At 60.1% G+C, this 265772-nt stretch overlaps 19 protein-coding genes, 3 long non-coding RNA genes and 4 other non-coding genes across 87 annotated transcripts; 14 read left to right on the forward strand and 12 right to left on the reverse strand.

The window, feature by feature from the left end:
• The first annotated feature begins 538 nt into the window (after positions 1–538).
• Positions 539–17225, forward strand: CASKIN1 (CASK interacting protein 1). Of its 3 annotated transcripts, none has more exons than XM_070568749.1 (20): positions 539–946; positions 6858–6909; positions 7016–7113; positions 7313–7458; positions 7552–7647; positions 7774–7904; positions 8442–8550; positions 8631–8739; positions 8835–8929; positions 9080–9197; positions 10260–10361; positions 10467–10555; positions 10630–10714; positions 10801–10892; positions 11668–11778; positions 11857–11958; positions 13393–13531; positions 13611–15635; positions 16279–16693; positions 16989–17225. In XM_070568749.1, exons 1-20 carry the CDS (start codon positions 853–855, stop codon positions 17086–17088), a joined length of 4308 nt encoding a protein of 1435 aa, XP_070424850.1. In that variant the 5' UTR covers positions 539–852; the 3' UTR covers positions 17089–17225. The 3 variants fall into 3 exon arrangements, with proteins under 3 accessions (XP_070424850.1, XP_070424848.1, XP_070424849.1); XM_070568748.1 differs by lacking the exon at positions 539–946 and adding an exon at positions 6170–6484; XM_070568747.1 differs by lacking the exons at positions 11668–11778; positions 11857–11958 and having other exon boundaries at positions 702–946.
• Positions 17226–18915: 1690 nt separating this feature from the next.
• Positions 18916–38564, reverse strand: TRAF7 (TNF receptor associated factor 7). Of its 15 annotated transcripts, none has more exons than XM_070568752.1 (21): positions 38208–38564; positions 30272–30387; positions 30003–30060; positions 27876–27967; positions 25014–25130; positions 24469–24561; positions 24235–24268; positions 23412–23595; positions 23178–23312; positions 22220–22437; positions 22073–22146; positions 21794–21842; positions 21586–21713; positions 21303–21385; positions 20571–20610; positions 20321–20437; positions 20118–20240; positions 19853–19972; positions 19634–19765; positions 19408–19527; positions 18916–19237 (listed from the first exon to the last, which is right to left on the reverse strand). In XM_070568752.1, exons 2-21 carry the CDS (start codon positions 30347–30349, stop codon positions 19223–19225), a joined length of 2010 nt encoding a protein of 669 aa, XP_070424853.1. In that variant the 5' UTR covers positions 30350–30387; positions 38208–38564; the 3' UTR covers positions 18916–19222. The 15 variants fall into 15 exon arrangements, with proteins under 15 accessions (XP_070424853.1, XP_070424855.1, XP_070424854.1 ...); XM_070568754.1 differs by having other exon boundaries at positions 23184–23312; positions 38208–38364; XM_070568753.1 differs by lacking the exon at positions 38208–38564 and adding an exon at positions 32518–33031.
• Positions 38565–38711: 147 nt separating this feature from the next.
• Positions 38712–39295, forward strand: LOC103566786 (uncharacterized). The gene is made up of 2 exons (XR_548576.2): positions 38712–38946; positions 39173–39295. It is a non-coding gene; the product is annotated as an uncharacterized lncRNA (long non-coding RNA).
• On the forward strand, positions 38987–39069 carry LOC139074978 (small nucleolar RNA SNORD60). The gene has a single exon (XR_011524995.1). It is a non-coding gene; the product is annotated as a small nucleolar RNA SNORD60 (small nucleolar RNA).
• A 735-nt stretch (positions 39296–40030) lies between the features above and the next one.
• On the reverse strand, positions 40031–46302 carry RAB26 (RAB26, member RAS oncogene family). Of its 2 annotated transcripts, XM_070568765.1 has the most exons (10): positions 46260–46299; positions 45988–46159; positions 44774–44884; positions 42290–42331; positions 42130–42196; positions 41858–41910; positions 41405–41470; positions 41229–41285; positions 41063–41139; positions 40031–40966 (listed from the first exon to the last, which is right to left on the reverse strand). In XM_070568765.1, exons 1-10 carry the CDS (start codon positions 46292–46294, stop codon positions 40864–40866), a joined length of 783 nt encoding a protein of 260 aa, XP_070424866.1. In that variant the 5' UTR covers positions 46295–46299; the 3' UTR covers positions 40031–40863. The 2 variants fall into 2 exon arrangements, with proteins under 2 accessions (XP_070424866.1, XP_070424867.1); XM_070568766.1 differs by having other exon boundaries at positions 41063–41160; positions 45988–46302.
• A 12196-nt stretch (positions 46303–58498) lies between these two features.
• On the forward strand, positions 58499–104942 carry PKD1 (polycystin 1, transient receptor potential channel interacting). Of its 6 annotated transcripts, none has more exons than XM_070568767.1 (46): positions 58499–58851; positions 73473–73544; positions 73644–73715; positions 74051–74220; positions 74571–75242; positions 75371–75554; positions 76693–76913; positions 77334–77449; positions 77883–78009; positions 78342–78589; positions 79170–79925; positions 80846–80977; positions 81169–81344; positions 81588–81721; positions 82070–85686; positions 85895–86044; positions 87221–87364; positions 87525–87804; positions 87923–88136; positions 88218–88389; positions 88798–88950; positions 89623–89767; positions 89855–90475; positions 90757–90913; positions 91238–91490; positions 91593–91788; positions 93055–93225; positions 93306–93449; positions 93529–93739; positions 93839–93965; positions 94929–95045; positions 95138–95187; positions 95442–95626; positions 95730–95823; positions 99334–99452; positions 99530–99732; positions 99808–100002; positions 100337–100587; positions 100986–101098; positions 101338–101485; positions 101590–101715; positions 101961–102135; positions 102424–102714; positions 102796–102930; positions 103004–103309; positions 103405–104942. In XM_070568767.1, exons 1-46 carry the CDS (start codon positions 58637–58639, stop codon positions 103876–103878), a joined length of 13032 nt encoding a protein of 4343 aa, XP_070424868.1. In that variant the 5' UTR covers positions 58499–58636; the 3' UTR covers positions 103879–104942. The 6 variants fall into 6 exon arrangements, 5 of the variants coding, with proteins under 5 accessions (XP_070424868.1, XP_070424869.1, XP_070424870.1 ...); XM_070568768.1 differs by having other exon boundaries at positions 100448–100587; XR_011524943.1 differs by lacking the exon at positions 101961–102135 and having other exon boundaries at positions 100448–100587.
• TSC2 (TSC complex subunit 2) lies at positions 104936–143727 on the reverse strand. 16 transcript variants are annotated; one of them, XM_008543311.2, is made up of 42 exons: positions 143603–143727; positions 142890–143061; positions 141775–141861; positions 139836–139946; positions 138769–138913; positions 137631–137748; positions 136627–136675; positions 136098–136223; positions 135667–135740; positions 134379–134505; positions 133403–133546; positions 132302–132439; positions 131597–131700; positions 131042–131123; positions 129678–129833; positions 129086–129202; positions 125226–125348; positions 124215–124321; positions 123832–123982; positions 122357–122479; positions 121670–121804; positions 120101–120290; positions 119131–119224; positions 118844–118946; positions 118419–118513; positions 117044–117172; positions 115470–115631; positions 115040–115192; positions 114787–114899; positions 114041–114256; positions 112436–112639; positions 111658–111726; positions 110232–110362; positions 109252–109751; positions 108918–108993; positions 108575–108661; positions 107485–107671; positions 106972–107111; positions 105741–105819; positions 105580–105671; positions 105391–105489; positions 104936–105276 (listed from the first exon to the last, which is right to left on the reverse strand). In XM_008543311.2, exons 2-42 carry the CDS (start codon positions 143025–143027, stop codon positions 105106–105108), a joined length of 5445 nt encoding a protein of 1814 aa, XP_008541533.2. In that variant the 5' UTR covers positions 143028–143061; positions 143603–143727; the 3' UTR covers positions 104936–105105. The 16 variants fall into 16 exon arrangements, with proteins under 16 accessions (XP_008541533.2, XP_008541532.2, XP_070424875.1 ...); XM_008543310.2 differs by having other exon boundaries at positions 115470–115634; XM_070568774.1 differs by lacking the exon at positions 141775–141861.
• Positions 143728–143740: 13 nt separating this feature from the next.
• NTHL1 (nth like DNA glycosylase 1) lies at positions 143741–149805 on the forward strand. 5 transcript variants are annotated; one of them, XM_070568783.1, is made up of 7 exons: positions 143803–143954; positions 144376–144479; positions 144952–145190; positions 145940–146110; positions 146992–147151; positions 149396–149501; positions 149579–149805. In XM_070568783.1, the coding sequence occupies exons 3-7, from the start codon at positions 145116–145118 to the stop codon at positions 149700–149702; spliced, it is 636 nt and encodes a 211-aa protein (XP_070424884.1). In that variant the 5' UTR covers positions 143803–143954; positions 144376–144479; positions 144952–145115; the 3' UTR covers positions 149703–149805. The 5 variants fall into 5 exon arrangements, with proteins under 5 accessions (XP_070424882.1, XP_070424883.1, XP_070424884.1 ...); XM_070568785.1 differs by having other exon boundaries at positions 143806–143954; positions 144929–145190; XM_070568781.1 differs by lacking the exon at positions 144376–144479 and having other exon boundaries at positions 143741–143954.
• Positions 149806–150652: 847 nt separating this feature from the next.
• Positions 150653–164571, reverse strand: NHERF2 (NHERF family PDZ scaffold protein 2). 7 transcript variants are annotated; one of them, XM_070568789.1, is made up of 7 exons: positions 163928–164571; positions 159642–159842; positions 154212–154391; positions 152778–152931; positions 152656–152699; positions 152033–152098; positions 150653–151799 (listed from the first exon to the last, which is right to left on the reverse strand). In XM_070568789.1, the coding sequence occupies exons 1-7, from the start codon at positions 163973–163975 to the stop codon at positions 151641–151643; spliced, it is 852 nt and encodes a 283-aa protein (XP_070424890.1). In that variant the 5' UTR covers positions 163976–164571; the 3' UTR covers positions 150653–151640. The 7 variants fall into 7 exon arrangements, with proteins under 7 accessions (XP_070424890.1, XP_070424891.1, XP_070424892.1 ...); XM_070568790.1 differs by having other exon boundaries at positions 152036–152098; positions 163928–164066; XM_070568791.1 differs by lacking the exon at positions 163928–164571 and adding an exon at positions 162357–162730.
• LOC103566789 (uncharacterized) lies at positions 156320–173311 on the forward strand. The gene is made up of 4 exons (XR_011524947.1): positions 156320–156482; positions 164565–164725; positions 165600–165727; positions 173175–173311. It is a non-coding gene; the product is annotated as an uncharacterized lncRNA (long non-coding RNA).
• Positions 168114–169310, reverse strand: NPW (neuropeptide W). Its single transcript, XM_070568926.1, has 3 exons — positions 169293–169310; positions 168567–169170; positions 168114–168318 (listed from the first exon to the last, which is right to left on the reverse strand). The coding sequence occupies exons 1-3, from the start codon at positions 169308–169310 to the stop codon at positions 168200–168202; spliced, it is 741 nt and encodes a 246-aa protein (XP_070425027.1). The 3' UTR covers positions 168114–168199.
• Positions 173312–176084: 2773 nt separating the features above from the next.
• Positions 176085–187980, forward strand: ZNF598 (zinc finger protein 598, E3 ubiquitin ligase). 2 transcript variants are annotated; one of them, XM_070568792.1, is made up of 12 exons: positions 176085–176389; positions 181707–181819; positions 182536–182665; positions 182978–183189; positions 183301–183518; positions 183965–184082; positions 184630–184826; positions 185031–185115; positions 185213–185988; positions 186517–186667; positions 186776–186920; positions 187011–187980. In XM_070568792.1, exons 1-12 carry the CDS (start codon positions 176171–176173, stop codon positions 187362–187364), a joined length of 2718 nt encoding a protein of 905 aa, XP_070424893.1. In that variant the 5' UTR covers positions 176085–176170; the 3' UTR covers positions 187365–187980. The 2 variants fall into 2 exon arrangements, with proteins under 2 accessions (XP_070424893.1, XP_070424894.1); XM_070568793.1 differs by having other exon boundaries at positions 183965–184073.
• On the reverse strand, positions 176753–181708 carry LOC139074933 (uncharacterized). The gene is made up of 3 exons (XR_011524949.1): positions 179744–181708; positions 178506–178611; positions 176753–177319 (listed from the first exon to the last, which is right to left on the reverse strand). It is a non-coding gene; the product is annotated as an uncharacterized lncRNA (long non-coding RNA).
• Positions 187981–189986: 2006 nt separating the features above from the next.
• SYNGR3 (synaptogyrin 3) lies at positions 189987–194661 on the reverse strand. Its single transcript, XM_070568794.1, has 4 exons — positions 194399–194661; positions 191994–192231; positions 191508–191650; positions 189987–191426 (listed from the first exon to the last, which is right to left on the reverse strand). Exons 1-4 carry the CDS (start codon positions 194495–194497, stop codon positions 191217–191219), a joined length of 690 nt encoding a protein of 229 aa, XP_070424895.1. The 5' UTR covers positions 194498–194661; the 3' UTR covers positions 189987–191216.
• Positions 194662–197493: 2832 nt separating this feature from the next.
• Positions 197494–201089, reverse strand: GFER (growth factor, augmenter of liver regeneration). 2 transcript variants are annotated; one of them, XR_011524950.1, is made up of 3 exons: positions 199847–200957; positions 199485–199681; positions 197494–198571 (listed from the first exon to the last, which is right to left on the reverse strand). XR_011524950.1 is itself a non-coding variant. In XM_070568797.1 (3 exons), exons 1-3 carry the CDS (start codon positions 200814–200816, stop codon positions 198409–198411), a joined length of 1140 nt encoding a protein of 379 aa, XP_070424898.1. In that variant the 5' UTR covers positions 200817–201089; the 3' UTR covers positions 197494–198408. The 2 variants fall into 2 exon arrangements, 1 of the variants encoding a protein (XP_070424898.1); XM_070568797.1 differs by having other exon boundaries at positions 200037–201089.
• Positions 200727–205474, forward strand: NOXO1 (NADPH oxidase organizer 1). Of its 6 annotated transcripts, XM_070568804.1 has the most exons (13): positions 200727–200852; positions 201631–201709; positions 202408–202503; positions 202601–202699; positions 202851–203038; positions 203144–203249; positions 203339–203419; positions 203576–203651; positions 203753–203930; positions 204105–204286; positions 204381–204494; positions 204805–204922; positions 205007–205474. In XM_070568804.1, the coding sequence occupies exons 6-13, from the start codon at positions 203184–203186 to the stop codon at positions 205272–205274; spliced, it is 1083 nt and encodes a 360-aa protein (XP_070424905.1). In that variant the 5' UTR covers positions 200727–200852; positions 201631–201709; positions 202408–202503; positions 202601–202699; positions 202851–203038; positions 203144–203183; the 3' UTR covers positions 205275–205474. The 6 variants fall into 6 exon arrangements, with proteins under 6 accessions (XP_070424905.1, XP_070424904.1, XP_070424899.1 ...); XM_070568803.1 differs by having other exon boundaries at positions 202408–202699; XM_070568798.1 differs by lacking the exon at positions 202408–202503.
• A 145-nt stretch (positions 205475–205619) lies between these two features.
• Positions 205620–212099, reverse strand: TBL3 (transducin beta like 3). Of its 3 annotated transcripts, XM_008506714.2 has the most exons (22): positions 211920–212099; positions 210287–210338; positions 210112–210207; positions 209978–210025; positions 209725–209866; positions 209567–209651; positions 209311–209481; positions 209153–209228; positions 208980–209073; positions 208722–208903; positions 208486–208627; positions 208327–208385; positions 208137–208240; positions 207476–207623; positions 207158–207388; positions 207014–207084; positions 206772–206928; positions 206642–206700; positions 206270–206373; positions 206108–206179; positions 205858–206016; positions 205620–205772 (listed from the first exon to the last, which is right to left on the reverse strand). In XM_008506714.2, the coding sequence occupies exons 1-22, from the start codon at positions 211958–211960 to the stop codon at positions 205651–205653; spliced, it is 2415 nt and encodes an 804-aa protein (XP_008504936.1). In that variant the 5' UTR covers positions 211961–212099; the 3' UTR covers positions 205620–205650. The 3 variants fall into 3 exon arrangements, with proteins under 3 accessions (XP_008504936.1, XP_070424897.1, XP_070424896.1); XM_070568796.1 differs by lacking the exon at positions 210287–210338 and having other exon boundaries at positions 211920–212029; XM_070568795.1 differs by lacking the exon at positions 210287–210338 and having other exon boundaries at positions 210112–210163; positions 211920–212024.
• A 41-nt stretch (positions 212100–212140) lies between these two features.
• RPS2 (ribosomal protein S2) lies at positions 212141–219075 on the forward strand. Of its 4 annotated transcripts, none has more exons than XM_070568808.1 (9): positions 212141–212557; positions 216844–216951; positions 217133–217312; positions 217398–217487; positions 217784–217891; positions 218144–218317; positions 218400–218559; positions 218769–218860; positions 218957–219075. In XM_070568808.1, the coding sequence occupies exons 3-9, from the start codon at positions 217136–217138 to the stop codon at positions 219035–219037; spliced, it is 882 nt and encodes a 293-aa protein (XP_070424909.1). In that variant the 5' UTR covers positions 212141–212557; positions 216844–216951; positions 217133–217135; the 3' UTR covers positions 219038–219075. The 4 variants fall into 4 exon arrangements, with proteins under 4 accessions (XP_070424909.1, XP_070424908.1, XP_070424906.1 ...); XM_070568807.1 differs by having other exon boundaries at positions 212154–212199; XM_070568805.1 differs by lacking the exon at positions 212141–212557 and adding an exon at positions 215425–215630.
• On the reverse strand, positions 213174–215472 carry RNF151 (ring finger protein 151). Its single transcript, XM_070568809.1, is given in 5 exon segments — positions 213174–213262; positions 213264–213715; positions 214358–214454; positions 214782–214927; positions 215318–215472. Coding segments are annotated over 5 exon segments (813 nt in total). The 5' UTR covers positions 215399–215472; the 3' UTR covers positions 213174–213225.
• Positions 216523–216649, reverse strand: LOC139074984 (small nucleolar RNA ACA64). Its single transcript, XR_011525000.1, has one exon. It is a non-coding gene; the product is annotated as a small nucleolar RNA ACA64 (small nucleolar RNA).
• Positions 217945–218078, forward strand: LOC139074976 (small nucleolar RNA SNORA64/SNORA10 family). The gene has a single exon (XR_011524993.1). It is a non-coding gene; the product is annotated as a small nucleolar RNA SNORA64/SNORA10 family (small nucleolar RNA).
• Positions 218586–218714, forward strand: LOC139074977 (small nucleolar RNA SNORA64/SNORA10 family). The gene has a single exon (XR_011524994.1). It is a non-coding gene; the product is annotated as a small nucleolar RNA SNORA64/SNORA10 family (small nucleolar RNA).
• A 117-nt stretch (positions 219076–219192) lies between the features above and the next one.
• NDUFB10 (NADH:ubiquinone oxidoreductase subunit B10) lies at positions 219193–222276 on the reverse strand. The gene is made up of 4 exons (XM_008506709.2): positions 221684–222276; positions 220172–220310; positions 219779–219918; positions 219193–219351 (listed from the first exon to the last, which is right to left on the reverse strand). The coding sequence occupies exons 1-4, from the start codon at positions 221829–221831 to the stop codon at positions 219248–219250; spliced, it is 531 nt and encodes a 176-aa protein (XP_008504931.1). The 5' UTR covers positions 221832–222276; the 3' UTR covers positions 219193–219247.
• A 1584-nt stretch (positions 222277–223860) lies between these two features.
• Positions 223861–231284, forward strand: RPL3L (ribosomal protein L3 like). The gene is made up of 10 exons (XM_070568811.1): positions 223861–224062; positions 224561–224753; positions 226086–226254; positions 227457–227592; positions 229124–229310; positions 229405–229565; positions 229770–229871; positions 230416–230511; positions 230728–230847; positions 231142–231284. The coding sequence occupies exons 1-10, from the start codon at positions 224060–224062 to the stop codon at positions 231196–231198; spliced, it is 1224 nt and encodes a 407-aa protein (XP_070424912.1). The 5' UTR covers positions 223861–224059; the 3' UTR covers positions 231199–231284.
• A 233-nt stretch (positions 231285–231517) lies between these two features.
• On the forward strand, positions 231518–235976 carry MSRB1 (methionine sulfoxide reductase B1). 2 transcript variants are annotated; one of them, XM_008506708.2, is made up of 4 exons: positions 231518–231792; positions 233403–233551; positions 233871–233985; positions 235054–235976. In XM_008506708.2, the coding sequence occupies exons 1-4, from the start codon at positions 231738–231740 to the stop codon at positions 235083–235085; spliced, it is 351 nt and encodes a 116-aa protein (XP_008504930.2). In that variant the 5' UTR covers positions 231518–231737; the 3' UTR covers positions 235086–235976. The 2 variants fall into 2 exon arrangements, with proteins under 2 accessions (XP_008504930.2, XP_070424913.1); XM_070568812.1 differs by lacking the exon at positions 233871–233985 and having other exon boundaries at positions 231609–231792.
• Positions 235977–243866: 7890 nt separating this feature from the next.
• On the forward strand, positions 243867–257846 carry HS3ST6 (heparan sulfate-glucosamine 3-sulfotransferase 6). 2 transcript variants are annotated; one of them, XM_070567049.1, is made up of 2 exons: positions 243867–248148; positions 253249–257846. In XM_070567049.1, the coding sequence occupies exons 1-2, from the start codon at positions 247736–247738 to the stop codon at positions 253862–253864; spliced, it is 1029 nt and encodes a 342-aa protein (XP_070423150.1). In that variant the 5' UTR covers positions 243867–247735; the 3' UTR covers positions 253865–257846. The 2 variants fall into 2 exon arrangements, with proteins under 2 accessions (XP_070423150.1, XP_070423151.1); XM_070567050.1 differs by having other exon boundaries at positions 243867–248118.
• The last annotated feature ends 7926 nt before the right edge of the window (positions 257847–265772 follow it).

Raw genomic sequence — 265772 nt, forward strand, 5'->3', positions numbered from 1 at the left:
TGGGGTTCAGATTGAAGCTGAGGGGGCTGTTGTCTGCATTGTTTGTAGAGAGAGAACAGAGGCTGCAGGGGAATAAGGTGCAGTTGCGAGGGGAGGGGGGGTGCGAGTTCCCTGACACCGAATTCATTATTGGGAGATTCCTCTCCACAATCCCTCGACACCTCCCACGGGAACCACGGGCCAGAAACGTCTGACAGCCTCTGGCGGGCCGGCTCGCGTGCCGCCGGCGCCCAGGTCTCTCCGTACCCGGTCCCCGCCCGCCCACTGCCTCTGAGTCCCTCCCCACTTGGATCCCGCAGCCTCTGGAAGCCTCTCAGGCTCAGCCTCGCGCCGCCGCCGAGTCGGGGCTCAGTGTCCGGCCCCCCGGCAGCTGCTGTCCCCAGCCCCTGGCGGTCGCCCGGGGCCGCCGGGTGTCCGCAGAGGCCGGGCCTGACCCGCGCGGCCCGCACGTGGGGAGGGGGCGTCTCGGGAGGCCGGGGCCTGATGTAGGGGCGGAGCCAAGGAGCCGGGCGCGCGGCCGGCGCGGGCGGACGGAGGTCAGCGGCCGCAGGAGCTGGACCCAGGCGTCCGGGAGGCGGCGCCAGGTGGCGCGCCCCCGCCCCGCGCCCGCCGCCGCCGGCCCCCGCCCCCGGGCCGCCCCCCGCCCGTGACGCGCTCCCCGCCCCCTCCGCGCCGGGAGCCGGAGCCGGAGCCGGAGCCCGAGCCCGAGGACGGCGAGGGGCGCGGGCGGCGGAGGAGGCGGCGGGGGAGGGCGGAGGATGCGGCCGGTGCCGCGGGGCCGCCGCCGCCGCCGCCTCTGAACCGCGCCGAGCGCACGGAGCGCAGCCGCGTCGCTGCGGCCCCGGCCGCGCCATGGGGAAGGAGCAGGAGCTGGTGCAGGCGGTGAAGGCGGAGGACGTGGGGACCGCGCAGAGGCTGCTGCAGAGGCCGCGGCCCGGGAAGGCCAGTGAGTGCGGGGGACGCGGGGGGCGCGGGTGGGAGCCGCGGCGCGCCGGGGGGCCCTCTCCAGCGCGGAGCCCCCCACTCCTCCCGGCGTAGGGCGGGGAGGGGGATGCTGTCGGGTCCCCGGGGGCGGGGCGGGGCCAGCAGCGCCCAGACCCTTGGTCCGCGTCCCCTGTTCCCAGCGCTGAAGGAGGGGCGGCGCCGAGCGCCGGGCCGTCACCCCCAGCCCCCCAGCGGGCACCTGGCGGCACCCACCTCCCTGAGCGCAGGCATTCGCATCCCTCCCTCCGTCCCCCTCCCTTCCCGGGCTGCGGGCTGACAGCTGGAGGTCTCTACTGGGCCTTTAAAGGGCGAGGCGGATGCCCCCCCAACCATGGAGAGAGAGAGGGGGCCCTTGCGGTGAGGGGAAACCACAGGGCTGACAGTCCGTCAGACCCCCTCCCTGCCCCGTGTTTAATAACAAGCTTTGCAGAAAAGGGGGGGCTGGACCATGCTGGGGGTGTGGCTGCCCAGGCATGGCCGGTTGGAGGCCATTTACTAATGGGGGAGCAGAGGTCCAAAGTCGCCCAGCCCAGGGCAGGCTGAGCTCTGGGCAAGTGGGGACACTGCAACAGACCCTAGTCCTCTCTGGTTTCCCTGCTGGGAAAGGGGGCTGTGGGAGGGAGGGGGGCTCCCGCTGGCCATCCTGAGCATGTGCTCTGGGGGCTCCAGGGAGGGGTTGGAGCTTGGATCCTTGATCCCAGCACTCATCCCAGCTCAGCCTGGAGCCTCCCCCGGGGCCACGGGAGATGGATGGATGGGCGTGTGGACCAGCTGCGTGTGCGGCTGCGCACGTATGGCTGTGTCAGTGTGTCAGGGCACCTGTGCGGGCGCGGGCAGGGCTCTGCGGGGTGGCACGTGGGGTCTGGGTTCCTCCTCCCCACACCACCCCCAGGGACTGTATGTAAGCCAAGGAGGCTCCCTCCTCTCTCTCCAGGGGGGATGCTGAGAACTGAGACTGCCTCTGGTGCGGGTGAGGGGTAGGTCCTTGAGCCCCGGGAAGACCCTCTGCTGCAGCCCCGCCTGGCCAGCTCCTGTCTGCTCTGTGCAATTAGAGAGCCACACATCCGTGCCTTGTAGACACACATACACAGGCTGGCCCTGCTTTCTACACCCGAGGCCCCGGGATGGTCTCCCACTTGAGGCTGGCTTCAGGGCTTCAGGGCTCAGAAAAGCAGAGGCAGCTTCCGCAGAGCCCGGAAAGCCGGTCGAGGGATTGAGAGGTGTAAGGCAAGGTAAAGGCTTCCACCTAGTGGCCGTGCGACCTTGGGCACAGACAGCGCTGGTTCTCCCGGTCTCAGTCTGCTCACCTGTAGGATGGGGACATCTGTGGTCCCTGCCTCGTAGCAGGGATGTAAGAACTGTGAGAGAGTGCACCTGAAGCCCAGGCACTCAGTAAGTGCTCAGTGAGTGCTATGACCAACCCTTAGATAGTCCAGGGCAGGCAGGCAGGGAAGTGGGGGCATCAGATTTGGGGGTTCCTCCTGCTTTCTATTCTGGCCACCCGGGGAAGGTGTGGGGATTCTTACCTCGACCTGGGTCTCCACCCAGATCTCTGCATTTGCCCCTGCTGAGTCTGGTCTGGGCAGGAGAGACACCTGCCCTGGCCCCCTTAGCCGGGCTCTCTGACTCAGAGGGGCGGGTGTAATAAATCAGACAGAGAAATCCCTCCATGAATTAGCTCGGTTGTCATGACAACACTGGCCTGCTTTGGAGTAAGATATATTTTGATTCAGCAAAGTACAAGTACAGCTGGAGTTTGGGCCATTGCTGGGCAGGGGACATCCAGTAGTGCTCCCTAGGGCCCCTCGACTCCAGAGGTGTTCTCCCAGGACTCTGTTTCCATGGTCTCCTCCCTGTGTGGCACCTTCCTTCCGCCGTAGGCTCTGCCAGCCTCCCCATCCCACCTCAAAGGGACCCTCCCTTTGCATGCACAGACACCGGCACCTAGCAGTCGTCCTTGAGGGGAAGAAGAGACTGCACTGGAGGGAAAATGCTGGGGTGGGGGCTGGCCTTCTGCTAGGGGTGGGGGGACACCCTGCCCTTCCTTCAGGCCCAACCTCCCCTCCCCTGGATTCTCTGGAGCCCACAGGCCAGTGCTCCTGGGCTCTCACTTGGCTACTGATAGTTCCCTTCCAGCCTCTGACCTGGAGCTCCCGCCTGCAGGGAGCTGGGAGGAGGCTGTACTGGTCCTGCCTGCCCTGCGGGAGGCCATAGGGCTCAGCCGCTCTGAGATGGGTCCCAAGGAGGCCAGGACCACATCCCTGTAGAGGACAGATGTGACTCTGTGGGGTGGCCTGTGAGTGGCTTCTGTGATTGGAGGAGCATCTGGCCAGAGGGGTAGAGGGGCCAGTAGGGTAGGGTAGGGTGGGAGAGGGGCCAGGGCTGGTTCCTCCAGGGCCTCTGCAGCCTGGAGTTTGGAGCTGGCCTCCAAGGTAGGGATGGTCCCAGGGGCGCAGTTAGAGGGCTGGCTGACACGAGATGGGAGAGCCCAGGTCTTGGGGTGGGCTGGGGGCGAAGTTTATGCACTCTTGCTGATGTGGAATCTGTAGGACTTAGTGCCCTTGTGGAAAATGGAAAGGGAGCTCCTGGGACTTAGCTTGGTCCCCCTTGCCCCCTTCCCCCCACCCACTTGGCCCTCCAGCTGTGCTGTGCTCCAGCTTCATTCAGAGCACCCGTCTGTGTGAGGCGCAGCCTCCTCAGCCCCAGGCAGGCTTCAGTTCTGGGACCTTCCCGGGTGCCCAGTAGCCCTTACAGGAGTTGGAGCCTCTGACCTGGAGCTCCCGCCTGCAGGGAGCTGGGAGGAGGCTGTACTGGTCCTGCCTGCCCTGCGGGAGGCCATAGGGCTCAGCCGCTCTGAGATGGGTCCCAAGGAGGCCAGGACCACATCCCTGTAGAGGACAGATGTGACTCTGTGGGGTGGCCTGTGAGTGGCTTCTGTGATTGGAGGAGCATCTGGCCAGAGGGGTAGAGGGGCCAGTAGGGTAGGGTAGGGTGGGAGAGGGGCCAGGATGGAGAAGAGCTCCAAGACCTCAAGCTCTTCTCCATCCAGTTCCAGCTGTTTTCCTCTTTGAAGAGACAGGGCAGGGAGAGGGGTGAATGACCTCAGCAAGATGCCCTCCTCATGTGGGAGTGGTCCCCTTCTGGATGGAGACTCCCCCTCCCCCTTGGCTTCTGTGTCACTTCCTGGGCCTTGACCTCCAGCCCCTCTGAAATTTCAGTGCCTGCAATCGTGGCCAGGTGAGCAGGTGAGCCTGGCTCTGGGTTCCACTCTGAGCACCTGGCTCAGCAGCTGCCTGGGAGGCCCTGGCTATGGGAGGGAGGAGAGGGCCCCAGCCTGGGAAGTCTTGGAGGAGAAGCTGGGAACTGGCTACACTGGGACTCAGAAGAGTGGGGGCAGCAAACACTGAGGTTGGGCCAAGTGTTCCAGGGGGAGGACCTCCTAAGTGAGGCCCTGGGCAGGTGTGTGTGTGGGGGGGTCGTTATGGGACAGCGATGTCTGTGCTCCCTTCAGCTTAATGACAAGGGATTCTGGCAGGTCTGGCTGCATAATTCACAGAGCCCAGTGCAAAATGAAAATGTAGGGTGCCTTAGTCCAAAAGTTAAGAATTTCATGATGGCAACAGCAGAGCGTCCAACTAGACGTGGGGTCCTTCTGAGTGACTGCACGGTCACACGCCTGAAGGTGGCCCTGGCAGGCAGGCAGAGGGTGTGAGATGGGGATATCAGTTCAGTTGCCAATTTTCCGAGCACCTCATCTATGCCTGGCACTGTGTTAGCCACTGAGGATATGGCAGTGGGCAAAACAGACAAAAACCCGTGTCCTCTTGGAGCTGTAGGCCAGGGATAGAGATGGACAATAACCAAGATTAGTGGTGGTGATGGGGCTGAAAAGAAAAATACAACATACAGGGCATGGGAAGGGGGTTACTGTTTTGGATGGGGAGGCCAGGGAGGCTTTGCCGAGCAGGTGACACTTGGGTAAAAACTTGAAGGGGAAGGGAGTCATGGGGCTAATGGGGGAAGAAACAGCCTACACCCATATACGTAGCATATGCAAAGGCCCTGTGGAGTGCCATCAAGGAGGCTCGTGTGGCTGAGACAGAGGTGATGAGGGAGTCAAAGCAAAAGCAGGAGGGGCTGCATTACGAGGAGCCATCGTCCAGCTTCGGCCTCCAAGCGCAGTGAGACGGGACTGTGGGAGGGTCTTCAGGAAGCAGCCACAAGATCAGAGTCATGTTCTAAGAGGGTCCCCTGAGCTCGGCGGGTGTGGAGGATAGACTGAAAGGGGTGGGGTAGAAGTGGGGATGCCAGTGGGAGGGGACGGCAGTGAGCCTTCGCGAGATGCTGGCCTGGCCCGTTGTGGTGACAGTGGCGGGGGCAAAGATTCTGAGTGTACTTTGAGTGTCTTGAAAGATTTACTGATGGAGAAGGTACCAGGTTCTCAAGAAAGGGCCCAGGGCTGACTCCAAGGTTTTGGCCTGGACCATGGAGAGGAAGAGTGGCATTGCTGCCAACTTAGGTGGTCATTAGCGCCAGCAAAGTGTCTGAGCAGAGGCGGAGGGCAGGGAGTGGAGCCGCCGCTCTTCCCGGAGGCTTCACCTTTGCAGGAGAAGCCCCTGCCCTGCCGGAGAGGGTGGGGGTGGGATTCCTATGGAGCTAATGTTAGTAATTGCCACTTACGGAGCCGACTCCATGCCAGACCCTTCATGCTTTATGTCTGGAAAAGCCCTTAGGCCTGCAAGGCTGGCCCTGTTAGCTTCCTTTGGGCTCAGGGCCAAGGCCATAGGGCTAGGAAGGGGCCGATTGTGAGGAGCAGAGTGAGGACCCGAATTCAGCCCTGTCTGACTTTAGGGGCTTCATGGGCCACTGGGGCGCACACCCTGCATCCAGCGGCTGTGGGTCACTGAGTGGGCCTGCAGCAGCCCCTCTGTGACTCGACGCCCTCGGGCCCCCCACCCCCACCTCTGTCCTGGGCCTGCACAAAGGGGCTTCTGTCCTGCCAGCCCCTCCCTCAGAGAGCAACTGACCCACAAATGGGTTATGTAACCATGGCCCAGACAGGCAGGGGCTTGGCTGCAGTCCGGCTGGACCTGCGCCTACGGGGAGGGTACCGGTGGGCTCCCCTCCTCTGGCAGGCGACTGGTGGAGGCCAGGACCCAGGAGTCCCTGGGAGGAGACTGAGGCTGAAGGGAGGGCTCAGGCCCCTTAGGCTTCAGGCAGGGTGGTCTTGTGGCCTGAGTGTGCCCCTGTAGATGAGGTGGCCATTCTGGTGTGGTCACTCAGAGGCATCGGCGGCCTCCGCTGCCTGCTCTGCTGGATGGGGCTCGTGTACACTGGCCTGGCCGCGGCTGGGAGTGGGGAGAGGCTAATCCCTGGAAATGCAGATCTTCTCAGAGATACCCCCATTTCCGGGTGTTCCAGCCTTCCCGGGCCACCCCCGGCCCCATCTGGGTCCTTCTGAGAGACAGATTGGGTGGCTCTCTCCCTCCCACATCAGCAGGTGCTCAGCCAGCGTCCCAAGGGAGGGGGGACTTGTGCACATGTGTGTGCTCGTGTGGGTGCACAGCACTGGCTTCTGTCCCCAGGCAGGGCTAGGCCTGGAGCCCTTGGCCCTGTGAACCTCCCCCCGTCTTAGTTTAGTGGAAAACCGAGGTCCAAGAGCTGGTACCTGGGGCTGAGTGCAGGGAACAGAGTTAAATGAATGAGTGAATTTTTCTAGACTAAGGACCTAGATAGCTTTGGCTCTGAGCCTGCCAGGGAGCTAAGCAGAGCCCTCTGGCGGCTCTTAGGCTGCCTAGAGGGGGATGGGACCCCGGCAGGCCTCAGCAGGGGCAGTCAGAGCCTCCCTCATGGTGTCTCCTTCCCACCCCCAGAGCTCCTGGGCTCCACCAAGAAGATCAATGTCAACTTCCAGGACCCAGATGGGTGAGTTTTCAGCCAAGGAGATGCCAGTCTGGAATGGGGGTCAGGGGCTCCTGGGAAGGCTAGGGTGCCAGGGTCCTTGCCCATATATGCCTGTTGCCCACCTCAGCTTCTCTGCCCTGCACCACGCGGCACTGAATGGCAACACGGAATTGATCACCCTGCTGCTGGAGGCCCAGGCTGCTGTGGACATCAAGGACAACAAAGGCAAGCCCTGTCAGTGACCTCAGAGCCAGGGGCAGGGGGCTGATGTCAGGGATGGTGTCCACGGAGACCTGGACAGTTCCTTGATTGAGGCCTCAGTCTGGGTCCTCATGAGGCATGTCCTCGTGGGATCAGTGTCCTGGAGGTCAGGGTTGGGTGCAGGGTCAGGTGCTAGCTCCCAACAGCCCCCACCTGCCCCCAGGCATGCGGCCACTGCACTACGCAGCCTGGCAGGGCCGGAAGGAGCCCATGAAGCTGGTGCTGAAAGCGGGCTCAGCAGTGAACATCCCCTCCGATGAGGGCCACATCCCTCTGCACCTGGCAGCCCAGCATGGTCACTACGATGTGGTAAGGCCCACCTCGGGGGTGGCAGGGCACCTGGGGTGGCTTGAGCCCGGAGGACGCCGTGGGCCTGACTGGGTCCCGTGGCGGTCCCCACAGTCCGAGATGCTGCTCCAGCACCAATCCAACCCATGCATGGTGGACAACTCGGGGAAGACTCCCCTAGACCTGGCCTGTGAGTTCGGTCGCGTCGGGGTAAGTCTCCTCAGGGAGCCGAGCAGGACTCCACCTGTTCCATCCTCCTCTCCTGGGGTGGGAGTGGGTGACTGACCTGCACCCCCGCCCCATTTCCCGACCCCTGACTCTGACCCCTCCCTCAAGGTGGTCCAGCTGCTCCTGAGCAGCAACATGTGTGCGGCCCTGCTGGAACCCCGGCCCGGTGACACCACCGACCCCAATGGCACCAGCCCCCTGCACCTGGCAGCCAAGAATGGCCACATTGACATCATCAGGTATGGCCGTGGGGGCAGAGGAGGGGGACCCAGCCTCAAGGTGCCTGCTCCTGGCTCAGTGATGAGACAGGAACAGCCAGGGAGCTGCAGAGATGAGGTCAGGCCTCTGGATGCGAAAGACACTTCCAGCTGTCCACATAAAGGATGTGCCAAAGGGGGCTGGGGAGGGGGCTTCTACACCCCCACAGACCAGACCCTACGGCAACGTGCCACTTGCATGGTGAACTTGTGGAGACACTTAACTTCTCTGAGCCTGTTTCCCCATCTGTAAAGTGGGCATCACAACTAGGATGAGACAAGCTGTAGAGTGGGCATCACAACTAGGATGAGACGAGACCACAGCTCTGAAGGGTTGGCATGGGGCGGGGCATTTCTACCAGCACTCCATCACTGTCAGATACTGTGTTGTCATGGAGGTGGTGCAGGGCTGGCTCATCCTTGGGCCCCTGGGAATTGGGGCCCAGCTTGGGGGTGCTGGCCTGGAGGGCTCCTATAAGCCCTCCTATAAGCCCTACCTGCTCCCCGGCTTCCTGCCAGACTCCTCCTCCAAGCTGGCATTGACATTAACCGCCAGACCAAGTCCGGCACGGCCCTGCACGAGGCTGCACTCTGTGGGAAGACAGAAGTGGTTCGGCTGCTGCTGGACGTGAGTTAAGGAACCAGGGGGAGCTGGGGCCGGGCAGGGGCGGGGGCCTCCTGACAGGCCTTGCCCTCTGGCACATGCAGAACGGGATCAATGCCCACGTGAGAAACACCTACAGCCAGACGGCCCTGGACATTGTGCACCAGTTCACCACATCCCAGGCCAGCAAAGAGATCAAGCAGCTGCTGCGAGGTGGGCCCCAGGGTTAGGGGAGCACAGGGGGCCTGGGCGGGGCCTGGGCCAGGCTGGCTCTCAGGACTGGGTGGGTCTGCCTCCTCTGTCCCCAGAGGCCTCGGCTGCACTGCAGGTCCGGGCAACCAAGGATTATTGCAACAATTACGACCTGACCAGCCTCAATGTGAAAGCTGGGGACATCATCACAGTAAGGATGGCCTGGGGCAGCTGGAGCAGGGACTGTGGGACCCACAGCAGTTGGGGGGTCAGGGGATCTGGGCAGGAGGCCCAGGCCACCCACCTGCCTGACTTGGTGGGGTGTCCCCCTGAGGGTGCTCCCCCTACCTCATCTGGCCAGGTCCTTGAGCAGCATCCAGATGGCCGGTGGAAGGGCTGTATCCATGACAACCGGACAGGCAACGACCGAGTGGGCTATTTCCCGTCTTCCCTGGGCGAGGCCATTGTCAAACGAGCAGGCAAGTCTCACTTGGGCCAGGGCTCAGGGCCAGAAGGAGGCAGTGTGCGTGTGTGTTGGGCGGCAAGGCAAGAACCAAGCTCTAGCCATCGCTAGATGTGGGGTCCAGAGTGGGTACAGCAGCGTGTCCTGCCGGCTGTCTCCTCATCAGTGTCCCCATGCCCATTCTTTCATTTATTCAATAGACATTGCATGCCAGCCACTAGGAATAGATGGTGACACAGATGGACATTATTCCTGCTCTCGAGGAGCTTGTCCCCCAGGACGGAAGGGCGCAGGGGACAGGGAAGTAAACATGGAAGGAAATGTACCAACCAATGACACAGAGAATGTGTGTGGAGACCTGCTTTAGACAGGGTGCTCAGAGAAGGCCCTGAGAAATGGGAGGGGCCAGCCACAGGCACAGCCTTTCAGGCAGGGGGAACCACATATGCAAAGGCACTGAGGCAGGAAAGAGTGTGACATGTAAGGATCCAAAGGAGGCCAGCGTGGCTGTTGCCGAATGAGGGAGAGGGAAAAGGGAGCAGGACAAGGCCACAGGGCCATGGAACAGTTTCAGATAGGAGACTGGTGAGTAAGTTTACCTCACACAGAGGACATGGAGATTGACAGGTGGGGTGAGAGGGTATAAGCGGGACACTTAAGAGGTGTGGCCAGCCCACTCATAGTCATCTAATTCCCTGAGGTGGGGAGCCTTGCCCCAGGCTCCTGGGGGCCTCTTCCTTGCCCAAGCTCCCCTGACAGAGGTTGCACCCTCCAACAATTCCCCCCACCTGCAGGACCACGGGGCCACTGTCATGACAGCCTGGCTTGGGCCCCTCTCTGCCACGTTCTCCTGCCCTCAAATGTCCAGGGTGGGGAGGGATCTTCTGAGGGTCTCTCAGCTCCTTGGAGACAGCCAGGGCAGGAGGAGGCTGTGGTGCTGACCCCCAAGGTATGTGTGTCCAGCCTCTGCTCTGCCCAGGCTCGGGGACCAGGCCAGGGGATGCCTGCCCGTCTCTTGGTGTCAGGCCCCTGGACCTGGGCTGGCCCAGGACTCAGCAAGGCTGTGCTCGGCCCGCAGGTTCCCGAGCAGGCGCCGAACCAGGCCCACCCCAGGGAGGCGGCTCGTCGGGGTCGTCTGCACCCTCCGAGGAGATCTGGGTGCTAAGGAAGCCTTTTGCAGGTAGGTGGGGGGCCTCAGGAGGACAGGGGCGGTGGCACTTAGGCAAGGCAGCACCTGGGCTAGGCAGGGCCAGGACTGGCTGATGATGCTCCCTCCTGCTGGCAGGTGGGGACCGCAGCGGCAGCTTGAGCAGTGTGGCTGGTGGCCGGAGCAGTGGGGGCCACACCCTGCACGCAGGCTCTGAAGGGGTCAAGGTAGGTGGGTGGTGGCAGGGCTGGGGTGGCCTGCGCCTGGAGCAGCACTGGCCAGCGGCCTGTCTGGGTTGCAGCTCCTGGCAACCGTGCTCTCCCAGAAGTCCGTCTCTGAGTCCAGCCCCGGGGACAGCCCCGTCAAACCTCCGGAAGGCTCCACAGGTAAGAGCGAGGACAGATGTCCACTGGCCCGGCAGGGAGGTGGCCCCTGAGCAGCCCTTGCCTCACCATGCCCTCTTGTCCCCCAGGTGTGGCCCGGTCCCAGCCTCCAGTGGCCCATGCCGGGCAAGTCTATGGGGAGCAGCCGCCCAAGAAGCTGGAGCCAGCGTCGGAGGGCAAGGTACAGGGCCCGGCCCAGCTGCAGGGAGGGGCGCCCGGGCAGCCTGCCTGGCCTGGCCACAGCACAGCCAGGGCTCTTGACAGACCAGGCCCGTCCTTCTGTCTGTCTGTCAGTCTGTGTGTGTAGGTGTTGTCTATTGTGCAGGCTGTGTGTGTGAGCTAACGTGTCTAGGAAGTGTGACGCAGGCATAAGGTGAGTGGGGAGAGTGCGCGTGAGTGGACGGTGTGACTGCAAGCTGGGCACGTGTGTGCGTGTGTGGAAGGGCACGGGTGTGATTCGAGACAAGGTGTGTGGGGGTGAGGCGGGTCCTGTGTGCATGCCCCCATGTGCTGGGGAAGGTGTGAGCTGCTGGCTGAGTCCTGCACACCTCTGGGCAGAGCCCACCTTCTAGGGAGTTGGGGGGGAGCAGCGCTAAGTGGTCCTGCCTGAGGCCCCATTCCCAGAGCCCCTCCCATGGGGCCACACTGCAGGGTATTCCTGATGCAGGAATGGGGTGGGGGGCACGGTCAGGGAGGCCTGTGACACAGACAGCACCTGGACCCTCCTGGTGGAGATCATGGAAGGAGGCCGAAGTGCTGGACAATGCTCGAGACGGTGGCATCCAGAATCTGAGTGAGGAGGAGCGGGGCCTGGCTGCAGACGGACCAGTGGACAGCGGACCAAGTAGCTGCGTGGCCTGCAGCCGAGCAGCGAAGGAGGCACTGCAATGGCTGGGGTGCACGCCTGGAGGGCGGGTGGGCAGGCGAGCCTGCAGCGGGTGCCCTGTGTCTTCCAGAGCGCCGAGGCTGTCAGCCAGTGGCTTGCCACGTTCCAGCTGCAGCTCTACGCCCCTAACTTCATCAGCGCGGGCTATGACCTGCCCACCATCAGCCGCATGACCCCTGAGGTGAGCCACCTGCAGGCTGGACATCAGCTGTGACCCAGAGACATTAGCCTCCTGCTAATGGGCCTCTCCTCCTCCTAGGACCTCACGGCCATCGGGGTCACCAAGCCAGGCCACCGGAAGAAGATCACTGCAGAGATCAGCGGCTTGAACATCCCCGACTGGCTGCCTGAGCACAAACCCGTAAGGCCCCCTGCACCCCAGTGGCCGGGCCCAGGATGGGCAGACAGACAGACAGCCTGCCTCCTTGGCTACAGCCCTCATGTGTCCTCTGGGGCTCCAGGGAGTGGAGAGCAGAGGATAGCCCCCCAGCAGTGACCTGCCTGGATGGCTTCTGTTGGTCTGTCACAGGCACTGGGGCCAGCCTCCCTGGGACAGGGGTGACAGCCTCTGAGCTGAAAGGGAGAGGGGAACCTGAAGCCAGGAGAGTCCCCCTCTCCACTACATGCTCCTGCAAAGACCCCCTCCACACTCAGGCAGTCACAAAGGGACCCCACAGCACTGCCATTGCAAGCCACCCAGAGACGGAAGGGGGGCCTGCGTTGATGGGTGTGCTTGCACACACCCAGGCACATGTGTGGGGAAGATGTATGTGCATGTGTGTGCTTTGTGTATACAGACAGCACGTGTGCACTAAATACATTCAAGGTGCCCATTGAGGAGTGCATGCGCACACCCACATGCTCAACTGCACTTGCCAGCTGTGCTGACAGCTGACACCCACACCAACCTGGGGCCCGTGCTGTTACTAACAGGCACCCACATGGTAGGATAGGTCCTGGGCCAGGGGAAGGTGGGCCTGGGGCCTGTCCCATCCATGCTACCTCTCTGAGCCTCACATTGAGCTTCGGGCTTCCATTCATTGATGGGGGAGAGGCCATGGCCACCAGAAGCCCCCAGAGCCCTGGGCTGGTGACAGACAGTTCCATGCTCATCCGCCCTGCCTTGCCCCACACAGTCAGTGGCTCAGGGGCCTTCCAGTAAGCACAGCTGGGTCCCCTAGACCTCACTTTGCTCTGCACCCAGGGGGTGACCGAGTGTGCTGCGTGTTAGTGTGTGAGTGACGTCCAGCTGCGAGTGTGGACAGGTGGATGCCGTTCATGGAGCGACCAAGTGGTTCTGGGTGAAGACCCTTGTGGATATTTGCACGCATGTGTGATGTGGCCATGTGATAACGGCCTGATGCGGGCAGGGAAATGGTGAGAGGGCGTGTGACATGGAGGGGTGTCAGTGCCTGTGTACGGCTGAGACGCAGGGTGTGTGTGTACATGTATCTGGTTGGTGGCACTGTGTGTCTGTGTCCATGACGTGCAGGATGTGTCCCCATGGGTGCCTGGGCAAGCACAGAAGTGCGTTCTTCCTCCTCCCGTAAATGGTGTCCTGAAGACAGGGTCACTCCGTGTGTATGTGTGTGCGTGTGTTCGCATGTGCGTGTCAGCTGGCCTCAGGCTCCAGTTGAGGCTGCGCTGTCTCCAAAGCTGATACTTCTGGCCTGTCCATTTGTCCTTCTGTCTGTCTGTGCTGGGCCGGCCCGGTGTCCCCTCCCCCAACGCTCTGAGTAGTGGGCAGGATGTGGGCAGCCAGCGTGTGCTGCCCTCTGCATCCCCTGCTCCATAGGCTAACCTGGCCATGTGGCTGTCCATGATCGGCCTGGCCCAGTACTACAAGGTGCTGGTGGACAACGGCTACGAGAACATCGACTTCATCACCGACATCACCTGGGAGGACCTGCAGGAGATCGGCATCACCAAGCTGGGTGAGGCCCCCGCCCTGGGCCCCTCTGCCTCCTATTGTTGACATCCTCCCTAGTCTGACCTGTCCTGTGTCTCACTCAGGACACCAAAAAAAGCTGATGTTGGCTGTGAGGAAACTGGCTGAGCTGCAGAAAGCAGAGTATGCTAAATATGAGGGGGGACCCCTGCGCCGGAAGGCACCCCAGTCTCTTGAAGTGATGGCCATTGAGTCGCCACCCGCGCCTGAGCCTGCCCCGGCTGACTGCCAGTCTCCTAAGATGACCACCTTCCAGGACAGTGAGCTCAGTGGCGAGCTGCAGGCTGCCATGACTGGCCCTGCTGAGGGGGCTGCTGCCACCGCTGCCACTGCTGAGAAGCCCTCCAACCACCTGCCGCCCACCCCAAGGGCCTCCATGCGGCAGGAGCCCAGCCTGGGCGGGCGGGCACGGCACATGAGCAGCTCTCAGGAGCTGCTGGGCGATGGGCCCCCCGGGCCTGGCAGCCCCATGTCACGAAGCCAGGAATACCTGCTGGATGACGGGCCAGCCCCTGGAACCCCACCCAAGGAGGCCCGGCCGAGCCGCCATGGCCATAGCGTCAAGCGGGCCAGTGTGCCCCCAGTGCCTGGAAAGCCACGGCAGGTCCTTCCACCAGGTGCCAGCCACTTCACACCCCCTCAGACGCCCACGAAAGCCCGGCCAGCCTCCCCCCAGGCCCTGGGGGGACCTCATGGTCCAGCCCCAGCCACAGCCAAGGTGAAGCCCACCCCACAGCTGCTGCCACCAACAGAGCGACCCATGTCACCCCGCTCACTGCCTCAGTCACCCACACACCGCGGCTTTGCCTACGTGCTGCCCCAGCCTGTGGAGGGCGAGGCAGGGCCAGCTGCTCCGGGGCCTGTGCCCGTGCCCACGCTGTGCCTGCCCCCCGAGGCCGACGTGGAGCCGGAGCGGCCCAAGAAGCGCGCCCACAGCCTGAACCGCTACGCAGCATCTGACAGCGAGCCAGAGCGGGACGAGCTGCTGGTGCTGGCTGCCGGAGGGCCCTATGCCACAGTCCAGAGACGTGTGGGCCGCAGCCACTCGGTACGAGCACCCGCCGGTGCCGACAAGAACGTCAACCGCAGCCAGTCATTCGCTGTGCGGCCTCGAAAGAAAGGGCCCCCGCCGCCCCCGCCCAAGCGCTCCAGCTCAGCCATGGCCAGTGCCAACCTGGCTGATGAGTCGGTGCCAGATGCTGAGACTGAGGGGGCTGCACCTGAGGACGGCCGGCTGGGGGTCCGGGCACAGCGCCGGCGGGCTAGCGACCTGGCAGGCAGCGTGGACACAGGCAGTGCCGGCAGTGTGAAGAGCATCGCAGCCATGCTTGAGCTGTCATCCATTGGGGGTGGGGGCCGAGTAGCCCGCAGGCCCCCGGAGGGCCACCCCACGCCTCGCCCTGCCAGCCCAGAGCCAGGCCGGGTGGCCACGGTGCTGGCCTCAGTGAAGCACAAGGAGGCCATTGGGCCTGACGGTGAGGTGGTCAACCGGCGCCGCACGCTCAGTGGGCCTGTCACAGGACTTCTGGCCACTGCCCGCCGGGGCCCTGGGGAGCCGGCGGGGCCTGCAGATCATGGCCACCTTGTAGAGGATGGCGCTGCCCGGCAGCGGCCTCGAGGTCCAGCCAAGGGTGAGGCAAGCGGGGAGGGCCCGCCTCTGGCCAGGGTAGAGGCCAGCGCCACCCTCAAGAGGCGCATCCGAGCCAAGCAGAATCAGCAGGAGAGCATCAAGTTCATCCTGACTGAGTCCGACACAGTCAAGCGCCGGCCCAAGGCCAAGGAGCGGGAGGCAGGTCCCGAGCTGCCCCCACCGCTGTCTGTGTACCAGAATGGCACAGGCACTGTGCGCCGCCGACCTGCCTCAGAGCAGGCCGGGCCCCCGGAGCTGCCCCCACCGCCCCCACCTGCTGAGCCACCCCCCTCCGACCTGATGCACCTGCCCCCGCTGCCCCCACCCGACAATGATGCCCGGAAACCGGCCAAGCCGCCTGTCTCTCCCAAGCCTGTCCTGGCTCAGCCTGTGTCCAAGATCCAGGGCTCGCCCACACCTGCCTCCAAGAAGGTGCCGCTGCCAGGCCCCAGCAGCCCAGGTAGGTGCAGGGAACCAGCTGGGGAAGGGCCCCACCCCACCTCCCCATCCATGGTCTGGGGGCTTTCCTCTTCTTGGATTTGATGAAGGCCACATGGAGTGAGGTGGGAAAGTGTCCCCAGACTCTCTCATCCATCAATCCATCAGACAACTCTTCTAGCCCAGAGCTGGGAGGATGGTGGATGGTCCTCAGGTTGCTCAGTGAAAGAGGCACAGAAACCCACAAATAGTAGCACCTGTGGAGGGAGGACTCTGACCCGGCTGGAGAGTGACCCCAGCACAGAAGGGGGGAAGAGACTTCCAGGCAGAAGGATCAGAGGTGCAAAGGCCCTGTGGCATTGAAGCAACAGAAGGGTCAGTGGCTGCAGCACGCCGCACCTGGAAGGAGATGGAAGTCTCCTTCCGGGCAGGGCTTGGAAGCAGTGAAGCCAGCAGGTTTGCACGGGGAAGAGCGCCTCCTAGCGGCTGCGGGGAAGCTGGGTCAGAGGGGTAGCGGAGGGCCGGGGCCGGGACCCGCAGGGCAGAGGGCAGTATCTCCTCTCCCCGGCGCCGAGGCGGGGCGCTGCCGCAGGGCCTCTGCCGGGAAAGGCAGCGCGCGCCCAGAGCAGCCTTCCGCCCCGGTGCGAGCCGCCTCCTCCCCGCAGAGGTGAAGCGCGCCCACGGCACGCCGCCGCCCGTGTCTCCCAAGCCGCCGCCGCCGCCCACGGCGCCCAAGCCGGCCAAGGCCGCGGCAGGGCTGCAGTCGGGCAGCGCCAGCCCGTCACCTGCGCCTTCGCCGGCGCGCCAGCCGCCCGCCGCCCTCGCCAAGCCGGCCAGCACGCCGCCCTCGCTGAGCGCCAGCCCCGCCAAGCCCCCGTCGCCCGGCGCGCCCGTGCTGCACGTGCCCGCCAAGCCGCCCCGCGCCGCCGCTGCCGCCGCCGCCGGACCCCCCGCCGCGGCCGACGGCGCCTCGCCCGGCGACAGCGCCCGACAGAAGCTGGAGGAGACGAGCGCGTGCCTCGCGGCGGCGCTGCAAGCTGTAGAAGAGAAGATCCGGCAGGAGGACGCGCAGGGCCAGCGGTAGGCACCTGGCGGGGTCTGCGCGCCGCCTCGGCCCGTGCACACTCGGAGGCTGCCGTGCGCGGGCTGGGGACAAGTCCTGCTGGGAGGGGCGTGGTCTGGAGCCGTGCTGAGCACGGGGGGGCGTGGCCGACGTCGTGGGGCGGGCGCTGGCCACGCCCTTTTGCTCTGTGGGGCGTCGAGGCGTGGCCTCCGCCAGGGGCGGGGGCGGGCGGGGCCGGGCGGGGCCGGGGGCGGGCGGGGCCAGGCGGGGGGTGCGTGCCGGCTCCGCCCGCTCACGCCGCGCCGCCCCCAGCCCCGCGGCGGCCGAGGAGAAGAGCACCGGCAGCATCCTGGACGACATCGGCAGCATGTTCGACGACCTGGCCGACCAGCTGGACGCCATGCTGGAGTGACGCGGCCGCACATGGCGGGCCCACCCGCGCCGCCCGGGCTCCGGCCCGCACACTGACCTTTACCTCAGGATGGGCACCTCTGGGCAGGGCGCCAGCGGGCAGGGCGGACCGGGGGCGGCCGCGGGCACGAGGCGGGGCGGGCCAAGCTGCCCAGCCCCTGCACAAGCACAACTCCTGCCCCTGGGCCAGGCCGCTGAGGCCAGACGCCCAGCCTGGAGGACTGCCTGGCCGGGAGACCCAAGGGCTCTGGGCAGATGCTGCTGCCCCGCAGGTGCCCGTCCCTGTCTGCTGCTCCCTGTGCAATAACTGCTGGGCCACCCGCCCACCCGCCGCCAGGCTCTGCCTGCTGTGGGTGGAGGAGGGGCGGCCCCCGGCCTCCCTGCCCTGGGTCCAGGCTGGGCCCACCCTGGGAGGTGGCGGGAGGGGGGCACCAATGTAGCCCCCTCCCCAATCTGTGGCAGAGCACAGGCCTATGCCCAGCACAGAACTGCCCAGTGGGGACCTGTCAGCCGCTCCGGCGCAGCACAAGGGGCTGGGGCTGGGGTCAGGCCCCCTGCCCCACTGTACCCCCCAGAATATAAGCTATCGAGAGTATTAATTTATTGGGAATGAGCTAAGGCAGATTCCCCCAGAGAAACAAAAAAGGTATAACTTTAACAAATATATATTTAAAGAAAGAAAAAATATTATTGATTCTATAGAAAACCATTTACCAACTGCAAGGACACTGGAGTCTAGCTCAAGACAAAAGCTGTTAGAGGCCCCGGCTCTCTGTCTGTCTGTCCGTCCTTCCCTCTCTCCATTCAGGAATGGCCAGACCCCTGGCCCAGTAGCACAAACAGGAGGCTGGGGTCCGCGGAGGGGTCCGTGCTCCGCCAGGGCCTCCCCGCTGCTCTCTCCTAACTTTCTGCATCTGAAGAACTCGAAGGATGTGCCTTGCTTGCTGCTGGGCTGTGTCCTCCACGCCCTGGAGATGGTGGGGGGGGCTCCCTCCACTCCTGGGGTGGCTGGGCTTCAGGGGAGCTGTGCACACAGCATGGTGAACGTGGCTGTGTCAGCTGGGTGACAGCAGTGGGTAGGGTGCGTGCATGCCAGGCTGGGTGTGGCGAGTCCGAGGGTGTGCCTGACCCTCCCTCCCCAGGGCCTCAACCTGGCCCTGCCCAGGCAGCCCGCCCACCCCCACTCAAGTTCCCACGGACGCTTCTGCTCGTGGTCCAAGGCCGTGTTGTGTGGTCCTTCTCGCCCTCTCTCTTTTCCTCTCTCTCCCCCCACTTCCAAAAAGTACTGACTGGCCTCCTCTGTTGTGTTTGCTGATCCACTTGTGTTGGGCACAACTTTGACATTTCTTAAAAAAAGAAAGAATTAAAAAAATGCCGAAAACCAGCGATTGTGATACGGGCAGGTGGAGGGGGCCGACCAAGGTGGTATCTGGGCATGTGGGGCCTCTTCTAGCTGTCAAGCCCTGATGCTTCCCCGAGAGTGGACGTGCCTGGCCCTCCGCCTGGCCTCTCCTCAGTGGGCAGCCAAGGCTGGGCTTGAGGAGGCGGGGAGGGGGTTCCGGGCAGGGAGCTACTGTCGGCTGTCAATAAACAGCAGAAAATGAAGCTGCCTGGCTCGCTTTTTGGGGGCGTGTGTGTTGGGAAGAGAAGGAGGCCAGCCTGTTTCTGGCAGGGAAGGGAAGGCACAGGGAAGGCCACGTCCTGGGGTCAAAAAAAGGAGCCCCTTTGTGGCCCCTGCCTAGTCTCCCTCCCACTGGCTGCTGATGCCTGTGCACACCAACAATCTCAGGCGGCCTCTCCCTTACCCTGAGGACTGTCCCCACTCACATTCACAGTCTGTGCAGCTTTTATTTCAATCAGGAAGTAATCAAATCTATATACAGTCTAAAAACAGTAGAAAAGGTGAGTAAAAAGGCCTGCAGTCCGTCTGGAGTGTGAATTGAGGTGGGCCGGGCGAGCTTCGTACCTGGCACCCAGAGAGGGGCTGGGCGCTATCCTGGTAGGGACAGTGATGGGGCCAGAGGGAGGCTGACTAGGCGCAGGGCAGGCAGAGAGCCCGAGGCCACCCGTGTGGCCAGCCTGGCGTGGACAGGCCTAGGGCGGGCCCAGCGGAAGCCAAGACCCGCATGCACGTGTCAGCAAGTCCAAACCTGCAGAGGAAGGGCTCTGTTTCAGGGTCCCCTTTTGGTCATCCCCACCCAACACCACCTGCCGTCCATACCTGCCCTGTCACCTGTCCAGGGGCACTCGCTCCTCAGTCCCCACCCCCTTTAGTTCCATGTTTGCACCCCCTTTAGATGGCCTGAGCCAAGGCACTGACCTTCACAGTGCTGTCCACAGCCCCTGAGAAGAGCCGGCCCCGGGACACAGCCAGCGCAGTCACACTGCCCTGGTGACGCAGAAGGGTCTGCGTGCAGATCATGTTGTCCATACTCCAGACCTAGGGGGCACACAGGATGTGAAGGACTAACCCCACTTGCAGCCACAGTCTGCCCAGGCCCAGCCACCTGCCCTGAGCTTCCCGCCATCGATAAGCCAGCACGCACCCTGAGGGATCGGTCATAGGATGCACTGAAGACTTTGGTCTGGTCTGGTGTCGAGATGACGGCCAGGGCATACACGGTGCCTACGTGGCCTGTCAGGGTCCGCACCTGCTCCTTGGACTCAATGTCCCACACCTGAGAGGGCGGCACAGGCAGGTCAGAGATAGACCGGAAAGGAGAGGGACCCAGAGTCAAGCCCTGCCCCTAGGTGTCCACCCTTACGTGGATGAGGTTCTCGTAGGTGCCACAGACAATGTGGTGATTCGTCACGGCGATAGAGTAGACGCTGCCACCAGACGTCTGCAGGACGTGGATACAGTCGAGGGTCCGGATGTCCCAAATCTATGGGCAAGAGTGGGCCACTTTGTCTCAGGCCAGATGCCTCACCCCCAGGGCTTCTCGGTTTTGGACGCTGTGGGCAGCCCACCCACCACCCAGGGTGTGAGGGTCTCCCTGCCCCAGCAGGGTGGGGCATAGGAAGGCCTGCCTTGATTGTCTGGTAGGAGCCGCTGTACAGGTAGCTCTGGGCGGCCACCAGGGCCCGCACCCAGTGGTTGAGGCCCGTGAGCTCCTTCTTCAGCTTCAGCTCAGTGCCCACGATGTCCCAGACCTGTGGGGAGGGTGAGTGTGGGCATGCAGGCATCTGGCACCCAGATGGCCCACACATGCAAGCACATCGCCTTGCCTGACCTTGATGGCCTTCAGGGAGCCACTGAAGAGCATGTTGTGTGAGGAGACCAGCGTGCACACCGGGTTGTCGTGGGCCCGGATCGTGTTCACCTTCTGCAGGTTCTGGATGTCCCACACCTGGCAGGAAGGAGGATGGGAGGCTACAAGCTCCAGCTCTGTCACCCTGAGCCCAAGCCCCAGTGACAGAGGACACCCAGGGCTCCCAGATACTGGTGAGGCCAGGCCCTGCCTGCCCGCGAGCCCCACTCACAATGATGGTGCAGTCTGCTGAGCCGCTGTACAACTTGCACCTAGGGGAGCAAAGCCGACACGTCAGAGCGGGAAAAGCCACCATCCTTGCTGACACTGCCCTGGCCAAGCGAGGCAGCACTGGCACCAGGAACCAGCAGCTTGGGCCAGTGCCAGGGCCACTGCTGCTTCCTTGGGCCCAGGCTGTTATCCCATCTCAGCAAGGGGACCTTGGAAGTGGTGGCCCAGCCCCCGGCACCCGCCTGGCAAGTGTCTGGCGGCTGAGCTGGGAAGTCATTATCCCTGTTAGCACTGCTGGCAGTCAAGCTGCTGCTTCTTGTGAGTGAGCATCTCTCTCTCTCTCTCTCGCACACACACGCCCACGACACAAAGCCTCATGACACAAGACAGGAGGGAAAGCCTAGAAGGGGTCACTCCAGGAGCGAGGGGGTGGCCCGGCCAGCTGGTCTGTGGTCCTGTCCTCAAGCTCTGCCCAAGGCTCTGGCTATAGGCCAGCTGAGCTCCTGCCTTGATTCTCTGATGGTCCCACCCACCTCTGTCCTCTGGCCGCCTGAGGCACTCCAGGGCTAGGCCAAGGCCAGCACTGTGCTTTATGAACGTAACCTTCAGAGGCAGAGGGCCCACATGCCACCATCCAGCGACCCGGCCTTGCTCCAGGTCCAGGGTGTCCCAAAGGGGCAGATACAGCCATGAGGGGGCCCTGTGGTCAGTGGACACATGCGCCTGCACTCACCCCTGGATGCAGAGCGCCAGCACAATGCCGTCATGGCCCTCCAGTGTCTTCTGGCACTTGTAGGTGGTACACGTGTCCCACACCTGCAGAGACCAGGGTCAGGGCGGCTCCCTGCAGGGTCAACCCAGTGCCGGGGACAGTATGGCAGGAATGAGGAAGCAAGCCAACAGGGGCAGGGGAGCCCTGTCCCACCCAGCGGCAGGCCTGGAGCTGGCAGAGGCTGGGTGCAGTGCCCACCCCGTCCTACCAGGCTGCAGAGCCCCCTAGGCAGGACCCCACCCACTTTGATGGTCTTGTCAGAGGAGCCGCTGAAGAGGAGGTCCCCCATGGAGTAGACGCAGAGACACCAGACGGGGCCCTGGTGGCCCACGAAAGTTCCTTTGCACTTGAAGATCTGCTGCGGGTCATAGGCTGCAGGGGGCGGGAAGAACTGGTGAGGGACCCGCGGGGCTCGGGGACAGCACTGGGAGCAACAGCGCGCCCATACTCACATCCTAGGATGCCCGTGTTCAGCCGTGCATTGATGTGGGACAGTTCGTCCTGCAAGGCCAAGAGCAGAGTGGAGTGGGCGGGGCTCCACGGCCCTCTGTCCCCAGACCCCGGCTCGGCAGGGGCAGGGCAGGGGCAGCAGCAGCCCTCTCCAGCACAGACACCTCATCCTGAGTGGGAGCAAGCCTCCTGCTGGAGCCCAAGCTGAGGGACGGTCCTGTGTCCCCTCTGCCACCCAACCTCCCTGCCTCTGGCCCCTGCCCCAGGCCCGGCCTGCTCACGTTCAACATGGACGCGTCCCTCCGGAACTCCATGAGGTCCTCACTGAGCTTGCTCTGGTTTTCATCCAGGACGTCTGAGCGGCGGGGGAGAGGGTGTCAGGGACCAGGAGAGGCTGCTCCCCCGTCCCCTCTGGGCCGAGCCCTTACCAAACTTAAGCTCCAGACTCTTCTCCAGCTGGTCAATCTTCTCAGAGAGCTTGCCCAGCATGGAGCGTAAGAAGGCGATCTCCTGGTCCTTCTGGGCCAAGGCCACATGCATCTCGTGGAAGCGGTCGTCCGTCTGCTGCAGAAACTCCTTCAGGCCCTCGAAGCGGCAGGTCTCCAGGTGCGTCTCATACGTGTCCTGGTTGCCAATGAACGTGCACCTGGAGGGACAGGACACAAGCCCTGCCCACCTGCTCACCCACCCACCTGGTGGGACGCTTTACTCCACCTCCCAACCCGAGAGTCTCTCTCAAATCCCACTTCTGTGCCCACTGCACCCAGATAGACCATGGTTCTCTCCACATCTGCCTTCCCACCCATCCACCCTGTTCCCACCCAGCACCCAGCAGGCCACGCTGCAAGGGAAACCCAATCCTTCGCTCCTGCTCAAAGCTCTTCAAGGGCTCCCCACTCCCCTCATCAGCTTCGCCCTGAAGAGCCAGCTCCTGCCTCCTCTCCCACCCCCACCTCTCCCCTCTGCTCTCACCTCCAGCCATTTGCTCAAGTCCACCCGTGCTGGTCCAGCTGCTGGAAGCCCTTGCCCTGGTCTATGCCCAGCTCATGCCCATGCATGCGTTAGCTCTCAGCTCACGGCTGCCCTGACGCCCCCCAGCTCCCCGACAGCTCCGTCCCCTTTGTGTTCCCATGGGGCTCAGGTCTCTCCTTCGCAGAACCTGTACCTCAGTTTGTAATTACATAGTCGACGGTGTGGCTCCCGCTAAGGTCCGTCTCCCTGGGGACCCTGGCTGTCTCCCCAGCGCCCAGCACACAGGTGGATCTCAACAAAGGTTTGCTGAAGGAGGGACTGTGAATGCCAGCCCAGGCCTGCCCGCCCACCCACCCTTCTGCTCGCCCACCTCCACCCTGGGGCAGCCCCACGCGCCCACCCCCGCCCACTCACCCGTACTTGGAGTGGGGACACTTGATGTGCTCGCACTCCTTGAGGTGGGCTTCCAGGTTCATCTTGAGGAGGGGTGGGCAGCTGGGGTTGTTGGGGCACCGCACAGGCCTGTAGTCACAGCTGCCCTCATGCTCCCTGTGGGAGGCAGGACACGGCAGGCAGTTGAGTCCCCAGAGGTACTGGGTCTCAGCACCCGTGGGGGATGGGGAGCCATGGGCTGAGGGTGGCACTTACTTCCGGGCACTGAGCTTGATGGTGAAGGGGCAACCTCGGGGGTCCACCTCGAAGACGGTGGGCTTCCCGCCCCCTGCCACCCGACAGCCGTGCCTGCAGTGGATGAAGAGCTCCCCGATCTGCTCAGCCACCGCGATGTTGTTCACCACCACGGTCAGCTTGGCGTTGTCCACAGGACACTTCTCTGGAGGGGAAGGCATGCTGACCCCACAGCCCGCCTGGCCACCCTCCCAACAGCTCTGCCCAGGGCACTGTGGCCAGGCTGTACCGGGGAAGATTGTTCCCTGGTGAGCGGCAGGTGGGAAACTGAGTCCTGGTGCAGCTGGGAGGGCTAAGCCTCTGTCGGGGGCCTGATTCACCTGTCTACCTGCCCCTCTGAGGTGCCCAGAACAGGAAGGGGTGCATGGCTGGGCCACCAAAAATGACCACTGGGTGAGAAAGTGGTAACAGAAGTCTGGAGCAGGGCCAAGAGGGGACAAGCCGTGGAGAGGAGCTAGCCCCGACACCTCTGCTGGGCCAGCCACTGAGGCCCAAGACTGTGAGGCGGGCAGCCTTGACAGGGAAGGTGGCCTCCGCTAGAGTGCAGGTGTTGAGCCCAGGTGGCCTGAGCTGCGGGTCTTATTGCACCGTCTGTCAAGGTCCTGAGGCTGGCCCAAGAGCCCATTCAGGGGCTGCAGCTGCCCACAGCAGAGACCCCGGGGCAAGACTAAGGAGAAGCCGCCATGCAGCCAGGGGCATAATTGGTGCTGGGCCTGGACCGGGACCTCCCCACAGGGACCCCCCCCAACAAGCTGAGGAACAAGGTGGCCTGGGAGGGCCCTACCTGACTTCAAGGCGCATCTTCGACAGAACGTGTGCTGTGGAGACAACAGGAGGACTTGGGGCACAGCCACAGTCGCCCCTGCCCCATGCCCACTGCGGAGGGCACCTGCTGGGCAGCCAGACCAGGCCTGTGACCAAGGCCAAGGCTCCACGTGAAAGGGGCTGCCAGCCCATTTGGCCTCTCAATGGTGCACAGGTCAGGGAGGGGCAGGCAAGGAGGGGAGGGCGGCCTCACCCCGCACGTGGTGATCACAGGGTCCTTGAACACACTGCAGCAGAGCTGGCAGCAGAGCTTCACCGAGGGCTGCTCGGCAAACACCAGTGGCTCCTAGAAGCAGGCAGGGCAGGGTGAGGGTGGGGCCTAGGGGTGCTCACACGGGTTGGGGGCATGCAGGGCGCCCAGCCCCTCCCCCTGCAGGTCTGCGCGGCCCTCTTGGGGTGGGCGCACCTCGGGAAGCGCATGTCCCGGGAGGAGCCTGCTGAGGCCCAGGGCTAGGCCTGAGCTTGAGGGGACTAGAGCGGGGAAGACCCCTCCAGCCTATCCTCTACCTGTGATGGAAACGAAAAAGGGACCCACCTTCGTTTCCCTGGGGTAGAGAGTGGGAAGAGCATGCCTCTGGGACCCAGCCTGGCCCCTTGAGTCCCTGACATGGACCAGTAAGGACCGGGGGCCCGGACCGGGGGCCCTGCCCGAGGGGAAGATGCCCCCCACTGCCACAGCACAGTAAGGGTCCCTTGGAGTCGCCTGCGCTGAGCCCACCCTGTGGCCACCATACCTACCGGCTCCTCTTCCTCCTCGGGCAGTGAGAATGTGGAGCGCAGGGACATGCTGGACTCGGAGTGCAGGGAGCGGACGGAGATGGCAGAGTCGGAGCGGAGTGGAGTGCTGATGGGGGGCTGCGGCACAGAGACAGGCAGCCCGTCAGCCAGCAGGGCAGGCAGGGCTGAGCCCCTGTGCACACTGAGGGCAGCGGGGTCCCCCGGGGCCACCCTGTCCTAGCGGGCACTCCCTCAGCCTGCAGGGGCTGCCGTGTGTGTGCAGAGCCGGTGCAGCACCCAGGGCCCTGCCTTCCCGGCGGTCCCGGCCCTGTTGTTGGGCCGCCCGCTCACGTCTGCCAACTTTCTTTGTGTAAATGGAGAGACTTCCTGCTATTCAATTCTACGAGGACACGCTCAGCCTGCTTCCGGCTTCCCGTAAGGGAATGTGGGCCACAGAGGGGCACCTCCACCAGCCAATCCTGGGGCGGCTGCAGCCCCCGGGGTGCCGGGAATGGAGGGCTGACCAGGAGAGGCTGCAGGGCTCCAGGTGCCTGCTGGGCTCAGCCGCCTGCCTGGCCTCCCTGGCTGGGGACACTAAACCAGAGCAGTGAGGCTCCCAGGGAAGGTGGGGACACCCCCACTGAACCTTGGCTAAGCTTCTGACAGCAGGACAGAGAGCTAGGTGTGCCTGCCTCTGCTGAGCCACCAAAGACAAGCATTTGGGGGGAGTCCTGTGGTGGGGGGCACTGTCCCTTCCTTCCCTCTGGGCCTAGAACCCACCAGAAGAGATCCTACAAGAGCCACTGCCCCCCCCTTCCCTTCCCACCCAGAAGCCCCATTCAAGAGCCGCAAACCTCCTGCTTCCACATGCAGCCCACTGGCCCCTGCTGGTCCCATCTGCCCTGGGGTCCAGCTGCCTCTGCCTGAGCCTCTGTGGGATGTGGGGGCCGTCAGAACAATCCTTCCCCAGCAGCCCAGGGTTTGGGTCCCACTGGGGACAGAGGGAGGCTGGGGTGGGCAGTGCCAGCTCTGCACAGAGGCCCAGCAGTTCCAGGGCCTGGCTTCCCCGAGCGGGGGTGGCAAAGATCCCTGTGTCCCTGGCATGCCCACAGACAGGCACCTCCCTTACCAGGGCAGTGCCCACCTCCCTTCACAACATCCCAAGTGACGCGTTTGCATGGAAACGCCATGTGCGGAACGAGAGGGGAAAGTCAGAGGAAGTGAGTCAAATCATCCCCACAGGCAGTGATGGAAACCAGAGGGCGAAAGCAGGGCTAGCCAGGGCACCCTGCCCACCTGCCTGCCCACCCCTCGTGGGGCTCCTACCCTCCTCAGCCAGGGGGCTGATGACGCCAGGCAAGGGTGTGGGACGAGGTAGCAACCCTAAGCTGTAGGGGCTGTAGGAAGGGTCAGCTCCCCGGGGGCAGGTGGAGTGGGTGGCCTGGGGGGTCTAACACCCAAGTGAGAAGGTGCCCCGGGGCCACAGCCTTGGGGCCCTCATACCACATTTCCACCTCCTTAAAGCCACCAAGACCTGGGGATTACAGAAACCACAGGCATGGGGGATTCACTTCTGTTCCCAGCCACACTCCCGTGGGCGGGTCAGAGGTAGTGGAGTGAGATAGGCAGAGCCCAAGGGCATGGGGCACAAGACCCACGCCAGTGCTCAGGGGGGCCCAGTGCACAGCTGTTCAAATAATTAAGAAAACTTTTTTCTTCCTATTAAATAGGAAACAAGGCCTGGCTGCCCTGCTTGAGGAGAAGCCTCTGGGGCTGGGAGGCTGGGAGGCAGGAGAAGCGGTGGAGTCTGTCGGGAGCTGTTACCACAGTGAGCAAGCAGAGCCGGGAGCCAAGGTAAGGCAGAAAGCAAGGCACAGGAGAGGTCAGTGGTGGGAGGGCCCAGCTGTGCCTGTGCCCCACCCCTCGGCCAGGGCTGGTCCTCGCTTCCCCTGACAGAGCCCGGCCACGAGCGCCAATGGCCAGATGGGCAGGGAATGGCCACTAGGACCCTGGCCACATGGCCTGGGCACTGACGGCCAGCCCCAAATCCCTTCCTCACTCTGCAGGGCCAACGGCAGGGAATTCTCCAGCTCCCCTACAGTCAGCATAGGCCTCACAGGCCCCCTCTGCTGACCCCCAGAGTGGGTCCGGCCACCTTTGCCCACCTGAGGGGGGCCCATCTCCCTCGTCAGGACCCCCTTGCTCAGGCCTCCTGCCTCTAACCAGCAACCCACCCACTCATCCTCTACTCAGCAGGAGCTTTAAAAATGGGGATCTGGGGGCCGGCCCAGTGGCATAGTAGTTAAGTTCACACGCTCAACTTTGGCGGCCCAGGGTTTGTGGGTTTGGAACCCAGGCGTGGACCTAGTACCACTCTTTAAGCCAGGCTGTGGCGACATCCCACATAAAATAGAGGAAGACTAACACAGATGTTAGCTCAGTGACAATCTTCCTTGAGCAAAAAGGGGGGATTAGCAACAGACGTTAACTCAGGGCCAATCTTCCTCAAAAAAAAAACCCAAGAAAAAAAAACGGGGACCTGATCTTGTTATTCTTCTGACTGAACCTTCTCTGGCTCCCATCCCCCTCAAGGGGGGTCCCGGCCTGCAGGCACCACACCCTCTGGCCCAGCCACCCTCACTGGCCGCCTCTCCCCTACAATCCAGCCATAGGTGCTCAGGCCTCAGGGCGTCCACACATGCTGGCCCCCTGCCTCAGCAGCTCATTGTACCCTGCAGACCTTAGTTCACGGTGCTTCTCAAGGTGGGGCTTCCACCTTCAGCTCCTCCTAGGACCTGGCCCCAGGGAGGGAGGGCATGGCGGGAGGCTGCAGCTCATGCCGGCTCCTCCGGCGTGGGGACGGGTGAGCGTGGCACAACCTACCATGCTGTCCTCCTCGTCCCGCGGGGAGTAGGCAAGGGTGCTGGAGGAGGAGGGAGTCCTGCGGTGTTGTTTATACGTGCTGGTCCCATCGGCTGCCAAGAAAAGAGGGCCAGGATGCCGTGAGCCATGCGGCAAGCCTGACCCACTTGGTGGGTGGCGGGCTCCTTTGGCAGATGGGCCAGGCAGGGGCGGAGGCTGGGCTGGACATCAGACTATTCCACACCGGGAAGTCTCCCTGCCCCCACTCACTCCCCTGCCTCCTTCTGGATTTGAGGGTCATTCAGCCAGTGCAGGGTTCGGCAGGTGGGAACCCCTCTCCCTACCACAGGTGCCCAGGCAGGGCCAGGGCAAGAGCGTGAATCGGCCTCACGCCCCAGTAAGAGCCCCAGCCTGCCCAGTGGGCATCCCCAGCTGCCCGTCTCCAGGGCCAAGCCAGCCGGGAGGGCACAGGGATGGGTTGGGGGCTCAGGCCGCCTCCTCAGGCCTAACCAGTGCTGGGAGATGGGCCTGCCCTCAACCGTCCCAGCACTGGCCCAGAAGCCCCCAGGCCCCAGCCTGCCGCCCCCAGGCAGGCTGAGGGTGGGGTGGAGGGGTTGTCTCAGCTTCTACAAGGTCCTGGCCCCCAGCCTGACCTGGGGCTGCTCTGTGCCCAGCCGAGGTGCGAGGCCAACACTCGAGTGGTTACACGTAAGGTCGCCTGGTAGGAGCTGGGTGACTGCCTTGCTTGACCCTCAAGGCAACCCAGCCAGGTGGGTCCCCTGAAAGCCTCAGTCTACTGAGAGGGAAACTGAGGCATAGAGAGGTCCGAGGCCCCCCGGCTAATACATTGTGGGGCCAGGACAGCTGCTTGGTGGTCTCATCTCCCACCTCTTCCCCTGGTGTGGCCAGACCAGGAACCCACCACAGGCCTTCTCTGCCTCCTCCAGGGAAGGCGTGGGTCAGGGGTCTGCATAGGAGTCAGAAAGCCTCCCTCATGGGCCCTGCAGGCAGCAGCCAGAAGCCCTGGAGTGGCCCTGACCTCAGGCCCCAGCCAGGCCCAGATGTCATAAAAACCAGCTCCAGAGGCCTGGGTTCAGGATCCAGGCTTCGACTGGCTGCCCTGCGATTGGGCCTCAGTTTTTCCATCTGTAATGAAAGGACCAGGTGAGGCAACTGTTCATGCCTGGTCACCAGCTCTGAGCCATCTCTGACACCAAGGGGGTTGATGAATGGGACAAGGGCGACAGGTCCCTGTCCTTCTCTGACCCGGAAGCCTTTGACCGCCATGACATCCTATGCAGCTTCTAAAGGTAGGCAAGGAATTAATAACAATTACTTAGGTGGTGGGATTGGGGGGATGTTTATCTTCTTTTTCCTCAGAAAAGAACATCTAAGAAGAAAACAAGGCTCTTTCAGAGCCCTTGGGGGTTCACCTAGCAGCAAACAGGAGCTGACGTGAGCAGGTGTGCGCGGAGGCCCTGTGGCCCTTCCACCAAGTGTATCCAGAGGAAACCACGGAAAAGCAATTAAAAAACTCATTAGCGGCTGGTATACTCCTACAACGGGCAGAATGCCAAAACGGCAAAAGATCCACCTCCATCCCCGGAACGCACAGCCCTGACGGGGGGCCACACGCCCTGGCAACTTTGGGAAGGAAAGCTGTGCCCTCGTGTGCCAGTTTCTCACGAGCTCCTGGAACACAAAGCGCTGGGGCCGCGGCTGTGGGACCAGACTCAAGAAAGGACCCCGTGAGTATTTCTTATCACCTCCCCCTGCCCAGCTGGTCCCCAATCCAGACCTTTTGGAGGCTGCTAAGAGCCTGGGGCAGGGACGAACTGGGGGTCATTGTGACAAGGGACAGGTGTGCGTGGGGGTGCTGAGGAAGTCAAGGCAGCCCTCCCTGGAGAGGTGACAGACAAGGCACCAGGAGGAAGGGGCAGGGGGATGCCAGGGTGGGGAGAAGGACACGGCAGCAGAAGGGGAGCGGCAGGGAGCGGGACGGTGGCTCCTGCCCAGCCAGGGCCTCAGACCGAGCTGCTCACTGTCCGACCACAGTGCCCCGCCGCACTGGGAGTGCCAGCAGGCCCCGGTGGGAGTGAGGGGGCCCAGATATGGCCCCGCCAGGCTGGCCTGGGCTCACAGGCTCACCTTTCGTGATGGTGGTGACAGCCGAAAAGGCAGGCCCAAAGGTCGTTTCCATTCTGGTCTGAAGAGAGAACAGATGAGACTTGGCCTCGATCCCCGGAGAAGACGTGGGCACACACTGACACTTTCGCACTGACTCGCCCATGTGCATGTGTATACACGGACACAACACCACACATGGCATGGCCTGCCCACGGTCCTCCAGGTGTGGAGGGGCAGACTGTTCTGGGAGTGTGTGCAGGGGACAGAGCCCTACCAGCGGTGTCCCTTACCCCGGTGGCGGCGTCTGGGGCAGGGAGGCTGGGCCCCCCGGAGAAGCGGCTGCCACGGGCACTCTTGCCCGAGCTCATGCTCTAGAGAAGCATCTAGGGTCCTCGGGCGGCGTCCCCTGTTGGTAGAGTGCAAATGATGGGCTTTAGAGATGGTGGCCAGGCCATCCACTGCGCAGGCTCCACCACAGGGTGTGCCTCGGCCTCTCTCCACCGCCAGCACCAACTAAGGCGGGGCCATGCGGGCAAAGTCCCTTCCCTCCCTCCAGCCCCAGGTGACAGAGGCCTGAGGAGGAAAGGAGGCCCTGGTGCAAGCGGGCAGCTGGCACAAAATCTGACCTTCCTTCAAGCCTTGGCCCTTAGCAAGAGCCCACCAGCTCCACCCTAGAGACGGAGGGCCCCCCACCCCTGCTCTGTCTGCTCAGCTGGGTCACAAGGCTGAATGTCCCTAAGGCCAAGGCTGGGCACACACAGGAGGGTCACATGCCTGCTTCCTGCCAGGGCAGATGCGGTCAGGCCCTGGACAGCCCCAGTCTGCAGGAAGGTGGGGATGCTGGCCACACCCAAGAGAACCTATCAGTGATGTACCTGGAGCCCAACCCCTCACAAGTCTCATCACACAGAGGAAGTCCCTTTGGGGCAGGGGAGGGGAGAGACAAACTCCAAAGGTTGATCTTGTGCAGTTCACCCACCACAGGAACAAAGGATGCCCCTTCACCCCCCAACTGTGTGACTCAGGTCTCATGGGCTGGGGTACCAGGGAGAGGGCATGGTGGGGATCATCCCAGGCCTCCAATGACTCCCACCCCTACAGAAGAGAGGGGCTGGGTTGGGCTCTGGGAGTGCTGGGTGCCTGGGTGCAGCCGCAGGCGAGGGAAGAGATTAGGGAAAACGGGAGACACAGTGGCAGCTCACGCTGCAGACGGCCCAGGGAGAGCCACTCCACTGCCGAGACAGTGTCCAAACTCTGGTGGCTCTATCAGCAAGCACCCCCGGCAAGGGGTCTTCCCACCGTCACAACCCACAGTGGTCTGCAGCCAGGAGCCCCGACTCCCATTGCAGCAGAGTCGGCCGCATTTAAATCCATGAGGCCCCAGCTTGAAGCCGGGCTCCCCAGGGGCAGGAAGGCCACACCTCCAAGACCACCACTACCAGGCCCACTTGGCCTCAGGAGACCCCAGCAGCATCCCCTGGACACCACACCATGGGCTCATCACTTGCCGCCCAGCCCAGCCATCTGAGCTGGTGGCGGGAGCTCCTTGGGGTAGCCAGCTCGTCTTGCTCCTGGGGGCAGCACGGCAGACCTCCGGCACGGAGGCCCCGGGGGACTGCGATAGGCTCCAGGTGGAAAGGGCTGCAGAGCCCCCACACTGTAGGAGAAGGCAGCATCTTGCCCCACTGGACATGAGAACAGCACAGAGGGCAACTGCACAGTCCAGCTGGTTCCAGCACCTTCTCTATCAAGCCCTCCTGACCTGGCCCATCTGGTGACAGCCACCCCCTACACACACACACCATGGCCACATGGTGAGACCTAGGGTCCACTGAGTGGTCCCGTAAGCTGGCCTGCAGGTCTGCAGGGAGGGAGCTGGCTCTTGAGCCTTGTGTCCCCGCACTGTGCTGGTGAGCTGTCCACAGCTCCGGCTGTCTCCTCGTCCCTCTCTCCCTGCCCCTTCAAATGTCACCTGCAATGCCACCCTCCCAGCCTTCAAGACTCAGGCCTCCCTGGGGCAGCTCTCAGTGCCTGCAGCTGGCACTGACACGAGGCACCCCCCACCCGTGCTCTGAGTGCCCTGTGGGTCCGGCTGGATAGGGGGTTCCAAGAGCTTAGCCCAAACCTCCCCCTCCTGCCCACTGCTCCCCCTGCGGTGACTCGAGGGGCTTGGCCGCGGGCCCTAGAGCAGGCTCTCCAGTGGTTTGTCCTCTGGGAGAGGGCTGGGATCCTGAGAATGGGCAGCACCAGGCCCTTAGGCAGAAGGGTGAGTGTGGCATGTCTGGAAGCCCCACCTCTAGCTCTAGCAACACGACTGCTCTCTGTGCTAAGCAGGAAGTCTTGGGGGCCACGCTGCTTGGGTAAGGACACCTCGGCCTGGGTGACGCCCAGACAGCAGAATGTAGGAACTCCAGGAGTCGCCTCGCCAGCATGAAAAGCTCCACCCTTTCGGGAAACCCAAGGTTGGCTCCTGCCTCAGCACTGGGGGCGCAGGGAGGAGGGGGGGGTGACTGGGAGGCGGCTGGCGGACACTGACCTGGATTTCACAGTCCATCTGCTTCCTCCACTGCGAGCTCCCAGGGCCCAGAGGCCAGCTGCTGGCTCCAGCGAGCAGCACCCGGGACCCCAGCAGGCACTTCCCCCCAGGACCAAGACCGTGGCCAGCCAGCCAGCCCCAAGAGCCTGGCGCTGCAGTCTGGGAGTGCAGGCGTCCGGCTGTCCCTCGCACTGAGGTGAAGTAAACAGAAAGGCATGCAGACTCGCCGGGCAACATGCAAATCGCCCGGAAAGTCCCGGATGGCCAATCGCAGCCAGGCCCGCAGCGATCCACGGACCACAAGAGCCGTGAGAGCCGTACAAGACTGGCTGAGCGAGAGAAGGAGGGAGGGAACCGTTTCCCAGTTCACACGGGTTTGCTGGCTTGTAGCCCCAGACAGGGATCCGGGGAGGGCTGGACCCGGGCTGCAAGCCAGCGCCCCCCATCTGTATACCCCACCCGGAACACAGCGACCGCACGACCGCATCCTAAGCATCTCGGAATTGAGCAAGATGCCCTCAGCCCGCCCTCAGCCCGGTCCCCCAGGGACTGCATTTTGCAATAACAGTCTTCCCCAGTAGCCTCGGGCCAAAATCCCGGAAACACAACAGCGCAGCTCAGTACCCCCACTGGCTTGGGGACAGAGAGGCTGGGCCCAGCTGTCCTGGGGTGTGCCCTTGCCCCCCAGGGGGTAGGCCTCTTCCCCACCCCCCCAAGTCAGCCTGAGGCTGTCAGGCAGAGGGGAAGTTCCCAACTAGAGCAAGAATCTCTGTCTGGGAAAAGCCCTAGGCTGTGGGCTAGGGAGCCCTGGGCTGGGGGAGGGAGAGAAAGGGCTTTCCCCTCAGATCCTCAGGGCCCCCACCCTGCCTGTTCCCCTGCAGAGCCCAGGGGAGAGACCCAGGACTCTATCCCTTATAGAGAAAAGACAAACACCAGGTCCTAATGAAACTGGGGCTGTGCGCCTTGGTGAGAGAGGGGGACCCAAGGGTGCTCAGGGTCAGTGCAGGAGCAGCCCCCTGCAGCCCTCGTTTGCCTTGCGTGAGCCTGGGGTCAAGACCCAGTGGTCTTTGTCCACCCACATCCACAGGGCTCCCAGGCCCCAGGGTTTGCTGACTGCCTAGTGAGGACCCAGAGCTCCCCTATCAGGCCCCAGCTTGTACTTTCCCACCCCAGCCCCTGGTCAGGAAAGCCCCCAGGCCTGTATGGGAGGGCAGGCCAGCTCCATCAGGAACCTCTCCCCAGCCCGCCCCCTGGAGGGAGCCCAAAGGGATCTGCTGGGGCCTCACCCTCGGGAATGTGAGACACAGCCCCCCTTTCCCTTGGGAAGCACCAGAGCGGGTGTGGGTCAGGCATGGCCAGGGGCCACGCCCACTTGGGCCCTGTGGCTGGCAGCCAGTGGAGTGGGCTGCATGGGCTGGCCATGCTGGAGTTGGGGACAGAGGGGTGGCTAGACACAGGTCCCGCTAGGGCCAAGCGCCCCCTCAAGGCAGCTCCTCCAGCTGCCCCAGGGAGTGGGCATGGTGGGGTCCCCTGAACAGCACATGCTGAGCCAGTGAGGGTGAGGGCACATCCTGGAATCCCCATCAGGCAACACGTTTGGCAGGCACTGCCCCAGGGAGGAGCATGGGTGGCTCCAGACACTCAGCCCGCCTGCCTCAGAGCTGTGAGTGGCTGACTGGCTGGACTGTGGCCAGAGCTCCAAGCAGCCCCCAGCAACACCTGCAGACTGCCCAGCCCCTAGTCAGCCCCTGCCCCAAGGCTCCTGGCCCGAGCCCAGATTGGGCTGCCAAATTCTATAGAAAAAGGCCTGGTTGCCATAGCAAAACCAGACACACTTCCCCCAGCTATGCCCTGGCGTCCCCTTAGCACATCTTTTCCATCCCAAACAAGCAGGGTGTGACGTCGGGGATCCCCTCAGCACCTAAGCAAGCCTTGGTCTGAGGCTGGCCTGCCTTCCTTCCGAGCACCCAGCCGGGGCCTCTGCCCTTACCTCACTGTCCTTCTCTCTGCACCCACAGCCCCGACTCCACGGAGGCCTCATGGCTGTCTGAGTGGGTGCCTGCCGTGCCCTCCCCTCCCCAGGGCTCTGCTCCCTCGCATCCCCCACCCAGCCTCCTGGCCTTTCCTGTCCAGGTCCAGCCTCTCCAGCATCCACAGCCCCCTCTGCTACAGGGAGGGGGTCTCTCTGCTCACTGGCCCAGCTTTAAACCCTTACTTGGCAATGAGAATGCCTTCACTTCCCCACCTGCCCCTTGGGGCCAACCTCATCTCCCCATCCTTATCTGACGGCCTTGTATGGGATGGAGGCCTGGCCCAGCCTGGTGGATGTCCAGAGGGCTTCCTGGAGGAAGGGGCTGGTCAGATCCAGAGCAAGGAGAGTATGTTCTGGGGAGAGAGTATTCTGGGAAAAGGTGGCATTTATCCTCCTATCTCAGTGCCCAGCTGTAGGGGCCACTTTTTCCTGCTCATACCCTCTCCAACTCAGTGCAGAGCCCAGCCCCAGCTGCAGGGGCAGAGCTCAGAAGCACGTCCTTAGCTGTCTTAAATTAGTTTATCTAAACTCATGGAAACAAGATCTGGGCCTTCACCCAAGAGCCTAGTGGCAGCAACGCCGCAGGCTCAGTCAACACCTCCAGGCCCCCTTGGTAGTTTTCACACAGCTCCCTGTGTGGCTTCCATCTCCCTGGCTTCCTTCTTCTTGCTTCCCTGCAGAGTCAGGGAGCGTACGCAAAGTCCCCAGGACAGATGGGTCTGAAGGTGCACCTGGGATCACAGAGGCAGAGATCTGCCTGGCCCACCCCACCACCCACCCCAGGCTCTTCCAGCCCACGCTGCAGCACCAGCACTCCTGGCACAGCCCTTCAGTCTTGGGTTTCTGCCAGGCTGCACCTGGGTGCCCTCCCTAGGTGCTCGTAGGATTGGTTCACCACCCGCACCAAAAGTCTTCCAGATAGCCCGCCCCCTCCACCTCCTGCGCAGGGCGGTCCAGTACCAGGTTCACAGTGACTTCAGCACAGCCCCTGGTGCTCATTTCCTCCTTTGCGTCACCTGAATCCATGCTCCTCCAGGGAGCAACCACATCTTTTCTGCCCTAGGGTCAGGGCATGGGGGATACCAGGGGCATCTGTCAAAAGTCGAGGGGTTAGTGGGCCCCTCTCCAAGGGTCCTCCTGCGTGAGCCAACTGGGGGGCCTGGTGAAGTCCCCCTACCATTGAGACAAGCAGTGGGGACCCAGGTTCAGAGCAAGTCACATCCTACTGACACCTCTCAAGGCTGGCCGTGTGCTGGCACTTCACACACATGTTCACACTGGCCCTTCCAAGTGTCCGTTACAGAGATGGAACGGTCTAGTGGTCAGGGCCACAAGTGCTGGACTCAGACACAGACTCAGTCCTGGGTTCCAAACCCACCTCTGCCACTTAACAGCTGTGTGACTTAGGGCAAGTTGCTTGCCCGCCTGGGCCTCAGATTTCTCACCCATAAAATGAAGCAGATGTACCTACATCTGGAAGGAATTGTGAGAGATGACGCATGAGTCAACAGTGAGGCTCCACCAACAGCAACCCCTCTTTGAGAGCTGAAAAGGAAGGCTGAGAGGCCTTCCCAGGGACATACAGCTAGCGAGAGGTCATGCTGACCAAAGTCCTGTTCCTTCTGCTTCCTCTGTAGCCACCAGCAAACCAAGGAGCCCCATCGCGCACTGAAGCCAGCCCCACCTCAAGCCATGCCAGGGAGTGGCCGAATCACAGCATCTGGGACACCTGAAGCCTCCTGACCACCTCAGGCCCTTCAACTGCATCCTCTTCCATTTCCCAAACTGTTCATTCCTTTGTCCAGCCAGCTGGCCAAGGTTCACACCCTCTGCGTGCCAGGCCCTACACTGGAGAGCGGGGACATGGGGATGGGTAAATGTGAGTCTGACCCTGGAGAAGCTAGGAGCCTGGTGGGCGAGGCAGACAGAGAGTTGGGAGTACCACTAAGCTCCATTCAACCTGCAAAGGCACTTTTCTGTGGGCTCCTGTCCCAACTAAGTCAATACTGAAGACCCTGATCTTTTCCATTCATTTCCAGAAACACTGCACATACAGCCCCAGTGGGAGTTAGTCCACTGGGACCCCTCAAGTTTGGTCCATCCTTGTCCGCCGGTCACCTCCCTCAGCCCATATCAGCAGGCTGCCCACATCTCTGCTCTCTCTCAGAAGAAAGTCCTAGGTTCCTGGAGATAGAGCAGCTATAGGATGTAGGAACCTCGAGACACAGGGCCTGGGGTTTCTATGGAGAAACTTGAATGCCCAGAGAAGTGAAAGTGGGGATTTATAACAGAGAGGCAGTGCCTGCGACACAGGCCTTCAGGGAAGGAGTGTGCCCTTCAGGGAAGGAGAAGTAGGAAGAGAGAGGCCCAAAGAGAAGGAATGAAGCAGGGGGAGGTCACACGCTTGGTGAAGGCCAGAGGGTGGGCTATCCCCATGAGAGGGGGCCTGTATGTACATGGGGAGGGGTCTGAGGGATGGGGAGAGGGGTGGACAGACAAGCTGGGCAGCACCGAGCTCTATGCAAGGGAGGCAGCAAAGGAGGGTGGGACCTCTCCCCCCAGAGCAGGATGGGATCCAGCAGGACCCCAGACTCAGCCCCAGCTGACCACCCTGGCCCAGCTCAAGACAACCAGGTCTGGAGAGCCAGACCCAGTGAGGACTAGGAAATGAGGGCCCCCCCCCCCCAACTCTCCTCTGCACACAGGCCAGCCTCCTCACTCTCTCCTCCTGCTTTCCCACTGAAGCCTGGGGTCCATCCTCCACACACAACCAGACGCTCTTTACTGGAGAGAGATCTGATGCCCGCTCTCCTGTGCTTGAGTCCTCCAACAGCTTCCCTTGCAAGCAGAATACAATCCCTGCCCTGCGCCCCGGTGACTTTGCCTCTCACCACTTTGCCAGTACTCACTGGTGTACGCCAAGCCCTTTCTCACTCCAGGGCTTTGCACATCTTGCTCCCTCTGCCCGGCATACTCTTCCAGCAACTTCCCGGGACAAGTTGCTTGCTGTAAATCGCCACCCCCGACGCGGCCCCCCGCCATTCAGGAACCCCCACTACACTCTTTCTCAGCGCCCTGTTTCTTTCGTCCATAACACCTAGCACAATTCCGCATGATTTTGTCTGTGTATTGTCAATCCCTCCCCCCTCTCTAGATCACCCGCTCTCAAGGAGGGAGGATTTTGTCCCCCACGAGACAGTTGGCAATGTCTGGAGACATTTTTGATTGTCACAATGGGAGTGGGGGAGGTTACTGGAATCTAGTGGGTGGAGACCAGGGATGCTGCTCAACATCCTACAAGGCATAGTGGAAGATGATGGGCGTGAAGTGTCAACAGTGGCGAGGTTAAGAAACCTGCACGAAAGAGCCTACGAGAACTGGGATCATGCTCCCCGCAGTCTCCCGGCGCCTACGATAGTGCCGGGCATCCTGCTCAAAGCGCAGAAAGAAGGAATGAATAAAGAAGGAGAGAATGGAGGAACAGAGCGAGCGACGGACCAGCTGACAGGCAAACAGACAGATGGACGCGGAGATCCTGGCCTGTCTCAGCCCCGCCCCCGGGCCCGATCCCTCCCGCGGCCCCGACCCCCCGCCCCCCGCCCCACAGCCCGGCTCCCTGGCGCGAGCCTAGAGCCCAGCGCGCCGCTCGAAAACTCACCCGCCCGTGGCCGCCCGGGAGCGGCAGCACTACCCTCTCGCTCCATCGTGCCCACTCGGCCGCCGGCCGGGAAAGGGATAGAACGCACGAGCCGGAAGCGCTCAAGCGCTGAGCCCGTCGGGACTTGTAGTTCCCCGACGCTCGGGGTTCCGGGGGCGGGGGGCGCTTCACACTCGGCTATTAGGAAACCACGACTTCCGGCGGCTCCGACGTCTCGGGGTGGGATTGGCGCCTTCAGAATCACTCTATGTTGCAGATCGAAGTCTGATTGGCTTTGTGCATCCGTCGCTCACGGTTAGGCTCAATAGCCTCTGCAAAAGGGAGGAGCTTGGGTGTCGGGCCCAGGATACCGCCCCCAAAAGAAATACCATGGTGCGATTGGTGGAAACAACAGGGGTAGAGAGCGGAGCGTATCAGCGGTGAGGGGGGCAGGTACTTCCGCTAGGATTGTCCAATCACAGGGGTTTGGCAGTTGCTATAAAAGTTCGAACCTCGCAGGTTCTCCTCCTCTCGGATGAAGTACGGCGTTGCGGTGTTTTGTTGTGCGGCTTCTGTGCTCCGCGGGCCGGGGGCGGACTTGGGCGCCGAGTGGAACTAAGGGCGTCGGCCAACCCCACAGGCCGGCCTAGCCTCGAGGTCCAACTTCGGCCTGAGGTTCACCTTGGTCCTCAGCGTTGTACACGTTGCCCCCAGTTCCGCCGAGGAAGTCCTAAACGTCCAGACCTACGTCTCTCTAGAGGTAAGGCTGAGCCGGCCCTGGTTTCCTCGATACAGCTCAAAGCCTGTGATGAATTGCTTTAGTTTCTGACACCTCGTATGAAAACTGCGCGCGCAGTCTGATTATTTTGCAAGACTGAGGCTTCAGGGTGCGCCCTTTCGGCGGGAGGGGCCGGGGGTGAAAGCAGATCTTGCCTGTTCTGTCGGGGGTGGCATCTGTCTACATTATGGCGCTGTCTGACTTTCAGGGCCATCGGTGACCCGGCTGGAGACCTTGAACGTAAGTCAGCATCAGTCCAGGGGCCTCGTGGTAAGGCGGGAGTCCATGTTTGTGTCTGAAGCGCTTAGTAATAAAGCGAAGGTGGTGAGTGGATGGGAGCACGAGTGTCTTTATTTTCTCAAGCCTTTTGCACCCCAGAGGACACCGTGGGAGGACTGGCTCATCCCTGGGCAGTCTTAGGAAGGGGTAGAGACATGAAAATGGAAGTTCCTACCAGTTATTTCCCATATATTTGGACTGCCTTCACCAGTTTTGCCTGTAAGACCAAAAAAGACTTGTGCCTCTGCGCTGAGGTGGGGCATGAACTTTTTTTTTTTTTTTAAGATTGGCACCTGAGCTAACAACTGTTGCCAATCTTTTTTTTCTTAGTTCTTTCTGCTTTTTCTCCCCAAATCCCCCCAGTACATAGTTGTATATTTTAGTTGTGGGTCCTTGTAGTTGTGGCATGTGGGACGCCTTCTCAGCGTGGCCTGACAAGTGGTGCTATGTCCACGCCCAGGATCTGAACCATCGAAACCCTGGGCTGCCGAAGCAGAGTGCACGAACTTAACCACTTGGCCATGGGGCCGGCCCCAAGTCACGAACTCTTAATTCTTCACTAACAGGCCCCTGAGTGCCAATTTCTTTGTTGTTTGGTCTTCAGGAGGGAAGTTGGCGTTAACCATCTAGGTTCCCACATGCTTCCTGGACGGTGCTGGGGTTCCAGGCAGCCCCGCTGTGCTTTCTCTGCCAACCTGGGTATGAGGGAGTGCCACCCTCTTGATGTTCAAGTCAGGCCTTCCCGAGGGTGGTAAAGGGTAATTTCTTTCAATGGATGAGACAGGCACTCCAGAAACACTTTATTCACTAGGACTGAAAACAAGGGCTGTCAATCAAAAGATTGACTTGAAGATTTTAGTGCAAAGGTGAGCACACTACCAGCCCACTGGCTTGACCTCGCCACGCGCTGGCCTCTGCTGAGGGCAGGCCATGGTCCAGTCCACCCAGATGGCTCCCTGACATTTCTCTTATTTTCCACATGCTATTCGCTGTATTACAAGACACAGCCCTGGCATTCTCCAAGGTAACAGGAGAAGAGAATCCTGTTGTTTGAACTACAGCCTCCTCGTGGGTGTGCTGGGAGCAGGTCCTCAGCACAGACACATGCTGTGATGAGTTGTGAAGCCCTCCGCCCCAGGCACAGAGGGAATTCTGCCTTTCCCTGCATGGGCAGCATGCGCAGCTGAAGACATGGCTTTCTAAGGGGTTAGGCACTGTATGTCCTTGAAGCTAGCTGCCCAGGAGGGGGCAGCAGAGTGCTGTGGCGAGCAGCGGACCAGGCACCCAGCACTGCCTGTACATTGCCGGGTGCCCTCCTGTACAGAAGACGGTTGCTTTTCTGTGAAGGCCTTGGGGGCAAGGCCCTCAGGCAGCGGCTGGTGAAGGGGCTGCAGACCTACTTGCTCCCTAAAGCCCATTTGTTGGGCCCTAGGCTCTAGATTGCCACTCAGACAAGGGAAGGGCAAGGCTCAGCCTGGGAGACCTGGAAACCAATACCCTGGGATTGACCGCTGGGTGATGGAAATCAGAGGGGCCTGTGGACCCTCTATCCAGCCTTCCAAGGGCTGAGCTGAGCCTGGGGCTCCCAGAAGGAAGCCCAGTGGCCATGCCCAGGCAGGTTCAGGGTCTGCAGCAGGAGGCCCCACGGCCCTCCCTCTTGACATAGTCATGCAGCCGGAATTGGGGCTCGCCGGGGGCCTTCATGGAGCGTTGCTTCAATTCCCTGTAGGGCAAGAGTAACCATGGAACAGGGCTGCCTGTGCTCCCAACAATGGGATTCAGACCCTGGGTGTGGGATCTTCCTGGTGCTGGGACTTACTTTGCTATGGCCATGAAAGCCAAGTCCACGTTGAGGCCTGTCTTGGCGCTGGTCTCCATGAAGGGCAGCCCGTACTCCTGCAAACAGCCGCTGCCAGCCTGGTGGGGCAGCCCAGACCCTGCAGCCCCAGAGGCACCCCCTGGCCACCCACCCTACCCCGACTCACCTTGGCCAGCTTCTCCCCGTCCTCCCTCTTCACCACACGCTCCTGGGCAGAGTCCACCTGGCACAAGGGTCTTGTGAGACCCAGGGCTCGGCCCGCCCCCCCCCCCCCCCCCCCCCCCCCCGGCCACCCTCACTCCCCTGCAGAGCCAGGGTGGAGAGGACAGGCTGGGTGCCCACCTTGTTCCCCAGCAGCATGAGCACCACGTTGTGCTGGGCATACTCCTGGATCTCAGTCAGCCAGGCCTGTGTGGGGAGAGCAAGACCAGGCTGAATCCTGGCACTCTGCACCCCTGCCCCTCCAGGCCACACCACACAGAGTGCCTGTGGGGCTCTGGTTAACAGGAGGGGATGGAAGTAGTGCTCCCAGGGTGCCATGCCAAGGTGCCCCAGACCAGGTACCTTATCCAAGGTGTTGGGCTGATGGAGCTGGAAGGTCACCCAGGTCCCCTTCAGCTCATCCTCTCAACTTGGGCCACCAGGAGCCCAGAGGGGCTGTCTTTCCCCTCCCTGCTGTCAGGAGGGTGCTCAGAACCCTCTGGGACCCTGATGCCATCTGTGCCTGAGGGAGGTTGGGGATGGGGTCAGGCCCCATCATGGCCTGTCCCCCACACCAGGAAGGGAGCCACTGACCTGAATGTTGTCAAAGGAGGCCTTGTTGGTGACATCATACAGCAGCAGCAGTGCTGGGGGCAGAGGGCCGGTGAGGACACCTCCAGGTCCCTGTCACCCACACCCTCATGTATCACACCCTCCTCGTCACCCATGCCCACACCCTCGTGCCTCACACCCTCCACACTTCCTGCCCTGCTCAAGTCTGGGGCACCCTCTAGCCAACAGAGCAGGGCAGCCATAGAGCACCGCCCTCACTCCCTGGAGCTGGGACCCCATGCCCAGGAGCTCACCATGAGCATCACGGTAGTAAGCATGGGTGACACTGCGGAACCGCTCCTGGCCAGCTGTGTCCCAAATCTGCAGTGACAGGCACAGTCCAGCAGTCAGGGCTACCCAGTCCCTCCCAGGCATCCCCTGCCCTCAGCTCACCCACCTCGAGTCACCTCTTACCTGCAGCTTCACTTTCATGCCATCCACGTCCAAAACTTTGTTCTGAAACACAGCCAACCAGCTCCAGCGAGGGCCCAGCGCCAAATGCACTGTCCCAGGCAGCAGCTAGACAGGTGCCACTCTCCAGTGGGGGTGGGGGACTCCCAAAGGTAGGGTAGGGTAGGGTAAGCAGGCAGTGATCGAGGGACCCCTGGCATGCCCCTGAATTCATTCTTATCCTCTGTGCCCCTCAGCTGGTTAGGCTCTGCCCCCAATGCCCACCTCCTGGTTCTCTGTCTGACACCTCAACCTCCCTCTACCTGCAGATAATGCTTCTTCTTGAACCTAAGTCCTGGGCTCCACCCAGCTCTCCCCTGTGCCTCCTACACCTCCCTGCTGTGAGCCCCTCATGGTGACCTGCACACAGAGGGGACTCGGGCTCCTTTCTGCCTCAGCTGGCTGTCCTGATGGACTTGCAGGTTGCCGTCCTCCATGGCCAGCTGTGTCCAGTTCTGGGCCGGGTAGTTCTTGCTCTGCCCACCCTGGAGGCCTGGCACATGGCCCCACCAGCTCCACTGCCCTCAAGGGCCCCTTGTCGCCACCCACCCCAGTCAGTCACTGAGTCCTGTTGCTCTGGCCCCTGCTCACCCCTTTACCCCAGCCTTGCCCAGCCACCCTCCTCTGGTGCCTGGCTCAGATCCCTAGCCAGCCGGCTGCCCTGTGTCTACTTGGCAATTCAGCCTTGCCCACATGCATCTCTCCTGCACTCTCACGTGCAGACCACTGCCCCCAACCCCACTCGTGGGCCACCAGCACCTGTCACAGCTCTGCACGTGCTGCTCCTTTTGCTTAGAGCCAGTTGCATGACTTACTTGAAGTCACCCATAGTGTTACCCCTCAGGACCATTACTAACACTCTGCCTTAGTTTCCTCATCCACAAATGGGGATAACCAGGGTGCCGATACCATGACTGCTTCAATGACTTTATGAGTTGCTGTGTGCAAAGCACTGAGAACCATGGCTGGCCCAGCGTGGGGTTAAAAGCCTTTGTTCTAATTTAGAAGCCTCTCTCCCCACTGGGACAGCAGCTTCCTGACCACAGAGTCCAGAGCTCGGCCTGGTACATAGTGGGTGCTCATTATGTGTTTGCTGGCTAGTGAGGCTCCCTAGCTGGGCCTCCCAGCTCAGGACTAGAGGCAGGGAGTGGCCCAACCCCAGTTCTCATCTGCTGGGGCGGGGGTGGGCGCTGCAACGTCATCGCTTCCCTCTTCCCCAAGCTCCTGCTGTCAGGGTGCTTCTGGGTCTCCGGGGAACCAAGCGCAGCCATCTGCCAGGCTGGGGGAAGCCAGGAGGACACCCTGCCTTCCCTAGCACCCGGAATAGGGGTGTGAACCACTTGGCCTCACCTCCCTCCCCACCTGCCCCAGAACTGACACCTGGATGAGGAGGAGGGAGGTGGGACCAGGACAGGCAAAGGACCTCCTGCCCCAGGCCTAAACCACCCCCTCTGGCACCTCAACCCTACTTCATCCCAGAGGACTTGAGGGGACCTGGACCCCTACAACAGGGTAGAGAATGGCTCCCCAGGCTGGAGGAAGCCTCTCTTTCCTGTCCTTAGAATGCCCCCCACCCCCAGCCTCCCACCAACAGGATCTAATTAAAGGGTGAGAAAAATGCAAATTCGGGATTTGCTGAGCACACCAGCACCTCGGCACTCGGAATTTAGACTGGTGAGCAGAGGTTGGGGGCTCTGATGCCGGAGCCCCTCAGGCCTAAGGCTGTGCCCCCCATCATTCCCTGCTGACTCCACAGGCTGCCTGGGTGCTGGAGGGGCTCATGGAGCCAAGCGTCCAGGAGCATCTGCCCCAGAAGAACCCCAGGACACAGCCCTCTGGCTGGGGGTGGGGGGTGAGGGGCTCTGGCAGGGGAGAGCAGCCAAGCAGGAGCATTTGCGTGAGCCTCCTCACTCAAGGGCAGGGACTTCTCCACAGCTCCGGGACAGGGTGTGTGCTCCAGTGCCACAGCTGCCTGTCTTGTAGGTCCTGGGTGGGTCACCTGGCACCTCAGGGCCCCCTCTGTACAACAGGGCAGCAATTCTGGCCTCCCAAGTGGACGTGGGCCTTGAGTTCCCTCTGACAGCAACCACCGTAGGGGCGCCAGTGCCCACCTCCCCTGAGGCAGAGGCTACAACCCTGCAGGGTCATGCTGGCCCTGGGCACAGGGGTACCATCTCTGCTTCGGTTGGATGCAGCCACCACCTATCTCCAGGACCCTTGGGGTGTCGGGAGGTGGGCATCTTTGTGGTTAAAGGGTACCACCTCAACCACCCTGATCCTGGGAGCCAGGAAGTCCAGCCAGGAGCCCCACTTCGTGAGCCTGTCAGTGCCACGGGGATAATGAAGAACCAGCTGTGCAGGGGTGCTGTGAGACTCAGTGAGCTGGGGTTGGGGGCCAAGGCAGGGCTGGGACCGGTCAGTGCTCAGGACATCAGCCTCTACTCTCACCCGGAAGTCGATGCCCACGGTGGAGATGAAGGTCCCCGCCAGGAAAGCCCCATCCTTGAAGCGCACGAGCAGGCAGGTCTTCCCCACGCCCGAGTCCCCCACCAGCATGACCTGGAGTGAGCAGGAGGGTCAGAGGGGACCAGTGTGCTGCTGGCCCGCCCAGAGGTGTGTATGGTTTTTCCTGAACTGTCTTGGTCAAAGAGCTGTGGCTGTGGGTGAGGGGCAGGAGTGGAGGGAGGCATCCCAGGCCCACAGGTTCAGTAGGGCCTGGGGGAGACACAGCAACTATGGTCCTGGCTGGCTTGGACCTCCACCTTCCACCTCTGAAAGGTTCTGTGCCCTCTCTCTCGAACAGTGGCCCATCTCAATCAGCAGGGAGTGGGGGCAGCTGCCTCCATCCACTGCCCTGCCTAAGCCCACCCCCAGGCCCTGGACACCATGCTTGATCTGGAAGGAGAGCATTTGGGGCTTGGTGGGGAGCAGAGCCTGGCAGTTGGTGGCTGGGGACCTCCTGAGAGGCCTGTGGGGGCCACCGTGCCAGGGGGCTTCTTCCAATTCCAGCAAGACTCTGGAGGAATTTGCCACATGAGGGTCAGATCTTGGCATCAGGAGCGGTCTGGCCAGGTCTGTGGACAGGGAGGGTCAGGCCTCCCCCTCCTCCTCCCCATCCCCCAGCCTGCTGCCAAAGGCTCTGAAACCCCACGATGGTCCTGCCAACCCCCCCAATTCACAAGATTCTGCCTTGGCCTGGAGGAGGCCGCAGTGCTCCCCACCCTACTGGCAATCCTCTCACTAGTCTCCCCCGTAAAAAAAGAGGAGACCCGCAGACCCTGGGTGTGAGGGAAGGCAGCATATGGAAATACAGAGACGGGCGGGGGCGGTGGCACTAGGGAGCTGGGAGAGGACACCTGCCAGGCTCTGACTTCCCCGGAACCCCTTGTCTGGCCCTGCCAGCTGGGGGCTAGGGGGCAGGCCTTGCCAGCTGTTGAGTATCCTAAACCCGGGTCTGACAGCTGTGTGTGTGTGCGCGCGCGCGCGATGCACCATGCCAGCCGTGCCAGCTGCGGGGTGCCGCTCGGGTCGGCTCCGTGCCCAGAGTCCGCAGGGCCCTGTACCCGCTCCCTGGACCCCCTCCCCGCTGGGTTCCGGCCGGACGCCACCTGCTGCACTCGCTTGGGCGCGGGGGAGGGGGGCAGAGAGGGTGCCCGGCTCACCTTGAAGGCGACGTCGTAGAAGTCGCCGCCGCCGCCAAGCGAGGGCCGGCCGGGCTGCGGGGGCCCGTTGCGCGGCGCCTCGGGGCCGGGGCGCGCCGGCCGGGGCCCGTTGGCAGCGGGCAGCGCGGAGGCAGCGGTCGCGCTGGCCCCCTTGCTCTTGGGGGTCTTCTTCCTGGACATGTCGGGCGGGCGCTCAGTGCGCTCCCGCTGCAGCCGCCGCGCCCCGGGCCGCCCTGCTCCCCGAGCCCGCGGAGCCCGACCCGGACCCGAACCTGTCCCGAGGCGGCAGCGGCGGCGGCGGCGGCATCCCGGGCGCCAGGCTCCCCGCCGCCCCGCCCCCGCCGCCCCACAGCCCGGCAGCCACTCAGGCCCGGCCTCCCGCCGCCGCCGCCAATGGCCGCGCTGGGGCGGGGCCATGCAAATAAGATGGCCGACCCGGGGGCGGGGTCAGGAGGCCGGGGCACTGTCCTGGGTGCTCCAGGTCGGTGCGCCTCTGCCTAGTGGGGGGCGCTCACCCTCACCCCAGGCACAGTGACCCCCGACTCTGGGGCCGCCTCTGGGCTTAGGCGGGGGTGTGGGGCACTGGGCCCGGGAGAAGGAGCACCCGGAATCTTGTTGCTCCCCTACCTGCTGTGCACCACCCCGCCGCGTGCTGCCCCTTGCCCAGTCACCCCCACTGGACCTTTTCCGGGCCTAGAAGAAGGGGAGTGCCTGAAATGGGGGTGCTGGGGGAGTGGGCCTGCATCAGTGGACACCATGGGATTCTGTCCCTTCTCAGCCAGAGATGGCACCTGGCCTGCTGTGGGCTCCCCCTCCCTTCCAGGGCAGGCGGGCCCAGGAAGCTCCAACAGTCGGTCTTGGCAAACAAACCTGGGTGCGCCGAGTGCTGGGGCTCAGCTGGCAGCTGGTTACAGAGGCAGGATATAGCGGGCACAGCAGAGTGGCAGGGCTGAGCCGGCATGGCGCTCTCCCCCACAGCTTCTGCCTGCTGGGCTGAAGCCTCCGGGTCCTCAGGAAAAGGGAAGTCAGTGTCACAGCCAGCAGCAGACCCTCTGAGGGTCCCCTCCCGTGGGGCTGTGCCCTCAGGGGTCTGGGAGGTGAAGGAGGGGGGAGGCCCCTCCCCCAGGCTATGGCTGCCCTTTGGCCTTCCAGTGCCAGGTTCTGGCCCCAAGGGGGCCAAGTGCTGGTTGTCCCCATTGGTCCCTGACAGATCCCTATCCTGGTCCTGAGAGCTCCTCCCCACCCAGGCTGCCTGAGGCTGTGTCCCAGGACCCCCACCCAAGATGCTCTGGGTCTTGAGGATGGGGTCATGGAATCCTAGGAGTGGTGTCCCTCGCCCAGGGCTTGAGAGCAGTGAGTGCAGACAGAAGGGCAGCGCTTCTGGGATCAGTCTCTGCTCCATGCTCCTCTGGGAGCTGGAGAGATGGCCTGGCTGTCTCCAGAGACATAACAGCTGTCACCAGGAGGCCTGAACCTCCTCAACTGGCAGTGCCCAGAACCCAAATGATTATAATGAGCAGAAGCTGCCTCTCAGGCTCAGAGGTCTGAGAAAACACAAGTGGAGCATGCTGCCCAGCAGAGCGATTCCTCCAGAGGGCCTGGCAAGGTCTTGCACGAGAGAGGCTGTGGAAATCTGCCTTTCACTGAGTGTCATCGTGTGCCAGGCACATGTCATCTTCAAAACTATCCCGCAGGTGGGTGCTGCTATGATCCTAATGTTCAGAGGGGGAGACGAAGGCTCAGAGAGGGGAAGGGAGCTGTCCAAGGTCACCAGGCTAAGAAGTGGCAGAGCTAAGATGTGCACCTGTGAACTCTGGCTCCAGAGAGCATAAACTGTCCCATGGCAGGGTTGGCCCAGGGGTTCCCTGGAGATTCGTCCCTCAGGGGCCTGTCGGAGCTAGGGGACAAGCCTGAAGAAGCCCTCTGAGGGCCCCCTGGCCTCCTTTCCTGTCTTGCTCCTCTGGCTGCCATTTCTTTCAGGCCAATGTCCAGATGTATGGGTAGTGGGGCCTGGGGTCGGGGTGTTGAGCTCCAACTGCTGTGGCCCTGGGGACTCCAGGTATCCCACTCTTATGAGGTCAACATCAGAGTGGCTGACCCGGGGTCTCAGCTACCAGTGCCAACTGGCCCCAAGGTCCTAGGCAGTGAGCTCCCTACCTCCTCCTCCCAGCTGCTTCCCAGAGTGTGCCTGGCATGGAAGCCACAGAGGAGTCTTTGTTCCCTAGAGGTGGGGGCTGCAGGTAGGACAGCCTAAGTTGGAGTGGGGGTAGTGCTGATGGGGTGACCGGGAAGAGGGAAGGAGGCAGACGTGCCAGAGAGGGTGAGAAGCCAGGAGGGGAGGGATGCTGAGAGCAGCAGAGGAGAAAGGCTTCACCTTGCAACCTTTAAAATCAGGAGAGTGTATGTGAAAATCCAGGCCTCTGGTTTCTCTTGAGAAGAGGAGCTCTGGGCCCCTGCATCACGGCACCCCTCCTGCCTCTCTGATCTTCCAGCAGGCCTCATCTTTGATCGTTGTGTCCCTTGATTCCTCTGTTTGCCATCTGTCTCACCCTCTGGAATGCAAGCTCTCTGGGCACAGGAAGCAGCTTGTCTCGGTCACTGCCATATCCCTGGCAGTCGGCTCCAGGCCTCAATAAACAGTTATTAAATTGGTGAAAGAAATATGAGTTAGAAACGCAGGCCCCACCTCAGGAGGACGCATCATTGCTAACAAGGATTTAAGGCAGAATGTGCCTCCACGTGTGATGAGAGCAAGACTAATGTGATCAAGTAGGGAGAGCAAGGCTTTGTGGAGGAGGGACATTTGCACTGGGCTTTGGAGGTTGAGCAGGAGTCCAACAGGAGAGGAGACAGAGAAACTTGCTAGATGGAGGGAGTGAATATATGTGTGGGCTCAGAGTGCCAGCAGGAGGGCACTTTGAGCAGAAAAGGCCAACCTGTGGTCCTGTTGCTTAGAGGAAATGGGAGGTCATCCAGCAGGTAACGTAGGAGAGGGCAAGATCATAAGGAGAATTTAAATGTTTTGCTAGGAGCTTGGAAATTGTTCAACAAGAAGTAGGGACCACGCCTGGTTTCTGAGCAGAGCCACAGAGAGAGGATACTGCTCCAGGAATACAGGGAGTGGAGAGGAGGGGATGGGCAGTGCAGCCTGTGGACAGGGAGATGATTTTGAAGGGGGTTGCAGGAGCCCATGGGGAGGTGATGGGACACAGGGGACCTCTAGGAGAGACAGAATCTGCAGGCCTGGAGGTGAGGCAAGGAAGAGTCATAGCCCATGGGGCAGAGATGGGGGTTGGGGGTGAGGTGGGTGAAAGATGGCAAATTCTTTGCTACTCCTCCCAGTGAGGGGGGAGAGTCGCCTGCCCTGGGGTCTGGGCAGGAGCTATGATCGCTCTGATTGGCAAATATGGCAGAAGTGACCATGTGTCCATTTCTGGACCCAGACCTTACAGACTGGCAGCTCCCCACTTTCTGTCTCCTGAAACCCTCAATCTTGGACCCCAGCTGCCACCCTGTGAGAAGCCTAGGTCGCCTTGCGGAGAAGCCTGGGTGGAGAGGAGCCCACCTGCGTGCCAAGTGAGTGAAGAAGGCGTCCTGGCAGACTCTGTGCAGAGCAGAGGGAAGCGTCTCCCTTGAGCCCTGCCAAACTGCAGATTCATGAGCCTTTGGGGATGATTGTTACGCAGCAATAGGTAACCAGAACAGGCTGCCAGCAAGGGGAAGGAAAGGGGGCAGTTTGGTGGGGATGGCTGGACCTGGGGATGCCCAGATTCTTGAGACCTTCAGATCTAGAGAAGAGAAGATGCCCTGCAGGCCAGGGCAGGTCCCTGAGGCAGGGTTTAGAGTTAGGGTGAGCCCTGGGACTGAGCTTGAGGTAGAGAGTGAGGACTGTGTTCCCCTGGGGAGGGGTGCCTACAGCCCTCAACCCCTGGGCCACAGGGCTGGCTTTGCTGGGCAGGGGAGGGTCCGCGTGTGTCTGTGCCCAGCAAAGGGACAGAGCAACCCTAGGTCTGCTCCAGCCTCCTTGAGGCCTCACTCCTGGACCCTTACCCGCAGCACCATCCAACAGCCCGGTTCCTGCCCCCTCATATCAGAGTCTCTAGCTCCTTGGCCTCTGCCCTCTGCCTTGCCCTTCTGGGTGTCTGACCCCCTGTCCTGGAGTGACATGTGCCATAGTCCCCAGACGTGACAACTCCTTGGGATCTCTGGCCTGGGGCAGCCCTCCGGCTTCACCTCCGCATACCACTCACCCACAGGGTGTGGCCCTCAAGCCAGGCAGGCTCAGACAGGAATAAGAGCCCTCCTCCACTTTCCAGGCTCTGCTTGGAGCCCCATCCTCCAGGCAGACTTCCCTGGCTCCTCCCACCCCTACTTCCTGCTCCGTGGACACTCACGTGGACACGTAAATTTGCTCTCCAGTGGTTCCCCAGGGGGCTGTGCTGCCTCTGCACCAGCCTGTGAGCTGCCTGAGAACAGCGCCCATCCTGCCTGCTCCTGCCGCCACCAAGCACTGAATGCCGAGCTCCATGACTGAGCAGAGCAGAGCCAAGCTGGACTTCAGGAGTCCCTTAGCAAGGGGGCGTGTGGCAAAGCCCCCAAAGTTTGTGTCCTCAGAGCACCTCAGAAGAAGTCAATCCTGTGCCATCTCAGGGAAAAGAATCCTGGCTGGGAATAGTGCCAGAAGGCAGAGGCCCTGGCTGGGCCCCTCGCTTGCTGTGTGACCTTGAGCGTGTGGCATCCCCTCTCTGGACCTGCTCTCCTTTCTGTGAAATGAGGGGGCGGGAGGAGCTGATCTCTAAGGTGCCTTCCAGCTCAAACACCTTATGTTCTCTGAAATCCGTGTGAACGTTGCCATGGAGACGTCAGAGAGGAACTGCAGCAGCACTGACGGCGACTTCCACCCCAAAGAGAGAAGAACTGAGTCACCCCAGAAAGCAGCTGATGTCAGAGGTGTAGTCCTCCCTGCCCCCCAATGCCCAGGTGCACCGGGACCGCACTGAGTGTCCTGCCCCTGAGGTGACACTCGCCGTTGTTGCATGTGGCCCTGCTGGGCAGGCAGTAAGGGGCAGGTGTCCCTCCCTGCCCGAGCAGGCGGAGAAAGGACTGTTCGGAGTGACGGCTGGAGTAGGGGGCTGTTTCCTTACAGTGTGAATGCAAGGACCGCCCCATGTCATTGCTTCCCACGCAGCTCAGGTACTCACACCTAAGTGCTCTTGGCCGTCCCAGGATGCAAAATGGGCCAGCTGCAGAGCGGGGGTTCAGGGAGAGGCCTCGCTCTGATCCAGGCCCTGTGCTGAGGCCCCACGTGGGCGAGACCTCTGGGCTTGGGCAGCCCAGAACCCTCCCGGCTGCCTCTGAGCGCCACGCGTGGCCTTGTGGCAGGGGAGGCATGGGTGGACCCGGGGTAACCATGGCAAACACTGAAGTCTGAAGTCTGAGCACCGGCTGCCCCTGCAGTGGGCCAAGCACTTCACTTGCATTGTCTCTTCTTGTTTCTTAATTATAAAAATAACATATGATTTTTGCAGGCATGTCAACAATACAAAAAGTAAAGACAAGAATACAAGTTCTCATTCCCCCCAGATCCTACCCTCCGGGGGTAACCACTGTTCGGTTTGGTAATGAGATCTGTGTGAGATTCCTGTTGCCGCTGTGACAAAGTTCCACAAACACAGCAGCACAAAACGACCCAAATTTATTATCCTGCACTCAGGAGGCCAGAGTGCGAAATGAGTCTTATGAGGCTAAAGTCAAGACGTCAGCAAGGCTGGCTCCTTCTGGGGGCTCCAGGGGGGAATCCTTGCCTCTTCAGCTTCTCAGGGTTTCCAGCTTTCCTTGGCTTGTGGCCACATCACTCCAGTTTCCATTTCCGTAGTCACCTGGCCTTCTATTCTTCTGCTGTCACAGCTCCCTCTTATAAGGACACTTAGGATTCCATTTAGGGCCCACCTGGATAATCCTCCATGTCAAGATTCTTAATTTAATCACGTCTGAAAGGTCCCTTTTGCCATATAAGGTGACATTCACAGGTCTAGGGGATTAGGACCTGGATGTCTTTGGACTCCATTATCCAGCTTACCCAGTGCCATTCGAATTTTCTATTTTGGGATTTTGTTTGAAACAAGGGTTCTGTGGCTGAGACAGACCTAAAAATCGCTGGGCTATGGATTTCTTTTTCTGTGCCACCTTTGTCTAGTTTGTTTTGGTATCCAAATTATGCTGCTAAATACATTGAATATTGATGATAGATATGCGTAAAATACATTGAGATGTGACCCTTGTTTTCTAAGAGTATAAATAAAATCACATTATTATCTGGGCTTTTCACATTTGATAGGATTTGCCCATAAAAAGATCTGGATTAAGTGTCTTTTCCTGGCATGGCTCTGATATGTTTTTAATTACTTCCTTTATTATTGGTCTGTTTGGACTTTTTATTTCTCCTTAAGTCAGTTTTTGTAGTTTGTATTGTTCTAATATGTAATGATCTTATCTAGATTTCAAAAGTTTAGACAAACAATTGTGTATAATTTTCTCTTGTAATTTTTAGCTCTTTGTTTCTGTGAATAAACCTTCACTCTTAATCCTAATATTCTGCATTTTATTTTTCTCTCTCTCTTTCAGCCATACTTGCTGGCAGGTTTTTTTTTTTTTTTTTAATTTTAATACCCTTATATATTAAAAATAGCTCTTGATTTTATTAATCAATTTTAGCCCTTTCTTTTAAAATAACTAATTTATGCTCGTAGCTTTCTAATTTCTTTCCTTCTACTTTGTTTTGGTTTATTTTACAGTTGTTTTTCTAGAATGTTGACATGAATGCTTAGTTCGTATCCTAGTTTGATTTTTCATGCTTAATAATAATAAGGTGATGTTATCAGTTTCTCTCCATGTGTACTTTTGCATCTCGCAGGTTTGGAAAGATGTATGCTCATTGCTATTAATTTCTTTATAATCTGATTTTAATTTTGATTTTTTTGGGCCAAAGAGTTATTTAAAAGAAGGTATTTCAATTTCCACATGGTTAGCTTTTTAAAAATCAGCTTTATTGAGGTGTAATTTCCATACAATAACATCCCCCAATTTTAACTATACAATTGGGTGAGTTTTGACAATTATAGAGTCATTTAACCATCACCATACTCATGATTTAAAACATTTTTGTCACCCCAAGAATTCCCTCATGCCCCTTTGAGATAATTCCCTCCCCTCACTTCTAGCCCCTGGCTACCACTGACCTGCTTTTTGGTTAGATATTTAAGAAGGGCTTTATTGAGATCTCGTTGACATCCAATAACTGCACATACTCCAGTGTACAATTTGTGAAGTTTTGACATATGTGTACACCCATGAGACCACCACCGCCATCAAGATAATGGAGATATCTCTCACTTTCACATTTACCTTCTAATTACCTGGATTGCCAGGATGTCCAGCTACGTCCTAAGATCCTCTGTGGGTGGTTCTTCAGGCCTATACTCAGGTAGGTGTCCATGGATTAGGGCGGACTTGGGGGAGCCTCAGCTGTGGGCTGGAGTCAAGATGAGGTGGGGTGAGCAGGTGAAAGGACCCAGAGCACCCCTAGGGGGCGGTGTTGCCTAAGGTCACTTTCTTGCCTTATCATTTTCCTCGATCTCACCAAAATACTGTTACATAAAACAGAACTTAGTAACTGTGCTGTTCAAATTCTCTGTATCTTTACTGACTGTTAAAAAATTGGTCTACTTGCTTTGTAAAATTCAAAACAAGGTGTACTAAAGTCTGCCACAATGATTTTGTGTATTTCTAACAACTTAGCTTTGTGTGTTGACGTTCTGTTTTAGAGAACACAGCAGTTCATTATATATTCTACACAGATTGTACCTTTAATTTGTGTAAAAAAAAAGGCTCTTTTCCCATTTATTATCTTTTGCTTTAAGGCTCTATTTTTCTGGTATTAATACTGCCACCTCACCTTCTTTATGTCTTCATTTTCCTGTCTCTTTATTCTCAGCTTTCTGGGTTGTCTTAACTGTGTCCCTATAAATAGCATTTACCTGGATTTAGTGTCTCTTCTCATTATGATAATCCTTGTCCTTTAACAGGACACTTTAACTCATTTACATTTATTATGATCACCCACGTGCTTGGCCTTACTTTGTGTGTTCTGATTAATACACTGATCCATTGTTTCCTTTTTTAATTCTCTCCCGGGATGATCAAGTTTTCTTGTTTTTCCCCTCTGCCTGCCCTGTAGTTTCCCCCTTTCTTTTATGCTAATAGTTATCATTAACTGTTAGTAAAAACCTTAAAATCTATGTTTTATCAAGAATTAGGCATTTTCCCAATGTCCCCCTCCCTGAATCTAACAAGTTCTCTGGCATATTTTATTTTCTCTGTTTCACCACAGGGTTTGTTGAAATAGTCTAGAATTTCATTTTCAGATAATTTCTTCTTTAAACATTTGTCTTTTCTATTTCAAAAATCCTTTCCAAACAATTGCATTTACTCCACAACCACCTTCAAACAATCATTTAGACCTGATTAATCTGTTTTGCTCATTTTGCACCACTCTCTCTTATGGATGTATCTTCCCATATCTTGAGTCCTTGAATCTTATCAATTTGTCATCTGGTTAGAATTAAAAGCTTGGGTTTGGAATATAATCCCAGTCCTGCCACTTACCTGCTGTGTGACTAGGCAAATTTCTTACCCTCTCCGTGCCTTAGTTACCTCATTTAATAAAGGGAATAATAATAGTACCTAGAGTACTAGAGGTATGAAGATGCAATGGAATAAGGCAATGAATGAGTGGATGGAGAACCGAAGGCTGTGAGCTGCCTCCCTACTATCACTCAAGAGGCTCTCAGCACGAATCCTCCCACTCCTCAGGAGTGCTCTCTCTCTGTCCGCTTCTCCCTCTCTGCTGGCATTCTTCCCTTAGCCCGGAAACTCATTCAAGTCTCTCCCATATTAGGAAACGACCTTTGCCACTGCTCTGTGCCATCTCTTGGCCCCTGCCTCTCTCTTCCCTTTCACACTTGAGCTTTTAGAAACCTTGGGCCACATGTCACGTCTACACTGTCTCACTTGCTACCGACCTGATGCATCTGGCTTCCTACCGAGCCCTCCGCCTAATGTGCCCTCAGTAAGGATCATTGGTGAGCACCGTGCCTTCAGCTTTGTGCAGGTGACATGGCAGGGTTGAGGGACAGGATGACCTGAGGATCCCTGTCCAGTAGAGACACCAACATGCACAAGGACAAATGCTCTGCCTGAAGTAGATAGCTCATAAATATGTGTCCCCTGAATGGCTGTGTGATGCAAATGAGCACACGAGACAGGGGCTGGGAGGCTTCCTGGAGGAGGAGGCATGTCAGCTGAGTCTGCAAGCAGAAGTATTCATGGGATGGGATGGAAAGCATTCCAGGCAAAGGGAACAATATGGGGAAAGGCCAGGAGGTGGGAGGCTGTAGAGAGTTCTGGAAACCCCAAGTGGGAGTCCACGTGGGCCTGTGCAGTGTGGGGGGACCGAGGGGGAACTTGCAGCTGCCTCATCCCCAGCCCCCGCTCTGTTCCTGCAGCACAAGCCCCTGCTGACTTCTCCTCTGTAGACTTTCCCACACCGTGCCTCAGTTTCCTCCTACTTTAGCCCTCTCGCTCAGACTCCCCCAAGCCTCTCTCCTCCCCACTCTGGGTTGGTGTCCCCTATCTCTGGAGTCTTTCACCTGCCCCAGGTGCTCTTGCCTCCCTCCCAGCTTCACAACCCCCTCCCAGCTGCACTCTAGGCACCTTCTCAAGTGGTCTGTGGTGGCATCTCCACCCACCCTGGCCCCCAACACCAGGCAGGGCATCATCTGAGCCTCCTCCTTCTCCACCACCCCCTCCATCCAGTGCTGAGGCTCCTTCCCACCTGGACTCCCTGGCCCTGCCCCCCTCCCCTGCCTCATCCTATCAACCCCATCTTGGCTGAGGCCCTCATGGCAGTGTTTTCAGACTGGGTTCCCAAGCACTCCCTCTGCGATTCTGTGTTAAAAGGTTCCTGAAGGCCCAGCCCTGTGGCTAAGCGGTTAAAGTTCCCAGCACCCCACTTCAATGGCTCAGGTTCACGGGTTCGGATCCTGGGTGCAGACCTACTCCACTCATCAGCCATGCTGTGGAGGTGAACCACACACCAAATAGAGGAAGATTGGCACAGATGTTAGTTCAGCGCTGGTCTTCCTCAAGCCAAAAAAGATGAGGATTGGGGCCAGCCTGGTGGTGCAGTGGTTAACTTCACACCTTCTGCTTCGGCAGCCCAGGGTTCACTGGTTTGGATCCTGGGTGCTGACCTAAGCACTATTTGTTAAGCCATGCTGTGGCAGGTGTCCCACATATAAAGTAGAGGAAGATGGGCACGGATGTTAGCTCAGGGCCAGTCTTCCTCAGCAAAAAGAGGAGGATTGGCAGTAGATGTTAGCTCAGGGCTAATCTTGCAACAAAAAAAAAAAAAAGAGAAGGATTGGCAATGGATGTTAGCTCAGGGTGAATCTTTCTCAGCAAAAAAAAAAAAAAAAAAAAAAAAGTTCCTGAGGCCTAGAATGTTTGCAGGCTCTACAATCTCTCCTTGTAACAATGGAAGTTCCCTGTCATGTCTAACTTAAGTCCCTCCCCCAACTTGCTCCAAGATATTCTGAGTTGGAGACAAAGGGGCTTGTGGGAGTTGAGCCCTGAGAATGGACCACAGCAGTCAGAGCTGGACTCTCCCCAGCCCAGCGCAGGCTTTGGGACATGGCAGGCTATGCGTTCCCTGTTATTCCCTGGCCTCTGCCTGTGCCAGGGGCCCACCTGTCCTTCCTTGGGCCTTTCCTCGGAGATGGCTCTGGGCTGAATGTGACCCTCCTGAAGCCCTGAAACTTAGGCTTGCTATTTCCATTGCACAGATGAGCAAAGGGAGGCATCTGGGCGCCCTTTCATTCCCAGGAGAATAGCAGGGCTTCGGTGTGCCCCACAGTGGTCCTGCTTGGGCTCCCCCAGCGAGTGGCAGCAGGACATGGGCCCAGCGTGGGTTAGTCGAGCTTTCCAGCTAGTTTAAGCAGAGACACAGAGCACAGAAAGAAAGCTGGGAAGCCTCAGGGTGCAGCCTGGTGCCAGTCTTGGGACAGGGGCCTCACCTATGTGGGACTCTGGGTTCCCCCTCCCTGTGACCACTCATCCTCTGTCCAGGCTCCCAGGGGACAGACCCAATTGGCCAGGTTGGGTCAGGCATCCACCTATGGCCCAATGGGCCATAAATTAACAATTTTATTATTTCTTCACTGTTTAAAAAGTTGAGATATAACTCACACACCACAAAATTCACCCTTTTAAGAGGAGAATTCAGTGATTTTTAGTACATTTTCAAGGCTGTGCAGCCATCACCACTACCTAATTCTAGAACATCCTTGTCATCCCCAAAAGAAACTCCATATAGTCAGCATCACTCCCCAGCCCCTGGAGCCGCTAATCTATTGCCTGTCTTTATAGCTTTGCCTATTTTGGACATTTCCTATAAATGGCATCATAAACATATGTAGTCCTTTTTGTCTGGCTTCTAACATGTTTTCAGGGTTCATCCACGTTTTTCGGCTTGGATTCGTCCTACTACATGCGTTAGTTCCTTAACTAAATCCTCTGTGCGCACACGGAGGAAGCAAAGCTCCGTCGGCAGAGCCACAGCACGGGGTACTTCGTCGCCAGGAAAAGAGTGGGCAAGTGGCGGCCACAGAGGGAGGACGCGGGCGCCCTGGCACGCAGACCGCAGCCTCCCACGCTCTGGCCGGCAGGTAGGCGGCAGCAGGGATGCTGCGCTTCACCTGCCCAGGGGAGGCCCACCTTAGGCGTCACCTCCGTGACAGCGGAGACTAGCCGCTACACCTCGCCGGCGCTCTGGCGGAACTCCACGAGAGGACGCGATGCGTATTTACTGAGCGCCTACTGTGTGCCAGGCGCTCGGGATACGGCGGAGATCGAGAGGGACAAAGGCGCTGGGAGTGGGTGCACACGCAGGCCGCGGGAGTTAACGTTGCTGGTGTTTTCAGGGCTGTGACTTATGACAGCGGACTGCTGGGAGGTAGGGACGTGGCGGGAAACCGAGGCGCGGCAGGAGCTGGGAAGGGAGCAGATGAAAGGCCGCGAGCAGGCGGGGCGGGACCTCCGGACGCCCCGCCCCCACCGCTCCTGCGGGAAAGGGAGCCGGCCGCCGAGCCCACAGCGCCGCGCGAGGGGCGGAGCCTCCACTCGCTCCGCCCACATGGCCTTGTGCCCTCCCCCCGTGCGGCCGCGCCACGGCAGAGGGGAGGGCGGAGCCTCCAGACTCCCCGCCCCTAACCCGACTCTGCGGCGCAGGGGGCGGGGCCTGCGGACGCCCCGCCCGCCCCGCCCGCCCCGCCCGGCGCCGCGCCTGGGGGAGGAGGAGCCGGCGGCGGCCCGCACTGCAGCGCGAGCGCGCGAGCGGGCGGCGGCGGGAGCTGATCGCCGCCGGGCCGAACGCCGAGCGAGCGTCGCGCAGGCAGACAGGCCGCGGCCGCCGCCGGATCCCGCCCCGCGCCCTGCCATGCTGTCCGCGGGCCCCGCCTGAGCCGCGGCCGCCGGTGCCGGGCGGGCTCGGGGCCTCGGGGCCGTCCGTGGCCATGCGCGCGCTGCCCTGACGATGCCGCCCGCCGCGCCCGCCCGCCTGGTGCTCGCCCTGGGCCTGGGCCTGTGGCTCGGGGCGCTGGCGGGGGGCCCCGGGCGCGGCTGCGGGCCGTGCGGGCACCCCTGCCTCTGCGGCCCGGCGCCCGGCGCCGCCTGCCGCGTCAACTGCTCCGGCCGCGGACTGCAGACGCTCGGGCCCGCGCTGCGCATCCCCGCGGACGCCACCGCGCTGTGAGTAACCCGCCGCCCCGAGACGCGGCCCGGGCGGTTGCCATGGCGCCGGCCGGGCGCGAGGAGTCGGGCGGCCCGGGCCTGGCGGGGCGCGGGCGCCTGCACCCTCCGGGAGAGGCCCGGCCGGGCAGGCCGCCGGTCTGGCGGGCCTCGCAGGGCGTGGGCGCGTCCTCAGCCTCCAGAAGGGGAAACGGAGCGCGGGCCAGGCCTCTCCCAGGGCGAGGCTCCAGCGCAGTGAGGTCGGCCCGACTAAATAAGGAAAACCTGGGACCGCGGCCGGCTCTCAGCGCGCCTGGCCCAGGCCAGAGGAACACAGAAAAATCCCGGTTTCTGTGAAAGCAAGAGACATCCCCCCCGGTGGGGCTCTGCAAACGCGAGCTGATGGGGGGCCTGTGGCAGCGTGCGGGGGCGGAGTGGGGAGGTCTCCGAACAGAGACGACAAACACTTAAACGCTAATTGAAGACTAATAGAATGCGGCCTGGCCTGGGGGATTCCCAGCACCTGGGCGCCCCGCAGAAGGAGGCTAGGAGGTGGAGAGCTCTGTCTGGGATGACAGGAAAGGTTGGACAAGGATTTGATGGATGTATAAGAATTGGCCCCATACGTCGGATGGGGCAGGAAGCTGGATCCAGGGGAAGGGAGGAGGGAGCCATGAGTGGTAAGGACTGGAGGCCGGACTTGGTCGTGTGTGGGTGTAGGGTGCACCCCCAGTGTGGCAACTGCAGCATAGGTGTTAGGGAGTAGGGGCAGGTTGGGAGTGGGCTGGGGTCATGAAGGGCCTCAAGCGTCCTGTCTAGTGCTCTCATGTTATCCTGGAAACAGTGGGTGGGTGGAGTTGCCAGGAACGGCTTTAAAACACTGAAGAGTCTGTTGTCAGATTTGCATTTTGGAAGTAATAACAGGCAGCCCTCGTGAAGAGCTTGCCTGGAGTGAGGTCCTGTGCCAATATTGGTTTTATAATATTCTCTGGGTGACTCGAGCATGTAGCCACCTTTAATTAGGGGGCCCTGTGGTCATTGTTCAGATAAGTTTGGATGTTGAGGGGGTGGGTGCTTCTCCTGGGTGGTCCGGATGTCCTTGGGGCTTTGCTGGGCAGACTTGGGGATGGGGGAAGAGCAGGGCCGGCTGGGAGCTGTGGGGGCCGCTCTGGGCCTGTCATCTTGCTCTCTGACCACTGAAGCATTTGCCGTCTCGGCTGTCTCTGTGGAGATGGGCGTCCTGTCTGCTGCCAGTGCCTGCATAATTGCATCGTACCCACCCCACCCGTTTCTGGATGCTGTGGGTGAGCTTACCTCCATTTCTGGTCGGCTGGGAGCTGCTGGGGGTCAGGCCTGGCTCCTGCTGCTTATTTTCTGCTTCCCCAGCACTTGGTGCCGAGCCGGCCTCCAGGAGCTGTCCAGGAAATAAGCGATGCCAGTGGGTTGGCTGGGGGCCTCTGGAGGCTCTGGGGCACAGCGCTGGAGCCCGAGCCTCTTGCCTTGTGTGTGTCCCGTTAGGCTCTCCTCCTGGGTTTTGGAAGTCCTAGGACTGGCGGCCTCCCCCTGAGCTGGCAGGATTCCCAGAGTCGCTGGCCCCTCTAAACATGTGATGGGACCTTGGGAGGCAGGTGGGTGTGGAATGGAGGAGACTGGTGCCCTTCTTTATACCCCGAAACTACCTCTGGGAGATTTCCAGAGGGCTGGGGGCAAGGAGCTCACTGCAAACCAGACCTTTGGGTGCAGATGTAAAGGCTCCCCACTGCCCCCAGGCCACCCTCTGCGCTCTGAGGGCTGCCCTAGCCATTCGGCCTATCAGTCCTGCAAACCTCTCCTCGGGGGGAGGGAGATAGGTGAGTCTTCTCTTCTCCAGGGGAGAGGGGCCGAGCGTGGACAGGCCAGGCAGCCTTCTGGGCAAGGGTGTATGTGCCCAGGGGCCCCAGCGGCCCTGCCTTCTGGGTCTCACCAGCAGCTTTTCTGGAGGGCTCAGGCCTGGTGTCTCTGTCATCAGCATCTTGCAGCCACCTCTTCCTCTGAGGCTCCTTGGCCAGCCTGAGGTGCGGCAGGACAACCGTGTCCAGACCCGGGTGGGAGGTCTGCAGCCAGCCTGTTGGGGACTCTGGGCTCCCGGGCCTTGGCATGCTGGATGGCTCAGGGTTCCAGAATGCCAGGCTTTTTTGGGTTAAACGATGCTGCTGGGAGGTGGCAGCCTGAAAAAGATGACGTTACTCAGCAAAATGTTGCTTCTCCCCTATTTCTAAAGCTTGGTAGTGGAGAATATGCGTGTGCACACAAGTGGGCAGAATAATGTGATGACCCTCATGGACCCACCGCCCTGTGGCCTGCCCTGCCCTGCCCCTCCACACCCCACCCCCACCCATTTTTGAACCAAATTCCAGCCATGCTAATCTTTGATCTGTAAGCGTTTTGGGGTATATGGCACCAGCATGGTCACACCTAAAACAGTGAGTAATCCCTGATCTCATTATTTGTCCAGTGTGTTCAAGTTTTTGGTTGTCTCAGTTTTTTTTAGTAGTTTGAATTAGGGTCCAAATAAAGTCCACACAGCGCAATTAGTTGATGTCTTTTGATCTCTCTTAATATATAGGCTTCCCCTCCATCTCTTTTGGTGCTTGTGTAATTTGTTGTAGAAACCGGCTCTGATGGCACCTGCGTTTGGATTGCGTCTCTGTGTCACCTCCATGGTGTCATCTAACATGTCCCTCTGCTTCCTGTAGATTGATAGTTGGGTCCAGAGCTGCGTCATGTGGCGAGCCACGTTCCAAGTGCTCTGGAGACACTTGTGGCTGGTGGCTACCGTGTTGGACAGGACAGCACAGGGATAGAACGTTCCTCACTGCGGAAAGTTCTGGATGTGACAGCGCTACTCCAGATGCGGTCTGTTGATCAGTTTCAGGTGTGGTCGCTTTTGGCGGACGACTTCTCAGGTGACACATGCTGCTAATTTCAGTTAGGGGCCCATACAGGGCCTTGTCTGTCGTGTCATTATTTTGGGCCTAAAACTAGTCTCGGAGCAGGGACTTGAGAGGGACTTGGTTTGCTGATTAAAGTGTTGGGGTCTTAGTGTCTTTTGTTGGCTGAGAGCACCCAGGGCCTTGCACTTCCCTGCCTTTGCCCCTGAATGACAGGAGAGTGTGGGGAAGACCGGTGGAGGCTCAGTCCCTGGGGTCTGCACAGGACACGGATGTGAGGGCAGCGAGGAACAGACCCCTGGGCTTAGTGTAAGCCTGATGTGTGCGTGACATATTAGACTGCCACGTGCATTGCTAGCTTAAGGGCAGGCCTGGCAGCAGAGGGTCCCCTCCACGAGTCCTCACCAGATGGAGGGCCTGGCTGCTATGTGCCCAGCCCTGTGCTGGGGGTCTTAGAGGCCCACCTCTCTGAGACTCAGTTATCATGAGAAAGCCAGTGTTAAACCAAAGACACAGATGATGGAGAGGCGGCCACTTTGGAGGGGCTGCCCAGAAGAACCCCCTGAATAGGTGACGTTGAAGCCAAAACAGTGCTTGCACAGGAGTCGTCCAGGGGCTGGGAGAGAGCGTCCCAGACAAAGGGGACAGCCTGGTGGAGACTCCGAGGCTCCAAGTGTTGGGAGGTGGGGTGGCATTGAAGGGTCCAGGAGGGAAATGGTGTGGGTGGTGTCTTCTAGAAAGAACATGGGCTGCTGTGTGGAGACACTGGGTATCAGGAGGACCCAGGCATCCTGCATGCTCTGGCCTCGCCCTCACGTTCCCTCAGCTGCACACGACAGCTGTCACTTGGGAATTCAGAAGATAAATGCCTGTGGCATTAGTCTCCTGATGAGACGCAGAATGCAGATTTGCTAGAACTGTGGACAGGAGGTCGCGGGCTGCCTTCTGTACCTGGCCCCCTGGCAGGGCAGGGAGGCGAATGGGGAGGCTTCAGCTGCATCTGCAGCACTTGGGGACGTGGAGGGACCAACACCAGAGTGCCGGTAGTGCCAGTGACCCCCAGGAGCTGGGCGGTGCCAGGGAGCAGTGAGGACGGCACCACCCAGGGGGGCGAGCACCCCTGCCAAATGGCTGCAGGGTGGGGGACGCGTGCACGTTGTCTCTCCCACGAGGGGCTTGTAGCAGAATAGGTAAAGAACTGTGTGACGCGGTGCTCAAAGGACAAATGACCCATTTACAAAACAGGCAAGGGATCCGAGCAGACATTTCTCCACAGAAGAGATACAAATGGCCAATGAGCACCTGAAGAGATGCTGAGCATCCAGCTTTCAGGGAAACACAAGTCAGCCACAGTGAGATGTTATGTCACCCCACTGGGGTGGCTGTCACCAGAAAGACAAACATTGCTGGTGAGCATGTGGGAAAATGGGAATCCTCTACTGCTGGTAGGGATGTGGAAGGGGCAGCACTTTGGAAAACAGTCTGGCAGTTCCTCAGAAGGTTAAACAGAAAGGCACCCCAGGACCCAGCAATTCCACTCCTGGGTGTCTGCCCAGGAGAAATGAAACACACGTCCACGTGGAAACTTGTACACAGGCGTTCACGGCAGCGTTGTTCACAGTAGCTAAAAGCTGGAAACACCCCAAATGCCCATCAGCAGATGGATAATAAGCAGAATGTGGTCTGTCCACATGGTAGAATATTATTCAGCCATGAAAAGGAATGAAGCACTAATCTGTGCTACAGTGGGGATGAGCCTTGAAAACATGCCAAGTGAAAGAAGCCAGACATAAAAGGCCACATGTTGAATGATTCCACTGATGAAATGTCCGGAACGGGTAGATCCATGGAGGCAGGAAGTAGACTAGTATAGTCTACAGCTGGGGTGGGGGATGGGATTGGGGGATGATGGCCGACGAGTGTGGGGTTTCTGTTTGGGGTGGTGGAAATGTTCTGGAATTAGTGGTGATGGTTGCACAACCTTGAGACCATACTAAAAACCGCTGAACTGTGTACTTTGGAAGGGTGAACTTTATAGTATGTGAATTATATCTGAATTAAAAAACAAATCTGTGAAGAAAATACCCAGGGGGGTGCACCCCCTCCCTCCACGGTTGTCACGTGCCAGGCCCATGTTAAGCCTTTTCCGGTTTTTTTTCTATGGTGCCTCCCCACGGTGCATTGAGGTTGGAACCACTCTTAGGCCCATTTTATAGACGAGGAAACTGAGGCTCCCAGACTTCTTAGGGTCACATGGCTGGTGAGTTGTGGCAGAGAGGTGATTTCATCAGCACGCTCTGGGGCATACCCCTGGAACTGCACGAGGCGGGCTGGTTCATCAGCAGACAGACGGGTGGCAGTGGGGGCATCCCCGAGTCAGACCAGGTGGGCTCTGGGCTCAGGCCCCAGCTGCTTGCTCAGCCCAGCTTGGCCCTTCCCACCAGCTCTCTTCTCAGTCCTCCCTGGCTGGTCCTTCCCACCGACTTCCTGTTTGGTTCAAGGAGGAAGGCATGAGAACGCAGGAGTAAGGGACTCAGGCCCTGGGTCAGACCTGGTTCACATCCCAGCTCCTCCACTTCCTGTGTGACCTTGGCCCAGTCACTCAGCCTCTCTGAGCTTCAGTTTCCTCACCTGTGAAACGGGCACCATGAGTGCATGCACCTTACAGGGCTGTAGGACCTTAGCGGTGAGGGTGTGTGGTGCATCCACAGGGCTCTGCTGCTGGTGGCCACAGCGATGTCATTGTTACCAAAGTGGAGCCCTCAGTCCCATTCTCTCCACATTCTCAGAGCCCATTACCTTTTCCCCAAGCACTGGCCACCAGGAGATGGGCCCCGAGGACCTGCTCTGCTGCAGAGCAGACAGCACAAGTGACTGCGTCACTCAGACCCAACACCACAGCTTATGGGAGAAGCACAGATGAGCCTGAGCGAGCAGACTCCTACACACCCCTCAGTACCCTGTGCAGGGAGGCCTGCTGTCCAGAAGCCTTGCTGCCTCCTCTGGTCTTACCTCGGAGGTGCCTTCCACAAGGGCCATGCAGCTCTTTGGATTTGTGACCCTGGCATGCTCCTCTCCTGTTTGTATCTCAGTTTTGTATGCGTGTGTTTTGGGTGCATTGGAGACTACATATGTAACACAGTCAAGTGTGAGGCGTAAACAGAGCGCCCTGAGCTCTCACGTTCAGCTTGTTCGGGGACCTAAGACGACGATGTGGCGCTGCGGGGCTCCCCGTGCTCACACCAGCTGCTCGGCTCCTCCACGGCGCCGACACAGTGCATTCCCTCGTGGTTGCACTAGAGGAGCTGACTGCCGCACAGGTGCGCTCGGAGAAGGTGTGCCTTGGTCTCCCTTTCCCAGTGTCCCCCTGAGGCCCAAGAACAGGACGTCTCCTCGTAGGTCTCCCGTCAGGGCCTTCTTAGCCTCTTCTGCTCTACCTTGGCCCGGAGTGACAAGTCACTGGCTTCCACCTTGTGGCATCTGGCTGGGGGCACTGCCAGACGTGGGTCCCACCCCGCAAGCCCCTCCTGGCTGCCCCTGGGGCGTGGGGAGACCCTGCCTGGGGTTTGCTTTCAAGTGAGGAAGCCATTTTGGATGGAGATGCACATTTTCCTTTTCGGAACCCTCTGCGGTGGCCAGCACCAGCAGCAGGAACCCAGGCGGGCCCAGCCTGCTGAGCACTCTGGGATGAAAACATCTCGATGTTTCTCCTGCTGCTGTATGGGGTGGCGGCGGCCATCTGGGGTCGGGCACACTGGGGCCTGGCCCTTTGCTCTGGGGTGCCTGCGCGTCTCCAGCTGGCCAAGGTAGGGGCCATCCACGGGGTGGGCCGCGGGAGGCAGGGGTGCTGGCCAAGCGCGCCTGCAGTCTTGCTGCCGAATGAGGCCCAGCTGGAAAATGCAGCTCATGTCCTTTTTTCCCGGAACACCTCGTTCTTTATGGCTTGGCAGTAGTCTCCGCCAAGGGGCCCAGTGGTGCCCAGCCGCCGATGCCGGGGAGGGGCTGCATTTGGGGGCCAAGGTGAGCAGGGCTCTTTCTCTCCCTGAGCTACCCGTGGTCCCAGGCCTGGGAGAGTGTGGTGTCTCCGATTTTAGCCACCCCCATGCCCTGAAGCCATGGAGCCCACTCTGGGATCCAGTGGGGCTGCCCTGGAAAGGGCCTTGTCCCGAGGCAGGGCAGAAGCCAGCTTTTCCTTTTGGTCTGGTGGGGAATGAGGGCCAGTACTCAGGGCATGGCTAATAGCAGTGGGAGCCCCCAGGATCCTGTGCCTCCAAACTGCTCTGTGGCCCTGGCATCAGGCTGGTTCATGCCATTGGCCATGCCCAGCAGCCGAGTGGGTGATGGGATTGCCAGCCACGCTGGACCGTGTTTCTGCCCCTGGAAAGCTGAAGGCCACATGCCGGCTCCCCAGCCAGGATGAAGGAGAGCGCCGGCTGCCTTTCTCTTTCACTCTTCAAACCCTGGGGAGGCGACGCTGGTGGAAGGAGGGTGGCCTCCCCAAGCCTCAGCACTCCCATCCGTAGAAGGCATGGCGCAGCCCCTGCCCTGGCTGGCTGTGCCAGGTCAGAGTGCAGAGGGACAGCTGCTGAGTGCGGTGACTGGGCACCAGGAGGATCTGGAGGGAGCCCAAGTGCCCCCAGTGGCTGGTCCTCCTCCTCCCTTTGCCCTGAAGGGTGGCCCCAAATCCCCAGCTGCAGGTGGAGGGCCAGCTGGGCCCTCTCCTGGCCGGGTCCCTCCTCTGCAGCCCGTTGCCCCACCTGGTCTTGATGCTCTGGCCGTGGCTGCCTCTGGGTGGGCTGATCTCAGGGCCCCTCCTCAGGGCTGTGTTTCTGTCCCTTCCTGCAGCTCTGAGGCCCGAGACTCCCCTCCCTGTCCCGGGCTGTGGTCCCCGGGGATTCTAGGAGGCAGTGTCACCACATGAGATGCCTGAGTCTCATCCTGGTGACAGTTCAGTCATGGGATGGCAAAGCTCCCGTGAGGGACCACCATAAACATCCTGTGAAATGTGGGCTGCCTCCTACCCAACGCCCTGGGGCCTGGGGCTAGGAGGCTGCTGAGGGGCTCTCACGCCAGTCTTCCCTTCTCATCTTTGAGGCCAAGATCCCTGCTTCTTGCTGATCCCCCAGGCCCTGGTTTGGAGCCAGGTGGGTGTGGGGGCCTTGGGTACATAGCTGAAGTGGGTCCGACTGGGCCCTCCCTGTCCCCTGCCCTCCTCCCCAGCTTGTCCTCTCTCCCTGTCTGTTTTTCTTCAAATCAGCTCTCTTTCCTAAACTTGAATTCATTAATTTAAACCTCATCATTTCCGGCCCTGGAAGCCAGCCTCGCTTGCCACAAATAGAACGGAGTGAAAACAATGAGGTTATTAGACTCAGACTGGCTCTGGTGCTGGCCTCCCGGCGCGGAAAGGAGCCATTAGCGAGGTGGCGAGGGGGTGACACCACTGCACTGAGGGCCGAGGGGGCAGGGAGTGGCCCAGAGTGGCCTGGGACCAGCACTGTGGCCTCTCTTCCCTTCTGCCTGGGCCTGGCTCCCAAGGGGACGTGTTGGGGGTCCCCTTTGCTGGGCTGAGGGGCCTCTGGGGAGGGGATGGGCCAGCTCAGCCTGCAGTAACAGGACTGACTGAGGCTGCATGTCCAGGACGCTGGGGACAGAGGGAGGAGCACGGGGCACTGGGCTTTGGATGGGGAGCGGGGTGCCTTCTCCCGCCCTGTGCTGTCCTGTCCTGTCCTGCCAGAGGGAGGAGGCAGCTGCTGGCTTGGGAGGAGCGGCTTACATAACATCTGCAGGCGGCCCCTCAGGAGCCCATTCCCCCCAAGCCCAGTTTCCAGCGCGGCGGCCAGCGCCCGGGTGGGGGTGCTGGGCTGGGCCTGGCCCTCGCCCCGCCGCTGACCACACACGTCTGGAATGTGCAGATGGTTCCTTGGGGGCTCTGGCTGCCCCCAGACCCCGCCTACATCTGGACTGGGGAGCGGGCACCCTGGCCACTCCCCTTCTTAGCAGAAGAGGAAACTGAGGCTGCTCAAGGCGCCAGGGCAGGGTCCCTGCTTGTCTGGGGCCTCTGTTTCCTCAGCTCTAGAAAGGGACTGTCCTGGAAGCCACCCTGGGCTCCATGAACATTCTAGACCTGCTGTTTGTGGCGACCCTCTCCTTGGTCCTCCACCTGTGCACACCATGTTCCACGCCACTCACCTTTATAAGCATGGCCCCAGTCCCATCTCTCCCTGCTGGGGCCCTGAGACGTGCCCCCCACCCCTCCTCTCCTCTCTGCAAGGCCTGGGATTGAGCAGGCACAGAACGCAGGGCTGAGCCCTGTGGGGAAGGCAGGGAGCCACTGGTGTCTGTCACGTGGGGGCCCTCAGCAGCTTCTGCTGGGCCCCTCCAGCTTGGTGCTGGAAGCAGGGACCCCTGCCCCTGCTTGGAGCAGGAGGGATCAGAGCCAGATGCACAGGGCCGTGCAGTTGGGTGCCTGAGTCCTGAGGACACATGGCCAGGGGAACTGGGGCCCCTCCCCATGAGAACATCTGTCTGGAAGGCAGAGGGAGTCAGGACCACCCGGCGTGGGGGACAGACGGCCCTGCAGTGACTGCTGGGGCAATGTGGGGCGAGGAGAAGGAAGACCAGGTGTGTGAGCAGAGCAGTGGTCTTCACTCTCTCCCAGCACGCTTGCCCATCTTAGAGCAAGAGAGGGAACAGCAGAGGGGTCAAGCGAGGTGTGGAACCCCCATCTCGGACCGTGGGGTTCATGTCCAGTGCTGTGGGCAATGGGGGCCAGCTTCCCAGGGTCCCTAGGTCACCCCCTCCCCTGAGCTGGCCTGACCCCTCCAACCTTGGCCTGGGAGGGTCCAGCTGGCTCAGAGGGTGGGCCCTGCTTGGCCCGGGACATCTCAGGGATAGTGTCCAGCCAGACCACTGGCTCTCCTCCCAGTGAGCGCCGGCTGCTGCACTGCTGGCCAGCTTCTGCCGGCTGTGCAGGGCTCCTATAGGCGGCTCCCTGGGCCAGCTGCCCCACCTCCCCTGCTTCCCCCGCTTTGCATGACATGGGGAACCCAAGCATGGGGGAGGGCATCAGACTGCAATGACGTCACCCCGGGGATGCAGAGGAAGCCCAAGGGGCTGGAGGGAGGATGGAGCTGGCCCACGGCCACCTTTGCATTCCCCCAAAACAGTGATGGCAAAAGCAGATGGAGGTGTAGAAAAGTGGCTGTTCAGGGCCTCGGGGCTGTGGGCAGTAGGGCTGGGTGAGGACTCTACTAATGTCCCATTCCATTGTCACCTTTCAGTGTCCTCCTCCAGAGACACCCCTCCCATGACCCTGCCAGTGACTGACCCCTCCAGTGATTCTCTCTCCGGTGACCCCGCCGTGACCCTCCCCCTGTGACTCCCCCCTCCAGTGATACCTCTTCCAGTGACCCTCCATCCCCCCAAGTGTTACTGTCACCCATGGCCTGCCCCATGCAGATGTTCCCGCACCCTGAGGCAGGCTGGGGCCTGTGGGCCGGCTCTGGCTCTTGGCCTGGTTCTGCCCTGAGCTGCAGGAGCCCCCTGAGCAGGGTCCCCACGGCCCTTTGTTGTTTTCTCTTCACCATGGGCCGGGGCCAGGCCCAGGTGAGTGTTGGGGAGAAGGGGCTCAGCCACCTGGGCCCGGAGTGCAGGGAGCACATGGCCGTGTCCATGACAAGGTGGGGCCGTCTGTGCATGTAGCGGGAGCCTCGATGGGGCTGCTGGGCCAGACAGAGCTGGATGGAGAACTTAGCCAGGCTGAGGATGGCCTGGAGCTATAGGCCAGTGAGGCCAGGATGGCAGTGTCCCAGCGGGCAGGGGTGAGTGCTGGCTGAGTGGCCGGGACACCGAAGGTGACTTGCCTCCCACCCCTGCTCTGGTTTCTCAGGCACCATAGGCAGCTCCCAACAGCTGCCACACATGATGGATTTATCAGAAAACAGGATGTGGAAAAACATTTTAGGGATTTTCCTTCTTTCTTTCCTCTTTTGCTTGAGGCCCGGGCTGGGAAGCTCTCCCTGGCACCCCTGGTGTGTCCCACTGTCCCCCAGGCCCCGTCTCTCTGGATCATCTTACCTCCCCAAGCTTGTTGCTGTTTGGGCCCCTGCAGCCCGATTTCTCCTCAGAGACACAGATTCCACTGCCATCCTCAATTCAGCCACGAGGAAGTCCCTACTTAGGTCTCACTGAAGTTTCTCGTGGCCAGCCATTGCTACTCCAGAGCATTGTGCTTGACCAGTGGGTGGGAGTCTGGCTGCCTCTCCTTGGTCCCTCGGCTTGTCCCATCCCACCCCGGGGATGGTTTGGACACCCAGCAGCCCGGCTGTGGGCGCACATCGTTGGGTGTGGTGGAGGGCCTTGGCCTGCACTGGGAGAGACCGTGTATCCCTTTTTTTCCTTGGAGTAGATGTGGCTGTCGCGAATTGCTTACTGGTAAGAGTTTACAAACATTGCTTTTGCGAGCAGAACTGAAGCTGGAGACCCGGGTGCCCTCTCCAGGCCACGGCAAGACCAGCAGCGGTGGGTGGGTCTTGCTGTCCCGAGGCACAGCACCTGCAGTCTAGCAGCCAGCCCCGCGGCCCTTGTGTGTGGACTGGCTCTGTGAGCCACTGGGTGTCAGGATTTCTTCTCGTCACTTTATGGGATGGCTCAGTGAGGATGACCTCAAAGAATGTGTGCACGGAGTCTTCAGCAACCTAGTGAGGACCCAGGGCAGCGGAGGCCGGCTTGCTCCTCAGCCCAGACTGGAGCCTCTGAGCGGCCACCAGCCGGCTAACGCTGTGACAGATGGGCCTGCTGTGTGGAGCGCCTGGATTCCAATCTGATGTGACCCGTGTGGCCTTGTCTCCACTCTGTGTGTGATTGCATCCTGCCGCCCTGCCCCATCGGCTGCGTGGTCAGAGCAGGGGTGGGGCTTTGGGTCCTCTAGGCAGAAACCACCGCCCTTCTGCTCTCAGCAGGAGCTCTAGCCCCACCCACTGCCCTGTGGGACCCCTCCAGTCCCTCAGAGGTCCCAGGGCGCAGAGGGCCCCGCCCCCTGTTTGCCAGCCCGTCTGATCGTGTTCGAGGGTCCGCATGTAAACGTTTTTGTGGAAGCCCTCCACTCGCTGGAGGACTGTGCTCGTGCCCACCCACTGCCCCCCTCCTGACTGAGCCCATCTCACGGGGAGGCCGCCCGGGCCCGCTCCCTCCCCAGGCAGGCTGGAGCCAGCGTCAGCTGAGCACCTTGTGTCTGTGTGCTGGCCACTCAGTACCTAGTCTGCCGGTGGCCACCCTGCTTTGTCAGGGTGGAGATTGCACACCCTGGGGTTAGGTGACTGTGTCCACAGTCCATCTCTTTAGTTAGGACCAGAAGGGACCAGGAGCCACTGTGGGCCTGGCTCCCATCAGTCACCTACAGGCCGGTCACGCCCCTCCAGAAGTCCCCCAGGTTGCCCCCTGGCTGTGCTGGAAGCCAGGATAGCAGGAGCAGCCCCCAGCCCTTCGCAGGCCACCAGCATTTGGGTATTGGTCACCATGAGGCCAGCAGGTCTCCAGGGAGGAGCAGTGATCAGGGGCTGGGATGGGGGTCATTTCCTGAGCCTTGTTCCAGAGGCTGTCCTAGATGTTGTGAGCCAGGCCAGGGCACTGTGCCAGGCATCCCAGCCTACCAAGCCCTGGGACCCCCACCCCACCCATCTCCAGCTGTGTCCTCGGGGCCCCAATGTGGAGGCCCAGGGGCCTGAGCTGGCAGCAGAGCCAAGGTCTGGCGTCTCTCAGTGCCTTGGCTCCTAGGAGGACCTCGTTTTCACACCAGGCTGTTCTTATTAAGCTCCTACTGTATTCGGAGCAGGCTGGAGAAAGCAGGACCCATTCCAGAGGGTTGCTGACAGAAGCTGGTCCTCAGGACACCTCCCAGGCTGCCCGGGGAGCTCAGATAGGGGCTGTGGGGGCCAGGCCAGTGCCCAGGATAGGGGTCTGGAGCAGGCTGTGGCCGGGGTAGGGTGGAGGAGTCTGAAGTGTTTTAGGAGCTGAGTTGGCAGGACTTGGAGAGCGATAGGCCTGGAGGAGGCAGTGATGATTCCCTGGCCTCTCCATGGCAGAGTGGTCGTTGGCGGGAAGAGCAGGGCTGGTGAGACGTATTCTGGGGACACTGGAGGGCAAGGGGTAATGTCTGGAAGGGCAGAGGCTCTGCAGTGGGGGGCCCAGGCCTCATCAGTTTGGAGACTGTGGTGGAGGGGGGTGCACAGAGCTGTGGGAGCCTGGGTGGGGGGCAAGGAGGATGGGGGAACAGGAGACTAGAGGTCTCCACTGAGTCAGAGCGGTCCTAGGTCCCTGTCCCAGGAGGTGGATGGGCAGGGACGTCTGTGACCTCCACCTCCAAGCTGTGAGGGAAAGTGGAGTTGTTGGCTAGAGTGTGTGGCCTCTGAGAGGCTTTGACAGTAGCAGAGGGGCTGGGGTAGTGACACGAGGAGTATCAGTGCCTGTTTCCCCACCACTGAGGGTCATGACTTTTAAAACATTCACAGTTCTGGTAAATAAAAAGTTCTGTTCTGCTGTTTTCCAATTGTTACTGAAGTGGACTGTTTTTTCCATACATCCAAGGCATTTATATTTCTATCGTTAATTGCCTATTTTTGTCTTTGGCCTTTTTTTTTTTTTTTTTACTGGGGTAGATGTCTTTTTCTTTGTGGTTTGTTAGCTGCATGTGTAGAAAGGGTACTATGGGCTTTCAATCCACCATCTACATTGCTACTGTTTTTCCCAGCTTTAGTTTGTTTCCTGATTTTATTTATGGTGTTTTGTATGGAAGTTGCATGTTTTCATGTAGTTGGGTCTTTTGGTTTTTGGTCTTTGACTTCTGTTCGTAGTTTCATGATTTCAAAGATATGTGGCCCTTCCCCCGCGTGCTCTCGGTGCGCCTGGCTCTGCGGGGTCATCACATTTAACTTGGAACCCCTGGTTTATCGAGCTCCAGCTACAGCCCTGCTGCCTGGAGCTCCTGGTCGGTTGTGTCTTTTACGAGTCAGTCTCGTCTTCCCCTGTGTAGGTTCCTGGGGGCTCAGTCTGTTTCAGGAGGATCCTTTGTTCTCATTGGTCAGTCCATCCACTCTAACACACGTAACTCAGTTTAATGTATAAATCCATGTTTCAACCTTTCTTGATGATTCTTGCCTGGTTATGCTTCCTCTTGAACCTGTGGGTGATCTTGTTGACCATGCTGGAGTTTTTAATTGGGGTCGTGTTAACCTTGAGGTTTAATATGGTCGCTGTGGTGTGGGGTCGTCCACCAAGGCCTCCTCCCTGTCTGTCTGGTCTTTGTGCCCCACTGTGTCTCAGGAACAGAGGGCCCCCCCCCCCCCCAGCAGCTGGGTCCCTGGCTCTGGAGACCCCTGGGCTGCCTTCCCATGCTCCAAACCCCCTGTGGACGGGGGATGAAGTGATATGGGACAACTCTGCTGGGCCAGTGGACCAGTGGGGGCTTCGCTCTGTGCAGGGGAAGGGAGTCGGGTGGGGCATGGATGGAGTGCTGAGGGGCCCCACCTGTCTCCTGCCCTGGTTTCCCCGGGTGAGAGTTCATGTGGATCCTCCATCCTGGCCCTGGGAATACAGAGCTTGGAGAGTGGGAGGCCACAGCCTGGGGGTGCTGGGGAGCTTCTGGGGTGGGCTTGGGGTCAGCTTTGTGCCCTGCCTGGGGCTCGAGTGCTGACCTGCGGTCACTTTGCCCCCCAGAGATGTCTCCCACAACCTGCTCCAGGCGCTGGACGTCGGGCTTCTGGCGAACCTCTCGGTGCTGACGGAGCTGTAAGTGTTCCCTTCACAGGGGGGCAGGTGGTGGCTGCCTGTCACCATTGTGGCTATGAGGGCTTCCATCAGACCCTGCCAAATCCCCCTTTCTTCCAGGGACATAAGCAACAACAAGATTTCTACATTAGAAGAAGGAATATTTGCTAATTTATTTAATTTAAGTGAAATGTAAGTTGTGTTATTTCGGTGGGTGTCAGTGGCTGGGCCCGTGGCCCCCCAACAACCCCCTGCCCTCCTCACCTGGCCTCCATACCTGCTCCCTAGTTTGAGACAAGACCCCGGGGGGCCATTTGCTTACCTGCTGGAGCCCCCCTTCAGGGCCTGGCAGGCTGCCACATGGGTAGTAGGACACTGTACTGTCAGGTGGGCCCAGGCTCCGGCTGCCCTTGGGGGACCCTGCCCTCCCTGGGGTGAGGCTGGCACAGACCTTTCTTTGAGGCCAGGCTAGGTACCCCACATCTGCCCCACTGCTTGCTGAGCGCCTGGCCCTGCCCCTCCTGCAGAAACCTGAGCGGGAACCCGTTGGAGTGTGACTGCGGTCTGGCGTGGCTGCCTCGCTGGGCGGAGGAGCAGCGGGTCCGTGTGGTGCGGCCCGAGGCAGCCACGTGCGCTGGGCCCGGCCCCCTGGCTGGCCGGCCTCTCCTCGGTGTCCCCTTGTTGGACGGAGGCTGTGGTGAGTGTGAGTGGGCGCGGCCAGGTCAGTCCCCTGCTGGGCGCAACCCCAGCCAAGAGGGGACCCACAGGTATGCTCAGGGTCACCAGCCTGGTCGGGAGGTGGAAGATGGGGATCCAGGGAACAGATGCATGTGGGGAATAGTTCTATTGGACAGACTGACCGGGTTGGGGGTCAGGAAGGCTCTGTGGACCAGGGGAACGGTGCAGGCCTGAGGGAGGCCAGCCAGGGGTTGGGGGTGTGCCATGCAGCTGTTAGTGAGGGGCGATGTGATCTGGGATCTAGAATGGGGGCAGAGAGGCTGCAGAAGTGGGGCATGCTTGCGGGACCAGCTGCTCTGTCCCTTGCAGGTGAGAAGTACATCGCCTGCCTCCCTGACAACAGCACGGGTGCCGTGGCACTGGCAGCCTTCTCAGCTGCCCATGAGGGCCTGCTGGCACCTGAGGCCTGCAGCGCCTTCTGCTTCGCGGCTGGCCAGGGCCTTGCAGCCCTTTCAGAGCAGGGCTGGTGCCTGTGTGGGGCGGCCCAGGACCCCAACGTCTCCTCGGCCTGCTTACCCTTCTGCTCCGACCCCCTGCTGCCCCCGGCCCCTGCCTGCAGGGGCCCTACCCTCCTCCAGAATGTCTTCCCTGCCTCCCCAGGGGCTGCCCTGGTGGGGCCCCAAGGACCCCTGGCCTCTGGCCAGCCAGCATCCTTCCACGTCACCGCCTTGCTGCCTGTCAGTACCACACGCTGGGACTTTGGTGACGACTCCCCCGAGGTGGACGTTGCTGGTCCGGCCACCACTCACCGCTATGTGCTGCCCGGGCGCTATCACGTGACAGCTGTGCTGGCCCTGGGGGCCGGCTCAGCCCGGCTAGGGGCAGAGGTGCAGGTGGAGTCAGCTCCTGCTGCCCTGGAGCTTGTGTGTCTGGCCTCAGTGCGCAGTGATGAGACCCTCAAGCTCAGTGTCCGAAATCGTGGTGGCTCAGGCTTGGAGGCCACATACAGCATCATGGCCCTGGGCGAGGAGCCTGCCCAAGGTGTGTGCCTCCCCACCGCTGGACCTGGGTTCCCTCCCCTTCCTCACTTCCAGGGTTTGGGTTGGGTGGGGCAGAGCCCCTGGTGGGCACACATTGATGCCCTTTCTGTCTGCCCACCGATCCCCCAGTTGTGCATCCACTGTGCCCCTCAGACACTGAGATCTTCCCTGGAAACGGGCACTGCTACCGCCTGGTACCGGAGAAGGCAGCCTGGCTGCAAGCGCAGGAGCAGTGCCGGGCCTGGGCCGGGGCTGCCCTGGCCATGGTGGACAGTCCCGCCGTCCAGCACTTCTTGATCTCCCGGGTCACCAGGTGCCTGCCCCCACCCCCAAAGAGGCTGGGAGGGTGGGGGTCCCCAGAACACTGGGGTAGGGGCAGAGCCTGAGGCGGGTCAGGAGGAGAGGGGCTGCTGGAGGGTCTGTGTCCAGCTGGCCTGCCTGACTCTGGGGACGAGGAGCCATGTTGTGCCCAGCTGATGGCCATCCTCATCAGCTCCCTGGACAGAGATGTGGACTTGGGGCTGGGGGATGGGCCAGCTGTGAGGTGCACCCAGACCCAGTTTCCTGCTGCTGTCTGTCCCGTGTAGGCCCCTCCAGGCAGGGGCAGGCATGTTCTGATGTGGCCGCGGGGGCTGCACTGCTTCCTGCCCCTCGTCCCTGCTCCCTCTCCTGGGCAAGCAGCACTGGCAAGTGCCGCCCATACACAGGGATGCTCCTGGGCAGCTCGGCCCCTGGCCTGAGGGGAAATGCGCTTCTTCAGAGCAGGCAGTGGGGGCGGCCTGCCTGGTCTTGCCTTGGCACCTCGCACCTGCCGTGGCTGGGGCTGGGGAGGCCAGACCTCCCCCTCTCCCAGGGTCGCTGTGTGGGAAGGGGCCACGCCCTGGACATCCTAAGTGTCCAGAAGGGGAAATTGAGGCCCAGAACAGCCAAGGATGTTGCCCAAGGTCACCCAGTTAACAAGCAGTAGCTGGGCCCCAGTGCCCAGCTCTGACCACAGCACCTCACTCCCCTGCCTGTGTCTGTCCCTGTCCCTGGGTCTATCCCTGTCCCTGTGTTTTTCCTCCATGTGTCTGCAAGCCCCGCCTCCAGGAGGATGTTCCTACCTTGGCAGAGCTGTGGAGAGCAGCCCATTTGGGGGCTGATATGTGGGTGTCTCGGTCCCCAGATGCCGCCATCTGCAAGCCCCATGGCTGTGGGTGTGCATGGCCGTTGGCCAGGTTGAAGTGGAGCCCTTGGCTGGGCCCCTGGCGGTATGGGCATAGGCAGATGGTTGGGCACTGCCGTGGGCCTTGCTCACCAGGTCATGTCTGAGCCTCAGTGTCTCCATCTGGAAAATGGGGACAGGACAGGGCCTGCCTGTCGGAGTATGCCCCCAGATAGAGGGTGGGAGGAGGGGCTTCTTTCTTTGAGGAGCCCCCTGAGCGACCATCCTCCCTCCCGCCTGCCTGCAGGAGCCTGGATGTGTGGATTGGCTTCTCAGCCGTGGATGGGGCAGAGGCAGGCCTGGCACCGCAGGGCGAGGCCTTCAGCCTGGAGAGCTGCCAGAACTGGCTACCTGGGGAGCCGCACCCTGCCACAGCTGAGCGCTGTGTGCGGCTTGGGCCTGCTGGGCAGTGCAACACGGACCTGTGCTCGGTGCCGCATAGCTATGTCTGTGAGCTGCGGCCTGGAGGTGCGTTGGGGCCGCTGGGCGCCTAGGGAGCGCTTTCTGCCACGGCCAGGACAGCTGCCTCCCCAGAAAACACACAGGGTCTCCCCACTGCCCCGAGAGCTCTTCCTGTTCCAGCCCAGGACAGCTACCCTCCCCAAAACACATAGCCTCTCCCAGTGGCCATGGGAGCTCCTGTCCCAGCCTAGGACAGCCCCCCCACCCCGCCAGTTGTGTTCCTCAGCCACTCAGTATCTATTAGGTGTTTGCTGAACACCCAACGTCGGCCTGGGCTGAGCCTGTGCCAAACAAAAGTGACAAAGGTAGAGGGAGCTGAGGGGCTGCTGCCAGGTGGCTCAGTCCCAGGGCTGGCCTGACCCTGGGTCCCCGACACTCTCCTCCTTGGCCTGGGACTAGCACCTCATTGCACACCTGCCACCCCAGGCCCTGTGTGGGATGCGGAGAACTTCCTCGTGGGAGCACCCAGCGGGGATCTACAGGGACCCCTGAGCCCCCTGGCACACCAGGAGGCCCTCTCAGCCGCCCAGGAGCCGGTCGAGGTAGGCTGGCCCCACGACCCTCCAGGACGCAGTCTGGAGATTGCACCTTATCTTGGCTGCTGTCTGTCTCTAAAAAATAAGCTGCTTTTTTGGGGGTCTTTTTAACATCATATGTGTCCTGCGGAGACAGTTGAGAAAGCCCGCTGATGTGTGAAGGGAATCACCCGTCCTGGTGTCCGGAAGGGTTCTGAATGCCCCAATCCTCTTCTCTGGGTGTCTGGATTTTTCTAAAGACCAAGGAGGCTGTCCCGCTGCTCACAGATGGTTTCAGCCTGGCTTTTCCTCCTGAGTGACGGCGTTTCCCGCTCTGTGAAATGAGCTTCATCTGGTGGCTCCTTCCCCTCTGACCTGGAGGGCGTTTGGGCCTCCAGGTGGGGCTGAGCTGGGAGGCCGAGGGCTGCGCAGCTGACTGCCCGCCCCCCCCCACCCCCAGGTGATGGTGTTCCCTGGCCTGGGCCTGAGCCGCGAAGCCTTCCTCACCACTGCCGAGTTTGGGACCCAGGAGCTCGGCCGGCCTGCCCAGCTGCGGCTGCAGGTGTACCGGCCCTTGGGAGGAGCAGGTGGGCCCCCATCCCAGCTGTGGCAGTTGAGGGGCTTGGGCAGCCTCTCTGCACTGTCATGTCCACTGGTCCCTTGGCCACTGGACTGGTCTCTAGCCTCGAGGTGGACAGAGTGGAGTCCACAGAGACCCCGACTGAAGCTTGAGATCCCAAGGACAGATTGGGTGGGGCCTGCCTGGGTCGGGGGCTCACCGGGTCAACCAGCTGGCTCAGTGTGGGGAGGGGTAGGGGAGTGATGGTGGGAGCTGGGATGCTGCCTGGAAGACCTTGAATCATAGTGGTGTATCCCCGCCTGTGGCTTGTTAGCAAATTGGGTTCCCCCCTCCTTGCAGGGGCCTCAGAAAACAGCAGCGAGCCCGAGAGCAGGTCCCTGGAGAACAGGACTGAGCCTGCCCCTGTGTGCACACCGGAGGGCCGCTGGTGCCCCAGATCCAACATCTGCCTGCCGCTGGATGCCCCTTGCCACCCTCAGACCTGTGCCAATGGGTCCACGTCAGGGCCGGGGCTCCCTGGAGTCTCCTATGCACTGTGGAGGGAGTTCCTCTTCTCTGTGCCTGCGGGTCCCCCTGCCCAGTACTCGGTATGTGTCACTGGCCTGAGTCCCTTCTGCCTCCCCCTCAGCTGCTTGAGATCTGGGTCTCCCCATCAAACACAGACAAAATGCAGATTCTTCTGCATAGCCCACTGGGTCCCTCAGCCACCCATGCCGCTGCCTACCTCAGGCCTGGTCTGCCCTTGCTCATCTCCAGACATGAAAAACTCCTGCCCCAGGGCCTTTATACTTGCCGCTCCTTCTAAGGACTCTCCTCCTCTCTTTGTGGCTCACTTCTTTCTGTCCTTCAAGTCTTGCCTGCAGTGTGCCTCAGAGGTCCCTTCCCTGTCCGGGGAAGCCCCACCTCTGGCTGTGTCCTCTCTGCCCTGTGCATGTCCCGTTTGTCTGAGGCTGTCCTGTCTGTCCCTGCCATGAGTACCTGGGGGCCCCTGTGGAGTCTGGTGGAGTATGAGTGACTGTTGAGACCCCTGTGAGGAAGTGACTCTGGGTTACCCCAGGAGGATCCTGCCTGCCCACGGGAGCCCCTGGCCCAGTGCTCCCCTACAGGCCCCTGACTGGCGGTGGCCCACTGTGAGGACCTGACACAGCCTACTTCCCTCTCCTGTAGGTCACCTTCCACGGCCAAGATGGCCCTGTGCTCCCTGGTGACCTCATCAGCTTGCAGCATGATGCTGGCCCAGGCGCCCTCCTGCACTGTCCCCCAGCACTTGGCCACCCTGGCCCCGAGGCCCCATACTTCTCCACCAATGCCTCAGCCTGGCTGACCCGCCTGCCCGCCCAGCTGGAGGTGGCCTCGGCCAGCCCTGCCTGCGCCCTGCGGCTCTTCGCTGCCACAGAGCGGCTCACCCCGCTGCTGGGTCTGAGGCCCAACCCGGGGCTGCGGCGGCCAGGGCGCTATGAGGTCCGGGCCATGGTGGGCAACAGTGTATCCAGGCACAACCTGTCCTGTAGCTTCGACGTGCTCTCCCCGGTGGTCGGGCTGCAGGTGGTCCACCCCATCCCCCATGACGGCCGCCTCTATGTGCCCACCAATGGCTCGGCCTTGGTGCTCCAGGCGGACTCTGGTGCCAACGCCACAGCCACAGCACGCTGGCCTGGAGGCAACGTCAGTGCACCCTTCGAGGCCACCTGTCCCCCCATGGTGGCTGCCCTGGTGCCCAGTTGTACCCGTGAGGCCAACGACACCCTGTTCTCGGTGCTGGTGCTGCCCAGGCTCAGCGAGGGCGAGCACGCAGTGGAGGTTGTGGTGGAGAACAGTGCCGGCCAGGTCAGCCTTCGCCTGCAGGTGAAGGCTGAGGAGCCCATCTGCGGCCTCCGTGCCACGCCCAGCCCCGAGGCCCGCGTGCTGCAGGGCGTCCTCGTGGTGAGTGTGGCTGCCCCTCTGCCCTGATCCCTCCTGAGACCAGGTGCCTGTGAGGAGAGGGCTTGGCTGCCGGGTCAGTGGGCCCAGTGGTCGGTTTCTGGGCAGGTCCTGCCAGGTGGCCCTCAGACCGCTTGTTACTTCCTCAATCACCGAGAAGTCTCTGCCAAAGCGGCGGCTCTGACGATGCTTCTTCCTCCTCTCACGTTTCATGAAACAAATTGTCCCACTCTTCGCCCACCTCTGACCTCATCAAGCCTGAGCGGGTTTTCGGGGCCCCTGCTGGGTTCCCATGTGGCTAAAGCGAGTGCTTTTTGAAGTGGGGTCTGATGCCACCCAGCTCCTCCAGGAAGGGGCTGTCCCTGTCCTGCGATGCCCACCCTGCACAAGGCAGCCAGCAGCTTTGCAGCCTTTGCCAAGGGCCATTGCTGATGGTCCTACCACTTGTGCAGTCATGTCCCTTGCTTCCCCTGGTCACACCTGTTCCATCAGGTGACGCACATAAACATCCCAGACCATAAGGCCCATTGAGACCCCTGTGCCTTCCCAAATGGCTCTGCTGTCAACCAAGGGCCTGAGCGGGAACCCTGGGATGAGAGAGCGCAGAGTCTCAGGGATGGGTTGACTCTGTTACTGGTACTAGGTCATTTTACAGATGGGGAAATTGAGGCACAGAGAGGTCAAGGTGTAGCTGTGCCCAAGCTCAGCCTTGTCCCACATGGCCTCCCTAGCTGAGGGCAGGCCCTGGGGCCTTCCTCCCCCTCCCCCACTGTCTTGAAGTCCTGTCCGGGGAAACCAAAAGGGAGGTGTGCCCGGGTGGGCGGATGGACCTGGGCCGACGTGGGCCGAGGGCAGAGTGGGTTCTCCACAGACCCTGGGCTTGGGCAGGGTCATGGCCGGCTGATACTCTGCCTTCCCCACAGAGGTACAGCCCCCTGGTGGAGGCTGGCTCAGATGTGGTCTTCCGCTGGACCATCGATGACAAGCAGTCCCTGACCTTCCACAACGTGGTCTTCAACGTCATCTACCAGAGTGCTGCCATCTTCAAGCTCTCGGTGGGCAGGCGCGGGGTAGGGGCGTGGGGGGCGGGGGAGGGGATGGGCCGGTGTCCAGTGCTCACTTTTGCCTTCTGTTCTGCTTTGCTCCCGAGGACCCCACGACGGCCGTGGGTGAGTGTGGGCTGGGGCTCTGTCCATGCTGCCTGGCAGCCTGCTGGCAGCCCACTCACAGCCATCTGTCTCCACAGCTGACAGCCTCCAACCACGTGAGCAATGTCACCGTGAACTACAACGTCACCGTGGAGCGGATGCACAGGATGCGCGGCCTGCGGGTGTCTGCGGTGCCGCCTGTGCTGCCCCCCAACACCACACTGGTACTGGCGGCCGACGTGCTGGTGGACTCGGCTGTGGAGGTGGCCTTCCTGTGAGTGTGCCGGCTGGCTGGAGCCAGGGCGGGCTGAGCTGGGCCAGGTTCTCCGGCAGCCTTCACCTCCTCATCTGTCAGGAGGTGCTGCTTGCATGGGCCCCTGGGAGCCGATGGGGGGCTGCAGCAGGGCTGGGTGGTGCCCCGAACTGAGGGGAAAGGAAAGAGTGACTGCGGTGCCCCCCATGGGAGCCACCAGCCCCTCCCCGCAGCCCACTCACTGCCTGCCTGCTGCCCTGGCAGGTGGACCTTTGGGGACGGGGAGCAAGTGATCGGTCAGTTCAAGCCTCCATACAACGACTCCTTCCGGGTCCCGGACCCCACGGTGGCCCAGGTGCTGGTGGAGCACAATACCACGCACACCTATGCCGTCCCAGGTAGGAGGAGGGCCCGCCGTCCCGCCGTCCCGCCGGCCACCAGCTTAGGCAGGCCCTGCCCTGGAGACAGCCCCTCCCTGGGGGACAGCCCCCCTCGATCCAGCCTCCATTGATGGCCTGGGGCCTTTACTCTTGGGTGAAGGAGGGGTGTCCAGGGCTGAGGGGTGGCCTGGGCCGCTTAGCCCTGTGATTCGAGTCTGCTGGCCAGAAACGACCCTCCACTGCTTTTTGAGCAGGGCCACCTTTGCCCTCCCCAGAGGCACGTGAGCAGCAGCATGGGGTTAGGTAGGGATTTTGTTGAGCAGGTGGTGGAGGCGGCCCCGTCCCCATTCCATGCCTGTCCTCTAGGTGAGTACAACCTGACCCTGCTTGTTTCCAACGCCTTCGAGAACCTGACGCAGCAGGTGCCTATCAGTGTGCGCGCCGCCTTGCCCGCAGTGGCCGTGGCCGTGAGCAGCCAAGTCTTGGTGGCTGGCCATCCTGTCACCTTCTCTCTGCACCCACTGCCCTCACCCGGGGGTGTCCTATACACATGGGACTTTGGGGACGGTTCCCCGGCTATGATGCAGCATCAGCCAGAGGTCAACCACACGTACGCCTGGAGGGGCACATACCGCATCCGCCTGGAAGTCAACAACACAGTGAGCAGCGCAGTGACATGCACCAGTGTCCGCGTCTTCGAGGAGCTCCGAGGCCTGAGCGTGAGCCTGAGCCCGGCTGTGGAGCAGGGTGCACCTGTGGTGGTCAGTGCCACCCTGGAGTCGGGTGACAATGTCACGTGGACTTTTGACATGGGGGATGGCACGGTGCTCATGGGCCCTGAGGCCACAGTGGAGCATGTGTACCTGCGGGCACAGAACTGCACGGTGACCGTGGGCGCATCTAGCCCTGCTGGCCACCTGGCCCAGAGCGTGCCTGTGCAGGTCTTCGTGCTGGAGGTGCTGCGCATCGACCCAGCGGCCTGCATCCCTACCCAGCCCTATGCCCGGCTCACGGCCCACGTTACTGGGGACCCTTCCCACTACGTCTTCGACTGGACCTTTGGAGATGGCTCATCCAACACAACCATCCAGGGGGACCCGACGGTGACGCACAACTTCACACGGAGTGGCACCTTCCCGCTGGTGCTGGTCCTGTCAAGCCGTGTGAACAAGGCGCATTACTTTACCAGCATCTGCGTGGAGCCTGAAGTGGGCAATGTCACCCTGCATCCGGAGAGGCAGTTTGTGCGGCTCGGGGACGAGGCCCAGCTGGTGGCCCGCGCCTGGCCCCTGTTCTCCTACCGCTACACCTGGGACTTTGGCACTAAGGACGTTGCCCGCGTTGGGGGCCCTGAGGCCACGTTCACCTACTGGGACTTGGGCTCCTACGTGGTGACGGTCTCCGTGTCCAACAATATCTCAGCCGTGAACGACTCGGCGCTCGTGGAGGTGCAGGAGCCTGTGGGGCTCACGGGCATCAGGGTCAACGGCTCCCGCGTGCTGGAGCTGCAGCAGCCGTACCTGTTCTCTGCCATGGGCCACGGGCACCCTGCCACCTACCTGTGGGAGCTGGGGGATGGCGGGCGGCTCGAGGGCCCTGCAGTCCTCCATGCTTACAACAGCACGGGCCACTTCACCATAAGGGTGGCTGCCTGGAATGAGGTGAGCCGTGGCGAGGCCCAGCTGAACGTCACGGTGCAGCAGCGTGTGCGGGGGCTCAGCGTCAACGCCAGCCGCACGGTGGTGCCCCTGAACGGCAGCGTGAGCTTCAGCACCTCCCTGGAGGCAGGCAGCGACGTGCGCTACTCCTGGGTGCTCTGTGACCGCTGCACGCCCATCCCTGGGGGTCCCACCATCTCCTACACCTTCCGCTCAGTGGGCACCTTCAACATCATCGTCACGGCCGAGAACGAGGTGAGCAGTGCCCAGGACAGCATCTTCATCTACGTCCTGCAGCACATCGAGGGGCTGCAGGTGGTGGGTGGTGGCGGCAGCTGCTGCTTCCCCACCAACCGCACGCTGCAGCTGCAGGCTGTGGTCAAGGATGGCACCAACATCTCCTACAGCTGGACTGCCCAGCGGGATGGCGGCCCAGTCCTGGCCGGCAGCGGCAAAGCCTTTTTGCTCACTATTTTTGAGGCCGGCACCTACCACATCCAGCTACGGGCCACCAACATGCTTGGCAGTGCCTCAGCCAACCGCACTGTGGACTTTGTGGAGCCCGTGGGGTGGCTGGCTGCACATGCCTCCCCAAACCCGGCTGCTGTCAATGCAAGTGTCACCCTGCATGCTGAGCTGGCTGGTGGCAGTGGTGTCCTTTACATCTGGTCCCTGGAGGAAGGGCTGAGCTGGGAGACCCCAGAATCATTCACCACCTATGCTTTTCCTACCCCCGGCCTGCACCTCGTCACGGTCACAGCCAAGAATCAACTGGGCTCAGCCAATGCCACCATTGAGGTGGCTTTGCAGGTGCCTGTGAGTGGCCTTTGCATCAGGACCAGTGAGCTGAACTATGGCTTCGTGGCAACTGGCTCCATCGTGCCCTTCTGGGGGCAGCTCACCTCGGGCACCAACGTGAGCTGGTGCTGGGCTGTGCCAGGTGGCAGCAGGCACAAACAGCACATTGCTATGGTCTTCCCTGATGCTGGCACCTTCTCCGTTCAGCTCAATGCCTCCAATGCAGTCAGCTGGGTCATAGCTACACACAACCTCACAGTGGAGGAGCCTGTTGCAGGCCTGGTGCTGCGGGCCAGCAGCACGGTGGTGGAGCCCGGGCAACTGGTCCACTTTCAGATCCTGCTGACCTCCGGCTCGGCTGTCAGCTTCCGCCTACAGGTCAGCGGGGCTGGCCCTGAGGTGCTTCCCGGGCCCCACTTCTCGCGCAGCTTCCCCCGGGTCGGGGACTACATGGTGAGCATCCAGGCTGAGAACCACGTGAGCCAGGCCCTGGCGCAGGTGCGCGTCTTGGTGCTGGAGGCTGTGGGTGGGCTCCAGGTGCCCAACTGCTGCGAGCCGGGCATTGCCACAGGCACCGAGAGGAACTTCACAGCCCGGGTGCAGAAGGGGTCCCGCGTCGCCTATGCTTGGTACTTCTCATTGCAGAAGGTCCAGGGGGACTCTCTGGTCATCTTGTCGGGCCGCGATGTCACCTACACCCCCGTGGCTGCAGGGTTGCTGGAGATCCATGTGCGAGCCTTCAATGAGCTGGGTGGTGTGAACCACACACTCATGGTCGAGGTCCAAGACATCATCCAGCACGTGGTACTGCACAGTGGCCGCTGCTTCACCAACCGCTCGGCCCGGTTCGAGGCTGCCACAGACCCCAGTCCCTGGCATGTGGCCTACCTCTGGGACTTTGGGGATGGGTCCCCAGCAGAGGACACGGAGGAGCCCTGGGCCGACCACTCCTACCTGCAGCCTGGGGACTATCGTGTGGAGGTAAATGCCTCCAACCTGGTGAGCTTCTTCGTGGCACAGGCCACGGTCACCGTCCACGTGCTGGCCTGCAGGGAGCCCGAGGTAGATGTGGCCCTGCCCCCCCAGGTGTTGATGCGGCGCTCCCAGCGCAACTACCTCGAGGCTCACGTCAACCTGCGTGACTGTGTCACCTACCAGACCGAGTACCGCTGGGAGGTATACCGCACCACCAGCTGCCAGCGGCCCGGGCGCATGGCCCGTGTGGCCCTGCCCAGTGTGGACATGAGCCGGCCTCAGCTGGTGGTGCCACGGCTGGCGCTGCCTGTGGGCCACTACTGTTTTGTGTTTGTGGTGTCATTTGGGGACACACCACTGGCACGGAGCATTCAGGCCAACGTGACAGTGGCCCCCGAGCGCCTGGTGCCCATTGTCGAGGGTGGCTCATACCGCGTGTGGTCAGACACTCAGGACTTGGTGCTGGATGGGAGCAAGTCCTACGACCCCAACCTGGAGGATGGTGACCAGACGCCACTGAGCTTCCACTGGGCCTGCGTGGCCTCAACACAGGTCAGCTGTGTGGCAGCACAGGGGGCTGTCCTCCCTCCCCTCAGTCATTGGACTAATGAGCCCAGCAGGGTCCTGGGGTCCACCTGATGTCTGAGTGCTTTGTGGGCTTGGTCCCAGCAGGAGGAGGGGGTCTCCCCAGCTGTCCCCTGGCCAGGCTCTGCTTTGAGGCCAGGCTGGCTTCTCACCACCCCCTTGTTGTGGGCTGCAGAGTGAGGCTGGCGGGTGTGCGCTGAACTTCGGGCCCCGCGGGAGCAGTGTGGTCACCATCCCTCGGGAGCGCCTGCAGGCTGGCGTGGAGTACACCTTCAACCTGACCGTGTGGAAGGCAGGCCGGAAGGAGGAGGCCACCAACCAGACGGTGGGTCTGGCCCACCCTCAGCCCTACCCTGGCAAGATGGAGCCCGAGGCCCCAGGGTGGGGTGGGGTGTGCCAAGGAGAGCAAAGCACATAGGGCCACCCGCCCACAGATAGCATGAAACACCCTTTTTTAAGGTTTTCTATGTTTTAGTGCTCCTAGGGGCTGTTGGTTCTCTTCTAAGTTATTGCTTTTGATACAAACTCTATCTAAGGGAACGTCCTACTCCAGCCTTGCTTCCTTCCAAACGGGCTACAGCTGCCCACCGAGTGCTAGGGGGTAGCACGGGCTCTAGGGACTTGTGAGAAATACACGGTCCCAACAGCACCAGAGGCCGACAGTGAGGAAACACGTCCCCTCCCCAGAGGGTGTGCTTGTTTCTGACAGGGATGGCCTCTTCTCACCCCTACATGAGCACACACTTGCACTCCCCTCCCCAGGACCAGCCAGGTAGGTCAGGACCACCATGCAGACAACCCCATGGCAGCCACTCCTGCTGCTGTTGGTCAGGGCATGCTGATGGGGGCAGGTGTGCCAGGTCTGGTGCCTGGGATGGGGGTGTGCGTCCCCAATGTGGGCCTCTCCCAACTCCCTACCTGGGGATGGGGGTCTGCCCAGAGGGGCCACATGGGGAGGTGGGAGCCCGGAGCAGGGTCCAGCCTGGCTCTGCTTTCTGAGGTGGGCTCCACCTCCCCAGCCCGGGCATCGGAAACCTCAGATAGGGTGTGTAGAGCACAGCTGTCCTCACCCGTGTGTTCCTTCACTCCTCCGTCCCTTCATGCCTTCATTCACCTGTCCGTTCACAGGGTGGCACTTATCGAGTGCCTCCTGTCTACCTAGCCAAGGTGGGCCCTGGATGCTGCAGAAAATAAACCCTTCGCCATTCCTGCTCCTGCAGATGACTCCCCCACCCGATTGGGAGTCACAAAATCAGATGGATACACTAGGCAAGGCTGAGCCCACTGTCCCTTGGGAATCTGGACTTTGGGCTGAGTAGGAGTTAGCAAGGCCTAGAGAGGAGCTTTCCCAGCTGGGAGAACGGCATGTGTGAAGGGCAGAGGCCCAGCTCCTCCACGGGGCCCCCACCACCCCACCGCACTAGGCATCCTCGGGTCTGGACCTCAGGACTGGAGGCCCCATCTCAGGGCTTGACCTCCCTGTAATCCCATCCTATCCCAGGTGCTGATCCGGAGCGGCCGGGTGCCCATTGTGTCCTTGGAGTGTGTGTCCTGCAAGGCGCAGGCAGTGTACGCAGTGAGCCGCAGCTCCTATGTGTACCTGGAGGGCCGCTGTGACAATTGCAGCGCGGGCTCCAAGAGAGGGGTGAGCCGGCGGGCGGCCTGGGGGTGGGGCCCGAGTGGGTGGGGCGTGGAGACCCAGCCCGGGTGGGTGGGGCGTGGAGGCGGGACCCAACGGCGGGGGCGTGTCCGGGCTGGCAGAGCGCCAGGCCCGCCTGAGCTGCTGGTTCGTCCCTGCCCCGCAGCGCTGGGCCGCGCGCACCTTCAGCAACGAGACGTTGGTGCTGGACGAGACAACCACGTCCACGGGCAGCTCGGGCATGCGGCTGGTGGTGCGGCGCGGCGTGCTGAGGGACGGCGAGGGCTACACGTTCACGCTCACGGTGCTGGGTCGCTCGGGCGAGGAGGAGGGCTGCGCCTCCATCCGCCTCTCCCCCAACCGCCCTCCGCTGGGGGGCTCCTGCCGCCTCTTCCCGCTCGACGCCGTGCGCGCCCTCACCACCGAGGTGCGCTTCGAGTGCACGGGTGAGTGCGGCTCGCGGCCGGGGCGGGGAGGCGCGGTGGGCTCGCCACGGGGATGGGGGTCAGGGGAGGCCACTGTGACCCACGAGGGGGCCCCAGTGACGCTGTGGAGGGCCCGCAGGCTGGCAGGATGCGGAGGACGTGGGCGCCCCACTGGTGTACTCCTTGCTGCTACGGCGCTGTCGCCAGGGCCACTGTGAGGAGTTCTGTGTCTACAAGGGCAGCCTCGCTGCCTACGGGGCTGTGCTGCCGCCTGGTTTCGCGCCCCATTTCGAGGTTGGCCTGGCTGTGGTCGTACAGGACCAGCTGGGTGCCTCTGTGGTGGCCCTCAACAGGTGAGCCTGGGTCCGTGGGAACAGGGCCTAAGCGGGGTGGGAGTGGGACTGCTGCATGTTCACTCTCAGCTCTGCACGCAGGTCTCTGGCCATCATTCTGCCAGAGCCCCTCGGCTCCCCCGGGGACAGCCCCCTGGACCTCACTCTCTGGCTGTACAGCCTCACAGAGAGCATGCTGCCCCGGCTGCTGAGACAGGCTGACCCCCAGCACGTCATCGAGTACTCACTGGCCCTCATCACTGTGCTCAACGAGGTCAGTGTGGGGGGCTAGGAAGGCTCCTCCCTGTGTCTGCCCTCAGTGGGTGGGGGCCAGCCAGGCCAGTACTCCTGACTGGATTCTGGATCCTTGTAAAGGGCTTGTCCCCTGGCTCCCTATGGACTGACAGAATGCTTAACCTCCTTGTGATTCCTGCTCTCAGGAGCGCACCCCTCGGGGTCCTCCCGAGGGCCCGGCTTTCCTGCCTCACCTCACCTCTTCTTGTGCTCCTAGACCCAAAAGGGATCCTGGGAAAGCCCCCTTTTGCCTTTGAAGATACGGGGCTCCCATTGCTGCCTGTGTTATTTGTGGCAGCTGAGACAGCTCACATGGCGCCTGCCTTCCGGCGCTGCTAGTGGGCTGCCTGTCGGCCACTGATGGCTCCTCTGTGCCCACTGCCCGCAGTATGAGCAGGCCCTGGCCATGGCGGCACAGCCGGACCTCAGGCAGCAGCTTCGAGCCCAGATACGCAAGAACATCACGGAGACTTTGGTCTCCCTGCGAGTTGACACTGTGGACGACATCCAGCAGATCGCGGCAGCACTGGCCCAGTGCACGGTAGGATACCACCTTGCGAGCTTTTCTGGCCATCTGCCCGGCCATGTGCCCAACCTTGGTCCCAGTGTGAGCCACAGGTGTCACCCTGCAGGCTGGCCCAGGGTATAAGTAGCAGCCAAGGTGTTGGGAGGGCTAACATGAAGAGGCTGTTCTGTGCCCGTCAGGCCCCTGGTGTGGTCACCCCTGACCTGGCCTCTCCCACCCTGAGAGGCAGCCCACCACCCTTCTTGCCCAGGACTCAGCAATCAGTGGGGCTAGGCGTGGTCTTGATGGGGGGTGCTGTGTCCAGTGTGGCAGGGGATTGCTGCAGAGGCCCCAGCAGGGCAGACGGGAGGGGAGAGCCTTGCGGATGGGGTTGCCTTGTCTGCCACATGGTTTTCATGGCTGTGTGCATGGTCAAGGGTGGTTGGTGGGGCCATGTTACCTTAGACTTTGCCTGTGGGTGGGCAGGAGCCACGGAAGACCTCTCAGCAGGCAGGCACATGGGTGGAGCCACATCTGTGGTGGTTTCTCCAGCTGCAGCACAAAAGGGTGGTTTGGAAAGGCCTGATAGAGCTGGGGAGGCCATCCCAGAATCACGGCGAGTGTGACGGTGCCACTGAGCAGCCCCTCAGCCTGGCTCTGGTCAGCCAGGCTGGAGTGGGGTGGACACAGTGCCTGGGCTCCCTGCAGGTCTCCAGCAGGGAGCTCGTGTGCCGCTCGTGCCTGAAGAAGACGCTGCATAAGCTGGAGGACATGGTGCACATCTTGCAGGCTGAGACCACTGCAGGCACTAGGACGCCCACCACCATCGCCGACAGCATCCTCAACATCACAGGTGCGGCCAGGTGGGTGCGTGGGGCTCCTCTGACCTCTTCCACAATGTCCCCCCCGATCTCTCCTGGATCTCTTCCCCCATCCACAGGTGACCTCATCCACCTGGCCAGCTTGGATATGCAGGGCCCGCAGCCCTCAGAGCTGGGAGCCCAGCCGCCATCACTGATGGTGGCATCCAAGGCCTACCACCTCTCGTCGGACCTCATGTGCATCCTCATGCGCTCCCGGGTGCTCAACGAGGAGCCTCTGACCCTGGCAGGCGAGGAGATCACGGCACAGGGCAAGCGTTCAGACCCGCTGAGCCTGCTGTGCCAGGGCAACGCCTCAGGCCCTGGCTGCCACTTCTCCATCCCCGCGGCCTTCAGCGGGGCCCTGTCCAACCTTAGCGACGTGGTGCAGCTCATCTTCCTCGTGGACTCCAACCCCTTCCCCTTCGGCTACATCAGCAACTACACTGTCTCCACCAAGGTGGCATCTATGGCCTTCCAGACGCAGGCTGGCACTCAGATCCCTATTGGGCAGCTGGCCTCGGAGCGTGCCATCACTGTGAAGGTGCCCAACAACTCAGACCAGGCTGCCCAGGGCCACCGCGTCCCTGCCGGCTCCACCATCGTCCAGCCCCAGGCCTCGGTCAGCGTTGTGGTCGCCCCCGAGAACAGCAACCCCGAGGCTGGGCTGCACCTGCAGCTCACCTACACGGTGCTGAATGGTGGGTGCCGTGGGCTGGCACTCAGCGGCTGCGTCCTCCCCCTAGCCTCGGCCGGCCTGTGTGGGCGCAGCCAGGGGGTGGCCTGGGCGAGCAGGTGTTTCTTACAGACGAGCTGATTCATGGCCTTTGGTAAAGTCTGTCACCTGCTTCACAGGGTCCTAGGGCCTGGCCGGGGAGCAGTGGGGGGACCAGGCGCTGCCTCCAGCATGGAGGTTCCTCTGGCCCCATGCGGCAGGGAGGGCTCCCGGGCAGGTGTCCGACCCTGCGCATTCCACCTGCAGAGCACTACCTGCCCAGGGAGCCCGAGCCCTACCTCGCTGTCTACCTGCACTCGGCACCCTGGCCCAACGAACACAACTGCTCGGCCAGCAGGAGGATCAGCCTGGAGGCGCTGGCAGGCAACGACCACAGGCCCTACACTTTCTTCATCGCCCCGGGGTAAGCATGTCCCCTGGCCTGGGAGGCCAGAGCCGGCCCACGGAAGGCCCGGGCATGGGCTGGTGCGCTGGGCTGGACGAGCTGACCCAGGCTTGGGTGTGGCTGGCGTCTGGGGGCAGGTGGACATGATCAGATCTGTATGTGCCAAGGCCACCAGGGCTCCCTGTGGGAGCAGGTGTGGCAACAGGATGACCAAGGAGCAGGCTGGGCCTGGCTACCCGCAGTGAGTGAGGCTGCAGCCGAGAGGTCTTTGGGCTGGAACTCCCCCTGACTCCGAACCTCGAGTTGGCGGGTCTGGCATGATGCTCCTCCCGTTCCTCCCAGGACCAGAGACCCAGGCGGGAGTTACTACCTGAACCTGACCAGCCACTTCCACTGGTCAGCGCTGGATGTGGCTGTGGGCCTGTACACGTCCCTGTGCCAGTACTTTAGCGAGAAAGAGATGATGTGGAGGACGGAGGGGCTTGTGCCCCTGGAGGAGACTTCGCCCAGCCAGGCTGTCTGCCTCACCCGCCACCTCACCGCCTTCGGCGCCAGTCTCTTCGTGCCCCCCAGCCACATCCACTTCATCTTCCCCGTGAGTGCTGCTGTGTTCCTGGGTGGCTCAGGGTCCCCGGCTCCGTTGTTGGAGGGGGCGGGTGGACTGTGCCTCCTGGGCCTGATAGCTCTCTGCCCCCAGGAGCCAGTGTTGGGCATGAACTACATCGTCCTGCTGACGTGTGCTGTGTGCCTGGTGACCTATGCAGTGATGGCCGTGGTCCTGCGTAAGCTGGACCAGCTGGACGTGAGCCGGGTTCGCATCATCCCTTTCTGCGGGAAGGGGGGCCACTTCAAGTACGAGATCTTGGTCAAGACTGGCTGGGCCCGAGGCTCAGGTGAGGGGACAGGCCACCCCATCCAGGTCCCCTGGCCGCTCTTGTCTGCTCTGTCTGGCCCCGCCCCCCGCATAGTGGTTATGATGATGAATGACACGGAGGAAGGGCTCGCTCTACCAGGTGCCGTGTGAAGTGGTAGCTTGTTAATCTTCGCAGCGCCATGTGCACATGCTGCTGTCCCTGAGCACGAGAGCGGCCCTGCGTGCATAAAGTAGGTGTGCAGTCACGCCGGCCGTCTCACTTTGCACCGTAGAGCAGGACCGACTAGCATGTGCACACTATGCAAAAGTGAACTTGATCATTAACGGGGGAATAATTATTACATGATAAGTTGTTATTGTGAAAACAATAGATTGTTTTCAAGACATCAAACCCATGTCGGTTATAAATGTGTAGAGAAACACTGACACTGAGTACAACGTAACTTAAAACATCGGACACACTGAGAATTAAAGTGTTTCTTTCCTTTGTGAAAAACTCGCCAGGAATGGTTTGAACAGCACACGATGTGGAGTAGGTGTCTGTTCTGTGCCGGGGTGGACAGACGTCCTCCTTCCAGTGCTTTACCATTTGCACTCTCTAGATCACGAAACACCCCCGAGAATTCTTTTCATGTGAAGTTTTTTGCCAGCATCACTTGCTCTCCGGCATCCTCATTCTTTTTGTCTCGACCACTGTCCTTGTTTACATCGGTAAGGTTGCTGTCACCAACGGCTCTCCAGCGTCCTTGTGTCCGTGCTGCCTGTTTCCTCAGTGGTCCACTTCCCTTTGATTCAGTTTACTTACCATTTTTCATTTCTTTGCTGTGCTTTCGACTTAGTCAGCCAGTGCCCTCTTTCAGTGGCCCATTTTTGTAAAACTGCTTGTGGCTTTGTGACTGGGAGACAAGGAGGCAACACCCCCCTGGTTGGCAGTCTGTCGGGGAGGTGCTAGATGCACAGTGACTCGTCACCAGTGAGCTTTGGAAGAAGTGACCTAATGGGTCACTGATCAGGATGTGCCTTTGTTGTTTACGTGGCAGACTGAAGAGCTAGCGGCCAAGTTTATATTTTACGCAGTTACTCAGAGTGAACATACCACACGACGGACGTCTGACTCGTGCTGTTGGGGGCTGTGTGTAACGACCCGGGTAGCGAGATCTGTGTGTGTCAGAGCTGTGCAGGCAAGGACGGCTACACTTGTTGAGTGAAGATCAGCAGAGGAGAAGACTTGCCTGGGGACATGTCTGGTGGGCAGCAAACAGTCACCTCTCCTTCCGTCCTCCAGGGACCACGGCCCACGTGGGCATCATGCTGTATGGGGCCGACAGCCGGAGTGGCCACCGGCACCTGGATGGGGAGGGAGCCTTCCAGCGCAACAGCCTGGACATCTTCCAGATCGCCACCCCGCACAGCCTGGGCAGCGTGTGGAAGATCCGTGTGTGGCACGACAACAAAGGTCCGGGCTGCCCCTGCTGCCCCTGCACCCCGCCACCCACCCGCGCCCCGCAGCCCTCACCCGGCTCCCACCCCCCGCAGGGCTCAGCCCCGCCTGGTTCCTGCAGCACGTCATCGTCAGGGACCTGCAGACGGCCCGCACCACCTTCTTCTTGGTCAATGACTGGCTGTCGGTGGAGACTGAGGCCAACGGGGGACTGGTGGAGAAGGAGGTGCTGGCTGCAAGTAAGGCCCCGCCCCTGGCGGCCGGATAGGGGGCCCCGCCCCTCGGGCCTCCTGAAGCCCCTGCTGTGCCCTTCGCCAGGTGATGCAGCCCTGCGGCGGTTCCGGCGCCTCCTAGTGGCTGAGCTGCAGCGTGGCTTCTTTGACAAGCACATCTGGCTCTCCGTCTGGGACCGGCCACCTCGAAGCCGCTTCACCCGCGTCCAGCGGGCCACCTGCTGTGTCCTCCTCCTGTGCCTCTTCCTGGGCGCCAATGCTGTGTGGTATGGGGTCGTGGGAGACACTGCCTACAGGTGGGTGCCTTTGGGGAGCAGGATGACCCCCCTCTGCCCAACCTCTCCTGCCCCCTCCTGGCCTAACCCAGCCCCTGCCTCCTCTCTCCTGCCACACAGCACGGGGCCTGTGTCCAGGCTGATCCCCCTGAGTGTTGACACAGTCGCTGTCGGCCTGGTGTCCAGTGTGGTTGTCTACCCTGTCTACCTGGTCATCCTGTTCCTCTTCCGGATGTCCCGGAGCAAGGTGGGCAGGGGTTGGGGGCCATGGAGCTCCCGGAGGTGACGCGTGGCCTTGTTGCGTCTGCCGAGGTCTGTGCTGTTCAGTATGGCAGCCAAAGAGGGCAAGATCAGTGAAGTCAACATGACAAGCCTTTTAGTTCGACTGGCCCAGGGAAAAAGAGAGAAACAGACTGCTGACACGACAAGTGAAGGAGGGGACGTCACTGTCACCCCCACAGAAATACACACCCTGATCACAGGTGATCAGGGACAGCAGCGTGTTAGATGACATAGGAGAAATGGACAAGCTCCTAGAAAGACAAACTACCAAAACTGACTCAAGAAGAAAGAAATCTGAGCAAACCTAGAGCGAGTAAAGAGGTTGACTTAGTGATTTAAAACCTCCCACAAAGAAAAACCCAGAAGGCCTCACTAGTGAGTAGGCCGAGCAGCTGCCGAAGCATCAACACCAGCCCTTGACAAACTCAAACACAGACGGTGGAGGCAGCACTTCCTGACCCATCCCATGGGGCCAGTGCTGTCCTGCCACCAGCATCAAAGACGTCACAAGAAGGGGTCACTGCAGACCGCCGTCCTTTTGAATACACAGCAAAAATCCCCCACAAGACGTGGCAAATCAAATCCAGCAACTCATGAGAAGGGCTCACACGCCATGACCAAGAGGGACTTACCGCAGGAATCCAGTGCAGTCATTGTTAGTCATAGGCGGCTGTTTGTATTTAAATTAATTAAAATTAAATAAGATGAAAACTTTAGTTCTAAAGTTGCACGAGCCACACTTCAAGTGCTCCACGGCAGCACATAGCTAGTTGGTCCTGTAATGGACAGTGCAGATACAGAATGCATTGTTCCAGAATATTCTCTGGGATAGCACTAGTCTAGACTCTGGCTGCTCTGGCTGAGGTAGCATGTCTCCCCAGAGCAGGAGCCAGAGCTGCCCCTTGCTGACTGCCCGCCTCTCCTGCAGGTGGCTGGGGGCGCGAGCTCCACCCCCGTGGGGCAGCAGGCACTGGACATCGACAGTTACCTGGACTCGTCCGTGCTAGACAGCTCCTTCCTCACCTTCCCAGGGCTCCGTGCTGAGGTGGGGGCTCCTCCGGGGCCCTGCCTGGGCTAGGGGGTCCTGCTGCCTCTGGGCAGCCCAGAGTGTGAGGCTCTCTCTGCAATTCCCAACAGGCCTTTGCTGGACAAATAAAAAGTGACTTATTTCTGGATGATTCTAAAAGGTGAGGGTCCCTAGAGAAAATGTGAGCCTTGGCGTAGGTCAGCCACACCTTGAGTGTGCCGAGGTATGGGTATCCGTGCTGCATGTACCTTGTTGTGTGTCCTCATCTGATGTTTGCTGGCCCTGTATGTTGTCACACACTGTCTGGGGGGTGTGCTGGATCAGAAGCCCTGTGTGTCCATGTGTGACTGGTCTTGGGGTACATATGCAGACGTGTCCCCCTGGGCTCCCCTTGCTGACCTGTGTCACCTATAGCCTGGTGTGCTGGCCATCCAGCGAAGGCACGCTCAGTTGGCCAGACTTGCTGAGTGACCCATCCATCGTGGGCAGCACCCTGCAGCGGCTGGCGCGGGGCCGGATGGGCCGCATGCTGGGCCCTGAGGAGGACGCTCTCTCCCTGGTCAGCCCCTCCTCACCTGCCAAATATTTCTCAGCTTCAGGTGAGCAGAGGCGGGGAGGGTGTACCCCCAGGTCCCCTGGGAAGGCTCCAAGGCTCGGGGTGGGAGGAGCCCATGCCCCCCCGACACGTTCTGCTCCCTCTAGATGAAGACCTGATCCGGCAGATCCTGGCTGAAGGGACCAGCAGCCTGGCCCCTACCCAGGACACTCAAGTGGAAACGGATCTGCTCACTGGCCTGTGAGTGCCTGGCTGCTGGGGGTGGGGGCGGTGGGGAGCCCAGGCCATGAAGCCCTCTCCCCGCCTGGGAGTGGCCTCGTGCTCTCCGGCCCTTGTCCCCCTGTGTGGGGCTGGGGCGACGTTGTCTGACCTCTGAGCCCCTCATCTGTTGAAAGGACTTCGTGGGGTCGTCCGGGGCACAGTGAACTTTCCCTTTAGGGTGGCAGGAATGAAGGACATTTGAGGAGCAGAAAGGCAACCAATGTGGAGCTGGCAGGGCCTGGCCGTGATGAGGAATCACTGGCAGGTTTTTAAACATCCCATTTTTTCTTTTGAGACTATTCTGATTTTGTGTTTTTCAGAAGTTCTCAATTTCTTGGCTGGTTTCCAGTCTGGTAACACGGTTCCTATAGAATGACTCGTTCTCTTCCTCTCCTCTCTATGTGAACATCCACGTTTCCATTCCTTTTAACTCTCCTAATTTTCAAACAACCAAAAACTACTGAGATACGTGAACTGTCCCAGAACACAGAGAAAAGGGGAAAGTGTCTCAAATCGCTTTACAGAGTTAACCTTGACGTGATGGCATTTTTATGAAGAAATTGGCAATTGGGGGGCCGGCCCCGTGGCTGAGTGGTTAAGTTCGCGCGCTCTGCTTCAGCGGCCCAGGGTTTCACTGGTTCGGATCCTGGGCACAAACATGGCACCACTCATCAAGGCTTGCTGAGGTGGTGTCCCACATGCCACAACTAGAAGGACCCACAGCTAAAAATATGCAACTATGTACTGGGGGGCTTTGGGGAGAAAAAGGAAAAATAAAATCTTTAAAAAAGAAAAAGAAAGAAATTGGCAATCGGTTAAAAAAATCTGTAATGTAGGGAAGTCCCGGAGTAGGATGACCACCCCCACACATCTCCAGCCCAGAGCCCTTCCTGAAGCCCAGGTTCAGATGTCTCATGGCCTGCTCGCCAGCTTCTCCTTGTGTGTGTTGAGTGCGCTGCGCAGACTGGACAGCAACAGAGGTGCATGGTTTCCCCTCCCCTGCCACCCCTGTCTCAGAGAAGGGCAAGTGCACTCTCACTGATCAAGACAAAAGCCTTGGATTCATTCTTCTCTTTCTTTTTTAGGTGAATAAGATTGGCCCTGAACTAACATCTGTGCCAATCTTCCTCTATTTTGTATGTGGGACGCCGCCACAGCATGGCCTGATGAGTGGTGTGCAGGTCCATGCCCAGGATCCGAATATCCAAACCCCGGGCTAATGAAGTGGAGTGTGTGAACCACACTAACCACTATGCCACCAGGCTGGCCCCTGATTCCTCTCTTTCTGTCTCCTTCCTCACACAAAAGCCTTCAGATTCTTTCAGCTACTTTTCATATCCAGAGTCTGACCCTTCTCTGCACCTGTCCTTGCACCTTCCATTCAGATGTCATCTTCTGCCTCGAACATTCAGGGCCAGCTCAGCGGAGTCTGTTCTGGGCTGGAGAGAGCCTGCTCCCTGCGGCAGGTGCTGTCCTGTCCTCCTGGGGCACTGGTTAGCTATCCCTGCATAAGGGGTTATCCCAAAACTCAGTGCTTACAACTCAGGTGGCAGGCACATTGGCACTGGCTGCTGGTGGGACCTCTCTGCTCCTCCCTATCTGGACCTCACCACTGGGCTGTTTGAGCATCCTCACAACTTGACACCTGCTGTCCCCAGAGTGACTGGTCCAAGAGAGCAAGGCAGAAGTCACAGTGTCCTTTATGGCCCAGCCCTCTTAGCCACACACTGTCATTTCCACAAATATCGTCTTGGTTACACTGTGGGAAGGGACTCTGCAGGAGTGTGATGCCAGGAGGGAAGTGTCATTGGGGCTATCTTGGAGGCGGCCCACCGCACTGGGCGCACTCCTTACACTGCTCCACCAGTCCAACCCCACCCTCCCTCTGCCACCCACTTCCCTTGGGCGGCAGCCTCCTCACTCCTCCACCTTGTCTTTCATTTCTGCTGCTCCCTCTGCCCAGTGTTCCTCCCCAAGACACGTCCTTCAGGTCTCCAGTGAAATGCTGCCTAATCCGAGCCCTCCCGCCTGCCTTATATAAACAGTAAGGGTGGCAACGGGGCCCACGCACGTGCACACAGGCCTCAGTCTCCCTGTCTTCTGCTTCCTGCACGTTGCTTTGTTCATGCTTGTCATCTGCTGTCCCCCCAGCACGGACACATTACAAGTGCACGGGCTGTTCCCTTTACTCAGAGCCTAGAACAGGGCCTGGCATTGAGCAGGGGCTCAGCACCCATGTTGAGAGACTGAAGGAATCAGTGAGCACTGTGCACTCACAGCCTTTGCGCTCATGCACCCTAGAGTCCAGTGTAAAAGTCTGTCTTCTGTGCTGTGTCTTCCATGTGATCCTAATACGGCATGTTTACATCCACGTGTAAAAGGTAAACACACGCACACATGGGAGACTGCAGATAACCAGTAACTGCTGTTCCTCACGTGATGGACATGCTGATATGAAATCTCCCTTCTCGATGTATCATTACCCTACTTCCTAGTGATTGCTTACGCTACTTTTATAATCAGAAAAGCCAATTTCGAGAAAAAATATGCATTCATTTGCTCTCGTACCTGTGATCTCCGACCTCCATAAGTGGTGGTGCCTTTATTCTCCAGCAGATGCACAAACCAGGCCCAGCGAAGGCGGCCCAGCGGCGGGCACACGCTGCGGTCTGCGCTGTCGTCATCAGTGGACGTGATGAGGGCGCAGCCGCGCAGGCAGGACCCCTCCTCAGCGGTGCCTGTCCTTGGCTTGCTTCCCTCTCGGCCTTCTCCCTGCTTGTTTCCTCTGGCTCCTGCAGCTCCCCTTTCTTTGGAGCAGCTCTGGAGCCGGAGGCTTGGTGGCACCGTGAGAGACAAGCACATGTCTGGGCTGTACAGAGCGCTGTGTACTCTTGGAATTTGAAAGACATACACACATTTCCTTGTCTGGAAGTTAGTCTGAGGTTATACAACTGCATCAGAGCATGGTCCTTTGTGTAACGTGTGTGCCCGCGTAACTGCATGCATGCATAACGTGTGTGCGTGAGGGGACATGGGGAAAGCTGTGAGGCACAGGGAGTGCTTGTGGGTATGACTTCAGACCTAGTCATAGTTTCCTGGCATGAAGAGCAGGCAGGGGGATGAGGCTGGAGGCTGCCAGAGTCGCACTGTGAGAGGCGATGGCCGCTGGAGTGGAGGCTGGACAGGACAGGGATGGAACAGGTCACAGAGATGTGGGGCGAGGACTTTGTGATGGAGAGAGCAGGAAGTGAGGGGGAGAGGAACAGAGACTTCCTGGTCTGAGGAGCAGTGTGGGTGTTGGGGCCCCTCCCTGGAGCTACTGGTAGTGGTCTGAGCCCCAGCACCACATCCACCCTGGTTTGGGGCAGTGTCCTCTCTCTCCACAGATGGGGGGGCCCTGCACAGATGAGCTGGGCTGCACAGCACACCCTCAGGACAGCGTGTGGGCTGAGGAGTGAGTGCTGGTCGCTTCCCTCTCCTGTGCTTCAGGTCCAGCGCTCCTGGGGAGAGGACTGAGGCGTTGATGCTGCAGAGGCTGGGGGAGAGGGGGCTGCCCAGCCCGGGCCTGACCTGGGAACAGCCCCAATGGGCAAAGCTCTCTAGGACAGGTGCGCTTGTGTGTCCCCAGGACGCCCGTCCCTGCCCCTCCTTCTGGGCCACTGGTCACCTGTCTGTCTTTCCCCAGGGCTGGTGGAGGGTCTGCGGAAGCGACTGCTGCCGGCCTGGTGTGCGCCTCTGGCCCACGGACTCAGCCTGCTCCTGGTGGTTGTGGCTGTGGGGGTCTCGGGATGGGTTGGTGCCACCTTCCCCCCTGGCGTGAGTGTCATGTGGCTTCTCTCAAGCAGCTCTAGTTTCCTGGCTTCATTCCTCGGCTGGGAGCCACTCAAGGTGAGTGGGATGCAGGGGGGCCAGGCTGCCAGTCTCTGGCACTCTCAGGCCCCTCTGATGCCACCCCTGGTCCAGGTCCTGCTGGAAGCCCTGTATTTCTCACTGGTGGCCAAGCGGCTGCACCCTGATGAGGATGACACCCTGGTGGAAAGCCCAGCCGTGACACCCGTGAGTGAGCGTGTGCCCCGTGTGCGGCCCCCCCACGGCTTCGCACTCTTCCTGGCAAAGGAGGAGGCCCGAAAGGTCAAGAGGCTGCACAGGATGCTAAGGGTGAGCTCAGGCAGCGGCCAGCGCCTCCCCTCCGTCTCCTGACTCCTGGCCAGTGCAGCATCTTCCTAGAGGTCCCACCTTCCTCACACACCTCACACACACCCCTTCCTGACCCCGGAAGGCCCTCCCCGCTGCAGCCCCTGCCCCAGCTCCCTCCCATCACCCCAATTCCTACTGCCCTACTCCTTGCTGTGCCCCTTCTCATGCCCAGCTCAAATGCCACTCCTGCCTGGCCTCACAGCGCCCTGGGCCTGGCTTCCTTGGCCTTCGGTGGACTGCGTGAAGCCCCCAAGCAGAACACTGGCCCTAAGGTGTCTGTGCTGCCCTCCCTTAGCGCCAGGCACCTTGGCCGTGGGCAGTTTGCTGCCCAGTTGTCCGGAAGTCCTGTTCTGTTATGATGGGCCAGGCGATACTGGCTCACCCCAGGGCCGTTCCTGCCCCCCAGAGCCTCCTGGTATACATGCTTTTCCTGCTGGTGACGCTGCTGGCCAACTATGGGGATGCCTCATGCCACAGCCACGCCTACCGCCTGCAGAGTGCCATCAAGCAGGAGCTGGACAGCCAGGCCTTCCTGGCCATCACTCGGTATGGATGCCCCTCTACACATGCACACATCTGTCTGCTGGGCCAGGGCAGTGCTGATGCCAACCTGGGCCCACCTTGATCCTGCCTTTGGTCCCACCCAGCCCCCAGGGGACACTGGGAAGCCTCTCCATACATTTTTGGTCACTGTAAGTGGAGTGGGTGCTGCTGGCAATGTGTAGAGACCAGAGATACCGCTGAACATTCTAGTGCCCAGGACAGCCTGAGAAAAGAGTTGTCTGCCCCCAGATGTCAGTAGGCGGCGGCTGAGGCACCCGAGTCTTGCCTCGCCCCCGTGGGCTGGGCTGGGGCTGTGGTAGCAGTGCTCTTTGTGGGCACTGACGCCCCCTGGGCGCGGTGAGCTCAGAGGTGGAGCATGTGACTTTGTCTGGTGTGGGCAGGTCTGAGGAGTTCTGGCCGTGGATGTTCCACGTGCTGCTGCCCTACATCCACGGGAACCAGTCCAGCCCAGAGCTGGGGCCCCCTCGACTGCGGCAGGTGCGGCTGCAGGAAGGTAAGCTGGGGAGGGGCGCTCTGGTGCTTATCCCGCTCTTTTCCAAAGAAGCCTTTGGCTGGGTTCTGGTTCCAGTTTGCTAGCTGTGTAACCTTTGCTCTCTCTCTGCCTCGGTTTCCTTATCTGTGAGACAATGACATCTATCTTCTGGGTTCTGGGAGCATTTGGTGAGAATGTGTAGAGCCCGGCCCAGGTGCTCCTGGGATGGTGGTGCTTATTCCTGGCCCCTCTGCTTTCAGCCCTCTGCCCGGACCCTCCTGGCTCAGGGGCACATCTGTGCTCAGCAGCCTCAGGCGGCTTCAGCACCGGTGACTACGGCATTGGCTGGGGGACTGTTGCCCACAATGGCTCTGAGACGTGGGCCTACTCGGTGCCTGACCTGCTGGGGTGAGCACAGGGGGCCCAGGGTTCTAGGGAGGCAGGGAGAGGGGAGTTCTCCAGAGGCGCCCTGGTTCCTGCTGGGCTGGCTGTCAGTGTCCCCTCACCTGCAGCGTCTGGTACTGGGGCTCGTGCGCCGTGTACGACAGCGGGGGCTACGTGCAGGAGCTGGGGCTGAGCCTGGAGGAGAGCCGCGCGCAGCTGGGCTTCCTGCAGCTGCACAACTGGATCGACAACAGGTGGGCGCTCAGTCCCCTCCCGGCCACATGCACATCAGTCACACCGGCCCTCGGCGACCCCTCTCGGCAGTGGTCACAGTTCACACCCACCCCCAGCTTTGCCGCTCCGGATCATTCCGCGAAGTGGTCTAACGAGGCTCACTCACTCCTCACCACGCCGCGGCCTCCCGTCCTCCCAGCCCGCGCAGCTCCCGCCCCTTCCTCCGTGAAGGCGCACTCCCCGCTTCCCCGTGCCCTCCACGCAGGAGCCGCGCCGTGTTCGTGGAGCTCACGCGCTACAGCCCGGCCGTGGGGCTGCATGCCGCCATCACGCTGCGCCTCGAGTTCCCCGCCGCCGGACACGCCGTGGCCGCCCTCAGCGTCCACCCCTTCGCGCTGCGGCGCCTGAGCGCCGGCCTCTCGCTCCCGCTGCTCACCTCGGTAGGTCCCGGCCCGCCCTGCCGCCCCGGGCTGCCTCGCCGCGCCACGCCAAGCCACGCCCACTCCTGGCTGCCCCGCCCACCTCTGACTGCCCCGCCCACTCCGCGTTGCCCCGCCCACCTCTGACTGCCCCGCCCCAGCGCGGCGCCGCGCCTGCCCCGCCCATTCCGGCTGCCACGCCCTCCTCTGACTGCCCCCGCCCCCACGTGGTTCCGCCCTGGCCCCGCGCACCCCTGGCCGCCTCGCCCCTCCGCCTACGTCCTTCCTTGACCCCGCCCCGGCCCGCAGGTGAGCCTGCTGCTGTTCGCGCTGCACTTCGCTGTGGTCGAGGCGCGCGCCTGGCGCAGGGAGGGGCGCGTACGCGCAGCGCGGCCCGGGGCCTGGGCGCGGTGGCTGCTGGTGGCGCTGACGGCGGCTGCAGCGCTCGTGCGTCTGGCCCAGCTGGGCGCCGCCGACCGCCAGTGGACCCGCTTCGTGCGCCGCCGCCCGCGCCGCTTCACCAGCTTCGAGCAGGTGGCGCAGCTGAGCGCTGCAGCCCGAGGGCTGGCTGCATCGCTGCTCTTCCTGCTCTTGGTCAAGGTGAGGAGGGCTGGGCCGGCGGGCGGGCCAGCGGGCGGGCGGGCGGCCGGGGGTGGGTCGGCTGACGCCTGTTGCCCACAGGCCGCCCAACAGCTGCGCTTCGTGCGCCAGTGGTCGGTATTCGGGAAGACGCTGTGCCGGGCCGGGCCGGAGATGGTGGGGGCAGCCTTAGGCCTGGTGGCACTGGCCGTGGCCTACGTCCAGCTCACCGTTCTGGTAAGTGACTGTGGGGCCGTCGGAGGGCGGCTTAGCCCGGGTCGCACCCCTCACTGTACCACCTTCCCCGCAGCTGGTCTCCTCCTGCGTGGACTCGCTTCGGAGCACCGCCCAGGCCCTCTTGGTGTTGTGTCCTGGGCCTGGGGGCCCCGCCCTGTGCCCTGCCGAGTCCTGGCGCCTGTCCCCCCTGCTGTGTGCAGGACTCTGGGCCCTGCGGCTATGGGGTGCCCTGAGGCTGGGAGCCATCCTTCTGAGGTGGCGGTACCACGCTCTGCGAGGCGAGCTCTACCGCCCCGCCTGGGAGCCGCAGGACTACGAGATGGTGGAACTGTTCTTGCGCAGGCTGCGCCTCTGGATGGGCTTTAGCAAGGTCAAGGAGGTGGGTACGGCCCAGTGGGGGGGAGAGGGACACGCCCTGGGCTCAGGTGAGCCCAGGGTGCAGCCGGACTGACTGAGCCCCTGTGCCGCCCCCAGTTCCGCCACAAAGTCCGCTTTGAAGGGATGGAGCCACTGCCCTCCCGCTCATCCAGGGGCTCCAAGTCGACCCCGGACGTGCCCCCACCCAGCGGTGGCTCCGATGCCTCACGCCCCTCCACCTCTTCCAGCCAGCTGGATGGGCTAAGCGTGGGCCTGGGTCGATTGGGGCCCCGAGGGGAGCCGGAGCCCGAGCCCTCCCGCCTCCATGCTGTGTTCGAGGCCCTGCTTGCCCAGTTTGACCGACTCAACGAGGCCACAGAGGATGTCTACCAGCTGGAGCGGCGGCTGCAGAGCTTGCAGGGCCGCAGGAGCGGTGGGCCCCTAGCCTCGCTGCCTCCTGGCCCCTCCCCAGTCCTGCAGCCACCCCTGCCCAGCCGCCTTGCCCGGGCCAGTCGAGGCATTGGCTTGGCTACAGGTCCTAACAGGGCATCCCTGCGGGCCAAAAACAAGGTCCACCCCAGCATCCCTTAGCTCCAGGGGACCTGGGCTCATGCCCCTTCTCTGGGGCGGGCCTGTGGCTTTACTCTGGCCCCTTGGAGCTGGAGCAGACACCGCTCAGTATTACCTTCTGCTGCTCTCAAGGGCTCAGGCCGGGCAGAGCAGCTGCACGCAGGTCCCCCAGAGATGGGCAGCACTTGTCTGTGTCTCTCTGTGGGCTTCAGCACTTTAAAGAGGCCACGAGGCCAGCCAGGACCCAGGATCCCCTCCCCGGCTCCCTGGGGAGGACACAGCAGTATTGGACTGAGTGCCCAGCCTCTGAGATGCTAATTTATTTCCCGAGTCCTCAGGTACAGCGGGCTGTGCCCGGCCCCACCTCCTGGGCAGACATCTCTCTCTTGCTAAGGATCCAAGCTACAGGGAGGGACCTGCACCTCCCATTATTCTGCCCCTAAATTATTACCTCTCCTGTCCCCTGCTGAGTGCACTCGCCTCCAGCTGCCATCTGTGTGTCTACCGTCAGTAATTTATACGGGGTTCAGATGTATCTATTTTTGTACGTCGCTTTTTCACCAGGGCCGAGGGGCCTGGTGGCTGAAGTGGCCCCATGCCCGCGCCAAGGGGGAACTGGGGCTGCAGAGCTGGCCTCCCTCCCCAGACACCTGCCTGCAGGCTGCCTCTCAGATCCGAGTCCAGGTTTGGGCTGGGGCTGGGCTGGGAGGTCTGAAGGGGCACAGCGCCCGCAGGCACTTCTGTCACCGCCATGGCCTTGTTCTCCTGCTTCACCCAAGGCTAGGCCTCGAGAAGGAGCCCGGGCCTGCTGGCATCAGGTCTGGGTGAGGAGCAGGACTCGTGTGTGGCAGAGGACCCCAGGGTGGTTAGGGGGAAGACCCCTCCCCAGGAGCTGGCTCCCAGGGCTGGGGCAGTGAGTGTGACCGTGTACATGAGAACACGTGTGTGAGGCTTTCCCGAAGGGCAAGGCCCTGACCACAGCCCGGCAGGCCCCCAGCCCACTTGTATGGGCATGGCCGAAGCTACAGCCTTCATCCCTCCCCACCCCCACCAGACGAAGTCAAATAAACGAGTTGGCTGACTGCTCCCTGTGTCTGTGTCCGAGGGCCGTGGGCACAGCAGCAGGCTTGGGCTGCACCACCACTTTATTTGAACAAATAAATACTGCTTGGCACCTTGCGGGGGCCAGGGAGGGTTTGACAGCCACAGGGAGCCCCAACAGGACCTGGTGCTGTTCCAGGCACAGCCTCACACAAACTCTGTGAAGTCGTCCACGGAAGAGATGAGGCGCTTCCGCTGGCCCGTCTCGTAGGTGGGCATGGGCTCGGCTGGAGCCTGTGCTGGGGCTTTGGCGTGGCCCGGAGGGTGCGTCTGCATCAGGGTCAGGCTGGAGTTCGAGTACTGGGCTTCCTCCCGGATCTGAGGGAGGGGGCAATTTCAACAGCATGCTCTCCCCGAGCTGGATGCCACACCTACCCTGGTTGGCCATCACATCTCTGAAGGAGCCCCCCTTGTGCCCATGGCCCATCCTACCCGGTGGCGGAGCCGCTTGATGTGGCGGAGCCTGGCAATCCACTTGGAGGGATAGATGTCAGTGGGGTTGGAGCGGCTGTGGTGTACCTGCGAGGCCATCTGGGCAGGGAGGGCAGAGTGGTAAGCCCTCCAGGGGTGGCCCCTGTGGGCCTCTGTCCTCCCCCCACCCCCCATGTTGCCTCTGCTCACATTTGCATGCAGGGCCATCTGGCGGGCCACAAAAGGGAGGTTGCGGTCAGACACGATCTTGGCCACGCTGGTATCCACGAGGCCCTCCATGTCTGGGGAGACACAGCGCTCACACAGGGCTCAGGGCCCTGTGGGCCTCCCCGCCCAGCCCTGGGCCTCACCTTTCCTGCACTGCAGCGACACCAGGTTGCACTCGTAGTCCAGGGGGGTGATAATCACATGGACAAAGTTGAACTGGCCCTGCATGGACAAAAGCAGGGGTCAGCCTGGCACCAACGGTCACTTTCTGCCACTTGCTCACTTCGGAGGACAGTGGGCTTAGCAGTGGGAGCCACTCGCTAACTCAACAAGCAGCCTACACTCTGCATGGTTATGCACTCACACTTCCTGCTCATCCAGCCCTGGGATCAGCTGCCACTGCGTCTGCCTGCAACCACCAGTTCCTAAACCTAACCTGCACCTGGATCCCAACACCTGAATCTGCCGAAGTTTAAGTTCATAGTCAGGACCCCAAATAGGCACACAGCCCCACAGACCCCTCACGCTGCCCAGGGTTCCTGTTGCCACCCAGCTGACACCACCTCTGCGTCAACTGAGAGCAGCACCAGGTTCCCAGCCCGCAGCTCTGCCCTCCATGCGCTGACCACTCCCCAGTGCCTCTCCAGCCCGCACGTCCGCGTCCGAGTTCACCCCACCGTGACAGCACGTGAGCACCCACACCTCAGGCCGCCCCGGTTTCCTCCTGGTGGACTGTCCACGTGCACCCCCCAGCCTCCCGCAGGCACCCCTGCTCACTGCGATCCTCTGCCAGCCTGGGGGTCTGTTCAGTGACCTCCTCCGAGGCCTCCTATCATGTTTACAATAAACCAAACACCTCTCGCACCGGCACCTCAGCTCCCGAGCTGCGCTGGGCTCCCGCCCTGCCTGGCCTCAGCTATCTTCCCACCACCACCCATGACAGTGCCTGGACTGGGCTGGCCTCCTTCCCATGGGACCTCCAGCCCCAGCGTCCTCGTCTAGACATGGTCACCCAAACCGCTGTGCGATATGATATGAGGGAGGGAGCGGGAGGAGGCTCGGAGACGCTAGGAGCAGACACGAGGCACCTGCTACACGGCCTGCTAAGCGCACATGCACATTAAGCCAGTCATTTCTCACCAAGACCACGGTGCAGGTGGGGCTGTCATTGTCCTCGTTGCAGAGGAGGGGACAGGCTCAGGGGGGGACACTGGAGTGGGTCAGCACTCCCGCTGGTCACCACACACCCTGATGACACTTGCTGCCTCCACTCAACATGCACAAGTGGGTGCTTCCCCAGAGAGACGCGGCCTCCAGCCAAGGGCCTGGGAGGCCCAGACCCACAGCTGCCCACCCTGAGAGCCCCTTGCTCACTTTGATGGTGCCCAGCTTGAAGTCCTCGCCAGAGTCGTTGTAGACAATGGACACGAAATCATTGCCCAGGTGGCGCTTCTTGTCGCAACGGTGCTTGTCCACGTCCTTGGTGGGCATCAGGGTGGCGATGTGGAAGACGGCTGCAAGGCAGAGCAAGGCCACGCTGAGCAGGGCTGGGCACGGCCCAGGAGGGGTGCCAGCAAGGGCGTCTCGGGCAGCGTCTGTGGAGCCGAGGTCAGGTGGCAGCGGGCAAGACCCCCTGAGCCTCCGGTCAGGAGCACCTCTTGGTTTCCCCAGAGGCTCAAGGGCCTGCAGGAGCCGTGTCCTCTGGCCCCCAGCCGACGGCACTTGGCTCCTCTCTCTGAGGGCACAGCTTCCGGAAGCAGAGCTGCCCGCTCAACCACAACCTCGATGCCCAGGCTGGTGAACTCAGGCCGTTGGACACCTCTGCTGCTCCCCCAGGGGTGGGCCAATAGGAATGGGGGAGGGCACGTGCCACGAGAAGACCTGCACCTTGCATGATGTCGTCGTGCCAGCAGTAGGTGAACTGGCCATCCTCGCCACACACATCCAGGCCGCCCAGGTACACCTTATCTGGCTGGCAGTCCTTGAGCTCGATGAGCTTGCCCAGGCCTGTCAGGAATTCCGTGTACCTGTAGGAGCCGTGCTCATTGGACAGGATGGCGAGCTCACTGGTGCTCTGTGGGGGAGAGGAGGAGCATGGTGGCATCTACTCCCAGGCTGCCACCCCCTAGCCACACCCTGCCCCCCCTCAGGCACTGTTCTTCAAGGCCCCGAGGGCCACACTTCTGCCACCCACCCCGACTCAGCACAAGGCACCTCCATCCCAGCAGTTGCCCAGGTGCGTCATCCTTGACCTCCCCTCTCTCTCGCTCTTAGTCCACCAGCACATTTGGTCAGCTCCATCTTCAGAATGCACCCAGAACCCTAGCATTCCTCAGCACCGAAGCCCCTCTCCTCAATCCTGCTCCTCTCTCACTGGGACCATCCCCGCCCAACTTCCACCACTTCACACAGCAGCCCTCCCACCTCACTGGGAATGAAAGCGCAGTCTTCCAGCGGCCTCTGTCCACAATCAGCACCGCCCCCCATTATTGCACCGCCCCCCATTATTTCCCCGCCCTCGCCTCTTATCCCCTGCCCAGTGTTCTCTGCGCTGCCCTTGAGCACATGTGTGCCCCACCCCAGGGCCTCTGCATCTACTGTTCCTGCATAGGACGCTCCCCCACACACCTGCACGCACACTCATCTCCCTCACTGCCTTCACATCGCTGCTCAGTGTCACGTCCCTTGGATCACCGATGTGAACAGTACTCTGCTCACACCTGCACAATCTTGGACCTGCCACTTTCACCATGGTCCTCAGCACTCTCTGGTAAACCATGTGCTCACACACTGATCTGTCTTTCTCTTTCCCATGTCCCTGGCACAGAGCTCAATGAGCACTGGATGCTCCAGTAGCTCCTGCAGCGGTTGAGCTCTGTGGAGGATGAGGGCCCAGGCCCCAACCCCCGCCCCAGGCAAGGAGGCCACCCAGCTCTGCCCCACCGCCAGGTGGCCCCTGCCAGCCCAGTAGCCTCACCTGGCCTTCTCCCACGTACAGGACGGCAATCTTGTGTGTGTCGTAGGACGGGATCTGGTCAAGGAGCTGCACCGATCGCTCGAAGGACTGTGGCCACAGAGCGCTCTGAGCCCAGGGTGGAGGCTGTCCTCTGCCACCAGCCCTGCCCAACCAGTCCCCACCAGATGCCTGTCGGGGGAGGGCTCTCCTTTCCCCGGTAGACTACGCAGGCTGCCACCAGGAGCTGAGGCTGGAGCCCTCTGCAAGCCTGGGCTACAGCCACTACTGCCCAGAGCCAGGGCATCCCGCTGTGCCCACCCCCCAAGCTCCAGGGGGCTCCTGCAGGGGAGAGAAGGCATGCTACCTCGTTAGGCAAAAGGATTGGCTTGTTGGACTCGTCGCCGAAGAAAGGCGAATGGTAGAGCTGCAGGAACACGAAGCTGCAGAAGGAGAGAGGATGAGGGCTGGGCTTGGAGCCATAGGCCCCAGCTCAGGGAAATGGCCAGTGTGGTCACAGCCCACGTGGGGAGAAGCAGGGCCTTAGACCCTCCCTGAAGGAAGTGCCCCCTCCTATGGCCCCGAAGAGCCACAGGGCAGAGGACACATGGACGTGCACTCCAGCCTGCTCTGCCCAGATGGCTAAGGCGCCATGTCCCCGCGCGGAGCATCCAGCTCTAGCCCGGGAGGGCAAGGCTCACCTGGGGTTGATGCCCGGCACCTTCTCAGTATTAGAGGCCCCAGCTCTGCTCTTGAAGGCTTCCCTCTCCACCCTCTTGCCCCTGCGTGAAGGGGCTGAATCAGAGATGGTGTAGCCTCGGGGCCGCAGGCCACTGGGGGAGCGGGGGCAGCTGGAAGGCAAGGGACTCTCGGGCTGAGCAGGGCTCTGGCCCTGGCTCTCTTCGCCTGGGGCTGACCAAGCAGCGCCTTCCCCATCCAGGATCCCAGACTGTGACCGGGCCTTGACCTCGGGGCTCAGCCGGCCAACGTCAGCCTTGTCCCCAGGGTCCCCAAGGATGTCCTGCAGGGTCTGCAGTTCAGGTGAGGAGCTGGACTTGCTTAGGGGCTGTGAGGGCTGGAAGGAGAGGTCCACAGAGGGCCGGGCTCCCTCAGAGGAGACGGCCCGCTCGATGGGGATCCCCCCAACAGCCAACTCCTCTCCACGGAATGACTTCTCCTCCTGGCTGGAGGTTGAAGACGACTGGAAAGAACGTATCCAAAAAGAACCTTCATGAGGAGGCGCCGCTGAGCCCAGCTGGGTTTACCTGGAGGTGATGAGGCCCCACCTGTCCTCCAGCCCAGGGCCAGAGAGCCACCCAACACCAAGCTGACGACCCCATCTCACTCAGGACAGCACCCGCCTGTGCCCCACTCTGAGCAGAGGAGCCAAGCGCCCCAGAAACCAGAGGATGCCAGAGCTGGGGAGCTACCCTAGAGGGATCACTGGGAAACCCCAGAACGTCTGCGCAAGAAGGACTTGGAAGAACATCCAGCCATTTTTCAGATGAAAAGAGGGAGCAAAAGACTTGCCCAAGTTCAGAACAAGCCAGCACTGTTCCACAAAGCCTGCCCCTCTGCCTGACTCAGCCCTTCCCTCTCGTCTAGCCGCACCCCTCCTCCCCCTACCAGTGGCAGCACCCACAGGGCCCCTCGGGCTGGCTCTCGCTCTTGCTGCACTCACCCTGCTGTAAGCTTCAGTGCGCGGACAGCGCCTGTCTGTGCCGAGTGTTGCCTCGAAGTCCTCTAAGTCGGCGGGTTCCACTGGCACATTAGCCTCGCCTGGACTTCCCTCCTCCAGAACCACCGCAGAGTCTGGGAGGACAGACGGGGCTGCTGGGTGATGACCCGGCCTCTGGGAGCTCACATGACCTCAGAGGCACCGGCCTCTCCCCCAGGAGAGGGAGCGGCGGCTCCCCACAGAGCCTCCCCTAAGGCTCTCCTAGCCTGTGGCTCTAAGCCGCCCCACCTGCCGGGCCCACTGGAGGAGGGGGCTCTGGGGGCCCGGGTGTGAGCCCTGACACAGTGGCTCCTACACAGGCTCCTGGAGGTTGGGACGAGGGGGCATCTGGCTCCTCTAATCCCCACCCGCCCATCCCAGTGTCCACAGAAGCCACCTCTGCTCCTCCAGCAAGGTAGCTAAGCAAGGGCAAGACAGACCCCGGTGAGAAAGGAGCCCCTGCCTGACACCGGGCCTCCGTTCAGGGGGAGGACCATGCCCAGACCAGCCCCCGATGATGGGGACAGAGGCCAGAGTTCCTCCCTGACTGGACCCGAGGAAGACTGACGTGGGAGAAGTCCCTGTGTGCAAACACGGACTTGGGAGCCTGTTCTGGAAAGTGGAGGCTCGCCTTCTGAGTCTAAGCCATACCCAGAGCCGGGCACACTAAGGAGAGGGCACAACACCCCAAAGCAGCATTTCCTGCGCCAGCATCGGGGCGGGGGTGAGAAGAAGCAACCGAGGGTTAGCGCAGCCCGCGGTTGCCCTGCACGCAGCCCCTGCACACGCGTAGTCTGTTAGCTGCCCGCCAGAACCCGTCTGCATACTGCCCTTTCCTAACTGGCTGCTGCCCACACGCAGGCACCGAGGCGAGCCGCAGTGCCACGCAGGTCAAACTCTCCCTGCCAGGGCCTGAGGGCAGCAGGCCAGAGGCTGGTCTGCAGGGCCCTCGGCCAGCCCATAATGAAAGGCAGACGCAGCTCAATGTGAGGGTTCACAAAGCCAATGAGACCATCAGAGGCCAGGGCAAAATCAGCGTGGCTGAGCCCCAGGGCCAGACTTGTCCCCCAAGAGCTGTCCCCCATGGGCATCCGCAGCTCAGCTGCCTGATGTCACCTCCTCAGGCCTGGAGAAGGGGCTGGGAGGGCCCGTCTGGCTTGGGAACAGAACTCAGCCACAAAGGCGCGAGGCAGAGGGGTTCCTGCCAGCAAAGCAAAGGCATTCTGCACAGACGTCCTCATGCGAGTCGGGGCCCTGCTCCCGGAGGGCGATGAGAGGCTCAGCCGGGCTCATGGAGGGATGAGCAGATGAGGGCGATGAGAACAGCATCTATGATGCAGAGCGGTGCTCTGCGGCAAACACTGCTTTCCTTACAGAGACGGATGAATACCTGCCCAGGAAATGCTCCTGTGCAGCTTTCCTTGGCAACTGGACTGGTACAGGGAGAAGAAAGAGGCCACTGCAGGGAAACCGTGAGCGGCCAGTCAGCAGAAGGAGAGACTACGGACAGGTCGAGCAGAGAGGACAGCACCGCTAGTCCTGCACAGACCCCGAGCCTGGAGAGAGAGAGGGGAGGGCCAGCAGTGGCTGGCCACCGGTGGGGGGCGGGGGGGCGGTCGTGCTGCACGCAGGTCCCGGCTCTCCAACCTGCCTGAGTGGACATCTGGGGAGGGGAGTGCATCCCTCCTCCTCATGAATGGAGGTCCTCAGCCTCTAAGCACCATCTGTGGCCACAGGGACGGCCAGAGAGTGGCCTGGAAGGACAGCGCCAGCCCAGCAGGGCAGAGGCACGAGAACGCGCAGGCAGGCTCAGGCAGTGTGCTCGGTGCATCCAAACCCAAACCCAAGCAGAAGTGTGGCCGCCTCTGGAGTCCCGCGTGCAGACACCTGAGGAGGGCGCAGGGCAGAGGCTTCGCACAGCTCTGCCGCATCTGTCCTGAGTGGGGCCAGCTGAGAGGGGCCTCAAGCCTGCCCCTCCACAGGGACTGCGTCTCCAAAGAAGGGGGTCCTCTGCAGGAGTGCTTCCTGCTCACAAACGTCAGGTCCAGAGCACGGGCGTCCTCCCACAGGCCAGCCTCCTCCCAACGCCCGAGGCTGGCAGTGCCAAGGGGGGGACCCATGCTGCCATCAGACAGTGTGCACCCGGTGGGAGCAGGACCAGTGCTCACCTGTGTTAGACCGTGGGGGTGGGGAAGGCTTGGCTGAGCCAGCTGCTGGCACTGACAGTGACTTGTACAGGGCCGTGTCGCGGCGCTCCTTGAAGCGCTCAGCGGCCATCAGGGCGTTGGAGAGCTCCTGCAGAGGCATGTTGTTGATGTCCGAGGAGAAGGGGCTGAGCGGGTTCTCCAGGCTCATCAGCCAGCTGGTGTTCCCTGGGGAGGGGTGGCAGCACCTCTCAGGCCTCACATCCAATGCATCCACCCAGCCACCCCGTCCCATCCCTCCCTGGGCAGCCCCCTGGGGCACCATCCTCAAAAGTGTGGACCTGGGGCCTGCAAGGCTCCTCACGCTCAACCAGGGTGTGACAGCAAGGAGGGGACCAGGCCCCACACAAGGCACACCCCTGGCCTTGGCCTGATGTTCCCCCACAAGACCCCCAGGCCCCTAGGTCAGGGCACCTGTCCAGCAGTCCCCGGCCTCAGTGATGAGCACAAGGGGCCCTCAGCTCACAGCACTCTGCTGCCCCAGGTCAGCTCCCGCACCCAAGCCAGGCTCGGCCAGGTTTGGGGCCACACTGTGGGCCAGGGAGGCATCTCAAAGTATCAGACTCCTCCTCACAAAGGCACCTGGGCGAAGCACAGCCAGGGAGGCTTCTGGGCTCTGTCCCCCTGCCCACAAAGCCCAGGGCCCATGCTTTGACTCGACCTTCCTCAGTGAGCGTTCTCACATCCTGAGCATCTCACCTTATCCTGACCGCCTCGTCATGCCCCACCTGGGCCTTCCTGCCTGGCCTCCTCCTCCCCCTCGCCCTCTCCCTGACAGGAACCAGGAGGACTGGGATAGAACATGCATGAGGAGCCTCTCCCGCTCCCCTGACGGCCTCACAGCAGGGCACTCAGGCCTCTGTGGGCCCACACCTGGTTCCTCTCCTCTTAGCACTCTGCTACCACTTGTCCCGCAACACCCGAAGTGCCTCTTGAGCCCTGGGCCTTGGCTTAAGTCCTTCCTTTTGCCTGAAATATCCCTGTTATGTGCTGACTTGTGTCCCCCAAGATTCACATGTTGAAGCCCTGGGCCCGGGGACCTCAGAAGGTAACTGTATTTGGAAATAGGGTCTTTAAAGAGGTGATTGAGGTAAAATGAGGTCATTAGAGTGGCCCTCATCCAGTATGATTGGTGTCTCCACAACAAGTGATTAGGACATAGACGCAAAGGGAACACCATGTGAGGACACACACAGGGAGGAGATGGCCATCTACACGCCAAGGACAGAGGACTCAGAAGGAATCAGCCCTGCCGACACCCTGACCTCAGACCTCCAGCCTCCAGGATGGGGAGGAAACACACATGTGTGCTTTAAACCGCCTGGTTTATGGTGCTTTGTCACGGTGGCCCGAGCACACTAGCACAGCCCCTCTCCCACTCAGCCACCTGCATCTCCCCTGCACCATTCACCTCTGGTGACAAGCTCACAAGGCACCTCCCAAATGCTCCTGTGGCCCACTCTGCTTGCCACTCACTCCTGTGTGTCCAGAGCCCTTATGGGTACCTGTCCCACACTATGTGGTGACAGAGGCCCAGGACAGCTGAACACAGGGCCATCCCCTCGGTACCTGTGGGCCTCCGGACCAAGATCTCAGCCCAGCCCTGGGTCAGCAAGGGCACATAGGCTGCCAGGTTCGTCTTCTCCTTCTGCGCTGGGAGCTGGGTGCCAGCTGAGGCCTTCTCAGGCTTGCTGGCTGGTGTGGTCTGTGGGCCCGGGGAAGTGAGGCCACCTGGGAAGTGGGAGGCTGAAGCATCCAGGGCACCAACGCGAAGGCCATGGCCCCCTGAGAAGGAGAGTAGGAGGGCTGGTGACCACCACCTGCCTAGTGCAAAGCCATCAACATAGACCCCCAGCTGCTCAACCCAGGGCCCAGTTGGCCAAGAAGCCCCAGGCCAAGGCCCAGAGGCAGCTCAGCCCTCCCTGGGCAAGACCATCTTATGGTGTCGGCCTCGGTGGACCCAGGGCAGCAGGAAGGAGCCCCAGCATCTGCCCCACAGTTGGACCACAGCTCATTCCAGCTGCAGCAGAGAAAAGCTCCAGGGGTGAGCTGGGCTGACCCAGAGCTGCTGAGGGCTCGCAGGAAACACTGGCCCTGAGAACAGACCCTCAGAAGCAAGAGGGCCCCATGCCACAGCTGTGCAGAAGGTACACCCCCACCCGCTGTGATGAGGGCTCAGAAAAACAGCACCCCAGTTACTCAGGAACCAGGCCAGGTCTAAATGCATCCGCTTCATCCCTTGGCTCCCAGCGGCCTTCCTGAGCACAGGGACCCACAGAGGCACCCGTGAGGGAGGGGGCAGGGCAGAGGCTCACCAGACATGGAGCGGACCCGGTCCCGGGCCCCGCGGCACACCTGCTGCCCAGCCTGGGACTCCAGCTTGGCTGGCGCCTCCTTTGTCTGTCTCACGTGCACACTGGGGTCGGAGCTAAGGACAAAAGGGTCCATGTGGAGTGTGACTGAGGTGTCCCATGAGCTCCAGGCCAGCATGGCACCTTCCTACGCAGGCCTGGGCTCAGGAAAGCCACTGTGGAGTCCAGGCAGGCAGGGGACGGAAACTGCAGTCACCTTAACTCTGGGCAGCCCTGCAGCTCTCCTGAGTCCAGGCCCAGCAGTGACCGGGTACCAGTCCCCACACTCGTTGTCACGGTGACAAGCTTGTTCCCAACCAGCCAGGTTTTGGTCCTGCCGCCAGCCAGGAGGAACTCTCCCACGGGGGACCTGAAAGCACAGGAGTGTCACCCAACACTGCCTGGTGAGGGCTCTGGACGGACATCTCCACTTCCAAAGGCCCTGACCACGGCATGCGGTGGGCCCATGGCCCGGGTGCAGCAGGAGCCTCAGGGTGCAGAGCCACAGGCCCAGGGCCGGCCTGCAGGAAGGAGCCCTGCACGCTGCGCCTGCTGCCACCGCTGTGACCAAGTGCTGTCACAGAAAAAGACAAGCTGGGCCCTGTGCCTCCTGCCCTGCCCTGGCGCAGTCCCGGAGACTGGCGCACCTCTTGGGGACCGCTGTGAAGTTGGAGAACACATATCTGGCCATCATGTCCAGACACGTTTCTGTGAGCTCCAAGTGGAGATTTTTCAAGTTGTCATCAGCCTGGGCCATTGAGTTCTCATCTGCAGACCCCAAGCTGGCACTCGTGAGGGATGTCTGGATCCTGCTGGAGGAAGGGAACATGGCGAGGTCAGGGCACCGGGTGGGGCCAAGTCATCTACCACCGAGGGCCAAAGCTCGAGGCATGCATGTGCTGAGAGGGCTGCCCCCAGAAAGACCGCGCCAGGGCGTGTGGCCAGTTGAGCCACAGCTTGGCAAACCAAGTAGACACATCATCCCAGAGAGAGGAGGGGCAGGGGCTCAGGGAGAGACCCAAGCCTGCTTGTCGGAGCAGAGGCTCAGGGGACGAGAGAGAGATGGGATGTCCCCTCACCAAAGCACAGAAAAGTTAGGGGCTGACTTCATGGCAGAACAGTTTAGTCATGCAGAGACAAAGACCACGGGACACACGGACAAAGATTGCATTCTGCCCGCAGGGCCACCTCCCGTCAGGGACAGGGAGGGTTTGTGCGCGGTTCTTCAACCTCACACTCGGGCCCCCGGCCTCCACACGCACCCCAGTGACCGGGAGGAGGGACTTATGCAGGTTTAATTCTGACACAAATTTAATAGCCCCTTTGCCATCTTTTGCTCATGATAAAGAATGTGCTGGAAAAGAACCGAGAGGGGAGCCTCACTGACCATTCCGCTCCCCCAGCCAAATGCCACTCAGCAGAGGCCAGCCCAAGGCTGGCGCCCAAGCCAGGCATCGGCGAAGAGGTGGGTCTCCAAGCTGTAGCAAACCGAGGCCTGAAGGGGCTTCCAGAGGGGGGAGACAGGTACCCCCCCGTTCGGTGCAGCCTGACCTGGTCAGCATGAAGCAGTGCCCCCGAGAGCCCACACCTGCACCTGGACACAGCAGGGAGAAGTGACCGAGGCCGTACGCCTCAGCGTCCAGGCTTCCCCGGCCTGGCTCCTCACAGGCTGCCCCCGTCCCATTGCCTTACACAAAGCCCCCATTCCCTTTCAGCTCCAACAGAAAGCAGACCTTTTCTAGAAGATAGCTCAAGAAGAAAGTCCACTCGAGAAGATACGTAAAGCCAAACCCTAGAGAGTGTTCCCACCTGACCTGCGTGGGCACTGAGTTAACGTGCCAAGGCCCTGGCCTCCGGGGACAGGTCTGTGGGTGGTTACCACTGAATGCCAGACTTCCTCACAGCAGTCACCCTGGTTTGGGCACCCAGGCTGGCCTCTGAGGACACCATGCAGCCAGCCCGGGCTCGTACGAGGCTTGGGGACAGAATGCAACCTTTCCACCTCTCACCACCAGGCTCCCCTGGACCGAGGGCTGGGCTCAGCCGGACAGGCCCCCGTGGCCCAAGGGCTGCCACTCAGCTCCGGCCAGGGAGGGCACCGGCAGGTGACGAGGTCATGCAAGCAGCCCCATGCACCGCCACCCGGGTGCTCCCGCCTGGCAGCGCCAGTTCATGGGACAAGCTCCAGGGTCTGAGCACCCCCCCCAACAAAGCCCACTACCTGCGGACCACATGTTCAGACACACTGATGCTGCGGCACCGGAAGGCATCGGCTGCAGAGCTCTCCTTGAATTCTTTCACAGGTGGAGAGTTATTCAAGCCTTGTTTGGGGGGTCTGGCTATCCTCAAACTACCAGGTGAGGAAGGAAGGCCCAAGCCCCAGAGAGCCCGCTCCCGGGAGGGGAGAACAAGCCATTGGAGGGATGAGGAGGAAAGGTCACAGGCCACAGGGTCAGGATGGAGAGCCCGCGGGTGAGATGAACAAAAACCATGCCAGAGGCCAGTTAGCAGGGGAAGAAACAGAAAACAAAAACGCATGAAAATACAGCTTGTAAACATGACCAAGAAAAAGTAAGGTTTGACACGTGATACCAAAACAAAGACCATTAGTGCAAATTAAATGTGTGTGGATCGCGCCGCACGGCAGATTCCAGGCTGTGCTGACCAGGCGTCCCACCCGCCCCACAGAAGGCCACCACCAGCTCAGGGACCAGGAGGCGCTGAGACCCTGAAGGTCACTGCTCAAAGAGGCCAATTCTCAGCTCGAGGCCCCTGGCCCCCAGCCACCAGGGGCTGGAGAGAACAGCTTCTGACTTTAGGTCACACCGACCTGGTCATTCTGGAAAATGCCGTATTCCCACCTAGGGAAGAGCCAAAAAAGCTTGGGTGGGAAGGGAGGGGACAGGAGAGGGGGCAGCCGTTCAAATGAAATGCAAACAAGAACACAAGGCCTCGCACTGCGCTTTTTCAGATGTGGCAAAAGCAGCTGTGATGGTAAAGGAGCGTGTCCCCTGATCAGGATGGGCTGGGGTGAGCTCTGGAGGAAGGGGCAACCCTGGCCCAAGGCCGGGCTAACCAGAGGCCAAGGGCCACGTGGGGAGGGCATCTGCAGGCCCTGGGGCTCCTCCTAATCCAGGCCAGGTGTTCAGATTCCGAGGAGTCACAGATGCCCTGACACCAACCCTGGGCTCATTCAGAGGAGTCAGACCCAGATCCAGACGCCCCACAGCTAGCACTCTGATGCCCAACTCAGTGCATCTGCACTCGCCGCCAGGCAGGCCAGGACCAGCCATGACCCAGCACGCAGGCTATGTGACACTAAATGCCACAACAGCCAGCTCAGTGAGGAGCAGCACTGGGTTCTCCAGCCGAGTGTGGGGCATCAGCAGCTTTCACAGGCTGTCTCACAACTCCAAGGCACCTTAGTGCCCAGCGACCAGCACAGGGACACACCCTTAGCCACAGCCATTTCCACTCAGTAGCCTGGGGGCAGCCGGTCAGCCCCAGGCCCTGTATGCACCATGCTGGTCACAGGTCAGAGCTCACAGGCCTGCCCCCAACTCCGACACGAGGCACGCCCACGGCAGGTCCCGCACCTCTTCGGCCTCTCGTTGAGACTGGTGCTCCGTGCTCTGAAGCTGTCCTTCTCAGGGGTGTCATCAAAAGACAGGAGGACATTGGAGCGCAGGCCCTGGTGGAGTAGAGCATAACTGAGCTGTATGCCAAGGGGAACTAGCCCTCGAGGCACCCGCATGCTTCCTTGCTCTGCATCTGTCAGCCCCACCCTGGCACACAGAGCCTGGGACGCGCTGCAGGCCCAGGACGAAGGCAGCAGCTCCTGCCATACACGCCACAGCAAGTCGTGTCTCAGTGGGCCAGGCTCAGGAGAGGCCCTGGGCTCTGCGAGCACAGCACCAACGACACCCCACCTCCCTCCCCGGTCCCTCACCCTGCTCCCCACCGACAGCCAATGGCAAAGCAGGTCCCAGCCCTCACACGGATGCGGCCCCCACCGGCTTACCTTAGTGATGTAAGGAACAAAATCTTTCCGGAAGGGCAGGCGGCACCTAATGAACCACATGGCTATGACATGATGGGCCAGGCACACAATGTACTGGTTGAACCTGTGATGAGAAGGGAAGCTGGAGCTCCACCCTGGCACATGAGGGAAACGTGCCAAGAGCTGGATGTGCAGATCAAAGTTCTAGAACAGGCCACAGGTTGATTCTAGGGCACAGAGGCCTCAGGCAGGCCTGGGCCATGACCCGGGGGGCAGGACCTCCCGAAGAAGACACAGGCAGCACTTACTTAGAGGGGTTGGTATACGGCAGGGAGATGGCGAACACGCTCGCGTACTGCTCTGCGGCGAAGTTCCTGTAGAGGTGAGGCAGCCTGGCCAGAGCTGCGACACAAGGAGACAGCCGGTAAGGGAGCCCAGGCTAGCCTGACAGACGGGCCCGTGGCCGCGGCAGGGGCTGGTGTCACTAGGGTCCTATTCTGCGTTTCTGAAAGCCAGTGCAGCCACCCTGACCCAAGAGGGCTGTAAAGGAGTGAAGGTCGCAGCCCACCCAAACGTGACCTTCCCCTGACCCTTGGCCTCAGTTCTCTCTCTCGAGGGCTGGCAAACTATGGTCCCCAAGCTAAATCTGGCCAGTGGTTTGCATCTGTATGACCTATGAGCTATGAATGGTTTCTACATTTTCAAAAAAACATATGCAGCAGTATGTGGCCCTTTACAGAAGGGCTGGCCCTGCTCTCCACCTGCTGTCCCCACACCTGAGGGTCTACTGAGGGCCAGACACACACTAGGGTACTGGGAATGAAGCAGCAAGTAAGGCATCCTGCGCCCCTGGAAGTCACAATCTAAGGAGTGAGTGAGCAAAACCCGCCAAGTTCTGGTGTGTGCGTTGAGGGAATAAACAGGGAGCTCTGAGAGCCAGGCTGAGTGCAGGGACTGACATCAGGTTACGGGAGGCTTCTGTGCCATTTAAACTGACAGTGAGAAGAAAGAAGCCAGCCACTCGAAGGCCAGGAAGGGAAGCATTCATGGTACACGGGCAGGAGGTACAAAGGCCCTGAGGCAGCAGAGGGTAGCACGTCCAGGTGCCCCAGGGAGGACAGTGTGCCTACATGTGGCCAAAGAGAGGTACCAAGATGAGGTCAGAGAAGCCAACATGAGTTATTCTGGGCAAGGCACAGCCTCAAATTCAAGGGTCCACCCCCCACACACACACACATGTGCATATAAATACACACACGTTGAGCCACAGATACTCACTTGACAGGAACTCGAGGAGCGGAATGGCCATGCTGGCTGTGGCCGAGATGTGCGTGAGTTTCACGACCAAGACAGGCAATGCTTTGATGATGATGTCTGGCATCTCCACGCTGCAGATGGCCAGGGCCACCACACACTGGCTGGCGCAGCGGTAGATGAGGCCTTGCTCCAGGCAGTACACCATCTCCCGCTGTGGGACAGCCCGAGGCCTCAGGCTCGGCCCCCCATGCCCCTGCCACCGCCCACAGCCAGCCTTCTGGCGAGCCAGGGCCTCATCTCCCCTCAACCCAGTATAGGATGTTATACAGAGGAGGCCAAGGCTTAGGAAGGTTAAGTGCCTTGTCCCAGGTCCGAGTGCCTAAGCAGCAGTGTCACTGGCAGCTGACCTCCTTGAGCCACCTGGATGGCAGGGCTGCTGCAGTCAGGCGCTTCCTGACACCTCCCCACCGGCCAGCACTGGCAGGACCCTGGCTCCCCAGACCACCCCTGTGCTTCTGGGATCCCTAACTGCTTGGCCTTATTACAAGGAAAGACTCTGCCTGACACAGCAATGCCACCAGGCCCACAGCAACCCTGGGCAGCGTCCTCTGTGAAGACAGTGTGGCTATGCCCAGCAGGAGGCAGGTGCCACTCAGGTCCTGGCCTCAGGGCAAACTGCCTGGTCACACAAGGCCGCATTGGATGATTCCGATTTCCTGCAGCTGGCCTCACCCCTTAGAAACACTTCGGGCCTCCAAGATTCTCGGGGAACCTTTAGCCCAGCAGGGCCAGCTGCCCCTTTGGGTCACGGCCAAGCCACCCAGGAGGAGCTGGAGCTCAGCCTTTCTCAGGAGTCGGGGTGGGAAGCAGGGCAGGAGGTCAGGGGATAGGACGTGGAGTGTGAGCTCCTGACAGTGCTGTGATCCGAAGCACAGAGCCAGGGCTGAGATAGGCCCGAGCCTGAGTCTAGGCCCCTCTCCTTGTTGGCCGTGACCTTGAACAGGCTATCTGACCTAAGACTTCAGTACCCTCATCAAAGAAGGCAGAATGACAGAGAGGCGCCCAGAATGTAAAGGAGATAGTAAAAGTGACGCCCAGCAGAGGCCTTGCAGCCAGCAGTGTGGAACAAAGGAGACAGTGCTGCTTTCTGCATCTGATGACAGATGTGGAAGGAGATGGAAGTTGGGGGGACCTCAGCCCAGCTGCCCTGCTTCTCAAAACAGGCCCACTCCGCTGAGTGGCTTGGCCACCTGTCCTAAAGCTGTAGCAAGGACAATCTAGGCAATGCTTCTCAGAAAGAAAAAATGCTGTGTGTGTGGAAGTGGGGGACACTCAAGCGCTGCATTAAGCCCACACCCCCTGTGACTCAGGAGTGCCTGTGCATTCAGATGCCTGCGCTTGCAGGTGGGGCCCGCCAGCAGGCGTCCAGCAGCCACATGGAGGAGCAAAGCCGGCTCCCATTGCCCTGGCCTAGCAGCCACCCAGGGTGTGAGGAAAATGTCGGGCCCATGTGGCTGAAGCAGACATCCTGGGGACCAGGCTTCAAACTCCAGGTACCACAAAGCTCAACTGTCCTCTCCCGTCTGGTACCTGTCTGGTTTTATCCAGGTAGTTGTGGTAAGAGATTAGCGCCGTCAGCACGGGAACCACAGCCAAATGCAGGTCGGTTCTAGAGAACCCTTCTGGGGTGCCTCGGAGCCGCTCGAGGGTCTTGGGACCTGAAAGCTAATGACCAAGGCCCAGATATGAGGCCCTTCCCAGTGGCTAGGTCAACTGCTGAGTGGCCAGAGTGTGCTGGGATGGTCCTGTGTCTTGGGCCCAGCGGGAGGAGGGGTCAAGAGCCCGTGGGGCCTTCCTACTTCCTTTTCTAGTCAAGAGTCTGCCCTTTCAGAGAAGTGGGGTGGGTGCCCACCCTGATACGCTAGGGAGAGACAGGAGAAGTGATGCACACATCACAGGAGCCCCAGTGAAGAAGAGAAGGGAGAGGAGACAACACGCTCAGTACCATAAGTTTGAGCCCTTCACTGGGGCATCTGGTTTTCTGCCCCATAAGCTGGGGATGGAAGGACAGGGGTCCCAGAGGCATGCTCTGCCCTCCTGACAGGGTGGCATCTGAAGGAAATGGCCTCTTGTGTTTTACCAGTTTGCCTCCCAGGGCCTTGCAATCCTTGGGACAAGGAGGAACTATGCTGCAGCCTCACCCCTAACACCAGACCCCCCAGACCCCCATGAACACTACAGGAAGGGGCAGCACAGGCCCAAAGCAGAAGGCGTTACCATAGAGCAGAGGGCGGAGGACAGCTGGTCCACACTGCATGGAGAGTTGAAAATGAGGACCTTATAGCGCAGTGACTCAGGGAGCTTGCTGAGCACAAGCTTCAGCACCTTCCAGTCGGTCTCCTGCAGAAAGAGGAGTTGGTCAGGGGGAAGCCGGGGCTGTCTGGAGCCTGGAGAGGGAAGTTGGAGTTTCAGAGTCTGAAGCTCTGTTTCAAGCTGGACGGCTAGGGGGCCTCCGGACGCACGAGCCTTGGCCCTCTGTCCATGCAACCTGCAGAAGATGCTGCTCAGAGAAAGTCACTACTGGACGACAGCAGCTGCCCTCCAAAAGCCCAGCTGAGTGGGAGGCCCAGCGTGGAACCAACACCACCTTGCTCCTCTTAGCTGGACCTGGAACTTCCTCATACCTGGCTCCATCCTCCCCATTCACCCAAACGTGACCCGGGGACTGCCCGCCTAGGGCACTGTACTCAAGGGACGCCGACAGATGCCTGCCCAGAACACAATAAAGATGCAGCAGGAAAAAGCTATCATACTAGCTCAAACGGAAAAGCAGCAAGTGTTCCTCAACAATCCGCAAACCCAGATACCTGCCTTAAGACCAAAGTGGACCCAGGGTCACAGCAATGAGGACGACATAGTTCGGGCCCCCACCAAACTTCCCTGGTAAGTCCTCCCAACCCCCATCAGGAGCGACCACTGCCCATAAGCTACACCAATGGTCACAAGTCCCGAAAGCCTTTCCCCAGATGCCACCTGTGACACGGAGGCCTTGAGATACTCAAGGAAATCTCCAACAATCCCCTTTAGTGCCAACGCCTGGCGCCCCCAGGGAACCTGGTCCTGCCTCTCCATCCAGCCCTGATTCTGTGCCCATGGCCCTTGGGAGCGCCCCTGGCCCCTTCCAGGCTGCTCAGCCCTGCCTTGTGGCACACTGCAGACCAGTTCTCTCGCTGGTCCCCGTCAAGGACCAGGCCTAAACTCTCCTGCCTCGACATCTCGGCCCCAGCTATGTCTCCTGCCAGCAGGACGGCACCTACCCTACTTGCTGCCTGCTTACTCCCGCCACTGGATACTCCCCCATCAAAGACTAACCTAACATGCTCCTCCAGGCGCCCCCAATTAGATGCGACTACCCCCTTTTCAGTCCCACACAGCCCGTCTATGTCTCCTTCTGAGGCAGGCCCTGTTCTGTGATTCCAGTTATTTGTCTGTACATCTTAACCTTGTACCAAAACCACCTCCCGGAGGCAGGAATGTCTCCTCGGCTCCACGCCCAGCTCCACGTGATGCAGTGCACACAGCAGGTGCTCAACACATGGTGACAGAACTGCCAGGAACCTGGGGGCAGACAACCTGAAACAAGCAGCAAATCTCCCCAGGTCACTGATACAGGGGAAGGAACTGTGCCCTCTGGGCAGCACCCATCGCCGCTCAGTCTGACCTAATGCAGCTCTAGGGCCCAGCTGTCTCACCTGCTTCAAGCACTGCAGCAGGACACGGAAGAGGAGAGAGTAGGGCAGAGAGCCGGGCCGTGTGGCGGGGCCTGGAGACGCTGGGCCAGGCGGCCCGGTGGGAGGTGACAAGGGACCACTGGCCTTCTTCTCAGAGCCTCTCTCCGGCTCCCTGTGGAAGCAAGTCAAGTGGGAGAAGCACTGAGCCTGAAGCTCCCACCCCACAGGGTCAGAACAGACCCGGGGTTACCACCAGGATCCCTCTGGGACTGTCCCTCAGACACACTACCCCCTGAGGTGGAGAGCAGCTGGTTCCACCCACCCGCCCCATAAACCTAACCCCCCAGAACCGGGGGAAACAGGGCTGACAGCGGTGGTAGGGAAGGATGCCGTCCCACACGTACATGTAGTCACAGAGGCAATAGGGGCTGAACCTCACAACCCCGTCCTTGTTGGGCAGACCGAGGCGGTGCAACGAGTCGGCCCGCAGCAGCAGCAGGAAATCGAAGGCCTGCAGAGAAAAGGCACAATCCATAGAGCAGGAACATGCCTGGCCTCCCACTCACACCCACGCGTCTCTCAGAAAAGGCTGCTGCCACCAACGGCAAACATGCCCCAGCTTCACTACACAGACAACAGCACTGGGTGGAGAGCTGTGAGCATTCACGGCCTGCTCCAGCAGAGCCCACAGAGGCCATGACATCCCACAGCAGCTGAACAATGCAGTGGCCTCTCCTACTAGGGGCAGCTGGGCCTGCTTCCAGGATGGAGGGGACAGATACCTTGCACACTAGCTGGGCAGCAACACATGGCTCCCAGTGCCAGAAAGCAGAGCTCAATGAATGATAGGTCACTTAACTGGGCTCCCCAAATGACAGAGGGCTGCCCCATTGGGCAGATGCTCTGGAAGGGATCAGGGCTTCCGCCCCAGTGACCTCTGCTCAGCCCGGTGACAGCATCCATAGTGGACTCAAAGCAGTTTGTTCTGCCCAGCCCCACCCAGCCCACCCTACCCAGCGCTGCCTACAATCCTCTGCTGCAGGTTGCTGACAGACTCAGCAGCACCAGGAATAAGGGGGCTACGAACCACCCTTTAACTCGGTATAATATCCTTTCTCTGCCCCCATCCCAAGCCACCGTGTGACTCAAACTGCCATGCTGGTGAGGCACACGGACTGCAGGCAAAAAGAAGGGCAGCAGATCCTGGGGAGGCTACAGCCAGAGCTGGTACAAAGAAGGAAAACAGTGTGTTAAAGACCTCTCTTGAGCCATCTATCACCTCTCCAGTCTGTAGTCACAGCATCCGCCAAGACTAAAGCAGCTGCTAGGACCCTTAGGGAATCCACCCATGGCCAGCCCTGAGGTGCAGCCAGGCTCCGCCACAGCCACTGACCGCCAGCCTGGCCCCATCATACCTGTAGCCGGATGCTGCTGGCAATGGGCAGGGTGTAGCTGTGCTTGTAGTGGAGCTGGATGTGGCTGACGAGCGTCTCGTACACACGCATTGCGTGGCTGGCAGGCAAGGTGTACAGCTTGGTCTGCAGAGAGAGTATGCTGGTCACTGTGAGGGCAGGAGGCCGCAATGCGCCTGCTGGAGGCTGGCACCCCGGTGCCCAGAGGAGAGGAAGTAGGACAGCATCTACCATTCTTTAAAACACACAAACCCTTCAAGCCACCAATTCCATTCTAGGGCTTCCTCCCATGGGTACGCCCCCATGCATGCACCTTTGGTAATGGCAAAAAATCAGAATCCACCACATGTTCATGACATCAATAAAGAATCAATTAAGATGGGGAAAATCCGGGGCTGGCCCCCTGGCCGAGTGGTTGAGTTCACGTGCTCTGCTTCAGCAGCCCAGGGTTTCGTCGGTTCGGATCATGGGCGGGGACATGGCACCACTCATCAAGCCATGCTGAGGTGGCATCCCACATGCCACAACTAGAAGGACCCACAACTAAAAATACACAACTATGTACCGGGGGGGTTTAGGGAGAAAAAGGAAAAATAAAATCTTAAAAAAGAAAAAAAAAGATGGGGAAAATATGTCCAAGGGCTCACAGTGCAGCAATGTATGAAACGTGTGCTCAAAGAGTGCGCCACAAGGCCAAGCAGAGTGAACCAGGGGCAGAGCAAAGCACGAGACGCTCTCTGAGGGATTTTTAAAGGGAGACATTCCCCCAGTTGCTGGGGATCATCCCCACTGCGAGCCCCTCCCCGCCTACCTTGGCAAGGCCAAGGGCACCTCCCCGAAAGGGGAGCCCAGGTGTGAGAGCCCTCTGTGCCACCAGCAATCTCGGGGTATGGGAGGGGGCTGCTGGGCAGGACAGGACCAGCGAGGGGCAGGAGGGATCCCTTTGTGGAACCCTGAGCCTTGGAGGAGCAGTGGGTGCTTAAAAAAACATATCACTGGGGGCCAGCCCGGTGGTACAGCGAGTAAGTTCACATGTTCCGCTTTGGCGGCCCAGGGTTCACTGGTTCGGATCCCAGGTGAGGACATGGCATCGCTTGGCATGCCATGCTGTGGTAGGCGTCCCACATATAAAGTAGAGGAAGATGGGCATGGATGTTAGCTCAGGGCCAGTCTTCCTCAGCAAAAAGAGGAGGATTGGCAGCAGTTAGCTCAGGGCTAATCTTCCTCAAAAAAAATAAAACAACACACAAACGTATCACTGTTATTCTTTTTAAAGAAAGATGATTAATAAAGCTATCTCTCCTTGTTTCAGAAAACATAACATAAAAGCATATCCCTTCCTTGCACAAAAGAGGGAGAGGAGAGAGAGCTCGACACAATGCTTGACAGCACACAGGCCATTTGGGGAAGGATCCCTGAGGACTCTGCTGCCCATTTTGGCAGGAAGGAGGGAGGGAATCTAACTTTTTGCTATGTTTATGCTGCCTATGTGTTTTAATGGGATGCATATGTTACTTTTTAACTATAGAAAAAGAGAAATGAAAACAACCTGGCCAAGGACTTTGCCTCAATTAGGAAACAGCTCTGTTCTGTGGCCCCTGGCCCTTGGGTCTCCCGGGCTGGATTTCCAAGTGAGGACAAGGGACCACCTTCTTCCTTCTCTGTAGTAGGGTTCTGGATTCGTCCAGGCCACAGGGCCCCCCAGCAGCCCAGCAAGCTGCCTTACAAGTCAGAGCAGTAAAGAGCACAGGGCTCCTGTGGACGGGACACTAAGGAGGTGCTGTCCAGCTTTTATCAAACACACTTTTAACTTCTACACCAGAAAATAAAAATCCATCCCATACAAAAGTTACAGTAAACTGTTCTATCATCTGACATCTTATAAACCAGAAGTTTTTAAGTCAACTGATTCAAACATTACATTTGACACAATACTCACACTGGCAAATTAAAGTGAGTGACACCACAGTGCTCTGGAAATTGGTGATGGAGGCACAGTGGCCAGCAGAAGGGCCTGATGGCACCCTGCTAGGCAGAGGCTGCCCAGGATTGTAAAGGGATGAGGCTACAGCAGTGCACCCTCAGGAGCTGGGCCGTGCCTGGGAGTACGTGAGGAGAGCCACCACCCAGGAGAGCAAGCACAAGGCTGCCAAATGACGGGATGGAGAACATGCAAGTCCTCTGATGAACGGCATCTAACAGCATCCAGAATACAAAAAGAACTCTTATAATTCAATAAAAAGACAAACGACCCAATTTAAAAATGGGTAAAGGATCTGAACAGGCATTTCTCTCCAAAGAAGACATACAGATGGCCAACAGGCACACCAGAGGATGTTCAACATCATTGGTCTCTAGAGAAATGCACATCAGAGCCACCACGAGACACCATTCCACACTCACTAGGACGGCTGTAATCAAAAAACCAGAAAGTAACGAGTGTTGGTGAGGATGTGGAGAAACTGGAACCCTCATCCACCACCGCTGGGAATATAAAATGGAGCAGACCCTGCGGAAAATAGTCTGGTAGTTCCTCAAATAAGTAAGCACAGAATTACCATATGACCCAGCATTTTGACTTCTAGGTATATACCTAAGAGAAATGAAAACATACGTCCACATGGAAACTTGTACAAGAACATTGACTGCAGTATGATTCACAAAAGCCAAAAGGTAGAAACCTAAACGTCCACTAACTGATGAATAGATAAGTAAAATACAGTCATGCGTCACTTAACAATGGGGATATGTTCCCAGAAATGCATTGTTAGGTGATTTCATCATTGTGTGAACATCACAGAGTACACCTACACAAACCCAGATGGCATAGCCTACTATGGACCTGGGCTAAATGGCACCGATCTTATGGGACCCACCATCATATACGTGGTCCATCATTGATTGAAACATTGTTATGCAGCACATGACTGCATCGTCTATCTGTACAATGGAATATTACTCAGCCATAAAAAGGAACAAAGTACTGACACACGCTACAATGTACACAAACTTTGAAGACACTGTGCTCAGTGAAAGACGCCAGACACAAAAGGTCACACACTGTATGATTCCATTTCTATGAAAAGTCCAGAATATGCAAATCCACAAAGACAAAAATCAGATTACAGGGCCGACCCTGTGGCACAGCGGTTAAGTCTGTGTGCTGTGCTGCAGCGGCCCGGTGTTCGCCAGTTCAGATCCTGGGTGCGGACCTACACACCACTTACCAAGCCATGCTGTGGCAGGCGTCCCACATATAAAGTAGAGGAAGATGAGTACAGATGTTAGCTCAGAGCTAATTTTCCTCAAATAAATAAGTAAATAAAATTTTTTTAAAAAGCAGATTAGTGGTTGCCAGGGACTGAAGGTAATGACAGGAGAATGGGGAGTGACTGCTAGTAGGTATGGGCTTTCTTTTGGGGTGATGAAGATGTTCTAAAATTGTGGTGATGACTGTCTAACTCTGTGAACATACCAAAAACCACAGAATCATACACTTTAAATGGACAAGTTGTATGGGACGTAAAGCGCATCTCAATAAGACTGTTAAACAAAGGCCAAGAAACTATAGAGCCAGAATGCATGCAGCCCTTCCCTCCTCGGGTGTTATGCTAACAGCTATGGTCATGGTCCCAGCACTGACTCGGAAGCGTCTCCATGCAGACTAGCTCTTGCCAGCCTCGTCCACCCCTCCCTGAGGGCTCTCACCCGGTCCCTCCTGTGACAAGGAGTCAGGATCATACCAGGCTGCCATCTGCAACCCCCAGGGAGTACCTGAATCTCCCAGGAGATGTGTTGCTAAAGAGCAGCACTCCAACACAACGCAGCTGGTCACCCACCCTCCCAGAAGAGCAGAGGCCCACCTGAAGGATGACCAGGAGCCCCAGGACCGCGGTCTTCACATCTTCCAAGGAGGCTGAGTATGCCTCCAGGTCTCTTTCCTCCAGCTCGGGGGGCGGGGAGAGGGAGCGGGCAATCACCTTTAGAGAGAAGATCTCTATTTAAATCCCCCGCTCCAGGCTCCCTGCAGCAGCAACCATCAGATCCGGTACTTTCTCCTTCATTTCTCAAAAGGAAAGATGCACTTTACACACCTGAGGGACCATTCAGAAATTGCGATGTATTTCAAAATTAAAAGAAAAAGATGTTGGCTGTGCAAGAGGACAACAGACCCAAGTCCCACCCCCAGCCCAGTTCCTGTGGAGCAACATCACAGCCATTTCCCAGGACCCTGGGGCAGCAGGACACTGCTGAGCAGAAACAAGCCCAGCTGAGCTCCTGACACCATCCATCACTGCTGGGAGGGAAGCCCTGCTTCTGAGAGACCAAGCCAGTCACTAGGGAGAGAACAGGGACACAGGGTCAGAGGACGTTGCTGCCTGCAGAGCTTTGCCACAAACAGGGGTCCCTCTGGTAGGCCAGGTACCCGGAGCCCTGGCCTGGAGCAGCTCTCACTTTCTCGATGATGTCCAACAGGCTGTTGAAGTGGTGGGTATGGCAGCCTTCGGCCAGGTCCACCAGCAGCTGGGTGGCCAGCTTTCGGACCTGGTGGTCTTTATCCTCAGGGATGTGGGAGAGCTGTGAGATGACCACTGAGTTGATCAGCTCCTCCTGCACCAAGCACAAGTGGAGTGAGGTGAGCCATCTGCAACAGAGGCCGAAAAGCAGCTAACGCGTCATTCAAGACTCAGAAAAACCAGCAGCATGGATGCGTCAGTGCCTGAGGGGCCCAGGGCCTCTTCCAGGGAGCTCAGCACAGCCCTTCAGTTCAGGACGGTGGTGACAGCTGCACGACAGCCTGGCACAGCCCCAGGTCCAATGGCTCAGACATGATGCAACCAGTGAACGTCCCCACTTGCTCTTTGTCATCCAATGTCACAATTAAGAAAGATCCTATGTGGAGGACCCTCTGTGTGCACGCACCGGGGGTAGGAAGACCTTGCCCTGACATCACGGCATCCACTGTAATGCAGAGGTGCAAGGAGAGCTTTAGCAGAGGCAGATACAAAGTGCCACAGGAATAGAGAGCAGAAGAAGACTGACTCTGACCTGAGAGGCCCGAGAACCCAGAGAGGCTTCCAGGAAGAGGTGGCCCTGAGCTGGACTTGGAAAGAGGGTGGAATTCCAAGGGACAGAGATACAGGGAACGGGAAGGCTGAGAGAGTAAGAGGGGGCAGGCAGGTCCTAGGAACACCGGGAATCCCAGCGAGGCCACCATGAGGAGGTACGCTGGGAAGTAAGGGAAGACGTGCAGAGCCTGAGGCGCCTCTCTCGGAGGAAGGGCATGGCAGGCAGGCACACCCTAATGCATCTGGAGGAAGGACGGGCTCCAGACACAAACACAGCGAAGGACGGGCTCTGGGGAAGAGATCGGCAGTAGGGCGACAGGCAGGGCCTGGCACCACACAGCAGCTGATTGGGCCGGGGCTAGGGGTGAATGTGACTATAAAAACAAAAAAGTCCCCAAGCAAGACGGTTTGGAATTCTTCTGTGTTCTGGTGACAGCAGCCTCAGCTCCCTGAGAGTGGAAACTGTCCCTCCTGGCTGCTGGGCCACATCTCCAGGCCCAGCTCAGGCCTAATGGGCGCACCGTGGGATAAACAGATGAATGAGGAAGGAAGGCGTAAACAGACAAATCCTGCTGAGAAAGCCTGCCACAAGCAGCGCGTGCGGACCCCAAGTCCCAGGCAGGCCCCAGGAGGCTCGCAGCGTCCAGCGAGGGCCACGCTGTGCTTCTTGGGAGAGCACTGCACTGCACCCTTCATGGACCACCCTCACACCCGCCGAGCCCAGGGCTCCCGTCAGCCCAGGACACACACCTCGTAGAACTGCCTGTTGATGAGCAACACGAAGGACAGGACATCCAGCACCTTGATGCGCACAGCGCTGCGAGATTCGTTCCTGTGGGCAGAGGCACATCTGCTAGGCCCAGCAGGAGCACCAGCTACCAGCCTCCCACTCCGCCAGGCCCCGGCTGGCCCGGCAGCCCAAGCTCCAAGGGCTCCCCAGAGGACCGAGCCCCCAGGCCCACCACAGGACACCAAAGCCCCCAACCTTGGTGGCAGGCAAGACTGACTCTGGATTCTCCCTGCGTGGGGCCCAGCTCATCAACATCCAGACCAAGAACTGAGCAAAGGGGCAGAGAGCTGGGCCCTGAGAGATGGCGTTTTTCTAGACAACCACTCCACAGCAAGAAGTAAGCGCAGAGGCCTCAGAGGACTCTGTCTTACTGGAAAACAAACCTTTTCCTGCCCAGCAAGAACCGTTACTTTCAAGAATCAGAAAGCCCTGACTCTGGGTGTCCTAGACTGGGCCCAGAGCACAGACGCAGGGTCAGAGCCCGGGGGCCAGGCAGGCCTCCAGAGGCTCCCCACCTGAAGAATCTCTCCATCAGTAACTGTAGGTTGTGAATCCAGCCGTCCTTTGCAGGATGGATTGACTGAGCCCTGTAGGTTATTAAGTTTAAGAGGGAGGACTCCTGTCAAAAGAAGAAAGACCTGGCGTTAGTTAATGAGCCACTCTGCCCTCCTAAAGGTTTTCTTATCAACATGGCCGCATGCTGCTGGCCCAGGAGAAGAATTTGCTCAGGGAGACCAGCCACTTTGGGGCCCAGGTGGGAAGCCCGCAGGACAAAGGCTCTGCTGGCAGTGGTGAAAATTCATTTTAAAATCCACGTAAAAGCCTTGGCATCAAGCTGAGAGTTTCTGGCACAAGGACTGCCTGCTGCCTGGGGAGCAGACATGCCGAACAACAAGTCTCTGTGGAGCCGGCCGGCACCCTCCTCTGCACAGGTGGGAGGAAAGCGATGGTTAGGCTAGCGCTGTGCTCTCTGACAGACTTGCACGCGTTCGGCTTGATGACGCCCTGGCAGACTCCCCCGCTGGAGCACAAACCCGGGAAAGCAGAAGCCTGCTCAGCCCTTTATTGCAAATTCACAGAAAACTTGGTTTCAGACCTAACAGCCAGGGCTCCCAGAGTCGAGCTATGCTGCATCTCCCCCAGCAGCCTGACCTAACCAGCCTTCTGCCCAAGCACCAAGGTCCCCCAAGGTTGGGGGAAGAGGGGAGAGGTGGTCTTACAGGCCTCTGGTCTGCACATCTCTCAACAAGCTCAAAGTATCTCTCCTGGGAGCCGTGGAACTCATTCTGATCACACAGTTCTTCCACCGTGGTCAGCAGGTCATGGACGATGGTCCTGAGTTCCGGGCTGTCCAGGCTCTGCAACACGGAAGTGCAGTTACGCAGGAGTCACTTTAGCTTCCCTCAAGGAGTCGGCATCAAAGTCCTCATCTCAGATGAGCTACATTCAGACAGTCCCTCACCTCAGGCCCTCTTGCTGCACAGGGGGCATGCCCCCACCACACTGGTACATGTGGGGCAGCCAGGTTGTTCCTGCTCATTTGGGGAATGGTAGCCGCAAGGAGTCCTGGCTGTACCCCCACAGCAGGCCTCAAAGGGAACAACTACAAGTGCTTTCATGACTCCTCCAGGCTCAAGCATCTTCTGGAGGCCCAGGGGTACAGCCTCCTAGTCCGCCACTCCAGAACAAAGCACTGCCCGGCCAGCTGGTCAGTGACAGAGGTCTGGCAGCATCCAGGCCCTGAGGGTCTATTCCCGGCTGAGTCCCACTTCTTCCTCTTGCTGGCCTGGCCACCTAGGCATCACCTACCCCAGTCCCCTAGGAGGCCCAAGCCTGAGCCCATGCTAGACGAGGCCTCATCTCCTCTGTGGCCCCAGCATCAGCATGTCCTCCTTACTGCTGTGGTCAACGCTGTCCTCCAGTTACACCAAACTGGTGGCCAGCATTCTAGACACTTTGAGAACTGTCTTCAGCTTCTATTTACAGGCCATGGATGGGACCTGGAGTGTTATTCTGTCAATCCTGATCAACACCAGCCACACACCCTTGCTCACCCGCTACGTATTCCTGTTTGGGGGCCAAAATGATGGAAGAGCTTTGGAAAAACTGACCATCTTCAGTAGATGGTGAGGTTGACACCACTGAGAACCATCAGAGAACACAGCCCCAGAAGATTCGGAGGGAGGGTCCCAGATGCACAGGGAGCCATCTTCCAGGTAAGACAAACCTGCCGCCCCCATAGGTCTAAGGCCCCCAAGGAAGGGCTGCCTAGTTCATGCTCTTGGTCCTCCCTGTGCCCACAGCCTTCTCGCCCACCTCACCTGGAGCTGCTGAAGCAGGCGTTCAATAATGTTCAGCAGGATGTCCCACGTCACAGCCTGAAGCTCCCTCTTGTACTTCTTGATGAGTCTTGTTATGGAGAGGACAATCTCATAGGACACCACCTCATTCGGACAGGTCATGGCCTGGAACACGAGGCCCAGGGAGCAGGCTGTAGCCAGCTGCTTCTCACTCACGCTTGGGAAGCCCCCTGCCCTTGGAACCGGCATAAGATGCCTGAGAGGGCCACTCTGCGCACGCACGTCTCATGGGCCACAGAAGTATCTTAGAGCCAAGAAGTGTGCTTTCTACACTGGCTCCAGAGGGCCTGACTTAGCCGGACAGTTAACTTCGAATTCTGAGGCCCTAACTTCTGGCCTAGCAGAACCTGAGAGTTACGCTGATGCAAGCCATGCGCAAAGACCACACCCTGCGCAGCCCCGTGAGGTGGGGCACGGCAGAAAGACGAGCCACTCAGGAGACTCTGTGTAACCCTGGATGCAACACAGCTTGTCTGAGCTGCTCTCCTCATGGTAGGATAAGGATGGCATGACGTTCCAGCTGATGGCTGCCGTGACGACTCAGTGAGAATATACACAGCAAGTGCTCTGAACACCACTGGGCACCACGGAAACAGAAGCTGTCTCACTGGCCTCATTCTAGAGGAGAGTGAGAATACCACTTGACAAAATGAAGCCATCAACAGCAGGAGTGTCACTACCCCTGGGGGAATCTCAACAGTTCTAATGCTAATTTTCAGGAGACGCAATTCGCAAGATATAATGCTGGCTTGAGGATAAAACCATCAAATGGTCCAAATCTCATCCTCAATTACAAAGCAAGTGATTGGAAGTGCCACCTCAGCTGCTACAGCAGACGCCCTGTCTAAGGGGCCTGTTTTGGCTGGGCAGCGGGAGGCCTGACCGAGGGAACCTCTCCTGCTCTCCCCAGCTCACTGTGGCACAGAAACCAAGCTACCTCATAGAACGATGGCAGCACGGACGTCGGGGAGTTCTTGAGAGTATAGAGCCGGTGGGCTCCCCATAGAGCCATGCCAACAAAGAACACAGCTCCTCTCAGCAGCGGGGCGTCCTCCATGTAGGCTCTGAAAGTGTTCCACAGAAAGACAGAATGTGAGCAGAGCCTGGACCCAGCATCTGCCCGCTGGGGGAACTAGGGGTGGGCCCAGGCTCCTGGCAGCCTCCCCGGGGTCCCTGCACTTATGGGGCAGAAGCAAAGCTAGGGAAGGAGCACTGATAAGAGAACACAGAGGCCAGCAGCAAACACTTGATTCATTCATGCATTTGCTCAACAGTCGTCACTGCTGACCATGGAGCTATGCTAGATGCCAGGGCTCAGAGATGAAAGAGAGAAGGCCTCAGCCTCACGAAGCTTACAGTCTACGGGACACAGACATAAACCAAAGGGACACGTGAGTAAACGCCAAGTTTCTATCTCAAATTACAGCTAAGAAGAAAAGCCACAGGCTATGAAAGCAACACGTGCTCAGGACAGTCAAGGAACCAATGACCATGCTAAGACGTCAAGAAATACTCAGAGAAACTCGACCAAGGCGGAAGGGCCTTCTGGCACAAGGAAAGAGATGCAAAAGCCGTGGGCAGGTGGGAGAACGGCAAGATGGAAGGACAAGAGGCCCCTGGAGTGAGCACAGCCGGACCACCCAGGCCTTGCCATAGTGGGGAGTTTGGTTTTTATCCTGAGAGCACTGGGAGACACTGTGGCTTCAAGTGAAGGGTGACACGGTGAGATCTGTTTTGGACAAAGGGCTGCTGAGTGGAGGAATGGATTTCAGGAGGCCAAGAGTGGGTGTAGGAGATGAGCGAGGAGGTGAGAGCTGAGGAGGTGGGGGTGGAGGCCCCAGGAGTGGACAGATTTGAGCCACGTCTCAGGGACAGAAACAACAGGACTTGTGATGGTGTGCTGTGGGAGGTGAGGGCAAGGGCCTTGTAACAGGGTTATATGGTGAGGCAGCCATGCTGGAGGAAATCCCAGTGTGGGAGGAAGGTGACAAGCTCCGTTTGTACCGTTCTGATTTTACTGATAGAAGCAGGATAGGAGGAGCGATCAGGAGCACAAGATGCTTTACTGCCGGCTTCTGGAGCAGCCCCCAAAAGGAACAGGAAACCTCTCGGTTAGCCAAGGCTAAGCAAGAGCCCACAAAGCGAGCCTCCTCGGGAAGGCCCTGCGGCCACTGATCAAGCCACTTCACCATCACCCGTCCACCCCAGGCCCTGCCCACACTCGCCTGTTCTCCATGAGGCGGCACATGTTGTAGATGGCACTGTGGCCCAGGTGGGTGCCCAGGAGGTTCCGCATCAGCTGGGAAACAAAATGCACCATCATTAAGGATTGGTAGATACAAGCACCAGGGCCCCAGACTGTATGCCCGTGCTGGCCTTGCACAGCCACTGCTCCAAAGCCTTCCATGTCCAGCCAGCTCTCCACTCTCTCCTCCCAAACACAGAGGCAGCAGAGTTCTCAAAAGGCTGCCAAAACCCTGACCTCAGCTCAACCGCCTGGGAAAACGCCACTGGATTCCCCTCAACAGACCATTGTCTGCCACCCCAAGAATCAGATGGCCATTCATTGAAGACAAGATGGCCCTTGTCCTGTCCATGTGCTGCCCTATAACTTCATCCAGGGAGGAACTCTCCAGGGCAACAGTTCAGACCCCACCTTCCAGCAAGGCTCACAGAGCTCCTTGACATTGATGGTGCGGCAGAGGGTGACGATGAAGAGGGGGAGGCTCTCGGCCGGCAGGCAGTTGTAGCAGACCACGGCATCCAGCACCTGCAGAGAGACCTGTGGGGTGGGGAGAGGGGTCACCCTGGCCCTACCCTGACTCCAGCCCACAGGGAGGTGACTCCCAAGCTTCTTTCTCACCCTCCTTCAGTCAGTGACTATCACCCCTCCCCACCGCCAAAGCAGGCCTCCTGGAAACCACAGAGCACGTCCAAGCAGCACTTCTACATCCCAGTCACTGTGGGCTGTCCCACGCCAAAGTAGGACCCCACAGTGGAGGTCATCCTACTGGCCTTATTTACAAGAGAGAGTCCTGAGACTCAGCAGCTCACCCAGGGCTACACAGCCAGAGAGGGGCAGCAGAGGACTTGACCCCAGAGCCTGAGGTCTCAACTACAATGCCACCCAGCCTGCCTGGAAGGAGGACGAAAGGAATTATCCCTGGAGAGGGACAGCTACTGACCTCTATGTCCACAGAGGACACGGTCTGGACGCACAGCAGGCAGATCATGCTGTCGGAGGAAGCACAACGTCACCTGGAAGACACTTCCCAGAGGCTGAGTGGCTCCATCCTACTTTCTAGTGACTCTACAAAGTCAGTTAAACACATGGCTCATCCTCCTTTAGGGCACCCTCACCCACAAACAGGCAGAGCCTGCTCTGTGCCACCACTGCTCAGCACTGGACGCATACACCAACAAGACCAGGCCCTGCCCTCACAGAGTTCACAAGGTGTTTGAAAAGAAACAAAAATAATAATAAATAAAACATCAGGTTGGGGCCGGCCTGGTGGCGCAGTGGTTAAGCTGACATGTTCCACTTCTCGGCGGCCTGGGGTTCACCAGTTCCAATCCCGGGTGCAGACATGGCACTGCTTGGCAAAAAGCCATGCTGTGGTAGGCATCCCATGTATAGACTAGAGGAAGATGGGCATGGATGTTAGCTCAGGGCCAGTCTTCTTCAGCAAAAAGAGGAGGATTGGCAGTAGTTAGCTCAGGGCTAATCTTCCTCAAAAAAATTAAAAATCAGGTAATATTACATATCTGTTAAAAGTAAAATATAGGGGCCGGCCCCATGGCCAAGTGGTTAGGTTCGCGCACTCTGTTTCAGCAGCCCAGGGTTTCGCCAGTTCGAATCCTGGGCGCGGACATGGCACCGCTCATCAAGCCATGCTGAGGCAGCATCCCACATGCCACAACTAGAAGGACCCACAACTAAAAATACACAACTATGTACCGGGGGACTTTGGGAGAAAAAGGAAAAATAAAATCTTTAAAAATAAATAAATAAATAAAATGCAGGTCAAGCCTCAAAATGTCAACTTAAGTGGAAGGTGGCTATGGCCACTTCCAACTTCTCCATTTACTGATGATTTCAACAGCTTTATTCACCCTGCAGAGCTAAAGTGAAGGCCCAAGACAGTGAGAATATATAATCAGAGTAACATTACTGGAATTCTTTTCTTACTGGACCATCGATGCGATGTATTCATCAAGGTAACAGCTGTTGAATTTGACCAAGTTCACAAGCACCAGCAGGAATTCTGAGGACAGGCCGATGTCCATCCACTGCAGGACAAACTCAGCTAGGGGAGAAGAGGACGAGAGCCTGTGCTTCCTACTCATCTCCTTCCCAAGGAACGAGCCCAGGCCCCATTCACTGCTGGAACATATCATCCGTCCCCAAGCAACAGCAGGCTAGCCGTGCACGGGGCCCATGGGGGCTCAGCTGGAGCCTGAGCAGGTCAGCACGTCATTGACTCTGGAATTCACCAACCCCCATGATACAATAAGGGGGTCTGGGCTGAAAGGCAGTAGCGGTGTTTGTGCCTCTGAAGCCCACAGCCCTGACCCCTGCCCCATGCTTGGGTGCAAGCATCATCGGGGTGTGCCTAGGAGGCAGAGTGCTGGCCCCCAATCCCCACAGAGACTCTCTCAAAGGAGAGACAAGCAATGCTTGGCTGCTGGCCAAATAAACATAGACAAGAAACCTGACCACAGGCCCATCATCACCCATCCGAGAGGCAGATCGACAGCGGAGGCCCATTTCCGGGCAAGAGAACTGCAAGACCTGAGTCAGATTTACTTCTTCCTCCTTCCTCTGCTCCCCAGAGCAGTGATAAGACATCTCAAGACTCACAGAAACCTCACACCATCAGGACAACAGGGAGGAAGGCCAGCAAAGGAGAGCCAACAGGTGAGGCCTGGGGCATAGAGAGGGTGAGGAGGAAGATGCAGCAAGGTGGCCCTGGCCTCAGAAACCTCAGGGCACTCTGGATAAGATGTGGCAGCACGCTCTCCCTACGACAGATCTCAGACCACCTCCTACACACCTAAAATGCACACCAAGGCCCCACTCCCCAGGGGTTCTGAGCCAGCAGGTCTGAGGTGAAGCCCAGAACTCTGCATTTTTAACAAGCTCCCCAGGAGATGGACGTTGCTGATCCAGGTTGAGCACAGGTAAGCAGAGCTGCGTGACGCAGCGCCCTCTGTAGGCCATCCCAGTGAACTGCAGCACTCCCTCAGGGCCCAAGCAGCCTTCCAACATCCCAGATTAAATCTGATCACCCAGGACAGAGAAACCTCACACCCAATGTGGCACCCACCCAGTTCTTCTTCCAAGTAGGTGATGTGTTTCCCATTGTCCGTGAGGGCCTTGAAAACTTCCAGTCTTTCGTGGAGGTCTTCATTAGAGGGGTAATCCTTGATGACTTTAAAGAAGAGGGCCCTGAGAATGCCCAAGCGGTCCCCCTGAGGACAAAACCACGGGGTCAACAGTCCTTCCAGGATCCCCCGGCCACCTAGGTTTCTGAAGCAGCTGTAAGAAGTCCAATAAGTGCAGTGGGCTCCAAGACTCCCGACCCTGGGCCCTTTCTCCTTCCCACAGGAACAGGCCATGAGGGATGAATTGAGAACACCAGAGCAGCTCAGGGTAGGGAACCAGATGCACTGCTCATCAACTGACCGCTGTGTGTGGAGCACCTCCCCCGTGTCCAGCTCTGGGCACAGTGGTGGGCCCACAGCAGAGGACAATGCAGTCCCAGCCCTCCAGGGGTTCACATCCCAGGATAGACACATTTGCACCCACATAATGATGACGACAGTCTAACCCCGCTGAGAGTGGAGGGGTCCTCTCCAAGCAGCTGGGGTGTGAAGGAGTAGAGGAAATGGGCAAAGTGGGGACGGGACCTTCCAGGCAAGAATGGCAAGAGGTGGCCTGGGTGTGCCAGGAAGAGCAGAGACTCCAGTGTGGCTGGAGTATGGTGAGCAAGTGGCAATGGCCCAGGGCAAGGGGGACAGGGTCAGCGGCATCAAGATAACAACAGTCACTCATGCCAAATGCCACTCTCATCATTTTGCACGAATTGCCTCATTTACTCCCTAAAATATCCCAGAGGAGAAAGGAACAATGAGCATCCCCATTTTACAGGACAGGAGGCTCAGGGGACTCCCGTGACTTGCCCAGGGTCACATGGATAAGAGAGGTAATGACGGGATGCCCACTCTGGCAGTCTAGCTGCAGAGCCCCTGGCAACCAGCAGACCGTGTGCCCGGTGCCCTCACTAAAGGCAAGAGTCCAAGCATGGCACAGTGGGAGCAGTCAGTGGAGGGCCTGACATCATCCCACACACCCGTCCCAGCTCCACCTGGGCACAGACCTGACACCCCTTACCTGCCCCTGCACGATGGCCTTCAGCAGAGCCAGCACTGCGTGCCGGGCTTCAGGTGGCCGCTCAGGCTGCAGCAGGTCTGCGACGGCCTTCCAGAGTGCTTCCACTGCGTGCTGCCAGCAGCAAAGATGGGACAGCGATCAGGGTGTGCTGGCCCCCTCAACTCAAGGGACAGTTCCATGAGCAAAGGACAGAGTAGAACAACAGGGTCTTCTGACTTAGGACTCATTCCTCTAAAGCCCGCATCTCGTGTACCTGTCACAGTGACCATGAGTTTCACAAGGGGAATAGCTCCAAGCTCCTTCAAACCCCACAGGTCCCTTCAACCCTCACCAGGCCACAGGCTATGGAGAGGGAGGAGAGCAGGCAGGCCAGTGGAGCCGTCCTGGCTGTCCCCAGAGATCGGCAGGGAGTCCCCCTTAGAGCTTGCTCAGACTCTCGAGGGGAAAGTCACTGGAAGAGTCTTAGAACCAGAAGTGCCACAGCAGGCCCTAGGCTGCAGCCTGACCCAGAAATCCTGCTCCCTGGCTTCCTTCTGTGTAAATGCACCAGCCCAGCTGCACGCCACTCAGGACCACAGCCCTGCCCCGCCTCTGCTGCCTGGCTTGACCTGCCAAGAACTCTGTGTAGGTTTCTGGAATCCACCTCCTCTAAGTCCCAGCCAGCCCATGGGGGAGCTGGGTCCTGTTCCCCACAGCTACCCAGAATCAGTCTCTCATGTCACTTTCCCTTCTCCAGGTTAACCGTGCCAGGTTCCCTTCAATCAGGATTTTAGGGTCACTCACCCTTTCCTGGGCTCACTCCTCTTAGGAGAGAGACCATAACATCTTTCAGATGTTGTCTGATCAACATTGTGACCAACCCAGGATACACTCGAACTTCTACCTCCTTTGTCTGTTCCCAATACTCCTACTGATGCACCTTGAGCTGCAACAACACACAGACACTAAGCCTAGTGACTATCCCAACCTTTTAGGCCTATCTCTCTATTCATATGATAGCAGCTCAGCCACAGCTCCCCTTTCCGTACATACACAGGCAACTTTACGAACACTTATCACATTTTCACATTTATTCTCAGTAGTATGCAGCTTCCATGTTTCAGATAACCCGCTGAGGATGTAGTGGTCACTCTCCCCCCTAGCAGATCTGATCTGCTGGGTGTGAGGTTCACGTCTCCTCCCAAGTCACTCACACAAACACAGAACAAGGCTGGAGCAGAGCCCTTGAGATGTTCTAACGACAATTTCCCACTCTGTCCACAGGACATCTGAAAAGAGCCTGGAAACACTTGGCTGAAATAAATATGCCCATGTTGGGAGGCTGCTCGATATCACCAACCAGACACCTCTCCCAAAAAGACACTGAGACTGGTGTGCCTGGAATTGTTCTCCGTGAAACCACACTCTTCTTCAAGTTCCTCTGTTCTCCCCGCCCCTGAATCCGTAACATGAGAGGACAAGTAAGTATGTGTTTCTGTAAGCCACTACACACCCTTTCTTGGATCTGCTAGAAAAGCCTTAATGTCTTTGCTTCCCATCTAAGCACATGATTGGCCCCCTCAGGGTTGGGCTCAGGGCATTTCCAGAAGCTTCCCCATCACTAACATGAAAGTTCAATTTCCCTGGGCTGTCCCGGTGGCCTAGCCGTTAAGTTCAGTGTGCTCCACTTTGGCAGCCTGGGGGTCTGGGTGCAGACCTGCACCACTTATCTGTCAGTGGCCATGCTGTGGTGGCAGCCCACGTACAAAAAAGAGGAAGATTGGCAGCAGGTGTTAACTCAGGGTAACCTTCCTCAGCAAAAAAAAGTTAAATTTCCCTAAAGTGTGGGTATCAGTTCATTAGCAAAGTTAGCCGTCGACTCTGCTCCCAGAAAGAGCCAAATCAGGCTTCTAAGAGGCTCACACTCATCTCTTCGGTAGCCCAACTGGGACAGACCCACCTCTTCAAATTTCTTCGTTTTTGCGACTTCACAGATCTGCCCTATCACCCGGATACGATTGTTGAGGCCACATTCAACACTCAGTTCCTGGAGAGGGATGAAAGAAGGACAAGGAGCCAGTGTTCAGGCAACAGATCTCCTTAATTGCCCATCACAGACCACTTAGGAACTGTACCACCATTCCCACACCAGAGACTTGTGGCAGATCCTTCTGGAATCAAGAAGCACCAGAGTTTACTACTCCATCTCAGTGGAGTGACGACAGACAACTTCTTTTTTCAAGACTGCATTTTATTCTATTGAGATAAAACTCACCACTTTAACAATTTTAAACTGTACAATTCAGTTTTTAGTATATTTGCAGTGCTTGCGACCACCTCCACTAATTCCAGAATATTTTCATCACCTAAAAAGGAAACTTCATACCCACTAGCAATCACTCTCCATCCCTACCTCCCCCCAGGCCCTGGCAAATGCTAATCTACTTTCCCTCTACGGACTTGCCTATTCTGGACATTTGTATTAATGGGATTATATACTATCTGGGCCTTTGTGACCGGCTTCTTTCACTCAGGATAATCTTTTCAAGGTTCATCCATATTGTAGCATTTATCAGTACTTCATCATCGCTTTTTTTGGCAAATCGTATTTCACTGCAGGGATGTATCGCATTTTACTTACACATTCACCAGCTGATGATGTTTTGGTTGTTTCCGAACGGGAAACTTTACAAGTGCAAAAATTCAACATTTATTTACAGGCAAACCATGGTGCCAGGCATGTGGTAGGGGGATTCAAACACACACAAGAAAATAAAGACCCACTTCTCCCAGGAACTCACAAATTACGAGTTGACACCTGGCCATAGCCTAATTATCTGTGGAACCCTCCAGTAAAATAGATTTTCCTGCCCTGACCTGTGAATGCTACTTCAAGCGTGCTGGACCAAGTCACCAAGATCCTAACTTCCTGGATCTCCAGAGGAAGCACATGGATGCCTCCAGAGTCCTGGGGACAGCAGCCCGAGCCGAGGTCACCAGCAGCCCATCTCCCATAGACCTGGAGACACACCAAACCCCACTTGGCTAGCAGAAAGACACAGGCAGCTCACTCACTCTCAGGATTTCCGCCGTGATGATGAACTCTGTCTGTCTGCCCTCTGCAGTCCTGGGATTTGGCCTCGGAGTTCCCAGTCCCAGCAGAGTCTTGAACTTCTCCTTCAAGCCTGAATCTTTGCTTGCTGGCTTGGCCATGGTGGGCAGGGGCGCCCGGAGGACTCCTCTGTGCCTAGGAAACAGGCCGAGCCCTCAGGAACAGCTCCACCCACCCGCCCCGTGCAGACCTGCAGCCGCCGAGACTCTAAGTCTCCGCCGGGAACGCCCCTTCCTCCCAAGGCTCCTGGGGAGGTCTCAACCGCAGCCAGGCGGGCCCGGCCAGAAATAAGCCTGGGAAACGCAGGCCGGCCGCCCGCGCCGCCCGGGTCGGTGCATGGGGGTGAGGGAGGTGGGTCGGGGGTGGGGGCGGCCGCCGCGGGCCCAAGGAGCCCGATATTTGCATCTCTCTTCTCCCCGCGAGGAGGACTGTCGGGGGACGCCGGAAGCAGGGACCCCTCGACCCGGTCATGACTTAAAACCAAGGAGTGCTCGGAGCTCCCGGGTCACGCTGCAGTGGACGCGGCCAAGGCCCGGGGCCCAGACACCGCGGGGTTCGCCCCCGCCGCCTCAGCGCTGAGCAGGCCCGGCGCGGCCGCCGCTCCCCTGCCCCGTCAGGGCCTGGCCACACCACGGTCCCGGCCGGCCCAGGGGTCGAGAAGCCCAGAGCCACTCACCCCGCGCCGCGCCAGCCGCCCCGGCCGCCCCTACGGAGAGATGGGAAGACCCCGGCCCCAGGCCACCGCCGGAAGCGGGACCCGCACTTCCGGCAGCGGGGCGACACCAAGGGCCGCCGCAGGGCTTGCTGGGAGTCGTAGTTCTGGGCCACCCTCTGACCGAAAGACTGAGCGAGGGTCGAGTCACGTGACCGGGCCGCGGGGGCCGCCGGGATGTGTAGTCCGTAGGAGTCAGGCATGAACGCCGCGAGCGTGAGGATGGTGACCCGCAGCCGGAGCCTGGGATCCGGGTCCCGGCAGCGGGCGGTTGGGGAGGAGGCCGCGCCACTCCAGAGGGGAGAAGCGGCTGCAGGTATCGCCGCGAAAGGGCTGGGACGGGAGGAGAAGCGGGGGAAGGGGCCTGCAAGGGCCTGCAAGAACGCGGCGGACCCGGCGGCCGCGAGCGAGTTCCCCGGCCCCACGTGCGGCGCTGGGTTCCCACGCTGTGCCCTGTTCCGAGGGGTAGGGGTCCACAGGGGCTGGGTTCCGGGCGGTCCCACCTCCCCACTCTGGTCCTGAACAAGAATGTTCTCTGCGTCCCACTAGCCTACTCTGGGATACTCCCCTTATGCCAGGCTATTTGTGGGGCAGACCGGCCCCGTCCTCATAGCTGCTTCTCTCTCAAAGAAGTTGGGTGCTGAGGACACCCGAGTCAGAAGTCCTCTTCCCCTTCCAGAGGGTACTTCTGAGAGGACACAGGAAAGGGCATGGCCTTCATTGTGTTTACCCTGTAGGCATTAAGCACGGCAGTCAGCACTGAGGAGATTGAAGGGCCTCTGCAACTTGTCCTGCGGGATTGGCCAGAGGGGGATTCCCACAGGCCCCAAGGACCCCAGGGGTAGGTGGACAAGGAGATCCACTGGGACAGAAGCATGGCAGGAGGAACTGGGGTGGAGGGAACAAGCAGGTGACAGTGCCAGCCAGGTAGGCAGGAGCTTTGATGCCAAGATGAAGTTTGGAGTTTATCATGAGTATAAGGAGAAAACAATAAGGAGTTTTAAACAGGAAGTGACACAATTCTGTTTGGGTCTTAGAAAGTTCTCTTTGACACAGTGTGGAGACTAGATCAGGGGGCACTGCAGTGGAGGCTATCACTGGAGTCCTCATGCGCTGATGCAGACTTGGTCAGGAGGGCAGTGGCATAAAGAAGGCTGACCTGCCCTCTATAGAGGACAGAGCCCCCCCGGCTGTAGTAGATGACGGGTGATTGTTGAATGAATGATAAGGGGTGAGATAACAGGTAGGGCAGCACCCACACTCCACCCTCACCTGTGGCCCCCGCTCAAGGGACCGAGTGGCACTTTTTGCAGAAAGAAGGAAAAGCCACAGCTGTGTGAGGCGTCAGCAGAAGGCACAAAGACTGAATGTGGCCTATGAGGCCTCAGATGGTGAGAAAGGAGAGAACACTGAGCCCCTCAGGGCGCCAGGCTGGGAGCCCCAGGACTGGCGACAGCAGTTGGCGAACATCCGCACCATGAGGAGTGGGAAGGATGCGCCTGTGGACCAGCTGGGGGCTGAGCACTGCTATGACCCCAGTGCACCCCCAAAGGTAGGCAGGGACCCCATCTGCCTGGTGACCCCCTTCTGAACCAGAGGCTTGCTTCCTTTCGGGCCTCTGGCAGGGGACAACCTAACATCTGGTGGCTCTTGGCTGGCACCCTCCCCTGCAGACAGCCCCTTGAGAGGATGCACATCTGGGACCCAGAGCACTGGGCAGCATCACCTGTGTCATTGTGGCCACTCAGCAGGTCAGGGGTACCTGTCGCTTGGTACTCAAGCTCTCCCATCTGCTAGCACAGTGCTGGCACATCAGGGCATTAAGTAACATTTGTTGAGAGAGAGTTCCTTCCACTTCACTGGCCTGGAGCCTGGTCCTTAGACCAACAGGATTCTAATCCCAACTCTGCTACCAGAGACTTGGGTGCATACCTCTTGGGGTCTCAGTTTGCTTGTCTGTGAAATGGGTAGTCATTTTCACAAAGCAGTAACAATAACAGTGGTAATCAGTGGCTACTGAGCACTAACACGGTTCAAAGCGCTGTGATGATGCATTTAAGCCTTACAGTGATCCTGTCAGGCAGATACTGTTCCTGTCCCCATGTTATAGATGTGAGGAAACAGACCCAGGCCAGACCCCACCCACACACCATTGGCTGGGGCAGGTGGGATGCTGATGTCTCATACCCAGGGTATGTTGCCCAGAATAACAAGAAGACGTGGGTAAAGGGCTTGGCTGGTGCCCAGCCCACAGTGACACCCAGGACCTGCCACCACTCTGGTCCCTGTCACTGCAAGCAGGTGCGGAGGTATCAGGTGCTGCTGTCGCTGATGCTCTCCAGCCAGACCAAAGACCAGGTGACAGCGGGCGCCATGCAGCGGCTACGAGCCCGGGGCCTGACGGTGGACAGCATCCTGCAGACAGATGACAGTACACTGGGCATGCTCATTTACCCCGTGGGCTTCTGGAGGGTGAGCTCAGGCTAAGGCAACCGGGCCAGGGGTGCCACTAGCCCGGGAAAGACATGAGGAGGCTGTGGGGGTGTGGGAGGCCGGGTCAGGCATCTCTGGCCACAGGGGCCTGGATGTGAGTTCCCACTGGACCCCCCTGCCACTCTGACAGGCCTACAGGGGGCCTGGCTGTGAGGCCTTGAGTCCAGGTCCTGGAGCTCCTTGGCCTTTCCTGTTTGCAGCCTGCCCCTTCCTTCCTCCACCTCCCCGCCCAGCCGCCTGGCCCTTCCTTTCCTCGGGGAGGCTGCCCGCCCACCTTTCCCTTTGTTTACTCCAAGCCTCCCTGGAGGGTGTTCCCCACCACCACCGCCCTGGAGCCCCAGCAGGCTGCAGAGCACTGGGTGGCGGGTGGGGCTGCTTCCCTTGGCATTGGCGTGGGCTGCAGTTTATCAAATGAGTTTTAAATAGTCTTCTCTGCTCAGGCACAGGATGGGAACCGCCCGGCTGGCCTGGCGGCTGGCGGGGGAGCCCCAGGCTCCAGCCTTCCTTCCTGAAGGCCCAGGTGCTGCTGAGCCCAGCTCTTGGCGTTGCTGGCCCAGCCTAGCCTGCCTGAGCTCTGGGGAAAATGATGGGGCAGGGGGCCTGAGCCAGACCTTACACACGTCATTGGCCCAGACAGGTCGGAGGCAGGGGTCCAGGCCTGTGTTAGGTTTCCCTCAGGCTCCCTGCTGCGTTTGGCTCATTCCCTCTTCTGGGGGGACAGGCAGGCAGGTTCCTCTGACTGTGTCCTGGGCAGGTGACAGGCACCTCTGGGCACCTGTGGGTCTCCCTCAGGCCTCGTCTTCCCAGGTCAGGCTACACACCCCACCTCCAGGACTGACCTCCCCCACCCCATCTTTCAGAACAAGGTGAAGTACATCAAGCAGACCAGTGCCATCCTGCAGCAGCGCTATGATGGGGACATTCCAGCCTCTGTGGCAGAGCTGGTGGCACTGCCAGGCGTTGGGCCCAAGATGGCACACTTGGCCATGGCCGTGGCCTGGGGCACCGTGTCCGGCATCGGTGAGCAGCACACACCCATGGGGAGCGGGAGACAGCTCTGGGCTTGCTAGCTGCTGTTGGGGTTCCTCACACCCTTGTGATCTGTGACCATGGCTCAGGTCTGCTCATCCAGGATTCAGGGGGTCGGAAGGAGTTCCCAGCGCTGAGCTAGGCCTTCCCTGCTGAGAGACGGGAAGAATGGGAGGAGGTCACATTTGCTGACCACCAACCATGTGCTGGGCTCTGTGAGAGGCCCCTGGGTGGATGCAAAGTCTGGACTGTGCATGGGAGAGAGACATCAAACCAATAATTCCTTACTAGTGGGGTAGGAACACTGAGCGGGGCAGGGCACTGTGGGAGCTGGCCCGGTCTGGGGCATCTGGGAAGACTTCCTAAAGAGGTGAGAATTCAGCTGAGAGCTGAAGGGTGAGGCGGGGCCGGCCAGGCCAAGAGGAGGAAGTACGTTCCAGGCAGAATGGTCTGCAAAGCCATGAAGTGGGAGAGGGCCAGAAGCAGAAGGCTCCAGAATAACATGGGCAGACTGGGGAGGCATGATGAAGGCAGGGGGACCCAGTGGCGGGGAGGAGGGGATTGGGGGCATGAAGAAGAGCTGGGAAGTGGGGGAGCCCCTTCCTATAATCCCTTTCCTGGTCCAGGTGTCACGTTCTGGCATCAGAGCACCTCTTTGTGGAGGCAGACCTCTGGTCGGATGCAGCAGCTTCCTCAGATCTTTGCCCAGAGAGTTGGGGCTTCTGAGGCCACACAGCAGCAGGTCCAGCCAGCCCCAAAACCAGGGCTTGACCCACCATCTCTCTGTGTGCCCTGACCCCAGTGCTCCTCTGGGACTCCTGTAGTGGCATGGGAGAGGGCATGGGAATCCCCCAGCACTTCCATGGCTTATGAAGGCTGCACCGTGGGGTGGGGGTCACTTCCCAGCACTGCCCACCGCAGGAGGGCAGCTAGGGGTTGAGGGCTCTGACGGCACAGTGAAGCTGGAGGGCAGCAGCCCCAAAGAGGCAGAGCAGGGCCAGGTGGGGGCTAGGGCAGAGCCTCGCCCCACACTAGGGCTCCTGCAGCTGCCAGCCTCTCAGCAGATACTTGAGCTGATCTGGGCGGCTGTCCTCAACTGCTGGTATCCCAGGAGTGATCTGGCAGGTCTGTGGAGGAAGGCCCCCGCCCACGTCAGACAGAGGACAGGGCTTTGGGAACAGCAGACACAGCCGGCAGGTGTGTAGGAATGTCACCCTTTCTGGTTGTCTGTAGGCCTGGCCACCCACAGGGAGACCGTAGGGAGGGTGAGCCCCATCTCTCAGGGGCATCCCTAAGAGAAGCCCCCTTGATTAGAACGCCAGAGCTGTGGTATACAGCAGCTGCTCTCAGCTCTGCGCTCCCAGCTGGGTGACTCTGGGCAAAGCACTTGGCCTCTTTGAGCTTCGGCCACAAAGCACAGGAAGCAGTCACCCTCATTAGCAGCACAAGTGTGCAGAGCCCTCCAGGGCCTGCGCACAGAAGGCTCACGTGGTGTGCTGTGGCCGGAGACTGGGCCCTTGGGTGACTTAGGGAGCATGGTCACTTCTGTGTTACAGAGGAGGAAACAGGCTCAGTGACCCAAGGGTGCAATGCCTCCACTTGCATGCTCTCCGCATGCCCCCAGGGTGCCCTCCATCGGTGTCTGGGGAGGCCCAAGTCTCTTTCCAAGCACTTAGCAGCAGGGGAAAGGAGCTGGTGCAGTGACTTGCTTTCTCTTTGGCAAACATGGTGGTGGGGTAGGGGTTGGGGGTGGCATAGGGACTGCAGCTGGCTAGGGGAAAGGCCCCAGTGAGCTGGTGCCCAGGCCAAGCCCTGGGGTAGCTGGGCAAAGGGAGGAGGGGCTGCGGCCCAGGTGGACAACAGCTGCACTCCCCATTCTGTTCCTTGATGGTGCCGTGGCAGGTGCTGGCTCTGCGGGCAGTGCCCTCATGCCTGGTGCCCGCAGCCAGTGCCTGGGCCAGGAGCCATTGCTCCCTGTACTCCAGAGGCCCAGCCTTCTGGGTTCTGGCTCCAGCCCCTGCACAGCAGCAGAAGTGACCTGGTGACTCGCTCTCAGACCTGCAGCCAGCACTGTGCAGTTCTGGCCCTCCAAGGAAGCCTGGTTTTGGGAGGCGAGGGAGACTCACGCTGCAGGCACAGCCCCCCACCAACCTGGGCTTGAGGCTGTGGGCAGGGCCTGGAGCAGTCTGGGCCAGTGAGCATGCCCCATGTGCACCCCACCCTGTCTCCGAGCAGCAGTGGACACACACGTGCACAGGATCGCCAACAGACTCAGGTGGACCAAGAAGACGACCAAGTCCCCAGAGGAGACCCGCACTGCCTTGGAGGAGTGGCTGCCCAGGTGGGGCATGGTGGGATCTGGGCAGGATGGGCTCCCCTCCCAAACTCCTTCCACACTGACAGCTCCCACCCCCACAGGGAGCTGTGGAGGGAGATCAACGGACTGTTGGTGGGCTTCGGCCAGCAGACCTGTCTGCCTGTCCGCCCACGCTGCCAGGCCTGCCTCAACCGGGCCCTGTGCCCAGCCGCACAGGGGCTCTGAGGGCCGTGGGCCTCGGCCCCGGGCACCACCGTGGCCACTATCTGTTACATGCCTCTGCTAGGGAGCTGCAGCCTGTTTATAATAAAGCTTGGGGTTGTTCATAGTTAGGATCTGGCTGACTTCTACTCCTGGGGGGTGGGGGTGGGCTGGGAAGCACGTGGGTGAGCTCTGCGTGTGTCTGTGATCACGTGTGTCTGGAACGGGGTTGTCTGGGAGGCCAGGATGGGGACATGACAATCTGGGCTGTATACTGGGGGCGGGGGTGTGTGTGCAGGAGTCCGGGAACGAGGAGATGGATCGTGGGAGCCAGCTGTAGCCAGCTGCTGGGAAGCCCGCTGGGGACGCCGGAGGCCTGAGCCTCCTCCCTCCTTGACAGCTGGCTGGGGACCCGGAAACACCCCTCCTCTCCTGAACTTGTGCACCGTGAGAGCGCCGCCTCTGCCAGGAGGCCCCCCCCCCGCCCCGCCGTGTTTACAGAGCCACCTGGCCTTCAAAGGAACACCAGTAGGCCCAGGCCCAACACCACAGCACGTGGCCTGACCTGCATATACCTGCTGGGGGCTGCACCTAGGCAGAGGGTAGCCCATGGGGTGCCAGGGGCTCAGAAGCCATCTCTGGCGAGGTGTTGGCAGGGGGCCTGGGTCTCACCAGGCAAAGGAGGTAGGCAAGGGCCCCACAGTGTGCCAGAGAGGGCAAGAAAAGGGCAGGGCTCCAAGATACAGGGGTCCCAAGTGGGCTGGGGAGGGGAGAGGGAAGGGAGGAGGGAGCAGGAGCTGAGAGGGGTCTGGGCTTGGATGCCAGGCATATGGATTGGGGGAGGGGAAGCTTAGGAATGAGCCCCATTTCCAGCGGTAGAGATTCAGCAGCTGCCCGGGCTGCTGCCTTCCTGCCCGGCCCACGGTCCCCCAGCCCCCAACTAAGGGCTCAGGAAGGACAGAGGCAGCCAAGGGTGCGAGGAAGGCCTGTTTATTCCGAGGGCGCGCATGCGCTATGGCTTACAGGGCAGACAGCAGTGTCGGTTGGGTTCAGGGCAGGGAGGAAAGGCAGTCAGTGGGGTCTCCTGAGGGTAGAGTTCTAGGCATGGGCTGAGCCCAGAAGCCTGGGGTCCCTCCTGATAGGTTAGGCTCTCACACAGCCACACTCCCCAGGCCTGGGGGCTGCCGCACAGGGACAAGGGGCCTGTCCAGAGGATGCCCTCTTGGGGGCCACGTGGCCTTCATCCTCAGGCCCTGGACCCCAGACCCCTCTGGGCCTGGCCTAGTGACCACCCATGCCAGGAAAGGCAAGGATGAGGCAGAGGGGCAGCTCCTGCAACCACATCTGGCCCCTACAAGCACACTCTGGAGCGCCCGCCCCCATCCCCGCCTCTGTCCCTGGAAGTCCTTGGGACTCACGGGATGACTGCTGCTGAGGGGGTGGAAAGGAACCGGTTTGTGGAGAAAGGTTTGTTTTATTGCAATTATTTAGAGAGTGCGTCCTGGCGGGGGCGGGGGCTCTGGATTAAGTGGAAACATGTGTGGAGCTGGAGCTCTTTTTGGAAAAAAAGCAAAAACACAAATTCCTTTAAGTCAGCAGGCCCAGGCAGAGCAGCCGGCCCTGCGGTCACCACTGCCGCTCCTCCCTCTCCCTTCCACCCCGTCTCCCTCTCTCCGTCTCCCTCTCCTTCTCTTCCTTGTCTCTCTCACATCTCAGGGGCTCCTTCTCCAGGATCTTGCTGCCACACTCCCCCAGCACCCAGCAGGAAGGGGACAGGAGGGGGGCTCACTGGGACACGGGTTGGTTCCTGGGTGGTGGTGGGACCACCACACCCTCTGGGCGTGAGGAAGGCACCCCCTCCAGTCCACTGAGGCTTGGGAAGCTCTGGGCCGGGCCCGTGGAGCAAGGCCCGAGGTCCATGCGGGGAGGAGGCCTGGGCCCGGCAAACAGGCAGGGAGGGGCTCAGAAGTTGCTGAAGATCTCGCGCTTCCGGTTCCAGTCCATCTGGGGCGCCCGCTTGTTGACCCGGGTGGCTCTTGCCTTCTCCTTGGCCTCGGCCGCTGTAGGGCTCAGGTGGAGGCCACTCTCCTGAAAGGGATCGCGCTTCCAGGTGCTGCCATCCTAGGGGCGGGCAGATGGCCAGAGTGAGCCCTGGACTCAAGCCCCCAGAGAGGTAACCCTTCCCAGGGAGCTCATACCAGAGGCCACCTGGTGGGGCTGGGGCAGCAGGCCCAGGAGGGCTTCCTGGAGGCGGTGGCCCCACTGCCCAGGCTGATAGCTCCACAAACACCCACCCCCAAGGCCTCTGGCCCCGCAGTGTGTGAGCACAGCAGTGGAGGTGGGTGGGCACTCGCTACCTCAGTGTCCTTGTCTAAGCCAGGCAGATCGCTTCGGGATGAACATGTTGAGCCACCATTGAGCTGGGAAACCAAGGGCAAGGCTTCAGGGGTCCTGCCCAGGAGCCACCAGTACACACACACACACGTGCATGCACGCACGCACGCGCGCGCGCGCACACACACACACACACACACACCCCAATGGAGCAGCATTTATTCCTCCACTCAGCAGTGGGCACCAAGCCTCCACTAGGCTCCAGGCCCATCCTGGGCAGGACACGGGACACCCAGCAGTGAGCAGACAGGTGGCCCGGCCCTGGCCAGTTTTGATGTATGAATCACCCACAGGAGCATCACCTGGGGCAAAGCCAGGGACAGCTTCCTGAGGAGAGACTGAGGACTGCTCCAGGTAGCCAGGCAGAGGGAACAGGGAGGCCAGCAGCCCTGTGGGGCTGCAGTGTGGCTGACGCAGGACAGGGTCCAGAGGGGCATTAAAGCTGGGAGCAACTGGGCCAGATTGAGTCTCACAACTGTGCCCACACAAGGACAAGATCTCAGTGGGGCTCTGTCAGTCCTGGGACCCCCAAAGGAGCCTCTATGGTCTCCTGGGCCCACCCTGTCCATTCCCACCCTCTCACCTGGGCAGGGCTGGTCCCATTGGTGACTGGTGATGGCAGTGGACCTGTGGGGACACTGTGTCAGTGACTGCCCAGCCCCCTACCCTCCACCCCAGCCCCAGGCCCGCAGGGCAGTGGCCCACCTTCCACATGCTCCTCGGTGGGTGTGACCCGCAGTCGCTTGAAGTACTCATCTGTGTCAGGGTCTACCACCAGCAGCCGGGCCTCGTCCTCCCGCGCCTTGATGCTGGCGACCACCTCTGCATGGCGCAGCCCCTCCACATTCTGTCCATTCACCTACCACAAGTAGCATGAGGTCAGCACTGCCTGAGGGCACACCCCACCAGCCCCCCAGCCAGGCGTGGCATCAAATATTCATCAGCGTTGTCACCAGCCGCGGCAGCAAAAGGATGGCCAGCTCAAGTTCCCAGCATCTCCCTCCTCCCAGAGAGGACCTGGAGCCCAGACACATACACAGACAGGGCACAGAGACAAGGACATAGACACATGGGGACAGGGGACAGGGACACAGACAAATGGGGACAGGAACAACACACAGGGAACAAGAATACAGACACACATGGGGACAGGAACACGGACACACAGGGTACACAGACACGGGCCCAGACACATGGGGACAGGGACACAAATATGGGACAGGGAACAGGGCACAGACACACACATGGGACAAGACACACGGGGACAAGAACACAGACACATGGGGAACAGGGATACAGACACACGGGACAGGGGCCCAGACACATACATGGGACAGGGGCCCAGGCACATACAGGGAACAGGGGCACAGACACACACATGGGACAGGGGCGCACACACACCGGGGACAGGGACACAGATACACGGGGGACAAGAACACAGACACGTGGGGAACAGGAATACAGACACACAGGAGATGGGGCACAGACACACAGGGGACAGGGACAAAGACACACACAGGGGACGGGGCACAGACACACAGGGGACAGGGGCACAGACACACGGGACAGGGGCACAGACACAGCGGACAGGGACACAGACACACAGGGGACAGGTACAAAGACATGGGGACAGGGACACAGACACACAGGGGACAAGAAAGACACATGGGGAACAAGGATACAGACACAGGACAGGGGCACAGACACAGGGGACAGGGACACAGACACAGGGAACAAGAACACAGACACACGGGGAACAGGGCTACAGACACACGGGACAGGGACAAAGATACATGAGGACAGGGACATAGACACAGAGGGGACAAGAACACAGACACATAGGGAACAGGAACACAAACATACAGAGGACAGGGGCCCAGACACACACACAGGGGACAGACAGACTCAAGGGACAGGGACACGGACACACAGGGAATAGGGGCACAGCCACACATGGACAGGGGCACAGACACAGAGGACAGAGACAAAGACCTACAGGGGACGAGACACAGACACACGGGATGGGGACACACAGGGTTAGGCACAAAGACACAGAGGGGACAGGGTGACAGACACACACAGGGACAGAGACAGACACACACAGAACACTCAGCTCCCTGAAGCCTTGGTGACAGGTACCTCAATGAGTCGGTCCTGGGCGAGGAGGCCAGAGTGGGCAGCAGGTGAGCCTGGGTCCACAGAACGGATGTACTGTCCGGGCCGGGATTTGTCACTGTGCAGGTTGAACCCATAGCCTTGGGGGCCCTTTCTCAGGTGGCAGAGCCGAGGGCGCAGCTCCCTCGGTGGCCCATTGACATCCTGCAGCCACAAGGGACTCAGGGTCAGGCTCCAGCTCTGATCTCCCACCCCCAGAGGCTGTGACACCAGCCTGAGGCCTCAGGCCCCAGGTGTACGAGCACAGCAGTGGAGGTGGGCAGTGTGAGCCCCAACCCCACACTCAGCATCACGCCTGTCTGGCAGCGGCCCCAGGTCTCAGAAACAAACACCATGTGCTCTTGCCCCAGGGGCCCCATTATGCTGCCTGTGACCGAGCTCCAGCTGCGACCAAGCTCCAGCTGTGGGATCTTGGGCAAAGGCTGTTTCCAAACCCAAAAATGACTTCTGATGGGGCCTTACAGGGTGTTGGGAGAATCAGCTGGCTTAAGGACAACACTGAGCACAGACCAGGGTCCTGGGAGAGGCCAGGCAAGATGAGCTGCCACTTATCGTGGGGTCCCGGGCTGGCTGTCCCTGCGGGCTCTGCCTGTGACCCCCGCTCCCCGGGCCTCCCTCTCTGAATGTGGGGATGGAAGCGTCCTCGGCCCCAGCAGTTTTGTTTTCTCCCCTAGTGGCCTCCGCAGGCCTGGTGGCAGTGCGGCTGTGTTTGCTTTCACATTCCAGAGCAAGCTGGAGCCGCCTCCACCCCCACAGGGCCCAGAGACACAGGGACACACCGGCTGGGGCTGGGGCCGAGGGAGAGGACCGAGGGTAGGGCCTGCCCTCCCACACCCCTGGTGGGACCCGGAAGGCCCACAGTGCCGTGAGCATCCCCCCATCGACACCCCAGGGCCCTGCCTGGCTTTACCTCTGGCATCCTGCAGTAGGGCTCTGGGCCAAACCCCAGGACCCTCACCAGCTGGGACCTGGGGCAGTGACCACGGTGCTGAGGGGCCAGTGGCTGCTGGTGCTCAATTAAATATGGCGGGTGGCCGGAGTGAGCGGGCGGGCAGCAGCTCAGGTTTCTTGGGACGCTCGGGGCTCAAGTGCGCGTGCAGGTGAGAGTTCGGGGTGGGGGTGCTCACTGAGGCCCTTCCCTCACCCTCCACCTCCCTGCATGTATCCGAGGGACCCTGCGCCAGGCTGGGGCTTGGGGTGGCACTGAGGGAGGGGCCCTACGCCCTCAGGGAAGGTCTCCAGGCCTCAGGCACCTGTCCCCCTGCAGCCCCCAGGCCTGTGACCCCATCCCAAACCCCAAATCTGACTGCATGCTCTGGCCTGCCGGGCAGGGGCTGCCCAGCTGTGGGACCAAGTGTGTCTTTCCCCACAGGGCAGGTGCCTTGCCCTGGGCTCTGGGCCTTCCCACCTGTCGGGAACACCCTCCTCCTGTCCAGCCTGCACCCCTTCTCCAGGACCACTTTCCTGACCCCCAAAGCCTGCCCAGAACCCCTGAGAACCCCTGCTGCAGACCACCATCTGGCCACATGACCTCAGGAATTCCAGGGACAGGGTTGCTGCTCCTTGGGAGTCTGCTGGTCCCTCAGGGCTCAGCCAGGCAACGTGGGCCAAACTGAGGGGTGTGAGACCCCCAAGTTCTCCAGAGTCCCACTGCATAGACCACCCCCGCTCCTTGACACACCTGGAGGTACAGGTATGCAGCTTTATGGCCGGCCCACACCTCCCCACAGAGGTGCTCTCAGGTACAGGCTGCCAGAGCACAGGCCCCGAGGCAGGCAGGCTGTGCCTGGAATGCAGAAGTGTGACATGACCACGCCTGGCATGTGGACATGGGCCCAGGTGGCACAGGCACATCACGTGATCACAGAGACCAGACATCCAAACACACTCACAGACACGCTACACGGACACACACAGTGACCCACATATGCAAAAGGACAACCCCATGGCACCAGACCCGGCAGCCTCTTCCCACGCCCTCCACAGTGGCCTCCAGGGTGGGGCCTCTCAAGATCCCCAAATGGGAAGCAGGATTTGGAGGGGCATCCGGGGCCATGAGGCCAGGCTGAAGTCACATCCGGGTCTGGGACCATACTGGCCATCCTCCTGCCTCAACTCAGCACGGCCATCTCCCACCACATCAGCCAAGAGGTTTCTCCTAACGTCTAGCCTGAATCCCTCATTACGATCAGGATCCAAGGAGCTCCAATCTCGGCACTAGACCCTCGAGTTCAGGTGAGGGCCAAGGCTGGTGACCTAGTAGGGTGGCCCAGTGGGGAGGCCGAGAGAGCAGGCGAGCAGTGGGTGGGAGGGGGTGCAGGCCCGGCCCAGCACATTGCTTACATTCCTTGCTCCCTGCCCTGGCTCAGAGCACTTCCTGCTGCCTCCCAGCCAGGCCCTTGGGCTCCTATGGGCTCCCAGCTGGGCAGCCCCAGAGCCAGACAAACCCTGGTCTCCCAGCCATGCCTGTAACCAGACAAAGAGGCTGGCATGGGGGTACCCCGGGAGCCAGGCTGTGCCTCCCCAGATGGTGACTCACCATCCTTGGCACCCTGGCAGAAAAAGGCCCCCATTGTTGCTCAGGGTCTGGCCTACTCACACCAGGGTCCCCAGAGTCCCTTCTCCTGACCCTAGGGGACACAGGCTAAGCCAGCTCCTGGGGTCCTCACCACCCACCCTGCCCCCACCCCACCTGACCTGCACAAGCCCCCGTGATGGTCTCCGTGAAGAGGCTCCTGGGGCCGGGGCAGCTGACGTGGCATTCCCAGAGCGGGCCATGGGAGGTGGGACAGAAGTGGCAGGCAGCGAGTGTCCAGCTGGAGTGGCCTGAGTTCTCCGGCCAGCCCAGGCTGCCACCCCATTTATCCACCTCCCACTGTGGCCCAGGCTCCCCAGGGATGGGTGGGGATTTAGGGCTGAGTCACTTTGGGGAACAGGGTGGTGGCTAAGTCCCCCTCCCCTGCTCAGGCTCCAGCCCGGAGCCCCCCAGCGGCTGAGTTTCCGTCCTAAGAAAGGAAGGAAGGAAGCTGCCAGGAGGCCCTGCCCTGGTCCCAGGACCTGCTCCCGGGGCTGGGAGACAGAGAGGCATGGGAGGGGACCCCACCCCAGAACTGAAGACAATCCTGCTATGGATCACTGGGAGCAGAGGGGGGCAGGAGCCAGGGAGCCCCAGAACCCTCTTGTAGGCACTGGGTCCTCTACCAGGTGGTCACCCCCTGCAGGACTCTGTCACCTCTCTCATTCTCAGCCCCTAAGGGTCTCCCAAACTGTGGTGGGGGCACGGGCTGGGTCCATTACTGCCCCCATGGCCCTGGCACTGCTAGCTGCCCCATCTCCGTTTAGGGGCCACCCCCTCTTGTCACTGTCAGGATCAGCTGCACTGCAGCTGCAGCCACCCCCAGCCGGGTCTGGCCCAGGGCTGAGTCACCACTGATGAGGCCTTGACAGCCCCCAAAGGGAGGGGTGGCCACATCAGTGTCTTCCCCTGCCCCACCTCCCCCATCCCTGTCCCCCAGGACAGGAGGAAAATGAGGCTGAGGGGACCTGAGTGGCCCACAGGGCCCTGACTCCCACTTTGACCTTTGCCCTCCACAGGGCACCAGGGATGGGTCCCTTCATCCTGCACCAAAGCCAGCCTCACACTTCCCACCCTGGTTCTCCCGTCCCATTACAGCACATACATTACTACCTGTAAGCATCACCCTCTGCGGGGGGCGGGAGCTGAGCCTGGTCAGCCAGGCCCAGCTCCTCCTTCCCATGCTCTGAGCTCAGCCAATTAAACATCGGGTCTCTGGCGAGGAGGGGGAGGGGAGACCCTGTCCCCCGGGCCCCTCCCCGGACTTTCTGGGGTCCTTGTCCCAGGCCAGCCCCAACCACAGAGGAACTAGCTAGTTCGGCCCCACTTTGTTCCTCTAAAAATATGCCCAGAGGAAGCCCCCTCCTAGGGCTTCCTGCAGCCCCCAGAGCCTGAAATAGCTGAGGGGGAAGGTCCCACCCAAGGACAAGGTGCCTCGGCCACCCCACCCTCCAGATAAGGCCTGAGGGTGGATTTTTCCGCAGGAAGGTGAACTCAGCCATTTGTGTCTAAATCAATGGACGAACGTGTAGGGGGAGGGGCGCTTCCTCCAGGGGCAAGCCGCCCAGGAAGGAGGGAGACTTCAGCCCTCAGGCCGGGGAGGGGGCCCAGGCAGCGCACCATCCCAGGGCCACCCTGAAATCACAAATCTGACCCTAACACCCCCTGCTCTGGCCTTTGCGGCCCCGGGGCAAAGGGCAGACTCCAGGGCTTGGCACCATGGCCCTGCCCACCCCCGCGGTCCTCTGCCCTCCAGCCACCAAGAACAAAAAGCGGCCCATGGGTTTCCACGCAGGCCCGTGCCCAGGCTACTCCCACCTGGAACACCGTCTCCCCCCAGGACAGGCCCCTCAGGGTCGGGCTCACAGGCACGGCCAGCTCACACGGGAGACATTCAGGAAAGGGATATGGCAAATGTCTGGGTCCCCTGTACACCCGGAAACTTTAGCTTTCCTGCCTCTACTAGCCTTAGGCCAGTGGTCCTCAAAGTGAGATCTGCAGAACCCTGGGCTTGAATCCCAGGGTTTTTCTTTAAAAGGGAAAAAAAAGGGAGTGAGGACATGAGAGACATTAACATGGGGCTTCCAGGAAGGCAGAGAGCAAGCAGCCTTGGCCCCTCCTCCCGGCCTCCAGGTGCTGCCCAGGTAGGGCCACCCCTAGGTCCTGCTCCCTAGAAGGAGGTGGAACAGCAGCCCCCACACACGCTTTTCCAGCTCTTCTGGCCTGGAGGCGGGGCAGGCAGAAGGGGGAGGTACCCCAACCCCTGTAGACCCCACTCTGAGGACCCAGCTTTGAGTCTCCTGGGCTGCCCCCAACCACTAACTGCCCGCAGAGGAGGGCCAGCCTCCTCCAAGACCTTCATAGCACAAGCAAGCACCTCAGACAGACACAGGGACAGAGCCAAAGACAGACAGACACCTGACCAGGCACAGACCTGGGCACACTCAGCACAGGATGTCCCAGCAGCCCCTCCCCAACTTCGTTAGCCCCTAGGCCGGGGAGGTGGTTTGTCACAGGGACCTTCCCCAGGCCAGGTGGCTCCGATGGCTTCCATCCTGCGGAAGCAGGCCAGGAACCAGGGCCAGGCTGCCCTGGACCCCACCTGGCTTAGGACACAGGCTGAAAGCTGAAGGCAGAAAGAGTGGCCCGAACTAGCCAAGAGGGTAGTCATCAGGGGCAGAGAAGGTGCCCCCCGAGAAGCAGAAGGGATGGAGACAGAGACTTCCGGGGCTGAGCAGAAGCACAGACTGCTGTCAAAAGGCCGAGATGGTGGTTCTAGGAGCAACCATGGTGGTCCCTGTGGGCAGAGCCCGCCATACCTTCTGGCCAGCCTCAGAGCCGAGGCTGCCTGCACGTGCCCAGTCTGGCTTTGGCTCCCAGGGGTCGTGGGCAGGCGGAAGCCCTCGCTGGGCCATCTCCTCGGTGCAGGTCAGCTGTCGCCGGTGGAGCTCCTCGTCCGTCTCCTTGTCCACCACCAGCAGCCGAGTCTGCCCCTCCACAGCCTTGATCCTCTGCACCACCTGGGGCAGGCAGGTGGCAAGAGCAGTCAGCGGCCAGCACCCTGGGCAGCATATGGACAGTGGCACCACCCAGGGCTGGCCCGGGCTGGCGGGCAGGCGGCTGGCCTACCAGAGGTGGGCGGCTGGACCGAGAGGCCCGCTGGCTCCACCCCCCACCCCCAGGCTCCAGCCGCTCCCTCCCTCCCTCCTCTTCCGGGGCCCCTGACACTTGGGCCCAGCCTGCCAGGGCTGCAGGGTCATCGCCTCAGCCAAGGGTCTTCTCCAGGAGGGACCAGGAAGCTGGGGGAGGCAGTGGTCTGGAAGTGAGAAAGATGGTGCACGGCTGAGCTTCAGGTTTTCAGTGTGCGTGTGTGTGCACGCGCGCACGCACCTGCGCACAGGCATACATTCATGTGTTTCAGGGTCTCTCTTGGTCTGGGTTTGAGGGAGAGAGGTGTCTCCCTGGGTCCCAGTCTGAGTGTCTGTGCCCATTTCTGTCCTTGTCAGTGGTGGAGCACAGAAGCCTAAACCCCTGCCTCTAGGCCTTCTGTTTGCCCCCAGGCCATGATAAGACCTGGGTTCCTGTGGCAAGGCACCTACGTGAGCACCTACACACAAGCCAGTAAGCAGGATTCAGACCCAGCAGGCAGGGTGGGGAGGGACAGGTCCACCTGTAGGACAAGTGTGGCATTATGGCCATCTGTGTGTCTCTGCAGGTACGTGTGGGGGCCGTGGAGCACACATGCCACTGTGCGCCCTGCAGGGAGAAGGGGCAGTGCCCACTGGGCTTTGGGGTAGCAAAGGCAACACCCACACTCCAAGGCCTGGGGGAGGGCAGATGGGGCCCCCATCAGCTGCTTGGCAGAAGTCATCCTCAGATGGGAGGGTCTGAACCAGGCCCATCTTCCCCCTACCCACCCCTGCCCCTCCTCTGTCCTTCCTCTCTCCCCGGGACCCAGAGAGCTGCAGGAAGACCCCAGCACCCTGCTGCATCCTGACTGTGGGACCCAGACAAGTCACCCAATATCTCCAAGCATCAGTTTCCTCAACTGTAAAATGGGAGCCATAACTGCACCTCCTCCTTCCTGGGGCAGTGGGAGGGTCCCACATGGTCCTGTGTGTGAAGTTCTCGGAGACCAGCACCCGGAGGCCTGGAATAAGCAGGCGCTCCTGGGGCAAGGATGACAGTGACTGCTACACAGAGGCCAGGTGCCAGCTCTACCAGCCCCTCCCCGTGGCCTGTCAGGCCAAGTCTTCTGGCCCTGACCCCTACCCTCCTTCAGCAAACAGTTTTATCCAGTTGACACTCTGGGTGGAAGACAGAAGGACTACAGACAGATGGATAGAGAAGGGCCCCAGGGGTAGAAAAGAAGCTTAGCTCCCAGCCCAGCCAAGAACCAGTTTACTCTTCTCTAGGCCTCAGGGCTGGCCATGCAGACGGGTCACAAACTCATAGTTCTGGGAGGACACAGAGGACCCTAAGAACAGGTGAAAGGAGGCTGGACCCAAGCCAGGTGAGTCCCTGGCCAGTGGAGATGGACCCCCTCCAGGGGTCCAAACCTGCCCTCCCTCTGGCCTTCAATCTCCAGCTGCAGGAGGCAGGGTCTGCAGCCAGAGAGCCTGGCAGGGCCGGCAGCCACCATGGAAAGCAATGTGCTGCCACCAGTAGCGACTCCTATCGGGACCCAGACACCATCAGCCAGGGCACACACTAGGACACCAGCCTGCCAAGACACACTAACGACTACACACAGCCAGGTGGGCAGACACACACACACACAGCCCAGCTCACACACACATCCAGGCATGCAGACCTGTATGTTGACACACGCACAATCCGACACACACACAGAGCCCTGCTCTCACACACAAGTCCAGGCATGAGGATCTATCCACACACACACAGCTAGGGGTGCAGACCTATATATTCACCCACATAGTCCAGTGCACACACACACAAACTCACTGATACAGGCTCATACAGGTGTGCCCTTACTGTGACACCACCCCCCCCAGTACACACAGGCAGATGTGTGCACACATGGGTGATCCCCAGAGGCACCTGCACACTCACATACATTGTGTGTGTACACACGCACATATGTACACACTCATAGAAAAGCATCCAGGGCACCCACTTGCGTGGAGACCCCACAAGGTGCCCTACACCTCCACACATTGTACAGGGAGGCCAAAACAGGACTAAAGAGCGAGGGCCAAGGGCCCAAGAGCCGCAGTGCGGGGCCCTCCCTGCCAGGATCCCTCCCGCCTCCGCGGTGCAGGACTGAGCTTCCTGGGGGAGGAGGCTAGGAAGGAGGACGGCGGCCGCTGCCTCCGTGGCCACGTCCCCCACCTCCCCCGGGGAGCCCACGCAGGCCCTTGTGCAACCCGGTCCTGGCCCCCGCGCAGGGAGCTGGAGGCCCGGGCTCAGGCGGTGCCGAGCCAGGTGGTCCTTGGCGCCCCCCGCGCGCGCGGCACAGGGCGCGCTCCCCGGGGAGGGGCCCGGAGGGCGGCGGGCGGGGCGCGGGCACCCACCTGGTGGTGCGTCTCGCCCTCCACGTTGACGCCGTTGACCTCGACCAGGCGGTCTCCGGCGCGCAGCGCGGCCGCCTCGGCTGGGGAGCCGGGCTCCACGCGCCGGATGAACTGCCCGCGGCGGCCCTTCTCGCCGTGCAGGTGGAAGCCGTAGCCGTGCTCGCCGCGCACCAGGCGGCACAGGCGCGGCCGCAGCGGCTCCGGCGCGGCCATGGCGCCGGCTGCCCACCCGCCGGCCACGGGCTGGCCACGGCGCTCACGCCCGCCGCCGGCAGGCAGGGGCTCGGGGACGGCGCGGCGGCGGTGGCGCTGGGGACCCGGCGGCGGCCTCGGCGGCTCCCGCTCGGCTCCAGTCGCCTCGGGCTCCGGCTCGGGCTCCGGCTGCGGCGCCGCCCCCGCGCCCGCCCCTTCCCCGCCCCCTCCGCCCGGCCGCCCCCTCCGCCCAGGGCCCAAGCGGCCGTGTCCTTGCTTCGGCGCCCCGCCAGCCCAGGGCAGCGCGCGGGGAGCGGGGTCTGCAGGGCCAGGGGATCCCGAATCACCAGAACCCTCTGTCTCGCCCCTACACTGGGCAGCCTCCTTGGCGCCAGCACCTTTGCCTCCTAGTCTAGGAACTTTTATTGAGCACCTACTGTATGCGTGGCACTAGCAAGGAGGCAGCTCTTGAGGTGGGAGAGGGTGTGGAGAAGGGTCCTCAGGTAGAGGGACCCCACACAGGGGCCAGAGGGTAAGAACAAAGGTCACAGCTCTGCCAACCCTCCTGGGAAGCCCCTTCACCACCGCTAGCCAGCTGTCCCTGTATCTGGATCCCTCCTGTGCCCAGAGCTGCCCTGGCCTAGCGCAGAGTCCCAGGACCGTCCAGGTGGCAAAAGGGGGATTTGAAAGTGACATGGCAGCAGCCCTCCCCTCTATCCTGGAGGCCAGTGACTGGGTGACTCCCCAGCTCGCTCAGCAGTGTTTGTGCCTATCTGTGATGCAGACATCCATTAAACATCCCCCCACATCCCTTCCCTTTGCCAAGGCCCCTCACTGTACCCCCCGTTCCATCCCAGGCCTGGTCTGTGACTGCAAAGAGTCGGGGGAGGAAATGCACTTGTCTGGCTGGGACAAGAGGGTCTTTGCTACCCTCCTCCTGACCTGGGATGAAACGTGCTGAGGACTGGCCTCTGAGCTCTCAGGCCCCTTCGGATCTCCCCTCCCCTGCCCTAGCCCCACCTTCCCTCTACCCTCCCCTTCCCCTGGCCTCTACCCCGACCCCAGCATGACTGCCCCCTTCCCCCAACTGGACAATAACAATCACAATGGAGAATCATTTATGCTTTGTTGCGCCTCTCTGAGTACATTTTACCTGGAACAACATAGGGGGCTCAGGACATTTTACAGATCAGAAGACTGAGGCGAGGAAAGACACCCAGGCAAGGTTCCCCAGCTCCTCCTGGGCCCAGGGCTGTGAGATTCCAAGTCCACGCTCTTCACCATAGAGCTCTTTCTCAGCCTCAGACACAGGAAGAGAGTTGAGCAGCAGGTTCACCCTCAGCCTGCCCCTCCCCAGCCCTGCCCCCCACCCCACATACCTGGTCCCCGCAGGGGGGCAGGTACAGCCAGCCCAGACAGTTCCCCATGAGGGCAGAAGCAGGCTCAGCTCAGGCAGAATGCTTGCTGCTCCTTCTCCCCTCTCCGGCGCCCTCAGCCTGGGCTCCCAGCCCCGGCCAAGCACAGGGCCCGCCTCTGGACGGCTTCCTGGGCCGCAGCCCCTTGGGTGTCCACACCCTAGCTGCTGCCCCTAAAAGCTACTTAGGCTGAAGCTGCATGGCTGCTCCCCCACCCCCACCTCTGAGTTCCTGGCCGATGCTGCCAAAGACTCCAGCCTGGCTGGCCACCTCCGTCTGTCTGTTTGCCTGTCCAGAGGCTGCGTGTCTGGCCTGTGACTGGCCTCCCTGGACGCAACTTGGTGCTGGTGCCACTGGAGGCTGTGAGGATGGGTGTGGGCAATGCAGTCGCACCATATAGCACTGTAAGTGGGGTCACCCCATAGCAACTAGAACCACCTAGGACATGCCAAGCTGTAGCTTCAGGGCCACACCAGAGTCGAGGGATGGGAGACCCCCAGGCTGGGGGCCCCTGGTTCCCTGGGTCGGGAGGCTTGGAGACCTGCTCCCCACTCCGTAGGACAGACGCTCATCAGCCTTGGGCCCCCACTGCTTTCTGCAGCCCAGGACTCAGCCTGTATGTGAACATGGATAGGAACAGAACACCACTGGAAGGAGCGGTGCGAGGGACATGTGGTCACAGCTAGTGGCCAGGAACACTGCATCCCAGAATAACAAAGGAGGCCCCCAAACAGAAAAGGAGCTGAGGAAGTACCACGGAAGGTAACAGAGTAACAAAGGCAACATCACAGAGTAACAAGAGGGGGTAGCAAAGGAAGTAGGTGACAGCAACAGAATAAATAATGGGCAGCCAGGGAAGAGCTGCAGGTCACTGTTCCAAAGGGGGGGCAGGAATGAGAGGGAGGGAACTGGGTGGCTATGGAGGGCCTGGAGTAACAGAGGTGAGGAAAGGAGGCCCAGTGGCTCTCCTGGGCAAACTCCTCCTCCCACCCCCCCCCACTCCCCCCTCCTCTTTGTCTGGCCTCGGCCTTAGGCATGGGGCGCTGTGATGGCTGCGAGAGGAGCAGAGAAAAGGGCAAAGGCCCAGAGTGTGGGCAGAAAGGTGTTGGGGGCTGTAGGCTGTTCAGGATCGCTGGGGACTGGGCTAGGGAGCTGACCAGTGAGGCCAGGAGCCAGCATACGGAGGTCAGGTCGGAGGTGATTAGAGGTCAGGGGGATCACCACCCCCCACACCCTCATCCGTCTCCTGCCACCTTGCTGCGCAGGCAGGCCTTGCGACAAAGGGAGAGTGGACTTTTCAGTGCTTCTCTCCCCGGGGCTGTCCCTGGGGCTGTGGGAGGGTCCACCGGAGATGGGGCTTGCCCTAGTGCTCCCGTTGTGGGGAGGGGGTTTTCCTCTGACCTTGAACCTACCTCCCTGCTCCGACGCCCCAGCTGTGGGGCGGAGCCTGGCCGGGACACTGGGGTTTGGTGGTAGACAGAGGCCTGGTCACAGCCAGAGGAATGGCTGGGGGCCGGGCTCGGGGGTGGAGCCATTAGTCTGACGCCCCAGAGCTTCCCAGGCCGGCACCTCTTCCCTAATGTGCGTTAATGGCCCCACGGGATGGCCAGGCCTCGCTAACGGCCTCCTCCCTCAGACTACACCAGGCCTCTCTTCAGAGAGCGAAATCGGAGCAGGCGGGACTAAAGCGACGGGAAGAAATGAGAACAAGAGACCCAGAGACCAGAGGAAGAGAGGAGAACGCGAAGACCAAAGAGCCAAGAGGTGCAGGAGCCGGGCCCAGGGACCCCCGGGTCTGCCCCGCCCATCCCCACGGCCCCGCCCATGACCCGCCCCTAGCCCCGCCCACCGCCGGAGGCGGGGAGCGGCGACTGTAGCCGGAAAGGGCAGCCGCGCAGCGCCACCTGCCGGCTCTGGGTGGGATGGCATCGTCCGAGGGGCTCCCCAGGCCCCGCCTCTCTGGCTCCGACGCGGCTGAGCTCTGCTGGGCCGGGCGATGATTGGGGTGAGGCCGGTGCCCTCGGGCTGCTTGCACTGCAGGGGCGTAGGAGTGCCAAGAAGGTGGTAGGCAGAGAAGACGGGCCTCTGCCGAGCCCCTAATCGGCTCTGCTCCCTCACCTTGGACCTGGCACTAACCTATCTAGACTGGGGTACCTCCAGGCAACGTGAAACCTAGCCCCTCGCCAAGTATCCCCGCACCTGAGACCAAACGTTTGCGGGCCACTTGGCGCCAAGTGCTGGAGAGCACTGGGGAAACATCCGCTGAGATCCATGGAAACAGATCCGTGTACCTTGGCCAGGGGAGGCACAGGGCTGGGGCAGCGAGGAGGGACATTTAACCCAACCTGGGGCCCTGGAGTCCTCCTTCAGGGTGGACCACAGGGCTGTTCTGGAATCTGCCCATAGTTCCTGCAGGCTGTTCAGGGAAAGGGAGGGAGCAACGAGACTAGGGGACTGGGCCCCCTGTCCCTGTGGCCCTGCCCCAGAGCATAGATTTCATCCCGTCAGCAGGGGGGAGCCCTTGAGGCGTTGTATACTGGGAGTGACAAAGTCAGGACACCCATGTTTTGGGGGGGGTCTTTTTTGAGGAAGATTAGCCCTGAGCTAACATCCCCTGCCAATCCTCCTCTCTTTGCTGAGGAAGATTGGCCCTGACCTAATATCTGTGCCCATCTTCCTTTATTTTGTATGTGGGACACCTGCATAGGTTCACACGTAGGATCCAAACCAGCAAACCATGGGCCTCCAGAGCAGAGCACACGAACTTAACTGCTCTGCCACTGGGCCAGGCCCAGGACACTCATGTTTTGAAAGGCCAAGTTCAGTGAGGAGAAGGAGCAGGAGTGGGCTCGAAGGGAGGAGAATGGGTTGCCGTGAGGGGTTTGTGACCACCCCTTCCCCCAGTGCAGATGCTGGGGGGAAAAAAACTAGGTGGGATCAGGGTAAATAAATTCAGGGGTCAGTAGAGTAAAAAAGATCACCCAGATTACGGGACCACATGGAGAGAAGGATGCACTCTCTTGGAGAGGAGAAGGAATCGCCAGTGAGGAGAAGTGGGGGCTTCCAGAGGCCAAGGTGGGGATTGTGGGAGCTGGTTCCACATGGGCATCCCAAAGCCAGCTGTGTAGACAGACATTGGACCGCCCCTCCTCCATTCTTTGCTGGGTGCCCCCAAGAGGAGACCCTGCCACATGGCCAAGGAGGGCTCCAAGGGTAGACAGCATCAGGGCACAGTGACCAGGAGCTTCAAGGTCCAGGACAGCTGTGGGAGTCAGAACCCACGTTGAAGAGATAGCAGGAGGGTGGTAGGGCCCAGACACTTGTGACAGGGGAGCTGGAAGGGGGCCCAGGTGGAGGGAGGTCCCTGTTATTCAAGATGGCAGAGTACATTTACATTGGGGGCTGGAGTCAATAACTGGAAATGAAGAGGGGTAAGAAGTGGGGGCCCTTCCTCCCTAGGAGGAGAGCAGGGCCCTGAAGAAAGGGGCCGGGGCCGGGGGGGGGGGGGGGGGGGCGGGTCCTCCTTCCTCCTTGGAAGCCTTTGGCTGAGGGATTCCAAGGAGATCCAGGTTTGAAATGAATGCTGGGAGATGGGGGGAATGCTAGGTAGGCTGCCAGGTCTTGAGGTCCCACCCCCGTGGGGAGGATATTCTCTTTAGCCTGGCCCGGAGGCACAGTGAGGGGGCGCACTGTGGGGCTCCTGGGAGGCTGGGATCCCAGCTCCAGTTCCACAGATAGGGTAGAGCCACGGCTTTCCTCCTCCTGCACACGTTGGTGGATGGCCGCAGGATCCACAGCTGACTTGCCCCTTGCCCCATGGGAGGCCCCTCCCCTCTTAGGGGCCCCTGAGACCTGGTCTGACGACCCCACCCCGGAATAGGAGAGGCAGCACTGGCAGAGAAGGCAGAAGCCCTGGTGTGCCTCTTTCCCACCTTCTGCCGGGAAAGGACATACAAATCTCGGCAGCGCACAGAGTGGCGGGGTACCGGGCGGGGTAAAGCGATAGGTTGGGAGGAGGGGGCCGCTGGGGGAGCGTTTCCTGGCCAGCGCGAGGGCTCCTGACATTTGCCAGGGCGTAGGCGCGGCTGTTTGTGCCCCGAAGCTAGATGGCAAAGTACACATCCTGGAGGAAAAGTGTCGCACGCGGGGGCGCAGGAACCAGGCGGGTTTTATTGACCAGACAGCCTGGCATGGCAGGAGCTGCGCGCCCTGGAGGCCGAAGGGACCGCACCTGGGTCAGGCGCGGGGGCGCCGCGGGCAGAGGCTGTGCTCATGACGGCCCTGCGGCGAGGTGGGGGCCGGCGAAGGCAGTTCGCTGTGCAGACCATGGCTGTGCGGGAGGCTCTCCGAAGGCTCTAGAAAGAACAGAACAGGACCGTGGGGAAAGGGCTGTGGGCCCTCTACTCCCGCCCCCAGGAATGTTTCCCAATGAGGAAACAATGAGGAAGGGTAGAGGCTGCTCCGGGAAAGCCTTTCTCGGCGCGGAGTGAGGATGAAAAGGTGGCCGGGTGCCCCACGGGCACGCAGACTTACCTTCCGAGCTCAGATCTCCCGGGATCCCCTCGCCCGCTGCGTTCCCGGCCCCCTTCCTCTCCCCACGTACCTGGCCCGCTCCGCTGAGGTCCAGAAATCGGCGCCCAGTCGCGGCTCCGGTTCCGGCGCGGGCTCCGGGGCGCACTGACGGGGAGCCCTGCGCAGGAGCTCCTGCGTCGCGCCTCCCACAATGCCTGAACCCCGGAGGGAAACAGGAGAGCGTCTCGGACGGCGGGCGTCGGGGAGAGGGTGTCTCTAGCAGACGGCCCCTGGGGAGACGCGCCCAGGCCGAGGGTGTCCCAGGCAAGAGGTCCGACAGGGGCGCGCAGCGCACGGCGCCACGTGTAGGGCGAACTGCGCAGCCCCATGAGCAGGCCCGCGGCGCGGCCCACCGTGTGGTAGCGGGGACTCGCCACGTGCTTGTACCAGGCGCCGGTGGGCAGCGGCAGCAGCAGCAGAAGCAGCAGCAATGCGAACAGCGGTCGGCTTGCAGGGGCTCCCCGCCATGGGCCCCGTACCCCCGAGCCCCGCGCCAGGGTGCTCACGTTGACGGCCGCCCGGCGGGGCGGGCCAGGAGTTGGCTCGACTGGGTCTGGCTCGTGGCGGAATCGGGGCGTCGGGGAGTCGGAGCGCAGGAGGCTGCAGGCGAGGAATCGGTCCCCTGGAAGGTCCAACTATAACTGCTCGGTGGCTCCGCCCCTGCTCGCCCCCGCGGTACCGGCTGGGCTCCCCAAGGATGGGGGAGGGATGGAGAGAGAAGTGGAGCCCAGGCTCCTGGGTCAGGGAGGTGGGTTACCAGAGCACTGGAACTCATCTTGACGCTCCACTGGGGGCGCCCCTGCTCCTCTCTTCTCAGGCTGCTCCGCCCCCGACCCCCGGGAGAGGGACTGCGAGGGCTGGGGAGATTTCCCCTTAGCCAGAGCTCTTGCAGGGGGAGCACCAGCAGAGCAAAGACAGGGAGGCTGGCAGAGCCACGGTGGGGTAAAGCAGGAGAGCTGATGGGTGGGGGTCCTCTGCACCGTTCCAGACCCCTGTGTGTATCTCCTCCCCTGAGGGCTGTCCCTTAGCTGTCAGCTAACACAGCTCTCAAATCTGTCCCCACACTTCTATCCTCTCCCACTGCTAGCTTCTCCCCACCAACTCCCTTCCCAGCTGCGACAGGCCGGATGCTTGCAACCACAAGTTTAGCCACATCAAGCCCTCCCTGAGGTGGTTAGTGGTTCCCCAAGGCTTCCAGAATAAAGAGTCAGCCCCTCCTCATACCCCTAGCCCTGGCCTGGGCAGCATAAGGCCCTGATGACCTCCAGTCTCCTGTCTGGTTGTGGTCCCCTTAAGACGACTTTCTCTGGCCAGCCTCAGTTTGGGAGGCTTACCCAACAATCCATGATTATACCCTCTTCTGTGCTTCTGTGCCTGGAATGTCCTTTCCTTCCTTCTCAACCTGGAGAGCTCCTACTCATCCTTCAAGATCCCACTTAAATGGCCCTTGTCTGAATAATCCCCTAGAGTATTCCTCTGTGATTGTCTAGCTTTAACAACCCCCTTCCAGAGGATAGGGTCTGACCCATTCTTGCCTGAGTCTCAGCCCAGGGAGGATTCAGCCCTCAAAATAATTGAACCTCACCCCACCTCTCAGCAACCACACCACGCATGGGGCATCTTCTAGATCTCAGACACCAGGGATCCTGAAATCTTATTTTGACTCCCAAACAATGCCAAAGGTGGGACAATTATTGATTCCATTTACCAATGAGGAAACAAAGGCGTGGGGAAAATTGACTTGTCCCAGATGACCTGTGGGGTTGGCAGTGGGGAGGGGGGTGTCTAACCTCCCCCAGCCGGAGAGTCCCAGTTTGGGGACCTCAGCTGCAGTTCTCCCTGCAAACCTCCCATGGCCCTCTGCCTGTCTCTTCAGCCAAAAGGAATGGGCGATTCTAGGGGTGGGGGGAATGCAGTCTGGGTCTGCCCTTCCTCCCAGGACTCTGTGTTGAAAGGGGAACAGAGGAGTTGGGGATGCAGAGGATGGCCCCTGCTCCTGAGGCCTGAGGGCCCCATAGGTTCTGGCACTCCCCTAGTGAGGTTTAGGAGCAGCCCCAGCCTTCCCCTCAAAGGCCCCGCAGAACCGGTGAGAAGCCGGCCTCGGAGCCCAGTGCCCCGTGCTCAATGGGGTGGCTCTGTGGGGAGGGTACATGCCTTGACCTCTCCTGCCTCAGTGTCCTCATTTGTAAACAGCATAATAATAGTTGCCACCCCATCAGCTTGCTGTATTAATAATCCAGGCGTGGGTCTTGGCACTGTGCCTGGTACACAGTAGGCACTCAATAAATCATTGTGGCTGCCCTCTATTGCTGTTGCTCTCCCAGAGGCTGACCAGCCCCCTAAACTATCAGTGAAAACACTTTGATGGAGGGGTGACGGCAGGGACTGGGGGGGCGGGTAGCAGGTGCAGAGGGAGCTGCCTGCATGCCTGCAGGGGCCTGGAGGGGCCTGGAGGACCGCAGGGACCAGGGGGCCACGTGGAAAGCTGCCTCCCCCGCCGGCCTTGCCATGCTCCCTCGGGGCCCCTTGGCCTCAAGAGCTGCCTGGAGTGTGTGGTGGGCAGGCAGCAAGTCACGACGCCAGCTGCCGGGGTCCCCTGGCGCTGCTGCCCACTCCCTGCTAAGGGAACACAGACACTCCTGGAACCCGGAGGGACTGCAGCCTGGTCCAGGGCAGGGGGAGGGTCTAGGGAGCCCCTGGAAGTGGCCCAAGGAGCTTCTGTGGGGAGAATGTCATCAATACAAGAACTGATCAACTGCGGTCTGCTGTAGTGGAGCTCTCTGTGGCAGTTAGGAAATTGAAGAGAGCTACAAGTGGCAGTGTGGATAAATCTCGAAAACGCAATGCTGAGCAAAGCAAAAAATGCCCTGCACAGTGATGCATTCAGCATCTGAAGGTTAAATACCAGCCACCGTCTGGCTTCTTTATGCTGTGGACCATGGGAGTGAAAGTGTCAGGGTGCAGGCAGAGGATAAAGGCCGCAGTTGGGGTGCCTGTCAGGTGAAGCTGTGCAGAAGGCAGGCTGGGAGGAACCCTGGGCTGAGTTAGGGGAGCAGAGTACAGAATAGCTTGATAGTCCCTGGGGGCTCCCAATTTGGGGTGCAGAGGAGAAGGGCTCTGTGCCCCGCCTAGCCCTGAACCCGGGGGCCCAGTGACGACCGCCTGTGCGCACCCGCCCTCCGCCAGGGTCTGGAGCCAACGCTGTGTGGTGGGCAGAGGTGAAAATCTCACTTGCCCATGAGAATGGACTCTCCTCTCCTGGGCTCACTTCTTTCATCCACAGCCCCTCCTAGAAGCCAACTGGTTAGGGCTTTGGGCTATTTGCATACCACCTTGCCCGACATGGAACCAAGCTGTCCATGGGCTGGGACCATGTCTGCTTCGTCTTCATGGCGGACCCCCCCCCCCCCCCCGGCTGCCAGGCACAGAGCCTGGCTCCCAACAGGAACTCTGTCCTAAGGAAGCAGTGAATGAACACATCTCCCTGTTTTTCTTTTTTTTTAGTTGTTAATTTTTATCAAGGGAACATAAATTATAAATTAAGTGCTAGAATAAGGGAAAATAAAACTGTCATTCCTCACTCCGTCACACCCTAGTCATGCTTTTGACAGGCAACTGCTGCTGACACCTTGAGCTGTTCCTCCTAGTATCTACCCCCAATCTTAAAATCATAAATTTCACTGCTTTTCTAAAAATTGGTGGTCTGTTTTAAGGCGGTATAACATACTTTGAGTAAAGTGTGCACATCTTAACAATTACATCTGTTACATATGCATTCACCTGTGTGCCCATTCCCCAGACCAAGATAGAAAAGGTTTCACCTCCGCAGGGGGCTCCCATTGCCCCCTGATGAAATTAGGGATGCTAATCAGCTGACCTTAATATAAACAGAGCAGCCTGAATTATCCAGGTGGACCCAATGTAATCACAAATATTCTTAAGTGTGGAGGAGGGAGGCAGAGTCAGAGAAGGACCGGTGACAATGGAAATAGAGGTTGGAAACAGTGATGTACCTTATAGATGGAGGAAGGGGCCACGAGCCACGGAAGGCAGGCAGCCTCTAGAAGCTGGCAAAGGCAAAGAAATGGGTCCTTCCCTGGAGCCTCCAGAAGGAATGCAGCCCAGCTAAACCTTGATTTTTAGCCCACTGAGACCCATTTTGAACTTCTGAATCCCTGAACTGTAAGTTAAGAAATGCGTGTTGTTTTAAGCCATTAAGTTTGTGGTAATTTGCTACAGCAGCAATGGGAAACTAATGCACCAGTAGATGCCCAGAACATGCCCACCCAGCTATGACAACCGAAAACATCTGCTTGGGGGCAAAATCACCCTTGACTGAGAACCACTGACTTAGATTATCAATGACTATTTCCTTAATGTACCTGTTTTAGGCAGCGTCAAATGGCTTCCTACTGATGTAGATGAAGCTTTGACTCTCTTGCACCCCAATCACCCCACTTCTCATCTCTCCAACCTCCTAATATAACTTGGTCATAATTTTTGGCTAAATCCCTAGTCAGTGTTAACAGCATTGTGATCATGTATTGTTCTCTGTTGAGCCAAGTAGTGTACTATGGTTACGTTTCTTCTCTCATTGACGGCTGTCTTACTATTTTCCTTTGCTTGTTTTTCTATGTAGGCAGGCCTCGTTTCATTGACCTTCGCAGACACTGCGTTTTGTACAAGATCCTCCACCAGTAAAAAAAAAGTACGACTCACTGAAGCCTCAGAGGATGGGTAGCATTTTTTTAGCAATAAAATATTTTTTGGATTAAAGTATGCACATTTTTTAGACAGAATGCTACTGTACACTTAATCGACCACAGTATAGTGTAAACAGAACTTTTTTTTTTTCTGAGGAAGATTCACCCTGAGCTAACATCTGTGCCAATCATCCTCTATTTTTTAGTATGTGGGCTGCGAGCACAGCATGGCTGCTAACAGAGTGTTGTAGGTCCATGCCTGGGAACCGAACCTGGGCCGCCGAAGTAGAGTGTGCTGAACTTAACCACTAGGCCACCAGGGCTGGCCAAACATAACTTTTATATGCACTGGGAAAACAAAACATTTGTGTGACTTGCTTTATTGTGGTATTTGCTTTATTGTGGTGGTCTGGAACTGAATTCTCAGCATCTCCAAGGTATGCCTGTATACTTATTTTGCTATTTTCCCCCTAAATGCTCCAAGAGATATGTCAAGTTCCTTGCAATAACTTTTCCCGATTCTCAACCACATGCAGTCACCCACTATCGATTCCGTATCTCCTCGGGCGATTTCCCTTGGGGAGCTGGTGGCCTCCTACTCCGATCTGGACATCCACTTTCTCACACATCCACTCTCTATGCCTCTACACAGGCATCATCTATCCTACACTTTCCTGTGGCTTTCGTCTGAGTTGGAGCCCCTGTTTCCTGGATTCCAGGTTTCCTTCCAGCTTGTACTCCCTAAAATTTTGGAGATAGCTTCACGTGAATGGGGACATGGGAGCTAAATAATTTGTCCTTTTTATGCCAGTGGCTTTATGCTTGATGGAACATTTTTCTGGGTACAGAATTTGTGGATGGAAATCATATTCTCTCCAAAATTTTCCCTGTTCTCTCTGAAATTCCTATTAATTAGATATTGTACCTTCTGGATTCAAACTTCTATCTTTTTATCTTCTCCATTTTCTATCTTTGTCTTTTTGTTCTGCTTGCTGGGAGATTTCTTCAACTTTATCTCCCATTTTGCTATTGAACTTTTGCTGGTCATATTTTGAATTTCTAACAGTTCTTTCTTGTTCTGATTGTTTTGCGGTTGTTATTGTTGTTCAAGGCATCTTACTCTCATTTCATGGAAGCAATACCATTTCTGTGAATATCAAATACGGCTCTTTCTAAAGTTTCCTTCTGCTCTCGTGGGGCCGCTTGCTCTGGTCCCTGTCCTTTGCGCCGCGGGCTTTCCTCACCGGTCTGGAGATGCTGGGCTGCCTGTCCGCATTTGTGAGTGAGATGCAGCAACACAGACTAGATGCTCTTTTTGTGGGGGCATGGCTTGCTGGGCGGTGGGCTTCACTCTAGGGTGGCTGGGCAGCAGGATAGCTTTTCATTCCCTAATGGGGCAGGAAGATCTTTTGTCTGGAGCCGGGCAATCTCCAGGGAAAAAACCTTCAGTCTCCTGCTGAGGGTGACTTGGGGGTGGATTGGACACAGGGATCAGGGCAGGTGGGGAGGGCCCAGACCCCTCAGTTCAATGCGTGGGTTTCCTGCACTCCTGTTTTCAGTCCCCTGCCTCAGCCCACCCTCAGATTCTGAGTGAAACTTCTCATCGGGGTTCTCCCGAAAGTCTTAAGGATGCTTTGTAAAATGAGTCACCCTCCATCTTCTCCCTCTCATTCCAAAATTTGTTTACATCTTTCACCAGCTGCTTCTTCCCCTCCCATTCTCTTTGAGCTTGTGGATTAATAGTCTTATTCCTTGGCTGTCCTTTCAGCGGGGCTTTGTGAGAGTGAGATGACATCTGCATGCAGCCTGTCCACTAGGTGTAATGGTATGATGATCCTTGTTGTGCAAATGAGGAAGCTAATGGCTCAGTGAGCTGACCAAGGTCACCAGTGGCTGGACAGGGGTTTTAAGTCCATTTCTGTCTGATTTGAGCCCACTTCTGATTCTAAAGTCCAGGCTCATCCCCCACAACACAGTGCTTCTTTTCCAGAAGGGTTCGAGTTTGTACTGGCTTCCCTTGATGGCAGAAGAGAGATCTGAGTGTGCCTGGCCCCCAAGGGTAGGTAGGAGGCTCCCCACGCCTCCAGAGACCTGGCGCCCCAGGACTCACTACCATCCATTCAACAAACCTGCCCTGATGCTTCTCTGTGCCATGACCCCGAGCTCAGCTGGATGTGCCAGCCATGAAGAGGACAAGTTCCCTGCCTGACTATTCTATCAGGATTAGGGGAGATTGACTTGGAGATTATGTTACCATGTATTGTCTCTTCTGATAAGGATTTGAAAAAGTTCTTATGGGGGGGGTGGGGGACAACGACATGGACATTGCCTGGTGACTAGACCCGTGTGTTCCAAATACAAGAGAGAGGTCTGGGCTGGAGAGAGATTTTGGTTTCCTGACATGGTTGTGATATTTAGCAAATAAAAATACAAGACGTCCAGTTAAATTTGAATTTCACATAAACAACGAATAACAACTTAGTATAAGTAGGGCCCGTCAATATTTGGGGCATACTTACACTAAAACATTATTCCTTGTTCCTCTGAAATTCAAATTAAATTGGGGGTCCTGTGTTTCATCTGGCGGGCAACCAGACTCGATGGAGCCCCGGGGATCGAACGCCCGGAGGCGAGGCCTGGCCAGAGACGAGGGTCCATAGGGATGAGAGCCCGGGGTTGGACGCCTGGCGAGTCTGGCGAGCCAGCTGCGCCGGACCTCCGAGCCGTCTGCTCCGGCTAGAGCGCCCGGGGCCGGCGGCGCCGCTCTGGCCGGCGCCTCGCTGGGCTGGAAGTCGCGCGTGCACTTCCGCCGGGCGGGCCCGTTGCTGGGCGGGGCGGTGACGTCGTCCCGGAAGGGGCGGGCCCGCCGGGAGCCAGGCCGCGCCGCGCCGCGCCGCGCCGCGCCGGCCGGGAGGGGCCGGGAGCCCGGACCATGGCGGCGGCGGCGGGCACCGAGGGGCGGCGCGCGGCCCTGGAGGCTGCGGCGGCGGTGCCCGAACGGGGCGGCGGGAGCTGCGTGCTGTGCTGCGGGGACCTGGAGGCTACGGCGCTGGGCCGCTGCGACCACCCGGTGTGCTACCGCTGCTCCACCAAGATGCGGGTGCTGTGCGAGCAGCGCTACTGCGCCGTGTGCCGCGAGGAGCTGCGCCAGGTGCGCCGCGCCGGCCGGGCCGCGCGTTCGGGGCGCCGGGGCGGGGGCGCGGCCGGGCAGGGCGGCCCCGGGGCGGCGAGGCACCCGGTGGCCGGAAAGGGACTTTGCCTTCCTGGTGTCCGGCCGCGGGCCTGGCGGCGCCAGCTTCCAAAAATGAGGCCTGGCGGGGCCACCCGTGGTCGGGTCCCGCCCGTGGGGCAGATTGTGGGGCATCTGGGGGCGCCAGGCAGGAGGTGGCCGAGCTGGGTGGCAGAGGGATCGGTCCCTGTGGGGACAGAGCCTGGGGACTTTCCTCCTGTCTCCTGGGAATTCTTGCCGGGCCACAGGAAGGGGCATGATCAGAGCAAGAACTCCTCGACCTGCTCGTCTTTGGGAGTTTAATTCTCAGAGGTCTCCGCTCTGTTGGATGAGACAGGGTAAGGGGCATGTCTAGAGGCAATCTGTCTTGGAAGCAGAGGGTCAAACTGGGCATTTGCAGCCCAGCTGCCTTTCTGGGCTCCCCTGGGTGACTTGGAGCAAACTTCCTTCTCAGACTGGCGTTTTCGTCTATGGAGTGGTAGAGGTACTCAGACCTGCCCACCAGAGGGAAGGCAGAACCATTGAGGTCTCTACAGGGCGCTTGGTGGCTGGAGAGAAAAGTGCTACTGAGTTTTCCTCCTTCTTGCCACTTCTGACTCGGGGGCTCAGCTCCAGAGTGAAGGGGGAACTGTTTCTCATCTGTCCAGACTTGGAATCCCTGGAAGGGTCAGGGGGCACCTGGAGCTTTCCTCCCCTCTCCCAACGCCAGCTGCTTGCTAAGAGCACCTAGCCAGAGCTCCCTTGGTTTGCTGTGCTTTGAGATGTTTGCTTCCAACGCTGAGGAATTCCTCTGGTTTGTTCATGCAAATCTTCAGCTGGCGACATCTGTCAGAGAATCTGACTTTCCTCTTCCTAGAAGTGATGCAGAAATGGCATTGTTGAGGGATAGATTTCTTCATTTTTCTTTTTTAAAAGTAGACCCTTATGTTAAAGGAGCCAAGGAGATGCTGTAATCCCAAGAGCACTCCGTGGGCACCTACTCTGTACCTTACTGGAAAAAAGACACTTGGAGATGCTGTCAGTCTGTAATGGGGTGGACAGAGGTAGCCCTGGACCCGGGAGAGATCTGGGGTGCGGAAATAGCCGGAAGAACCTTGGGCCTGCGGCTTACTCAGAGGGCACCTCCTAGCTTTGCCAGAGCCTGCCTTGCCGACCAGTCTTTCATGGCATGACCGACCCATCTTTCATGACATGACGTAACTCCGGAACGGCCAGGTTTCCCAGCACACCTGTAGCTTCCTTCCAAGAAGGAAGGTGCTGCAGAGCCTCCAGCCCAGGGCACCACAGGTCTCACTCAGGAAGCCAGCAGACCCCTGTGTGTGGCATCTACGGCCAGCGTCTGGCCTCTGTCACTGCATGTGGGTCCCACACCCTCCGAGTGCTCTGTGGCAAGGGGGTGTTGACACGAGCTGTCAGCAGGTTCCAGCTGGGGTGTGGTTTGGAATCGGGTGCCCATGGCCAAGTCTGGCCTTCCTCTCGGGCCTGCCCCATGTTGCTGGGCAGTAGGAGGGTGTCCTGGGAAGTTTGAGGAGATGATGCACGTCTCCATTCGTCCTGCTGCCCTCCCACTCTTGGACTTGCGGCTCCACCCTAGCGTTTCCTGTTCCCCTGCTGAGTCCTCCACTGTCCTCTGAATATGTCCTGTGTCCCATGCCTGCTCAAAAATCCCACGGTGACCCAGTCCCTGAACCCTGCCTCTGTTCTGCCATCCCTTATGGGACTAAGTCTTTGTAGAAAATTGGGAGGAAAGCGTGCTAAGATGCTGTGTGGAACAGGCCAGTTCCGTTTGCTGGTTAATTCCTACACCTTGACTGAGTGCCTCCCTGTGCTGGCCCACAGGGGCAGGCATTGGGACGAGCAGAACAGCCCTGCAGCTGCTGGTCAGGCCAGGAGCCAGATCAATCTAGATTCCCTGGCAGGTGCTCAGGGTGGAGGCCGAGGCAGGCTCCCAGCGGATGGGCAGTGGAGTCGCTGGTCTCAGGGCATGTGGTGCTGGTGGAGACTGATGGCAGGTCCCCAGGTTCCCATCTCCTCTTACCTCGTCGCATCTTTCCCATAGGCCACTTTCTTCTGAAAGGTGATTCTTGTCTTGCTCTCCACCTTGCTCTGATCCCCAGTGATGCTGAAGAGGCTTGATGTGGCTGCTGTACAAAGTGAGATGTGTCTGAGCTGGGGGGGCCCTGCAGGCCACCTACTGCAGCCCACCCCCCATTTCACGGGCAGGAAGTGGGAGACGAGGCTGAGGCAGGTCAGGATGTGGTGCCTGCTGACTCAGGTCATGCCTTTCTGTTGTCAGTGCCCCGTCCCCACCACCCTGGTCCTCGCTCCCCTCCTCTAAGATCGGCCCTGCTCTGTCCTCATCTGGGTTCCTATACTCTAGGTGGGGTGACCCCCAGGCTCCCACCCCGTATTCCTTCCCCTGCCCCAGGCCCACCCCTCACCATCCAGCTCACTCTTGCTGGCACCACCCTCCTCTCACACACTCACTCTTCATGAGTGCCCGCTGCATACCGGGAGTGGGGAGCAGTGAGGCCTCAGGCAGAAACTCACACTCATCTCTGGGGGGGGCCCGAAAGGGGCTCTGTCACCTCGGTCTCCCTCTCACTCTCCTCAGGGACTGGCCTGGCCATCCTGGGGCCCACCCAGGAGCGCCCTTTCCCCCTTGGTCATTTACTGCCTGACGCACCCAGTGGCTACCGAGGATGGTCCATCCTCCAGTGTCTAGGCCTGGCCTGTGTCTCTGTCCTCAGACCTGTGATCCTTCTCATCAGGGTGATCACCGGGGTAGGTGGGTCTCAGGCCATACTAGTTGGACCCCTGGTGGGTTCCTGCCCATCCCTAACTGAGCTGCCACACCCGCATCTTTGTCCAGCCGCTTGGTCTTGCCGCTTGCCTCACCCTCTGCTAGGGGCAGGGACTCAGGCTGCCCTGTCATTCCTGCATTGTCTGCTCATCGCCGGCCTCTGGTACAGGCCTGGGGGTGCTCCAGTCCTGGTCTCTACTTCACTACTTCCGCGCCCTGGCTCCAAACCCACTCACCCTCATTCTCAAACAAAGCCAGCTTTGAGCCTGCATGTCCACGGCCACTTTCCTTTCCTAAACCTCTTTCCCAAGCCTCTTCCTGTGGTTCCAGGCCCTTCCTCAGCCATCCCAGTGTCCCCCTTCTCCTGGCCTGGCTCAGGTGTGCCTAGCCTGGGCTGCCCCACCAAACTGCTCAAGAGGGTCAGACACCCCACCGAAGCAGCCAGGCACTCGTTCTTGAGACCCATACCCTACCTCTGTCCAGGGCGAGGGTGCCTGCAGCCTGAGGAGACACCCACTGTGGTGGATCAGAGAGACATTTGAGAGGAGGGCACCCGAGCGGGGTGAGGTGGTAGTGATGGTGGCGTCCCGGAGCGGGTTTCCTCTGGGAAAGGAAGTCATTCCTCTGCTGAGTTTGTTGGACTCAGATGCTTTTTGGCAGCCTGGGAGGTTCCCTCGCAGGCAGATGCTGGGACTCCCAAATCTGCCACCTTGTGTTGCCTCAGCGGAGCTAGGATGCTGAGTCCCGGCTGTCAGTTCCACAAGAGACTTTGCGCTCTGTGCTCTTCCAGCAGCATCCTGAGCAGCTCATGGCCCTTCACCCCCAGGTCATCTCTGTTATCCTCAGGCAGAAGGCAGTAGGAACTGGGGTCGGGGCTGGAGAGGCACCTTTGGGAGTGGTTGGAAGGCAGGGCTAGGCATGGGCTTGCCCTTGGAGGGCAGATTCCATGGGAAGAGGCCAGGTGAGGCCTGGGGAGAAAGCTGGGGGAGGGAGTGTAGAGGCGGAGCTGCCACTCCTCTTTGAAGACAGGACATGGGAGCGCAGCTAGGATGAGGTGTCCACCAGAGCTCAAGCTCAGCGTGTGGCAGGTGGCCACGTTCATCCTGCCAAGCCTTGCCAGATGTGACAACAAAGGGGAGAAAGGCCTGTTGGGGTGCTATTCATCCCCACGGCCCCCCAGAATGGGTGCGACTGGACCCTGACACCTCCCCTGGGCTCCTGTGGGGGCAGACTTGGGTGTCAGCTCCTCTTCCCTCAGATCCCCTCCCCCTCGCCCCAGGGAGCCAGTTTGAACTACCCTGCTGCAGGGGGACAGTATGACCACCCACTCTCCCCACCCAGTCCTACGCGTTCCCGAGTTCATGACCATTCTGATCCCAGACATCTTCCTTAGCTCAGCCTAAATATAACAGGGATGACCTTGACATGACCTTTCCCAAGGTGACAATGTCCCCCGGGTATGCTGGTGAGGGCTCTGAGCTAAGGCAAGTGACCAGCTCCAGGCTAGGAGGACACTGGTGGACTGGGAAGGGGAAAAGAGAGGAGGTGATGGGCCAGTGTGGTCTTGATCTGAGGGAGGAGAGTGGGGCCAGAGAGAATGGGGCTGTAGGACGAGGGTGCAGTGCCCTTGTTGGTTCAGAGGGGAGGCCTGAGCCTGTAAGAGGGCCCCAGGAGCCATGCTGAGGGTGCTGGGGCAAGGAGTCTGTCATCGTACAGTGCCCGGGTCTGTGGAGGGGCAGAGCAGGCCGCCAGGCCCAGCAGGCCTTCCCTGAGGGTGCAGAGACCCCTGAGAACGGCCCCTGCTGAGGCACACCAGCTCGTCGGGCACCCACACACAGCCCGGGTAACAGGCAGGAAGCTGACGGAGAGCGGCCAGGGGCTGTGACCGAGTCCTTTGGGGGAGCCCCTCTCCTGTGGCATCATGGAAACATCATGGGTGGATGGAGGGTGGCCTGGCCTTGATGCATGGTCACCTGACTCGTCCTGGCCTGTCAGCGTTAGTTATTTCCTTAGCTGCTTCTTGGACTGCGTCTCTCCTCTCTCCCTGTGAAAGCTGTCCTGTGCTCAACATCCATGTGATGAAGCACTGGTTTGCAGGGTCATTTGGTCCCTGTCACTGCCCCTGGGGGTCACTGCCCCTGGGGTGGCATCATCTGTCAGCAGGTGTGGGTTTGGCTGTGGATGAGTGGGAGCCAGCCGCCCCCTGGTGGTGAGGCCTGGCGTTGTATCTCTGTCCTGGCACCCCCAGGTGGGTGGATGCCAGTAAAGAGGAGGCAGCCTGGGCTAGCCCAGGGCAGTGGAGGGGGCTGCCTGCTGAGGCCTGCCTCAGGCCTCCCAGGAGGGACCCTGAATACCTCCCTTTCTCCTTAGCCTGACGGCATCCTCCAGTGGGTGTCCACAGCCCTGCTCACCAGTCCCTCTTACTTTCGGTTCCAGGTGGTCTTCGGGAAGAAGCTTCCCGCCTTTGCCACCATCCCCATCCACCAGCTGCAACACGAGAAGAAGTATGACATCTACTTTGCTGATGGGAAAGTGTTTGCCTTGTACAGGTGAGAAAGGAATCCTCAGCCCGGGATTCCGAGGGTCTGCAGCCAGCCTGTGTCTGCGGGCACTTTGTGGTGGGGACAGGCGCATCCCCATCACCTCCTGTGCTCCTCACAATCCTCAGGTGGGTGGAGGCACTTGGTGTGACATAAACATCAGGGCCAGGTAGCTGCGTTCCTGTCCTCGGTTCCCTCTCCTGTAACGGGGGATGCGCACAGCATTGCTCCTAGGGTGGTGATAGAGACGGGGTGGGGGGAATTCAGGGGAGCACTCCTAGTGTGGCACACAGCACCTGCTTTCTGGGGCTCTCTGAGGTGCATGCGAGCTCCTGCAAGTCAGGCTCTTAGCCCATAGTGGGAAAACCCCATAAAGGGGTACAGCTGTTATGGGGGTAGTCCTCATCTTCCAGGTGAGGGGTGGCCCCCTGGCTCGGCTAGAACCTAGGCTGTTAACCTCCGTCCCCTGTCTGGCCTCAGTCATCATGTCCACCTGACACAGGGTTAGTCTCCTGGATCATGGACCCGCCCCATCATGTGGCCCCAGGCCCAGCACCACCTGACTCAGTGGCTGAAGTGATGGAGGACACGGGTGGGAGTGCCTGTCCTCCTGGCTCCTGCTTCCATGTCTGCAGGGGTGTGGAGCCAGGGGCCGTGGGGAGGCACCAGTGCTTGCTGTGGACAGTGATGCTGAATGCCCCTGGGGGTTCCTGGTGTCTCCCCAGGCAGCTGCTGCAGCACGAGTGCCCACGGTGCCCTGAGTTGCCACCTTTCGGTCTCTTTGGGGACCTGGAGCAGCACATGCGGAAGCAGCATGAGCTCTTCTGCTGCAAGCTGTGCCTCAAACACCTCAAGGTGCGCCCCACCCCCACAGCACCTGCCTGAGGCTCTCGGGGACCCAAGCAGAGCCCTGGGCAGTGGTAGATGGTGGCCAGGCCCTGTAGACGGGGTGGTTTGGGAGCAGGGGGCTCAGTCAAACAGCTGTGAGGGGTTTGTTGCTGTCACTGACCCTGGACAGGTTGCACACTGCCTAGGCAGGGAGGGGCTCCTGGTCTGGGGGCTCTGGGGCAGAAGGGCACCCCAGGATCCTTCTCTGTTCTTGGGCAGTGGGGAGGGCTGGGAGGCCTGGGAGCCACCACCACGTGCCCAGCCCCCTGTTCCCTGCAGATCTTCACATATGAGCGCAAGTGGTACTCGCGCAAGGACCTGGCACGGCACCGCATGCAGGGGGACCCTGACGACACATCGCACCGTGGGCACCCGCTCTGTAAGTTCTGCGACGAGCGCTACCTGGACAACGACGAGCTGCTCAAGCACCTACGCCGTGACCACTACTTCTGCCATTTCTGTGACTCGGATGGGGCCCAAGACTACTACAGGTGGGTGCGGGCGGCACAGGGGACCCCCAGGACACCCCAAGTGGGCTGGGCACAGGCTGCTGGTTGGAGTGGTGGGGCCAACAACACCTGCTGACACCCCGCCTCTGCCAGTGACTACGCCTACCTGCGCGAGCACTTCCGGGAGAAGCACTTCCTGTGCGAGGAGGGCCGCTGCAGCACTGAACAGTTCACCCATGCCTTCCGCACGGAGATCGACCTCAAGGCGCACAGAACAGCCTGCCACAGCCGGAGCCGAGCCGAGGCCCGCCAGAACCGCCAGATCGACCTGCAGTTCAGCTACACGCCACGGCACTCTCGCCGGAACGAGGGTGAGCAAGGCCTCCAGCCCAGTGCCCTGCTCTGGAGGCCTCAGACCTAGGTCCTGATCTGCCCCCTGTTGTGTCAGCGGGGAGAAGGGACACACCTGCTGACCCTCGTCTCTTCGCCCATGGGACAAGCCTCGAGCGCTTGAGCACACTATGACTACAGGGAGCTCTCTGCTCCAGCCAGCTCTGTGGTGTCTTGAATCTGCTGTTCTGGGGCCCTCAGGGGTCAGGAGCATTACTGAGTGCCTGCTCTGTGTGGGCCTGCCAGCCCAGGCCCCTCTCCCAGCCCACTTCATGCTCTGACTGGTGCCCAGGCTGTGGAGGCCATGAGGTATCTGAGCCTGTCCCCAGCTCACATGCCGCGGGGGGCTGGGGAGCCACTGCTCTTGATGCCAGAGCACTGGCCTCGGGATGGCCCGGGCCCATAACAGGCTGTGTGCTGGCCACAGGGGTCGTTGGTGGCGAGGACTACGAGGAGGTGGACAGGTACAACCGCCAGGGCCGCGTGGGCCGGGCTAGCGGTCGCGGAGCCCAGCAGAGCCGCCGAGGAAGCTGGAGGTACAAGAGGTGGGAGGATTTGCATGCCACTGACATTCTCCTGGCACCGCCTGATGCGGTGGCAGTGGCCGGCAGCTGGCGGGGAACAGTCACAGGGGTCAGGGGACTTTGGCCTTCTGGCATCTGGTGTCCTGGGCATGGCAGCAGGGTCTGTTCAGTGTCCCCAGCGAGCAGAAGTTTCCTCTTCCTTCTAATTTCCACCAGAGACGCCAGGACCCTGCGGGTTGGGGCGAGTGAGAGGGGTGTGTGTCACTTGGGGGTTCAGAGCAGTTGTGTCCTGAAGCACCGGTGTGGCAGGCACACACTCAGGTTGGGGGTGGACCCCAGATGCTCTCTCAGAACCCTGGGCCCAGGTGCTGCCCAGGGAGCCACAGCCCGAGGCTGGCAGGCCGTTGTGTCCTGCTGCCTCCACAGCACCCTCTGCTGGCCGCAGGCCTGGCTCCTGGCAGCCTCCTGGTGTCCAGGCTTCCCAGGGGCAAGGCCCCTCCCAGGCCCCTTGCCTTGCACACCACTGTAGTCCTGAGCCTTGCCCAGCCTGAAGTCCTCCCCATCCCAGGGAAGAAGAGGACCGAGAAGTGGCGGCTGCCATCCGGGCCTCAGTGGCTGCACAGCAGCAGCAGCAGCAGCAGGAGGCACGTAGGAGCGAGGACCGAGAAGAGGGTGGCAGGCTCAAGAAGGAGGAGGCAGGGGCACGAGGGACCGAGGAGCCCCGTGGCCCCCGGCGCCCACCCCGGACTCAAGGCGAAGGCCCGGGTGAGCAGACCCTACCTGCAGGCAGTTCTGCCCAGGCCTCGAAGCACCTGGGAGGTGAGAGAGAGGTTCCTGACGAGCAAGGTGCCTAGGACTGGCCGGGCCCCACCCTTGAGGTCAACAAGAATCCATACTCTGCCTGGTCACCCCAAAGGGTCTGTTCCCACCCTGGTCAGCCCTGACAGAGGGTCTTTTGGCATCTTGTAGTTCCCAAGGAAGCCACCGCAAATGGTCCTGTAAGCCAAGAGGCCTTCCCAGCAAACAGCCTGGCCTCAGGGGCCACACTTCCGAGGTACACATGCACGAGCTGGGGTGAGGGTGCAGGGATCCTGGAGGGTGGGTGTGGGGCAGGCCAAGGTCACTGACTCTTCTCCTGTCCCCGGGCTCAGCACCCTCCCACCCCCGACTTCAGAGCTCAAGGACGAAGACTTCCCCAGTCTCTGTGCCTCCACTTCCTCTTCTTGCTCTGCGGCGGCAGCCCTGGGCCCTGTGGGGCTGGCACTGGTGTACCCTGTTCCCACCAGGGGCAGGAGCACCTTCCAGGAGGACGACTTCCCTGCCTTGGTGTCCTCTGCCTCCAAGCCCAGCACTGCCCCCACCAGCCTCATCTCTGCTTGGAACAGCAGCAGTAGCAAGAAGGTGGCACATCCCACCCTAGGGGCCCAGGCTGCCAGCGGGGGCAGCCAGCCCCCCAGAAAAGCTGGGAAGGGGGGCAAGGGTGGCAAGAAGGGCGGGCCACCTCCCGTAGAGGAGGAGGAGGATGGGGAGGAGGACGGCCATGCCAGCCGCACCACCCAGGAGCTGCGCAGCGTGCCCACCACGGTCGCCGTCTCCTCCCTGCTGGCACTGGCCTCCACCCAGACCGTCACCAAGGTCGGCAAGAAGAAGAAGGTGGGCTCTGAGAAGCCGGGTGCCACACCACCCCCACCACTGCCCCCTGACAAAGACGGGCCCCCTGGAGCTGAGCAGGCCCCCACGGGTAGAGCTGAGGGGCCAGTTGCTGTCATCGTCAATGGACACACAGAGGGGCCGGCACCGGCTCGGAACATCCCCAAGGAACCCCCTGGGCTCCCGCGGCCCCTGGGGCCCCTCCCCTGCCCCACACCCCAGGAAGACTTCCCAGCACTTGGCGGCCCCTGCCCGCCCAGGATGCCCCCTCCCCCAGGTACGTACACCTGGCTTGGGCCTGCTTTGGGCATCTGGAAGGGGCCAGGGTCGCAGAGTTGGGCTAGAGCTTCTGGGCCCGAGAGGAACACAGCCTGAGGTTGTGGGGTGCAGGGCAGTCACAGGCCTGCACTGGGGAGAGGTGAGCCTCTGTGGTGGTTTCTAGCTGCCTCGAAAGCCTAGTGTCCAAGTTTGGATGCAGGTGCCACGATGTGTGAACGGTGTGACCATGGTCTGCCACTTAACCTCTTTGTGTCCCTTTGCTCCCTATAAAACAAGGCAGTCCTAGTGCCCCTCAAGATGGGGGCACATGAGTTAATTTAGGCCAGGATTTGCTGTGAGGGAGTGCAGCCAGTGTGCTGGCTCTTGGCATCCCTAGGCCCTGGATCTGCTGTGCAGGGGAGGTGTGGCCTAGGGACGAAGCCTGACCTGGCTGAGCTGGGCAACCTGTGGGAAGTGGGGGACTGAGGCCTGGCTGTGCTCAGCCAACGAGGGCCACATTCTGGGTCTTGCTGTGCCACCCCCACAGGCTTCAACACTGTGGTGCTCCTGAAGGGCACTCCACCCCCACCTCCACCAGGTTTGGTGCCTGCCGTCAGCAAGCCACCCCCGGGCTTCTCCAGCCTCTTGCCCAGCCCCCACTCGGCCTGCATCCCCACCACTGCCACCACCACAAAAGTGTAAGTGTGGGTGGGCCTCCTGGCCTTGCGCCCCTGGGAACCGGGAGGGAGTGCACCCCAAAGGCTGAAGCCGCCACCTCCTCCCCATTTCCCGTCCCCTGAACCCAGGCTGACCCCTGCGCCAAGGGCCTACTTGGTCCCTGAGAACTTCCGGGAGAGGAATCTGCAGCTCATCCAGTCCATCAAGGACTTCCTGCAGAGCGATGAGGCCCGCTTCAGCGAGTTCAAGAGCCACTCGGGGGAGTTCAGACAGGTCAGGCGGGGCGAGAGTTCGGGGGGCCAGCCTGGCGACCTGGGGCCCAGGCCTGGGCCGGGTGTGACCAGGTCTGGCTCTGGGTGGCAGGGCATGATCTCTGCAGCCCAGTATTACAAGAGCTGCCGGGACCTGCTCGGGGAGAACTTCCAGAAGATTTTCAACGAGCTGCTGGTGCTCCTGCCTGACACGACCAAGCAGCAGGAGCTGCTGTCCGCGCACACAGACTTCTGCGGCCGCGAGAGGCCTCCTGGCACCAAGGCCAAGAAGAACAAGAAGAGTGCGTGGCAGACCAGCACCCGGCAGATGGGCCTAGACTGCTGTGTGTGCCCCGCCTGCCAGCAGGTGCTTGCGCATGGCGACGTCAGCAGCCACCAGGCGCTGCATGCTGCCCGGGACGACGACTTCCCCTCCCTGCAAGCCATTACCAGGATCCTCACGTAGCTCCCGCCAGTGTAGGCAGAAGCTGCCATACCCATGAGCCTCCTTTCTCCTTCCTCCTCCTCCTGGGCTGCCAGGCAGCCAGGTAGGGCCCCGGTGAGGCCGCCTGCTCAGGCCCCTCGGCCTGCTAGCCTGCCAGGGGTCGCTGGGAAGGCCCCCCTGCCCCATCAGCACACCGTCATGCAGGAGTCCATTCGGTTTCCTCCTGGGAACTGGGCAGAGGCCCCTGCCTCGGCAGCGGGCCAGTGTTGGTTTGTACTCTCATGCTTTTGGAAGCTGCCAGGGGAGGGAAGGGCCGGCATGCCAGGACCTGTCCATGCTGTCAGAGCCAGTGGCCACAGCGGCCTGATCTGGGACCTCCTGAGCCTGAGGGCAATGGCACTGCGGCCCTCGAGCTGGAAGCTGTGGGTCCACTGCTGCTGGAGTCAGATGTTGAGTGTGTTGTGTAAACAGTTGGCTGTTTCGTGATTCAAGAATGTTCAGGATTAAAAGCAGACAAGAAATTGTGCTACTTGAAGTTGAATCTTTTTACGAAACAAGCTGAATCTGGGATCGCAAATTGCCTCTGACCTTTTATAAGACAGTTTATCTTCAAATAAATTTATTTTGCAATAATGCACAGAGCTGGTGTTCTGAGCTTCTCTGCCTTCTGAGGTCACCCTGCAGCCAGGGCGACTCTGAGAATTGTCAGACGCTCCAGCTCGGGCGGTTGGCCAGTGCGCACTGGGGTGGAGGAAGGCCCGTGGGGAGAGCTGGCCAACAGGGCTTTGCTGCTCACAGGCAGCGACAGCCAACCGTGGGCCCCGGTCCTGGAGGTCTGGCACTGCCCAAGCCTTCCAGGAACAGACGCAGCCACGCATGACCTATACTCGTGCACTGAGTAAAGTTGTCCGTCCAGAATGTGGGAGTCCTAACAGACGCACAGTCCACATCCACAGACTGGTGAAAGAGCTGCTGAAGATAAACTCTAACAAGAACCATTTAGAAACAGTGGAGGCCATGTCTGAAATACTGTAAGAAAATCATTTGTGTTTAGTTATTTGGATCTAGTATTTTGGGAGGGGACCAGACACATGTTGAAATCATACAGTCATGTCGCTTCACAACGGGGATACGTTCTGAGAAATGTGTCCTTAGGCGATGTCGTCACTGTGTGAAGATCATCGAGTTGACTTTACAAACCTAGATGGCATAGCCTACTGCACACCAGGCTCTAGAGTACTGATGGGCCACTGCCGCACACGCGGTGTTGGTGACTGAAATGTCGTTATGCAGCACGTGACTAAACGTATAGCCACAGCCAAGTAAGGCAAAGGAAGTGTCCTTAGATGAGCACAAACAGGGATCTCTTTCTAGAACCTCAGCCCAAAGCCGAGGACGAGGATGGTGCTGCCTGCCTGCCTGTGGCTGGGACTGGAGCATGTCCCTGGGTGGTGGCCATGCTCAGGGCCCCTAGGAAACGAGTCCTCACCCTCTTCACCCTGCATCGGGCTGCGCAGAGGCCACCTGCTTGCCCCAGCATAAGCCCCTCCTAGCTGATGCCCTTTGCAGATCTGAGCACAACCAACCCCACAGAAAGGTAATCTAGAAAATGGGATATCTCATTAATGATACTGAAAATACTCCTAAAGAAGCAAGAACCATAATAATAGGCAACACTTAAGTAGCAGTGCTGTGTGACAGCTGCTACTCTGAGTCGTTCCATGTGTTAACATTAACCCCCGCCCCACAATGTGGTAGGAACTATTCTTCTCCTTTTATAGATGGGAAACCTGAGGCAGAGACAAGTCAAGAGATGCTCAAGATGCCGAAGCTTGAACGTGGCGAAGCCAGCATCCAGCTGCAGAGCTGGTTCCTAACTGCCTCGCTCAACCAGGACGTTACTAAGCAATTAGAAATCTCAGAAAAACTGTGATAAAAATCCCAATAGGTGGGTTCGAAAGTCAACGAGCAAGCTGGGGAAATCAGGGCAGTTGGCCTTGGATTGTGGCTCTGGAAGCTGCCTGGTACACCTGATGAGGGTCCCAGGAGCAGGAGGTGGTGAGTAGCGGGGAACGTTTGGAGAAATGAGGACTGCTTTTGCCAGCACTAAAGAAAGATAAACAAGCACTGAGCAGGATAAGTTTTTTAAAAGCCACATCTAGACACAACAGAGCTTAAAGAGAAAAAAGTCCTAAAATTACCACCAAAAAGATCACCTACAAAGGATTGCAAATCATACTGTGATCACCTCTCTCGTCAGCAGTACGGGACCCTAAAAGATAAGAGAAATACCTTCAAAGTACTGAGGAAAACTGTCTTTTAAGAACGTGGGAGTAATTCAAAGGCTGAAGGTTTAGGTCCACAGGCTGATGAAAGAAATGCTGAAGATGGGCTCCGATAAGAAGTACTTGGTACTCCTGCTATTATAAGAAAGATAAAAGAGATGGAGTCTCCCCAGCGTTTCAGAGAGCTGCTCTGAGCAGCGCAGTTCTAGAGCAGCATGAGGTGTGGTGGGGGCTCCTGGGCCTGGGGCCTAGCCTCCACCTCCCTGACCCTTCCTGGATTCTGAGCCCCGTGCCCTTCAGACCCCAACCCCTGACACCAGGAAGGGCAGGGGAGAAATGACTCCAAGAGCTTCTGGGCCACGGTAAACTCACTTACAGTCTTTATTGTAAAGAAGTTGCAGTTGGAACCTGGGACACTGAAAATACACAATCACGGATTGTTCTTTCAGAAGGGGAAAGGAGAGATCCATATGTACAAAAATTGTAAACATGTTCACTTAAATATCCACACGTAATTGGTCTATGCTACAATGTACAGGTTGTCATTCAACTGCAACTCCAGAGGGAGGCGTCTGTCTGTAAGAGTGAAATGTAGCAACCGCATTTGGTGTTGACATAACGTGAAAAGCCAGCTTTGAGCAATGCATGAGTAGTCAGCTACACACAGGAACCCCAACCTCGGGCTGGGCCTTAAAACGGGGTGCAGGGTGGGAGTTGAGGGACTGGTCCAGGAAGCCAATGTAAAGGGGCTTGCACGGAACGGCCATCTCTGGGGCACTGTGGGCAGATGGAGCTTCTAGGCCACTCCTGTGGTGCTTGTCCCCCCAGGAACCCAGGTGTCCCGAGTCCCCCTCAGGCAAGGAAGGTCTTACTGAAGGGCAGCTGCCATGTTGCACCTTCGTGGCCAGAACTACCCACACCTGGGCAGGGGCCTGGGCCAAGGCAGGTAGGGGCTGGAGCAGGGGCTGCAGACAGAGGGGCTGCTTGTGGGAAACTAGAAGGTGGAATCTGAAGACTTGACCACAATCACAACATCGACAGGGCCAGGCTACCCTAGTGAGCCTGTGAGAGGAACTGGAGGGAGGCTCCAGACAGAGTGCATGGCCCAACAGGTGAGCCACCATGACAGGAGCAAGGACCATCACTACCCACAAGGACACAGGATGGGGAACAGTGGCCATGTTCCCCAGGCCACGGGATGGGGGTGGGGCGGGAGCAGCTCCTGCACCTGGCTATGGAGGGCTGCAGGACCCCTGACCCCAGAGTGAACAAGTGAGCCCCAGGTTGGCTGGCTCACGAGGGGACCTACCCAGGCTGGTTCACTGGAGGCTGGAGGGCACATGCCCAGGGTTGTACTGCCCCCTCTCAGGACCTCAGGCCTGGGGGCCAGGGACTAAGGGGATAGAGGAACTTGCAGGGGACAGCTCAGGAACCCTGGGGGCTACCCTCTCTTGGCCCCAGACAGCCCACAGTGGCCACTGGCTCTGTTCCTGGTGCTGTGCCAGGAGGACCTGAGGGAGCTCCCAGGAGACTCCGGGCCCTACATCAGTGGGGCGGCCTTCGAGCCCTGGTCTAGGCCTGCCGGCCACTAGTAGGCGGGCACCTGGTACCCTTTGGGGTTTGTGTCCAGGGTCTCGGTGAAGGGTGGGCTCTGGTAGGTCTCGGTGCCCTCCACGCCGCTGCCCACTGGATAACCGGGGTAGCCCTGGCCCGCCCCAGCGCCCAGCTGTTCGGTGGCAAAGAGCGACATGTCGGTGCCCAGGCGGAACCGCTGCAGGGCCTTCACGGTGAGCGCCGCCTGAGGGGGGGGAGCCCGGGATTAGCCAGGGCCGACCCGCCGCCGGCCCCGCCCCGGCCCTACCCGGCCGGCCGCACTCACCCAGCTGAAGATGGAAAAGAAGCTGAAGGCGATGGCTGCCCGCGCCGCGTCTCCCGCCTGCATCGTGCCCTGCCCGGGCGCCGTGCGCTGCCACTGGTTGGTGAGAAAGCAGAAGCCCACGAACCACAGAAAGGACCAGAGCCCTGTGGGCGAGCGAGCGGCCGGGTCAGCGGGCGCGGCACCGGAGGCTGCACCCGCCCGGCCCAACCACGCCGGGAAGGAGCGTCAGACCGCACGGGAGCCCCGCCCACCGCCGGGCTGCGCCTCACTGCGGCCAGAGCAAGCCCGGCTCGCCGGCACCTGTGCCGCTCCAAGCACCTGACAATCACAACGCCCTCTTCCTGGCCCCGCCCCGGCCCCGCCCCGCGAAGCCCGGAGGCCCCGCCCTATCTCGGCCCGGCCCCGCCCCCGAGACGCCCACAGGCGCTACCAGGCCCCGCCCCCTCTCCGTCCTGCCCCGCCCCCTGCGGACTTGACCACGCCCACCTGAGAAGCCCAGGTCGAGGAGCACCGCGCGGCGGCGGTCGCGGACGCTGCTGATCTGCTGGAAGCGCACGTCGAGCAGCAGGAAGGCGGCGCAGGCGAGGAAGGCCCCGAGGCCAAGCACGACGCCGAAGCGGCAGGCGCCCGCGTTCCCGTTGAAGACGCAGCGCAGCTCCGGACCGCTGTCGGCGTTCACGTAGCCTTCGTTGATAATGGGCCCGAAGACGGCGATGGAGAACACCTGCAGGCGGCGGGCAGCGCTCACCGCGATGGGCCCCCTCCCGGCCGCGCCCCGAGATCTGTTGCCCCCCGCGAGCACCCGTGCCCTTGGGCCTGTCCCTGAGTTCCCCTGCAGCACAGGGTCCAGATCTGGGTTGGGGGTCTTCGGGTACCTCTCCCTTCATACCTCCCTCGGGTATTTAGTGATTACGGACAACGTGTACCATTTAGTGAGCATCCACTATGCCCAAGCACTGTGCTTAAAACTGCTACTTTAGGGCTGGCCCTGTGGCGGAGTGGTTAAGTTTGCGCGCTGCGCTTCCGCGACCCAGCGTTTCACCGGGTCGGATCCTGGCGCGGACATGGCACCGCTCATCAAGCCATGCTTAGGCGGCATCCCACATGCCACGGCTAGAAGGACCCACAACTAAAAATATACAACTGCGTACCAGGGGCTTTGGGGAAAAAAACGAAAAATAAAAAAATCTTTAAAAAACTGCTACTTTACATGAGTTCCCTCATAAGAATCCTCCCAAAAAGCCACGAGGGTGGCATTGTTCTTATTTCCTTTTTAGATGGGGAAATTGGGGCTCCAACAGGTGAAGTGACTTGTCTAGGGTCGCACTGCTGTTAAGAGCTGGGGCTGACATTTAAGCTGGGTCCTCCGTGCCGCATGGGGCTGTGGTGTCGACCCACCCTAGAGTGTGGGAACAAGAGCCTTCACCTGAACCAGCGATTCCTAGCCTTGAGCCAGGGGGTGCTAGGGAAGGTAGATGTGGATCGGGGAGAGAGGGGTTGGAGGGTAGTGGGGGCAGTGGAGGGACAGCCAGGCCCTGTGTGAAACCCGCTCTCAGCATTTGGGAGCTGTGCCGCCCTGTTTCCTAGCATGCCAACTGTAGTAACGGGCAAAGCTCATGGGGTGTTGGGAAAAGAAAAATAATGGCCACCCAGCCTTCTGCACTTGGTGGGCACTTGAGGGATGACGGCCCCACGTGACTATGATTAATTATTAATACCACCCATAAGTGTTTGGGCTCCAAAGGCAATACCATTGACCTCTGGGCTTCAGTCAGACGTCAGAGCCTTGTGCCTAATAGGGCTGGAAGGCAGGCAGGAGGTGAACCACGGTCATTTAAAACTAGATGCTGCTCTTTTAGCTCTGGGCAGCCCTATGTTTCTAAAACAAAAAAAAGACCTCCAATTTCAACTTTCAACTTCATTTCTTTCCTTTCCCTTTCGGGTAGTCTTAGAGACCAAGTGAAGAGGGGAACCAAGGCACAGGACATGGACGTGTACCCCCAGAGTGGTCCACAAGTCGGACCAGAGCTGGGACCAGAACGTAGGGTTCCTGCTTCCCGGTCTGGCGAGAGTCACTCCACCAGGAAGGCCGAGGCCTCATGCCCCACCCTGGACACCCTCCTCCTTGAAGATGGCCGAGTAGGTGCCGCAGATAGCAGCCGCGACCGGCTGGACAAAACCCAGAACTCGGCACCTCCCCTCCCCTCTCTCCTGCCTGGAAGGGTGGGAGGAGGAGTACTTGGCCTAGAGACGCCCTGTACAGCAGGCTAGGCTGGCCCCAAATCCTCCCCTCTCGCACCACCTCCAGGCAGCCCTTCCAGTGCAGAGCCCCTTCCCGCTGCCCCACCCAGAGGGATCCCAGAGCATCCCTCCAACTCACAGTTGCAACTGGGGGGCCTGGGAAGGGCCAGCTCCCTTCGAAGGAGCCTGGAGGATGTTTGTACGGGAGAAGCAGGGGGAGGCTCTGCCTGATCCTCTCGGCTCCCCCCCGTAGTCCCGTCCTCGCGGTGAAGCTGAGTGCCCAAGCCCCTCCGCGAATCCCGGTCCCACCCCTGTGCCCGCTTCCAGATCGTGAGAACAGGAAAAACGGAGCAAGGGCTGAAGAAGGGGATTGAGTTAGACCTGAGGAGGAATTGGGGGGCGGCAGGCGGTGACCTCTCAAGGTCCCCGGCGGTCGCCGCTGGTCCCTCCCCCGCCCGCAGGTGGGCGCGCCCAGCCGGGTGACGTCACCCCAACCTGGGGCCGGAGGGGGAGGGGCCGGCAAGGAGAGGATGGGGGCGAGGGGCGAGGGGCAGTGGGGAGGGACGAGGGATGAGAGGCGAGGCGGGATCCGGTTCTGGGGCGGGGGCGGGGGCTGGGGCCGGGTTGGAGCCCGGGCTGGGGCCACTCACCCAGGACGCGACCCGCAGCAGGGTCTGGGGCCGCCTCGCGAAGCTCACGGGGTCCAGGGCGGCCCCCGCGCGACCCGCGCCAAACGAGGCTCCCTCCATGGCTGGCCCGGGCGGGCCACGCGCCCCCGGCGCCCTCTGTTGGTCTGTCCGTCCGTCCGGCCCCGCCCGAGGCCGCCCGGGGCTGCTGCTGATGATGCTGGTGCAGCCGCTGCCGCTGCCGCCTCCCGGGAGCGCGCGCCGGCCGTGGCGAGGGCGCGCCGGGCGGGGCCGAGCCCGCGGCCCCCCACTGGTCCAAGAGCGCGGGGCTGGAGCCCTCCCTTCCCTCCGCCCCGCCCACCTTCCACCCTCCACCCTCCACTCTCACCTGCATGACCCGGGTCAAGATGGAGACCACGAGCCAGGGCCCCGTCAGGGGCAGGGGCAAGGGGCTGGGTCCCCCACTGCCCCTCACAGATAGTCAGGAGTCAGCAGGGCAGGCGGACACTGGGCTCAGCCTTCGCTGAAGCCAGGCGGATGGACAGATGGACCTGACCCCGCTGTGTGTGCAGCGCCCTTTTGTGAGTAAGGGGGTAACTGAGACCCAAGGGCTCCAGCGTCTTCCCTTCAGTCCTCATGGAAGGAGAACCTGGCTCCCTGGCCCTGATGGATCAGAGATAGGTTACTGGGGCCTTTCCCATGACCCACTGCCCCCTGGCTTCTCCTTCAGAGGGTTCTAGCCTCCTTGACAGAGGAGGAGGATGACTTCTGCCCCCAGGGGCACTTGTCCAGGGGGCAGAGCCCACAGGCCAGCTTGGGTGGGTGTTGGGGCATCTCTGCTCCTTTCCTGTGGCCGGATGTTCTCATTCCGAGGATGCTCACCGAGCCGTCCACACTCCCAGGTCTCTGGGACTGACTTTTGGCTGACATATTTACTTTGGGGCCGAAGGGTGGGAAGAAGCATCAGAGATGGGGAGTTTGGTCAAGCTCAGGGCTAGCAGCTCTGGGCCCCTGCTGGGTCTCTTCCACAGATCCCCCAGCCCCGGGTTAGACAGGGTCCCTTCTGTCGTGTTCCTTCCAGGCCAGCCTGGTAGGGGCCTGGATGACTGCTGTGTTTCTGTCCAGGGCATTGATAAGAAAAGTCTGTACTTTTGGGCATTGACGGTGCCCAGCATGTCACGAAGACCTGTGGAGGTGCGGACTATTATTACCCCATTGTTCAGATGGTAAATAGGCAGGCCACTTCAGTTCTTGGATCACAGAAAGAGCTGGGATTCAAACCCGGGTCCCTACCATGCCATCTGTGTGGACAGACCGTGATGCCTGGCCCAGCCCCCTGGGGAACCCATCCCAGGGCAGGTGTAGCCAGAGGTGCTGCCCACCAGTCTTACTGTCAAGTCCATTACACTGTGGGTCCAATCCCGTCACCTCTCACCTGTTGGCGACAGTTCACCCTCTGTCTCACGCATCATCCTTTTACTTGATCATTTGCATTAGCACCCAAACATGCTACGCTTTCTTCTGTCTTCAAAATAAACCTCCACTCTTGACCTCCCTTCCTCTCCAGCTGTCCCAAGTCACTGCTCCCTTTAGTTCCAGGGGCGACTCAGGCACTGCTGTCCCCACCTTTCTGGAAATGCTTCTGATGTCACCCTCTCCTTGTGTTCTTCCTACTTCATGGGCCCTTTCTTGTCACCCATTCTGATCCCCTCCTCTTGTCCCACCTGTGACCTTGAGGCCAGGGCGTGGTCCAGGGGCTCTTCTCTTCCCTCTATGCTCTCCTTTGGGCCTCGTGCTGACAGCTCAAGCCAGAACCTGCCCTTGAACTAGAGCCCTACTGTCTTAGCCTGGATGCCCTGGCAAACAGTCTGTGGCAAAGTTGAGAGTTTCATGGGGAGTGAAACTTTGGGGAAGTCAGAGTTGGGGAAGAAGAGAAGTGAGGAGGTAGAACAAATACTGATGGCGTGTTCCTGAGCAGACCACAGCTTGGGCTCAGGGAAGGCCGGGGAAGCCTTGTGCTGGAGACAGTCCATCTAGGGGAGGAAAGAGGAGTGACTTCCCTGCCGGCTGCTCCCCACAGGAGCTTTTTTTTTGGTGAGGAAGATTGGCCCTAAACTAACATCTGTGCTGCTCTCCCCCTATTTTGTATGTGGGACGCCACTGCAGCGTGGCTTGATGAAATGGTGTGTAGGTCTGAGCCCAGGATCTGAACCCAGACCACTGAAACGGAGCGTGCAAATTTAACCACTACACCACCGGGCCAGGCCCTCCCGCCTCCTATTTGTGTCACTCAGCTCCTGTGGGCAGCTCCTGCAAAAGCCAGCACTCCTGCAGGGCCAGTTGGGTGAAGGTGCTGAAGAGGCCATGCCAAAGGCTGGCCCTTGCCTAGGGAGAGGCCAAGGCACCGGCAATGTAGGTGACCAGAGCTTTATGACCACAGGGACGGGGCAGTGTTGCTGGGCCATTTCGGCTGGGAGTCAAGGCCTGGGAGCAGGTATAGCTGAGCAGATCCAGGAAAGCCCAAAAGCTGGGTCCAAGTCACCCCCAAACCTGCTCCACTCACAGCCTTCTCCATCTCACTGATACACAGAGCAACTCCATTCTTCCAGCTGCTCGGGCTAGAAATCCAAAGTGACTTTGGCTCCTTTCTCTTGGCTCTACCTTCAGAGTCTATCCAGCGTCTTCTCCCACCCACCCTGGGGCAAGCTTCCCTCTCAGCTGCCGCATGGGTGCCTGGCCTCCTTGCTCCCACCCACACCTGCCTCATCCTGGCTCAGCAGCCAGAGAGACCTTTCAAGTCACATCTCACCATTCCTTGGCTCCAAGTCCTCCAAGACCTTCCTGTGATAGGAGCCGGATGTGAAAACCATCTCCTTGCTGGGTCCTTGAAGACCCTGTGCCATCTGACCGTCCTCACCTCTGACCCTCCCTCGGCACCAGCAACTCAGCCTCCTTGCTGTTCCTGGAATATCCTGGCCCACTCTTGCTGTGGGACCGCTCCTTCCTCCTAAGAAGCTGGAACCCGGACAAGAGGAAGCAGCTGACCACAGAAGGGCGAGGGCAGACCCTGTCCATTACTGCGAGTCCCAGCACAAAACACACTGAAGCCAGGTCCTCAGTCACTTTTCCAGCACTTTATTTTGGTCTCAAGCTCTGAGGAGGCTAGCCCCACGAAGCCGCGGATTAGTGCAGCTATTGAAGGCCACATGCTAGACAGGAGGCGGGCAGCAGGGGAGGTGGACCCTCGGGGAAGAGCCCTGCCTGTGCTTTCCCTGTGAGACTGAGCAGGGTACAGAGCTCAGCCCCCAGGCCTCTTTCCTTTTTTGTTTTTTCCTGACCTAACAACTCTTGCTAATATTTTTTTCCTGCTTTTTCTCCCCAAATCCCCACAGTACATAGTTGCATATTTTAATTGTGGGTCCTTCTAGCTGCGGCATGTGGGATGCCTCCTCAGCGTGGCCTGATGAGCAGTGCCATGTCCGTGCCCAGGATCCGAACCAGCGAAACCGTGGGCCGCCGAAGCGGAGCGTGGGAACGTAACCGCCCAGCCACGGGGCCGCCCCCTAGGCCTCTTTCTTGAAATGCAGACAGCATACAGCCTCTGGGGCTACAGTCACTGCAGCTGTCCCCAGCTACACAGGTTAGGAGACAATGGCCAGGCCTTGCAGGGCAGGACAGGGGAGCCCAGCCAGGCCTGTCATCTTCCTGTGTGGGAAAGTGGGCACCAGGGTGTGGGGTGAGCAGGAGGCCACATCCTGAATGGAAGGGCCAGTCTGGGTTACTCCTGCCTCCTTCACCTGTAGCCCAACCGGGCCTCAGCTGAGGAGGAGGCCATCAGGGTCCCTGCAGCGATACTTCCACTTCTACTCCAAACCTGAGGAAAAGGACCCCATGGGCAGTGTCTGGGGACCACCCAACTGAGACACGACAGGCTCTGGCTCTGACGGACTTTAATTATGAGTGCTCTGTCCTTCTCCAGCCAGGGGGCCCACAGGCCCTGGCTGGCTGCCCCATGGGCTCCCGCTGGCCGCCGTCTAGTCGCAGGAGCCGTCCTTCCAGCCGTCACGCCAGCGCTCATCCACCTGTGAGCAGTCGAAGTCGGGCTTGCCTAGCTTGCGGTTCACCTCATTGTGCAGGCGGCACAGCCACTGGGTGAAGCATGCCCGCGTACGCGTGTCTGGCTGGTTCCTGCGTATCCTGCATGGGGGGAGCAATGGAGGATGGGGGAGGCAGTGGGCCCACTGCCCCTGCCCCACTAGCTCCTTGCCTGCTCCACCCAGAGAGGAGAGCAGGAGCCAGTGAGCTACACCCAGGAGTGCCCTCGTGCTCAGAGGAACAGGCATTCCCAAAACTGGGCTGACCCTGCAGCACCTAGCATTGTGGACTCCTAGGCCTGCTCAAACACCCACCTGGGGAGCTTGGCAACCCTGACAAGAGCCCAGGGCGAGTCATTAAGGCACAGACCAGACAACTTTACAATCTCATAACCATCAAGAAGACTCACCCCAGGATCCTTGGCCCCAGGCAGTGCGTGGAAGGGGTGAGGCCAGCACAAAGGGAAACTGAAAACCACACCCTTTCTTAGCACCTGGGGCCCTGCCTCAGCTCAGCGAGAGACCTCATTCTAATTGCTTCAAATGGCAAGGGCTGTCCTGCCCACACATCCAGCCCAGAAACACCGAAGGGTGGCAAACAACGGCTCTTGGGCTCCTCAGAGAAAAAGGTGGCTCTTGGAAGCAAAAGGGGTGGGTTCTCAAGGTCTTGAAACCGGCAGTCCTGCTCCAGAAGTCAGGCAAAGTGGAGTCCTCCTTAACCTGCCGGAGCCTCCATCAGTGCTAAGCAAGAGACCTCGTGGGGGAAGCCCTCCCTGGGAGCCTGGGAGCCGCAAAAAACAGCAGTGCCCAGCAGCAGACCCAGGCAGCTTGGCCTCCGCGGGGAAAGGAGATGGCTCAGATGATCCCACTCTGTTGGTGGTCCCTGCTCTCGGCAGCCCTCTGCCACCTCTGCACCTGTTTCTCTAGGTTTCCCCTTATGACATCAGCCAGAGGCCCCAGGCCCAGACTCCAGGTGGCAGGCTCTGCTGCCTGCAAACGATGCAGACATAACTTACCTCTTTCTTATGTCTTCAGCACACTCCTCACACGGGTAAAACTTAGAGAATAAATGTATGAACTGGGCCATGTCTTGCTGCTGTTCTGGGGTGGGCAGGTCGGGGTAGTAAGCGGCCAGGGTGTGGAGGACAGCCCAGCTGTGGCGGCCCAGTTCCTCGCGATCCTGAGGACAATCTTCTCTAAACTTGCTGTCCCTCTGCGGAAGGAGGCCGACCAAGGGTCAGTTCATTCTCCCCCGACCAGAAGCCCACAAAGCTCCCCTTCTCCCCGCGCCTCCCAGTTGGAGGCCCATTGACTCCAGACAGAAGTGCTGCAGCCGATCCGATCCCCCTGTGGCTGAAAGTTGAAAGGCTGGGCCTACCTTGGGGGCAGGACTTAGGGACGGCCAAACCTGGGAGGCAAAAGTCCGCAGGCATAGGGCCTCTGGCACCGCTCGGCCTGGGCCTTGGGAGGCCGGCCAGGGGCGCCTGAGAACAAGGTGTGGGGCCGGGACTACGGGTCGGCAGGGCTCGCAGGCCTCTGCGGGAGGTGGCGCCCCCGGGCACGTGCACCTTCTGCTGCGTCCGCATCCACGTCTTGAAGTCCACGCAGGCCCGGCAGGGCCGCCTCTGGGAGGTATCCTTGGCGACCTCAGAATCGGTCGGCGCCTGGGCTGGGGTCGGGGCCGAGGCTGCGGCGTCTCTCCGCCCCGCGCCCCGGCCGCGCGCGTCCGTCACCAGGTCGTCCGTCACCTCGGAGCGCGCGCCGCCGGGCAAGAAGGAGAAGAGGCTCCCGCCGGAGGAGCGACTCCGCTCGCCGGGCGCCGCCATGTTACCCGCGCAATGCCTGCCGGGCCAGCTGGGCCTCCACACGGGCCTCCAAGTCGGCCTCCAGGCCAGCGCGCGCGCCGCCGCTAAGGCGCGGCCACAGGGACTGGGCGCAGGCGCGGAGGCCGGGCCCGGGCTGGGGCTGGGGGCGGGGGCGGGGGCGGGGCCCGGGGCCGAGTCCGGGGCGGGGACCGGCGTGGAGGTGGAGCCGGGGGCCGCGGCCCGCGCCCGGGAGGAGGCGGAGCCGGAGCCCCGGGTTCGGGCGAGGGGCGCGCCGCATGCCCGGGCCAGGGTAGAGGCGAGGCCGGTGGCCCGGGCCGGGGCGAAGGCGGGGCCAGAGGCCCGGGTCCTGGCCGCGCCCCTGGGCCTCGTTCTGCGGCCCGAGCCCGGGTTGCGTCGTCCCTGGCGGCTCTCCCGCTTCCTCCAGTAGAAGATCAGCGTGTGGTGGAAGCCGCGCCGCTGCCGCGCCGAGGACTCGGGCTGCGGCTGAGGCGAAGTCCGTGTTGCAGTCCGCGACGCGCCCATCACTCCGCTCTGACCGGTCCGCGTGCCCGCGGCCAGGTTCTGTGCCCTCGGCTGGGGGTGCGCCGGGCGGCAGGCCGCGCGGCGCCTTGGCAACGCGGGCGGGGCCCTGAGCGCACAGAGGATCGCGGGCGCTAGGGCCTAGGTCCCACGGATCCGCTCTGGCGACCGGCGCCATGGCACCGGGCGCCTGGCAACGCGGGGCGGGGCCGTGTCTGCAGAGAACGTGGCGCGTGTCTTCGCTCCCGCGGACACGTAGCTGCCCGGATGGTTAACCTGCATGAAGGGGTTAAACCCACGTCGGGAGTGGCCTCAGGGATACCTCTGCTTCCATACGTACATTCATTCATTTCGCAAATATTTGTGTAGTGTCTAATCTGTTCCAAGCACTGTTCCAGGCGCTGCGCAGGGCGGGCACAAGACCTGCTCAGTTCATAGTCCAGTGGTCAAGACGGAAAAAAAAAAAAAAAAAAAGGAGTCACCATAATAAATGTTCACTTACGAAGTGTGGTGAGGGCCATGAACAGGGTGTGGTGAACCGGGGAGGCTTCCCTGAGGATGAGGAATCAGCTGAGGAGGGCAGTCAAGGCCAAGGCTGGAGGTGGGAGGACCTTGGCCTCTTGCATGGGCGGAAAGGCCAGTGGGACAGGACCTGGGGAGAACCTGGGGTGGTGGGAGGGGAGGTCCAGAGGTGGGCAGGGGCCCACCAAGGACCTCATAGGCTGCCATAGGAGCTGGGAATTTATTCTAAGGACGGTAAGAAGGGGCTGGACAGTTTCAGTCAGGGCTACGCCAACCTGCAAAATCTGTTTTGCAGATTCCTCTGGAGGATGGATTTCATGGAACCAAGTGAGGAGCACAGGCATTGGGGGCAGAGAGCTGTTGTAGTTGTTTAGGTGAGAGATGGGGGTGGGGACTATGGAGAGGGTAAGAGTGGAAAGGACCCAGGGTTGCTGAGGTTGTGGAGCAGGGGCTGCCTGTTAGGGGAGGGAGAGGACCTCAGCATCCTTCTAGGTCCCTGGCTGTGAGCAAACTGGCCCTTCCCCAGCTTCTCTCTGTTTTCCAGCGGAGCAGTGTCTGTCCCACCCTGGACCCTGCCAGGCCAGCAGAGCCCTCAGGCCCCCAGTGTAGCTCCTCTGAAATTGGGGAGAGTGTGACAGCTGGGCAAGACGCACTCTGCAAATCAGACCCATGTCAGCAGGTGTTCACTGCCTGGTCTTAGGCAAGGTTTGAGGGTTCAGAGAGAGCCACTGGTCCGATAGACACACAAAAGCCCTCTCTCAAGGCCTGAGTGGTTTCCTTGAGGGATGCCCTAGCGTCTGACCCCTCCCGGAGGGCTTGGGGTAAGGGAAGTCCTAACACAAAGCTGGTGGCCCAAAGAGCGGGAAGAACCATCGTGTGCCAGGGTTGGGTGGGACTCGGGAAATCTCTTCTATAAGGAAGCAGCCCAGAGAGGTGAGGCACCTGGACACGCCCTCTTTGGGGATTCCAGGGTATTGCCCTCACCACCCCACTTAGTGGGGGAATGGTCACTCCTGATCTCAGAGGCAGTGTTTGCAGGAAATTGTGAATTCAGCAGTGACTTTCAAAACAGTCCTAGTCACCACCTCCCCGACCTCCCAAGTGTGGGTGACGGCAGAGACGGACCCTCTTCATCCTGCCTCGTCTGCACCACAGGGGAACCTCTGGGGTGAGCCTCTGAGGTCTGCCCCTCCCCAACACAGAAAAACTGACATTAACTATCCATTTAACATGAATTTCCACCTCTGTGACTTGGGGACACCAAGGGACTTTTCCTCCAACATGATGATTGAGCCAAATAAAGCACTTGAAGCCCTTAGCACTGAGCTATTGGTTCCTGATGACAACTGCAGTCAGCTCCCCAGGTGAGTTCAAAGACAGAGCCAGCCAGGGGCGTACCCTGGCAGGTGGCTCTCACCAGCCACAACACTACACAGAGTGTGGGACAGCCGGGAGGGGGGTGGACCAGGCTTTGCGGCCCTTTGATGGCTCTTCCTTCTCCTCCTCCCTTGGCAGATGAGCAAGAGGGCCTCAGGCAGCAGTCCGAGCACCTCCACCACCTCTTCCCTGCCCCTCCCATCAGCTCTGCTTTGGGCACCCCCAAGCCCTGTGCTCCTGACCCTCCACCCAGATCTTTGGCTTGGGGCGCAGTGAGGAAGCTGCGAAGAACCCAGGGGCAGGGCTGCGCTGCAATAACCTGGCAGGTCTGGGGCGTTGCGGGGAAATTCCAACCAGTCTTCCTGGTGCTGGGTATCCCCCCGCCTCTGACAGGGCAGGGAGGTAGTGGGACTCTTGGCCCCTCCCTGCAGGTTCTAGAAGCTTGCAACCAGGACACAAGAGAGCACAACGATGGCAGGCCCCCGGCACCCCGTGTCTGTGCGTGCTGCAGCCTTGTTGCAGACGGAGCGGTTCCAGGTACAACCCAGTGGGGCCCCTGCCAGCTCCAGTGGGGGGAAGGAGTTGCTGGCCAGCCCCTTGGAGCTGCCCCAACCTTTCTCCAACAGAGGTTCACCTTCTCCGTGCACTGGTCAGATGACAGTGACACCTTCGTGTGCAGGAGCTGGGACGAGTTCAGGAGGCTTAATGTGAGTGATCCTGGGGCGACCCCAGTTCCCCCTCACAGGCCTCCTAGTGCCTGATCTCGGAGGCTTCTATGCCCTAAGATCCCTGTAAAGAACCCCCACCCTCCCAAGGGAATCCGCCGGGCTCTTGGAGACCAGTATGCCTGTTCTCACCCTCAGAAGACACTCAAGGAGACCTTCCCGGAGGAGGCAGGCCTGCTGCGGAGATCCCACCGTGTTATCCCCAAGCTTCCGGGTCAGGCCGGCAGGGGTCCCGGGAGGGAGGGGGGGCGGAAGCGGCCCTGTTAGGGGAGCCCTGGGGTGGGTTCCCATGGTCTCTCCCTGTTATGCCCACAGACGCATCGCTTTTGGTGCGCAGTGGGCGCACAGGCCGCGGCCTGGCGCACCTGAGGCAGCTGGACACCTATTTGCGGACGCTGCTGGCAGCGCCGGAGCATGTGTCCCGGAGCCCAACGCTCACCAGCTTCTTTGAGCCGCAACCCTCAGACCTGGATCCCACGCTGCCACCTGGCAGGTGTCTGACCCTCCCCCAACCCCCTGCCTGCAGAAGCACTGGGAGGACTGGAGAGGCATGATGAAGGAAGGGCCTGATGAGGAGCGAAGGCTGAGAGGCTGGGCCGACTTGTGGGAGGGGGACAGGCCACTCTCCGCCCACCCACTTCTCACCTGCGCACACTACCCTTCCCAGCCTAGTGATCCTGCCGGCCCCTGAAGAGCCCCTTCACCGCCCTGCGGGCAGCCTTGCCATCCGCAGCCTGAAAGCTCAGAGCCTGCGCTGCCTGCAGCCCTTTCACACTCAGGACACACGGGGTCAGCCCTTCCATGCGCAGGCCCACGAGGCCCTGAATGTGCTGCTGCGACACCCCTCAGGTGGGGCTGGGTGGGAGTCAAGGAACTTGCCCTTCTGCCCCAGGGTTCCCAGCCAGACTCCAGGTCTGAACCCCCGCCCACCTCTTGTGCACAGGCTGGTGGCTGGTGGAGAATGAAGACCGGCAGACAGCATGGTTTCCTGCTCCTTACCTGGAGGCGGCGGCCCTGGGCCAGGGGCGAGAGAGGGGAGTGCCCCTAGGGAATAGTGGTACGAAACTAACCCTCCTCCCCACACCCACTACCACCGTTGGGAAGTATGCGAAAGGCTAGGTGGCCCACAGGCAGCACCTGAGCCAGGGGAGTGAGGCAGAGAACAGCTAGGTGATGGCGTGGCCCCGTAGTGTATGTGCTTGCTCCCCACAGCAAGGGGAAGCCCCAGTGGGTTTTAGAGAGGTCCCTGACATCTTCGGAGATCCAGAGGAGAGCCGGGAGGTGGTGATTCAGCAGATGATGAGGGGACCAAGTGGTGGGGGTCCTGGCCTCTGCAGCCCCAGTGACTCCCAAGCACCCACTCCTAGGGTCCCAGTTCTGTGCTTCTTGTGCCTATGAGAGCAGCCAGGCTGATGAGCTGTCAGTGCCGGCAGGGGCACGTGTGCACGTGCTGAAAACATCTGACCGTGGCTGGTGGCTGTGCAGGTGTGTGGGCATGGGGCTTTGGCTGGGGCCCAGGCTAGCCCAGACCAGGCACGCACTAACCAAACCCTGCCTCCTCCTCCGCAGGTTCCGCGGGCGTGCTGGTCTTCTCCCTGCTGTGCTGCTGAGGCCTGACGGGCTGGGCGCACTCCTGAGTGGCCCAGGGCTCCACTGTGGGGCCAACAGTGGGGAGGATGGTGCAGGGGAGGCCCGAAGCTCCCCTGAACCTTTCCAGACCATGACCATTCCCCCTACTGTGCCGGCCCGACCCCCACTGAGTGCCATACAGAGCCGCTGCTGCACCATCACCCGTAGGGCACTGGGGCAGGACCGAAGGGATCAGGGACACCCTTGAGGGTATGTGGAACTGCGTGGAGAGCTGTGCCATGCACCCCACAGCTGGAGCGGCAGACCAGAGGCTCCAGACCCGCAGGATGACTGATGGCAGCCACACCACCCCTAGGGCTGGGGGAGGAGCATTTGAGAGTGGGTCTCCCTGGCTGGCAGGGCCAAAAGGTTACTTCCTCTGAGTAAAGCTCTTCTGGTTAACCCACACCCTGTGTCTGTGCTGAAGGGCAGGCCCTGCTGGATCTCCGCCAGGCCAGGGCACAGGGATGGGGCTGGCAGGTGGCCTGCTAAGGCTGGACAGGGCTGTGCCTAGGACCTGAGGTGAGACAAAGCCCAGACAGAAACAGGGAGCTGGGGTAGAAAAGGACACCTTTCTGCGTGTTTCAGAGGGTGGAGGGGGGCACAGGAGGGGCCACAGGGAGGGTGGGCAGCTTCATGTTGTGCCATAAGAAGTCCAAGAAGGTAGCTGCCTGCAGCGTCCGGCTGAGCCGCTGAAAGTGTCGCTCTGGGGGAGGACACAGGGTTGTCAGGGGGTCAGTGGAGTCTGGCTGGGCTGCTCCCTGCCCCGACCCGGGGCGATGCCCACATACCAGTGTAAGGCAGCAGGGCCTCAAGAGAGGCCCGCACGCCCTCGTAGGCCAGCAGCTCTTCCGGGGCCTCATGCCGCAGGAGCACACCCAGCACAGCCTGGGCCTCATGGCAGTGCCTCGAGTTGGTGTTCCACGTGACACAGAAACGCAGCAAGGCCTCTGTGGGTCACAGGGACGGTCAAACCTGTCCGCCAGGCCACTCCACCCTTACTAGTCATTGTCCAGCCCCCGCCCGCCCGCCCGCCTGGACCTTTCTGGTCTCGCCGCAGCTGGAACACTGTGGCTTCCAGCTTCTCGCAGGCCTCAGGGTCCCTCCGGATGGCTGTGGGAGGAGGGCAGACTGAGCCCCAGGGAAGGGGCAGGATGGACCCAAGAGACCCCCCCGCCGTCTGGCCCCTGAGGCAGCACTGACCCTGGATAACAGTCAGCACGGTGTGGGGCCGGTCCAGGGAGATGGCCAGGCCCAGCGCCCGCAGGTATCGCTTCTCTTGGAGCAAGTTGTCCAGTTCTTGCTGCCTGGTGGGAAGGAGACAGGACAGGGCCACTGGGGGACCTGGCTGGGGCAGAGCCATCAGGGAGCTGGCTCAGGAGCCAGCAGCCCAGGCCTGAACACCGACTAGTGCTGAGCTGTATCACTGCTCCGAGCTTCAGTTTCCCCATGCCATAAAGCAGGAGTAATGCTGATACACCCTACCCTGAGAGAGGGGCTGACGCTGATGCGTGGGATGTGCCAGACACGTGGGTGATACTCACAGGGAGGCTGCGTGGGGACCACCAGACTTACTTGACCACCTGCTCCTCCCGCTTGGCCTGCTCCTCTGCCTGCTCTACCTCGGTCACATCCTAGGGTCAAGACTGGAGTCAGACTGGCACCCCTACACTGCCCCACCTGCTCCACCCCCAAGGCTACAAACCTTCCAGAGGATGACACAGGAGTCGCTGGCGCCAGTGAGGGCATGGTCATCTAGTCGGCTGCAATGCAGTCCCCAGACCTTGTCCTCATGGGCGTCCAGCGTCCGCACACACTCGTTGTTCTTGATGGTCCAGAGCTTCAAGAGCCCATCAGAGCCGCTGGGTTTGGAAATGGGAGGAGGCTCAGAGCTGGGGACTGTCCCTCAGCTCTCTCCAACCCCCGCCCTGCCCCGAGCCCACTCACCTAGACAGCAGCTGCGTGCCACGGCTCACAAAGGCCACCTTCAGTACGGAAGCATCATGCCCCTCGAACGTCTGTAGGGTGGGGAGAGGGAGGGTATGAGATGTCACCGAGTGGGGAGTCAGGCCTGGGGTGAGGGCAGCTTACCTTGAGGCAGCTGAAGTCCTGCAGTGCCCAGAGCTTGACGGTGCCATCAGCTGAGGCTGTGGCCAGCACCTGGTCCATGGGCGAGAACTGGACACACCAGAGGCCGCGCCGGTGGCCCAAGAAGACGCCCAGCAGCTGGCACTGTGGCAGGGCCCAGAGCTTGGCTGTGCGATCCTGTGAGCCTGTGGCTAGCAGCTTGTCATTGGGGGCAACAGCCACACTGTTAATGTCCTGTTGATGGGAGCAGGCAGCAGCTTGGACCCTCATCCCAGCAAGGGCCCTGCTACACCCCCGCCCCAGTGTGCTGTGTGTGGTCACCTTCTCATGGCAGCGCTGCGTGGCCTGGGCCTGTAGGAGGACAGGTCCACCGTCTGGGACTGTGCTCTTGGACAGCAGGGCTTCGGGGAGGGGCCACAGCTTCACAGTGCAGTCCTGGCTGCCTGTCACCAGGAAGGTCTCCTTCAGCCTGAGGTCCAATTTGGGGAAGAGGGAGACATCTGCTGAGCCCCAGCCAGCCGTGTCTGCCAGTGCACCACAACTCAGGCCTACCAGACCACGGGCCAGACCAGAAGAACTATCCCAGAACGTAGACAGCCCATGTCACCCCCCACACACCTCTAGGACCACGTGCCTGCACCCAAGCCTGTGCCATCCACCTCGGTGCCACCACATCTGATGACTTGGTTCCAAGAATAAGACTCCCAGCCCTAGATGTAGGGAGCACCTTCTCCACCTGAGCCTTGTTCAACATTAAACTCTCTGTCCTGAGGCCCCTCTCATTTTATCCACTCAGTCTCAAGGCCACTTCCAAGGAACCCCCCACTGGCGCCTGGGTTTTCTGTCCCACATCCCTGGACTGGAGCCTCAAAGAGCAAGACCAAAGCCGCCTCCTCCTCCTGTCTCCCTGAGCTGCAGCCCCAGCAGCAGGGCCTGGGCCTCCGCCTCCACGACACCCTGAACCCAAGCCCTGACCAACTACCTGGAGCAGCAGATGGTGCCCACGCCATGTGTGTGCCCGGAGCCCTGAGCCACACAGGCCACCTTGCCCGCCTTGTTCATCCTCCAGATGCGGATGCTCTGATCCTGGGGACAGGAGGGGTGAGGACAGAGGCTGGGTTAGGGTTTCCCACCTGGGGACGGGTACCTCCACACCTCTTGGGGTGCCTCACCTTGGCACAGCTGGCAAAGAGCCACCCTTTCCGGAAAACATCTAAGGCCAGGACGATGTCTGGGAGAAAGTGGAGAGGGAATGGACAGAGATCAGTTCTGGCAACAGGTGGCGATCCATCCAGCATGGGGTCCTGGGGGCATCAGCTTGACACCCTCACCTGTGTGGCCATGGAGAATCTGGCAGGCCGATGTCTGCAGCTCAAACACTTTCAGGCAGGGGCTGTTGGAGGCCACGACAACGTGGGAGTCCTCAGGCCCAAGGAACCGGACATCCAACACCTCCTCGCTGTAGCCAGCAAACTGCAGGGACAGGAGGGGTACACACCAAAGCCCGCGTGACGGAGAGTGGGAGGCAGTGTCCCCAGGCCGTGGGCTGAGCAGGGGCAGTGCTCACCTGTTTCTGCAGCTGCAGGGAGCATGCCTCGTAGAGCAGCAGGTTGTGGTCAGCAGTAACACTGAGGAGCAGGCCGGCAGCGCGGGCCAGGGCGCAGTGGGTCAGCTCCCGCCCGGGGCCTGGCAGCTGCGGCTGGGTGTACACACACTGCCCAGAGGCTGCCTCCCACACGCGCAGCATGCCTGTGCGGGGACAGGGGCTGCTGGGACTCACAGGTCCGTGGGACTCCCCCAGCCCCTGCTGCCTGCCCTCACACACCTTGGTCGCCAGCTGTCAGGAAGTGCAGGCCTGTGGACTTCACACCCAGCTCAGGCGCTGGCTCCTCTGGCAATGTCACTGCGGCCTCCACGCTCTAAAGACGAGCGAGTCAGAGGTGGCAGTCTCATCCTGCCCCGCCCCCCTCACTGGCCCTGGCCCCCTGGCTTCCCTACCTCAAACACTGGCACAGTCTTTGTGGCCTGGCAGCTCTGCAGGTCCCAGACAATGCAGATTTTGTCTCGGCCTGAGCTGGGGGAAATAGCCACTTCAGTTCCTGGGTCGAGCTGTGGCCCTCCCCTTCCTGCCGAAGCCTGGGTGGCTGGCCACTGACCTGAGCATGGTGTGGCCATCGGCACTAAAGGTCAGTGAGGTGACAGCGCTGTAGTGGGCAGTCAGCATAGCCAGGCACGACCGTTCCTGCAGTGACCACATGCGGATGGTGGCGTCTGCGGCTGAGGAGAAGAGCAGCAGGCGTGCGGGGTCCGGATGGAAGGCCACCAAACTGCAGGCAGGTGGGGCACAGTGGCTGAGTCGTGCCACCCCGATCATGATGCCCCGCACACCCACCCTCTGCTGCCCCTACTCACTGAACGACACCCGGCGATCCCCGGAAGTGGTGTGTCCCATAGTGCCGCATGATGTCCCAGACACGCACGGCCCCATCACAGCCGCCTGTGGGGACATGTTTGCGGTGACGGAGCTCGTGTGCCCTCCAGCCGGCCTACCCACCCAGTCAGGGCCTTACCTGTAGCTAGCAGCGTGGAGGTGGGGTCGAAGGCCATGGTAGCCACAGGCGCTGTGTGTATCGCTTTCCACAGGCGGATGACACTGCCCTCTCGCCAGGCCCACTGAGCCAGTAGCAGTGCCCGACTGGCTGTCACCAGCACCTGGGGGAAGATACAGCTCAGCCAAGGGTAGAGGCACAGCCACCCGTCTTCATCGACTCAAAATTTGGTTGGGAGATACCAGAGCCCACCTTCTGTCCCTGCCCCATATACCTCATCGTCAGGGCTGAGGTCAAAGGCAGTGATGTCCTCCTGGTCCTCCTAGGGGCAAGAGTGGGCACACAAAATGCCATGAGAATAGGCTGTCCTCCACACTAGCACCTCCCCCTGGCTCTCCCTGCCCTCACCTGCTCCAGGCTCCGCAGCACAGCCCCTGAGGCCACATCCAGAATGTTGACTCTGGTACCACAGACACAGAAGAGGTGCTGTCCAGTCTGGTCCAGCTAGTGACAAAGGGGTCTCAGCCAAGGTAACTCTGCAGCCCCTTCCTGCCCCCCAACTCTGCCCCTCCCTGGGCTGTACCTGCACCTTCCCGCCCTTGTAGAAAGGCTCGATCTTGCGCTCGACAGCATAGCTGGAGGGAGGACACAGGGAGAGAGTGAATCACTCACCCTCAGTCCCCAGTGCCCAGCCCTGTGCTGGGTGCTCTCCCAAAGGTCAATGAATAGGCCCCTATCCTTGAGGAGTTCCTGGGCAGCAGCAAGGATGCAGAGGGGTGGGAAGTGATGAGCTCTTCTCTCTGTTATCTTCTTTAACCCTCTCAGCAGCGCTGAGGTGGGTGTCAGTACCCCCATGTCACAGAGAATTTGAGACCCAGAGCTGGTCAGTGATCTACACAGGGTCCCGGAGCAGCACAGGCAGTCCCAACACCCAGAGATGCCCCAGTGGGAGCAGGCCAGGCCTTGGGGGCCCCCTGCTGGCCGTGGGAAGCCAGGCCTGGGTACCAGCCCAGAGCAACATCCTCTTCAACATCTTCATCCCTGAGGTCCAACCTGCCCCTTCCCCAACCCTGGCTCCTTCCTCCATCCCCAGCTTGGCCTCATCCCACTCCCCAGGCAGCCCTCATTTCTGTGGCCTCATACTGTCCTCTTCCCTCCCTCTGGGTTGCCACCATGCTGGTCCACGCCACTGCACTCTCCCCTCTGGGCAGCTGCCCAAGCCTCTTCACCAGGCCCCTACCCACTCTCTCAAACTCTGCTGCCAGAGAAGCCTTTTAGAACATAACTCTGTTTATGTCACCATCCTGCCTTAAAACTCTCGACTCGCCTTACATGTTTCCAAGGCTCTGCCCAGAGGAGCCTCTGCTGACTTTCCCAGTTTCACACAGGCTGTTTCCTCTATGCAGCCTGGGCCTCTCTTCTGGGATTTCAGTGTCACCTGGCTAGTTCCAATGGGGGAAGCCTGATTGCCAAGATGAAACAGAGCCCCCACCTCCCGCCCCCCCCCCCGCCCCGCCCCCAAGTCCTGAATCCAGCCAACCATGCAGGAGAGGTGCTCTCAGGACCCGGGGATTCCCTTCGCTAGTGCTTGTCACAGCCACTGATGGAAATGAGTTGCTTAATACGTTTATCCCACCAGGCGCTCCACATGGCAGGTCTGAGTCTGGCCCATCCCCGGCACTAAGCACTTAGATGTTCAGCAGAGGCTTGGGGATTGAAGATGCACAGGATTCAGGGCCTCCTGGGCCACTGAGGACCCCCCACCTCCTGACCTCTCTTTCTGCTCCCCGGAGAAAAGGGACAGCAAGTGAAAGCTCCCCAGGCCAACTGCCCCAGATGTGGCTCTTCCTCCGCTACCTGAGGGGTGAGGGGTCCTGCTCCCGTCCAGGACCAGCCTCGACTTGTGCTCAGTCCGCCCGTTCCTCCTCCTTTGGGATTTCTCGTCCCCGTCCCAGCCCCAACTGGCTCCTAGTTTAATTAACCGCGGCTGGCTGCGTCCGGCCGGGCTCCAGTGCCCGCCCTGCCCGAGAGCAGTCAGGGTCGGCTCTCCCACCTTACAATACCGCACCGACACGACCCCGCGGGCCGGTCCCGTACACCCCCTCCCCAGACCCGCATGGGCGCCCGGGCCACCGTCCACGGTGGGAAACTTCGCTACTCCGGCTGCGAACCCGCCTCCCTCCCCAGGCGGCGCCCGCAGCCACGTCCTGACTCACTTGGCTTTAAAGCGGCTCCCTCCGGCCGCGGCCTCCGCCATGTCGCCACCGCCGCCACGGCCGCGTGAGGGAGAGCGGTGCGACACTCCGCCCCGCCGGCGCGCTGTGATGACACCACCACCGCGACTACCGTGGCGTCATCGGAACTGCGCGCTCGGCGCCATCTTTGCTATGGGCAGTGGCTGCCGCGTCAGGATGCGGAAACTGGCAAAGGCGTTCCCGGACTGGAGGGTGGGGCGTAGAAGGGCTTGGAAGCGACTCCGGCCCGCGGGGTAGATTGGTAGGTGACTGGGTTTGTCAGCTGTCCGGCCTTTTAATGGAAATTTAAAAAGGCATTCGTAGGAAATGCTTACTACAATAATCCCAAGACTCCTGTCTCCTGAGCATCCTGGGATTTGGGGGTGCGCTCCGTGAGTAGATGGAGCCGTGAACCCTGCCTCGGGGCTCACGGTCTGGTATGAGAAAGAACCCAAGTAAATGAACAGATCGAGTAATTTCAGAGTCGTTCAGATATTTATTGAGCACATTCTGTGTGCAAAGTACTGTTGTAGGCACTTGGGCGACACCAGAGAGGAAAACAAAACCCCTGCTTGCCTCACGCGCCAGTGGGGTGAGGGCTGGGGGCTGGGCGGAGGAAGGTGAGTGATTAGTGCTGTGGGAAGAATAGATCTGGGTAAGGGATGGAGTGGGGCAGGAGGTGCAATTTTAAATGCGGTATTGGAGGAGGCTTCGTTGAGAAGGTGACGCCTGAGCAAAAACCTGAAGCGGGAGCCTGTGGTTATCTGAGGGAACGGTGCTTCAGGCTGAGGGACGGCCAGTGCCAGGCCTGGCGTTCAGGAGGAGCGACAGAAGCCTGTGCGGCTGCAGGGAGTGAGGAGGGAAGCGAATAGAAGGGCAGCGGGTCAGAGACAGTCCTTGTGAGGAGTCGGCTTATACTCCCAGTTCAGAGTTTTGAGCCATTTGTGCTATTGACTGTGAAGCTGGTAAACAGATTGATAGAAAGTCACTGGGAGAGGATGATTGGGGAAAACCTCTGCAAGGAGGAGACATTTGAGTGGAAAGAAGAAACCAGGCAGATGGAGAGCGGGAGAGGGAGGGGAAGAGCCTTCAGGCGGGGGGAATAGCCAGGGCGAAGACCCAGTGGTGCGAAAGAGCTTGCAGAGGTCCAGGGGAAAGGCCGAAGTGTCCCTGCGGGCTGCAAGTAGTGCCTGGAGAGGTGGGGGGCGCAAATGTGATAAGGCTGAGGCCAGCAAGCACAGTGGTGGCCGGGGCGGGCCAGGCCTGGGCTCCGCATTTATTTACCCCTCTATTTACAAGGTAGCTTGGCCCTGGGTCCCCCACCCCTCAGCCTCAGTGCTGCCTTCTGGGGTTGCCTCGGCCTCCTCTTGGGGGCCGCCCAGGAGCAGGGCATCCTCCTCCTCCAGGAAGTCTCCCAGCTGGGCCAGCTGCCGGCGGATGAGGCTGGTGGTGCGGTACACCTTGCGCATGCGCCGCAGCAGGCCCAGCACCAGGGTCCGGCTGCGCTCCTGCCGCTGAGTCCAGGCGTTGCGCAGCTCGCGGTAGCAGTTGTGGCGTACACGCTCGGCTGGGCCCAGGGTGGCTCCACAGCCCAGGGTGCAACGCTGCTGGGCACCATGCGGGCAGTGCTGCCGGTGCTCGGCCAGGGCCCCACGAGGCACTCGTGCCGTGCAGTCCTCGTTGGGGCAGGCCATCAGCTCGAAAGGGCATGAGTCCTGGTGCCCCTTGCGATGGACCAGGGGACACGTGACCACACAGCCAGCTTCAGCGTTCTTGCACTGGGGGTAGGGGAGAGCACCGTGTGAGCCAAACCAGATCGGGATTGCCATCCCATGAGCTGCGCACACCCCACAGAATCCCACGTCCATGACATTCCACTGACCATGAACCAGTGAACTGGAAGTCCCCCAAACTCTCCCCAGTGATGTAGTGGACAGAGGGTAGCAGTTGGGCAAATGCTTGGAGGTGGGAAGAATCTAGATCTCTGAGAGGAGAGGGGTAAGGCCTGAGGCTTGGAAAACAGGGAGGTTCATGGCTGGTTGTTCTGGCCGGTTGTATGGGTTGTACATATGCCAGACTTTTTTTGGACCTCAGTTTCCCCATCTATAAAATTAGGGGGCTGGAGAGTAATGGCCAGCGCAGCAGACACTTCTTCCTCTAAAATCCATCTCTAATCTCCACTTTACAGTTGCAGCCTCAGGGGCTCGAAAAGCTTAAGTAACTTGCCCAAAGTCACACAGCAAGTAAGTGGTAGAGAGGTGACAAACTCAGCCAGGTCTGGTGACCCACAGGCTGCAGTGTGTGTTGGTGGAGCAGAAACCCTCAGTTCTGAGGATGGGATTCTCCTCACCCCCTCTCCTGGCCCTGCCCGACCCCCAGCAGGGGCCAGGAGGGAGGTGGGAGTGGGCCCTTCCGGCTACCTTGACTTCCAGGCGGCCGATGGTCTTCCGGAGTTTATTCACATGGACCATCTTTTTCCGCTTCACATCTTTCCTGCAGCATGGACAGGTCTTTTGTCTAGAAGGAGGCATGAGTTGGGGTGATGTTGGGAGTGGGAAGGGAGTAAGGGGCAGCAACATGCCTCCCCTAGTGGTCCTTTTTCTCTAGCTAGAAGAGGCATGAGAGGACTTTATAGGGAACTCTTGGCTTTAAGGCTGGAGCCATGATCTGCAGATACCACAGGGTGAGGGGACCCACATATTTTAGTGTCCCAGGAGATTTGGCAGCTGAGTCTTAGGGCCATGATGACTCAGTGCTTGGCAGACCTTCCTCTCTGCTCTGGGCCACTGGAATGGACACGAGCCCGGCCCCTGCTGTCCCAGCCTCTTGGGTGCCCAGTAATACCTGGCTAGCCACTGGAGGATGCACTTCTTGCAGAAGACGTGGCTACATGGCAACCTCACTGGCCTCTTGAGAACCCCGTGGCAGACGGAGCACAGGAAGTTGCAGTCAGGAGGGCTGGCGAAGAGGTTGAGATCATAGCCGCCACTCTGCAAAGGCCAGGCCAACATCAGGACCTGGCTGGGACCAGGATCCGGCCCCCCCCCTCCCGCCCCTGACTCCACACACTCAGAGGGAGACCCCAGGAAGCTTTGAGTGGGGAGGTGGGCCACATGAGAGCTCCCAGCAGGGGGTTGGGGCAGCACTCACTTGGAGGGGGCAGCTGTGAGGGTCAAGACTCTGCACGACTACCAATCCCCAGCTGGGGAAGCTAGACTTGGCCTGACGTTAGACCTGCTCAGAGCCCTCAGTGTCCCATTTAGGAACCTGTAAGCCACTGTCCACCCTTTCTCAGAGTGAGGGATGGGGGCCAGCTCTGGGTAGGTCTCTGGAGTTAGGCACAAATCTAAGGGCCAGAGGTAAGAGGGTCCCAGGCTCACCATGATCTGTGTCTGGACAGCTGCTCCACTGACCCCCAGGGGCTGAGGAGCCTCCATTTCACAGCAGGAGTGGGCTGACATCACAGTGGTATTGTCCAGCTCAGGCCAATCACAGCCCTCGTCCAGGGCCCACTGGGACCCTACAGCACCTGGCACTTGTTCCCCTCTGTAAAGGGTCACAGAGGGGTAGGGGAGCCCGGACCCGGGACATGTCCCTGGAGTACCTGCCTTGGGGGTGGCTGACAGCTCATACCCAAGCAGCACTAGGCCAGGAACCAAGCTTCTGGGGGCTGCGACTTCAGCAGGAGTACAGGTTGTTCCCTTCTCCTTTCTCAGTGCTGCCCAGGTGGCCAGATCTCCAACAGCTTCAGACACCCATTATCAGGTCTCTTAGGATGGAAGACCAGTGGTGGTAGCTCCAGGATATAGACCAGGGAAATGAGGACCAGATACCCATGCAACCTGCAGTACCACAGCAGGGGGGCCTAGCCTGTGGGAGAACCTCCCAGAGCAGGTAGACTCTGACCATGTGGGTCAGAAAATCTTGGGGAAAAGAATTCCAACCTGGAAAACTAGCATGTGCTCACACATCAGAGAACTGCAGGTTCGGTACCCGAGCATTAAGCTTATCAAATCCTGAAGACCCTAACCATGTCCTGAGAGCAATAGGGAGCCACCGCAAGCCTTTGAGCTGTGAATCTTACACTCCCATCTTGGCTCCTGGGTTGCAGGCCCAGCCCAATCAGCTCAAGTTCAAGGTACTTTATCTGATGTGGAAGCTATGGGGTGTGGATAGACCCATCAGTTTCAAACCTGGCTCTGCCACTTACGGAGTGTGGGACCTTAGGAGTCACCTGACAACCCCCGAGACCCAAGTTCTCCCCTGGAGTGGTATCCACAGCGAATTGGGCTGGCTGGAAAAGAAGGAGTCCTAATAGGGTCTCTCCTCCACTGCACATTGTGGTCTGAGGGTCAATAGATGCATTTCCCAGGCTGACGGGCAGAGGAACAAAGATATCCAGACACAGATAAGTCAAACTCACACTTTTATTGAAAGAGGAGAGCAGAGCCCCCTCCCCCGCCCCCCGCAGTACTGGCGGCGTAGTCCTCAGGCTCGGCATCCGGGTGTCCTGCAGGCAGAAGACAGGGTCAGGGGTCAGAGGCCAGAGCACGCGAGCAGCTGCGCCGGGAGCGGGAGCGGCGACTCGTGTCGGGGCCTGGGTTTCACCTCCCCACACTGAGAAGTGGGCGGTGAGCTGAGGCCTCCGGTGGCTCTGGGCGCCGAATCTCACCCACGGCCACAGCCAAAGCCGCAGGTGATTTTCAACCAACGCCGATCTCCCGACCACCACCCAGCGGACAGACCCACAAGCTCCCGAAAACCGGACATACCTGCAGCCCGAGAGGCTAATCTGCCGCTGCGCGGGCATTTATAGCCGGTCCCACGTCACGCAGATCCCGGGGCTGCGGACCCGCAGGCACGCAGGCGCGCGCCCCCACGGAGCCAATCACATGCTGTTTTATAGGCTCTCGCGTACTCGTAATCGGGGCGGGGCAGCCGAGATCTCGCGGCACTTGGTGTGACATAAAAGGTTCTTCCCGGGCGCCGTCGTTCTTCTTCTCCGAGAAAACACGTGAGTGTTTTTTCCGTCCTGTTTGCGTTGTGCAGGCCTGGGCGGCGGGAATCCGCGGGCATCGGGCGGGGCCCAGGCTTGGCGCGCCCGCGTTCCCGGGTGGGAGCCGCGATCTGGGCGCCCCGGGCGGCTGCGGATGCCAGTGCCTCACTGACTGGCTGGTTTTTGTCGTTTTCTTTAGCAAATGGCGGATGACGCCGGTGCTGCGGGAGGGCCTGGAGGCCCCGGGGGCCCTGGACTGGGAAGCCGCGGAGGCTTCCGCGGAGGCTTCGGCAGTGGCGTCCGGGGCCGGGGTCGCGGTCGTGGTCGGGGCCGGGGCCGAGGCCGCGGAGCTCGCGGAGGCAAGGCCGAGGACAAGGAGGTAGGTCCGGGCCGTGCTCGTGAGACGGGCCCGTGGGTGGCGCCTGGCGGGCGGCCGTGGTGACAGGCGCTTTCTCCTCCTCCAGTGGATCCCCGTCACCAAGCTGGGTCGCCTGGTGAAAGACATGAAGATCAAGTCCCTGGAGGAAATCTACCTCTTCTCCCTGCCCATTAAGGTAACGCGAGGGTCCTTTTTCCCTGGGCGGGTCGGTCTCTGGGAGACTCTTCTGGCGTCGGGTCGAGGGGTGCCATTGAGGGGCCCCAGGCTCCGCGTTTGAGAGGTCGCGTGAGTGCGTGGGGGGTGTCCCATCTGACAGCTGGTATTCAAGCTGGGGAGAAAAGGCCGGGCACCCGAAGACCAGTTCTCCTGTTAGGAAGCCGCGTGAAGGCTCCCAGTGATGAACATTCAGAGTGGGTGGTATTTGCGTTAAACTTATCACTGAACGTTTTTGTCAAATCTTTTTTCTCGCAGGAGTCTGAGATCATTGACTTTTTCCTGGGGGCATCTCTCAAGGACGAGGTTTTGAAGATTATGCCGGTGCAAAAACAGACCCGTGCTGGCCAGCGGACCAGGTTCAAGGTAGCCCAACCATCGTGTCCTCCTGGGCTGTTTCTGCCAAGGCGCTTTGTCAGACTCTCTCAGCTCTGCATGGTTACACTTGTTTGCACGCGTGTGACTTTCGTAATGGGGAGAGAGAGAAAGGATCTCCTCGGGATCTCAGATTGGCCTTGTGGTGGCCTCTCTTTCCTTGAGGGGCGCGACAGGCCCTGGGCTGTGGTTACTAATGCTGTGTGAGCCACTGGACCATTAGCCATCTCAGTCTCTTTACAGGCATTTGTTGCCATCGGGGATTACAATGGACATGTCGGTCTGGGTGTGAAGTGCTCCAAGGAGGTAGCTACTGCCATCCGTGGGGCCATCATCCTTGCCAAGCTCTCCATTGTCCCCGTGCGACGAGGCTACTGGGGGAACAAGATTGGCAAGCCCCATACTGTTCCTTGCAAGGTAGGTTGGGCGCTTTTGAGTGATAGGGCCTACAGTGGTGCAGACTCCAGCTTCAGTCTCCTGACTTCCTCCTTTTCCTTAGGTGACAGGTCGCTGTGGCTCTGTGCTGGTGCGCCTCATCCCTGCCCCCAGAGGCACTGGCATTGTGTCAGCCCCTGTGCCCAAGAAGCTCTTGATGATGGCTGGTATTGACGACTGCTACACCTCGGCCAGGGGCTGTACTGCCACCCTTGGCAACTTTGGTAAGTGGCCCACACATGAGCTGTGGCCTCTCTCAGCTCCACTTAGTCACACTCAGTGTGTGGTTGGTGTATTTTCAGAGAGAGAGAGGAAGGCCCTCCTAATGCACGACAGACTGGCCCACAGTGGCCTCTCTGTTCCTAGGAGTGCAACAGCTTTGGTCTTCATCTGGGATCTCAGATGAATCCATCAACTTTCTGGTCTTTTCCAGCTAAGGCCACCTTTGATGCCATCTCTAAGACCTACAGCTATCTCACCCCCGACCTCTGGAAAGAGACCGTGTTCACCAAGTCTCCCTATCAGGTACTAACTGCCTGACCACCTTGTCAGTCTAGGCAAATGTGGGGGCGTGGGGTGGCGGCAGCAGGCTTGGCTATAACGAACGCTTTGTCTGTTTAGGAGTTCACTGACCATCTTGTAAAGAATCACACCAGAGTCTCCGTGCAGAGGACCCAGGCTCCAGCTGTGGCTACCACATAGTTTTATACAAGAAAAATAAAGTGAATTAAGCCTGTTAACAGTTGTCTTGTTTAGTGGTGTTTGAATTTGGAAGGGAGATGGGGCCAATTAAGAATCAGAATAAGGCTCATGGGTTTGTTAAGGTCAAGGGCTGAAGGTGACACCAGAACCACAAACAGCTTTTGTTACTCTTTATTTTAGTAATGGCCGTAGTCGTGTGAGGGGGCTGCCTCAGGCAGCAGCTGCCTCTTTAGCGGCTTTTCTCTCTGCTAGCATCCTCTGCTTCTGTTTTGCCAGGCACTTCCTGGCAGAATAATGGGCCCCAAGGTCGTGATCTGCAAGAGATGGGAGGAGAGGGGAATCATGGACCACTTCTGTCATGGGGACAGGAGTCTTCACTACATATAGAGGGAAGAAAGGCAGGCAGCTAAGATGGATTGAGCAGAAAGGGAACTCCAAGCATGGTGATTTTATGTGGGACGTCACCACAGTGTGGTTTGATACCGGGTGTGGAGGTCTGTGCCCTGGATCGAAACTTGCCCCAGGCCACCTAAGCTGAGTGTGTGAACTTAACCATTACGCCACCAGGCTGGCTGCAGCATGGTGATTGTTAATGTCTGTAGAAACTGTCACAGATGCAGAGCTGAGAACCACTGTTTTAGCAGAATTTTTAGCCCATAGTCGTGTGGAGATTGGATATAGGGTTGGGGAAGCAGGAGGACCCTGAAGGCAGGGGTCAGGCCGGGGTGGGGGCTCACTCACAGCGGTCCTGGTAGGCCTTGGCCACCTGGGTGAACTGCTCCAGCTCCTTGGCACAGTTCTGCTTGTAGCTCTCGCCTTCCCTCTGCTGACAGGCCTTCAGCCTTTCCTGGATAATGTTGACAATTTCTTGATCGACTTTGCTGAAAGAAAAAGGAACGAGAGAGAGAGAGAGCATATAAGGAATCCTTTCCTTGTACCCAAGAAGAAGAGAATGAAAGGACATTGGAGCCCTACAGTCTGGCCCCTCTACCCCAAAGATCTGGCCCAGCAGGTGTCGTTTCTGGCTGACCACCATCCCATGGTACTCCCGGGGAATGATGGCCCAGCAGGATATGCTCGCGGCGCTGGGCTCTATTCCCCCACTCAGAGCGAAAGCCCAAGGGCAGGACGTACTAGTCTCTTCTCCATTGCATTTCTGCTTCAAACATGCACAAGATGTCCTTTTCCTTGCACTCGGTGATGTCTGGCACGCGGCGGAACTCCCGGTGGTAGTAGTAAGACCTGTTCTTTGCATGCTGCCGCTCTATAAACTCTGCAAAGAGAAGACCCAGGACTACTGGTTTGGGCAGGCCATGGCTGGGATGGGCTCTTAGTTTTGTTTCTCAAGCTGTGGAAGGAGCGGATTCCCCAAACGTTCTCAGCTTTACAGACTGGCAGTTGAACTCTCAAAAAGATGTGGCTGGCACAGACAGACTGGGCTACAAAAGGTGATGTCTGCCATTTATGGAGAGCTTCCTGAGAGCCAGGCATCATCCCGTGTGCATTATCTCACTTTGTCCCCACAACCCTACGGGGCAGGTCCTTATTTACAGACAGGGGACTGAGGCCCAGAGAGACAGCAGGATTCAGAGCCCATGCTCTGCAAGCCTGCAGGCGCTACAGGTGCCACTCAACTCCCCCACAGCACAGGGACGCCACTGTGTAGGCCGATGCCTAAGAGGGAGCCGCCAGCAGGGAGTCTAGTCCCAGTTCTGCCACTGCTGACCTTCGGCCTCAGCTTCCCCATTGGTAAATTAGCAAGTTAGACCTGGTGAGCTCTCAACCGTCCAGATATTTAAGACACTTTCCAAGAAACTGCTATAAAAAAGAGGGAGCCAGTCCACTGCTGTGCCTTTTCCAGATCTTGGGGGTCTGGTTTGCCAACTTTATCCCCCCTAATGAAAGAGTCACTAGAGCATGCTATGCACCCCGAATGTTTTGTTGTTGTTGAACAAATGACCTGATTAATTAAGTGCCTGGATGAATCGCCTGGAACTAGTGACTGAGGGCAGAGCACGCTCCTGCTGCTGCCCCATGAAGCTGGCTGAACCATAAACTGGGCAACAAGGAACCGTTTTAAACCCTTGCCTTGTTGGGACCAGAGATGGGGGGAACTTGGGCAGCTCTCAAGCATGAGCACACACGGAGGACAACCCACAGCACATTTGGGTTGAGGAGGCCTCGGCCAACACCTGACCGTCTGGGTCATTTGGCAGGCGTGCAGAGGGTCAGGGGAGAACCCCTTCATTTCAACTGCCCCTTGCTGACCGCCTCCTGTGCACACCGCAGGATGCAAAGCGTGCAGGGAGACGGGTCTAACAGCCTCAGGACACAGACGCTTGCGATCCGCAAAAATCCCTATCATCTGGGGGAGGCTGGAAACCAGGGGTGCGCGTGGGGGGTTCCCCAGGCGACGGGGGCCGGAGATCAGTTAGGGGTCCTGGGGTAGGAGGGGGGCCGCCCCGGGAAGCGAGTCCTGGGGTGCAGCGGGGGGGGGGCAAGGAGGCGACGGGGACAGCAGGTCTCCGGGAAGGGGCCCCGGGGTGCGGCGGGGGGGTGGTCACGGGGGCGAAGCCCGGGGTACGGGGGACTCCGAGGGGCGGCCGGGGGCCCCGGGGAGCGGTGGGGCCCGGGTGGGGCCGGTACCTCTCACGAGGGTCACGGGCCGGTCCACGAGGAGGTCGAAGGCCTTAGTCAAGTAGGTGATGGGGTTGGGCAGCGAGGTCTGCGGCGACGGCGCTGGTGTGCGGCGCGGGGGCTCGGGGTACACGTCCTTGTCCCAGCTATCCGGCATGGCGGCGCTCGACGGGCTCCGCTGTCGGACGCGCTGCCCCGGCCTCCGCCTGGGTCCCGGGGCCTAGTTCGCCCGCAGCAGAGGACGACCGAGGGCGGCCGCGCCTGCGCAGGGCGGCCGGCGGCCGCGAGGCACCATGGGACTTGTAGTTCGCCCGGCCGGCCACGTGTGGGTCAGGGAAACGCTCGCAGCGCGGGCGCCCCCACGTGGGACCGCGGCGCCATTGCACACGCAGGCCCCTCCGTCGATCTCTGTCCGGAGCGTCTACCGTGGGCTGGCGGCCCCCCTCCGTGCTTGGGATCCAGCGGTGAAGGATACGGAGATCCCTGCTTGCGTTCTAAGAGGAAACAGACACGGGAATAAGTAAACGATTCGTTCAGATCCGACGGCGTGCGGGCACGTGCCGAGTGCAGCAGGGAGCGTATGAACAGAGCTGGGCTCTTCTGGAGAACTCGGGCCAGTAAAGCAAATAAATAACACAACAAAGTCAACAAATAACACAAACGCCCTACTCTTCCAGGAAGCCTTCTCGGATTGCCCATTCCCTACAGCCCTCTCTGGTCTCTGCTGTGTCTGCCTGGGCCCCTCATGGGACCAGCTAATACTAGTGAGCTTGAGGGGACTGTCTAGGGCAAAGCAGGAGGTAGGGGTTGCCCTTGGGGCTCTCACCCACAAGGAGAGGTGGCTCCTATCCTGGGTGCAGGGTGCTCTGCTCCGGTTCTGGTGGTTCCACCCTGGGCTTGAGCACTGTTGTGCCCCCAAGGCAGCCCCACTGACCAGGGCCCTTCTGGCCACCTTCTGTGATCTCCAACCTGGCACAGCCCCCGGGGGGACTAAGGAGGGTGGTGGTCACTTCCTGCCCAGAGGCTGGACCCAGAGACACATAGCCATCAACTCTACGGACATACAGAATCTGGAATCACAGAAACATCAAATCTTCAAGTCATGAACTCTTAGAAACATACACGGTCAGACCCAAAGAATCGTAACATTGTCCTGCAACCTTGGCCTGAATGAGGGGACCTGATGGCTGCAGGCCAGAGCCGCTCCTGTCGCCATGACCCTCGGTAGCCAGCATGAGCTCGCTCACCAGAGAGTGTGAGCAAGCAGAGGAATATGGGATATGGGAAAGCGCCGAGGTGACGCTTTCTGCCTTGCCCGCCTGGTAGCACAGGGACTGGAGATCATGCGGCAGAAGCAGGAAAAGACAAACGAGAGGGAGGACCCAAGCGGCTTTGTGGCTTCGTGTCCAGCCCTCTGGCCCTTGGCCCATGTGCCTGGAGCCAGCCCCACGGCACCTGCGTCCTGTAGCGCTTGTGGTCCCAGCACCCATGGTGGTCCCTCTGCCCTGAGTCTGCTGGCCCTTCTGTCCTCCCTTCCCTCAGGCAGCCTCTGTCCTCCTGGGCCACAAACGGGGCTGTGGGCTGACCCTTCCCAAGGATTGATTCTGGGGGGGCTTAGTCTATAGTATTAAAGCAGCTTTGTAATTCAAAAGCAACCACAAAAACACAGAATCGTAACGTTAGCAGCATAGAATCTCAGCACCGCACAGTGCAAAATCCACAGGCCCTCAGAGGCATCTGAGGCCTAGAAAACTCTGATTCTACAGCTGCAGAACTTTGTAATCACAGAATCTCTGAATCAAAAACTAAGGGATTTTAATCCCCTTTTCATTCAAAACTTAAGTTCAGAATTTAAGTTCATAAAAGTGTCCAAATGTTCTTGGCTCTTCGCTGTTAAAGTCAAGGATCTCGACACCGAACAGCCCTGGTGGTCCTTCGGGCACACAGTCAACCCCCCCGGCACCCCATCCCCCTCTGCCTCAAGGCCAGCAAACTGGACCCAGACCCTCCTCCCCCCAAGAGAAGCCCCCGAGCTGGTGTTCCTCAACCCCCTCCCACGCCAAGTTCTTCCTGTCTTGGGAGGGTCACATGAGGCAGAAAGCAAAGTGAGTGTGACCCAGTGTCAGGGTCCCTAAAGAAAGGAGTGCCAGCCCTGGCTCCAGGTGTCCCCACCCCAGGCTGCCCATGTGATGCCCCCCCTCTGCGCGGTCCCAGGCCAGGCCTGCTCCTGGCACCAGAGCCCATGCCCGCCTCGGGAGATGACCAAGCTCTCCTGCCAGGGGCTAAATCTGGGATCTGGCTGCTGTGCGTCCTGGCCCTGCCACTCGACTTCCAGAGCCTGGCAGGGAGGCCCCTTCCCTTCCTGACCTGCAGGGACCGGCCGCCATGGTCAGTGGGCTGGGGGGGCTGGAACAGAAGCAATCTGGCTTCCTGGGGAGGGGCAGGTGGGCTTCTGGAGTCTCTCCCAGCAGAGACAGTCCTTGGGCCTGTGAGGGAGTAGGTGACTACAGGGGACAGCAGGGGCTAGAGCTCAGGTTGCCAGGCCTAGAACAGGCAAGGAGATGGACAGATGGCAGTGCCCCCTGCATCCGTAGCCCTCGGCCACAGTGTGGGCCTGCCCCTCCTGGGCCCAGCCTGGCTGAGCCCCCTGAGGCAGGTAGCCTGTGCCCGAGGAGCCTTGGTGCTGGCTCCTTCCTGAGACAGCGCCCCTGGCAAACGACCCCTCCTTCCCTGTAGATGGCTGGGGGAGGCACTGAAGACCACCAGGCCTGCATCCGGGGTCTCTAGCTCACTTCTGTGGGTCTGGGCTCAGGGACTGTCCAGCTGCCAGGGACACATCCCCATCACCGAGCCCCAGCTCTGCCCTCCCTCCCCTCCTGCCCCCAGTCCCATCGGAAGTTCTCGGCCCCTCGGCATGGACACCTGGGCTTCCTGCCCCACAAGAGGAGCCGCCGGCACCGGGGCAAAGTGAAGACGTGGCCTCGGGATGACCCCAGCCAGCCCGTGCACCTGACAGCTTTCCTGGGCTACAAGGCTGGCATGACACACACTCTGCGGGAGGTGCACCGGCCGGGGCTCAGTGAGTGGCCGCAGGGGACACGTTGGGGGGTGGGGGGTGAGGTGGCGAGGGGAGCATCTCTGACTTCTGGAAATCTGGAGAAACTTCCAGATGTTAGGAGCCAGAACTGGGCTCCGGGAGGGGAAATAGCCCCAAAAGGGTGAGGCCCTGACTGCTGGCCACTCTGGGGGTGGGTTCTGTCGTTGCCCCCAGTTTACCGATGGGACAATCGAGCAGTTCTGAAGCTTGCCAGCCGCCCAGTTAATAAGCAGAGGAGCTGGGATTCAGAGGCGGGCACCCTGATATGCTTTTCATTTTGAGATCATTGTAGATTCACACATGGTTATAAGAAATAATACAGAGACCCACGTACCTTTCACTCAGTTTCCCCCAATGGAAACATCTTGTAAAACTGTGGTAACATGTCACAACTGGATACGACGTGGATACATCCTACCACCTTGTTGTGGTTTCTCCAGTTGTGTGGGGGTGTGTATTTAGTTCTAAGAGGTTCTGTCGTGCATAAATGTGTGCACCCACCGCCTCAGAACATCCCATCCCTAGGCGGCTCCCTCCTGTTGCCCTTTTTAGCCACAGCCGCCCAACCTTCTGGTAACCACTCATCTGGTCTTCATCTCTCCTAATACTTTTTTTTTTTTTGCTTTTTCTCCCCAAATCCCTCCAGTACATAGTTGTATATTTTAGTTGTGGGTCCCTCTAGTTGTGGCATGTGGGACACCGCCTCAACATAGCCTGACCAGCGGTGCCACGTCTGCACCCAGGATCTGAACCAGCAAAACCCTGGGCCACCAAAGCGGAGGGCGAAAATGTAACCACTCGGCCATGAGGCCGGCCCCTTTCCTAAGACATTTTTTAAACATACTTCTTTTACTTTGCATCAGCCTCAATAATAACATCTATAAAATCATGCATTTTGGACAAGTTGTAGGTTTTTTCTGGAATTCTTCAACATACATTCACAACTATTAAAATAAAAAATGCTCATTTGTGCTCCATTAAAGGGGCTCAACCCTACCTTCTGGAGGACGCTTCCCTGGCTGTTGTTTTCCTATCCCATTCCTGAAGTATCTTATGGGGAAACTGAGGCAGACAGCAGGTCAGATCTTGCCTGAGATCTTAGTCAGAGCTAGCAAGGACCACCCGTGGAGCCCTGACCAGCGGCTGCTCCACGCCCCCGTGCAGAGCAGGGAGAGAAGGGGCAGGGAGCAGGCCGGCTGAGGGCTGGGGGTCAGCCTGGGCTCTGCTCCATCCTCCCTGGGGCAGGAAGGGGTCTTCCCCTCCATCCTCCGTGGAGGAGGCCCCTCTCCATCCCCGTCTCTGGGTCTCGTGCAGAAATTTCCAAGCGGGAGGAGGTGGAGGCGGTGACGATTGTGGAGACGCCGCCTCTGGTGGTGGTGGGCGTCGTGGGCTACGTGGCCACGCCCCGAGGCCTGCGGAGCTTCAAGACCATCTTCGCGGAGCACCTCAGCGATGAGTGCCGCCGCCGCTTCTACAAGGACTGGTGAGGGCTGCCCTGAGGGGCACCACACAGGCTGGTGGGACCACAGGGGCTGGGCGGGCCCTTCACTCCCCGGCCCTGTGCTGGAACGATGCAGGTGGGTGGGCAGGAGAAGGGTGTGGAAGGGAGGAAAGTGTACGGTGGGGGGAGGGGAGTGCCTTCACCTCAATAAAAGATGAGTACTGGAGGGCTGGAGAGGAAACTGGGATAGGGAAAAAGAAGAAGCGAGTGTTCTAATGCTCAGGGTTAATTAAGGTACTAATGTGATGGAATGTCAGAGTTGGCTCTGAGCTTCCTAGCAGCCAGGGTGAAAAGGGAAGCAGCTAACAGGCAAGCTCTTCTCATCAGAAAGAAAGGCATCCTCAGGCCTCATATCTCGCCCGGCACTAAGTCCTGAAAGGGAAGCCCCACCTGCCTGAGGAAACTTGCAGACAGCCACCTCCTTACAGAGGCAGAGGCACAGACAGCCCAGCCTTGGTCCTCTATGGGAGGTGACGAGCGTGGGCCCCAGAGTCAGAGCAGGCTGCATGACCAGGCCAGCTGGCTGATCTCTTGGAGTCTCGTATCACCCCTCTACACACTGTGGATGCCGTCAAATGGAGACGGGAGTAGTCCCTGCATCATGGGGCTGCTATGAGGTTAGGTGAATGTGTGTCAAGGTTCAGAAAAAGTCCTCAGCAAATGCCGCCAGCCCTGTTCTCGCTGTTTCTGTTGTTACCAACCTGCCCCTTACCCAGAGGCTCTGCCCTCTGTGACGCTTGGTTTCTTCATCTGTAGAATGGGGATAATAATGTCCACCTTCCAGAGTTCTGGCGAGGGTGAGGAACCACGGGGCACGGTGCCTAGCCAGTGCCGGCTGTTTGCTCTAGAAGTGGGGTCGGCAGCCATGGCAATGTGGGCAGGTGGCCATGGGCCGGTCGGCACGCCCCTTCCCCCAGCTCCTGCATGACTGCCACTTGCTCTCAGGCTCTGGGGAGGCAGCAAGGGTGGAGGAAACTGAGGCCTGGAGAGGAAGGGATGGTGTGTCTGGACCCAGCGCAGGGACCCTGGGGTGGGGGCCTAGCAGTGGCCTTCCCCAGGAAGGAAAGGAGGGGGAGGCGGCATTTACTGTCCTAAGACCCCTGCCGGGGGCTGTGGGTATGGGGGTGGCACGGGCCTGGGTAGCGGCTCAGCTTCCCTCTGAGTACGCACCGTGCATGGCTCAGGCACAAGAGCAAGAAGAAAGCCTTCACCAAGGCCTGCAGGAGGTGGCGCGATGCCAGCGGCAAGAAGCAGCTCCAGAAGGACTTCGCTGCCATGAAGAAGTACTGCAAGGTCATTCGGGTCATTGTCCACACCCAGGTCAGCCCCACCCCTTGTTCACACCCAGCCAGCCCCACCCCCCTGTCCACACCCAGTCAGCCCCCACCCCTTTGTCCACACCTGGTCAGCCCCCACCCCTTTGTCCACATCCAGGTCAGCCCCACACCCTTGTCCACACCTGGTCAGCCCCACCCCATGTCCATACCTGGTCAGCCCCCACCCCCTTGTCCACACCTGGTCAGCCCCCACCCCCATGTCCATACCTGGTCAGCCCTCACCCCCTTGTCCACACCTGGTCAGCCCCCACCCCCTTGTCCACACCTGGTTAGGCAGTCTGCCCCTGTGCACCTCCCCCCACCATGCCAGCTTCCTGGAGCCCTGGCAAATGTCAGCCTAAAAATATCAGGAACCCGGGCACAGGCCCAGAGGGTCGGCTGACACCCGCAGCCCCACGGATGGGACGCTGGGCCTTGGCCCTACCCGGCGGCCAACCCAGGCCCTGAAAGGCCCTGAGGGCCTGCGTCTCCTGCCAGATGTCCTATGTAGAGGCTGGTTGCCTCCCTTTGGGTTCTGGCACAGTGTGTGTGTGAATCAACATTCGGACATGGGCTGATGTGGGCTGACAGGTTACCCACATCCTCCGGCTTATTCTGGAACATTCCTTAGTATCTTGTCCTCAGGGAAGCTTCCTCTAGGCCTGGAGCAACCCCCCTGCCCCTCCCCTGTTATTCTCACATGTGTCGCTCCTGGTCACTTGTGTCACTGGTTAATGTCCGTCCCCTGAGACAGACTTGAGCTCGGCAGGGCAGAGGCCACAGCTGCCTGCTCAGCACTGTGCCCCAGCACCCACCAGAGCCTTGTATGCAGCAGGTTCTCCATAAGCACTTGCTGTTGAGCACTGTGCTGTGACCTAACCTTGTCCCTATTTCCCCCTGTGCAGCCCCACAGCCTGTGCCTCACACATAGCAGCCAGAGACGTTTAAAAATATGAATCAGATCGTGTCACACCCCACACTTCGAATAAAACCTGAGCTCATCCCAGCAAGACTTGCCTGGCCAGGCCCTGCTCACCTCTGACTCCATCCTGCTCAACATGGTCTAGACACTTCGATCTGCTTTCTGTCCCACCAGTTCCCTGGATCTTCCCTGCCACAGGGCCTTTGCACACGTGATTCCTTCTGCCCAAAAGACACTCTCAGATCTTCACCTAGTGGCTCCTTGTTATTGGCGTCGCTTCCTCAGAGAAGCCCTCCCTGACCACCCCACGTGCAATAACTGTCCTCTCCACCCCATCAGAACACTTAGCCCTCTCCAAGAGTTTACGTGCCTTCTGTCCCCCAACTAGATGGTGGCTCCACGAGGGCCGGGACCCTGTCTGCCTCCTTCCATGCTGTATCCCCAGTGCTTAGCACAGAACATGGCACGTAGCCAGACCAGAGCATGGGAACATCTGTTGAATGAATGCATGCTTGAAAGCCTGTCAGGGTCACCAGCTGGTCATGTTATGTCTGCAAATGGGAGGTGGGAGGTGTGATCCTCTGGGAACTGACTGGCTGTGCCGTGTGTGCAGATGAAGCTGCTGCCCTTCCGGCAGAAGAAGGCCCACATCATGGAGATCCAGCTGAATGGCGGCACGGTGGCTGAGAAGGTGGCCTGGGCCCAGGCCCGGCTGGAGAAGCAGGTGCCAGTGCACAGCGTGTTCAGCCAGAGTGAGGTCATTGATGTCATTGCTGTCACCAAGGGCCGGGGTGTCAAAGGTAGGGCCAGGTGGGGATAGTGGCTCAGGGAAGGCTGCCTGGAGGTGGTGGGGGCCAGAGTGGCCTCTCAGCCACCAGCCCCTCCCTCCTGCAGGGGTCACAAGTCGCTGGCATACCAAGAAGCTGCCTCGGAAGACCCACAAGGGGCTGCGCAAGGTGGCCTGCATTGGTGCCTGGCACCCAGCCCGAGTGGGCTGCTCCATCGCCCGGGCTGGGCAGAAGGGCTACCACCACCGCACGGAGCTCAACAAGAAGGTACGTCCGCGGTCCTAGGGGTAGGGGGATGCCCTGACCAGGCCCCCGTCGGGGGGATGCATGACCCAGACCCTGCCTTGTGCTCGGAAGGCACTGAAGTGCCCCCACCAGTGCCTAGTTCTAAGCACACGTGCTGATGGTACAGACATACCACTGGCCCCAGGGGCCACCTGCTGCCCTCAATGCACCCTGTTCTCCTTGCAGATCTACCGCATTGGCCGGGGGCTGCACATGGAGGACGGGAAGGTGGTCAAGAACAATGCGTCCACCAGCTACGACGTGACTGACAAGTCCATCACACCGCTGGTGAGGGTGGGAGGCCAGTTTGGCTGAGGGAGCCTGGCGTGCATGTGCGGGGCAGGCGTGTTGGGTGCTGACCTGCCCCCAGAGCTCAGGCATCAGCAAGCAGCTGCCTGGGTGGAACAAACCCCTGCCATTCCCACATCCTCTGAGCCTCCTCTGCAGACGGCTTACACTCCAGCTGCTGTCACAGGGTGCAGAGTGCAGCAGCTCCAACTGTGGTCTCGGAGTCAGGCCGCCTGGGCTGGAACCCCAGCTGCAGTATGTAGCCCCCATGGGGCCTGGAGCAAGTGACTTCACCCCTCTGAGCTCAACTCAGTTTCTCCCTCTGTAAAATGCAGATTGTTAGATGAGATAATGACAGAAAGGACTTGGGTTGTGGCTCAGACGCTGCCCTGATTAGTGATCGAGGGTGTCACCCCCAGGCCACGGGGCCAGTACTGGCTCCTTCCCATCACAGCTGCATGTGGGGAGTCCTCTTAGGGTTCCCAGCTGCCCCCCAACTCAGCAGCCCCTCTCCTGGCCTGGATCCTGACCCACCTCCCCGCAGGGCGGTTTCCCCCACTATGGGGAAGTCAACAATGACTTCGTGATGCTGAAGGGTTGCATCGCGGGCACCAAGAAGCGGGTCATCACGCTGAGGAAGGTCAGCCTGGTGGCGGGCTGGGGAGCAGCAGCCCCATGGGCTGTGGGAGGTTTGGGGGGCTGGCCTGCCCTGTCCTGGGAGGGGCGGGGAGAGCAACAAGGGAGGGGTTCTGGCAGGAGCTGGGTGAGTGACACCTTCTGGGTGTGGACTGGGGTGATGGGAGGGGGTGGGTGGGGACCTCCCATCTTGAAGCTCTCTTCTCCCGTGGATCCCCAGTCCCTCCTGGTGCACCACAGCCGCGGGGCCCTGGAGAATATTGAACTCAAGTTCATCGACACCACCTCCAAGTTTGGCCATGGCCGCTTCCAGACAGCCCAAGAAAAGAGGGTCTTCATGGTGAGCCCACCCGCCTTGTTCTCTGGGGCTCTGGCCCCATATCCCACCTGCCCCAGAGTGGGGAAGCTGGGGCAGGTAGGGGTGGAAGGGACGCCCCCTGCATTCTTCCATGGCGGGGTCTTTTAGGAGTCCAGCCCTGGGCACTGATTCTTGCTGGAAAAGAGGGGAGGGGAGGGACGGGCGGTGGGAGGCCGGGGCAGGGCCAGCTCTAGGGGACCCCGGCGGCTGGCCAGCGGCAGTATTCCAGGCTGGACCCTGGGACTAATGCTCCTCCTGTCCTCTCCATCCTCGCAGGGTCCCCAGAAGAAGCATCTTGAGAAGGAAAAGCCAGAGACCTCGGGAGACTTGTAGGCGGCACAGGGATCAAGGGAGCCTGAAAGAAGCAGAGCGCGACCCCTGCCAGTCCCCCGTTCTAATAAAGGCCGGAGGCAACTTTTCCCGCGGTGTCTCAGAGTTCGGGGAATGGAAAGGCCGGCCGACGGCCAGTGGCCGGGGACTTAGCACCGGGGCAGGTGGAGCGGACTCGGCTCTGAGGGTGCGGCGTGGAGGCCACCCCAAAAGCAGCGCAGCTCAGCGGCGCCCGGGGCGCTCGGGGCGGGGCGGGGCCTCGGGGATGCGGCACCGGAGTGGTCCTGAGGAGGCTTGATGGGCGGGGCCTGCTGGGAAGGGGGAGAGGGCGTGTCCTCGGGGGCGGGGCCTACTAGAGGCGGAAGCGGAACCCTCGTTCTGGGTCGTGATTGGTCCCCTGGAGGGGCGGGGCCTGGGGGCGGGCTCCGGGGAGTCATTGGTCTTCGGGGGAGGGCCGGGAGGCGGGCGCAGGCTCCCGGGTCCGCGGTCGGTGGCCTCGGGTCTCTCGGCGGCACTCAGCGTGCGGCAGTCCCCGCGGCGCCATGTCGTTCTGCAGCTTCTTCGGGGGCGAGATTTTCCAGAACCACTTCGAGCCGGGTACGACCTGTGACCTGGAGGGCAGCGGGGCGGGGACACTCATTAGAGGGGCCTGCGGGAAACGGGGATCACAAGGAGGGAGGGGTCTGGGGGCCCGGAGAGGGGTACCTGAGGGGAGGGACACGTTAGAGAGAGGTGTCGCTGCCCTCGAGGAGAACGGGCCTTGAGTGTGAGCATGGCTGTTTCCAGGGGCATCTGTGGGGTGAGGGTGCATGAGGGTAGTGACGCCGGTGGGGGGGATCCGAGTCAGGATCTGGCCTTTAGAGGGGCACGAGGAAGGTCTTGTCCAGGGGCAGCCCCCTGATGTTACCCCTGTCCTCTTCCCTCCCGGTTCCCGTGACCCGCCGAGTACACCGGCAAGTACAGGACAACCCTTCCGATCGATCGATCGGATTGTGCCTTCCTGGTGCCTCCCCCACCTGCTCAGGGCCCTGGGGTTGGTAGCCAGGAGTGCCCCAGGCTACCAGGGAGTGAAGTTTGACCAGTGAAGTTTCACCCGACAGCCTGGGCAGGGGTGGGAGGAGTGGGGGTGGTTTGAGGCATGGCCAACCTTTAGCCCTTGCCCTGGGCTTTGAGAGGCACTGGTGAGTCCTCTTCTGGGCTGTGCTGCCTGGTAATGGACTAATTTGGTAAAACTATGCCCACAGGCAAGACTAGGGGAGTGACCCACCTAGGGCGGGATCTGTTGAGTGTCAGCCCTCTAGGGGACTGCGCTGTGACACTGGGCATCTATGGCTGGCAGCTGTGACATAGGACCCTCTGGGCAAAGCCCTCCCCTGAGACCTTCTGGCTGTGGAACCCCGGGTTGTCAGCAGGCTGCTCTGCCAAAGGCAGAAACTCCACTTCCGCCTCACCTCTTGGTTCCTCTTTGCTTCCTCCTCCAGTTCCCAGAAAAGGCTGAGTTCACCCACTCCGGGGGAGGCTGTCCCCAGGCGGGGCTGGGTGAGGAGTTTCCTCACTCCCAAGCACTGTTCTGCAAGTCAGTCTTGCAGCCTTTTTTTTCCCCCCTCAAAGTAATCTTTTGGGGATAGGTTAAAACCTGTCGTCCTCCCTGGCCCTCTGTCTTTCTGGGCCACCTCTGTGGCCTGGAGGCCTTTTTGCGGGCACCGTTCTTTTCCTGGGTGGAGAGCAGGCTCACGGCTGGGTGTCCAGCTCAAGGCTTGGGAAGGGAGGGGGGCTAGGTGGTGGTGCTGGCCTTATCGGAGTCCCCACTGTGTGGGACCTGCTGGGGGTGGGAGTGCCGTGTCCTCCTTGGGCTGCCTGCCTTCCTTCCTGGCTGCACGCCCTCTAGCTGACCTTTTTTCCCCGAGCCTCAGCTTTCTCATCTGTAAAGTGGAAAGGTCTAAACACAGGGCTATTGAGAAGAGTCAGTGAGATAAGTGTGAAAAGTGGGTCTCCTGGTCTCTGGCACATGCTTAGAACCACTAAATGTGAGCTCAGTGGTGTGTCTCCCTGACAGAGCCAATACCTAGAGCTGTGGATGGCCAGTGGGGGTGTGGGGACAGTGTGCAGCCCACTCGGCCAAGGGGGATGGCGCTGTGTCTCCTGGGTCCGAGGATTTGGGAGCTCATCTCAGAGACATCTGCTTTTGCCTCGCCTTCTGCCCGCAGGCATCTATGTGTGCGCCAAGTGTGGTTATGAGCTCTTCTCCAGTCGCTCAAAGTATGCACACTCCTCCCCATGGCCGGCCTTCACTGAGACCATCCATGCTGACAGCGTGGCCAAGCGTCCAGAGCACAATCGGCCCGAAGCCTTAAAGGTGAGTGGCAGCAGCAGGGGGTGGGGAGGGGATGTTGGCCAGGGAGGGCCTGAGAGCTGGCCACCCCTTCCTTCCTTCTGCTCCCCGACAGCTCCAGGGGCTTAGCGTCTGTCTATCCCAGCCAGGGGAGCTGCACTCCAAACTATTGGGCAAGCCTGGGGTCCTGGTGGGCAAAGGGAAGCAGGGTGGCTTTCCTGTGAGGGCTCCAGGACAAAGGTCTTTGCCTGCCAGCAGTTACCTTGAGAAAAGGGCGTGGGGAGGACACCGTCTGCTGGTGGCAGGAAGGGCCATTGTTTCAGCTGTTTGGTGGTCTTCCCAGGTGTCCTGTGGCAAGTGTGGCAACGGGCTGGGCCATGAGTTTCTGAATGATGGCCCCAAGCGGGGGCAGTCCCGCTTCTGAATATTCAGCAGCTCGCTGAAGTTCGTCCCTAAAGGTGAGCTTGTCCTGCCAAGGGGCACAGGCCTTGTGTACACAGGTGTACATTTCAGGGGCCCAGGGGCAGGGGACACACTGTTCTTGTCCACTCACAGTGACAAAGCATGGGGGCACCAAAGCACACTGCCCAGGACCTGCCCAGGGCCACCCCAAAAAGTGGCGGTGGGGCAGGGACAAGGGGGCAGGTGTCCTGCCTCCTGTGCCTGGTTGATCATCTGTGCCTTGAAAGGGGGCATCTGGGGGTGGATGTGGCGAAGGGTTTTCTCCAGAGGCCTGGCCCTTCCCTGTGCCTGGAGTGGGAGGCAGAACTGGATAGAGCCTGGGGCCCAGGGCTGTGTGGCTTCGGGCTTGCTCCTCAGCCTCTCTGAGCCCACCTCCTCCCTACACTGGGGGGGCAATCACAGAGCCTCCGTCACAGGCCTTTGAGGACAGCTGCGTAACGCGGTGCACCTGGGCTCTGGCATGTAGCGATGGCTCCAGTGTGCTCTCCTGGGGGCCGGATTCTTGTTCTGGTAGTTCATCTGGGGAGCTGCTGTCGTCTGTGTGCCCTTTCTCTGGGCTCGGCCTCCTCTCTGGCCCCTTGCTCTCTTGCTCTCACAGAGCCTCACAATCACCCATTCTGTCTGCACACCCAGCCGCCCTGTAGATTCCCCTGCACGCTTTGTAGCTCAAATCCCGGCTCCTTGCTTGCCGCCTGCAGGACCGTGGCCGGGCCCTAATCTTGGTTTTGTCCTGTGTAAGATGGGGCTGCTGACAGCACCTGCTTGCTGCTGTCACCCCGGGGCTAAGCGAGGGTGTCCCTCAGGGCCCGCACAAGGTGAGGGTGCGAGAATGCTTTTGTCCTTTTGTGCTTATTCGTGCTCCGTCCGTGTGGAAGAAGAGACTCAGGGTTTTCCTGTGGATCTCGAGGAACAAAACGGCATCCAGCCTCCCCCAGGCTGGGCGTCTGGGTCCTCCCGGCCCCCCGCCTGCAGGCTAGAGCGGGAGTGGGCTAGCTCAGGCAACCGTGTCTGAGGCATAAATTAGCAGTGACTTGTTTTTCTCTCCCCTCCCTCCTTTCTTTCAGGCAAAGAAAGTTCCGCCTCCCAGGGGCAGTAGGCGGGCAGCCCACACCCATCCCAGATGGACACAGCACCGTGGCTACAGTCCGGCCATCCCACCTTGGAACTGGAACCCCAGACGTTCAGACAGGGGAGTGGGGGTAGCTGAAACATCAGGAAAGTGCCCGAGGCCTTGGCCCTGCACAGGTCCCCCTTGGGAAAAGCACGGGTTTGCCGTGAATGGCCTGTACCCCGCTGCCAGGACGGGCCTGTGAGGCCCCGTGCAGGCTCGTCTTAGCCTTCCGCTCACACAGGAGTCTCGGGGTGGGCCCCAGGCCTACCTTGTCTCTGAATGACTGTGCGCCCCCACCTTCTCTGTCTGCACCCACCCCCTGGGGTCCAGCTCTGAGCTGGACTCCGGCCCTCAGCAAAGCTCATGTCCACCTCCCCAGGCTGTTCCAGGAGACAGAATGCAAACGGAGGCAGCCCCAGCCGGCTGCTCCAGCCCAGTCACTGCATGATTCACTCTGGTGAAACCCTTCGGGGCGGCCAGAGTGGTGAGGACCTGTGACCCGCTGGAGGAGCAGGGAGGGGCAGATTCCTGATCTCTCAGTTACAAAAGGAGAAACCCTGCCCCCATTTCACAATCTGGGCAGGTGCAACTTGTCTCCTTCCGGCTCAGGAAAGCAGCTATTGCTCCATTTCCTCCGCTGCACAAGGCTGGGGACGCTGGAGCTCACAGGCGACAGGTCACACCTTCCCAGGATACGGTGACCGTACCTTACCGCACATGCTCTGAAGCCCTTACCGCCTGGGAGGGTGGGTGACGTGAAGCTTCCCCACCCCCATCTTGAATCCTCTCTGGAGTAGTCAGGAGACGGTCAATAAACAAACGAAGCCCAGGCCTGCTGTCTGTATTAACAGCATCAGGAATGCTTGGCCACAAGCAGCAGGCTTTGCGTGTTGTTTCATTTGTTCCAGAAATATTTATGGAGCGTCTGCTCTGTGCCAGGTGCCAGCCTCGGTGCCGGGGATGCAGCTGTGAGCAAGACAGAGAGGGCCTGCCCTCAAGGTCCTACGGCATAGTTGGGACAGTCAGTTCATGTCAGTGATGATGAAGGCCATGAGTCACCACTGCAGAAGAGTGACGCTAGAATGTGGGGAGGGGGCGATTATGGGGCTGGTGCTTTGGCCCCAGTGATCAGGGAGGAGGATGCCAAGGAAGGGTCGTCAGAGAAGCAAAGAGAAACAAGGTGAGAGAAACAAGGAGAAGAGCTTCCCAGGTAGCACACAGCATGTGCAAAAGCCCTGAGGCAGCATGCCCCAGGCCCTGCAGGGGGAGGTGCGAAACGTGACCAACGAGAATGTGTGCTGTGCTCCAAAAGAACATGGTTTCCCCAGTTTATATTGACAGAAACCTGGGGAATATGTGTGGGAATGGATATAAGGGCTGGGATAATGGTGGAAGGAAGGTAAAGTTGGGTCAGGTGGAATTTACTGATCGAGCCTCGCTCAGCAGAGATTCGGGCTCTGCTTTGGGCCACCTGAGTGCCGTGGGGGGTCATTAGATCCCCAGGCAGCAGGGCCAAGCGGCAGCACTTGGCTGGCAAAGGCACGGTGGGTGTGGTGACCGTGATGCACCACAGAGTCAGCAGCAGGCAGGACAGTCCTGTGGCAGGGGCTGGTTGATCATGGCGCTCCTACAAGTGACATGGATGGGATGCTGCTCGTCTGTATGAGCAGAAGAGTTCTAGGTCAAGTGAACAAAAGTCTAACTTGAATCATAAAGGCAGAAAGCCATGACCCCTCGATCAATTCCCAGACATGAGTTCATTTACAGACCCAGAACTCCTGAAGGAACTGGAAGCGGGGACCCCTGGAGGAAGGACCTGGCTGTAGCGCCCAAAATGTATATTGTTAATCTCTCCCAGCCTTTCCCAAAGGGACCTCCGCCAGGGTGACTGTGCCCTGGGGAAAGTGAGCAGATGTTTCGGGCTTATGGGACCCGGGCTCTGGACTCATACAGATTCCAGGAGACGCGAATGTCACTGTGGGGTCAGGAAGGATGCTGGGGTTGAGGAGAAGACCCACCACGGCTCCCCGTGCTTCAGCGAAACCCCAGCTGCGTGGCCTTCTCGCCAAGTGTCTGCGCTTTCATATTGTGGGAGCATCCGTTGTATCTCTGGGGGAAGCAGCTTTCTAAGTTTGCTGTGGCTGAACCAGGAAAGAATGCATGTGCAGATTTCCACAGAATTATGGTTCCATGAAAGATTCTGAGGAGATGAGGAAGGCTGCTATCTTTCAGAGTGACTTTGGAATGTAAAGAATTTCTTTGGGTTGAGTTCCATGGAAGTTTGTCATTCATTGACCTGTATTCCTGAAATATGAAACATGAATATTTGGGCTAAGGAATAGTTTCTCTTGATAAATAAACACTTTAGAAAAAGAAAAGTCACTGTCTTAGAGTAGGGCTGGTGGAAGTGGGCTCATGGAGTGGGTCCAGTGGGTCCCCAAACCCATTCTGTGGTCATCTCCCCAGTTCCGGATGCATAATTGGAATAGACATACTCAGCGGTTGGGTGCGTCTGCACAGCAGGAGGAGGGGCCTGCAGGTGTGGGGGCAAAGGTGGCCAGATGAGGTTGGAGGCTGGGGAGGGAGGAAGGGGAGAGGTTGGCCTGTTTGGCCTACTCTCTCCTCAGTGATGGGACTCTGCCCTCCGTTGATCCCAGCACAGGCCAGGGGTCCTTGATCTGGTGTGGGGTCACTGGCCTGTGCAGGGGCTGCTGGCTCACTTGCTGGGTCTTGGCGGGCCTCCGGCTCACTGTGCGATCTCTGGCAGAGCACTTAAATCTCCTCTGTCTGTGGAACCAGTCTGTCTCCTTGTTGGGTGAGGGCAGCGAGAGCCATGGGGGGCAGGGGGTGACAGATGCACGGATTCTGAGAGCACTTTGCTCTGTGGGGTAGATCCCAGACACGAGGCTGCGTTGGCCAGTGTGCAGAGGAAGGCGTGCGGTGGGTGGGAGGGGTCAGCACTGATGAAATGCACCAAGGAGGCCCATGCAGAAGAATCCCACCCTCAGGAGGCACCTGCTGCCGCCGCTTGCCTGCTCCCCGCAGTGTGGCAGCCACCTTAGCTAGAAATCATCTCCATCCTGCCCTGCCGTGGGCCAGCACTGATGGCAGCTGCTAGAAAATACCCTTGGGGCTGCAGAGGATGGGTCCTCCACCCCATGACCAGTTCCTACTTATGTGCAGCTTCTTCCTTCTGGACCCCTCTGTGTCCTAAGCTGGTCACCGGCTAAAGTGGAGCCCGGCTCTAGGGCTGCCTTAGTCACCTGGGGTCATCAGTGGCCCTGGGGCACTGTCCCAGCCCAGCCTGTGGCCCACCCACGCCGAATCTAGCAGCCAGCCTTGGCCAAGGGCAAGCCCACTGTAGATGAGCCATGACCCAGTGCTCAGTGTGTCTTCACAGGCATCACCACCCTGAGTGTCTGCCCTAACCCTAGTGGGGCAGGTGCTTGTTCTGCAGGGCAGGAACGAGGCTCAGAGAGGGGGAAGGACTTGCCTGAGGCCACAGGGTCAGGAAAAGCCTCTGGTCCTCTCTGCTCACACCTGTCCCTTTCCTCACTTCTTCACCCAGATGAGAAACAGTGGCTCTGGGAAAGCTGCGACCCGCTTTTGAGTAGAGCCTGAGGGCAACAAGCAAGTTGAAGGTGGTGAGGGGTGGGGAGGGAGCCAGCTGAGTGGTCAGCAGGAATCTCTTGGCCCTAGCCAGAATGGACCTTGGGATTTACTCACCTCTCTCAGCATTCCTGGCTCTGCATCCTGGCCCAGTGTGTCCCTAAGAGTGAACTTGGCCCAAGAGCAGACTGGCCTCCTCCGCAAACTGGGCCAACGTGTCCAGGCTGTGTCCCTGGGGCTGTCTCTCTGGGTTCAGAGCCAGGGTGGGCTAGAGGACCTGCTAGTGCCTAGGTGGGCCGGTGCTGGGGATGGTGAGGCTAGTACCATTGCTGGGAGGTTCAGTGCCTGGCTGCCTGCACCCTAGGGACCCCACATCGTGCTGGCCCACGGCAGGCCAGGATGGAGAAGATTTCTAGATATGGTGGCTGGCAAGCAATGTCCTTGGAGGTGTGGAGAGAGAAGGGTGAGCCCCAGGACCCTGAGGTCCCCTCACAATGAGAGCCCGAAGATGGATGGCCACAGGCAGGGTCTGCCTGTCAGGGGCCGGGTTGGGGATGGGTGTCTCATGTGGAATCATAAATCATAAACCAGCCTCCCACCCTGCTGGGTTACACCATAACCATCCCCCTGCCCGCCCCCCCCCCCCTCCCGCCACAAAACACTCTCTGAGAGCCCCGCCCCCTCTGCCCCTGACCGGTGCCCTCTTCCTCGTCAGGTGGAGGCTCCAGGGTGCAGCCTTGCGAGCCAAGGGTTCTGTGCAGGGGCAGACGGTTCCTGGTGCTCTGCCAACACCAGCTAACAGCAGCTGGCAGGCCTGGGCACTACATGGCAGGGCACCCCGGGCAAGGGGATGGTGGAGACTGAAGAAATCTGTCTGGGACCTGATTGATCCCCAGCCGGGAGGGCCCAGGGCCCAGCTCAGAGGCGGGCTCAATAAACACTGTCAGAATGGATGAGTGAATTGACAATGGTTGGGACTTTTGCTCACCCACGGCTTTCCTTTCTTCTGAGTGACAAATGCCAGGGAGAGCTGTGATCCTGGTGGGGGTTGGCCTGTGGGTAGGTCCCAGGAACCCCCATCCCATGCACGCTTGTGGGCAGGGCCTGCAAGCGGGAGGGGGCGCCTGGAGAGGTCAACCAAGCCAGATACCTTGCCTTCACCCCCATATGAGGCCCTGGTAGGAGGCCCAGCGCGATGACCCTCTTCCGAGTCCCTCCGTCCTCAGGGCCGCCTTCCCGCGGAGTGGGCGCAGGGACCGTGTGCAGGATAGGCCGGCAGGGGGCGCGCTCGCTCCGTGATGTGTGTGCGCGGGTCGGGGCTGGGGGCGCCGGGGGCTGGGGGGAGCAGCGCTGCAGTTCCCCGAGGCGCCGCTGGGGCCGCGGCAGCAGCTCCGACACACGGGAGGGTCCCTGGCCCCCCGCGCCCACTGCTGCATCCAGTGGTCAGCGTCGCCCTTCCCTGTCCCCCTGGGTCACGCCCGGTAGTGCCGGGGGGCCGGTGATGGTTGGGCCCCATTCGGAGGACTTCAAGAAAGTGACTGGTGCAGGGAGAGTTGTCGAGGCCCGGGGTGCCCCTTCCCCAGTCAGCTGGAGCGGGACAGAGCTGGGGGTGGGGGGAAGGAACAAGTTGTGGACGACGGTGGGGGGACACGGGTGGAGGCAGGAGCTCCCAGCCCCGGCCAAGCCTCAGCCCCTTCTCCAGGGCGACTGGGTGGGACCCACCTGCACTGATGCCCCCACCCACCTCTCCATGGCCCTTCCACATCCTCAGGTTGCACCTGCACCACCCTGGCCCACTCAGGGGCACCAGGTCCTGGGGTTCCACCTCCCACGCATCTTTGTCCACTTGTCTCCCCCACAATAGTGACAGCTCCTAGCTGGCCTCCCCAACCGGTGAGATCTTTGCACAATAATGATCAGACCAGGTAGCTTCCCTTAGTGGTTCCCACAGGCCCTGCTTGCTCTGGTCCCGCAGACCCCACCTCTCCAGCTTGATTTCCCACTCCATAAATGATAGCGGTGCTGTTTATCATAGCTAGGTTGCTTTCATTACCCACACACCTGCACCCAAACCCCTGCACCTCAGCCTCCAGGCCAGCCAGACTCCATTCTAGAAACATGTGCCTGTGTTCCTGCCTCCTAGAATTTCCTGTTCCTTCTTCCTCATCCCCTCCCCATAGGCCAGAATCCTTCGAGAAGCCTTTCCTGGTGGCTCTCTCCTTCCTCCGCACTGCAGGGGCCCTGGGCTGGTCTGCGAGATGCTGCGCAGACTGGGCTTCTTGCTCTCCCTTTGCCGGTCTCCCTCCCCTCCCCCCAGGTCAAAGAGCTCCTCAAAGCCAGTGACCACAGGGCATTCATCCATTCCTGTCCCCAAATGCTGAGCTCCGTGGGAGGTGGCACGTGGTAGCATGAGATGAATGTAGTCAAACTGCACCGCTTCTGCCTGCTCCCTCTGCAGGGCCGCACAGTCTCAGGATGCATGGGCTGCACATCTGCATGAATGTGTCTGGGGGATGCAGGGACCCCAGGACCACCTATCCCTCTACCCTGGACCTGAGCACTAGGGCTCTGCTTAAGGGAGCTCAGGGGCAAGAAGCACAGGGAAGACTCTTCGTGGGGCTCTGGTGGCAGACGGGAGGGGAGGCTGGGGAGGGGGCGGAGGGTTACCTGCCGATAAGCTCCCTCCACCCCCACCCCTCACCACCCCCAGTGCTTGTCTCCAGGCTAGATTTGTTCCTCGTAAAAAGTAAAAACCGCAGAGACTATCCAAGGTTCAGGCCCTGGCTTCATGTCTTATCATGTTTCATCTCCAACCAGGGCATTTACGAGCTGCCATTGGCTTCAAAGGGCTTGGCAGCTGTGTTGCCGGAGAAGGAGCAGAGAGGAGATTGGGTGTGGGGTCTGCCCCCCGCGGAGCCATCTACCTCTGGCCCTGGGCGCCCCTTCCACCTCTGACTCTGTGGCTTTTTGGTGTCTTGGTCTCGGGAGGGTGGTTTTGGGTTGGGCCCCATCTCTGAGCCCAGGAGCCCCTGGGGTGTGTGTGAAGGTGGGTGGAGGTCAGGGAAGCTAGAGTCAGAGGGAGGACAGCAATGACCGGTATAGGGGTCAAGGATGGAGTCACTGTTCTCGGAGGAGGTGGTAGGGTCAATTTTGAAGGTCCTGTTGTCGGCTTAGGGAAGGGCCTGCCAGGGGTTGCGGGGGGAGGTCGAGGCCCCGGCCCCAGGCTCTGGGTTCTGGGTCTTCTGAGTGCTTAGCCGGACAAGACTGGCCGCATGCTGGTCTGTCTGTCTGTCTGGCCAGCTGTGGGGGTGGGATGCTTCCCTTGGAAGTGAGGGTGATGGAGTGTAGCCCTTCCTGGGGTCCTGTCTGCTGGCCAGCCGGACTTGCTGCCGGGAGTAGGTCACCGGTGTGTGGGAAGAAGCAAATTTAGAGCTTCCCACACTGGGGGGTGGTGGCTGGGGAACGGCGGCAGGCTTCCAAGTGCCCCCTCCCACTGTGCACACATGCCCGTGCACGTGTACACACAGGACATGAACACACGGTCCTGGGCCCTCTGTGTAGCACGGGGTTCCTGAGCTTGCATCAGGCCGCTTGCTCCTGACGGAATGTGCTCCCAGGCACCTTCCAGTCTGTGGGGACCCTCGACAGGGCATGAATGGACAGAACTGGCCACAGAGCCCCAGTGGCCTGATATGGGGCCACTTGGATGATCCCTAGCCTTCCATGATGCTGAGGGGCTTCCAGAGGCCTGGCTTGGGGCTGTGAAACTGGAGGAAGTGGGGATGGGGTGGGGGCGGAGAGAGTCTTGTTTCTGTGGGACCCTCCTCTCTTCCCCTTTTAGTCTCACCCGGAGTACAGGCTGTTACCTGCCCTCCCCTCTTCCAGAGCTGGGATTGCCAGCCTAGAAGGATTGCTACACTGTTATATACTGAGCTGGGCCAGGCTGGTGGACCAGAAGCAATTTGCAGGGTCCAGATACGCATTCTGGGAACCTGTATCCCTGCCATCTTCTGGAGAAGCAGGGGCCAGTGAAGAATGACCCTTTGTGCTGATTCCTCCAGGAAGACCCCAGGGAAGGGCGTGAGGGTGGCGGGAAGTCAGCTGGGGGCTGTCCCTGCACGGCAGAGGGGTCTGGCTCCTCTTGGTGAACCATGTGGCCCTAGGCGGGCTCCTGGCAGGTGTGTGACCGCTTGGGGTGGCTACTGAGCTGGGGAAGCCCTCGCTCCTCCCCACTCCTGGGGAGATCCCTCCTGACACTGGGCATCTTGTCTGCCCTGCAAACCATTTTGTGCCACAGTGTCCTCAGGTCTAGTGGGTCACCCCAGCTGGCTGGCCACCCTGAGACCTGAGAAGCCTTTCCTCTCTGGCCTTGTCCACAAGGAGGACACATTATGAAGTGCTCAGGTCTCCCAGGTGGGAGCAGCTTCAGGGCACCCCTTCTTGTGCTGGAGTCACTGTCACATGTCCACTGCCTCCTTATCATAAAGAGCTCTGGAGCCGGACACCCAGAGAGCTGGGGGCTAGCATCACCTTTGTTTTATAAAGTGGGAAAGTGAGGTTCAGAGAGACTGGACACCCGCCAAGGGCACCTGCTAGGAGGGAGCAGAGCTGGCTTTGAATCAGCCTCCAGCACCAAGAAGTCCTTGCTATCAGCCTTTTGCTCTGCTGCATGCCCTCCCCCAGCGATGGGGTCCTCTCCCCCTTATTTTCTACCAGGATGAACTGGGAACAGTGGGCTTGGGGGGTGGGTGGGGTAGGTGGGAAGACGTCTCTTAGCGACCCCTCCCCAGGAGGAAACCGCATCCTCTGTGTGCTCCGGCAAATCCGGCATCTGAAGTGGAAAAAACCCCACACAAATCAAGGACAGCTGGGCCTGCCCTCGGCCGCAGCCCCCTCCCCTCTGCTCCCCTTGCAGGCTCCAGAATTCTAGCAGGCTGCGGGAGTGGGTGTGGGGGTAAGGGTGTGGCTCTAGGGGAGGGAGTTCCTGGAAGCCCCACATGTGTGAAATTTCCTCCAGTTGTCCCCCATGGAGAGAAGGACTACATCATGTTATTAATCACTTTCCAGGTGGGGCAGCTGCTTGCACACTTTGTCCAGCTGCCTGTGGGGGCCCAGGCTGTGGGTGCCCACCCTGGGGGAGGAATAGTCTTGGAAAGGGGTGGAGAGGGGCATGGGGGAGGGGCCTACATATAGACTCTCTCTATACACACACACACACACACACACACACACAGAGTCAGTCACTCAGTCACTCAGCAAACACTCATGGGCACTAACTGTGGTTAGGTGTGGAGCCACAGAAGGGATGAAGACTGGCCCTGTCCCTGCCCTTGCAGAGCCCATGGGTATGTGGAGGTGGAGGAGACAGAAGGGGATCAAAATCACTCACAAAGAAATAATTACAGTCTGTGAAGGGGACACAGACATAGCGGGGCAGCTGGGTCACGGATTTGTGAGGCCAGGCTAAGCCTTCCTCCCAGCATGGCCTTGCTCCCCAGGACTCCCTCCCTAGACTTGTCCTCCCTGTCCCCCACTGCTCTGGTCCTCCTAGTCATCGCTCCCAGGGACAGTGTTTTCCTGGCCCAGCAGCCTGAGCAGCTCAGCCCACGACCTCTCCCGAATCCTTGCTCTTCCGGCAGCCGCCGCATCAACCCTGCCTGGGCCGGGGGTCCACATGAGGTGAGAGGGGAAAGGAGCTCAGGCCGTGCTGGACCCCCCAAACCGAGGGGCCCCTGGAGACATCCAGTTGGGCAGAAGAGATCTGCTGACAACTCTTTCTTCTTGACAGAGGAGGTGCAACCAGACAGGGCAGGAGGTGGGCGACCCTCTGGGGGGTGCAGGGACAGCCACCCACCCCATGCCCCCATGGCCTGGCTTATTTTGGGGCCCCAAAGCCACTTTTCATCATGTAGCTCAGAGAGGGGGATCCACTCTCCCTGGGTCACACAGCAGGGAGCGAGCGGGGACCTGGGGCTGGACCCTGATGGCAAGGGAGGGCAGAGGCAGAGTGGACATCTAGGTGATGACTCAGACATCCTGGGGAGGAAGGAAGGCGGCAACCCTGTGTGTGAGGAGCACAGAGGGGCAGATTCTCAAATCCCTAAATGTAACCTTCAAAAAGACTCTGCATAAAGGGCTAAATGGAGGGTTACTGTCTGGCCCAGCAATTCCACTCCTCAGTGTCCACCCAAGAGACAGGAAACATACATCCACAGGAGAACTTGTGTGTGAACATTCGCAGCAGCCTTATTCACAATAACCAAAAGGTGGAAACAACCTAAGTGTCCATCAACGGACGAATGGACAAAGAGAATGTGGTCTGTCCATACGGCGGAATATTACTCAGCCATAAAAAGGAATGAAGCACTGACCTGTGCTACAATGTGGATGAGCCTTGAACACGTTATGCTGAATGAAAAAGCCAGTTTTAAAAGGCCACCTATTGTATGATTCCACTGCGATGAAATGTGGAGAAGAGGCAAATCCTCTCTGGAGATAGCGGTGCCAGGGGCTGGGGGAGTGGGGATGGGAGTGACTGCTGATGGATGCGGACTGATTCTTGGGTTGATGGATGCATTCTAGAGTGTATTGTGGTGATGGTTGCACAAGACGGTGAATATACTGAAAACCATTGGATTCTACACATTAAATGGCTGAATTGTGTAGTAGGGGAATGACATCTCAATGCAGCTGTTAGTTCAGAGTTGGGACTGAGGTCTCCACCTTACAAAGAAGGAACCGGAGGCTCTGGGGTGGGGGGAGCCTGAGGCCATGTGTTAGAGGAAGGCGGGCCGGACCCTGCGGATGGGTCTCTGGCTCTACCTAGGTTCTTCTCCCCGCCCCCACCCTCTGCCCTGTGCTTTCTGCTGCTGAGCTCCTCCCCACACAGACAGGGATGCTGTCTTCCTACTCCTCACCTGCCCATTACCTCCTCCAGAAAAGCTTCCTCGACCTCCTCCCTCCCCCCACCTCCGGTTCTACCTGCTGGCTGTTACTGAGCGCCAATTAGGGTGCCAGGCTCTGTCAGGTGCTGGGGATGCACTGGGGGTCAAATGTTCCAAGGCTGCCATCCTGGGTGTCCCCAGATTTTCACCCACCCCTCACCTGACAGCCAGATCGTGGGTGGAGGAAGGGCATCAGCTGCCAAACTCTCTGAGCCGACTCTTGTCCCTGGGTGTCACTCCCCACCCCCAGTGTGTCCGGTGTTGTGCTGTTCTTGGTAGGTTCCTCAAGCAGGTGTGTGTGTGTGTGTGGGGGGGGGACTAAAGAAAAGGCCTTCTCAGCAGGGGAACAGCATGAGCAAAGGCTACGAGGTGGAAAAGACTATGCCTGAGCCGGGGCAGGGAGATGGAGGGGCCACCAGGGTTTGATGCTGGGATTTGGAGCCCTGAGCGTGGCTGCTGAGACTGTGGGTGGGTGCTGCAGGTGGAATGGGACCCTCCCCAGGATAGCTCTAAGGAGAACTAGGCTGTCTGGAAGAAATCTCATTTTAAGCTAGACCAGAAGAAGAACTTCCTGTGACCCTGCATGTGCCAGCATGCACCCTAGACGGTACTCTGCCAACAACCTGCCCACAGGGCTCTCAGCTGAGTCCTGCCCTGACAAGCAAGTGCAGGTCTGGAGTCTGGGACCTGGGATGGGGCCTCAGTCAGTGGTCTTCACCCCACTGGCTCTGCAGAGGCCCCTCCCACCAGGAGGGTGGTGGAGGTGCCTCTGGGTGGGAACCCTGAAAATGTCGGTTGATCATGGAACCCCTGCCCCTCAGAGGCACCCCAGGCTTCTAGGACTTGTCCAGATGCCGTTAGGCCCAGGAACAGCTCATCACCCAGCAGAACCCAGGGCAGTGGCCTCTGGACACCGGCTGGAGAGAGGCTAGCCTCTTCAGGGAGCAGGTGCCCACCTGGCACCAGCTGCACGGCCAGGAAGGCTGAGGCAGAGGTGGAGAGAGGACACGGTCCGCTTCGGTCTCCACCTGGGACTGTTATTCACCCTCTTGGAGCCTGGCTCTCCTCTCTGCCTTCCTTGTGCTGTGCTGGGGCTTAGGGAACTTTGGGGTGCATAAAGCTCCCACAGAGTGTCCAGGGCCCAGCAGGTCCCATAAGTGTGAATGGCCACTGCATCTCACTGGCCCTCAGAGAGAGCTCCTAGGACAGGACCTGGGCTCCTTCTAGTTCCCCCAGCACAGGCCTCCTGAACCCTTCACCTCTCCCATAGGAGCCACTTTGCCAGCGTCGGAGATGGGTCGCTGACATCCCAGGGAACACCAGGCAGACTAGGCTGCACAGACAGACGGTGTGACACGGTAGGAAGGGTCAGGAGACTGAGGTCTGAATTTCACTGGGCCCTTGGGAAAGACGCCTGTCCTCTCTGAGCCGGTCTCCCCGACTCTAAAATGGTAATCACACCTAGCGAGCGCTCTGCAGCCGCCAGGGCTGTGACCCTGACGAATGGCAAGACAACTGTCAGCAAGGCGCTCCCTGTCCCCGCCGCAAACGTCCCTCTACGTCCCCGGGAACCCCGCTGCGCACTAGGGCCCGGGTCTGCGCACGTCCTTGGTCCACGCGCTCCGCCCGCGCACCTGCCCTCGCCCTCGTCCGGGAGGGGCGGAGATCGGCCTTCTAAGAGCGGCTCCTGGGGGCCGGCTGCGCAGCCCTGTCACTGTCCTGCGTCCCCACCCGCTGCCGCCGCTCCCCGACGCGCAAAGGCGGAGACACCGGAGCCGAGAGGTCTGGAGCCCGGAGTCTCCGAGCGGGCGCGTCGGGGTAGTTTCTACAGCTGGGAGTCGCGCCACGGCGTCCGTGGGTGCCTGTGTGTCGCCGGCGGGGCTGCGGTCCAGGCGGAGCCTGGCCTCTGGGCGGGACGGGACATCCCGGCCCCGCCCCCCGTCCCGCCCCGCGTCCGCTCCGGGGCAGCGAGCCCGCGCGGCGCGGAGTAGAAGCCGGGCGCAGGCGGGCTGAGCGCGACGCGGGCGGGGATGTGCGCCCTCCTGCAGCCCCCGCTCCCGGGCCTGGGCGGGGTGCGACCCGATGGCAGGTAGCAGCGGCCTGGGCGGCGGGGCCAGGGGCGGCCAAGGCCCAGGAACCGGGCCGGGGGCTGCGCTGCGGGCGCCCCGTGCGCCGCTGCTTCTCGCCGCGCTGCTGCTCGGCGCCTACTCCCTCTGCGCCCTCCCCGGCCGCTGCCCGCCGGCCGCCCGCGCCCCTGCGCCGGCTCCCGCGCCCGCTGAGCCGCCCCGCGCCGCCCGCAGCCCAGGGGCGCCGGGCTTGCCGGTGGCCAGAGGCCCGGGCCGCCGGCGCTTCCCGCAGGCGCTCATAGTCGGCGTGAAGAAGGGCGGCACGCGCGCTCTGCTGGAGTTCCTGCGGCTGCACCCCGACGTCCGCGCGCTCGGCTCCGAGCCCCACTTCTTCGACAGGTGCTACGAGCGCGGCCTCGCCTGGTACCGGTGAGCGCCCGGGCCGTCCGCCCCGTCGGCTTCCGTGCGCGCCCTCGCGGACGCCTTCCACAAAATCTTGGTGCACCCCTGGGGTCTCACTGGAGACTCGGCGGGGCGAGGTCTTCGGGCATTGGGGCTGAGGCTTGACTCCAAGGACTCCAAGGACGCGGCCCCCCTGCAGAGGGTTTTACGGAAAGGAGGGGCGGTCACTGGCTGGGGGCTCCCAGAAACTTTGAAAACTTCAGGGAAAACTGGTTCGAGGCTGCTGAGGGGTCTCTGCAAGCTGGAGGGGAGAGGGTGCGATCCCAGCTGAGAAGTAGTTTCAAGCCAGTGGGGTTTCAGGAACGTTAGAAATGCTTCCAGCTCAGTCGCCCTCCCCTGCTGGGCCAGGTTCCCTGCAGCCTCCTAGAAAGCGTCTGCCCTTCCCCGCCCGACCCAATCCTGGTCTTGGGAACAGGAATCCTTCTCGGAGGTCCTGGGGGTCTGGAGAGAGACCGGCTTCTAGAAAGGAGGAAAGTGCCTTTGAGTCAGTGCCCAGGGGTGGCAATTGGGACCCCAGCCTCATGCCATGGGGCTCTGTAGCTGTCCTGCCCCCAGCCTGGGATGGCCTTGGTGTGTGTGGTGGAATGTGGGGGAGCACCCAGCCTCAGCTGAAGCAGCCTGACCTGGTGGCTGGTCCGACCCCAGCCGCCCCTGCTGAGTACTGCCTGCTGCCTCTTGGTTGTGTGCAGGCCCCCTCGGTGCCCTGTCCCTTCCTGCGAGGAGATGAGTGCTTACATGGAGAGTAAGGCACCCTGCTCCTCACAGTTCTCCCCTCATCCCCAAGCTTATGCTGAGCCCCTATGGGGCTGGGGGACCCTGCCCAAAGCCACCTGGTGAATTAGTGGGTTGGGGGGGGGGGGGTGTGGCAGGATCCAGACCCTTGACCTCCAGGTGCACCACTTTCTCTGTTTCCAGATTCCTCTCTGCCCCACCCTCACTTGTTAACTTGGCCATTTGCACTGAAACTACTTCTGGGTTTGGAGGGGCTCCAGTGAGAACAGGGGGTGCTGGCTCCTGAGCTCTGAAGAATTGCTGCTGTTGGGGGTCCTAGGGACGTTGGGTGATGACCAGGGAGGTGAGTCCATCCTTAGACACAACTGGCTGGATCCTGGCATCCTCAGAGCTCAGGGAGAGAGCACTACTTGGACACTGCCACAGCATCTGAAAGCATCCCCAGTCCCTTGCTGCTGTGCAAAGGGGGAAGAGGAGGGGAGGAGGGAGAGGAGTGTGGACACATTGCTACTATAGCACACAGACTTCGGAGCCGCCACTGACTCGGTGTGCACTCTGACTGCGAGAAGCTGGCGGAGGCGCTGAGCTGGGCTAAGAGGGGCTGCAGGGGAGGCTAGAACTCTAAAAGTGTTCTCAAAGATCGGGGATCTTGAGGCCCCATCCAGCCCTCCCTGGGCACATGCTCCCACTCTGGGGGGCTGGGCTGGGGGGATGAGGGGACTGAGGGGCAGCCAGGCCGGACCCAGACTAGGGGTCAGATCCTCAGCTCTGGGGAGGGGTTCTTGGCACACTGGCTGCCGAGATGGGAGTGGGGGAACTTCAGGAGCATGCTGGGCTCCGGTAGAGATTTTCTCCTTCCTCATTTTTAAAGCTACTTCCCCTGGGGGAAAGAGTGGGTACATAGGGTGCAGGTCCCAGTGGCCTCCACTCCTTTAATCCGGAGCTGACCCCTCATTGGCTGTTGCAGAGCCAGCAGGAGCCGTGCTGGCTGAGCTTCTGGAGTGTGTGTGTCCAAGTGCCCTCGAAGGGACCGTGGCCGTGTGCTGACATGCAGTCGTGGGCTGGGTGTGCTCACAGGTGCCCTGTGCCTCTGGACTTGTCTGTCCTTCCCACCAGCTTTGAGTGTGCAGTGAGCCTCTGAAAAGGCTCACCCCTGCCTCAGTTTCCCCAGCTGCAAAGAGGGCGCCCAGCCCCTGGGCACAGTCTGGCGGCGTTGTCTGCTCCGCGGACCCTGGGCTGGGCCTCCAGTGAGTGCAGAGCCCTGTTCTGGGTGGGGGGTGAGGTGGTGAGTAGAGGAGGAGCGGCCAGTGCCCCCAGTTGTTTCTGGGACACCCGTTCCCACTGGGCTGTGGCCGACCTCACTCCAGGCAGTGCCTCTGGCCCTTCCCGTGGCCTCCGCAGGTGGGTCCTGGGCTGCTCAAGGTTGACCTTGGCCACACTGTTCCCCCTGCCTGGGCCTCAGTTAACTCATCTCTCAGGCTCTTGAGAGTCTTGTATCCTGGGGACTGTGACCCCTGAGTGCTCCACACTCATCCAGGCTCACACTCATTGAGCACCTTCTGTTTGGCAGGTGCTGGGGTCACACAGACACCCCAAATTCTTATGTCGGGAGGGGGTGCCCTGTCTGGGGCAGGTAGGGGCTATACTTTGACCACAGTATTTTGGAAAAGTGAAAGGAGACAGGAGGGATGCAGGTAGGAGAATCTCCTTGGCTCCTGGGGCAGGAGCAGTGAAGGTAGGGAGTGGGGGTCTGAGTCCACCCACATGGGGGAGGGGCTGGGCTCCTTCGGGACTTTTCTCCCCCTGCTAACGCTGGGAGAGGCTCATGACTCGGGAATCGATGCCCCCACCCCAGCCCCAGCACTGTATGGTTCCACCCAGGAACTGGTTTCTGCTGAGTCCCAGGCCCAGTGGCTGGGGGGGCCCAGGCGAGGTGTGGGACAGAGAGCGGGGCTGAGACGGAGGAGGGAGAGTCTGCGGAAGGATTGAAGCCGCAGGGAAATGCAGACCAGATGAGCAGGGAGGGAGGGTCCTCGCACAGCTTGTCAGATGTTTGCTGCGTGGGGGTCAGAGTCCTGTTCCTCTCATCCTCTCCTCAGCCTCTCCCACCTCTAAAAGCCCCCATCCCCACCCTCCTCCATGCCCAGCCAGGGACAGGCTTCTGAGGCCTGGGGAAGGTAAGTAATTGATCCCAAAGGGCTCAGATCTCAAAGCTGGGGTGTGGCAAGAGTGGGCAGAGAGAGCTGCCCACTCCCCGTCCCATCCCCCTCCCTGGCCGGTGGGGTGCCCCTCCCTCTGCTCCCCTGACTTCCTGGGAGAGGGAGCAGACTGGGTGCTCAACTCCCTTTGCCCCTTGTCTGCTTCCTTGCAGCCCCTCCCCCAGGCCAGAATGAGGGGGTGGGGATACTCAGAACCAACAGTGCCCTGTCTGCATGCCTGGGGTCACCTGGTGCCTGGGGGAAGAAAGGGATGGAAAGGGGGTGGAGGGGGTGGGAGAGGAGGGGTCCCGGAGCAATCAGGGCTGGTTCCTTCCCTGAGCAGGATGATGAAGGGAGGGAGCTGACTTCTGACAGGCCTGGCACTGGCTTCTCTTGGTGGGTCTCCTCGGTGAGGTCCACTGTGGGGTGATAGCCCTTCTTAGGACTTCCCTCTCCTGACAAAAGGGGGTCCCCCTTTTGCAGCCCTGGGCCTCAGCCCTTGGCGTTGTTGCCGCCCAACAACTTTGAACTCATCCCCGGGGAGGGCTGGGTTCCCACCTGGACTCGCAGCTGCCCGAGGCAGGGCGTGGGGTGCAGGGGCTCTGGGAGCAGAATCCATGCTGATGCCCCCCTCCCAGTAGCTGCAGCCCACGGGGGAGAGGGCTGTGGGCCAGCATCCACCCCGGCACTTCCTGCTCCCTCTCTGAGCCCCCACGTGCCTGCCTATCCAATGGGACAGTGAATGGGCTGGCGGGAGTTCCGGCTCACTCTGTCACCGAGATGGGGGAAGCAGAATTGTCCCCCATGACTTGTGTAGACCAGCTCTGCCCAGGGCCTTGTTCTGAGGCGTGGAGGAAGCTCCCACAGCTAGCAGACCATGCAACACCCCCCCCCCCACTCCCTCGAGCCCCAAGCTGGTGTTGGGGAAGCCAGTGGTATGCCTGGGACTCACATATGCACATCCTCCTGTCCTGCCACCAGCTCCCTGCAAGCCAAGCGCCCCACCTGGCCTGAGTTTCCTTGGGAGTCTGAGCAGGAAGAGGAGACTCGGGCCCTGCCTCCGAGGGGCTGGAGTCTGGGGGTCACTTGGGCTGGATGAAACCTGAACTCTGCCCTGTGTGTCACCCTCCTGGCAGGGCCAGTCCTGGGGGCTCTTGCGGGGGTGGGACAGCTCCCTCAGAGGATGGAGGTGGGGCCGGCTGGGCAGAGACCTCCCCTCCCCAGCACAGGTCCCACAGCCTCTGCCTCTGTTGACCTAGTTCCCAGCCCTCCCTGGGAGCTGTTTGCTCAGCTGGCCCGCCACACCCTGCCCCACCTGGCTGGCAGGTGTGGCCTTGGGACACTGCTCAGGGTACCTGGCCTGCCAGGGCAGGGTGCTCAGGATGGGCTTCCCAGGTTTGGGGACGTCAGGGGGCTGTCACCAGCTAACTCCCCCAGAACCTTGAGATGGGGACCATGCTCCTTTCCCTTGGTCAGGAAGAGGGCTCATCAGAAATGCTGCAGCTGGGGCCTTGCCCTCTGGGGTTGCAGCCAGGTCTGGGAGGCTGGGGTCTTGGGCTGGGTCCTCCCGCCACCTCACTAACTGGTTTCCAGCGTGCTGGGCTGTGCTGGCGGCTTTCGGAAGGCATTCTGAGGGGCTCAGGCCCGTGAGAATTAGCAGGGCTGTAATCAAAGGCTCTGCAGGGGAGGGAGGGAGAGCAGAGGCGGCTGCCCTTTGCTGGGGACACTTGTCGATAATTAATGGCCTAATTTAGGGGATGCCATCAGCTGCTTGATGAAAGTGTGACCTGGGGTAATTACAGCACGGGGGCTGCAGGGTGGGGAAGGACGGTGAGCCCTGGGGGTGGCAAGTCCAGGCCACCGGCCTCACAGGTGCCCGTTCTGGGGTGGGAGGAAGAGCAGCTCTGCTGGGGCGTGGGGAGCAGCCTGGCAGGATGGGCCCCCGCTGCCGGTCTGTGCTGGGCTGGTGCCCTCACAGGCCACATCCCGGGCCGCCCACCCAAGCCAACCTGGAGCTTTGGGGCTTCCCTGACGGCGGGGACATTCATCTTGGGTCCCTGAGGGCCAGTCTAGAGAGAAAGGTTTGAGGGGGGCGAGCACCTGCTCACGGCGGCCTGCCCTCCCACCCTTCCCGCAGCAACCTGATGCCGCGCACCCTGGATGGGCAAATCACCATGGAGAAGACCCCCAGCTACTTCGTGACTCGGGAGGCCCCTGGGCGCATCCACGGCATGTCCCCGGACACGAAGCTGATCGTGGTGGTGCGGAACCCCGTGACCCGGGCCATCTCCGACTACGCGCAGACGCTCTCCAAGACCCCGGGCCTGCCCAGCTTCCGCGCCCTGGCCTTCCGCCACGGCCTGGGCGCGGTGGACACGGCCTGGAGCGCCGTGCGCATCGGCCTCTACGCGCAGCACCTGGAGCACTGGCTGCGCTACTTCCCGCTGTCCCGCTTCCTCTTCGTGAGCGGCGAGCGTCTGGTCAGCCAGCCGGCCGCCGAGCTGGGCCGCGTGCAGGACTTCCTGGGCCTCCGGCGGGTCGTCACCGACAAGCACTTCTACTTCAACGCCACCAAGGGCTTCCCCTGCCTCCGGAAGGCGCAGGGCAGCCGCCGCCCCCGCTGCCTGGGCGGGTCCAAGGGCCGGCCCCACCCGCGCGTGCCCGAGGCCGTGGTGCGGCGCCTGCGGGACTTCTACCGGCCCTTCAACCGCAAGTTCTACCAGATGACCGGCCAGGACTTCGGCTGGGACTGACGGGGCCACGTCCTGCCTGGGGACGCTCGGTGACCTGAATTGATGCCCGTGGCCCGGCCAGAGCAGGCTGCGACACATGCTGGGGAGAGAGAAATATTTAAGAGATAAAGTCTGGATTTGTGTTCTACAGGACCTTGAGGACCGCAGAGTGAGGGCTGGAGGTGCCGCCGCCCAGGGAAGTGATAATCATACCAGCTGACTCTGCCGGGCACAGTTCACCCGAGAGGAGTGGGCCAAACCCAGTCCTCACACATCCCTTGAGGTGTGCAGTGAGCTTGGCCATATGTCACAGATGAGCAACTGAGGCGCAGAGAGGTTTAGGGCCTGCCCAGTGACACACAGCTTAGCCCTGGTGACTCTGGAGGCCATCCTTGGGCTCTCTTCTCAGCCCCGGAATGCTGAGCTGGGCTGATCCCATGTTCTGGATGAGGAAACTGAGGCCCCAGGTTGCCCACTTGCCTGGTAGGGCAAGATTAAAGCTGGGTCTATCCAACTCTTCCCGCTGCACCCATGACCTTAACCAATTCTGCATCCTAGCTCCTTGAGGATGCTCCCTCCTAGAAACCTGGCGGAATTGTGGGACAGTGAGCGTGACTGGTGTGTGCAGGAGGTGGTGCTTCTAACGGCCTCCAAGCAGCTCCCAGCACAGCCCTGCACCACCCACCCAGGCACCGCCCACCACAGGCCTCCCGCAGCAGGTAACACCCCCACCAAGGCCCCACCCGCCAGGCCCCACCCACCTCACAGGGCTGTTTGCTCAACGCCCCACCCCAACCCCGCCCCATGGCCCCAGGCCTTCCATGCCCCAGTTCTGCTGTGTTTGTTCAGCTCCCTCCCCCTGGGATGGGCAGGAATGAATGCCCGTCTGCAGCTCAGCTGCGCGCTCAGCTTCAGCTCCCAACTCAGGCCGGACTACTCTCCCCCAGGAAATGTGGGGCCCTCTCAGTAATAACTGTGACCTGCTCCTGGCCACAGTGCTGTCTGCCAGGTGGCCACCAGCTGCCCCGGACAATGACTTCCAGGGCCCCTTAGGCCCAGGCCTGGCGTGCCTCGGCTGCCATGGGCCCTCAAAGGACCTGGCTGTGGCCTCTGTGCCCTAGGCCTTGGGTCCATCTCCGATCCTTGGCGCTGATGTGGCCTTTCCACCCCTGGGCTGCTTGGAGCTGCTCCCTGTCCTGAGCCCCTGGGAGGATTTTCAGGGGAGTGGCCGCTTGTCAGTCACCGCCCCCTTCTCTGGCTGACTGTGAGCCAGTGGCCCCACCAGTCACTGTGGCCTCTGTCTTTGTCACGTGACCCCACCTGTAGTGTGGATGTGGGGTCAGCCGATGTCAGTGTGAGAGGAGGCTCAACAGGAGGTGAGGAGGGAGATAGGGGCGTCTGTCTCCAGTAGCCCGGTCACCTGCCTCTTGTTCCTGCTGGGTCTGGGCCCAGAGGACACTCCGATCCGGAGCTGCCCTGCGGGGCCAGCACAGTCTCAAGGCTCTGCCATTCGGGCCAGGCCAGGGGCAGGTCCCGAGTGACCTGGGTGGCAATGTGGGGGCAGATGTGGGCAGATATGGGTGAGATGTACCCACAGCCTCCTCCAGCTGGCCCAGTTTGCAATGACGAGGGTGATGAGGGGGCACACTCCTCTTTGGGATCCCTGCTGGGGGGCAAGCCCTGGACTTGGCAGCCCCGTCCCCATTCTCCATGCAGGGGCCTCACTCAGGGATGGCAGGGCAGCCCCTGACCCCTGGCCTGGTTCCCAGCCAGGCCATGCATGCTTCTTCTTCTCCCTGGACACACCCTTGTCCACACGTCCACCGTCTCTGCCTGGATGGCTTCAGGCCACCTCTCTTGTCCTCCTGCGGTGAGCTCTCCACATGCACACAGCACGGTAGCAGAGCAGTATCTTCAGGGTAAACCAGATCCCGTTATTTTAAAACACTCCAATCTTCTCCCCCCCATCCCATTGCTTCTAGAATGAAGACCAGATTCCTGACCAGCTGTTAAGGCCCTCTGAGGCGTGCCCCTGTCCCCCAGCCTAGATGCTCCTCTCACCCTTAGCCTCTGTTCCATCTACCGTGATTTTCCCGACCTCATAGCCTTTGCACATGCTGTTCCCTCTGCTTGGAATGCCTTTCCCTGAGGAAGGTACAGACTGAGAGGGAGGCAGACTTAGGACGGGGCAGCTGTGCTCTCACTCCAGGCTCATTTCCTCCCTGCACTTAGAGTCCCTTTCCCGAGCCCGCCAACGTGACCCACTTTTCCCTTCCTGAAGATTCTTGGATGCACAGCTGGGAGCCACTAGTTTGTCTGACTTTGGGGCCCAGGCCCAGCTCGGAAGGCAGACTCTGGAAGCCTCGAGGAGAAAGGGTGAACTGGCTTGTTCTACTTACCCTCCTCCCAGTGGAAACGGGGCCTGACTGCCAGCGCCCAGTGCCAGGTGCCCAGCTGGGCCTCAGAACACACTGAGGGCAGATGTGGTGGGTCCTCCCAGCTGTTGTGGGGGTGGGGCTCCGTGGGAGAGTCATCGGCCTTTAATTAAAAAGTCCCTAAATTGCTTCCCCAGCTGCTCAGTGGGTTTTCCATGTTGGAATGTTCCAGATGGGGTGAGAAGTGCTGATTCAATTACTGTCTTCCTGTTCTGCCCAGTGGAGGAGGGGGGGCCAGAAACCCCTTCTCCCCACTCCAAGCCCAGCCAGACTGGGATGGGGGTGGTGGGGGTGGTTCTCACAGCCCTGGGTGTCCAGACAGGGGCTTGGAGACACCTGGGGAGGTGGCTGCTTCTACCTTGGGGGGTCCTCGCCCATCCCAGACCTTCTGGCCATGGTTGGTGCGGGCTGGGGGCCCATGGGACCCATTCTCCCTGCCCCTGGGGACAGCAGGAGCATTGGGTGAGGACAGGGACAGTGTCCTCCCCTCTGGGCCCTGCACGTGCAGGCTCTGGAAACCCTGAGCAGAGCCTGGCCCAGCAGCCCCGTATCAAGCTGGAGAGGGGGAGGCATCGGGACGCTGGCCTGAAAGTTCTTCCCTGTCATGAATCTTCACTGTAGATGAGAGAGGAGACCTGGAAAGTGCTGGGGCTTCCCCCGTCCTCCTCATCACCTATAAGCCCATCTCCACCCCAGGGGCAGCTCCCCCAGCCTGGGGATCCTGGGAGCACAGCTCTGGGTCCCCTCTGTGCCCTGGAAGCTGTGCACTGAGGGGCTGGGGATTTGCTGACATTGTGAACCCAGTGGCTTGTTTCTGTGGGACTCTCTCTTTCTAGAAGTTTCCTCTCTAGTTGGCAAGGCCTGACTCCTGAGGAATCTATCCTCGGAACCAAAGCCGGGGCAGGGGGGTGGAATGGGGGGCTCAGGGAGAGGGTGAGGGGCAGGGAGTGAGTCGGGGGTGGCCTTGGGACCTTATGAACCCATTTCATCCACCTTAGCCCTGGGGACAGCCTTGGCGCCGCTGGGAGCCATCAGTCCCCAGGCATGGCTGTAGGCAGGTGTCCCCCGCTGCAGGAAGCCCCCTACTCCTGCACCTGGGAGCCTCGTCCTCCTCTGCCTGCTCTCCAGTGCTGAGCTCGCTTTTTGTCTATTTCCTGCATGTCCACCTTATTCTCCCAGCCATTGTCAGCTCCCTGAGGAGAGAGACTGCCCTCCAAGTAACCACAAAAGCATAGCAGCAACTACCAAACACCAGGACACCCAAACGAAGGGAGGAGGGATGAGCGGATGAGGCAGGGAGCAAGGGGGGCTGCCCCAAGAGCACCCTGCAGGGGGCCAGCCGTGCCAGGGCGGGGCAGCAGGCACCTCAAGGTGGGAGGCGGACAGGCCTCAGTTGGTTGGAGGGCTGGTTAAGACAAACTGTGACTGTAGAATAGGCCCTCTGTTTTAAAGGGTGTGCGAATAAAAACTCCAACAATGATCACGGCAGCATTATTCACAGCAGCCAAAGGGTGGAAACAACTCTGTGTCCGGCATGGGTGAACAATAAACAAAGTGTGGTCTCTCCATACGATGGAATATTATTCAGCCAGAAAAAGGAAACAGTCCTGATATGTGCTACAGCATTAGCATCCTTGAAAAAAATGCTAACTGAGAAGACAGACTCGAGAGGTCGCCCGTGGTATGATTCCGTTGATGTGAAATGCCCAGAACAAGCAAATCCGTGGAGACAGGAAGCAGGTTGGTGCTTACCAGGGGTGGGGCGGGGGGAGTGGAATGAGGGGTGACTGTTTAATGGGCCCGGGGTTCCTTTGGGGGATGAACATGTTGTGGAACCAGATAGAGGCGGCAGTTGCACAACCTTGTGAATGCACTAAACTGCCACAGACTCATTCACTTGAAAATGGTTAGTTTTGTTATGTGAATTTCACTTCGATTTCAAAAAAAAAAGGCCTTCCATAGAAAAGTCAGCCATAGAGGCACAGGTCAGAGAGAGAAGGTTCTGGGAGATCTTTATTTGTTGACATGAAGCTTTCACTGAGGAATGCGGACCAAATGCAGATGCAACGTGATGGAAGGGACGGGTCAGGGGAGTAAGTGTGAGTTTTCCTCCCCTGGCAGGGGTGAAGGGAGCTGTACACGTGGCAGCGTGGCAGCGGCTCTGTTGTCGGCAGCCTGAGGGCTGGTCCTTCTGTTCCTTTCTGGTGGTTCTTGCCCCAGGCTCAGTTTCCCCCGACACCTGCGCCCCTCAGTCCTCAGCTGAAGGTTTGAAGGGACCCCCTGCAGATCTCAGGCTCCCTCCACGCGTGGCTCCTCTTCTCTAGTGTCCCACAGAGTCCAGCCGCCTTGGTTCCTAGATGCTCTGCTCCGATTCTTCATCACAGCGGGTCGACTGGCCTGCCTCAGCTCCCCTCTCTGCACTGGGCCCTGGAAGCCGTCTCCGGCCACAAGCTGGGGCGATCGTAGGACTCCCTTCCTGTTTCCCGTCTCCCAGTAATGCTGTCCTGTGCTGCCCACGGCCACTGTCTGAAAACCACAGCTTCGTAGGCTTTGTCTCATTTCTCGCTTGTGTCAAGCAGATCGCTAAATCCAGTCCCTGTTACTCTAACTCGGCCCGAAGTGGAGACGTACATCAGAGAGTAAATGGTCTTTTTTTTTTTTTTTTTAATCAGAGACTGTGTTATCTTAAATGGAGAAATGGAGGGAGCAGGGCTGGCTTCATGCCCTGGCTGGGCTCTGACCCTGCTGTCAGCAGGGAATGGAACACGTCCCCTCTGAGGACCCCCAGGATGGGCAGGGCTGGGTCCTAAAGGGCTTCCTTGGGCAACGGTGATTGCTCTGGCCCCGGCTGGGGCTGGTCGGAGGTGGGGTGCATGCCAGACCACCCGCTGTCACCCACGTGTCCCTCCTGTCTGCTCTGTCCCCATCTTAGGATGCAGGGAGGGTCCAGATAACATCTCAGAGCGGGAGGTGGCCCCCTTGGGTTGCACAGCCCCTATGGGGAGAGGGAGAAAGGGGACTTTGGCTCCTTGGGCCTGAACCCGGGGGAGAGCATCACTGAGAGGCCAGTGTCTGCAGGCCTCACTGACAGGGCCTCACTGACAGGGCCGCACTGACGGGGCCTCACTGACAGGGCCTCACTGATGGGGCATCCAGATGAGGATGGATGCTGCTGCCCTGGTCTCACAGGAGGTGGACTGAAAAATCCCATAGCAGATTATTTAATTACACTGAGCCATGGATGGGCCTTAACTAGCTCTGTGGGCTCAGGGGGCCACTGAAGTCCTCATGGGACTGGGCCCCACTGGGAGGGGGATTCTGGACAAGGTGAACTCAGCCAAGCTGGCTGTCAGGAGGAGGGTGGGGAAGCCAAGGCCCCTAGGTTCTGGGAAGAGGGGCTTGGCGCTTCTTGTGCAAGAGGCAAGGGTGGAGGGGCTGGCACTGGTGGCAGAAGCGGCCCCCAGCACGCCTGGCCCAGCACACTGGAGGGGGCATGTCTGGGCCTTGCCAGGCTGCCGATGGGAGCACATGTGCTCTCCCCAGACTCTCAGGGATGCTGGAACCCTGGGGTCCTTGGCGTTTCTGAAGGCAAGAGATTTCTTCCCTGACTTCAAGTTCGCTCTAGAAACTGCCTAAAGATTGTTCTTTCTCGTGAGTCCTGTCTGGTTGTGGAGATCCTGGGACCTGCTATCGGCTGGAGATCCAGGTCGCAAACCAGCTGTCTCAGAACACACTCATGGGTTTTCGTTTATGGAGGCGACTGAGTGATGACACGGAGAGGTCAATGCCATTGAGAGATTTTTATTACTTACATTTCCCAAGAGAAGGGGCACACCATACCATGCAGGGCCACATGGGGAAGCACCAGTGTAGGTCAGGAGGTAGAAAGGAGTGGGGAAGCTGAGGCCAGAGCCTTTATTGGGGTTCAAGGGGAAGGCAAGGCAGGACAGGGTAGACAGCCCAGGATTGGCTAGTTTGAATAATTCTGGCATGCCTGGGGCCCCAGGGCTGCCCCAGCTGTCAGTACCTGGCCCTGGGTGACTTAGGGCAAGGGCAATATTGGCATGACAGTGAGAGGTAGATAAGGAGGTGGTTCAGAGTATGGGCTCTGGTCGTATGCAGGGGAGATGTAAACAACTGTGGCTGGCAGTGGGGCTCTGTGATTCATGCATGCCAATTGGACAAACACAGAATCTAGGAAAATGGTCAGAACACTAGCCTCAGGTCCTTTTGTGCAGGGGCTGTTCCTTTGGAGCTGGCCCTTTGCCAAGCCTTGGACCATGGCCCCCACCCTGGGGATTTGTCTCAGCTGTGAACTGTTTTCTGGGACGCTCTGGGTTCCAGGCTGCCGGGGCCTTGGGTTGGGCATGTGTCCATGTCACCAGGTCCACTGGCTGGGCATGGCAGCCCCTTCACAGACCATCCCACCTCACCCTCACCCCAGAGACTCTCTGGCCTGCTCCCAGGGCAGGGGTGGTGAGGCTGGGGGGCGTTGTGGGACAAGCTGGGGCACAGTCTGTGCCAGACAAACTGGCCTGGGTAGAAGAGGTTCGCTCAAAACCCAGGGTGGGGTTGAGGGTAGGCACGCTGGGCATGGCCCATGGTGGCTCCTGGAGGCTGGCCAGTCTGCTGGGGTCCGGAGGTAGGACCCCCTGTGGACACGGGTGCCAGGGCTGCATCTCCAGACAGGCTGTGGGTAGGGCCTGGCCAGGAATACCCTGAAGGCCTGGCTTGCTGGGGACTCTGTCTGTGGCAGCCAACAGGAAGACCTGAGGGACAGCAGGCCATCAAAGCCAAGGAGACTCTCCAGGTGCGTGCACACCTGCAGGCTTCCCGACCTTGGCAAGGTCCCTGCCCCTGAGCCCGCTGCCCTGGGAGCTTCAGCCCCACCTTCAGAAGTGAGACTCCTCTGCTTGACCCCCAGCGCAGGCACTGCCGGCTGCCAGGGACATCAGACAAAAGGCCAGGATGCTTCTCCCGCTCAGAGCCAAGCTCTGGCTTTGAGGCGGAGGAATTCCTTTCATACTGCTTAATCTGAGCCACATTGCCTGGGCTTTTCGCTGGAAGAGCTGTAGGAAAACCATCAGTCAACAAAGACAGTTAATGCAAAACTGTTGCCAGGAGGGTTTCCTACCCGGTGTTCTGATTAAGGGGAAGACGGGATCGGCGGCGCAGCAGAGGGCAATCAGAGATCTTGTTCTCGTTGTCCCTCTGCTCCCAGGCCTCCCGGCGGCCCCGAACACTCGGGGAAGAGCAGGCCCAGCTTGACAGCTGCCCGCAGGTCAGATCCTATCATTCCCTTCTGTCTTCCACGGGGGAGGACAGGATATCTGATGGAAAACCAATCCGGAGATGATGCTTTGACGGCCGCAGGGCAAGCCTGTCTCCCACGGGAGAATGGAAGACGGAGCCGCTGGACGGCGGGGGGAATCCTCTGCCAACCACACCAGTTTTTTAGGGAGAAGCATCCGGAAACTGTCTGACCCCTGGTCTCACTGTCTGGGCTCTGGCCGGGGAGTGGGGGTAGCCCCCTCAGGCAGGGGGTGCGCAGAGGGCTTAGTACTTTCATCACTGGCTGGTCCTATCTGGTGCAAAGTAGGGAGACATGAGTAGGCTGGGAGAGAGCGTTGCTGGGGCACAGAATCACAGGCAAAGCCCGGAAGAGTGAGAAGAGACGATTCAGGATTCCCTTTATCCCTAGGCAGTTCACGGCCTCATGGCCTGCTCAGAAGGAGCCCAGGAGTCCGGGGACTTGGGAAGAGAGGGAAAGAAGGAAAGGAGGCAGATGCCAGTGACAATAATGATGGCTAGTGTTTCCTGGGCGCCTGCTCTGCATCAGGAATCGGGATTGTGAGGTTTGCACAGAAGAATATATTTTAAGTACTTCATTCTGTGCTGGCATCAGGCGAATGCTCAGTGTTATTTTATTTCTGCATTAGGTTGCTACATTATGACCCCCATTTGACAGATGAGTAAATTGAGGCCCAGAAGGGAGTGTGTGTTACCAGGAGCTGGCAGAGCATGCACACCCAGGGTTGTTTGCTCACAGCTCAGAGCCTCCACGTCCATGCTGTGGTTTGAGGGGTTCCAGTGGATGCCAGCTTAGAGCTGAGAGAGGAAGCAGCCCCTGAAGTCTGGTGTTTGGGTGGACAGGTGTGGTAGGCAGAATTCTGAGACGGCTTCCAAGATTTCCAGTCGTTGGTGTGCACGTCCTGTAACATCCCCTCCCCCTGCACGTAAATTTAACAGATATCACTCTCGTGATTCAGTTGCTAATCAGTTGACTTTGAGTTCATCATAAGGAAGAGCATCCTGGGTGGGCCTGACCTAATCAGGTGGGTTCTTAAAAGGGCATCTAGTTTGACGGGCACAGGAGTGATGAAAATGTCGTGGAACTAGATAAAGGTGGTGGCGGCACAAGATTGTGAATATCCTAAATGCCAATGAATTGTTCACTTTACAATGGTTGATTTTATGTTACGTCAATTTCATCTCACTGAAAAGAGCGTCTCAGCATGGGCTGCTCAACAAACACCACAGACCAGGGGCCTTAGACAACAAACGTTTCTTTCTCGCAGTTCTGGAGGCTGGAAGTCCGAGATCAAGGAGCTGACAGATCTGGTGTCTGGAGGGGCCCACTGCCGGCTTGCAGAGGGCTGCGTTCTCGAGTGTCCCCCATGGTGGAGAGCAGAGAGAGGAGGCAGGCTCTCCTGTCTCTTCTCATAAGGGCACTGATCCCATCACGAGGCTCCACCCTCATGACCTAACCACCCCAAAGGCCCCACCTCCTCATGCCATCACCTTGAGGGTTAGGATTTCAACATACGAATTTGGGGGAGACACAAATATTCAGTCCCTAACAGGGGTCTAGAAGGCAGACACAGAAGTCATAGAGACTTCTCTTGCTGGCCTCGAAGAAAGCAACAGTGTGTTGTGAACGGCCTATGGGGGCCACGTGGAAAGGCCACAGACCACCTCTAGGAGCTGAGTGGTCCCGGCCAACAGCTAGCAAGAAAACAGGGACCTCGGTCCTACAAATGCAAGGAAATGAATTCTGCCAATAACCCTGGGAGCTTGGGCGTGGCCCTGGGCTTCAGATGAGACCCCTCCCAGCCAGAGCTGACACTTGATGGAAACATTGCGACGCTGAGCTAAGCTGTGCCCGACTCCTGACTCACGGAAACTGTCAGGTAATGAATGGGGGTTGTTTTAAGCTGCTAAATTTGTGGTTGTTTATTATGCAGCATAGAAAACTAATACGACGGCGGGGGCCCAGGCCGGAAGAAGGTTCTGGAAGAGAGGAGCCGGGCTCAGACAAGGTTCATGCCACGCTCCCTTTCTGGACGATGAGGTGTGGAGAAGGATCCAAAGCTATGGGATGGTGGTTCAGTTTATACCGTGGTCTCTGCCCGTGGCCCCACATGGGTGGGCGGCTCTCCCAGCTCACCTACCCCGCCACCCCTCCCCAGAAGGATTGGGAAGGCTGGCGCCACTCCGGGTGAGACCCCATGGGGTGCAGTCTGGTTTTTATTAAGTATCATAAGCTCAATATTAATTCTTGCCAGAAGCAAACGTTTTGTCCCTGTTGCATTGTAAACACAAATGCTTTAAGACACAGGTCCCCGCCTCGGGCCACGGGGGACATGCACGTGGTCCTTCAGAAGCCCCTGTCCACACTGCAGAGCCTCTGGACTGGAGGACAGGGCAGGGGAGGAACGCCAGGGATAAAAAATACCAAACCTGATGACAACGCCCTGGGCTCCTTCCCACGGCAACATTGAGCTGACGGGGGCAGACCGTGGTGGCAACAGTCTGCGTCCTCGTCCAGGCAGCAATTAGGAGGCGCTGTGTGAGGGTACAAGCTGCCACCAGGCCCTTTTCTGGGATATTTCTAGTCCCATGACATGTTTGGCGTGTCAGTCAGAGCTCCCTCTTCAGGACCCGAGTCCTCTGAGGGACCCTCCCAGCCTGTCCATGAGCAGAGAAGGAAACTGAGGCTGGGACTCAGACCTGTCACAGGAGGCTCCTGCCCCAGTGGACAGGGGGTGAGGCCACGGGGGCTTACCTGCAGAGGGGGTCCATCGTGGGTTGAACAGTGTCCCTCCAAAATTCAGGTTCACCCAGAACCTGTGACTGTGACTTTATTTGAAAATAGGGTCTTTGCAGATGCAATTAGTTAAGGATCTTGATGTGAGAGCATCCTGGACCGGGGAGGCCCTAAATCCAAGGACTGGTGGACTGCGGGGAACACCAGAAGCTGGAAGAGGCAGGAAGGACCCTTCCCTTGAGCTTCCCGAAGGAGCCCAGCGCCCTGACAAGCTGATTCCTGACTTCCAGCCTCCAGAACTGCGAGAGATGAAATCTCTGTTGTTTTAAGCTAAGTTTGTTACAGCAGCCCCAGGACACGAACAGAGGGTTGGAGAAGAAGAATCGGTGCTTCCCCTCCCCTGCGTGGCTTCTGGAAGCGGGTCTGTGCTGGGTGGGGGCTGCCTGCGTGTGTGGGGGCTTCAGGAACCACGTGTGTCCTGAGTGGGGAGAGGCACGGGGCTCCGTCCGAGGGCCGCTGCCAATCTGAAGCAGCTCGTGGACACTGCCAGGAGGAGCCTCACGTTCATTTTCTGTTGCTGTCTTAACAAATCACCACAGACTTGTTTAAAGCCACACAAACGTGTCATCTTACAGTTCTGGAGGTCAGAAGTCCAGCAGGAGCCCCACCCGTGGCATCAAGGGGTGGCAGGGCTACTCTATCTCCTGCTCAGACCGCTGGCTGGCGGAATTCAGCTCCTGCGGCTGTAGGAGCGAGGTCCCCACGTCCATGCTGCCTGTCTGCTGAGGGTCACTCCCACCTTCTGTGGGCCACCTGCATTCCTCGGCTCTTGGCCCCTTCCTCCATCTTCAAAGCCAGAAACGGCAGGTCTCAAATCTCTCTGACCTTTCTCACATTGTCACGTCTCTCTGTGACGGCAGACGGGAAAGGTCTCCACTGTGCACGACCCTTGTGATGACACTGGGCCCACCAGGATAACCGAGGATAATCTCCCATCTCAAGATCCTTAACTCAGTCCCATCTGCAGAGTCCCTTTGGCCATATAAGGTACATATTTACAGGCTCCAGGCATTAAGACATGGACACCTTGGGGGGCCATCATTCTGATGGCCTCATACCCCAAAGCAATGACCCCAGGATCTGTCTTTGCTCCGGGGCTCTGAGGAGTGAGACGAGCTGTGAAAGGCCAGTGTCTGGGGGGAACAGTGTCCTCACCCCCCTTGGCTGGCCCTGTGTCCACCGCCTGGGCTTTCTCCACTTGGAGCCCGGTCCCCTGCTGCTGTCAGGCGAGGTCTCCCGGCTCTCCAAGTCTGGCTGAAACACACACACATGGGGATCTCAGGCCCCCGCCAGACTTTGGGATTCGGCGGGTCCTTGGGGCCATGGGTTTCTGTGTAACAAGCTGTCAGGTGATTCTGATGGCAGGCTGGGGGCTGCTGCCTCGCCC

Source organism: Equus przewalskii, chromosome 12, assembly GCF_037783145.1.
Source record: "Equus przewalskii isolate Varuska chromosome 12, EquPr2, whole genome shotgun sequence".
Taxonomy (NCBI): Eukaryota; Metazoa; Chordata; class Mammalia; order Perissodactyla; family Equidae; genus Equus; species Equus przewalskii.

Excerpts from the sequence above, each read along its gene's own strand:
- MSRB1 (XM_070568812.1), top strand. The coding sequence starts at position 231,738 with ATGTCGTTCTGCAGCTTCTTCGGGGGCGAGATTTTCCAGAACCACTTC. Across the intron at positions 231,793-233,402 it reads CCAGAACCACTTCGAGCCGG|GCATCTATGTGTGCGCCAAG; the intron begins GTACGACCTGTG and ends TTCTGCCCGCAG. Across the intron at positions 233,552-235,053 it reads ATCGGCCCGAAGCCTTAAAG|GCAAAGAAAGTTCCGCCTCC; the intron begins GTGAGTGGCAGC and ends CCTTTCTTTCAG.
- NOXO1 (XM_070568803.1), top strand. The coding sequence starts at position 203,184 with ATGGCAGGCCCCCGGCACCCCGTGTCTGTGCGTGCTGCAGCCTTGTTG. Across the intron at positions 203,931-204,104 it reads CCCACGCTGCCACCTGGCAG|CCTAGTGATCCTGCCGGCCC; the intron begins GTGTCTGACCCT and ends TACCCTTCCCAG. Across the intron at positions 204,923-205,006 it reads CGTGGCTGGTGGCTGTGCAG|GTTCCGCGGGCGTGCTGGTC; the intron begins GTGTGTGGGCAT and ends CCTCCTCCGCAG.
- NDUFB10 (XM_008506709.2), bottom strand. The coding sequence starts at position 221,831 with ATGCCGGATAGCTGGGACAAGGACGTGTACCCCGAGCCCCCGCGCCGC. Across the intron at positions 220,311-221,683 it reads GCCCGTGACCCTCGTGAGAG|AGTTTATAGAGCGGCAGCAT; the intron begins GTACCGGCCCCA and ends TTCTCTTTGCAG. Across the intron at positions 219,352-219,778 it reads CAAGGCCTACCAGGACCGCT|ATCACGACCTTGGGGCCCAT; the intron begins GTGAGTGAGCCC and ends CATCTCTTGCAG.
- RPL3L (XM_070568811.1), top strand. Across the intron at positions 226,255-227,456 it reads CGCCGCTTCTACAAGGACTG|GCACAAGAGCAAGAAGAAAG; the intron begins GTGAGGGCTGCC and ends TGCATGGCTCAG. Across the intron at positions 229,872-230,415 it reads ACAAGTCCATCACACCGCTG|GGCGGTTTCCCCCACTATGG; the intron begins GTGAGGGTGGGA and ends ACCTCCCCGCAG.
- NPW (XM_070568926.1), bottom strand. Across the intron at positions 168,319-168,566 it reads ACCTCAGCGGAGCGGGCCAG|AGCCTTCGGAGAGCCTCCCG; the intron begins GTACGTGGGGAG and ends TGTTCTTTCTAG.
- GFER (XM_070568797.1), bottom strand. The coding sequence starts at position 200,816 with ATGGGCGCGTCGCGGACTGCAACACGGACTTCGCCTCAGCCGCAGCCC. Across the intron at positions 199,682-200,036 it reads GGATGCGGACGCAGCAGAAG|AGGGACAGCAAGTTTAGAGA; the intron begins GTGCACGTGCCC and ends CTCCTTCCGCAG. Across the intron at positions 198,572-199,484 it reads GCTGAAGACATAAGAAAGAG|GATACGCAGGAACCAGCCAG; the intron begins GTAAGTTATGTC and ends CCCCCCATGCAG.
- RAB26 (XM_070568765.1), bottom strand. The coding sequence starts at position 46,294 with ATGCCGCCGCCGCCGCCGCTGCCGCCTCGGGACAG. Across the intron at positions 41,471-41,857 it reads CCTCCTTTGACAACATTCAG|GCCTGGCTGACTGAGATCCA; the intron begins GTCAGTGGCTCC and ends CTCCCCACACAG. Across the intron at positions 40,967-41,062 it reads GCTTTCATGGCCATAGCAAA|GGAATTGAAGCAACGCTCCA; the intron begins GTAAGTCCCAGC and ends CTTGCCCTACAG.
- TBL3 (XM_008506714.2), bottom strand. The coding sequence starts at position 211,960 with ATGGCGGAGGCCGCGGCCGGAGGGAGCCGCTTTAAAGCCAA. Across the intron at positions 210,208-210,286 it reads ACAAGGGCGGGAAGGTGCAG|CTGGACCAGACTGGACAGCA; the intron begins GTACAGCCCAGG and ends CTTTGTCACTAG. Across the intron at positions 210,026-210,111 it reads TGCTGCGGAGCCTGGAGCAG|GAGGACCAGGAGGACATCAC; the intron begins GTGAGGGCAGGG and ends TCTTGCCCCTAG.
- TRAF7 (XM_070568750.1), bottom strand. The coding sequence starts at position 32,963 with ATGGGGGGCGCTGGCTTGCAGCCCGGGTCCAGCCCTCCCCGGATCCCT. Across the intron at positions 24,269-24,468 it reads CTGTGATCACCACGTGCGGG|CACACGTTCTGTCGAAGATG; the intron begins GTGAGGCCGCCC and ends TTGTCTCCACAG. Across the intron at positions 20,611-21,302 it reads CTGGCGCTCTGCATCCAGGG|GTGCAAGTTGTACAGCGGCT; the intron begins GTGAGTGCAGGC and ends TTGCTCCCCTAG.
- RPS2 (XM_070568808.1), top strand. The coding sequence starts at position 217,136 with ATGGCGGATGACGCCGGTGCTGCGGGAGGGCCTGGAGGCCCCGGGGGC. Across the intron at positions 217,488-217,783 it reads TCTTCTCCCTGCCCATTAAG|GAGTCTGAGATCATTGACTT; the intron begins GTAACGCGAGGG and ends TTTTTCTCGCAG. Across the intron at positions 217,892-218,143 it reads GCCAGCGGACCAGGTTCAAG|GCATTTGTTGCCATCGGGGA; the intron begins GTAGCCCAACCA and ends GTCTCTTTACAG.
- ZNF598 (XM_070568792.1), top strand. The coding sequence starts at position 176,171 with ATGGCGGCGGCGGCGGGCACCGAGGGGCGGCGCGCGGCCCTGGAGGCT. Across the intron at positions 182,666-182,977 it reads TGTGCCTCAAACACCTCAAG|ATCTTCACATATGAGCGCAA; the intron begins GTGCGCCCCACC and ends TGTTCCCTGCAG. Across the intron at positions 184,083-184,629 it reads GGAAGCTGGAGGTACAAGAG|GGAAGAAGAGGACCGAGAAG; the intron begins GTGGGAGGATTT and ends TCCCCATCCCAG.
- CASKIN1 (XM_070568749.1), top strand. The coding sequence starts at position 853 with ATGGGGAAGGAGCAGGAGCTGGTGCAGGCGGTGAAGGCGGAGGACGTG. Across the intron at positions 8,930-9,079 it reads AAGCTGGGGACATCATCACA|GTCCTTGAGCAGCATCCAGA; the intron begins GTAAGGATGGCC and ends TCATCTGGCCAG. Across the intron at positions 9,198-10,259 it reads GGCCATTGTCAAACGAGCAG|GTTCCCGAGCAGGCGCCGAA; the intron begins GCAAGTCTCACT and ends CTCGGCCCGCAG.
- HS3ST6 (XM_070567049.1), top strand. The coding sequence starts at position 247,736 with ATGGCAGGTAGCAGCGGCCTGGGCGGCGGGGCCAGGGGCGGCCAAGGC. Across the intron at positions 248,149-253,248 it reads CGCGGCCTCGCCTGGTACCG|CAACCTGATGCCGCGCACCC; the intron begins GTGAGCGCCCGG and ends CCCTTCCCGCAG.
- NHERF2 (XM_070568791.1), bottom strand. The coding sequence starts at position 162,569 with ATGGCCGCGCCGGAGCCGCTGCGGCCGCGCCTGTGCCGCCTGGTGCGC. Across the intron at positions 159,843-162,356 it reads AGGGCGAGACGCACCACCAG|GTGGTGCAGAGGATCAAGGC; the intron begins GTGGGTGCCCGC and ends TGCCTGCCCCAG. Across the intron at positions 152,932-154,211 it reads CCCAGGACCGACTCATTGAG|GTGAATGGACAGAATGTGGA; the intron begins GTACCTGTCACC and ends TACTTGTGGTAG.
- PKD1 (XM_070568767.1), top strand. The coding sequence starts at position 58,637 with ATGCCGCCCGCCGCGCCCGCCCGCCTGGTGCTCGCCCTGGGCCTGGGC. Across the intron at positions 99,733-99,807 it reads TCGGCTGGGAGCCACTCAAG|GTCCTGCTGGAAGCCCTGTA; the intron begins GTGAGTGGGATG and ends CCCCTGGTCCAG. Across the intron at positions 101,486-101,589 it reads TCGGTGCCTGACCTGCTGGG|CGTCTGGTACTGGGGCTCGT; the intron begins GTGAGCACAGGG and ends CCTCACCTGCAG.
- NTHL1 (XM_070568781.1), top strand. The coding sequence starts at position 143,840 with ATGAACGCCGCGAGCGTGAGGATGGTGACCCGCAGCCGGAGCCTGGGA. Across the intron at positions 145,191-145,939 it reads ACCCCAGTGCACCCCCAAAG|GTGCGGAGGTATCAGGTGCT; the intron begins GTAGGCAGGGAC and ends CACTGCAAGCAG. Across the intron at positions 149,502-149,578 it reads TTGGAGGAGTGGCTGCCCAG|GGAGCTGTGGAGGGAGATCA; the intron begins GTGGGGCATGGT and ends CCACCCCCACAG.
- TSC2 (XM_008543310.2), bottom strand. The coding sequence starts at position 143,027 with ATGGCCAAGCCAGCAAGCAAAGATTCAGGCTTGAAGGAGAAGTTCAAG. Across the intron at positions 138,914-139,835 it reads AGGCCATCGTGCAGGGGCAG|GGGGACCGCTTGGGCATTCT; the intron begins GTAAGGGGTGTC and ends TTTTGTCCTCAG. Across the intron at positions 108,662-108,917 it reads CAATCCTTTTGCCTAACGAG|TCCTTCGAGCGATCGGTGCA; the intron begins GTAGCATGCCTT and ends CTGTGGCCACAG.
- SYNGR3 (XM_070568794.1), bottom strand. The coding sequence starts at position 194,497 with ATGGAGGGAGCCTCGTTTGGCGCGGGTCGCGCGGGGGCCGCCCTGGAC. Across the intron at positions 192,232-194,398 it reads TGCTGCGGGTCGCGTCCTGG|GTGTTCTCCATCGCCGTCTT; the intron begins GTGAGTGGCCCC and ends CGCCGCCTGCAG. Across the intron at positions 191,651-191,993 it reads CCTCGACCTGGGCTTCTCAG|GGCTCTGGTCCTTTCTGTGG; the intron begins GTGGGCGTGGTC and ends GCTCGCCCACAG.